The sequence below is a fragment of the Eulemur rufifrons genome, chromosome 28 (assembly GCF_041146395.1).
Source record: "Eulemur rufifrons isolate Redbay chromosome 28, OSU_ERuf_1, whole genome shotgun sequence".
Taxonomy (NCBI): domain Eukaryota; kingdom Metazoa; phylum Chordata; class Mammalia; order Primates; family Lemuridae; genus Eulemur; species Eulemur rufifrons.
The window spans coordinates 57,808,799-58,083,785 of NC_091010.1; the positions used below are offsets into that span (position 1 = coordinate 57,808,799).

Sequence of the window (274,987 nt, forward strand, 5' to 3'; positions counted from 1 at the left end):
ACTTTTTTTTTTTTTTTTTTAGGAAATATGGTTCTCAACTTCAGCAGCACATTAGAATCACCTGGAGACCTTTAAAAAACACTGTGCTCAAACTGCATCTCTAGACCAATTAAATCAGTACAGCTTGGGTGGGACCTTTACTTCCACGTTTTTTTAAGCTCCCTGGATGATTCCATGTGCAGCAAAGGTTAAGAACCACTGCTTTTGGTAGAACTTCAACAAGGGAAAACCTGAGCTCCTAGGCATGGAAAAATGACAAATCCAGATGATTCCTGAAGGTAGAGTGAATAATATCAATCTGCCCATCTCTTGTAATTAGTTTTTCTTTTTCAGACCTTCCCTGACCACAGATACTAGAATTCTCATACAAGCTTTGAAGTGTTTCACTGGCTTGACTCTTTACAGTTTATATCTACCTCCAGTGCTGTGGAGCTAAGTGGGGAATCAGGAGATCAGATCCAGAAATAAAAGAATACAGGAAAAGAATGATTATACTTTTCAACCAATGACTGTGGTCCAAATTGAAGTCTGAATCTCTCAACCAGGCCTGTTTGGATCCAAGTGTGATGCAATTTTAGGAAGCTTCCTCATGGACGTTCCAAGTGCAATCCACAGATAGTAGGTCAGTCACATTTGGCCCTGGACACGCTCACCAGCTGGTAGAGCAGTAAGAACCAGAATCCTTGACCACATGCAGTGAGTTCAGCCAATGGGCTCACGCACAGCGACACAAGGATGCTCTTATGACAGTCATAAATATGTAAACACCCAAGGATGGGAACCTTCTCAAGGCACCCTATAGGAGTTGGCACCATATCCTGGATATTTGTAAGGATCATACTGCTTATTCGACACCAAGGAGATTCACATACAAGACATAGCCACTTTACTATCACTATTTATGGCAACGCTCATAAAAGCACCATCGCTCTGGGAGGAGACTCCCACATACTCCCACGCTCCTTGTTGCTCTGGAGAGCCACGGATATCTAGCAAAGCATCTTGGAAGGGACTGGGAAGAAAGTCCGGAAGTGTTTCTGCATTAGACATAGGGTGATATCCCAACTACCCATTATTTCCAGACCTCTCTTTACATACTACAAGACAATGGAAAATCAGCCCAGAGCCTAAAAATGATAGGGTATTTTTGGAGGATGTACAATCTGTAACAGGCAGGCTGGGGAACATGGAAAAAACAATTTCTCCTACATCAACTGCTTTATAAGATTTCCAAATCAGAGAAAACATTTTGAGACTCTGAATACAGTGAAAAGGCATCCCACTTATCTGGGAGAAGGAGAGCTCAAAATTGGAACTTTAGAAGCACAGGATGAAGCATTTACACAACCAATTTTAAAAGTGTCACACATAATAAGAATTTTTCTTTACAATTTTTATGTTCTGACAGCCCAAGTGAAACTTACTTTCTCATTTATTAATAACTGTTGTTTAACCACTATACCTAGTCATTCCATAAGTATTCAATCTTAACTTTTAAAAAAAGCCCCAATGTTGGACAAACAAGAGACTACTGATTCTAGTCGGAGTTGCACTGTTAATCAGAGACTGGGCTTCATTTTGCACAAACCAACTTTTCCATTCACTGAGTGTTCAAAGTACAATTCTTCTGCCTCTCGAGAAATGGGGAATTCTACATTCCCCAGAGGGGGAAAAATCCCCAAATTTCTCAGTGAAAGGTATAGTAAAAATATTGGCAGCCTGACACAAGGGAGACTTGAAATAAGGAAAGATTTTTCTCGTTGAGTCAAACACTGGAATCCAGATAATTCTCAGGTTTATCTCCTTATCACTCTCTCTGCCTGATTATACTGCACAATGATGAGGCAGATACACGTCACCGAAAACATAAACACCCTGAACTGGACACGACATTTCCGTCAGTTGGCAAAAAGCCTCTAACTGATCCTTTTCGAAGGTGGGAGGATTTTAAGCTGACTAGAGAGAAAGATAACCAAGAAGATTTTAACAGGTCAGGGGCCCAGTGAAAAGCTATTAATACAAAAACCTTCTCATGACAATGGGGCATTTGGAAAGGAAACCCCCAATGTTATCATTTGCCCTAACTTGGAAAGATTAATATGCAGATTTGAGAAAGTAGCTTGCAACCCCGACCCTCAACCTGGAGCTAACACCCCTCAGCTTCACAACTTGGGGAGCTGGAAGGGACCCCCCAGGCCAACACTTCCTGTCAGGCTGACTCTAGGCCTGAGTACCCTGAGCGGGTCCCTCCCAAAAGGCGGAGGGGCCAGGGTCGGGGAGAGCGGGGCAAACTGCCATTTTACAAGGAAAGGGACCGTGGCTTCCCCAAGCGTTTGAGACTGCATACGGGCGCATTCAGTCACTCAGGCACAAAACTGACGTGATCCCAGCAGAATTTGAGAGGGAAAAAAAAAAACTACCAGTTAGAAACGTGAGAGAGGCCCCAGGAAGGGTTCAGAGAGAGAAATCAAAGGTGTCCAATGAATTTAACCCTGTCCCGCCCCCGAATCCTCGCCGGCTTCCGTGCGGTCCGCAAAGACCCTTCCTTCATATGTGAAGCGCTGTCTGGGATTTGGACCTTTCGCCCTCACCAGTAACCAGGTGATCCACAGGAGAAAAAGCAGTGAAAACGTCCGATGACATTACTATAGTTTAGGGAACTAAAACCAGTCCCAGAAGGTCCCTTTATGTCAGTTTCAGAAATAAGAAACCATCGGGAGCGAGATTCCTTGGGACTCTGAGCATTCTCCTTTGTAACTCTCTCCCAGGGGAAAACAAATACAGCAACGGTATTTCCTCTCGCAGGTTTGGCCGAGACCAGCCCAGCGCAAGAGAGCGCAAGAGGCTTTTCCAAAGGAAAACCGGGTGGGGGGCGCCAGCAGAGCCCCACTTAAGGGGCAGCCCTCTGAGCTCCCTTTTCAAAAGATCTGCAACCCGAGGCTTCCAGGCTCTAGCCCCGGGGCTCCGAGCACGGGCGCTGGCTGGGAACCGGGCTCACGGGGGACGGCCCGCCCACCGGGGTTTGGCCAAGATCCCCGGCCCGGGCCAAACCCAAAGCTCGCCCAGCTGCGCACTGGGCTAAGCCTTCCGGCCGGGACGCCTCCCAGCGCTCCACCTGCCAGACACCCCGTTCGGCCCCCACCCCTCCCCTGCCTAGGGGTGGGGGAGTAGATAAGGGCTCGGAGAAAAAGGGTCACCAAGCGGCCGGGCGTTTGGGGAGACCCGACTTAGTCCAGACCGGAGCTGCGCGCCCGCCCCACTGCCCAAGCGCTCTTCCCGGAGCAGGCTCTTTCCTGGGGTCTGCAGGAAGTCCCCGGCCCGGCGGGCGCCCGGGCGAAAGGACCCCACAACTCGCCCCTTTGCCCCCAGCATCGCGACACGGTTCCGATCTTATTCGGGGGTTCCTCGGCCCCAGGCATCTTTCCCCGGCGGCGGGACTGGGGGTTGGGGGGCGCCGGGCGCACCCTCTCTCCTGCAACAGGTGAGAAGCTCCGCCACGCCCCCCACTGCCGACCCCCGCCTTCCGCGCCCGGGAGGGTCCAAGAGCCCGGGCCTTGGCCGCCACCTAGGAGCCCACCCGCCCGGCCCGCAGCCCCGCGGTCGTCCCCTCTTCGGCCCAAGTCCGGGCGGGGCGGGGACAGCCGGCTCTGCTCACCTGAGTCCCGGCGGGACAGGCCCTAGCCCTGCTTCCCCGCGCCGTGCTGGGCGGGAAGGGAGTGGGTGCGCGCCGCGGGAACCCCGCGCCCTCACCTTTGTACCGCTCCATCGGAGTCCCTGCGTGCGCTGCCCGCGGCTCTGCTCCGGCTGCGCTCTCAGCGCTCGGCTCCGCGCCCGGCCCGCCGCGCTGGCCCCTCCCCGTGAGGTCACGCTCGCGGCCGGACCTCCTGGCGCGGCCGCCGGGGGCCCTCGGACCGGGCGCCGCCCCTGCCCCTGCCCCCACGGGGGATCTCCGTGGCCCGCCGGGGCTGAGCGTCCGCGTTCCAGTCCCAGCGCACCAGGGCCCCGCTGCCCGCCCCTGGCCCCTGGCCCCTGGCACTCCCTCCGAGTCGGGGCCCCGGGGGCGGCCGGGTGGAACGAGACTGGACGTCCCCAAACCGTGAGGGAGGCTCCGAGAGGGCCGGGCTCCAGTGGGCCTCCAAGATCTTGCTTCCCCCGCTGCGTGGGTTGCAAACCCACTGCCTGGAGGAGGAGACTGAGGTCTGAGCCGGGAAGCGCAGACTTGCCTAGAACGCCTCCTGCCGACCCCCAAGGCCAGCAGGCTTTTGCCCTTGGCCTTCCTCCAGGGCGGCACGGGGCGGGGGTGGGGCCCTGAGCCCGCTCGGGTTCTTTCGGGATTGCTCCCGCCCTCCTGCAGCTTCTCTGGCAGCTGCTGCCGATCGCACGCACATTAGGGCGCGTGAAAACATCTACTTGCCGCCTTCCACCTGCGCCTGGGTTCCTCGGGGCGCCACTGCTCCAGACTCTCCTGAGAAGGCCTAGAATTTTCTACGGCCAACTCGACAAGTCAGGGGGAGCCCAGTTCCCCGTCTCTCCACCTGCGCTGCCTCCACCAAGCGACGCACTGCCATCCTTTACCTTTGGCCGCCCGTGCCTCTGGTGCCTTAACACTCCCAAGTCTTCCCCATCCTCCCCCCTCCACCCCCATTTTCCTTTAAATTTTTTTTGTTTCCACTTAAAAATCTCAATCATGGTTTGTGCTGGATGCCTAGTTTCTTAACAAGTTCCCCAACTTCCTTGAAGGAACATGTAAATAAGATCTGTTGTTATTGTTGTTTTCCAAAAGACGTCTTAATTCTTCCTTAGATCAGCAGATTTAGCGCTGCTGTTTGGAGGCCTTTCGCCCCAGCAGTCTGCAGAAATGTTTCCCTTAGTTAGTTACATTAGCAGCTCACGGGATGGAGCCCTCCCCACAAGCCAGGCGTGGCGCTAGGGGCTGCACGTGCACTGCCTTTTAGTTTTCCCAATAACCTTGTGATTTGAGTGTTATTATCATCTCTTTCACACAGGTGAAGAAACTGAAGCTTAGGTTAAACCACTTGCCCCAAATCACACAGCTAGAGAAGAACCCAGCAGGCATTAAACCCAGGTCTGTCTGTTTCCAAATGTTTGTTTACAAAACTTACCTTCATAGGAAGTGCCAGGCTGTTTGCTACCAACTCCTGGAGCGCACAGACCAGTGAACAATGACAGTGCAACCAGGTAGTGGTTCTGATGAGACAGAAGCAGGAGGGATTCAGGAACCCAGGGGAGGGGGATGAACCAGCCTGGAGAAGCCAGGTATGTCTTCTAGAAAGGGGTGATGGCTGAGCCGAGTTGTAAAAGATAAGTTAGAGTTGGTGAGGTCATGGGAAAGGTGGAGTGAGTGCAGCCTTCTGGGCAGAAAGGACACTGGGGACAGAGGCAGGAAGGTGAGCCACTGCACAGTCAAGCAGTTATGTGGCTGAAGCCAAAAGGGAGAAGCCAGGAGCGAAGGAGGCGAGGCTGGAGAGGTGGGCACAGCACTGCTCCAGGGCCCAGAGAGCGGAGCTGAGGGCAGGGGATTGGGCAGTGCTGATGAGTGTGAGTGCCCGGGATCCCTCCTGGGCTGAGTGGAGGCTGGAGCACAGGAGGTGCTGCACTAGCCAGGTGAGAAGTCATCGGTGTGGTAGAAAACTGGATAGGGAGGAGGGGACTGATGGCAGAAGCATTCCGAAAGCTGTGCCTGGGCACAAGGTGTGAGGGAGGAGGAAGAGCCAAGGATGACCCTGCAGTTTCCAGCAACTCGAGTGATGGGGTGGATGGTGTCTCCCAGCCCTCAAATATTACCTGAGGTCCTGCCACATGCCAGGTGTTACCAGGCGCTGCAGAGAGAGGATGAGGAGGGTGGACAAGGTCCTGCTCCCATGCGCTGCTGTTGGGGGTGGGGTAGGGGACAACGAGCAGGAAGAGAGAGGAGCATCTCTGAGTCAGAGAAATGACCACAGCTTGGGGGGTGGGGAGAGAAAGTGAAGGGCACCTCCAGCGAAGTGGGAGCCCTGTTTCCGAGCCTTCAAGCGTATCCCCGTACATCACCACCTCTTCCACGTGGGTCTGGCTCATGAGGGTTCAAGAAATAGAAAAGATGGAGGTTGTGGCTGATGTCTCAGGGATCAGAGGACAGGAATTAGTGTTCAGCAGGCCTCATGCAAGCTAGAACTAGAAAATGGGGCAGGACAGAGCGTTATTCCCTTTTTGTATTCTCCTCTTCTCTCCCCTCCTCCCTCCCTCCCTCCCCTTCCCCACCTTGCAAAGGGCCCAACCTGGTTCCCACCCTCCCTCCTGCAGTGTCTGTTGACTATTATCAGTGGGTCCTGGTCTTCTTTCAATCCCTCAGGGAGAATCTGATTGTGAAGCTCATGATTTTGAAACAAGCCTCAAGTCTCTGGTCCGAGCTCTGGCAGTCAGCTGGGGCTGGCAGGGCCAGGTTACAAGGTCCCACTCAGTGGATGTTCTGTTTGAGCTGACCCTCCCACCAGGGAGAAAGAGGGGCGGGGCCCGGCTGGTGCGGACCAGTGTGGGTGCCATAGGAGCAAAATGTAGCTATTGAGCCATCTCCATTCTACAAATGAGGAAGCAAAGAAGTTACAGAACTTGCCCAAAGGCTCGAAATTAAGTACTCTCTTTCAAATATAGGACTCAAAAATGAAGTTTCCTGACTCCCAAATCCTGTGCTGTATCACACCCCATAGTTTAGACGTTCCCACAGCTCCAACTGGACAGGGTTTGCCCCAGCGGGTCCTCTGGTGGCCATACTCCTTGAGCACTTCCCGTAACCGCAGCCCCCTCTCTGCCGGTGGGGGCAGCTCGATATCTCCATCTTGCCTGTTCCAGCCTCTTTAATTACCTCTTCCCTAAATCCTCTCTCGTTATTGATGGAGACTTGGCAAATCCCAGAGTCTCTAGACAAACAAAAATCAATCAGAAATGTATGCAGAGTGAATTTAAAATTGGAATTCACAGCCTTTTCCAAGAACAAAACTGAAAAAAAAAAAACACTACTTAAAATCATCAATAGGAATCTCAGGCCTGTGGAAGCTCAGCACGGCTTCCTTCCTCTCCAGAACCTGGGTGTAGTTTAACCCCTTGTCTTCAGTGGCTTTGCAACTTCCACAAAGGGCTCACTGACATTCCTTGAGTTTCTGGCCTCAGGCATCAGATGATCTGGTTTCTAGCTCATTCTCAACCCTCTGGGTGCTACAACTGACCGTACCCCAGATCCACAGGATCAGAAATGGGCTATTCTGATGCAGATAGATAGTCTTGAAACCAAATTTAATAATCCCACCCTGGAGTCTAAGTAGTGGGTGTTTCCACGGAGCTCAGCTGGGGGTAGGGGAGCTTCAGGCCCACTGATATGTCTGCAGGAAGAGGACTGAACACCAAACAGCCTGTTCTCCTGTCATTCTTTTTTTTTTTTTCCTTTTTCTTTAAAATAGAAAGGCGATCTTGCTATGTTGCCCAGGCTGGTCTCAAACTCCTGACCATAAGCGATTCTCCCATCTCAACCTCCCAACATGCTGAGATTACAGGCATGAGCCACTGCCCCCAGCCTCTGGTCAATCTTAAACCAACTCTCAGCAGCAGAGATGTTTCTTCAAACACAAGGGGGTGTCTCCAGCTGGGGCAATGAGGAGGGGGTGCTCACCAGAATGCAATTCCTTTACCAACTTTATCCTGTTTGATTCTCAGAATGGTCCAGGAAACAGATATTATTCCCCCCATTTCACAGGTGGGCTCCACTCCTCTTTTAAGACTCTGAAGTTGAAGTCAATATGGCATACAGTGGATGTTTTTTAAATCTGAGTGGTTGACACCTGAGTGTTTTTTATATTATCCACTGAGGACCACTGGCTGGGGTGCAATCCTCTCACAGTTTTACATTTGAGGACATGGAGTCCTGGGATCTTGAGGTCAAAGTGTTCACCAAATACCCAGGTTACTGAGCCTCTAGGTCAGTATTTTTGAAACACTCCAGAATTTTTAAAACAATAAATATCTGGCTTCAAGCAAGCAAGTAAAGGCTGCGAGGACAAGGAGGAGAGAAGGGGAGTGGGAGGCCAGGGAGGGCTCCTGGGTGCCCCTCTGAGCCAGGCTTTGTGCCAGAGTCCTTAGCCGGTGACTTAACAGGGGAAAGAAAGACACGCCAGCACCGTCCTCCAGCCCCACGGTGGCTTCAGCGCCACGTCCTCCCAGCACGGCCCACACAGGCGGGTTGTCAGGCCCACAAGTTGGGGTGAGTATGGTTGCTTGTGGCTGCACCTCTGGGAAAGTTTCAGCTTAGAAAACCAGTCTATTCTGGTCAACATTCCTATAATGATTTAGTTTATGTAAAGAGGCTATTTTTATAAATTTCTTTATAATATTCCTATGGAGTAAACAAAAGGTGACTTTCTAGAGACCTACATAATTGAAGATCAAAGAACACGAGCATGTCAGTTTTGGAAGCAGCGGGTACAGAGCATTTCTATACAGACGGAGCCTCCTTTCAGACAGAGAGGTTGGCAGTTCTGAAAATGAGTGTGCTTGCCTGGGTCATGCTGTGGTTCCAGGGCTCATGGCCCAGCAGGCAGGCCTCCTTTCTGTGGCCTGAGTGTCCCAGGCCCTCCTTGTCCGTGGGATCATGGACGGGCAGGCTGGTGGGTTTCCTACTCCACATGCAAAGGTTGCACCCTTCCCTCACGGCTCTGCAGGCCCCACCCTTCCCTCTCCCACTCTGGAAAGCACACTGGAGGCTTTTGTGACACCCTCACCCTGCAGAGCCAAATATGCTGTCCCCCACTCTCCAGAAGACGTCAAGGACTGCCCCTTCCTCACCACCTTTCTCACTTTCCTCCTCACTAAGAGCATCCAATGCTTAGCTAACCTGCTCTTAGCTAACAGGTAGGATTCTCAGATTCTCAATTGCATCTCCTCTCTGGTACATTGGGGCTGGGGGAAGCAAAAAGACAGATTCTGTAGTTATCTTCCCACCCAAACCAGAGGTTCTATGACCCAGTGGGCAGACGCATCCTTGTTCCATCTCTTTGTTTCATCACTTCCCGCTTGGCTTTGCCTAACACTTTCGCTGGCCACCCGCAGGCCCTTCACCTCCCATTTCCTCCCGTGATTTCCAACCTGTGGGTACAGAACATTTCAGAGCTGTTTGGAAATGTGGAATCAGTACTGAATCCAACCCAGGGGCCTGACATTAAGGATGCATGAACCCAGAGAGATGCCAGCACCTGCCCAACGGTCCCAAAGCTGTCGAACAGCAGCACCGGCCCAGAGCCCAGACACAGTGTCCCAGCAAGAGCTCCCCTTCCATCTGCTTCTCCTCTGGGCCTGGCCACCCCTTCTCACTGGGGAGTCCTAACCCTTGTCATCCAAAGTCATACAACTCCACTGAAATTTGCCTGACTTCCGGTTCCTGGGCAGTTGCCAGGATCTTGATCTTGGGTTCACTTCCTTGATTTTTTTCTCTTATTCTCTTTTGCTGACTCTTCCTGTAATTGCTAAGATCATCATTTCTCAGAAGAGGCTCAGGCAGAAATGCAGCTGGACCAGAACTGGTAGCTCCACAGGTTCCTCAGAGTCCCCAGACCAGGGGACCTCAGAGAGGAGTCATTGCTTCATGCCCGGAAGCAGGGAGCACTTCCTCATCAGCACAGCAGTGCCCTTTCCCTTCCAGGGTGCCCTTCCCCTCCTCTGCAGACCTTCCAGAGCCAGCCCAGAGGACCTCCTCCTCCATTAGGGCATCCCAGAAGTTCTTGAAAGCATTGAAATATAGAAAGGATTCTTGAAATCCTGTAATACTTTTAGTCAAGATTTATTTGTCATTTAATAACAGAAAATAAAGACTGCCTTTCTAAATCTTCTCTCTCCAAACAGACTGTAATAACATGTGAACAGGAGCTCAACATGGGCCCCTTGGCAGTCAGTCGGGGCCAGCAAACCTCTGGCGGTTGGGTTTATAGATTTGTTGTTGGCCATAGACCTGCCACAAGCTCGCAGCACTCATTCTGAGTCACCCACCTCTCTGCACTAGGTGCTTCCCAGGCGCGCTCAGCTTCCCAAGGCTGCCTGGGCCCACACCAGGCCAGAGTGCTCAGCCTTCTACTCCTGCTCTGTTTAGCACAGCTGAGCTCTTCCAAATCTCTCACTCCTGGGTTCCAGAACACCACTCTCTCCTGGCTTGTGTGCTGACTGCTACTTCTTCCAGCTCCTGGGTGGACTCTTTTTGGATCCCTTTTCCCATGGTTGGATGAATGGATAGAGCAAAATGTTAAGTCACCTTTTCACTAAAGCCTCGATTGAGCTAAGGGGTGCAAACAGGAAGAAACCACTTCGGGGATTGCTTGGCCCAGTCTTGCAGAAACAAGATTTTATTAGTATCCAAGTAAAAGAGGTGGGCAATGAAGGGGCTGGGGCCAAGCAGCCCCGGGGAGGTGGGAGTGGAGCAGAAGTGTCCGGAGGGCACCGGGCATGCGTCCGTGTGACCCCTGTGTGCTGCTTGCAGCTCACCCATCTGCCTGCCCGTGGCCTTACAGCATGCGTTTTCCTTAAAAGTGCTGATCTAATTCACACCCTCATTTTCAAGGTTGGAAACAGATGCTGAGAAAAGGTGACTTACCAGAGCCACGTGAGCAAATTGTGGGCTGGACTCTGGGCCCCTGGCTTGCAGGCCACCGTACTGACGGGACACCTCGGGTAACCGCGTTCCTCCACAATGGGAAACGCTGCCGCATCTGGCCAAGGACCCAGGTCCTGTTCTTCTGCTCGGAGACTGAAGCCCCACACGTGCCCACAGATCGTTCACAAAGGGAGTGAATGGACCAGTGAGGCCTTCTCAATGGGAGCAATAGCGCCCTCAAGGGGACAAAGGGTGGATCTTGTGGGAGGGCGAAAAACATCTTACATACAATATATAAACATTCACACACAGAGTATATAGATATACAGTGTATCTGTGGCATTAAAATAAAATTTCATGGAGGAGCAATTAGGACAAAATGTCTAAGAAGACTCCCAGAGCAGGGAGGAGATGAGAAATAAAAGGTTGAGAAACACTGGAATGGGGCTCAGGAGTCTAGGTTAGAACCTCCCCTCCATCTCTTTCTAGCTGGGTGACCCTTGGGCAAGTTACTTAACCTTTATCTCAGCTTCCTCCTCAGTCAAATGGGAATGAAAATTCCACTCACTTCGGTGGCTGCACTGAGGATGATGTGAGATAACATATGTAAAGAATTTAGCTCAGGGTCTGGCACATAAGGTCACAACAGATATAAGATGCAATAATTATTAAGATTGCTGAAAGTGAAGAGGTCTTCCCAGCAATGCAGTAACATGATGAGAATCACTTAGGCCTCCCATGGGGGAGAAAACAGAGCTACCAGTTGTTCCAATAGCAATCGTCCCACACACAGAATAGTCCTACTTGGTACCAAGTATTGGAATTGGTGCTGCCGTCTACCTACCCACACAGCTAGCTACACTCCACCTAGCTAAGCATGGTGCCAGGTGCTTTATTGGATAATAAGCTGCATGAAGCCCTTAAGAGACTTAAAGCCCCAAAGGGGAGACAGGAAACTATTACCACTGGCAAAACAGCCTAATCTAAGCCAGTAATTCTCAAATGTTTACTTGTATAGGAATCACCTGGGGATCATGTTCAAATTCAGATCTGGTTCAGTAGATCTGGGGCTGAACTGGAGAGTCTGCATTTCTGACAAGCTCCCAGGTGATACTGGTTTAAGCCATAATTTGAGGAGCAAAGTATGAAATGAGCTGCTCTTTCCCACAGTTAACCAAACTCAGACTACGGTGTTTTCCTTTCTCTGCTGATGGCTGCATATTATTTTCAAATCTTACAGGGCTCACAATAAAGTGTCTAAAAGATTTCACGCTGGTAAATTCTAGAACAAAATCTTCAAGGAGAGTTCATCCTGCAACCTGGAGTCACAATGGGTCTCTGAGTATTTTGAACACCGCCTTGCCATGAGATCGCTTCAGTGCTCCTGCTGGATCACACAGCTATACTTGTTTTCCTTTCCTGATCAAAATACTTAGGAGGAAGGACGGGGAAAGAGGCACAGAGATGGAGAGAGGGAGGGAGAGAGAGGAGAATCATTGTAATGCAACTTCCTTTGGGAAACAGCCTAAGGTAACCGTGCTTTCTTCTGGCAGAAACAACTGAGAGAATAGAATATAAATGGGAATCATTCACAGAGGAACCCCTTGCGGGGCAGAACATTTGAAACCAGGCCACTATAACTGTACAGTGTCCATGGATCCCCTCCTGTTACTAGATTAGAATTTTGGGTATAATTCAAGTCATGTTTATGGAAGATCTCAGAGTGGAGGAGTTCAGGATGTGGGGTTCAGAGCCAAGCACAGGCAGCTCCTAGATGGCAAGAAACAACAATGTTTTTTAATTAATGTATTTGAGGAGCCGTTTCCTCGACGAAGAGTAACCTGTTAGCATGTAAAGATTGGCCATTTGGACTGTTCAGAGAATGAAGTTGCAAGTGTGCTTGGTTGTAGATTTGTTCTTTGATATACCCCATTACCTTGAGGGCTTGCTATGGTTGGAATGTGTTCTCCAAAGATCATATGTTGGAAGCTTAATCTTCAATGCAACAGTGTTGAGAGGGGACCTTTAAGAGGTGATTGGGTCACAGGGTTCTGCCCTGATGCATAGAATTCATGGCATTATTGAGGGAGTCAGTTCCTGATGAAAAGGATGAGGTCAGCCCCTTTCTCTCTTGCTCTCTCTCTCCCTTCTGCCTTCCACCTTGGGATGACACAGCAAGAAGGCCTTTGCCAAATGCTGGCGCCCTGTTCTTGGATTTCCCAGCCCCCAGACCTATGAGCCAATTAAATTTCTGTTCATCACAAATGACCCAGTCCCAGGAATTCTGTTAAAGCAGCATAAAACAGACTAAGACAGGGCTCTTGGCAGATTTCTATCCTACCTCCTACAACTATTATTTCTTAATTCAAACAATAACTGGAAACACCAAAGTGCTGGGTTTGTTAAAAGCTATGGTCCAGCCAACAGGCAGGCCTCCTTGGGGTGGAGTGTAAAAGTGGGACAGTCCTGGGAAGCTGTGAGAAAGGTTTTCCTGACTGGGAATCCCATCTCGATTCAGATGTGTCATTCAGACTGTAGAGTCAGAGTGCCTGGGTTGGAATTCCATGTTTGTCATTTATAAACCATGTGACACTGGGCACATTTCTTCATCAAATGAAATGAACAAATGGGGACAATAATAATACCTATTTCATAAAGATGTAAGAATTCTGTAAAAGATGCACATGAAGAACTTACCAGAATGTTGGCATGGAGTGAGTGCTTAAAAATGGGAGTGAGTGAATTTGGAAAGTGCTCAAGTCATGGGCAGGTGGGGAGGACAGACTGAGATGGAGGGACGTGAAGAATGTAGAAAGTTGTTTCCCTACCAATGCCTTCCTTTGTGCACACAGAACCAAATTCAGGACCCTCACCCTTGGCCATAAATGCACATCCCACCTGCCCAGGCTTCTTGCCACCAGGGCAGAAGCCAACACAGTCGCTTCAGAGGCTCTCCTGCTAGAGCTCTGAAAATGCACGGGCTTTGCCTTCGGGCTCCACCTTTGCCAACCTCCCAGGGTCTCTTTCTTTTCCGAAACAATCACATCTTTGTCCACTACATAGTTATTTTTGTTTTTGCAATAAAAATAAAACTTTACATCTTTCCCAATTAATTGTTCTTCTTTGTCACTGGATGTGTTTTTAATTGTTGTGTTGAATTCTGTCTTATTGATAGGTCATAATTTTTATAACCATTCTTCCATGGAGGGGTATTTGGTTGATTTTTAGCTTTCCGTGTTCTAAATAGAACATCTTTATGCAGATGATTTTTCTTCTTCAAACAGCTTTATTGCGATATAATTGACATAACACACAGTGCACCCATTTAAAATGTACAATTTCATCATTTTTATATAACAGTTTTGCAACTATCACCACAATTAATTTTAGAACAACTTCATCATCCTAAAAAGAAACCTTGTATCCATTGCCACTCTGTTCTCTCCCTTCCCCAAGCCTTAGGCAACCACTAATTTATTTTCTGATTCTACAGATTTCCCTATTTGGGAAATGTCATAAGTGGAATTATACAATACTCCAAAAGACCATTCCATTTCATGGCCTTTTGTGACTGGCTTCTTTCACTCAGCATAATGTTTGCAAGGTTCATCCATGTTGTAGCATATATGAGTAATGCATTTTTTTATATCACCACATAATACTCTTGCATGGATATAATATGTTTCATCTGTCCATTCATCTGTTGATGGCTGTCTGGGTAGTTTCCACTTTGGGACTATTATGAATAATGCTGCTGTGAGCATTCATGTACAAGTTTTTCTGTAAATACATGTTTTCATTTCTGTTGGGTCCACCGCATAGTTTTGCCCTTAATCAGGTGTTGCTCTCTGTGGTTTCGCTCTGGTACAGATTATGCTGGATTCACGCTCTCCCACTCTACCCCAAATCTGTTCCCTGTCCAGTACACACTGCGGGTTCCACCCCCTACCCTGTTGCACAAGCCAGAAGTTACGTGTCATCCTCTGCACCTTCCTCAACTCCTCCATCCTCCACCCAGCTCCAGCCCAGGTCTAGTGCAGCTGCAACTCGCATACAAGTATTCCCCAGAGGAGCTTTGCTGACATTCTAGGAATCAGTCAGGCCATTAATTCTTTGTACACTTTTATATTGGTAGGATCATTTGATTAATGTCTGTTTGGTCACTATTTTAGCTCAAGTGCTTAGCCTCCTACCTAGTTTATAGCAAGGCTTGTAAGCCTTTCAAGATTGGATACATATCACACTCCCTTTATAACATCTAACAGATCCTAATATACTATTAATAGTATCAGCAATAAAAAAATTGTTGACTTGAACTGCTTTTCTTTTTTTCACAATTTTTTTTATTAAAGTATAATTTACATACAGTAAAATGCACCTTAAATGCACACTAAAAAGTGTGCTATTCTATGAGTTTTGACAAATGCATACAGTCATGTAATCACTACAATTTATACACAGACATGATTATAGAACAGTTTGTCACCCCCCAAATTTCCCTGTGCCCCTTTGTAGTCAACCCCTCCCTGCAACCCTATCCTCTGGTCCCCAAAACCACAAGCTCTATTCTGTGGTTTTCTGACCCTATAGATTTACCTTTTTCAGAATGTCATATAAATGCAGTCACACAGTATGTAGCGTTGTGATTCTGGCTTTGCTTTCACTTAATATGATACATTTGAGATTCACCTATGTTATTGCAAAAGTTATTCCTTTTTATTTTTATCTTTTTATTTATTTTTATTTATTTATTTATTTTTTTTTTTTTTTGAGACAGAGTCTCACTCTGTTGCCCGGGCTAGAGTGAGTGCCGTGGCGTCAGTCTAGCTCACAGCAACCTCAAACTCCTGGGCTTAAGCGATCCTACTGCCTCAGCCTCCCGAGTAGCTGGGACTACAGGCATGCGCCACCATGCCCGGCTAATTTTTTGTATATATATATTTTAGTTGTCCATATAATTTCTTTTTATTTTTAGTAGAGACGGGGTCTCACTCTTGCTCAGGCTGGTCTCGAACTCCTGACCTCAAGCGATCCACCCGCCTCGGCCTCCCAGAGTGCTAGGATTACAGCCGTGAGCCACCGCGCCCGGCCTATTTTTTTCTTTTTAAAATTTATTTTTAATTGCTTTTTTTCTTCCCATCAGATGGATAATGTGCCAGTGTCGTAAAAAGGGAGGCACATCTCACACATGAGCATGAAAACCAATCAACACGCTTATGAACCACGAAAGGATTATTCCTTTTCATTGCTGAGTAATATCCCATTATATGGATGAACTATGGTTTGTTTATCCATTCTCCAGGTGAAGAACATTTGGGATGTTTCCAGGTTTTGGTGATTATGAATAAGGTCAGTATAGACATGCATGTGAAGGTTTTTATGTGAACTATGGTTTTGGTTTTACTTGGATAAATACCTAGGGGTGGAATCACTGGGTCAGGTGATAGGTGTATGTTTATAAGAAACCGTCAAACTGTTTCCCCAAGAATTGTATCATTTTGTTTTGCCACCAGCAATGTGTGAGTTCCAGTTTCTTTGCACGCTTGTCAGCACTTCGTATTGAGAGTTCTTTAGATACTTACTCTGGATTCAAGTCCTTGATCAGATATTTGGTTTGCAATTTTTTTTCCAATCAGAGATTTATTGTTTCATTCTTTTTACAATGTCTTCCAAAGAGGAGTTCTTAATGTTGATGAAGACTAATTTTATCAATTGTTTTCTTTTATGGATCATACTTTTGGTATCATTTCTAAGATCTCTTTGCCTAATCCAATGTCATGAACATTTTCTTCTATAGTTTCTCCTAGAAATTTCATAGGTTCAGGTTTTATATTTCAGTCTTTGGTCTATTTTATTTCTTTTTTATCTTGTGAACTTTCCCATCTGCTTTAGGCCTTGAATCTAGTCTACTAGTTTTGCCCGTGTTGCCCTGCAGATTTTAAGCTCTTTGAGAGCAGAGGTTGCGCTTCGTCGGGGTCGGCACCTGCGTGATCCCGGGGGTGGGTGGCACCTTCAGTTTTGCTCCCTGTGCACCTCCCTTGCTGCTCTAGTCCCAGCCTGCGTTTGTTCATGTTCATATTTCCACAACACCAGGCACTGCATCTCTCACTTTAGATACAATGTAGATGTTTCTAAAATGAAAAAATGCGATATTAGAATGGCTTTAGGGCTGTTTGTCCCATTGGGAATTAAGAAAAATTAGCACAACTAGGAAAAAGCACTTCTGATCATTCAAAAAGCACTAACTGTGCAAGGTACACTAACAACGTGCAATACGCATGAAGGTCTCCCGTTAGCCCAAATCTCCAGAAAGTTCTGTGTTCTGTGTCGCCTTCCTACAACAGTATTTATCACAGTACCCAGCACATGAGTGCAGTTGTACAACTAACCAAAGTGCTCCGAGAGTGTGTCTTTAAAACCTGGAACCACGTCTAGGAAGAAAGTAGCAATAGATAGAGAAATAATGTGTGAGCCCTAAATATGGAAAGACAACTTTTTACCTTCAGTCAGAGTAGAGCCAGATAGGAGAAGACAAGGGTCATTCCTTCAGGGCGAGTTCCTTCTAGTTGCACTTTTTTCTCTCCCCAGCATGAATGAATTTTCATGTAACATTCACTTTCTGGGTACTTGGAGAGAAGCGAAGAGTACTTTCTCTGTTCAAGGGTCACACATTCAGAGATTCAAGGAAAAGCCCCTTCCATCTGGAAGCTGACTGACTTCCTGTTTGCAGAATGTTTTATAGGAGGTACTCCTGTGTCAGCAACAAAGAAAGAGAGGCGCCCTGGCTGTGTTCAGAGAAGGGCCATCTGGGGCACGCTAGGTGTGCACAGGTCGAGAGATGTTCCCTGGAGCCTCTGCGGATGTGTTTGGGCAAAGAAGAAACAGCAGCCGAAGACAAACAAATCCATCTCTCACCTCTGGAAAAATCCTAAATAACTTCAAAGCTTTGACAGTATATTCTGTCCCATACTGGAAAGAATGATTTAAATACTGAGTTTGATTTTTCTTTTTAAATTACAAAGATTGAGAAATTAGGAGCATAAAGCTTAGTGATTTAAACTTAGGTACTTTCTGGGAGCTGGAAAAAACTCATCAGAATAAACTTTATGACCTTGGAATTTTATACTGTTTAAAAATAACCAATTACAGAAAATGGAAATGAGCTGTAAAGACTTCCAATTTAATTTGAAAGCAAACATAATCCCTTTCTAGTCATTAATAATTAAAATAAACTTACTTCATATTTCTAAAGAACAATCTAATTTGGGCAGGGTTTTAATCAATTAATTTTTTAAATGGACAAGTAATTGTATATGTCTATGGTATGCAACATGATATTTTGAAATATGTATACCTTGTGGAATGGATAATAAATCAAGCTAATTAACATATGCATCAGCTCACATACTTACCATTTTTGTTTTGTGATGAGTACACTGAAAGTCTACTCTCTTAGACATTTTCAAGTACACAATACATTATTATTAACTATAGTCACCATGTTGCACAAGAGAGCTGTTGAACTTATCCCACCTGTCTAACCGAAATTTTGTATCCTTTGACCAACAACTCCCCAACCTCCCTCTTCTCTCAGCCCCTGGTAACTACCATTCTACTCTCTGCCTCTATAATGTTTTTAAGAAGTATAATTTGTGAACACCAGCCCCAGAATCACTTGAGGGATTTGTTAAAACTCTCTCTCTCTCACACACACACTCACAAATTACTGGGCTCCATGTCAAGCCTACTAAATCAAACCCTGGTGGTGAGGCCTGGGAACCTGCATTTTAAATAAACTCCCTGGGATACAGATATGTTCATTCAGATTTAAAACCACTAATGTACGGGCTCTTTTCCTCTCATGATGATAACACCCAAAACTGAATATGGCTAATAGTCATAATGACAATATTTCACTAGCTGTTATTGTGCTACTGTGTGCCCAGCACTGTTTTAAGTCTATTACACGCATTAACCCATTTAATCCTCACTGAGACCCTCTGGGATAAGCACCATTATCATCCTCATTGTGGAGATGAGGAAACTGAGGCACAAGTAACTTGCCCAGGGTACGCTGCTGGTTAGTGGCTCCCGTGTTAAAGGAGTCAGCACGCAGGGCTTCTATTGAGCCACAGGAGAGGGGCAGGAGCGCGCAGGCCCCTTTGCCCCTGCACGCTGGCGTGGAAACGGTGAGCATTGGAGTCAGTGCAGGCCCAGGGGTCTAACCTAGCCCAGGACCGGCTCCACCTCATGAACTAGGGAGCCCCTGACACTGGAGTAGACCTGCCGCCAAGTGGATGGCCAACCCTCCTCTGCCAAGAGGGGCTCCAGCCCCAAGGTGGGCTGTGCCTGCCCCAGGCCTCACCTGCTGAAAACATTCCAAGGAGGTGGGGTCATTGAGGTCTGCTAAGCAAGCCAATTGGTAACTAGGCAAATGTTGATCTTCTCTTGCTTTGGTGGGGAAAAACTGGATCCTGATCTGCCTCCCTTGTGGTGGAGAAGCAGGACTTTTTTTTTTTTTTCACACCTGGGCAGTGACTTCATGGTAGCCTGAGGCCCTGGGGCCAGCCACCTAAGGAGTCTGTGGCAGTCTTCCTCCTGCTCCCCCGTGCCAAGCAGTTACAATCATTCTTCATTAGGAAGGATGCAATATTAGTTTCCTAGGGCCGCTGGAACAAAATACTATAAACCAGGTGGCTTAAAACAACAGAAACTTACTATCCCCCAGTTTTAGAGGCCAAAATCCAACACCAAGGTGTGGGCGGGGCCATGCTCTTGCTGAAGCCTCTGGGGGAGGATCCTCGCTTGCCTCTTCTGGCTCCTGGTGGCTCCTGGCATTCCTTGGCTTGTGGCCACACACCTCTATCTCTGCTTGGTCTTCATATGGCCTCTTTGTGAGTATGTCTGTGTCTCCTTCTTTCTTGTAAGGACACTCATAATCGGATTTAGGGCCCACCGGAATCCAGTGTGACTTCACCTCAATTCTTACCTAATCTGCAAAAACCTTTATTCCAAATAAGGTCATCTTCTGAGGTTCCAGGTAGGTGTATCTTTTGGGAGATGCTATTTCAACCCACTGCAGATGCACAGATACGTAAACACAACCACTTCTATGTAAAAGAAGAGATTTTGTAATCACAGCTCCGGGGTTGCCTGTTCTCACTCTCCCGCCAGCCAGGCCCCAGAGACAGTTACTAAGTTTCCTAGGAGTGACTGTCTCAATGGAAAACTTATGACCAGGGCTTTTTATGCCCAGCCTCCTGGCAAACAATAGAACAAAGAAAAAGGGAGCACACTGAAACAGAAATAAGTTGGATTTCTAGGCCATTTTTTCAATGTTCAGAGGTTTCTCAAGGTTGTGAGTGGAGAGAGGGTAATATGACACCGGCGAATCGCTTTTCCTTTAAGTAACTGTGCACCCAGCTGGTTCTGTCCTCTCCCGCTGCTGTATTTCAAGTGAGACAATCTCGTCGCAAATGAGGTGACACCCAAGCAGATTCTGATGGCATCTCCCGGGTTGTGCAGAGGGCTGGGCCTTGCTGTGCTGAAGGAGGATGCTGGAGATTTCCCACACAGGCCTCCGGGGCCAGGCCTCACGGTGAGCCAGACTTCCCAGGCCTGTCTGACTTCTGTACTCGTGAACCAGGGTGGCAGTGAGTGGCAAGGCCTGGTGGGGGACGCTCTCGGCCTGAGACCACGTGGTGTGGGGCATGGGTTCCCACACTTGGTCGAGCATCAGAATCACCCTGAAGCTTTTACATTTTGTTTGTAAGATTCAGCTTCCCAGCTCCTGATCCAGACCTACCTAATCAAAATCTCTTTGCGAACTGAACTTGAGCTTTGCAGTTAGACCTGGCTGCGAACCTTGGCTCCTTGCCCAGCTCTCTGAGCCTGGAAAGGCCAGGCGACCTCTCATTTGGGTATGGAGGGTAACGACACCTGCCCAGGTGGTTTGTGAGGATTGCAGGACACTCGTGTGTAAGTGCCGCGTGCAGTGGAAGCCATTTGACTAAAACAATGATTAATAAATACTAGCAATTCACTCTAAGTTGTCTGAAGCACCTTGTTTTTAGGAGGGGGAGGGGAGTAATAAGAATTTTTTTTTTTAAACAGGCAAAGCCAGCTGACTTGCTATCTGATGGGAATGTAACTGGCATCAACATTTTCTGACTTTTCATTAAGAAGCATACGTTTTAAGACAATAGCAGGAACGAAAGGACCTATTCTTCCTGTGCCAGCATCCGTCCAGTTTAGAACAAAATGTTATTCATGGCCAGGCTCCACCTTGCCCAGAAAGGCTGGTATTTGTCTTTGCAAATATAGTCCTTTTGACAAATCCTTAGCATGTGCTAACAGTGTGGAGACCCCCAGAGAGCCAAGACCTCCTTCGGAGGAAGGTGGCATCTGGACTTGATGGGGGAGCTGGACTCCTGCCCACCTGCCAGTGGGCCTGTCCCAGCCCTGGGTTTGCCTTTCCCAGATGAAATGAGATAATCTATTAATACATAGAGTACTGAGCCCAGCACCTGGCACCCTGGAGACCCTCAAAAAGTGTTTGCAGCTGCTATCAGACCATCCTCTTCATATCCTCTGCACTCACATACCTGGGAGTCTGAATCTCGAAAGCTCGGGGTCTAGAAGCTGCTCGTGGCTCTGCCCTGCCACCTCCAGCCTCTTTGCAGGTCCTGGGAGGGCCCTCAGCTAACAAATGCTAGGGGCCAAGCAGAAACAGCCTCTGCTCTGGAAGGGAGGTTTCCCAAGCCAACTTTTCTTTTATCTGATGGGAAGGACTGAGTTAAGAGGCAGCAGCAGGGGACAGCACAAATAAATACAGAAAAACCTCTCCAGGGTCTGTGATTGTGCTTAGTAAAATGGCAGGCCCTGGAGAGCAGTTTCATCCAGTTGAGATTGGAAAGTAAAATAAATGTGGTCATATCATCCCCTCCTCCATAGCCTGGACTCACCACTGCCTACCCCTGAGCTCTGCAGGAGCAGAAGGGACACTTTTGTTCAGAGTCCTGGCCTCATGTTGGGGAGAAGGGAATTTAGGGTACAGAAGCAGGTCCTTAGGATTGGGGCTGGGATTCCCTGAGGCTTTGGGCACTATTCCCCAACCATTCCCGGCTTTCTCAAAAGCTGCCAGCCCCAAGTCTCCACCCCCCCCCAGCACTTTCCGGCCTGCCATGGGCCACACCCAGCAGGGCTGGGCTGGCAGACACACCCAGGCAAGGCTATCTGGCCCTGCAGGGAAGAGGGGCCTCCTTCCAGCAAGAAGCAGGAGGGGCTGAGCAGGACTGGTGGCTTTCTCAAGCTGAGGAAACGTCCCCAAACACTCTAAAGACTGCCAGCTCAGCCTTTGCAGCCTTTGATTACTCTGGAGTAGCAGAATTAGAAAGATCTTTCTGGAACCAACACCGTCTTTCATGGGAATGAGTCTCAGCTCTTCTGCAGGGTGTGTTTCCAAGCATCTCTTGAGTGGGCTGAGAAAATCCTCCTCACCCAGAAGAGCTCTGGAAGAGCTGGGCCCCAACCTGGCACCTTGGCACACTTCAGTTTGAGCAGTCTGCCCCCCGCCCCGGGCTGCCCACAGTGCGGGAAGGGGTGGGAGGATTTGGGGGGCACCCCCTTCTGTCCACAGGTGGAGCTTGGGACTGGAGAGATGGGGTTTGAATCTAGTCCCACTGCTCAGGAGGCAGACCTTGTGTAGGACCCTTAGTCTCTCTGGGTCTGTTTCCTTAATTCTAAAATAGCAGTGGCACAAGGAACCATATGAAAGCAACCACATAACATGCTTAGCTCAGGGCTGGGCAAACAGTAGGCCCTTATCACGTGGCAGCTACTTTGTTAATAACAGCTAATGTTTGATTACTTATTTGTATCACACTGGCTCCAATTCTACATGAATTCTCACAATGACTCTTTGAGGTGGGTATCCTTATTATTCCTCTTTTCTAGAAAAGGAAATTGAGGCTTAGAGAAGTTAAGCACATTGTCATTATTATCCAGGTAGTTATTGGTGGAGCTGGAGCTCAAACCCAGGCGGTTTGATGCCATACCCTGCTCTCAGCTGCTCTGTAATACCATCGGTTATCGTTACTACTAATCAGTGCATCATCACGGGATCTCTGTCTCAGACTACTATTGGATGGAGAGAAGCATATAGAAGAGGTCGTGGGCTTGTTTGAACGCTACGGTCTTTATATGACTAGATGGAGGATTGGTGAGAACAGCCTTGTAAACAAAACAAAAGAATAGGAGGAAGAAAAGCTCAGAGCAAAAACTAAAATTCTCAAATGATTATTTAAAATGGTATTAGAACCAGAAAGCCTCATTATTGAATATCATCTGTTAATATATGCTTTCCTATATCTGAGCACTCTAACCTCATTTGCCCTCACAACCCCACCTCATTACAGAAAGCCAGAGCAAGTATTCATTGCCAACTTACCTATGGGGAAAGTGAGGCTCAGAGGGCTGCTGGGGTTCTTCAGGTATCAGTCGCTATCTCCTCTTAATAAAGGTCACTAAAGTTTCTAGAGCAGTTACTACGTGCTGGGCACCATGCTAAGGGCTCAACGTGTGTCATAATTTAGCAACAATCCTCTGGTGGGTGTTATTATTTTGTCCATTCTTCAGATGGAAAAATCAAGGCTTAGAGAGGCTCAATAACTGGTGTCCAGACACACAACTAGAGAGTAACTCCCAAACATTGCTCATTAAGTGCACCTTGGTGGTAGTGATGAAGGGAATTGGCCATTCTCACACCAAGAACCTACTCTGTGCAGTGCGCCCTAGGAGGTTTAGAAGGTGGGAGACACAGTCTTTGCCCCAAGAAAGTCACAGGCAGTGGGACCTGAACAGGGACAGACCCGGACAATCCCAGCTCTGCTGCTCACTGGCCGAGTGGTCAGGCATGTTTAATCATAATAGCTTTTGAGCTTTATTTGCTGTGTAGGGCTATCATAAAGGACATGGGTTCTTGTTTTTAGAGACAGTATCTCACTCTGTCACCCAGGCTGGAGTGCAGTGGTGTCCTCATAGCTCACTGCAACCTTGAGCATCCTGGGCTCAAGTGATCCTCCTGCCTCAGCTTCCTGGGTAGTCGGGACTACAGGCATGTGCACCACCACACCTGGGTAATTTTAAATTTTTAAATTTTTTTGTAGAGATGGTGTCTCACTATGTTGCCCAGACGGAGAGGGATATGGTTAATGCAAAGCTAGGATGCTTGGCACTCAACATAGAGAAGATCTCACTACGGTTCAACTGAAGAGCAGAAACACATGTGGCTAACAGTACGAAGCAACATTTGCTAGTATTGACCTTGAGGTGCAACCAGAGGTATGCAAAGAATTTACTGGAGCAAGTTGGGTTGGGCCCATCAAGACAGGCTCATAGAAAGGGTATGAACTTGGGCTTGTCTTTGATTTAGGGCAATAGAGCCCACGGGAAATTCACATGGGTAACTCTAAAGAGCTGGTGGGCGGTTTATTTGTTTATTTATTTATTTGATAGGGTCTTACTCAGTTGCCCTGGTGTCATCGTAGCTCAAACCTCAAACCACCTTGGGTTTGTGTGAGGATCAAGCAATCCTCCTGCCTGAGCCTCCTGAGTAGCTGGGACCACAGATGTGCACCACTGCGCCTGCCTGGTTTTAAAGAATCGATGTTGGCCTTATCTCCTTTCCCTGGTGCCAGATCTTCTCTGCTCTCCACCTCCTGGGAAAGCTGGGCGTTATAGAGAAGAGATGCCCTTGGCAAAGCTACGGAGGCAGGAGACAGCATGGAACTTGCAGTGCTTTAGAAGAGGTTGGGGGGAGATCTGAAGGCAGGGCATTGGCAGTGGGTGACCCAAGGTCCTCGGACTCTCAGTAAAGGTGTGCGATCTTCGCTACGAGGGCTGGCAACTGAAATGAGGCAGGAGTCGAGGTCCACTGACAAGGTGGCCAGCAGAGCAAGTGCCACAGAGAGCTCACGATAAGGACTGAAGATGACCACCGGCTCTGGTAATTAGAAACCAGAGCAGGGGTGCCAGCGTGGGTGGCGGCAGAGGGGGCAGAACACAGGCCTTGAGCTGGGGCCTCCCGACCTCCTTTCTACAGTCGTGAACTAAACATGCCGACTGTCTTGAGAACGAGCTGTGTCCAGCTCCCAGGGGAGGTCCATGTGGGTGCCGGCATGACTGTCCCCTGATGCTCGACAGACACACAGGAGCACGAAGGCTACGGTTAGAGGAGGCCGTCTTGAGTATGGGTCCTGCACTTCCCGGCAAGTCTAAAATCTTGGCAGTGAAGATAAGCTGAAATCTAGATTTTCTTCACATAAAGGTCAATAGTGCAGGGAAGGCCAAAGATTTGAATGATGCTTTTCTCCCACCGAGTTCTACCTTCTTACTAAAACGGTCCACACTCATGGTGGCTCAGAAGCTCTTGTCCTCAGACCTCCTCAAACCCCCAGCCTTGTGTAAATGAGACTGTCATCGCTGTGTCACAAAATCAAACATCCGCTATAGGAGCACAGTGTAACAGCTCTACTAAAGTTTTCTTTTCTCTGGTCAATTTGGTCAAGATGGTCTGAATTATTGGACCAACAGTCCTGGAATATACTGCCTCTTGTTGCATTTCATTGTCCAACTTGTGTGACAAAAATACATTGGTTCCGTTGTGATTTTGTTTTGGTTATTGGAAGTTGGGCTGGCGCTTTTAAAAAATGGGATAGATGTTCAGTGGGAGCAAGAAATGAAACAGTCGTGCACGCATGTATGAATAAAGCACACCACTTTATTCACCGGGCTGTGAGTACAACAGTGGCGCGGGGTGTCGTGGCGAAGGGGCGCAGTCAGTGCCGCTGGCGACGGGAGCGTGGAGCGGGTCAGCGATGGGAAGCACAGCAGCGAGGCCACCTCGTCCTCTGCACACAAGCACGTGGCACTCAGGGCGTGGACACACACCCACTCAATTTCACAGGGGACACGACACAGCTTTCAAAAGGAGTTCTTCTAAATATTTGCTTTCATATCTCTGAAAGGGGGGAGGGCAGGAAGAGCTGTAGGCCTTCCGACATTTGGGAAAAAAACACAAACCCAACTTAAAACGAAAGAGCTGCAAGAGCTTCGGCGCAGAGTCGTCAGCTGCTCACAGAAACCACACGTTACTGGACAAGTCTGTACACAAAACCCAAAAAGAACACCAATTTTGTGGACAACAGTTTCCCCTTCCACACGGTAAAGGAATATACGCATATACAGTCTGTAAGTGGCTCGCATCTTCCGAATGTCAGTGCCCACGGGGCTGTCTGCATCCACCTTTGATCAATGGGTTCAGGAAGTGACTCATGGGAACGCCACTCTTGGGAGAGACGCGCTTTGGGGAAGAATTTTATTTAATGCTAACAACCGCCACTCAATTATACTAAGCTTCAGAAATTGTTGGATTTGTTTAATTTTGCTGTGTACACATACATTGTTCAGAAAGTTTCTTTCAGCTTAAACTGACCCCCCTCCCCCTTTCTTTTTGAGTTTGTCATAAATTAAACTTGCCCAAATAAAAACATAGTAATCCATATGCAAAGCGTATCTGTCACCATCTCCTGCTGCTTCCTGGGCAGCAAATGGAAAAATAAAGATAGCTTTTTTTTTTTTTTTCCTTTGAACAAAATGCCAAAGTGAAGGTTTCTCTTTCTCCTGTCACAATGTAGTTGGGCAATTCTCTTATTGGACATCATCGCTGTAAGTTGGTATCACTGCAAATCTCAAGCCCTAAATCATCTCTTTTTCTGAATAGAGAGGTTCTTGTACCCAGAAAAAGAGCATCAAAGAGCAACTTTTAGGGCATACCGACAAAAGAAAACAATTTTCATCAAAAGAAAGCAATTTTAAAAATCAAATAAAATCAGGGCTGGCATAGGACATACATATTAATTAGCTACCAGAAATACAGAAGTGGTGATTTATAAAAACTGAACTTGCTTCAGAGGACACAGAAAGGATGAGACAGTTCATTTTCCTTCCACCCCTCTTACATGACAGCTGGAAAAAGGCTCTGTGAGCACACACCCTGGAGTGGTCCTGTCCCTACGACATGCCAGAGGACATTAACACCAAGTTTGCTTTAAATGGTTTTTAGAAGGACTTATCTAGTCAAAAGTCGTTAATTTGAATTTTTCAAACTTGCAAAAGCATATATATTTTATATTAATCATCCGAGAAGCAATTCTTAGAAAAAGATGTTTGCTTCAAAGTGTAAAGAAATTCAGTGAAAGTTTTAGAAATATTACCAGCTAGACTTCTCCAGGTTAGAGTTGATCAATATGCCAGTTTGGGATGGAGAGATGAGAGTTGAAAAAAAGAACGGCTCCAGCCTCTGCCTCAGAAGAGGACACTCAGCTTGGAGACGACAGAATTGAGGGGGGAAGGGGTGGAGACGAGAGGACATGACAGATAGAAAACTACCCTCATTTCTTTTAGCCCATTAACTCTAGTGTTTCTCTTTGAGGTTTCAAAGAACAGGCTGCTCATGTTTAGTTATTGAAGAAGTCACATTAAGAACATTTCAAACTAACCCCAAACCAAAATGTAGATGCATAACTAGCTGTACAAGTTTCCAAATGCTCTTCCTATCTCCTAATAAATCACGCAGGAAGACTACATGATAGCCTGGATTTTTCTGGAAGAATTTTAAAGGAAGCACTGACTTTCATATAGTCATGCAATCAGTATGCGCTTAGAGTCACACGTAAGTCAAATGCTCAAAAATGTAGCCCTTTATATACGCACCAGGGAAGCCTGCCATGTATATAATTCCTTTCCTAGGGTGAACAAACTCCATTAATTTGAGTGTGTGAACAAGTACAATTTTCATGTGTTGTACAGGGCAGGGTTAAAGCAGAGAACATCCATCTCCTGAACTGTGGCTTGGACAGTTTGAGAACAAGCACGCTGAGTCTAGATGAACAAAACTGGTAGAACGTCATAATCCATACATTAGGTTTGGCAATTAGGAGAACCAGATGTCCCATGACCCATCCTTCCAGCTGGAACCATCTGTTGGGGAACAGAGGAGGGGCCCACTCTGCACTGTGGTGTCTAACGACCCCTTCCAGGGCAGAGCGCTACTCTGCTTGCAGACAAGAGGCCACTGATGTTTCCTGGCAGTGCATTTCTGCATGGTGTAGTTTAAATTAACTAACACAATACTTGATATGGAAAAGAAATTTTGTTTCCCTTCAAGTGGATGCAGAAGTGAGTTCAAAAGATACAAGAAAAGCCGGGTTTCATTAGTGGGGCAGATTTAGGGTTCAGTTCTTTAACTATCATTGCAATCTTAGGCAGGCCCCTTAACTCCGGGTCTCTGTAACACAAGGGGGGGTGCCTCTTTTTTCAGTCTAATGTCCCCATTCTATGACAGAGCCTGTCTCTTTATGTAGACCAAGAGATAGCAGTTTTTTTTAAAAAAAAAAAAAACACCTGATTGTGCCCACGTTTCCCAAATACCCTGATTTTTCTTACACTGGCATTTGTCCTGCGTGACAACTCATTAGCCAGTGTAACACCTGCTAGGGGAGGGGGGCTTTTATTATCTCCATAATGGGAAAAAAATCTCTCCCCTAGCTGAGTGCTAGGCCCCATTTGGCCCCCACTGTTGTTGACTGGGGCAGAGAAACACTGGGAATGCACCATCCTCCCCACCCCCACACTGTGCCAGAGCCAAGCAAGGACGGGGACACCCAGGCACTGTGCTGAGGCTGCCAGGGCAGGAGAGGGCAGGACGGCGCAAACACGGAATGAAACAGGCAACTCGCACACGAAGGGGCACAGCTACAAGATGCAGTCCGGCTTCCAACCAGGCAGGAGCTCATCTGCGCAGGCCACCTTGTCAGAGCCATTTGCTAAACATGTTAGTAGGTCCAACACACACACACACACACACACACACACACACACGTACGTATTTGTGAGAGCAGTCCTCACACGTTCAGTGCATAGCAGTGAGAGGGCAAATTTAGATTCCTTCAGTAAGAGCACAGGAGGATACTACAAAACTAGAGTGTTCACTCCAGCACCCAAGTGGCAGAAGTGTGTCACAAGCCAGAGGTCTGCAATGCGGGTTCAGAAACGATTCTGCTTGCTTTTTACCAGTGGTGTCAGAGAGACAGCCGGTAATCCTAACACTCGGTGCCAGCAGGAAGAATGTCTGAGCTTTTGCTCTCAGTGGCAAATGGAGGAGAATTCAAATGCTTTCTTCTTTGGCTTTAAAACAGAGTTTAAATTCTGAAGCAGAGACTCAAAGCATGAGACTAGGATTTAACTTCCTGTGTGTGGAGGTGGAGAAACTCTCCCTCATCTGACTCACATCAGGAATCACGAGGGGGTTCTATACACACGTTGGTGAAACCCTAGGCTCAAACTGGAATCTAGTGTTGGAGAACACAAGGACGTTGGTGAGCTCCTCTGACCTCCACACCCAGCCTGATCCTAGCTCTGTGGTCTTCAGTCTGATCCTGCCAGGAGCCACATCCGTGCGTGGCTTCTAAGTGCCAACACCCTGCCATGAAGGCCGCCATGCTGGGGTAGGGTTTAGCCTCACTCTTGATCTCTGAGTCACATGCACTTGTGCAAATGTCCCGCAGAAACTGCAGCACAGTGAGACAAACATTCAAGCAGAAATTAAGAAGTACATGCAGACTCACAACGCTACCCTGGGTGAGTTACACACACACATACACACACACTCACTGAAGTCAACAGTGCTAGGCAAGAAGGAACCCTGAAAAGGCCAAATTAAATCCATTTGAGAGAATCTACTTTGAAGTTGCAGAGATTTCAAAGAGAAAAATGTATTTTTCCTTAGCCTATTACTGATAAAACCTTAAAAGCAAAATCAGTGAGGGCTTGATCTGATTCAAAGGATGCCAGATAGAGGGCAGAGGACATTGAGTGGAAGAACTTGCATTGGTAGGACACGAACTTTTTTTTTTTTTTTTTTGCCAAAAGTGATACGGCCTCTGGGCAAAATCACCAACAGCGTGCAACTGGCCAATCAGGAGACAATTTCTGTCTTTCCTTTCTTTGCAAAGGTGGGGCCCAAGACAGCTCTTGTCCTAGGTGGGGAGCAAGAATCAAGCTACCTGAAGCAGAAAGAGGTAAGGGAGGATTCCCTTTCATTCTTTTTCCTTCTCTTTCTCTTTAAACAATTTTGAAAGTAATAGCTGAGCAATTCGCCAACCAGGTCCTAGCAAACAGTAGAGAACAAGGAGCTTGTTAAAAATTATTTTTGTTGAGATTTCAGCTCACTCCAGCAGAGCTGCCTGGTTCCCTGATGGGTTTCCGTTCCCGCAGAGCACAGGCAGAGCTGCGCGAGGCCAGCTGGGAAGGGTGAGTGCAAAGTTGCTGCTACCACATGGACATGTCCCTCAGACTCCTCCTTCTCAGCCACAGTGCTGTATAATAAATATATTCATACTTTGGAATTATTACGACTGATTTTTCCCATGCGGCATCCTAAGGGCACTTGCTGGCTTATCCATACAGTCACTGCTACTGTTGGACAACAGTTAAACAAAAGAGGAAAAAAAGTAGCTCCTGTTGTGTACATAAAGTAATGTAAAAGGTCACACGTGGACACCACTGCAGAGTTTGGGAACATAGAAAATTCTACCCCATTGCTTCTTGGCAAGTGTTACTGTTGGTTGGCCCAATATTGGACTCATGGGTGTTTTAACCAGACTTTCCCTTTTTGGTGTTGCTGAGGGACAGTAGTTTGCAAATTCTCCAATCAAGTTTGGCCTCAATACGACATCCTATTATGCATCACCGCCATCGTCAGTCCTTTTTCTAATTGCCATTTATGTGTGGGACTTAGAAGAGTTTTGCTTTTTTCTTCATGTCGTTGCGTCTCCAGAGAGGTAATCTGTCAAACTCCTGTATGGACATTCCAAAGATTTCCCGAAACACTTCAGGGGATAAATGGCGCTAGGAAGAGAGAAAAGAGCAGTGGTCAGTCTTGACAGTCACGTGGAGTGGACGGCCTTGAGAGTTGCTCTCCAGTTTACAGTCACCGTGAAGGGCAAAGCAGGATGGTGGGGGAGGAGCTCACCTCCATGCTTGTCACCAGGCACTGTCACGTAACTGTGCTCCTTATCTGGTCGGGCCAGGTGAGGAGCCCTTCCCATCAGATAAAAGAGCTGGCAGAATATTAATGGTTATTATGACAACACCACTGACTAGTGATGGGGCATAGGACAGTGACCTATGATGTTGGAGGTGATTTCACTTCAGGTCCTTGGGACGTTGAGAAGATGCAGGGGGAATGGACCACAGCAACAGGAAGCTAAAGACAAAGACTCCTGGAGTGGTCCTTTGGGAGCCTGGCACTTTCTCTTGGCTCAGCAACAGGAGGTTGGTGGATGCCTCATCCACCAGGGAGACTTCCCATCTGCCATGGCTCCTAGGAAAGTTCCCCTGTGACACTGGAGGCTTTATTCTCTGTGCCAGCCTGACCTCATATGCAAAGGTACTGCCTTTTGTCAAGAAAAATTAATGATTCTGAGACTGGCAGGCAGAGTTTTTCTTAATTAAAATCATTCGGATGGAAAACTACAAAGATTAGTCTTCCATGTCTAAGGAGGTCTTGGGTACGTGTACCCAGATAACCCTTCAACAAAGAATGCGGAAACAGCCACAAAAGAAATCTGTCCCGTATAAACCTCTTTCATGAGAGGTCCCTCCCCCAAGCCCAGTGAACTCAACCCAGGCTCAGGGGAAGAAAATGATCGGGTGCTATCTGGAGAGGGATGGAGATGCCCTCTCTGCATCACCAGCCATGACTATGGCAACATCGAGTTTCCAAAGAAAATGACTAAAATCAGACAGTGTCTCCTGGGTGGTTGTTCTGGATATTACCAGGCATTTTAATGCTGATCTAAGTGTAAATCGGAATTTCCCTCCAAAGTTATCTCTTAGTTCTATCTATGATGTGAGAATGGCCTTTTTTAATTTTTGTGCTTTCGCTGAAGAAATAAAACATTTCTTAGTGGAAAGTTGCGGGGAATGCATAGGGATCTTCAGTTGGGACCCGATTGTTTTGTTTTATTTTGTTTACCTCCAGCCTGGTTCTGTCCACGTCTCTTAGGATTTTGTTGCGCCCTCTGTTGGTCACCATGAGCATTTCATATGGAAATATCTGAGAAGGAAAGAAAACACCTCTTCTGTTTTATTAACAAGCAGAATCTGGCTGGGTGCGGTGGCTCACGCCTATATTCCCAGTACTCTGGAAGGCCGAGGCAGGAGAGACCAGCCTGAGCAACAGCGAGACCCCATCTCTACTAAAAATAGAAGAAATTAGCCGGGTGTGGTGGTGTGCCTGTAGTCCCAGTTATTTGGGAGGCTGAGGCAGGAAGATGGCTTTAGCCCAGAAGTTTGAGGTTGTAGTCAGATATAATGACACCACTGCACTGCACTCTAACCTGGGTGACAAAGTGAGACTGTGTTTAAAAAAAAAAAAAAAAAAAAAAACAAGCAGAATTCATATAAAATCTAGCAATCCCAAGACACAGTTCCCAAGAGATTATCATGACTGCATCTTAAGGATGGGTGTTCTTCCCGTAAGAGCAGCGGAAGCTCCCGTTTCCAGGGGACAGAGACAGATTCTGAAACATTCCCAACTTTCCTCTGGCATCTCACATAGCACTGTGCCTTTGGAGGGCTTTGTTGAATGTAAGAATGCTAATTTACCATGTATTGCGGGTGAAGGTAAAAATTAGAAGAGAACTGAAATTACAAGTATACGTGTTGTCTTTGGCACGACGCTGTCATATGTCAGGATGCCTCTGTGCAGCGTTCAACCACCTTCGGTCCACGACTGGCTCATGAATCCAGGCAGCCAGGTAGGCCCAGAAGCAGTGGCCTGGCAACTGACATACTGAGAGAAACCCTGCTTATGGTCACCAGGGAGCACAAGCCTTTGGACACCTCTGGAGGTAGAGGGTGCTCTACCTAGAGCTGGGGTGGCCAGCCATCCCGGTTTGCCTGGGACTGAGGAGGTTCCTGGGATGCAGGACTTTCAGAGATGAAGCAGGGAAAGTCCTGCAAAAGTCCATGGTGACCTGGGACATGTTGGCCACCCTATCTGAAGTGGTCTGCAGCCGCTCCACTCGGCACTGGATATGCCTTGAAATGCACATGGCAGGGGCCAAGGTAATACCTAGGTCACGGGGGAAGAAATGCTAGTACCTTACTGTGAACACAGAGAACATGCCCTGCTGACCTCATGTGGCAAAAACCATGGAATGGCAAGTGCTTTATGCCATGGCTTGCCTCAACCCACCAGCCTAGAGCAAATTTGTCTTTGATATCTCCAGAATTGCGAAAAGACAGAAAATCAAATCTTTTTAGGGCTATCCCACCCCCATATGCAAGAAAGAGCCACACTTGCCTTTGGTTCCAACATGTTGGGCATAGACACTCCTCTGTCCATTCTCATTGCAGGCATGTGGCCATCCGGGAGGGTCTGCAACAGAAACGCTCATTCAAGCAGGAGCACAAACCAGCATGGGGAACGGAGGAGCACGTTGAGGGCTCCCAGACATCCCTGTTGGATCCCAAATCCTCACCACTGTTTTATAGACATGTCATATTAATTACCATGTACTTTTCAAAATGAGATCCTGCCTGAATAAGAGCAGGAATACTGCTTTTCTGTAATCAAGTTGGAGAAAGATGTTGGCTTAATAGCTATGGACTGAACTCCTGAATTTAGGCTCCACATGTGAAAGCATGTAATACGTTTTAAATGGCCAAGTCTATCATTGTTATTTTCTTATCTTTAATCTTAGTTTTCTTTGTATTTTCCCCCTTTTCTCATTCTCCATCACAGTTTTACAAGATATAGGTTCCAGTGAGAAAAAGGAAAGCACCAGAGTAAACCGCTCTTTCCTATCAGCCAAGACAAGACTTTCTTTTCATCTGGGAATGGGCGAGAACAGGGAGGACTAGAGTACTGAGAAGCTGTAACTAAAAGAAAAAAACCTATATAAGCAGAGCCCTGATGCCCATTTCTACCTCAGAGAGGACTCTCCAAGGCCAGAGCGAGAGGGTCCCCCCACACCTGGCCTGGTTCATGCAGTGTCCCCAAGGCCTTGGGGACAGCTTGACCCAGGCACCAGGTATTAGGCATGCCTGCTCTTCATAGCTGTGGAGTAATGACAGATCAACCACAACAAGTGTCTTCTCAGCAGCCACTGCTGCCCTGGAGCATGCAGTCTGGATTGGAAAATGGCTATTCTGTCCGTGTGGCCAACTCAAGACAAAGTGTTCCATACCTGGTAGTCTGAAAAGGAAAGGAAAAGAAAATATTGTAAGGGAAAGACCATGGAAAAACACGGACCCATTAACAGAGAGACTATCCTGTTGGAATTCCCCAAATATTCCCCCAATGGACCATGTCCTCCTGCTGCTCCCAGGCTCTGCCTATGCCACCCCACTGGCCTCCTCGAAGCCAAGAAACGCCCGCTCCAGTTTTAGTTGTCAGTCAAAACATCCTTTTCTCCTGGAAGCTTTCCCCAGCAACCTAAAGGTGCCGCTTCCTTCTCTCTGTATCTGTCACAGCATTCATCACACAGACACAGAGCTCCTCTCTCTCTCTCTCTCCACCACATACACTTTTTTTAGGAGACTGGGTCTCACTCTGTCACCCAGGCTGGAGTGGAGTGGCATGATCATAACTCACTACAACCTTGAACTCTTGGACTCTAGTAATCCTCCTGCCTCAGTCTCCCAAGCAGCTAGGATTACAGATGTGAGCCACTGCGCCCTGCTAATTATTTTTATTTTTTGTAGAGATGGGGTCTGGCTGCGTTGCCCAGGTTGGTCTTGAACATCTGGCCTCCAGCGATCCTCCCACCTTGGTCTCCCAAAGTGCTGGAATGACAGACATGAGCCACCATGCTTGGCCTATGCCATATGCATTTGAGAGTGGGGCCATGTCTTGCTTATTGCTATACCTCCAGGTATCTAAGGGAGCACTCAGCACATACTAAGAACAGTGAATGAATGCTTATAAACTCGCTTCTTACGGTTTTATTTCATTAGAGATCCTCTGACATTATGTTAGTAATTCTCTATTAGCTCACAGAAGGTAGATGCCCTCCTACTTTAAGGCTGTAATACAGCGTGAACACAGCCAAACACCATGATTACGCGTCTCTCATGCACTGGAGCCAGTCGGCCTGGCCGTGGGAGCCTCACCTCGCACTCCTCCGCTGACGTCACCATAGCTGTTATACTGAGCAAAGTCTGTAGAAACAGGCTGAAAGGAGGAAAAACACATTATTAGAAAATTTCCACAGTGATCATTCTGGAGTCAGGTGAGAAGGAAGAAAGGATTTCCAAAATCCTAAGAATTCTTCCCAAGCTAAATTCCCAGACCCTTATTATTTTTCTTTCCTACTTATTTGCTTACTGTTATGAAATCTCTTCGTCTCTGTAGAACATCTAATGTCACTGCCCAGCAAGCTCTACTTAAGCAAGTATCTCTTACTGATAAATAAAAATATATTTCTCTACTTAGCTACAGAATTACATTTGTTTTGTGGGAAGGATGGTTGCAACAAACTTTCCTCTATCGTTTTACAGTAGAGAGAATGGCTCAAGTAATTACTTTTTGCTTTAAAACTATTTGCCACAAAATTACTTAATCCAGTTTTCCTATGAATTTACACAGGCCCTTCTTTCATCTAAAGTCAATTTCTCCTTCTCCCCATAGAAATACTTAATTTTGCCTGTAACTCAAAGTGATTTAACAGGAAATCAGAGATGACAATTTTTATCATATTCCAACACAGACCTCAAGAATCAGATATATTCAGACAGTACGTCAGTATAGGTTGAGTACCCCTTATCCAAAATGCTTGGGGCCAGAAGTGTTTGGGATTTTGGATTTTTAATTTTTGGATTTTGGAAGATTGGCATATACATAATGAAATACCTTGGGGGATCCAAGTCTAAACTTATAAATTCATTTGTATGTCACAGACATCTTATACACATAAGCCTGAAGGTAATTTTATACAGTATTTAAATAACTTTGTGCATGAAACAAAGTTTTTATTTTGTTATCCTTTGTGGACGTGCTCACGTGGGGGAATCCGGGCATGTGCAACTGAAGGGGCTGGGAGGGTCTTTCCCCACTGGGGACGCTGAATAAGCTGTGTGTTGTGCGCTCCAGTTTTGAGTGTGACCTCTCTGTCGCAAGTTTCAGATTTTGGAGCATTTTGGATTTCAGATTTTTGAATTAGGGATGCTCAACCTGTACTTCTAGCAGGACTGAGGAGGGAATAAATACAGAAACAATTAACTGAGGAGAAGTCTTACCCGGTGAAGCCCATTTCTTCCATAGCCAGGGAGAGATGAGGTTTTAGATGATGGAATATGTGAAGCTGAATGAAAAAAAGGTAAGAAAGCAATTGTCAGGAAACCAGAAGTTCAGTTCTTTAATGAAATTGGTAGTGCATCATCCACCTTTGCAGAATAGATGATTTAGAAAAAAGAATTCAAATCACATTAGGCTCAAGTGTTCACGAAACGCCAGAATATTTGGGTGATGCAGGGAATGGGTGGACAGTGATATCACTGGGGGCAGGGGGGTGGGGTGGGGATGAAGTACAGACAGTATATGGGGCTGAAGCCAGCTGTGCTCCCCACAACTCTGCCATGCAGCTAAGTGTGCGGCATGCTTTATCTCTTTGATCCCTCAATATAACCGTAAGAACGCTATGGTTATTTGCATTTTACAGAAGAAGAAATAGGGGCTAAGAAAAGTTAATATCCTGCCAAAGGTCACCCAGCTCATAAACAGCTGAGCAAGGAGCTGACCCCAGGGATATCTAGGTAGGTTAGCCCAAGCCCCAGTGGATACCGTAGCAGTAACTGACCTGGAAGACACGCATGTAAGTTATTAATATGTGCGGGCCAACCCCAGTGGGACTCCAGGGAGGCCTGGTATCGGGTTTCCCATCTGTCAGTGGCATGGAAACCTCCATTGGCTGCTGGGCTTTGGAGGGAGCAAACCCAGGCGTGTGTGTGTGTGTGTGTGTGTGTGTATACATATATATGTATATATACACATACACACACATATATATATATTTATGGAGACGAGGTCTGACTGTGTTGCCCAGGCAGGACTCAAACTCCTGGGCTCATGAAATCCTGGTCTTCTGAGTAGCTAGGACTACAGGTATGTGCCCCTGTGCCCAGCTATTCTTATAGAACATAATCTCATAATTAGAAGGAACTTTAAAGATTAATAAACCACCAAATCCAAGATCAATGCCAGTGAGGCATCCATGAGAGGTGGTAGGGATTCTGTTTAAGAGCGTGGGCTCTGGGGTTACAATACTTTGATTCCTAAATCCTAGATTTGCTAGTTATTAGCAATGGGACATTAGTTATGTTACCTAAACTTCCTGTACCTGTCTCTCGATCTATAAGATGGAGATGAAAATGCTACTGCTGTTAGTAACAAAAACATCTACTTCTCTGGCATGCTGTGAAGATTAAATGAGACAATGTTTAGCAGAAATGCCTGTATATAGTAAACATTAACTACATTCTTTAAAGGAACCTTTAGGAGAGAAAATTATGCTCTGGTTCAGAACATGGGAGAAGAAATCTTGTGGGTTAAGAGAGGATTGGCTTATGACAAATAAAACCAGGGGAAAGTACACCGATTGACTATTTCAGCCCAGTATACAAGAAATCTCCTCCTAAGGTGTCAAAACAACACTGTTAGTCCTCACCTCTTGTATTGAATATGTTACTGTAAAATCACAATGCTCAGAAATGTCATGTTCACATTCTCTATAGGATTTCCTTTGAGACGAGTGTTCTAGAAGACAGACCTAGCCCATGGGGATTGGCCCCTCATGGTTCTTGAGACCCTCCAAGGGCTCCCCCATTTCCAGAAGAAAGGAAACACATTTCTGGAAGAACCATGGCAAGCTTATAAGCTAAAGTGACCTGAAGTGGGTTTCCTACATTTCCTTTCCCATAGAACATTCCGGTAGGTTCCATGATCACCGGTCCTGCCTCTCCTGCAACAGTCCAGGCAGGCTCCTTGCAGGCAGGTGGCTCTCGGCTTGGGGAACGCGGGGGTGGGATGCTGCTCACCTGAGTGGATGGGAGAATCATAGCGACTGGCTGACAGCAATGACCTTTCCCGGTTCTCCATCTCTTCTTTCAATATCAACTGCCCCAGGCCAGAGTTAAGCTATTCACAGAAAAAAAGAAAAATGAGAGCAAAGACTGCAATCACTTTCATGGAACTGCAGTTCCTTTTTAGAAGATCCTGCGGAAATCCCTGGCTCTGGACGGCCTGCATGCATGTGGTCCCAGAGCCTGGTGTTTCCTCAAGAGGTCGGTCAGGTTTTGGACCCTAAATCCCTCTTAGACTTTTCAATGTTGAAGCTCCACTTCCCTAAGCTGGGCTGTGTGTCAGAAGAACGTTTTCCTTCCTTTGCCCTCCCCCCAAAGTGCCAGCAGGTGATCTCAGGAGGCATGTGCACTTGTGTGCGAGGATTTTTGATGCGAGAATGGGAGATTAGGGATGGCATCCTTTAAAAAGAAATTGCATTTATTTGTTTAAAAACAAGAAAGAATAATAACACATGTTCATGGAACAGATTTTGGAAAATCCAGAAGGCAAGAATAACCCATGATCCACCACTCAGAGATAACACCATTTACATTTTGATTTGTGTCCATCTAGTATCTTTCTACACACATATAAAACCAGGATCAAACTATAAATGCAACTTTATCCTCCCAGATAACTAATATCATGTGCATCTCCTGTATCTTTGGAAAATATCCTGTCAAGGGATTCATCAGCCCTTTATCGGTGGGAGAGTTTATAGTTGGCTGTCCTTCTGGGATGCTGCCGGCCCTTGCTACAGGTGAGAAGGTATGAAGAGGGTCTCTTGGTGGCAGTCTCTTTCATCCCTTTTCTCCTGGTCCTGATATGCACCTAAGGTCCTACAGATCCCAGGGAAAGACCTGGAGAGCCGCTCAATTGCAAGGGAATTCCTTCAGCAGAGGCTGCACGAGGGAAGGAAGGTGTACCACCTGGGTGTGCACCATCTTGCTCTACTCGGCTCTCCAGCACCCTTTCGACACACACCCCTGCCCCACGGCATACACACCCCACACAGTCTCACTTCTCCTTCTCAAACAAAAGCCCAAACATTCTATGTCCCTCTGACCCCCAGCCTCCATGTCATCTCTTCTAGAGCCCAGCAGAGTATTCTAGTTCCTAGACGCCTGACCTGTCTTGCCTATCAGCCTGCAAGCCCCTTGCCAGCTGGGACCACCCCTTGCTTGCCTTGGTGGCTTGTATACAGCAGTCATTCGAAAAATATAGATCTTATGGAATTTGAATCGAAGACAGCAGCAAGGTAGTTTAACGACAAACCTTCATTAATTGCTCTTCTTGAAGCTGCCGGCGTCTCAGAAGTTCCTCGTCATCTTCCTCTCTGCCACTAGATCTGCGTCTCGTGTCAGTTCCTAATTCCACAGCAAAGACAACTTCTCACATCGGCCCCACGACAAGGGAATCTTAACGGACTAGTCCAGCTGTGTTCAGTTTGTTAGGCTGGCAAGGTCGGCAGCGTCTTTAACAGTTTTAAGTGAACAACACAAGGGGGAAAACGCCCGCCACCAATTCAGCACAACTGGCTGGTTTCTCGAGAAAACGGGCCCTGCGTGACAAGCCAGTTCAATGTGTGAAATAAGCGTGAATTTTGGCCTCCCAGCAAGTAGCCTGCTCAGATAGAACTGGGGCTGCCGCTGCAACTGAGTCCACGTCATCCCGCTAACCACTGGTCAGAGCTCATTACAGTCAATGGCAGAGGGCATGTCCAGCTGTCATTTTCACGTCCCTGAGGCCAATTGTCAAATAGAGAGGAATCCAAATTTATCTACCTAGCAACAAATAGGTAAGACTGTCACTCTCGTAACAAGTTTAAAAATCTTGTCGTTTTCTCTTTTTCTGAATATTTGGACTTTTTGTAATATTATTACTCTCTGACTTCTACCATTAGTAAATTCATTTAAAAGGAGGCTTTTTATATGTTTCTTTCAAGGGATGGGTCCATAACGTTTCCTTTTTCTCATCCTTTGAACCATGATTACAGAAGAGTTGTATGCAAGTAGGTGAATCAAAAGCATTGACAAAAAGTGCTAAAAAGTTACTTGGGAACATTATAGCACATCATGCACGATATTTAACCTTCCTGGGAAAGGGGAGACGGAATGGAAAAGAGGGGTCTGTTGGAATGGTTGGAAGATTAAGATAATTACTGTTTTTCCTAAATGGCTTGGATTAATGTGGCTGTGGGAGGAAACAGGAAAGTTTGCTAATCTAATCAAAACAAACTTTAACTAATGATCTTAATTTTCATCATTGTGATTAATGGACCAGAAATGTTCCTCATTTTGCAACCCAAAGGAGCTTTAAACTATTTGATGAAAATAATTTCCACAACAAAAACTTATGCTCCCTCTCCCCAGAGCGGCTTTAAAGTCTCCACCAAGCAACATAACTGAACTAGGAACATCAAGGTTCTCAAAAACTTCCTGAAGGGCACGGACTGGGAGAGAAAAGCTGATGATTGATTCTTAGTTCTTAAAATTCTTAAATGTCAATGTGGATTTTTTTTCTCTTTAGTTTATATAAAAACTAATGGACAAGCTTTCAGGAACTAGATGAATCTCACCAACCTAATGTATAGAATACTTGTGAATGATGAACTGAGGAGGCAGATTTTTCTTTGACTATTTCTATAAATACTGATTGCTTTAAAATCCACTTACATCGCTTGTAAAAGTTATTCTGAATATAACTCGATGAAAAATAGCACAATGAAGAAGATTAGGAAATTCTGGAAAATTGAAGGCCTTTTAGGTTGTCAACGGAAATATGATAAGATCATCATATCTTTGTAAAGTTGACTTGATAAATTTGCAGTATTAGCTTCTGGGTTTGCCAATACCTCTTTTTAGGCCGAGTGATTTCACTACTGACAAAACAGTAAAGACACAGACATAATTTGAAAGCATAAAGCAAAGAATGAAACAGCTCAAATGTCACATTTTAGCACAGAACTGATGGAAATGATAATGTAAAATCACATAACTTCACGCAAGTAATATTTCAGTATATCCACTACTCTGTAACAGCCCTTTTTTAGTAATGGAGAATGTAATTTCATAAGAAAAGTGAAAGTGCTAAGAGAATTGTAACTACAACCAGAAATAGTCTAAAACAAATTTAACTGAAAGAAGTCACACTTCTGCAGACATTCTGTAAATTCACCCACTAGACTCTAATTATATGGAACAATGTTCTTGCCATAAGGCCTTGACTCAACAACAATGTTCACAAGACTTACTGATTTTGTAGTAATAACTCTGAGAGTTTCTGCAAACCATCAGTTTTAGACCAGTTCTGGATCTCAACGGGTTTGGTTAGAGCAAGGCTCTGGTGGATGTGTTTTGTAATTTTTAAGCGTTTTGCACACAAATTAATACCGTATTAGCTCTTTTCACTATTCTACCTCTTGGCCATAGTTTTCTCAAACATCTTCACATTCTTGCACCTTTTAAGCATTTCATTTTGAGCTCTCCTAGCAGTCTGTCCACTTGGCTTAGCTGCGATGGCGGCATACCTACGGCAGCTGCATACCTACGGCAAGTGAGGGGGGACCAGGCCAGTGGTCCGTCTCAATCTTTGGTGTCTCGCTGGGGTCTGGAGCCTGGGCTGCTGGGAACTTGGAAAACTTGATGATATCTTCTGAAGACTTGCTCTGGGCTGCCAAGGCAGCTGCATCTAGGTGGGATCAGGAGTTGCTTAGCTATCAGTCTGTAAGGCAGCGGTGGTACAACCCCACCTACAGCTTTTTTTGTTCTCTGGCAGAAGTTTCAATTCCAGAAAGTTCTGTTTATCGTCGTTATCAATTGCCCCCAACATTCAGAGGTGCCTGTTGACAACTCATTTTCCTTACTTTACATCAGAAGCAAAGCTTTATTCTACATCTGTTCTACATCTAAAAATCCTTATTCTAGAGCAGTGCTGTCTAATACTAGCTATTTACATTAAAATAAAATTTAATTTTATATTTAACAAAATATATATTTAATAAATAAAATATAAAACAAAAAATTAATAAAAATTCAGTTCCTCCATTGCATATTTCTTTCTTTTTGAAGAGATAACATCTCCCTATGTTGCCCAGGCTGAACTTGAATTCTTGGGCTCAATTGATCCTCCCACCTCAGTCTCCTGAGTAGCTGGGATTACAGGTGTGTGCACCATGTCTGGCTCCACTAGCTGTATTTCAAGGGCTCAGTCATATGTGATTATCGGCTACTGTATTGGACAACGCAGATATAGAACATTTCCATCATCATAGAAGGCTCCATTGGACAATGTTCTCCTAATTAGTAATTTGAAGTTAAAGAGCTAAGTTAAAAACATACTGTTGTCATTTGACTGTAGTTGTTAATCATTAGAGGGTTGGCTGGCTTTGCCTCTTTGGGCAAGGAGCCATGAATATATTGGGCCAGTTCACTTTACTCCATATATATTACACTATATGTGCCCTAGAGTCCTAGGAGAAATGCAAATGGGAAAATCCACTTTTAGCTTGCAGGAATTTAGCATGTTTGCCATACCCACTCATTGTTTTGTTCCAGGGTCTGTGACACAAGTGAGTCATCCAACTTTAAACAGCAAAAGCCAAACTAGCAGCAACAAAGCAGGTTAAAGGTCAGACCCTGATTCTGGCTAATTTTGCAAACTGGCTTGGGATGTTGCTAAACATTTCAAAATATATTTATATTAAATAATGCTTTAAATTAAAAAAAAAATGTTCCCCCCTGGGTTCACGTATTTTAAAATCTGGAAATAACCGTTTGAATCTTTAGCTCCAATTCCTCCATTTTTCTAGTAACCTCTGGGTCTCAATTTGCTAAAATGGCTTAGCCAAGGTCACCTCAAAATAAGGAGTAAAGTCTTGGCCAGGCGTGCAACAGTGTTTCTCTGAGTCTCTAACCTCATGAGAAAAAAATTTCAGCTTGGAAAACACTACATATTAAATCTCTTTCTTAAAGATGGACAAAGTATGTTTGCATATGAAAGACTCAGAAGTTCTGCATTACCAAAAAAAGCGTGACTTCAGTTAAATCTATCTAGCCTTTCCCAAATGCATCAGGGCACAGACACCCAGTTTGGGGCATTAACATCTCTTTCTTTGGCATGGAATAGCTGTTTGCAGAACATCCTTTGGAAAGTGCTGCTCTGGCTGGGCTATTCCTAATTAATTACAACAGACTGAAGTAAAGACTTCAGTCAAAATAAATATCAAGAAAAGCCAATCAATCCCTTCCAAATAAATAATCTAACAGTATTCAATCTCCTTAGATCCTACTTGATTATTTGCGTTCAGAGAGGCAGGGCCTAAAGATTTTAGTATTTCTAAAAGTCTCTAAATTGATAAATCAAACTCTGGGAATCTTATTCTTAAATTAACAAAAAAAGCATAACGTCAAACAGTACTTACGCATTAGAATTGGTGAAGTCAGTAGTTAAACATTCACATGTTAATGAGTGTGTGGGAAGACATTAAACCATAAAAAGCAAAAACAAAAACAATGTTAACAAACTTAAAAAGCAAGCACAATGGTGTAAAACCTTAAAAAAAAAAAAAAGATGAGAAAAAAAAATCATAGCTCTAGAACCATTATCATACATACTTTTTCTTTTTCTCCTTAGTATTTTGGCCTAAAAATTTTTCCTTGTGTATTTTCAACTTTATTTGCTTTTAATGTCATCCTAATTCTTAAGGACTCATTCATGTCTACTGGATTCTGAAGGCAGCCTTCAAATTTCCAGGCATAATTTGTGTATCATTTTCTGAAATCACCTGAAGACCAGTTTTGGCTTTCTATCTATTCGCAAAGATTTATGGCAGATAAATATATAGGGACTTAATAAAGGTGGAGGAAAATGTGAGTTACATAAAGTTATGTGGTTTCCTGGGTTAAAAAAAAAAAAAATCTGTATTCCCAGAAAACAATTATAAATCCATTTTCATGATTCTTAGTATGTCAGAATTTCAGAGACAAACTGGCCTAACTGGTTTTTGCAGATGGGAAAGCTGAGACTCAGATGTCCATGACATCACAGAGCCATTTAGGTAGAAAGTGGGACCAGAGCCACAATCTCCATGTCAGCTTGTGCCCTGTCTACCCTGAAATGCAGACGACTTCGGGCCATGTAAGAAAACGAGGTCCTAAACAGCCACGTTGATGTGGGCTCAGTCAAATTAATTTTCCTAGGTGGCTGTTTGTCACTAGTTTCAATTAGTCAAATTAATTGTAAGCTCAGCAAAATTATTTCTAGAGATTGATTAAATTATTTGACAGCCAAAAAAAAAAAAAAAAAAGAAAACAAAAGAAAAAGAAAAGTGTCTTATCAGGAGTTTGCAAGTCTATTGTGTGACCAGTACTCTCCCTTCTCTAGGAATGGGATGATACATGGTTTGATGGGATCAGAAATGGGCTAGAAGCTTCCTAATCAAGCTAAGTGTTCCCCATTCAAGAAAATCAATTTCACAGTATTTGCATCTTAGCAAACCAGAAAGACACAATATGCTGGACACCCAGTTTGATTCTCAGAAGCAGCAGCAGGTAAGCCTTTCAGAGGGCAGCAGAGAGAAGTTCAGCTGACTCTGCTATGTAAAAGCTACTCGGAGGAAAGCGGGTTTTACCATGCTGTTTGTAGATGGGTGGTTTTCGGTAAATGTTGATCCCTTGATCTGTGGAAATGAAAAAGCAAAGGTGTGTGATTATGGGAACCAGTTCAGTGATGGGAAAAACAGATCAACCAAGGGGCAAACCAAATGGAAGACTCTTGAACAAAAATAACCCAGGTTAACTTTCGTATTACAAAGACTGAGTTTATTGGAAGAAAAGAGTACAGAAATGAGTGGCTTACTATAGACAAGTGATATAGAAGCCTTTGTAATACATCTTAGGCTATACAGAGATGGAATTAATTCATGAGCCATTTATTTCAAATACACACTTCACTGAAAGTAGGATTAAAACAGGAAGAAATGCAGGCAGTGGAGGTGCTCTAATGGTGAGGAAGACATGACCAGTTTGGGGAAAATCCCCAAATTGCTACTGTCTAGAAATTGAGCCCCCAGTAGATACCAGTGGCTCAATTTACTTTTCAACTAATGAGTGGAACAGTGGAAAGCAATGTTGAAAATTAAGATTATTTTTTTAAAAACATATAAATACTTTTTGTGTGCAAGGTTAGCCTGATGTGTGGATGTGATGTTCCACAAAACCCTAATTTGTATAAGCCAAATTAAAAAAAAAAAAAAAAAAAGAAAAGAAAGAAAGAAAAAGAAAAGAGAGCTAAATATTGTTCATATATTTATATAGGATTCCATTTGATTATGCTACAATTTCACTTTAACCACAAATACTTGGAAAATTTCAAAAGGTTTCTGCTTCCCCAGAATCTTGGGCACTGTATCTTGGTGGGGCATTCTTCATGTGAAAAATCCCAAATATAGAATGCTGATTACCAAGATTCAAGGAAACTTTTAAAAAAAAAGGGCAGTCCCAGCTTAGTGGTATGAATCTCATCGAACTTCCCTCTGTTTTATTGGGTAAATTTAGAATGCAAAAGATAAAATGATTATAGGTTCCAAACATGTATACTCATATTAACATGATAGGTAATTTATTAAACTACTTTCAGTTGCTAAAAGAAGCAAAACAACGTACTCTGATAGAAAAATAATATCATGACCTCCGATGGCCAAAACTGCTTCTTGAGCTGATGCTAAACATTAAGATACTGATGGATTCCGATTTTTCCAGTTTCTGACGGTAAATTACTACTTGTACTGTGACAGCAAATGCTTGTTGACTACTGGAGCGAAGCTTGCAGCACCAAGCCTAAATTGCAAGATATCTTCATGGGCTGGGGAGGTAGCTCGTCAGTTATACACTGCAGAAAGGCTACCCAATTCACCCAATTTTACACCTCTCTTTAAAAAAAAAAAGGCAATGAAAAGAATCTCCATATTGGAGACAAACAGGAAATTTAACAGTATTCTCAGGTGACACTGTGGTTTCAGTCTTTAGGATGCGAAGATAACTGGATTGCCATTGTGACAATTAGTCAATGACACCAAACCACAGAGGGGGGATCTTAGAAGGCACTGTTTGACAGAGAGGTAAAATTAAAATTTTAATAAAAACCAAAACAACCGAACCCCTCTCCTATACCCTCTGCCCCCCACCCTCTTCAAAAAAGACGTGAGAAAACATAAACCTTCAATATATTCCTGGCATTTCACAAACAAAAACTTTGGAAAGGCCCACTAGGTCAGATCCTGCAATTTAGGGTTTGTCAACCGTGTGCATCCCAATGGAGAGCATGAAAGATGAGACAGACGAGGTTACAAGGCTACATTCTACACTGTGACAGGACACCGAGACACAGACCGTGTCAGCTCCTACCTGGAACATGGAAATGTTTAGGGGCCTGAGCGTAAGTTGGAGTTAGAGGGCGGCTGTCTGGCCGGTAAGGGAGAGGGGAGTTCCTGCCGCTGGACGGCTCATTGCCTCCAATGAGAAGAATGGAGAAAACAAAATGAGAGAGGGAAGAGAAACAAAGAAAACAAAGCAAGCGTAATAAAAATTCAAAACAACAGACTGGAAAGGCGGTTCATCAAAAAGGAGAGGCAAAAGAAACAAACTCAATCCATCAACTTGGCTCGCGAAGGTGATACCAGGTTTAGTTTTGCGTAAGAGAGAGGTGAGTTCAGGTGGAGCTGGGTTAGAAGCAGCTGGGAGGTGTGTCATTCCCACGCATGCGGTGAAGGCCGGGAGCTAGCAGCAGACTGCTCGGATGGAGAGGACACCAGGAGGGATGGAAAGCCGCTCGCTCGTGATTCGGGATCAGCTGTCAGATGGTTAAATCCCAAGCATGTAAAGGGGTATGATATGCAAACCCAACACAGGCACTCCCAGGCATGACGGCAGACGCTGGCAATCAGAACGCACGTCTCTGAAGGCTAAGTCTGGGAACTGTGCGGTCACCCAGTCCTTCCCCTTAGGAATACAAGGCGCCTTCACTGCAGCGTATGTTTCTGTTTTCCTCACTTTGAAATATATCCTATAGAGGCAGATCCCTTCTGCCAGGTACTTTGGCACCATTTATACCTCTCCCCACCTTTCTCTTCAAAGATGAGGCTCCTCCCAGGCTAATGATTCAATTACTAAAACATTTACTGAACACCTACTATGGCAGGGCGCTGAGCTCCCACTGAGGACGGACAGATGAATGAGATATAGTCCCTGCCCTCAAGGGGCTCAGAGTTTACCTAAGGAGACAGACTTAAGACGAATATATGTAATGCCATGTAACTGCTTACTCAGGGGTATAAGAAAAATGCTATGAGACACATATAAAGGTGCCATCAATTCTTCAAGAAAGCTACAGAGAGAAGATGTTGTTAGATTGAGCTGGGAATCAAAAATTAAGCTCTCCAGGTGGGTGGGTGGGGATAGTGGAAAGGCCCATATTCCAGAGGGCTGGAACATCACGAAAAAGGAGGGTGTGGAAGGGCTTGGTGTGTGGGAACAGGCCTGGCCATTATGGCTGGACAGCACGGTGCTCTTGGAGCGGAGAAGAGGGACGAGTTGAAGAGGAGAGCTGGGGCTTGCATGCAAAAGCCTTAAGTGCCACCATAGCCACCAATGCTCTGTCCTGACCAGGAGGACAGCAGGGATGAACTGATACTTGTGTAAAATTGGAACCAGATTAGTTACTGGCCTAAATTGTCCTCCTACCCTACATCGGGGCAAACATCTCATCCCAAGAATACACCGGAAGATGTCAGACTATCAAAAGTTAACAAATTATTATAGTAATGCTAATTACTTTTATTATTGAGTTGTAAGAGTTGTTTATATATTCTGGGTTCAAGTTCCTTATCAAACACATGATTTGCCAATATTTTCTCCCATTCTATAGGTTGTCTTTTCACTTTTTTGATGATGTCATTTGAAGCACAAAAGTTCTTAATTTTGACAAGTCCAGTGTATTTACCTATTAATGCTAATAATTTTAAATAAATCATAGATCATCAGAAAATAGAGCTCTAGCCAGTTTCTTCAGGTCAAATTGTCCTATATTTGGCCAGCAAAGTATGAAAGATGCCAATTGTTAGATTTTAAAACGTGTTGAATAGAGTTTTAATTTCTCAATACGTATATTTGCAGGTAACCAGAGTACAGCCCTGTGCTACACGGGCAGTAAGATATTCCAAATGTGGGATCTAGGTTTATTACTGAGTCAAATTTAGATTCCAGGCTTTTGGTTACTGGTGTTCTGAAACTTTTGTCTTTTCTCAAGAGTCAGTTTACCATCCGGCTCTCAATATGTTACAATGTTGACTTGATTACTTAAGTCAGATGTTAGCTTCTAAAAATTCTGAAACTTCACCTCAAATGACTGATCTATTAGCAAGCTAATTTACAAAAATGTTATCTCATTTACCATCACTCTCCTAAAGAAAAGTTCATGTCTGAAAAAAATGAGTATAAAAAACACAGGTAGAAGAAAGCAGCAGAGGGAAGATTATGGTTTGCATAAGGGTGTTTTAAACCTATGGCTGAATTTGAACTCGGTCTCATTCATCACCACCAGTGCTGAGTGGGCTGCCTCGCCAGGAGTAAGCGCTTAATAAATGTCTGTGATTGAAGTAGGCCAACTAATTAATTCCATAGCTATTTGCTGGCCTAATTTAGCAAGCGCCCCTGCAGGATTAACCATCTTCTTTCTCTGATCTCTTAATTAAAGGAAGCCAGATGCTAGTGCAGCTAAGTCCTCACTTAATGCCGATAGGTTCTTGGAAACGTCGACGTTAAGTGAAACGACCTACAGCAGGTCCTCGAATAACATCATTTTTCAGCAATGCTGATGAGAAAAAAATTGGTTTTGTTAAACGTCGTTTTGCTTAAAGTCACGGTTCCCAAGAACCTATTGACGACATTAAGGGAGAACCCACTGTATACAGCAATGAGATCATAATAGCACCCCTTTTATAACTTTCCCATTAGAGTTGACCTTGGATAACTCCGATTTAATTATTTTGCTTAAGAAAAATTCTTTAATCCTATGAACATTAGAAATCATTAACAAGAGCAATCCACAACTGAAAGGCGGAATAATGCTTGTGGTCCTTTCTCAAAAGAAGGTCTAATGAGTCTCAACGTCCTTGCTTTATTTCAGGTTGTCTTTTCAAGGCTCTTTCTGGGTCTCCGGAGCCCTGGCTGCCTGCCCTTGGTTCCTTCACCTTGAACTCTGCTGTCCTTGTGGAACATCAGATGTTTCAGGGAAAGTTCCCACACATTTTGGTTATAATACCCAATCAGAAGAAACTCCATTAAATCTGTTTTGATAATTATTAGCCAGTATTATGCACACACAAAAATATCTGCATATGCAGGACATGAAGCTTGAAGGATTTTAGAATTAGACATTTGTCCAAGTATTAAAATCTTTCTAGATCCTTTGCTGGTCAGTGGCAGGAGAAGTCCATCACTTCTTGGATATGGACGAAGCCTCTCGGAGGCTGTGGAGTGAGCGAGCGGCTGTCTGAATTCCCGTGGGGGGAATTCTGGCTGAATGCTGTCACCAGTGGGGTGTGGCTCTCTATTTGGCTGTATGTTTTCAGTAACTATTGACCTCTCCAGTTGTTTAATAAAAAAAAATGTTAATGTATTCAGGTCTTTCTAAGTGGATACAACTATAATCATTTAAAACTTCCCACAAGACAATTTAAAATCCCAGGTAAAGAGAGAGAGCCAGCAACGCATCCCTCTCTGTGATTCAGCACAATGTGATTTTCACACAGCACAGTGGCTTACTGGGGAATAAGGTCTGGGAATAGATAATGTTGCTAGGTGCCAAATTCTTAGCCCTTGAAATACCAAAGGCATGACACATTTTTGGCATTTTTAAAAGAAAAAGAAAAATTTTCAGGAAGAGCACTCTTCTCTTTTCCAACTTATACACTCTGTCTTTACACATCTTTCAACCCAACCTCACAGGAAATAACTGATGAGGACCCTAAGAGGTTTTGTGCTTAGTTCATTACTTAGACGAAGTAATGTATGATGCATCAGGTGAAAAATCATATTTGGAAGGTATTACTGTCATCATCATCTATCACCCCGGAATGTGATTTAAAGAATTTTTTTCTAAACATTTTTTTATTTTCATAGAGATAGGGGTCTTGCTATGTTGCCCAGGCTGGTCTCAAACTCCTGGCCTCACGTGGTCCTCCTGCTTCAGCTTCCCAAAGTGCTGAGATTACATGTATTAGCCACCATGCCTGGCCAGATATTGTTTAAAAGTAATACACTAGCATATATGTATATATATCATATGATAGCATATATATTACTCTCAAAACTATTTTGTTCTTTTAAATAAGTCCTCAGGTTGGGCCACCCTAAGCTGTTAGTGATCTTAGCTATTGTGATGAGAAGCTACTATATTTCTATTTCTATTTCTATTTCTTGGCCTTCATTTTTAGTTCCTTTCCTGTCAGCCTAATAAGCCATTTTTTTAGTTCCTAGAACATTCACTGGGAAGATTTTTACCATACACAACAAATTCATATGGTTTGTCTTCACTTTCATTCTCTTTTTTGGAACCACGAAAGCCTGAGTGATTAATTCTAAGATAAATGACTAGAACTAGGGGTGCACAGTTCTGCTGTAGGAACCTGCTGGAACACTGCCTAGATTTGGACGCTAAGTGCTTATGTTCCAAAATATAAATAAATATCTTAAGAGGACCTTAAGATAAGCTGGCAGCATCCAGAATTTTGAGATAGTTTCAAGATTGCTGGTGCTTGTCTGAAATGTCAATAGGAGTTACGATTTCCTTCAGCAAGTGCCAAATATATATATGTTTGCATCATAGCAACCCATATTTCTGGCAAAACAGGAAAGATTCCTTTCAAAGAGACTTAATATACGTAGCCCTCCTGCTCACAAATCGAATTTACACTTCATGGACACAGAATGTAACGTCTAGCCGTATTTCAAAGGGGAAGGAAGAGAAATGTAGCGAACACTGCACAAACAAAGCCCAAAACAAAGTGAAAATGGCTTCTCCAAATCTCTAGGCATAAAGTTGTCCAAATGGCCCAACGACATACTAATATAGAATGAAGCTGCAAGGAAGCTCAGAGAACAAAAACAAAAACACATCCCCAGACAAGACGGATGTTATAGAAAATGGGTCAAGGAGCCAATGAAGTGGAGAGACAGTCTGTGACGTGCATCTCAGCTTCACAGCCATGCAGACACCCTCAGCCCAGTGAACCCCCACGCCTGGGCCACATGCATCGGGGACAAGGACCAGGAAGTGGACTTGCACAAAGGGAGGCTGGGCTTCTCACCGCCAGAGCGGCCAGGCCCTTCCTGCTTCTGAGATGAACGTCCTACCTTGGGTTAAGCTCCCCAGCTCACATTCATTGTCAAAAACAGCTCCTCCAAGATCACAAGACAAGCTCCAAGAGCAAATGAAGGGCTACAGAAAAACCCTGGCAGATGTTGCTTTATATTAAAGATATCCCGGATGTGTTTCTCAAATGGCCATAAGTTCCCTCTGTTCTGAAATTTCCAAGTTAAAAATCCATTAAATGGATACATGTTTGTCAAAATAACTAAGAAGTAATTCCTTGGAGAATCATTAGTTTGCCTATTAGGCTTTTAAAGCAATAGCTTTAAGGTACAAATTCTCCATGATTTATTTTTTTAAATTAGCAAAAAGCTCATCTGATTTAAAAGCAGATACTATTATGTCCATTAAATATCGTATCTGAAGTATACAGACTATTTCATTTGAACATAGGTACATGTCTAGTAAAAAGAAAATGGGAAAGAGACTATGTTTTAAGTTCAGGGTCACTCTAGTGACTTTGGGCCTGATGCTAAAAATTTTAGAATTTAAACCCAGATGTTTGACTGCTTCAAAAACTTCAGACTGAAAAGAGAAAAAATATGTGTATATACATTTTTAATAAAGTGCCACTTAGTCACACAGAAGTAGTATAATTCTCATAACCATTGGATATTTCCATTGAAAAGTAAAAAACTGTTAACTTTGTAATTTAAATGATTGAGAGTATTTCTTTGTCTTAGCCTCAATAAGAATGCGATTTTCTGGTTAAAAAGAGGTAGAAAATAAATGTTTGCTTTAAAAATCATACTTCATGAATATTTATGCCAAAACACACGTCCCTGACATGAGCGACATTTCCAGGGCGTAGGTGGCCTGGAGTCCGGTCCAGTGCTGCCACAGCCTGGCTGTGAACCCCTGACTGGTTCCTTAACCAGGCCCCGGCTTCTTGGCCCCCCAGGGCCTGCTTCACAGGGATGCTGTGAAGGACAAATGGAACGGTGGAGTCCAAAGTGACCTGCGAGCACCACGCTGACTGAGGTGGACCACACACCAGGACACGCCACCTCACACATCCCAGTGACCTAGGAGAGCAGCCTCATCCTTCCTGGTTTCTAGATGAGGCAAGTGACACTCGAAAGAATACATAAGCAACCGGGGTCACACAGCTAGCAAGTGACAGCGCTCACATTCAAGCCCGAGATTCCAGCGTCCACAAGCTTTCCATCCCTCCACGTGGCCACCCACAACGTGAGGTACTGTTAGTCACTGACATTTTGTGATGTGCTGTTTGTGCAAACTTCGTATAAGTTGACAGGGCCCGTGACACTTTTATTTCTACATAAAGCATCTCTCTGAAAGATGAAACATATAACAACCCAAAGGAGGAAGATCACATTTTAATGAATCAAAAATGTGTTTTCTCTCGATTAGAAATAACCAAAATCTTAATTTGGCCAAGGGCTGCTATATTAAAGTCTCTTTAAAACACAACTGAAGATTTTAAAAAATAATTTATGATTTTCCAAACTTTCTCTGTAGTATCAACTTGACATTTGGTTAATAAAAAAATTTCCCCAGAATACTAATGAGCAATAATAATTTTAAATCATCTGTCAAAAATTTCAGAAAGTGCTACAACTACTGAAAAATTTGCTAATGACAAATGGTGTATGTCTTCAATCAGCATGTGAGCAGTATGGTTTTCAAAACAGAAAAATGCTAAAATAGCAAATTTATGAAATACCTGAATGCTCCTAAGTGTAGTACATCTACCTTTTAGGACTCAGTTGCTCAAAAATCAGAGCAAAAAGAAGAAAAGTTGGGTAGACTGACAATGGAAATTCAGTAAACAAGAACAACACTGAGGCCCCTCGTGGAAGCAGCAGTGATGTGAGCGCTTGGAACACATGGTTCGAATCCTCTAGGACTGTTTTAAGACCCATGATGACATCTGTGCTCACCTCTTCCTCCCTCCTTTAGCTGTTTTTGTTGGCTAATTTGCTTCGAGTCAAGACTAGGGAAAAAGTTAGCATCCCTCCAGGAGCTTGTACTTATTTTAAATTATGGCCCCTTCATAGCTTCTGCGGGTTTTTGGCTCCCCCGACATGGAGAGCCCCAACTGAGGACGGCTACAGAAGCATCATCAGCGATGACAGAGACAGCAGGAATGCCGTAAGGAAGCAGGGCAGTGAGGCAGGGACAGAAAACAAAAGGCAGAGCTTCTCTCTTCATCACTCAGGAGGGAGTTAGGACAAATCAGAAGAGAATCGCTCCCAGAGGTGGCTCAAAGAGAGAAATTTGTTACGTTCCCATAGATCTTTTTACGCTGCTCAAACACGTTAATGTAGTTAGACGGCTCATCCCCATCAAGAAAACTTTTAGATATTTTTTACTAACTACTGTTGTGTTTTGCTGAGACATAACATATATTAAACCCGGGAAAATGCCCCAGTTATATATTATATCTTGTTTTTGACACATACAAAAACAAAATAATAATATATATATTTTTTGGAGTGGTAGGCAATAAATGTTATGGTCTTAAATATACTTCCTGTTTCTTCATCGAGAGCCCTTAGAAATGGCGTACTTCTCCCAAGGAGAGATGCTCGGCCAGTTCTAAGACAACCCTTGGGGATGGTTATGACACACACAGGCATGCTGAGGTCAAAAGCTCGGTGCTAACTCTTGGAGATGCGCCTTATTAGCCTTCCCAGGGTGCTAATAAATCTCCACTACGCAGGGTGCTGCCTGGAGAAGCCTGCCTGCTTACCTTTGATATGGGGGATGAAGTGGTGTCGGAATGGGGGGTTGGGGCGGGAGTCGCTGTGTGTGGGGCTGAGGCTGCTGGTGCGCAGGTTGGACAACCTCTGCACACCAGGAGACAAAAGCTCTGTGCAGCAAGGAGTCGGGGGCAGGGCACGGTGGAAACAGAAAAGAAGAACAGAAATTAACACAGGAGCAGGGAAAGTGCCATTGTTCCAAGGAGGGGGGAATAAAGAACGTTAATCAGCAGTCTGGAAAAGGAGGAAGGAAAAAGGGTTAAGAATGCACCTGCTAAGGGTTAGGCAAAGTGGGGAGAATCTGCAAATAGGTTCAGGTGGGTGCCGAGTCACTCTCTGAGAATAAATGGCTTTGGAGAGAAGGAACAGTCACCGGGACGTTCTGTCAGGATGATGCCAGATACTGTGGGGCCAGTACCAGGCACATCATTTGGACTCAGCAAGAGCTGTTTTTAAAAAGCAACAAAACAGAACCCTCTGAAACATACATTTTTTTTAGAAAAAAGACAATCATTTCAAGAAACTTGAAAAATAGTACTTATAGGTAACGGTCAGATTATTTTTTAAGCTGTGAATTGATCCCACTGGAAGTTTAATTTTATTTTGCCCATGTAGAAGGAAAATCTGTCTGTGTTCCCTGGGTGGCAAAGAGTTACATACGATCTTGAGAACTGTGCAGCGATAGCACCGGGGGCTGGAAACCCAGCTGTCTCAGAGGAGATTACGGCCAAGCCCGGACCGTGGGCACTGACATCATCATCTAGCATCTACAGCTCAGGGAGTGGGTACTGTGGGGTGTTCCACGTGGATCACAAGTATGTTATCAGAATCCCACCAGCTTTACTTTAGAAGGGTCGAGCTCAAAAAAATTATAAAGCCTAAAAATTGGTATTAATATCATGTATATACATATATAATATATAGTGAAAAGAGAGAAGAATGTTCTAAAGCCTATTGGCTTCAGAGCTGTAATTGGAACATATGAAAACTTTCTCTGGGACGACGATTTCCCTGTCACCCCATGCTACATGTGAAAACACCACGGCTGGCGACCTCTGCATATGTGACCTCAGCGTATGTACACATGCAGGGTGGCAGCATAAAGGGTTTCTTATCACACAGACAGACAAGGGCTTCAATCAAGACCCGTGTCCAGGGCATGAATAAAATGAATATAGTGGTACATAAAAAAAGAAATTTCTGGAAAACTTTCATTTAACATAATTCAATAAATACTGAGTAAATATTTATAAGCCCAGAGAAAATTACACATTATTGAAGGATCAAATAGTTTCCGTTCTCTACAAGTGTTAAATCTGTAGTTTTAAAGAGTAGATTGCAGCTTTTTTACGTTCTGTGAATTTCCTTTGGTTTTATTGCGTGGACATTTTATGAAACAAGTTAGCATATGATTGGGTTTGTTCTCTTCAACCTGTCCAGAAGCAAGAAGCTTAAAATGAAGCCTTCACAGATGTGCATCATCACCACCAAGTCTGTTTGGAGGCCAAAATCTCCTTGTGGATCTATTTCTCAGGGAATCTTAGATCTGTGCTGAGATCTCCATTCTTCTCATACTGTGTATATGAGACACCCAGTTACAGCCACAGGGACTCAATTCTCTGCAGATGAAGGTCCACTAACGTCCCCTACTCTCTGGTATTCTCTATCACAGGACATCCCTGATGTTTTTATGTTTTCCAAGTCTGATTCAAAATCTTAGGGGTTGGAAGAGATCTTAAAAGTTATCAAGCACAACCCTGAGGTCTCTTTCTAGAAGGTACTTAACACATTGACTGCCATGTGAGTTGTACTTAACTCAGGCTAGTTTTGACCCCAGGGCCTCATGAAGCAAAACCCTGCAGTTGATTCGTGAAAATCTTGTGTACTGATATTCTTGTTGTCACAATTAATATTGAAAATTTAATTCTAAAAACATGGATTGCATTGCATATAACTCACACATAGAAGACAATAAAAAATAACAAACTAGAAACGATCGTTTTAATGAACTGCCAGGGCCCCAGGAGAAAAAATTTTTTTCTAGTGTGGCAGTCAATGTGTTAACCCAGCATGCTAGTAACATCATGCCCCTAAATAAGGGAAACATGATACACCTGTTAATAAATGGCTAATACTGGATTTTAGATGATGTTGATATGCCTAGGAAGCACATCTGAATTTTTTTTATTTTTGAAGATCTTCATTTTAAGTCTCAAAGTGATGAGATTTTCATCAACTCTAAAAAAATTAAAAAAGAACTCCCTTGCTTCCCAGTAGTGCACTGTCAAAATGCAATTATTTAATAAATCATAATGAACATAGCCATAAAATGATATTTCAAGAAAAGATATAACAAAATAGAGTTGGATACCAGTTTTCATTTTGTTTTGGGAGAGCGGTAGAGGTATTTAGCAGAGATGTTTCAGTATGTTATCAGTGATGTGGGAAAAGTCACACAGAGCTACAGCGCATCACAGAGAGTGAATCCCGGGAACGGTGAGCCTTACCAGGTCTGTGGAAGTGCTGGGGAGAGCGAGACGTGGTCGGAGTGTAACTGTGGCGGCTGTACACGGGGGAGTTGATGGAGCCCTGGCTTGTGGACCGGTGGATCATCCGATCCCGAACGTCCTGGTACCCCTGGAAACAAAGTTTGAGAAAGCATGAACACAAAGCACATTTAGACTATTATCATTTCTGAGAGGAACCAAGTTCCACAAGCCCTGCCAAGGAACTATCCTGTCTACCTGTTCATGTATATATTTTTAGGACCAATTCCATAAATACGTACGCAAATGCACATTCTGTGGCTAATGTGTTTTGGTCAACACCCACAGGCTTTGCATTTATTAGAATTTTAAGATGTAAAATTATCGACTCCAGTAGAGCTCTGGAATAAGAGGTAATAATTCCTGTGACCATGTTGATACTGTGCTTTTCAGGTTTACAAGGAGTGTTTGCCTACCTGTCAGATCTGCTTAGCAGTAAGCAATGGCATCACCCCCCTTCCCCACTAAGGTAGAAACAAGGTTCCAAGCAGGTGTGTAGGGGAGTAACTAGTACAGGCAGAGCCCACTTTGGAACCAGCCTCCTGACTTGAACTTCACTCCTTGCTCTGACCACCAAGCCACACTGTCTATTACACTGATCTGGTGGCATTTTAAGTTGATTCTCCTGGAGAACAAGTTGCTGGTTGCCTCTAACCTCTCACCTTGGGGAACATATACCAAGAAAATAATTGAAAATGATCTTTAAAAGGAATAATTTATTCAAATATTTTTATAATACTGTCATTCATAAAGGCAAAAATTTGTATTACATGCTCATGAAATTGGGGCATAATTAAGAAATCACAACGTATCAATTCAATGTAATACGATAGCACCACTAATATGTCACCTACATCCAAACCTAGAAAAGTTTCTATTAGGTAACAAGGACAAAAAAGCCACACATACACAAACACAATATAAAACTACTAAAAGAGTTGGAAGAGGACAAAGAATATTTTACATTTTAGGAATGTGTTGTCCTATGAAGTTTCTACCAGCACAATAAAAAGTTTGAAAGAATGCATGATGATGACTAAATTAAAACCTCAGTAACCATAGCTTTGTGGAATTTGAGAGCAAATGACTTGATCCTAGCTGGCTATCACAATAAATTAAACAACAACAACAACAACAAAACAAAAAGCCCCCAAATAATGTGTTCCAACCTTGAAACTGGTCAATAACAGAAGTTAATTCTTCATAATTTCAGTTATAAATGATCAGAATACTCAGGCACAAACCATGAAAATACTATAGGATTTTTTACTGTCTTGAATTACAGAGATTCCCTCCAATCAGTCCAATTTTATAAAGAATATCCAGAAAGTTGCTTGGCTTTAAGACCAGATGATTAATTTTAGACAAAACAGTGACGGCCTATGAAGATGGCTCTGCATGTAGAACACACTACGGCCACTGCTGGGTGTTTCGGTAACAGCCAGTACATTAGAATTACAGATCAATTAATTATAGATGAGGGCAGAGAGCCTCACACTGGGACAAGTGGCTTCAGTCCCTGCAGACAGGCACTTTTCTGCCACTTAGAGGTGCAGGCTCACATCAGTATGAAGCCGTTTTTACTTCCTAGTCTCCACTTTACAAGAAATTTACTGCTGTGTCTCATGGTCCTCTTGCACGCATAAGGAATCCCTACATCCATCATAACCGCACGTGCAGTTTTTCTGTTCTTCTATGTGTTATGTCCTTTTTCAAAAAATTCTAGCAACTCTCAAATTCCACCGATTCAAATGGTCAAAAATGGTACTTACTTCTGCTGATGGAGTAGGAGACAAAGTCCTTGGAGACTAGAAGGATAAGAGAGAATTTAAAGTCACAACATTTGTTAACTCTTCACCAGTTTTAATTAGATTTGCTTATCAGAATCCCCTGGAAACATTACCCAAAATATACAGGCCAGCACCCCTTGTCCACTCCCCGACCTGGATTTAGTAAGGCCGCCGCGGGGCTCACATGGGAAAACTCTGATGAAGTCCCTGGGAGGCTCTGGTGCAAGTCTCTGCCTGAGAACCGTGGTTTCCATAGCATAGATATGTTATGGTACTTTGTGATATATGTGAATTAGATGATTAAGCCAGACAAACTGGAGCTATTCCCCCTACGTATTCAAATTATGTTCATTTTACTACGATGAGTCACGTAATCTACGGAAACACAGGATTTTTGTAAACATGCTTGTTGACTAAATTACAACCACAGCAATCACTGTAAAGAGGACTATGATGATCAGGCATGTGACATCCTACCCTGGCTGCCTCCCCAACATCTCTCCCTGGCTTCTATCCTTCCAGGCACAGAGGCTTCTTTGGGGCCATCAATAGGCCAAGGCCCCTTTCACCGCAGGGCCTTTGCACGTGCTGTCTCCTCTTCCATCAGTGCTTTTCACCCAGACACCTGCAGGGCTCACCTCCCACCTGCAGTGAGGTCTCTGCTCAAACCCACTGCCACACAGCACCTCCGTGACCCCTCCCACTTAAAGGAGCAACCCAGCCCCTGACATATTTTCTCCTTCCTCTGCTCCACCCTCCCTCATAGCTCCACCACTCAGTAAAATGATATTGCAGATCTGTTTGTCTACTGTCTGTCTCCCACATGACACTGCAAGTTCCACGAGGGCGAGGACTATTCATTCACAACGGTGAATGCGAGCAGCTCCGGGAACATATTAGGTGCTCAACGAATATTTTTTGAATGAATAAATGAAATGTTTACAATTAAAATGCAAAAAGCTTTCACAAAGACATGAAATGAAAACAGAGCATTCTAGAGAACACAATGGGGTGGGTTTCTCAGTTTTAGAATTTGCCCTTTCCCCCTTAATTACAATAAGCTGGCGGGCTCTCTAGCCCCCCAAGCTTCCTCAAGCCCATGGTCTGGTCTGCAGCTACAGCCTGTCTCTAGGGCATCCAGGTTTGGGAAAGCCGGGCTCCTTGGGGCCAGAGTTCAGGTCTGCGCTGCTAGCAGAGCTCTAGAGACACCAGTGGCTACACAGGGTTTTAAGTTTACTACTGCAGTGTTCTTAAAATGGCAATATGTATATGGATTCTGTAAAAGAAGTGTTAAAAACTAAAGGGATAAATAATAGAATAGCTTGTAAAGTTTTCACAGTTGCAAAATCCATGTATTGGGGAAGAGTTCACTAACATATCTGATTTCTGATCCAAGGGGCGTCTTCCATACATAGAGAAAACCACAGGACCTCACCCCAGGTTATGGCAATACTGTTCTGATACGAGAGCTGCTGGCATTTTTGATGAGCACTTATTATGTGCCAAAGACTCTTCTAATTCAAAAAAATCAACTCATCCTTAGAGAAAGCCTCTAAAGTAGGTGTACTGTTCTTTATCTTGAGTTTATAGATAAGGAAACTAGAGGTATGCCATTTCCCCAAAGTCATACCGTCAGTAAATATCAGAGTCTGGTTTTAAATGCAGAAATTTTCACCTCAAAGCCTAAACTCTTCAATGTTTGCTGTTTTACTGCCCAAGATGGAGCTGCTAAGAAGCACATGCAGGCAGAGACACACACATCACACACACCCCAAAACACCATTTAAAAAACTCACACCCCCATTGCTGCTTGTATGACTTAAACATTAGTAAATTTTCATACGCTTGCTCTGAGCCTATCCCCTATGTACGTTGTTCAGGAACCTTCCCCTGCCCTTTATGCCCTATGGAACTCTCGGGTTCACTGGCCAATGAACAACCCAGGCCAATCAACCTGCATTTCAGAGGCCAAGATGCAGCTACAGCCGAGCAACCACTAGGTGGCACTATATGAAAGTGGATATCACTTCCTACCTAGTGGACAGTTTCAATGCAGAGCTATGCTCTGGGATAAAACCCAGATTGGAAAATAAAGGGAATAATATATAATTATTATATAAATAAATACAATTGTCATCATAAAATAAACATTACATATGTAAGTGAGAACAAGTTAAACAGAATCCCCACATTTTCATGCCTTTTCTTCAACTCATTTGAGACCCCACAGCACTGTATGATGCTACAGGTTGTTTACATTCCGGTTTCACTTGCTAGAATGGCTGAGTTCAGCCCACCACTTGGGTAGAATCCCCGAGTAGACTCAAATCAGTCTATAGATGATTCCAATTTAAAAAATAAAAGGGGAAAAATTAGACCTAGCTGAATAGGCCAGGGGAACGGGGAGACACAGAGAGAACCTCCAGCCCTGGAGTGGATGGGCGAGGGGAGGACTCCAAGGGGCTGAGAGCCCCTGGTCCTGCAGTGGTCTGCGTCTGCTGGCGGGGTGTGAATAAGCCACAAGAGGACAGGTCACAACAGTGGGAGTAGCTGCCACACGCTGAACATTGACCACAAGTCTGGCCTGTGCTGTAACAATTGCTTTACATAGTTTATTTAATCCTCACTAACACCTTATGAGGCAGAGGCTATCATTATCCTATGTTCCACAGATGAGGAATCATCAGAATCAGAATGGCTGTCACATGGCCAAAGTCACACATCCAGCATGTGGAGACCCTGGGTTGAGACCAGGTAACTCGATTCCAGGACCCTGGCTCATACCACTGTGCTACACGGTTGCCCTGTTCTATTTTTCTTTTCTTGCACATTCTAACTATCTGAAGATGCTGAACACTGCAGCTACCAAAATGTAAGGGGTGTGTTCTCTCTTTTCATGAACCCATGAATATATTAGAAGCTTCTTTTCAAGACCAAGACCCGTAGAAGACCCTCTCTCTCCCTTATCCCTGTGTCCAGCTCCCAGAACAGCCCCCCACCCCCGCCCAAGACACACACACAACTTCAGCTTCCACCCAGCACGCTGGTGCTTATTCATCATTCACTGTTGGTTTTCGCGTGGTTGGTCTGACCTCCCACCTCTCCTAACCTCCCTGAGAGCAGGGATCATGTGACCGGCTTTTGAATACCTCAGAGCAGCTGGTAAAGAAATCTGCAAATGGTAGGCAGACAAAAGACCATCTGATTTACCTGAACTCCAAACAGTAGTTGTTATAAATGTGACAAAGGAGAAGGTAAATTGTCATACAACTCGCAACCACCAGGAATTTATTACCTCTCCAAGGCTTTGTCTCTCCTGTTTGTCATCATAGCCCGAAGAGTAGAAGTGCTCATAGGTAATGAGATCTGGACGTTCAATATCATAAATTGCCTTGACCTTGGGAATGGCTGCTAAATCCTTGTAATCCAGGATTTCATTGTCTACTTTTGCCTGGCAAAGTTAACCAGAAAGAAAAATTACTCTGTAGTCTCATTTCTCCGGGAAACTATAGTTAGTACATTTCCTATCTTGTTTAAAAATGAAGACTTTAAAAATAAACAAAAACCAAAACACCTTGCTTAGCATGGTCATACTCTTTAGAAAGTTGCCCGTTTACACCACATATCAATCATGTTTTTTTAAAAATTCACTGAAAGCTTAGGAAAAAAAAAAATCTGTGTAGAATTCATTAGATAGAGAAACGTGCAAACCTTAAGGATAATTTCCTAAATTTATTACAGAGAAGGAAAAACTCAAACAGATGGTCACATAATCCTCCCATCTAGCTAACAACACGAAGTGCATATTTAACAAACTAAGTATTTAAATATCTTTGTGGCAGAATTTAAAAACACTCAGACTCAGTATCAGCATCATATTATAAAATATATAATTAATCTCCAAATATCTCTATGGAAGTTAAGGGTAATAATTTTTCTAAGTCCTGCATCCCAGTACTACATTTTACAAGTCATCTTTTGATTACTCCATTGACGGTCACGTATAAATTTAATTATCTGAAGGAAAATATGATTGAGAAGACTGATCTCATAACAGAAATAGAAATCATTTTGAATTATCAATAGCTTCTGTTTGGGATTATCCATTCTGCTATTACAACCCACTAACTCACCTGCCCCCAGAAGTGTCACTTCCAGAAGTAGATACTTACATAGATAGTGTGGCCTGGGGAGCCAGGGATACTGGAGCCTGGTCTAGAATAAATACTTTCGGAGGAAGTCCTGGTAGGCTGTAAAATAAATAGCGACTTGTAAGATTTCAGAGCATGGCTTCGGAATCCAGTCTGGTCTGGGCCCTTAAGCTTTACTAAACACTAAGCTAGTTAAAAAGAAAAGATTTGTGACCATTGTCAATAAGGGAAATATAACCTAGAAGGAACGGTAAATGAAAACCAGCTGGCAATCCGGCTTTGAAAATGCACTGGGCGGCCTTTCGCAGTCCCTTTCTCTTCCTTGTTCCCTGGGAGAACTTCTGGTCCTACCTTGGCGCACACCTCAAGGTCGTCCATTTCTCTCCCTCCCCACTGCCACAAGCCCAGCCCTCCCCTCTGCTCATCTGGGTTATGGCAATGGCCTTGCTTGGGGGCTTCCTCTCACCAGTGCCTTCTGCAAGTCCACTTGGCACCCAGTGGCTAGGGAGATCTCTTAAGAACATGATTTGGATTGTCACTATTCTGCTTTTGGCTTCAGTGTCCACTCAGAATAAAACCACAACTCCCAGGGCCTTGGGATTTTGTCCCTGCCTTTCTCTCCTGCCTTGTCACTTGTCACTCACCACCCGTCATCACTCACACAACATGGCACACAAGCCTGCCTCAGAGTTCTCATCCTCACTGTGCCCTCTGCCTGAAATGCTCTCACTCCCAATTTTACTTGGTTCTTTTTTTTTTTTCCCCCCTTCAGTCCTGGCTTAAATATCACCTCCTCAGAGAGGCCCTCCCTGGTTTCCAATCCAGAGTTGGTTCCCTCTGTTGTTTTCGCTCATGGTGCCATTCTTATTTTTTCCTTCACAAATAAAATTTATAATTGTATGTTTAACGGGTTCCTTGCATCCTGTCTCTGTCTCTCATTAACTCTATCATGTTCTCTGCCCTCATGGAGTTTATTATTATTTGCTGTTATCGCTGTACATACCCAAAGCTTTGCACACGTACATCGAAGGCATAAATACTGGTTTAGGGGATGAGGTAGAGTTTATTATTGGTAGACTAATACTTGGTTTGTGGACATTTGACTCATGTTAATTGCACAACTTGAGCCTAACCACAGTCACTGAAGTCAGTAAGGCTGGTGATCGGCCTTTGGGAAAACTGAAAGAAACTGGGCTTTATAATACATGCTTGGAGAACACGGAGAGTGAGTGGTGGTTACTATGAGCGGGAAGGAAACACATAAACTAGGATCAACTGCCCCCTCCTGTTTAGCATATTCTGGAAAGCTCTGCAAAGAAAACCAAAGGCCTTGTCTTGGAACATTTCCTCATCTCTGTTGCAGCTATTTCCTGGAGAGGATAATTTATAGTTCTATGATAGGAACAGGACCTTTTCCTCTTCAGTATTGATATTCAACACCTTGAATGTGGGTGTAACTGAGACAAAAGAACTCCTGAAGGCAAGGGTGCTGCATCACTGCGTAATTCACATCGAAACAATGAAGGCAAACATGGCTGGCCAGTTCAAGTCGGGCAGAGATTAGACTCGCTCTAAAGTAAGAATTCACTGAAGGATTGTGGTGGAACATTCTTGGCCGACGTCTCTGTTATCTTTGAGGTCAAGGCGGACGGGGGTGGGAGACATCACACTTTGCCCAGGTGGAGGTGTATCCGGCTCATTGCTTCTGGGCCTCCTCTCCTGACCTGCCACGTATTACACAAGTGCTTTCCTTCTAGAGTTAGGCCAATTGCAGACGTATCTCAATATGAGAAAACTCCACGTCTGAGTGTGTTGACAAAGAAAGGATTCACGTGACACTACTCAAAAATTTTCCAGTTTCTAGATCAATTTCCTAATCAAAATATAGAAGTGGCAAAAGCAAAATGCAGCCCTCCTTTACAAAGAGATGCCGCCCCTTAAAAAAGCTGAATCAACATGTATCTTTGTGGGATAATTATTAACTACAGGTTAGTCCTTTAGCTTCAGGTGATCAGGATCTAACATTTGTAAAACTCAGTATCAAAATGAAATCTCTTAAACTGCAACACGAGAATATCAATAGCAGCTAATGTTTATTGCCCACCTCCTACATGGCAGGCCTGAGCACCAACCAGGCTTAATCTCATTATATCTTCTCAATAAGCCTGTGAGGTAGCTTCTGTTATTATACCTGTTTTACAGATAGGAAAAAAGTATTAGTACTCCAAGCCACATAGCTACGAAAGGGACAGAATCAGGATTCGAACCCAGACACCCTGGGTCCAGAGCCTAGGCACTTAACCCCTGCACTAAAATTTTGCCTACACCATGAGGCAAGTGTGATCATTTGTTTCCCATCAACATAGCTATGGAACAAATGGGGTGAAAGTAATAGAAAAATATTGAGATGAAGTAGCAGAAGAGAATGCCTGCTACCGAAAGTATTTTTATTGCACTAGCTCTATAAGAAAACTGCTCATCAGGGTGGGATAGGAGAGGGTGTGCTGCAGGAGAGGAGGATGTCTTCAGTTATTGGGGCTGCCAAGACAAAGGCCTGTTTTCATTAACAAGCGTCCAGGACACTGTGAAAATATGCAAAGTGTACTCTGCAGCTTTGGGGTCCCTCATACGTTACTCATCCCTATTTTTTTGCCACGTGTGGCTCAGGAATACTTTCTGCCTTTCCCGTGACGATGCACCTGGCCTGGCTCTGAAGTGTTCTGTTTGCTCTCGTACCGCACATGCTGACGGGAATACAGCGGGAGAACACAGCAGGAGCACGGGCAGTGAGGGGGTCCTCCAATGCTCTCTTCTAGGGTGAAGAACTCCATGGAAAGAAGAGGTCTGTTGGCTAAACTGGCCTATTTCAGTTCAGTTTCTCTCTACCTTCCTTCTTGACTGCATTAGCGGATCCTGTGAGTTATGTAGGTTTTCTCTGAAGGATTTATCTTGTTTATTTATACTATTAGTATTGTTGAGCTAAAGGTTTTAAGAGTTATTAAACAATTTGAATTTTTGTCAAGTCCCATTTGATCCTTTAAAGGTTTTCAGATCTGAATCACCTCCAATTTGCATCTATCTGCCCCCTCCACATTCTCTGATTCTGAAATAAATATTTTAGATTTTTATAGTTAATTTTCAAAGTCACGTCAACTGGTCACCCAATCTGCTGATGCTCTGGCTCTTCAAAGAGTGACCACTCTGCCACCTGTGTCTTTGGACTATTTGGTGTTATTTGAAAAATGCTCTCAATGTATCTTGCAGATTCAGAAACTGCTTTTTCTTTCCTTGAATTTACCATTGTTCGAGTTTGCTTCATTCTGACCTCCTAACCTTACAGTAAAATCTACTTCCACAGGCACCTTGTACATGTGTCGAGTTGCATTCCTGCTTGTCTGTTTGCCCACAATGGCCCTTCTTTGTTTTCCTGTCACTATTGAAATGATGGGATAAAACACAACTATGTGTAGTGTATACAGTGCCCTGAAAGGCTGGCTTTGGCACCCAGTAAGTTGGCTCACATCTGGGCTTTATTAGTTGTGTGACATCACATGAATTTTTCTTTCTTTCTAACTTCCTTGAGAAAGGAGAGAGGGTATTAGCAACAACTACTTTGTAGGTCTAAGTGAGATATTACAAACAAAATTCCAAGCACCTTGCCGCGCACATGACAAGTAGTCAACATTTTCCAGACACTTGGCATCAGCCTAGATGTCTTAGGTAGTTAATCTCTAATAACGCAGGACGGTCCTGCCTCTGTTTTAGCTCCTCATGAGAGATTATTCCTTTCAAATGTGAGCTGCACAGACTAGCCTTCCCTAGAGTTCTCTACGGCTACCACACTTGGACTCCTTCCCATCCGAACTCAGATATGTTAAGTAATTTATCACAGTATATGGGGCAGCCGTCCCGCCGGGAGTTGACAAATACCCTTCCTCTCCTTGAGAACTCTATGAAGTGGTTCTGAATCCTCTTGGAGACAGCAGCTTCCTGCCTGTGTCCCAGCTTCAGTAATATAATGTCTTTCTCATGCCAGTGACAATGACCTTGCACAGGCCCGTCTTATCTGCCAGGACAGTCCCTGGTTTGCGGCCTCTGGAACTGTATTCAGGCTTAGATGACCCACGGATTGCCTGCTTTTTGCCATAATCCCTAATGTCTCTCAAAGTGTCTTTGCTCAGCTGGTGGAGGTTAGAGGCCTCTCCCTGACAAAGGTCTTAAAATGACTTTTTAAAACTGAATAAATTATCTTTGGAATTTTAATCCTCAATATTTAGAGTTTTATATTTTAATTCTAAACATTCAGAATTCTAAACCTGCTGAATTTCAAATTAACACCGAGTTTATTATTAAAAGAACTCCTTTGATTCTTCTAGCTGTTATTTTTCTTTTCTTGATGAATCCCTAACTTGCTGTTCTGGCTAAGACGTCTTCCAAAGGCACAGAGCCGTCTTCCGACACAGCAGCCTGTCTCCACTCGGGCTGAAACCCATGTCAGCCCTGAAAGAACGAACCCACTGACACGCTGTCCTGCTTTCACAACCCAAGGATGGTTTCTTCTCTGCCATTAACCCAACTCCAGCATCACCTCATGGGATGACGAGATTATACAGATTCCACTGATGATCCTTGTATGTAATTATCGAACCTAAATTACCATTTCAACCCATTCTGATGTCCAGGGTAACAACAGTGACCCAATAATTATGAACTCAGTTTAATAACCTGACAAGTCAGCAGTCTTGCTTCTAGAATTCTCTATGAGAATTTGATAAGCAAAATTACTTTCTTGTTTATATTATAAATGAAGATGATTTCAAATATTTATCCCCAAAGGTATGCCCACTTCTGTTGTATGGAGGAGGGGAAACAGCAAGGACTCATGAGTAAGCCGCTGAAAGCAGGTACAACTTATTTACTTTCCTTTAAGCACCTTTCCTTGCAGAAAACCCAACTTGAAAGCACAGTTGGAAAAGGTCAGTTCTTTCTTTTAATGCCATTTTTGGCAAAAAAAAAAAAAAATACATACATATACATATACATATATATATATATGAAAAAAGACAAAAAGGGTGTGGTAGGGAGGTATGGAGAAGACAAAGTAGGTACAGAAAGGACTGCAAAGGCTGTAATCTCTCAAAGTACTTTGCCAGTAAGGGTAGGCAGATAGTTTAATCCTTCTGGCAAAGAGAAGAAAGGAGCCTTCAGTAAGAACCTTCTAGCTGTACGTGGCTGTCTTCACGCACTCTCTCACGAAGAAGTGGCCCATCTGCTTTATGTGTATTTCCCCAGCACGTCTTCCTTCATGTGTTCACTTTTGATTTCAACAAGGTTTTCAAAATTTTTCCTCCAAAAAAAAAAAATTAACAAAGAGAGGCCTCAGCAGAAGGCTAGCAGTTCATTTCAACGGGAGAGAAAGTGGCATTTAATCCCTAACAAGTAGCTGATGCTTGAGAAAACACACCGTTTTGTATTCCTCACGAAATCCCTTTGAAAAGCCCTCTGACTACCTTTCGGCTGGCTACTCCCCCTATGCCTTGACTGTGTCCGTCTGTCCCACCATGCGGAAGGCACGGTCACAGCAGGAAAATTAAGTGAAGAGATCCTTTTATGTTTCCGCGCCAGCGCTCATAATTCTTCCAACATTAGCCATTAAAAACACTTACCAGAGCTCTGCCTGTTGAGTAAGTGGACAAATGACATTTTCCATTTGCTTTCAATTATGCACCACGGTGCACACAGGCCCCTTGGAAGGACAGTGCTGGAGAGCACTCTGTTGTCCCCACCCTCCCTGCCCTCCCCCGGGGGACTCAGCACAGCGGGGATGCAACAACTACACTCATCTAGTTTGCATTCATCCAAAGCCATGCTCTAAGAAGACAGAGAAACTACAGGAAACTGGCGACCAGATCGGAATGATCTTAGGAACATCTATGGGACAACTACCGATAGAAGGTGACTGACACCTTATACTAAGTACTGGTGATGGTGACAGTACCTGCCTTGGGTTTTTGTTGAAGTTCACTAGACAAGGTGGTGACAATAGCTGCAGAAGAAGGAATACTTTTAAAATCTGCACATACTAAATGCCTACTGCTAAGTAAAGAAAGGGTGAAATCAACTCCTTTGAGAAAAAATAATTTGTGTTTGGAGAAGAAGCAGGTGAGCACACACCCCTTCTCTGGAGACAGTTTCACAAATGCCATCAGCCTTTATAAGACATCTTTCCCGTATAAATCTTAACGCCTCTACATTTGACTGCCTGATAAATTGTAAGGACACAGCGAAGAAGATACCCAAAGTGGAAGCTGAGAAAAAACCAGTATGCACTAGAGCGACATTAACAAAACAAAAATCAACAACCAACAACATTACCTCATTGTTCTAGACATACCTGATTCTTCTGATTAGCTCTTTTTAAAAAATATACACATGGCATTTGCTTGGTATAGTAAACATTTGCAAGTACATACATCATAATAGGTGAATGTTAGTTTCAAAAAAAAAAAAAAAATCTCATGCCCATTTTGTAGGTCAGTGAATTCATGCTTTAGTTTCCAAAGGTACAGCTGAGAAACTCCTTTTTAGAATGAAAGCAAGTGACCCACTCCAGATGATTACAAACTTGTTCCTGGGAATACCACGTGCCTTGTCTATAATGAATTACACATGCTCAGTACTGAGTTTTACCTACAGACAAAATTTGTTATTTATATAAAACTCTTCCAAGTAAGTGAAACCTGAGTATGTTTTTCTTAGGTAATTCCATTTTCATCATTTTCTTTTACCTGTAATTGAGGCAAGAGGAAAAAGAGAGAGCGATTTCTCAACACAAATAATAACCTGACTTTCCTGCTATAAATTTGACTTTCCTCCACAGCAAAACCAGGACTTATTTCTGGGGCACAGAGTACTGAATGTTCCCACAAGGAGTATAAGTCAGTTTATCCAATAACTGAGGGTGTTTAATTTTATGTGGTGGAAATGAACTGCCGTGTAGGTCAAAGTACTTAAAAAGATCAAAATATCTGTGACTTGAGAACTGCACTGCTTTGGGGTTTTCTGGCTTCTTGAAGGTTCTGGTGAGCCCTCCCTCAGTGGCCAATGGGTGAAGGAAGTCCTTGCCAAACAGCCAGTTTTCTCTGCCAGCTCCCAAGCTGTTTACAACTTTCTGTGATGGAGCTAAAGTTGACTTCATTGATATTTACAACTGGGTGATGGGAATCAGATGTCCCTTTTGAACAACAGGCTAGGAAGAGAGAAGTTATTAAAAACAGATTTCTCCCCCGCTCCCCACCCTCTCTCTAGATACTCTAAATCTCTTAAACTTAAGGGTCTGGAGCAAACCAAAAAATTTCACACTTGATGATGGTAGTTTTCTCCAAGTTATGAAAATCTATCACCTGGCTATAGCCTTACGGTAACAAAATATAACACTACTGGAGTTAAGACTATACTACAGGAAAAAAAAATACTATTGAAACAGTAACTTCTTGCCAGGCAGAGGCACTAATGCTGGGTGACACTCATTTGCAGTGTCTTCAGCTGTTCCTCTGGATTAATGAGACTGACTTCACTGTGTGTGGAAACACCGCCACTGCAGCCGAAGCTTTAAAATAGATTGAAGATCACACGACAAATATGTCATGTCGTAGAAGCCCAGCATTGTGGGCCAATGAGGGGCCCCGAGGCCAGGAGCCAGGGCACCCGCGTCTGCGGTCGTCTTGCTATTTATGGCCTGCGCGGGCTCGGGCACGAGGCTCCATCTGTCTGACCTCACTCTGTAGATGAAGAAACTTAGGGGCTTGACCTCTAAAAGGTTTCCTTCTTGGCTCAAGATTCTATATTTCTGTTTTTCTCATCATTTAAGGAAAGAAGGGGAAGTTTTAATAAAAATAGAAACCCAAACCCTTCTCATCCTTGGTGCGGTTCTGACAGGCACAGAACACAGGCGTGGCGGGGCTACCGTGCCACCATGCAGTCCTGACTTGTCAGCACACCGGCAGGGTGGGCTGCATCCGGGCCAAGACGAGACCATGGAAAGTCATTTCTAGTTTAACAGGCCAAGGTTCCACTGATTCCCAGAGGCCCGTGAAGAAGGTCAAGTCTGTGTGTGGAACGTCACCTCCTGCCAGGCTGTTCATCTGGTGCCCCGGCCCACAGGGCACCCCGGGCAGGTGCTGCCTTCTCCCTGACACTCCGTCAGTGCCTCCTGACACAGCCTGAGCCAGCACTTAGTGTCCTCCTCCTTCTGTCTTCCCAGGTGGTTTCTGCACTGTCCCCTTGCGGTATGGTGGAAGAACATGAGCTATGGGCTCATGAAACCTCATTCTAATTCTAGCTTTTTCCACTTACTGGCAGGGTAACCCTGGAGAAGGTACCTACCTCCGATGGGTCTCAGTCTCCCCATCTGTAAAATGGGAATAAGACAAACTACCTGGCAGGAATCCTTAGGGGGAGCAATTGGGATTGTATGCAAATCCCTCTGCAGAGGAGGGGTCTGCTCTCCATTGCTTCCTTTCCCACTTCACTGCACCTTTCATGGGCCAAACCACTCCCCACCCAAGCACTGCTTTACGGCAGCACGCTCCTCCTGCCCTCTCATCAGGCTGCCCCCTCTCCTCATTCGGCCTCCAAAATTCAGCTCAAAGACCCCTTTCTCCCAGGAAGTGCCCCATGAGACCTTTCCTTCATCTGATATTCCAAAGAACGCGGGCTATGTGATCCAGATCCTTTGATGTTTCTGTACCACCTCGTGATTACTGTATGTATCTGTCTTTTCTTTCCCACCAGGCTAGATCTGTGGCATCCAGCCCAGCCCCATGCCTGGGTGCTCGGCAGATACCTGTTCCATGAACAAACGTGGCAACACGGGACCAAAGGCAGCTTCTGATATGCTTGCTTTAATAAAAGCAATGCTTGAGCCACTGCTCTGAACGAAAACATCGATCAGCAAAGAAAGCCAGAATCACTCGTGGGTGTGAGATGCGCTCGTGGGGTGAGAAAAGCATCTGCCTTCTGCAGGAGCCGGAGAAGTTATGTGAGAAAAGCAGCCCTGGGGGCAAAGCGACAGAAGCCAGGACAGCGGCTCTGACCCCAGCCTAGACACAGCGCTCTGAACCCAGCCTAGACACAGCGCCAACCTGCAGGAAAGGAGATCGTCCTGTGCGTCGAATCAGACTTTTGGGATAAAAGAAATCGGATGAAGATCGATGAGTTTTTGGCGGCTGCCATGAAACATGAGAAAAGGGAAAATGAACAAAGAAATAGTCTCAACTCAGAAACGCTATAAAAAAGTCTTAGGGCAAAACTAACTTGATGGTAAACATCAACTAACATTGCTTTTGTTGGGCCCACGTTTAAAAGCATATTAACTGGTCTTCCGGTTACAGTATATTTACCTAAGTTCCAACCCCCTTCAATTCCCTCCTATTTATTTTGGCTTAGACATTCTTACAATACATGAAGGGTAAGAGGCCAATGAAGTTAGTTGAGAGACATTCTTAAAAATCTGTTGTTGCAAACGCCCCACCAGTTCTTAAATGAAAAAAATGTGGATTACTCAGTGGGGTTGCTGAAAGATTCTTAAAACATTTTCATTTTGCTATGGAAACTGCACTAATGTGACACACTATGAAAGACCTAGAAATCTTGGCTCAATATTTGTGATCTGTAGACACACCCTTCAGAGAGCACAAGATTTATTTCTCTGTTCGAAACCTATTCCCCTTTAAGGCCCATTGATACCAGCATGAACCCCGACTCTGGTCACTCGCACCTGTTCCCCTTGGAGGTGTATCCTCCTACTCTCTACCAGGCTTTCCAAAGTCACTGAGCCAGAGCCTGACCTGACCTCCCAAGTAGTAAATGCTAGGTTTAGAAGAGCTTTGGAATTTTCTGGAAACCTTACTAGATGTAGAAAACAATAGCTCTTCTCGGTCAGAATGGGTGGAAGTATTTCACTAGTTGTTTTCATAAGCTTATCTAGAGAGTTTTTCATCAAGATGTAATCAAGATTATTGACCTTTTTTTTTAAAAAATCATTTTAGTGATACCATCTGCAAACTTAAGCAATCCTTCTAGAGAAAGACATACATTCCATTCAGTCTGGCCTCATTAACATTCCTCTCTTCGCCTCCCAAAAGACTTCATCGGGGATGAAGTAAAAATGATTATTCAAAAAACTAAAAGCAACACTATAGAGATAATGCAAACCACGAGCTACTTGGGTGGTTTCTGGCACCATCCCCAAGACATGTTGTGAATTTTACATTCTCATGATAAAAGTGACAATAAGAACTATCTTTAATGTTCTCAGATTTTATAAAGATAACTAATTTCCAAAGCATCCACGGTTCCTCAAAAATCCCAGAGTCTAGTGCCCAGAACTGGGTGACTGTTCCAGTGTGTGTCGGTTTAGCCAATGGACTTCAGGAGCATGAACCTGTGCTCAGGTGGAAGTTACCGGTCAGAAACAGAGAGCAAAACCATCCTAATACGGATGGACAGATTCCTCTCCAGCTGTTCTTATCTTTATTCAATTATTCTAAGAAAAAGTGGGTTTTTTTCCTCCACTTAAAGTATGCTTCATAATAATTGTGAATTCTAATAGAACTGCTTTTGTTCAGGGTCACAGGCAAGGGACAAGTTGCTAAATCATCCAAATGGTAAAATGTCTCTATCTGATTTACAGATACCAGTTGAGGAGGAAAAAAAAAAAAAAGCAAAGGAAAAAAAGCTCCTGAGTGTACATGTGTTTCATTGCAGAGAATAAAGAAAAGGCCCCAGAAAACAAGAGCTGCAGTTCCCGAGGCAGCAACGGGATCTGAAAAGAGAGCAACTGGGTCTCACTGCTAGTCCTTTTTCTGAAGCCACATCATCCCTTGACAAGTCTCACATTAGATCCTATCCCCGAACCAGCCACGTGGCTGCTGAGGATTATGCAGCTCCTGGTGCCCGCTCAGGGCAGAGGCAAGGAGAAACTATATACACGCTGGAGTCTGGCCTCCAGAATAAATCCAGGCCATTTTCCTTGAGATAGGAAGTGGAGTGGAGCCAAACTCCAGTTTTTCTACACGTCCCAGTAGTTAGGTAACCTGAGGGACTGGGATTCGTTCAGTCTAATTATTGCACTGAAAAAATACTTCATCAGGGGCATCTAAATAGAATACAGATTAGGATCATGACCTTACACCTGTGCACAGCTCTTTGCCTCTGAAGCAGATATAAACTATTGCCACCTGGAGATGTTCTGGGACTAATTTACACGTCTGGGCTCATCACCATTTCCCCCAAAGGTTTTACCTGACAAACCATCAGCTTTTGGAGCTGGAGGCTACCCTGGTGAATTTGGATTTAAGAGGTCAGTAAATTGTACCAAGAGCTGAGCAACGGAGGCAAAGTTTGGGCTGGGGTGGTGCATTACGGACTAAGTACAAAAAAGTCTGGCAGGAAGGTCACCAGATGTTGCATCTAGAACTTGTATGAATCATTTTTTCCCATCTGTATGGTTTGATTTTCCCTTGAATGCTTTCCTAAGAAGCTGACTAGCGGGGTAAGGCTTACTTCGTCTAACACAAGCACTTGGAACAAAAAAAACACAACGATAAATTTAAGGTAAGAGGGAACTTCCCTCCCTAACAAAGTGGCCCTTGATCTTGGTTTGCTATAGGGGTAAAAAGTCAGTAAAAAGTAATTTCACCGAAACCCTAGTACCAAGAATTAGTGACCACGAAGTATATGGCCTAAAAATGCACCTGACATCACAGTTCTCTAACGATCATTTCCTTACCCGCAGCTTTTCCTCTGTCTTGGTCGACTGCTTACAGTTGGGATGCCAAACGGTGGAACCTGGAAAGATACAACGCACCACTAAGAGTGAAGGAAATGGACAGACGCAAAGTCCTATCAGACAGAACTGCTGAGAAGGGCTCATCGTCCTCTCCCCCCACTCCCCAGGAATGTTAGAGCCCCATGCTCTGAAATCAAACAACTCCAAACTCTTCCCTTCTCTAGCCTGAGCTTGTTTTGGAAAGGTCATAATTCTAGACCACAGAGACCACTCACTGGGCACATGAGTGTTCTGACATAAGAGGTATTTAATTCTTGACTGGCTCTTTGTATTTTTAAACCATAGTATTATCCTTTAAAGGTAATGTCTGAGTGCTTACTACAAGCTGCATTTAATTTCAGAAATATAAGTCATGCTTCTATATCAAAACAAGTGGTTTAGTTGAGGGAAATAAAGTCAAGCAAGATAGTCTATATCCAGAAGCAAAACTTGCTCGAAGTTTTCATTGACCCAGTTATACACAGTCACCGATAGGTAAATAAGAAATTAAGCCAATTGGTAGAAAGGTTGAAAATTACATTATCAATCCAGAAGTTTCCTTTAGCCTTCAACCTCTTAATTGACTTAAAAAAAAATCTTTGCTTTTAAACTAGTAAAGTAACTATTTAGGTGTTATTTTCCATTCCTGGGTGAACAGCCTCACTTTCTCAGATTATGCAACACTTTCATGGATGGTACCAGTATCACAGAATTAAGCAAAACACTATCTCCAATACAAAGTTCTTATCTTGTAAGAATCCAATCCCTGCTCATGTGATTTTACATGACTAGACATACATGTCATTTATATGATTATGGGTAAGGCTGGTGTGTAAGCCCCATGTCCACACAAGTGCATGTTCAGACCTGGAGATGGGCAGAACTTGAATGAGCACTTAAAAAGACTAAAGCAAACAGAGTTCCTATGTTGAAAGCAGTGAGTAAATTACGTGAATATAAGATTCACAGTGTATGTAGACTTTCTACATCTCACAATTTAAAATCTTTCTCTCTTTATAAGCAGTAACCTGTGCATACTCAAAAAGTCACCAAATTACAGTAGCTCATGAACTACTTTATACCACTGAGCTAAAATAAAATTAATCACAAGGAAAAAATACATTTTATATCAGAAAAATATTTTCATCTCTATTCAACAATCATTTTCATCTTGCTTAACCCAGCCAGGGCCAAAAAAAAAAAAAAAAAGAAAAGAAAAACAAACAAAAAGCAGACAGATGCATAGGTCCCTTCAGCACTAACACTGGCTCAAAGGCTGACTACAAAGCACAGGAAATCCTCTGAGTGTGGAGAGAACAGGGTCAGGGTCAGGGTCAGGGTCAGGCCCAGGCCCAGGCCCAGGCCCAGGCGAAGCATTTGCCATGGAGCTTCTGAGGAGCCGGAGTCTTTGGCCAGAACACCGGATCCGCACACAATGTCAACATTGTTCTCCAGAGGTCAGACACAAGGAATGCGACTCGGACAGGACATCAGATGCTGAGGAAGATGAAACTGCTCATTCTTCAAAGATGTGCCAAGAGGGTAGGCAAAGGCTACCGAAGCACAACTCCAGAAGGTTTAGAACAATCCCTGGAATTCTGAATGCAGCCTTAACAGAGAGTTATCTGTAGTATGACTGTGCTGTGTTCATGCACAGCTTGCAGCCACCCTCTCGCTTCAGCCTCCAGAACCACTGTGAATGTGCAGAACTGCACCTCGAGCCTTTGAGTCTCTGTTGCTTGCAGATACAGGGCTGGCATGCCCTCCTGTGTCTTTGCTTTTTGAGTCCTATAATTGACACGCTAAAATCTAAAACAAAGCCTAGGGACCAAGTGAAGCATAAATCTGCTTTGTGCTGAAAAATGCAAAGTGACACCTGCCGATTGCCGTTGCAGATGTACAGCCTGTCCTTGGGAAAATGTGTCACAGAAAGCCCAAGTGAGACCACAGATGCGGGCGCTTGTCACTTGCCTTCATGGGGCCCTTCAAAATTGATGCTTTTAATCACCATTTTTCAGAGTGATTATTCTAAAGCTAACAGGAAGTCTGGGTTGTCAATTTCTCATCTAGCTACCCTGTTTTAGGGGAGAGTAGCTGAGACTTTGCTTTAATACTCAAGAATCATTTGCATACACTTTTCTTAATTGACAAAAAAAATTGAGAGCAAACAATTAAAAATACACATAGTATTATGTGCAAATAGAAATGAAGACATGACATGCAAAGGCAGTTGAGACCTAGTAATCACCCAAACTGAATAAGCAATTTTATGGATAAACCTAATTTTATGGATAAACCTTGCCTCATTAATGAGTCTTTTTCTAGCTAAAAATTGTAAAATGCTTGTGCAGATGGTGCTCTTTGCCTAGAAGAGAATCCCCTCCCAAAGCCTTTCTGAGAAGCTTCAGAATTTTAGAGGGGATACAAACTGATCATAGTTTTAGACTGGGAAAGTTTCTCAAAATTATTTTCAATCAAAATAAGTCTGATTGCTCTGTGATAATGAGTACTTCCTTGCCACCACAAACTTCTCGAGTTCTCTTTCAGGGACTTTGGACATGTTCTCTCTTGTCATTTCTCATTCTGTCTCTCTTAATATGAGAGGGATGCCATCTTAATGGGATGAAGTAAGTCTATGATGCAATTCATCAAATATGAGATTTCCTTCTTGAATGCCCAGGGAACAGCAACCTGGGAGACCACCAGAAAAAAAAAAAAAAAAAAAAATCCTTCTCATAGGATAGTGAAAGGAGAATAGAGAAAGTAGCTATCAAATAAGTAACATTTCTAGAAATTTCTAGAAATGCTTTCTCCTATTAATCTTTTGTTTCCCAAGCACATTCCTGGGGAGAGTTGGAGAGGAGATATTGCTGATTTTCAGTCTTCCCTGACGTCCAAGGTATCAGACGTCCAGTCCTATTTGTTCTCCTGCAGCAGCAACGTGAGTTAAGTCATGAACAGCCTCAGGGGCTCACGGCCAGCACGTCAACTGCTTGGCTGATTAATACGAACTGATGAGGGAACTCTTGGCCACATTCGTGTTGGATTTGGGTAGCCTCACTGCTAATAAAATGCCTCCTTCTCTAAAAACAATCCAATAAGCAGTGAGATTTTCTTTCCTTGCACCGGGAGGAAAGTCTGTCTTACCTTGAAGATACATTTCCTCTCCTTCTGTGAACATCTGGTTGCATCTGCTGCATCGTGCACAGCTGGGGTGGTAATGTTTGTCACCTGCCTGCAAGAGAAAAGGTAGGGAACATTTAGTCTACTCCTTGTCATGGCTCCCAGACACTCTTCTGGCTTGGGAATTTATAAGAAAAGAGAAGATGCTGAAAAGGAAAAAATAATTGTCCAATTGACCAAACTTCCTACAGCAACAGCCCTGGAAGCTAAATCTAACCTCCCTGGAACTGGAAGGGACTTGAAGACCAGCTACTCACTCCTGCCATGGTCAGGCTGCCTCGCCTCTCAGCACTTCTCTTCCACGGCTCTCTTGACCTGGGCTTTGCTGGGTGGCTGCCAGTCACACGCCATCTGCCCGAGATGCCTCCACTCCGTCTCCCAAAAACCCCACCTCCAAAACATTAACATCCACATTTACACTGGAGGCCAATGTTGGTTTATATTAAACCAATAAAAATAAATGATCCTTCTATTTAGCAGGTTCTTGCTTTCTTGGCTAAACAATCTGAAAATAATAAATCTACCCCGCTTGCATTAAGGTGAGAGAAACCACAGTTAAAATACATTATCCACTGCTTTTATCTCAGAGGGAGCCCAAACTCTCTTCTCTGCTGCTTACAACAATCTTGTGCCAATGTCTTCTATCAAGATTTTTCCGAAGAAGGCATTTTACTGAGGTGGCTTTGCATTATTCATGGGCATTTCACATTCCTAAATATGACAGATGCCATCACAGCAGGTGTTGACGTTCCCAAAGCTAAGTGTCACTGGACACAGGGACAATTCTCTAGACAGGTGCCAAGTCACATTAGAGTCACGCTCAAAATGCATGCCTGACAAGAACAAAATCCTTTCATTTACAGCCTAGCAAAAAAAAAAAAATCGTCACCAACTGAAAACAATCAAATGGACTCTGCGACTGAATCATTTTCATCAATCGTGAGAACATTTCTTTCGCGCTGACCGTGTGCAAGGCAGTGCTGAGGAAGGGAAGTGGCTGCATCCTGCGTCTGAACCTGCGTGAAATCGCAACAGGAAATCAGTCGCCAGGTGCTGATTGCTTTCTCGTACTTTCCTGTGGAAACTACAAGAGCTGCTCTGCAACCGGAGCATGAGACGGTGGTCAGGTACTCCAGATAATCAAGCCGGAAAAAAACTGAAGTTACTTAAATGAGAAGCTAGGAATGAAATCTTTTCAGTGATGCATGCCAGAAAATGCCAGAAGTGGTGCTCTTGTCCTTGTCCACACACTACTATTTATTTTTAAAAATTTTAATTTTTTTTTTTTTTTTTTGCAGGAATGGGGGCAGGTAGGAGTTGGGTGAGCGTGGGGAGAGAAGCCTAGAAAATATCAACACAACGTAGTTTCTGACCTTAAGACATCTGGGGTCAAATGTGAGTGGGGCCAGCCCTGGTGGCTCATGCCTACAATCCTAGCATTCTGTGACATCAAGTCAGGAGGATCCCTTGAGGCCAGGAGTTCGAGACCAGCCTGAGCAAGAGCAAGACCCCATCTCTACAAAAAAATAGAAAAACTAGCCAGGTGTGGTACCACAAGCCTGTAGTCCCAGCTACTTAGGAGGCTAAGGCAGGAGGATGGCTTGAGCCCAGGAGTATGAGGTTGCTATAAGCTACGATGACACCACTACACTCCAGCCTGAGCAACAGAGAGCAAGACCCTGTCTTAAAAAAAAAAAAAAAAGAAAGAAAAAAGAACCTATTAATGTGATGCATTCCCTATCAAAATACCCATAGGAATTTCCTTTATAGACCTTGATAAGCTGCTTCTATATGTTCACATGAAAGAAGATGCACAAAGATACAAAGATGTTTTTTGAAAAAAGAGAGCAACAGTGAGGGAGGATTTTCCCCTCCTGCTATAAAAATTTATTCAAAGGCTAAAATGATTAAAATACTTTAATGTGGGTATAGGAGGAGAACATAAATCAGTGGAACAGAAGAGAGGAACCAGCTACATAGTCACACCTACAAGAGAATCTAGTTTATGATAAAAGTGATGTTTCAAATGAGTTGAAAGAATGAATTATTCAATGAATGGTGAAGGTAACTAGTTCTACACTTAGAGAAAGATAAATCTAAATTCCTAACTCACAACCTATACAAAAATAATTCCAGAGTGCTTACAAAGCTAAAAGTAGAAACAAAATTATAGAGGTATTAGAAGAATATATGGGTGACTATTTTAACAAACTTGGGGTAGGAAGTCTTTCCTAAGCAAGGTAAAATCTAGAAACAATAAAGAAAAATATTGGCTGATTTGGGCACAAAAAACAAAAATCTCTAGACAGAGTTAAAAGAGAAATAATTGACAGAAAATACTTGCCACACATTTCAGACAAAAGATTATTACTCAGAATATATAACGAGTGTCTATAATGGAAAATAAATGGCAACATGGGCAAAAGGCAATTTCTAGAGAAAACGTAGACGATCCAAAAAACAAAGAATTAACTCAACCTTCCCAGTAATCAGGGAAATACAATTTAGAAAAAAAAAATCTTTCGTCCTCAAATTGGCAAAGATAAAAAGAAGACTAAAGCAAGGAAGCAAGCATTCCCACACACTGGTGGTGAGCAAAATCCTTTTTCGAAGTCAACTTGGCAGCATCAATTAAAATTTACTACATGCATACCCTGAGCCATAATTCCATTTCTTAGAGGCTACCCTACAGAATTTCTCGCCCGTGTGCCCCAAGGCGTATGTATTAAAGATATTCAATACTATGTAATTTATAACAGCAAGGAACAAAGAAACAGGAAAACCACCCAAATAAGGAGGAAGTACTTAAATAAAACATTGAATCATATGCAGCCATTAAAAGAATGAAGTGAACTTGTATGTACGTACGTGGAAAGAGTACACATTAATATTACTACGAGAAAAAAAAAATCAAGCAGAAACAATGCCTATAAATTTCTGCCACATAAAGTAGTGGCCAAAAGTGTGGCAACACTGGGATAAGTCTGACCGGATTCAGGTCCAGCTTCAGGACTGTGTGATCTGGGGCAGGTGACGATCTTGCTGACGTTCAGCTCCCACGTCTGCGAAATCGGTAGAATAACAGGACTTGCTTCACGGAGCTGATGAACCCAGCGTGTTACATGGCACCACACTAAGTTCTTTAAAAGCAGCATCACTAACACCTCATCCATTTTACAGGACAGGCGCTGTTACTATTATCTATGACAGGGAGGGCACACACGTGTATGTATGTTGATTCTATACGTGTCTCCCGCTTGGAGAGCAGGTAGGAAGAACACACACCAATTAGTCTGCTGTGGTTACCTCTGGGGAGAGAGGTAGCCCCTGGGAAGAAGTCGGGAAAGTGGCCTCACATTTTCCTCTGCAGCCGTCTGTATCGTCTCAATCTTTTATGACAACTGTGTAGGTTTCTGTTACTGTAGAATAAGAAAATAGAGACCAAGAGGGAAAAAGTCCCTGTCTCTCGGAGATATGACACTTGGGCTTGAGTGTCCATCCCAGCCTGTACTAGAAATGGGATCTCAGGAAGATCACTAACTCTTGGAACCTCTATTGTAGAGATGATGGTGGTGATGATGATGATGGTGGTTGGTGGTGGGAGGGCGATGTTGATAATAATAAAAGTGAACATTTTTATTGTGATTATTCTGTGTCAGCTACTGTTTACATGCTTCATAAACATTTATCAGTTTGTATCACAGTAACCTAAGAGGCAGGGATTAGTACTAACCCTACTTTATAGATGAGGAAGCTGAGCCTGGGGAGGTTGAGTGTTCACAGTCACACAGTTGGACGAGGTGGGACCAGGATGCAAACCCAGGCAGTCGGCTCTGGAGTGAATATTCTTAACTAGTAGCACAACTAATAACCATGCAGTACTTCCCTGCTGTAACCACCACGCAGTAATGTTGAGGTGAAAGATGAAATGGTGTTTTGAAAATGGGGTGACACTGCAGAGAATAACAATAACAAAGATAGGAATAACAATGTAAGAACTCTCTGTCCAGAGATGGTCCCAGGGCCATTCACAAAAAGAAGGCTCGCGAGTGTGATTTGGGGTGCTGGGCACAGGCTCTGGAATGCTCACCCTTTCCCAAGGGCAGGCACAGGGGGTCTCAACTGTCCCAAGATGGATGGAAGCTCCATGAAGACCCCACGTGCCAGGACTTTGCTCTAAACATCAGCAGCAGAAACACTGCTAAGAAGCAATTCCATCACAACTCCAGGGACACCAGGCTCGACCCATGCCCTTGCTTCATCCCGAGACGCTGTACGTGTCAAGAAATTCAGTGAGCCAGGGTCGAAAGGCAGTTTCAAAGCCACTCGAGTCTTTTTGTTTTTGTAGCTGTGCAGGCCTGAGGTTTCCCAGGGTCAAGTGCTCAAAGACAAGGAAGCCCCTCGTTTGCATGGGTGAGCAAACCCCTCTCTGTTTCATTTCTCCCTACACAGGCACCCCCAATGGTTCACAGAGAAGCCATGTGCGCAGGGCCAGGAAAAGTATCAGAGCTGAACACAGACAGGAAGTCACATGCAAACTCACCCAAAATCAGTTGCAGCTGAATCAAAATCATTTAAATGGGAGTCATTTTTAGAAGAAGTATTTCAGATCATGAGCAAAATGAAAGACTAAATAGTACCCACATAAAGATAGTAAGCATGCTATTCATCGCAGCCAGGAGGCTATTGATTAAAAACTTTTAAAGCCCAGCAGGAGTTTTGTCATGGCAGGTGACTGCGCGAGTGTTGGTTTACGCAGTACCTGGGCCCAGGCACACACAACCTGCAGCTCTAGCTAGGCCTGGGCCCAAGAGGCCAGATGTGTGGCTGGAGGTTGCTAGAAGCTCTATCTTCGCTATTCTCCATTATCTTCGTACTCTGCTCCTTAAGGAAAGATTACAACCTTATTTCTGCATTTTCACATATTCAAAATGCATGTGTTAACAGACTACATTCGGGCTAGCATTAAACTCTCAACAATCAACAATTTGCTCATTTAGTTGAGTTTTATGAAGTACCTGCCTATATATTCAAAGTGCTAAAAATCGCTTGCCTGTAATAGTGCTGATTGAATCAGATCTGGGTGGTTATTACTGCTATTTTGTTACTCTCTAAATTGAAAGATAAACTTGAGCACACAAGCTAGAATTCTGAAGAAATAACACCTACTTGAAGGCAAAATTTAGTGTAAGTCACCAAATTTTTGATGAAACCCCGTCTGGAAGAACAGAAAGGAGCTCTCAATTCCTTGCAGAAATGGGTACGGGGAAAGGGCCACAGGATTTGGAATCAGGAGGTTTGAGTACCATACCACAGTTTGCTACCCATGGGGCCTCACTTAAGTCACTACTCACCCTCTCCAAGCCCCAGGACATTCACCAAAAAATGTGAAGGGCTGGATAGACAATTCCAGTCCCACCTAGTTGTAAAATTCTATGTTTCTGTGTGAAATCCAATACCTCTTCAAACTCCCATTGCACTGATAGCAGAAAAGCAATTTGGGAAGAGAAAGGACATTCTTGATGGCAGAGAATGGAGGTTGACCAATGATTCCACAACCCAGGGGAAATTCTGATGCCCTAACTAAGCCCGAGGAATTTGCTCCTGGGAATAGAAAACAAGAACTGTAATTATAAAAACCCATCCTTGGACAGATAATCTGCTTGTCCGATAATCTGCTTAGCTCCTGACTGTCCCTTCTAGCTTCACCCCATTTCTCTTGGAGTGCTCTACTCCTGACACGAGCCGGAAGCCATGGAAGATGGCCCTGGAAGTCAGCCTTCATCCATTTATAGGACTTACAGATGCTTATCAGAGAAGGCCATGATTTAAAAACAATTGATCAAACACCTTAAAAATCAAAAGACCCTAAACTCAGGCAAACATGTTTGTTTTGCTGTTAGCTTCTTAGTAGACGAGGCCAAAAGGGGAAACAATGGGCTACAAAAGTCTCACTATTTGGAAACACAGCCACATATATTTGTCACTAGAGAGGCAAGATTCCCGGATTCTACATTCATAATAGTCATCACAGGCTGAAGTTCCATAAGGTCTTGCTCTGTGCTGGGCTTTGTCCCAAGTACTTTAAGTGACTTGTCTCACAAAAGCCCTATGAGGTAGATGCTACTTTACAATCTTGTTCTATAAGCAAGGACACTAAGTTGCTTTACTCTCCCCCTCCGCCCCCCAGTGCTCCCGGAAGGCAGAGCGAGGCTTTGAACTCAGGTAGCCAGACATGTTTCACCACCCTGTCGAACAGTCTAGAAGCACCACAGGAATTCTCATACAAGGACCCTCACTTATGGAACAGAAAAACATCTTCCACAATAATTTCACCGATGGTAGGAAGCGTAGCTGTTTCTTATACAGACCCTTGAGAAATGACAAGGGTGTAGCACCGAAGGATCATTGAATGAAGTCATTTCCATAGGAGTGAACTATTAATATCAAGGTCCAGGTTTGTAGTTTCTTTAAAGATCTAACTTGATTCAGAGATGGTGCTTTGAACCCCCAAAGGAATAAACAAATTGCTTTCCAGTCCCTAACTCTATCCCAAATACAGCTCTGGGTGATGGTAATTTCAGACTAAGGACATGCAAACACTTGAAGATTAGTGTGTTGGCCGACATCAGGAGTTTTCTAGCTTTACTGTCCATAAGCAACACCCAAGGAGCCTTCTCAAAACAGGTTCAATAGCCCTAAGGTAGGGCCCAGAAATCAGCTTCTTTATTTTATAAGCACCAAAAAGTCTATGCAGATCACCACGGACTGGGAAACACCGGTCTGGGTGGTACCAAAACCCCAAACCTGATGGCAGATGAGGAAGCCAAAGGGAGTAACAAGGATGTGTTGCCTACGTGGCAGGTGCATGGGTGGGAAGGGAGAGGCAGAATCACGCCACTTCCCAGCTGTGCTCCTGCAGAAAGGCAGCCCAGGGCCTGACTCAGCCCTTTTGCATACACTGTTTTTCCCCCTGAAGTGGGAGAGGTTTCCAATGCAACTGGACCGGCTTGATCTCTGAGTTGAATACTCACCTGTTCCAGAAGGCTTTTATCCTGATATACCATCATGAACAGGCAAGATAATGAGGGTGTGCCTTGGCCCAAAGTTTGTATCCTGAGCAAAGGTGAATAAATCAGTCTGCCCAGGCAGCTTTCAAAAAGCCTAGAGGGCTCTACACAAGTCTGTGCAAAGCCGACCCGCATAGATGAGAAAATCTTGTAGCCCTACCGCCTTACTTACTGCAGCCCCTGAGCATATAGGCTGTTCCAAAAATATGTTCTGTGTCTGAGGAAGGGTCAGCAGCTCGTCTTTCTGAGTAAGGATGCACAAGCTAGTTTAGGAAGAAATAAACCATTAATCTCTAATGCTCTGGTTCCCTTTACCTGCTTAAAATATAGAAGACCAAGCAGCAACTCCCTTCTTTTAATGAGAATAAAGAATAAAAAAAGGTGCAATATCCCAGGGTAAATGCATATTGGCTTTTCACAGATAGTTACTGCCTTCTTTTTTACTTCCAAGAAACTAAATGCAAAAACTTTAAGGCAGTCTTTGCAATCTAACAGCGATGTACAAATGTTATCTGAAAATGTGTGCACCTATAAAGGACTTCATCTTTTTTTAAGTTGATCTATAGATTCAGTGCAAGCCCTACCATAATCTCAGCAGGATTTTTTGTATAAATTGACAAGTTGATCCTAAAATTTATAACGGCAATGCAAAGGACTCAGGGGAGTAACACACCTTTGCAAAAGAAGAATAGGATAAAGTTAAATGACTTAAACCTACTTGATTTCAAAACTTACTAGAAAGCTACAAGTAATCAAGATACCATGGTACTGGTATTGGGATAGACATATAGATCAATGAAACAAAAGAAAGAGTCCAAAAATAAACCCTCAGATTTATGGTCAATTGATTTTTCACTAAAGCACCAAGGCAATCTAATAGGGAAGGGATAGTCTTTCTAACAAATGATGCTGGGACAATTGGATCTAATTAAATCCCTACCTCACACCATATAAAAATTAAGTCAAAATGGATCATAGATCTAAATATAAACCTGTAAAACTTCTAGACAAAAACATAAGAGAAAATCTTTGTGATATTGGTTTAGTCAAAGATTTCTCAGATATTACACCAACAATATCTAAGCATGATCCATAAAAGAAAAATTGATAAATGAGATGTTATCAAAATTAAAATCCCTTTCTCTTCAAAAGACATCATTAAGCAAATGGAAAGACCTGCCATGGACTGGAAGAAAATTTCTGCAAATCATATATCTGAAAAAGGATTTGTATCCAGATTATATAAAGAACTCTCACAACTCGATAATAAGAAGCCAAACAACCAATTAAATAATGGGCAAAAGATTTAAATAGACACTTCACCAAAGACGATATTTTAATGCCTATTAAGCACATGAAAATACTTTAACCTTCATTAGTCATTAGGGAAATCAAATTAAAATTACAATGAAATACCACTACACACCCACTACAATGGCTATAATTAAAAGGACTGATTAGACCAAGTGCTGAGGAGGATGTGGAGAAAGTGGAACCCTCATACACTGCTGGTGGGAATGTAAAGTGGTACAGCTACTTAGGAAACCTCTTTGGCAGTTTTTCAAAAAGCTGCATATAAATATACAGCACCATGAACTCAGTACTTTTATTCCCAGGTAGGGAACTAAAAGAAATGATAACATGTGTCCATACAAAGATCCATATGTGAAAGTTCATAGCAGTGTTAGTCATAACAGCCCCAAACTGGAAACAATCCAAATGACTCTCAATTGGTGAATAAATGAAATGTGAAACATTCAAATAACAACATACTACTAAACAATAAAAAGGAGCAAACTAGTGTTGCACACAAACAACACAGATGAACCTCAACATTATATTCAGTGATAGAAGCTAGACACAAAAGAGTACATATTGTGTGATTCCATTTATGTAAAGTTTCTAGAAAAGATAAACCTAAAGAGATACAAAGTAGATCAGTGGTTTCTGGGAATAAACATGTGGGCAGGATAGGAATAGGACTGACTGCAAATGAGGAATCAATTTAGGGTAATGGAAAGCTCTAAATCTACATTGCAGTGACGGCTGCACAATTGTATAAATGCAATAAAAATGACTGAACTCTATATGCACAATGAGTAAATTTTACAGTATGCAAACTATTTGTCAATAAAGAAATGTGACAATTAAAAAAACAAAACCAGGTTGGGGGAGAGGGCAGTGAAGACCTGACCAGGAAGGTTCCATTTACTGCCCACAATGACAAATCAGGGTGCATTATGCATTCAATTTTTTTGAAGGTCCAGATTCCTTTGGGAAGCTGTTTAAAAATATGGGTTCTTTTTCTAGAACAAAATATACTTGCATATATAGACAGCTAGATATACACATACAATATTGCATTATTAGCACTTGTATGAAGATTTAAATACTTTCAAAGGACTCAAAAAAAAAAAAAAAAGTTTGCTAATCTAATCATTACTTCTCTGTCTTCAGAGGAATTACTATTCTCTTTGTGCAAGAGGAGAAACTCAACAGCAGAGAGATCAAGTAACTTGTCCAGGACCATGTGAGAAGTCAAAATGAGAACCTGGACTACTATGTTAACTTTAGTATAGCTCCCCAGGACTCCTACCTGTGTTTAATTTTGCCTTCTGTCTTCATGGCTGGCTGTCCCACTCCACTGTTCATCATAGAGTGGAAAGACATGGGCTTTGGAGCCAAGGGAACCCAGGGTCTAAAATCTGGCCATGCAAATGGTAGGGCCTTGGGTACTTTTCTGGGCTGATTTTGTCATCTGTAAAACCTGACATAAGAAAACCTACTTCACAGGATTGCTATGAAAATTAAATAACCATAGGTAAGTTGGTAGCAAAGTATCGGGTACCAATCATGGCAGGTGAGATTTCTCCCTCTTTTCCCACCAGATTATAAATTCTCTTAAAGACATGGGCCACACGTATACCTTCATAACTCTTAAACCTCTCTTGCTTCCCACATAGGAGTACTCCAGAAATGTTCAGTGAACTAATATGCCAGCCGAAATTCTTATCAGAAAACCTCTAAATCAATTAGCAACCATTCCACCAACAATTATGGTAACCAAAAGAGAAGTAAAAGACAAACTTCTAAGCCTCAACTGTAACTTCAGTATTTACTTGTTTCCAGACACCATGTCAACCCCCCACAAACCTTATCCCATCTGACTCCCCCAGCAATGCTGAGAGGTAAGCATTATGCCCATTTAACAGATGAGGAAATCAAGGCTTAGATAGATCTGGAACTTATCCAATGTTACTCAGTTAGCAAGGGATAGAGCTATGATCTGAATCCAGGTCTGTCTAACTCTACAGAATGCTCAGAACCATTAAGCATGTAACTTTCTTTCTTTCTTTTTCTTTTTTTTTTGGAGACAGGATCTCACTCTGTTACCCAGGCTGGAATGCACTGGTATAATCATAGCTCATTGCAGCCTCAAACTCCTGGGCTCAAATAATCCTCCTGCCTCAGCCTTCTGAATAACTGGGATTACAAGCATAAGCCACTGCACCCCTTCGCTTTGCTTTCCCAACTCTCAGGAGCTCAGTTAATGAGGGAAGGCCCCAGCTAAGACCTGCACTGACAAAGCAGATCGCCTATGACTTCATATATCATCTTTCCACTATTTTAAAGAATACAAGTAAGAGTTTATTATACAAAATTAATTTTTCAGTCCTTAACAAAAATTTTACATTATCCTTCCTGCACCCAACTATTGATATTTAACATTAAAATGGCCTAATCAAATGTTATAAAACAGAAAATACCACTATAAATAGCACCAAGACCTTTAAAGATGACTATCCCAATTTTCTTTCATTTTTTTTTTTTTCTTTAAATTGAAGAGACTTTGTTAAAACAGTTTTAGGTTCACAACAAAACGGAGTGGAAACTACAGAGAGACCCCATACATCCTCTGCCCCACACAGCACAGCCTCCCCCACTGACAACATCCCCCACAGGGTGGTACACTTGTTACAGTGATGAACCTACACGGACACATTATGACCCAAAGTCCATAGTTTACATTAGGATTTACTCTTGGTGTTGCACATTCTATGGGTTTGGACAAATTGATAATGGCATGTATCCACCATTATATTATAATATCATACAGAATAGTTTCACTGCCCTAAAATTCCTCGGTGCTCTGCCTATTCATTCCCCAATGTTATTTAATGACATAGGTGACCCTCTTGGTATGGGATGCTGTGATCCTAAATTCTTGCAGAGCATTCCTGACAGCTCCAGCCTGTTTAAATTCAACAACAGCAATGTCATGTTTCCCAGGTACCAAACATTCTTTGCTGAAACCAGGAACTGATAAAACAGCACAAATATCATAATCTCATTAGTCTCTTCTGGTAAATTAGGGAATACAGCACAGGTTGGAGGGGAACCAGGGACGTGGTGTTGAATTTTCCTGGGTGTTAGCCAAATTTGGTGCTCCCTGACAGGGCCTTTTGTTTGCTGTGGCCTGTTCTACAGCTTGACTCTTTTCTTTTCTTCATCAGCAAAAATGGCATGCATTTTACATATCCTACCAAATTGTTCTCCCTTACAAGGTAGGTAGAAAATCTTGAATGTATGTTTTTCCCTTTTTTGCAAGGAGAAAGAGATATCCCTTTAAGTAAAGTTTTTTATTGAAGTATTACATTGAGAAAAATGCACAAGCCATAAGTGAATTTTCATAAATGCAACACACTCCATAACTAGCACCCAAATAAAAAAAGAGAACATTGTCTGTAGCCAGAAACCCGCTCCACGCCCTACTGGAGTGGCTAAGTGTTCTAATCACTATGTTGACTCCTAACTCCCCCTGCTAGTTTTGCCTGGCTTCTTTCACTCCACACTTTGTGAGAATTATCTATGACACCACGTGAAGTCTACTTCATTAAATCTCATGATTACATAGTATTCCTTTGTGTAAATATACTACTTTTTATTTATCCATTCTACTCTTGATGGACATTTGGATAGTTTAAAAATGTTGGCTGTTCTGAATAATGTTGCTGTGGAAAGTCTGCCCATGTCTTTAGGTGAATTATATACCATTTCAGTTGTATTGTGTACTAATTCATAGGAGCACAAAATAGGTGGCAAGGTCATAGGATACATTTATGTTCAGCTTCAGTAGCTGCTGCCGAACCGTCGTCCAAAGTGGGTTTTGCCTTGCATTACAATTTTAATCTGAGAGGAATTTGAAGGAATTAAGTGAGAAGAATCATATTAAGAGTGCTTTGCCAAATGGATTCCCAAAGTGTTTTTCTAACCTCTGTGAAGTGAATGATCTTTTATAAAATGGTCTCTGAGTCAAAGCTGTGCGGTTTAATCCCATCAGGTATCCATTATTCCAGGACCTCCGGAGTGCCACCGAGCCATTTTCAATCCTCCTTTCATCTCCATCCTTCTGTTGCTAGTATCCTTTGAACTGATGAGGAGACGTGGAGGGAATGCAAATAAGCTCCATGTTTAACTCCTAGACCGACTCAGAATCAGCAAGCCGGGGTTGACACTGCAATGACTGGATAACTTCGTGCAGCGTTTGCAGGAAGCCTCAAAATGGGCTTTCTTCTAGTCGGGACCAAGGCCCCCCGGAAATAGTAAAAAATAACTGGGTTTGGAAATTTGAGGACTTCAGTGGCTATCTAATTTTTCCTCTTATAATTGAGCTTAAACACTTCTTCCCTTATCAATTATTTTTATTGTTAATACCCTTTGCACGTGTCCTACAGCTGAATGTTTAGAAAGCACGTTCACATTTCACCCACCCAACACTTTGCGGGGCACCCCACTATTCTTACGTCTATTTATGGGCTAAGGAAAGTCTCCAGAGTTGCAGAGCTGGTGTTCACATTCCAGGTTTTTTATTAAGGTCATTCTCCACTCCTCCCACATCCTGCTACACATCAAGGCTTAGAAAGACCAGGTATTACTTTGGTAGTCTGGACAGCTTTAAAATAATATTCTTTTTGTCCTTTCATAAATTATGAGGGAGTACAAAAGCTAACCACCCAGGTAAGATCCAGTGGATCTTTGTAAGGCTATCCCTTGAAAAATATAATAGCAACACACTTAAAGTGATGATAATTTGAAAGTGTTGACAAGAAAAGGATTCCGGTCCCTGGGGAATCCTGAGGAGGGGGTCGACTGTTTCATTTTTGACACATTATAAGGTTACCCTAGTCTATGGGCAATGTCAGGAACAGTAAAATGGTGGAGGTCTGAGAAATCTGTCAGGTTGGACCCTGTACTGAACTGTCAGAATGACTGGATATACCGGGACTCAGCTGTTTGTATTCCCCAAGCCTGTGTACTTTCCGAAAAGACCTCAGTCGACGAAAAGCTGCATGCACCATGCTGTTAAGGGGTATAAAAGTATCGGTTCTGTCTAGCTTGCCAGGTTGCTGTGTAGACAAGAGAAATTTTAATTGTTTATAAATTCATGTTGAGTAATATGACACAGAGAGGGGATTAAGTAGACCCTAAAACACCAGATGACTCTAGGCCATCTTCTTTCCAAATACTTATACTCCGAAAGGAATTTTAAAGGGGTCTCTTCAGGAAGTTGGACCCGAGAGGGAGAGACTCAAAATCCAATGGAATGTTACTGTGAACAGTGAGCAGGATATTAAGTCGGCTTAATATCCTTGCTTAATATCCTTGCTGCTCTGCAAGTGGTAAAAAAAATATTAGCGTAGTTCCAAGGGAGGAACAACGAGAAATTCAGCATGCTCCGGCTCAACACAACGTGCTTTCCAACCTCAGACACTACCCTACACTCAGGGTCAAAGGTTTTACATCCTTTCCTTTCTCAACACCAGAAGATAAATATTTGCCTTCAAGTTCAACGCTCTTGAAATCTAACCCCAATTGGATAATTTTTGTCTCTTGTGCAAGGGCAAAAACTTAAGGTTTCTTATTACTCGTGATCTCATTCCTGGTCTCCTTTCCAACACAATAGCATGCTGGCGTCAGGAATGTACAGCAGCAGCAATCCAAAGATCCCTTCCACGTCAGCTGCGCTAAGGGAATCAATTCTCAACACACTCCCGGCGGCCAATGGTGCGACTAAATCCATTTGCTGGGGAGAAGCACAGCAGGACCAGATAACACGACAAGTTCCCTTTATTTAACATACAATAATAAGTTATTAATTATAATTACTAAATATATAATAATATAGTTAGGACTTTGCAGATTGTCGTAAACATGTAGAGAGCAGGTTTTGTCAGTTAAAAATACTTAAGCTTGTTATATAATGCACAGCAAATGGATTATCCTAATTTAGTGAGATTCTAAGTTTGTCAACTGCTTTTTCTTTAACAAGTTGCTATCTCCAAAGTACATTCCAGTTCTGTGATATCTACCCTTCCCCCAGGAATTGTAAACATTTTCCCAGACCACGCTTCTCTTTTTCCTTCCTCAGTGTTTCTATTCTAAAAGAAATCTTAAAGACCCTCACAGGAGTTGGGGAGGACACGAAGCTCTGTGGACAGCTGGTGCCTTGGCTTTGGAGTCCTGGGTGATCCCTCATGAGTTATTTCCACTAACCCATTCCTGGGAGTTATCGAGACTGTGTTACAGATGGCTCAGCTCTCCAGTACACTATCAGACTAAAAATATTTTTTCTTCCCCAGGGTTAGAGGAGCTTTCAGGGTGGGAACGAATCCTGGAGCAGTCAGAAAAACACAGCTTGCTTTTCAAAACATCCTTGTCTGATTTCCTCTCCCATTGTGGCTGGACTTCATCCCCTTTAACAAACAACCACGCCTTCCAGCCGGAATCCACCCAGCGCAGATCCTCTAATGTCTCTGGGAACAGAGGGGAGGGTGCTCCTAACAGCCACTGAGTATCAGTTTCAATTGTCAGAAGGAAGGAAAAACAGAGTGAAAAATAAATTCAAAGAAAGAGGGCGGATACATGAACGAATTCAGACCTCCCAGGCTTGGCAATGCCCCAAATGAGAGTCCCATTATGGCAAGGCCCACACCTTTGGAGGACAACCAAAGAATTTCTGTATCCTGCAAAGAAAAGAGATACACAGTTCACATTCCAGACCTCTGCATGCTGGGTGGGTGCTGGCCTGCCCCACGTCCTCTGGATCCTTCTGGAAGGGCAGGCCTCAGGGACCGGAGCCAGGATAAGCGGGGAGTGCTGTGCAGGTGGGTGCCCTGCCAGCCGCACCTGCCACGCCAGGTACCAGTCACAGTCAGGTGACGGGGGACCTGTCCGAGGAGACCCAGGACCCTGCCATGGCTGGACACTGGGACCCAGAGGCCAGCCTGAGCCACAGATGTCGAAAGGTTGTGAACTCTGGGTTCCATTTCGATGTACCCAGGGCTGCTGTATATAAGGTCTGCATTGCTGCTCTGAGCTCTGAGGTAAAGGCTTCCAGCATTCACTAAGGTGAAGCCCATTGAACTTCGCCAAAGCCGGCCCGTTCCTCTGACAACAGAAAGACGGGAACAGCCCAGCCGCCCCGCCGAAGCAGCCTCTCTGCCAAGAACTGCTACGGTGCCTCTCGGGCCAGCCCTCCTTCCCCTGCTCAGCAGCCTGGGCTCAGAGACCCTCATCCGAGCTGTAATTTAAACACCAGGCGCTGTCGCACTTCATGATGTTAAACATTTTTTTCTACCCGAGCGGGACAAATGTATCACAGGTTTAGCCGGTGTTAGGAGATGGCCCCAATAGCAAAGGAAGAAACTTCCAGATTCAGGAGCCCTACGTCCTAAACTGCGAGACCTGGGGCCGGGAAGTTAATCTCTCCACTTCTCAGGCTTCTTATTTGAGGATGAGATGGTTGAACCAGAAGACCTGTAAGACACGTTCTAGCTCTAAAAGTCTATGTTGCTATATAATGATTTAAAAAAGATAAAAATATAACTTGACACCTAAACATTATTAAAATAAACAAGAGTAAAATGGGAACAGTTAGGACATCTTTGTTGGCAATTACTGTAAATTAAATAAGTCTTATATGGGAAAATACTGCAGTGACAGGCAATAAGGCATGTGATCACCACATAAGGATTAAACACTGAGCCACAAAATGTAATATTTAACTGAAAATTCTCTGAAAGGATGACAATAGCAACAGTCAGTATTTGTGCTGTGCTTTTCAGTTTACCTTCATGCATCTCTCCTCATTGGAGACTCACACCAGCTTGATGAGATAGGAATGGCAGGTACCATTACTATCCCATTTCACAGATGAGCAGAGTGAGGCTCATGCAGTTGTCTTCAATGACTGGGATGTTATCGTGAGAACAGTCTCATGGAGAATGCTCAGAGCAGCTCAGGAGAACAGAAGGAAAGATAACTGCAAACCTCACTCCCTAGAGCCACCCAGGTGAAACCACCAGGGTCACCTAAGGAGAAGAACTGCCTGACAACGTTCAGCAAGTGCTGGCAAGGAAGTGGCGTGGGGAGGACAGCGTGAGGAAGGACTCAGAGCAAGAAGCACTGTCATCAAGCTACCAGACGCTCTTCTTTGTGGCCATTCCTGTTCCCAGTCAGAGCTCAGCCTGTCCTCACTGAGGCGGCTCCTCATTCCCCTGGTCTGGCCGGTCGGTCTCCAGACTCTAATATTTCTTGCCCTCGATGTTCTCTGTCCTCTCCACTCGAGGCCCAAGGTCACCCTTCAAATTCAACCTCAGGACCTCCTACTCGGACCACAAGCAACAACCTCTTCCTCCTCCTCACTTCCCAAAGGCATTCGGAACACCAGGTTCATTGTTACTAGATATCATGTGTACCACAATACTCTGGATAAAAAGACTTGAATGTCTTCCCATCATCCACCAAAAAACAATTAAGCTTCCTAACCCTGACATTCAACACTCTCTGTCATCTGGTCTGGTCTCAATCAATCTATCCAGCTTTACTATCTGCCTGGTATCAACACCCTCCATCCATGCCCTGGACATGAGGGCTCTGCCCCAGCCTCAAATATGTTACCACGCCTGTGCCTTCCCATACCGCAAATCTGCAGAGAGAAGGTACTCTCAAACCTTACGTGCATTAGAATCAACAGGGTAGTCAAAAAGCATCATAGTTGCCTGGGCCCCTCTAGAGAGTTATTGGAAGGATGGGGAAGGGTTTGGGTATCAGCATTTTTAAGAACTCTCCTAGACCAGGTGTGACGGCTCACACCTGTAATCCTAGCACTTTGGGAGGCTGAGGCAAGTGGACTGCTTGAGCCCAGGAGTTCGAGGTGGCAGTGGAGCTAGGATGAGGCTACTGTACCCCAGTCTGGGTGACAGAGCAAGACCCTGTCTCAAAAAAAAAAAAAAAAGAGGCTCCTCAAGTGATTCCCCCCAGGTTGGAAACTTCTAGACTGGAATAGGCCTTCTCCAGCTCCCTTAGGCTTGGGCATTTTCTTTGATTTGCATTTATTTCTTGACCTAAATATATATTTTTATGCATTTATATAATGCACATTCCATTTATGTAATGCAATAAATTATAATTGCTGGCTACTCAATAAATTTTCCCCACTAGACTTTAATTTCTTGGGAGAAAGGATATTGTCTTATTCATTTTTGTATTTCCAGAGTCCAATAGGTCTTGAGCACATATTAGGTATTTTTTATATAAAATAATCTATTTTATAGATAATTAATAATTTATAAAATACTATGTTCCAAGCTTGGTTCAAATACTACCTTCTCTAGGGATATTTTCTTATCAGTCTTAACTGGACATGTTCCCCCCTCCTTCCACTCCTGTAGCGTTTATTTATTCCACTCATGTTGTGCCTTGAACTTATAGATATTTATGTCTGATGACTTCTACTAAATTTTAAGTTCCATTAAGGCAGGGGTTGTATCTTTTATAACTGTATAACTATAATTATGCAATCAGCTAGCATAGTGTCAGAATGAAATGTTAAACTCTTTTAAAGAATAAATTATACACCAAACCAGTGTACCAAAAATATGTAAGTTTATTGTCGAGAAAAATTCTAATGCCACAGAGCAATGGCAGAGCAAATTTTAAGAGCCAGCTATGCAGCTGACTCCACACTGGGATTTGACTCTATTCTAAGCAATGTTTTCTTTTTAAAAGTCCTTTTTATATCCTTCTCATCTCTTTCTAGAATAGTCCCATTTCCTGTAATTTTGCTCCCAGTATATTTCTTGGCAAAGAATAAATCTAATTTTTCCAGTACGCAACACACAGGTCACCTGTGGAGAATACTTCCAACTCTCGGTGGAAGAATCAACTGTGTATATTCTCCAACGTAAAGTTTAAAAACCTCCCTTTGCTGTGTTCCCAGCAGGTCTCCTCCTGCCATCCTCTCACACTTGAACACAGTGGCATCACTTTCTTATCCACAAACAACCTCGGGTGGACAGATGCTCTCTCAGCGTCCTCCTGGAGCAGAAAGACTGGCCAGTCCCCATCCGAGACGAGTCAATTTCCTTCTGTCCAATTAGGACAGTGAAGCTGCTTGTCCCCACACTTCCTTGCTGCAGGCCAGTCACGCTGAGCACAAGATGACTCAGGTGAACCTTCCTGGGGGGAAACTACTTATTCCAAAAGTAATGAGTCTATTAAAGGCAGGCGGAACAAAACGATGTTTTCTCTTGTGCACAAAGAGAGCTGCAATTAGTGATCTGGGGAAAGAAAATGCGCTACGACCTCATGCAGTTACGCACACTGGACACCTAGGATATCCTGGTGGCCCGCTGTGTCCTCGCAGGACCGGACGCCTGTCTACACGGAAGCCAAAAACCTTTAGGCAGGAGGCTTATTCATCTTTGCATGCTCGACATGTGCAAATAGTAAGTGTGCAATAAGCATTCACTGAATGAAAGGCCTTCCCCTGGATCGAGAGGTGGGAACGGTGGTTCACTGTGATTCAAGGCCTCAGGGAAGACTTCCTGGAACATGGAACCCGTAAGTTGGGATTAGAAAGACAGTAGAATCTCACTTTCACTACTTGTGTACCAAAACTCAAGAAATTCTTTTCTGCCACTCACGCTACAGTCAAGAAGACATCCACCTGTTCTACATCCTCTATCCTCCCTTCTCCCAGAAAATAAAGCCAAACTAAACCCAAGAAACCTAAGTCTTTAAGGAATTTACCAGATATCTTCACCTAATGTGAAGAATATATAATTTTCTATATATTTAATAATTTTCCAGGTACGATGATCAGCTGAAAGTTCATTTCCTACCCCTTGTATATTTAACAGATAAATGTGACAAATTTAGAGAGAAAAAGTTTAAAAAGAGACAGAAGCATATTCTCCACTGCAGAAATTGCATAAGAAATTGCAGGACAAAAGTGTGTTTCAAATGTCCCCAACATATGCCATAATGGCTCAGAACAGGAAGCAATTAGCTTTATTTCAGTAACACCCAATATCTACCACCTCTTAAATCAAGCAAAAATAATTATCACCAAAAAAGAAAAAGAAAAAAGGAAAAAGACCATCCCCCCTCCTCCGCAGCAGGCAACATCTGACACAGTAACGATTTCACACTCAATTTACCCTGAGCTGGTTTATACCACAGTGTGGCAATTTCATCAAGGCCACATGGTCTGGCTCACACCCCTTCCTAACCTATTGTAAATGACCAACAATCAAAGCCTAACTCAGGCTGGGCTGCTGTGCTAAGTCAAGGAGAATTCAAAGTCCCTCGCTAATTCTGGTGGCTGGGAAGAGCAGAGGACATCCCCTCATTAGCCAGGAATGAAAGAACCTTCCTGTCTAGCCCAGAGCTGGTAGATACAGGCAATGCAATTTTTTCCATGAAAGGCGATGAAGCCAGCACCACCGAGAAATACACCCTTTGCCAGAGCGAGCACAATTAGTGCCCCAGCAGAGTCTCGTTAGCTCCTGAGATGTGCCAGATTCGGGTCACGCTGCAAATTTCCAGGACAGAGATACTCTTGAAAATGTCATCACGAGCCTGAAAAGCTTTCACCTGACGCCATCATCGCTCAATGACTCCACCTGAGGACTAACTGCGTCTGGCCTTCAGGCTCTCGAAACATCTCTCTCTTTTTGGATCATCTTCGGATGAGTTATCTCGGGTGGGTTTCTCCATTGCTGCTCACCGGGGACTCACAGAATAAAAAAGTTATTTTCCAATATTAGCTGGAGGTAAATGTAATTAAGAAGATGAGTGTTTTGAATTATGAGCTGTTTTGATCAGCTCTGCAGTCATTCCCCTGAATTCATTTTTATAGTTGAAATGAAACAGTGCCTTTTTTTGCAGGGAGTGCGTGAAAACACACACACACAGGCACTCAAAGTACAGGAAACGGGCTTCCCGCAGGCCGTTTAGCAGAGGTGAAGACTGTTTCTACACCGGTGCAATCCTGTTTAGAAGTTTAAAAGCTTCAGATTGAAAATGAAAATAAGAGACAAAAGAGCGCCTGTCACTGAGACCTATCTGCCACAGCGTTCTTAGGGATTAAGATTAAATTACTAGTCATCATGTGCTTCTGCCTGAATGCAAAGGTGCTGACCTTTCAGAGAAATGAAAAATCTAGTAAAACTTCTAGGGAAATCTCCCAGAACCTGCAAGTGGTTTAGTCCAGGTTAATGCAGCAGGAGAAGGAAAAGGAGGAGCACGTGCACAAAATCACATTAAAGGCAAGTCAAGGCGAGGGTCATTGAACAGTAACACGTGACTGCCATGCTGCATTCAACTTAGGTGAGTTAGTTCTGAGGTTCACACAAACTGGACCAGCTACACCAAGCTCACAATTCCCCCGAGGCCATGCCAAAGCTACCCTGCTTTTGGGAGGATCCCACCCTTCCCCCCAAGTCCAGCTGCAGAAGCTGCCATTCTTTCCATGACCCTGCCACTGGCTACAGTGAATGGTCCAGGGCTGGGCAGGTGACATTTTGATGGAATCTTCCCCAGGACTTCCTGACGGGAGCAGGGGGTAGAAGAGGCCTTTTTACGGCAGTTGAGAAGCTTGAGCTGATGCAGTCTTGCCCTTTGATGCAGAGAGCGAGTTCCTGAGTGTGAATGACACACACAGATAAGCCGACTGAGCTGACAGTATGTCAATGGCATCTGAGGCCCTGTCCCCTCCAGCAGCTGGGCGATGTGAGTCCTTTTCTGCTTCAGCTGGTGTTCTGGGTTGACTTGTGTCCCCCAAAGAGGTATGTTGAAGTCCTAAGCCCCAGTGCCTCAGAGTGTGACCTTAGTGGAAATAGGATTGTTGCAGCTGTAACTGGTTACGATGAGCTCATACTGGAGTAGGTTGGGCTATTAACCCAATATGACTGACATCTTTATAAGAATTGAAGAGGGAGGGAGACAGACCACGAGAGAATGCCAAGCAGAAACAGAGGCAGAGGTTGGAGTTACGTTGCCACAAGCTAAGGAGCACCTGGGGCTACCGGAAGCTGGAAGCAGCAAGGAAACATCCTCCTCTAGAGGCTCTGGGAGAGAGCAACGCCCTGCCTACACCTTGATTTCAAACTTCTAGCCTCCAGAACTGTTGGCAAATAAATTGCTGCTGTTTTAAGCCACCTGGTTTGTGGTACTTTGTTATGCTGGCCCTAAGAAGCTAATGCAGCTGGTTTGAGGTGAGTTTGTCACTTGTGACCAAAGATATTGTCTAAGAAAGTGAAGTGAGCAGGCATCATTCCTCAATTTTAAAAATGAAAAACTTTTGCATCTCAGTACCTTGTACAACACAAATAACAGCTGTTTCCTTAAACGAACTATGAAAAAGAGATTTAAAAAAAAACCCAGCCGCAATCCTTTACTTTCACATTAATATAACTTTCTCCTGAGAAGCTAAACAAATAAATGGTGTTGGTTTTCCAGGCCTCACACTGGATTCAGCCAAACTTGGCAACTCTTTGAAACTCAACCATTAATGCTAGATAATCCCAGGGAAAGGCAGCCACTCGGCTGGCAACTGAACTAAAACTCCCGGGGATTACCAAAGACAGTTTTTCTTCCTTCTGTTTCCTTTCAGAAAGCTATTAGATATGCAAACACTCTTCTCATTAGCCTCTAATTTTGCTGAAGTCAGTAAGAAAATTCCTAGAAGTCTTGCGGCTCTGCCTGGTGCTTTTCTGTGACTGATCTTAGACTTGGAGGTGACTCACAGCAGATGCCATTCCTGGGACTTTATTTTTCCTAAAAGAGCAGGGCGGCTTACTTTGACAAGAATGAGGCTTTTGCCCCTTTCCTCCGCTACAGGAGGAAAAACCTGAGAGGGAAAGAGCACGCTGCTTTTCAGACAGAGGACACGCAGCGAGTTGAACTGTGGTCCCTCAAGGGTATGCCCAACCTTCTCTGCAGCTGTAATTAAGGTGAGGATCTTGAGATACAGTCACCCTGGATTACGGTGGGCCCTGAGTCCAGTGACAAGTCCTCAGAAGAGGAGACACACCCAGAGATCCCGAGGGGAAGCTGGACCCACGTGAAGATGCAGAGATTGGAGTGATGCTTCTCCAAGCCAAGAACGCCAAGGATCGCTGGCAACTATCAGAAACCAAGAGAGAGTGACGGAGTAGACTCTCTTGCAGACCCTCCAGAAGAAACCCACCCCGACGACACCTTCATTTCAAACTTCTGGCCTCCAAAACATGAGAATACATTTCTACCATTTTAAGCCACCAAATGGGTGGTAATTTATGATATCTGTAGGAGATTAACACAAGGCATCACTGACGGCACAGGCATCAAAGGGTGGGCACAGTGGGTCTGTACGTGTTCTCCGTGCCCTGCATCCCATGGCATGGCAAAAAACTTGGGATTTTCACAGAAATCGCCTCATAGTCAACCATGATGTTAAACCTAAAGTTTGTCTGAAAAAATCATTTATTAATTCACCACGTGTATGTGGTGCTGTGCTGGCGGCCTGTGAGACCAAAACAATCCCCCCTTAGAAACATGGTAACGCAGGACAGGTTGCCATGGAGAGCCCACCTGCACAACTGGGACCGTGCAACGCAAGCACGACATCTCTGTCTGCCAGTAGTTATTTACACCCAGGCTTAGTTTTTAATGTTTGGTATGTTTTCTTGGTGGAAGGTAAAGAATGATACCACTTTGTGGCCATTAAAAAGAATGTCATCAATTTATGAGCCCTGACACTGAGTCAGTGCCAAGAGAAGGAGACTATACAGTAACGTGCACAATATGGTCCTTCTTGTATAAAAGAATATATGCCCTCAACTGTGTATCTCTGCGTAGGAAGCAGCAGAAAAGCACAATATAGAACTGTACGTTCTATATGACAAAATTTATATGACCAAACTCTGCGTTTGTAAATATTTCTCTACATAGCAGTGAGGCTGTAGACCCAACTCTCACCAATAGTTCTGGGGAACGGGTTGGGGAATAAATGGAGGATGTTGATCTTTTTCGTTATATGGTTGGCAAACCGCAGCCTGGGGCCAAATCTGGCCCCACAACCTGTTTTTGTAAGTAAGGCTTTATTGAAGGGACCCATGTCCATTCATTTACGTAGTGTCTATGGCTGCGTTATTCTTACAGCAGCAACCTTGAGTATTGAGACAGAGACTGTGTGGTCCATAAAACTGAAAATATTTACTGTCTGGCCCTTTACAGAAAGAGTTTGCTGCCCCCTGCCTTATATAGTTCTATATTGTGACTTAATTTGTTTATTCATTTATTTATTTACAAGGAGCTCACATTACTTTTTTAAAAATACTTTTAGAAGTGCCTGCTGGGACAGTGGCAAGGGATTCCCCAGGCAATCATCGCAATCTTCCTGGGAGCAGGTGGGCATTCCGGAGTTTTTAAGGATAAGAAAAGATCTGATCCTTGGGAAAGGGAAGGTGTTCCAAAACAGAGATAACATGAAATACAGGTATGAGTAAAAAGTTTTTGGATATTCACTGAGGCATCCATGCAATCCCCCAGCACCTTGCTTCCATGCAGTGGCTTGAATATCCCAAGAGACGTTTGGAAAAAGCTAATGTTATTTGTACAAGCAGAGGAGTAAAGGAGGTGGCTTGGGGGAGGTGTGGACGGGACAGAGAGGCACTGAACTGCTCTGACGTCTACTTCTGGCCCACTGACCAGTGGGCTGTGTGATCTTAGGCAAGTTACTTGTGTTTTCTGGGTCACAGTGTCCCCAACTCTCAGAGCGTTAGGCTAGATTAAATCTATGGAGCTTTCTTGCCATGATAGTTCTAGGAGTCTTGAGCAGGAAATCGCCTTGGAGACAAAAAAGTAGACAGAGATCATTCCGGTTGCTGCAAGGCCAGATCTGGGAACCCGCCGGAGCTGAGTGACAGCATTTTTTCCTCTCCTAGCATATACTGGTGTAAATGAGTGTGGATTACGCAAGGCCCCAATTAGCCAACGCCTCTCAGCTGGGAATGGCATGAGTGCACAATTAATTAGTCACAAACTCCTTTCCAATACTCTCATCCACAGTCAGTTAAGTTACAAATCACAAGGCCATTATGCCATTTGGGAAGTTGTGTTAAAAAGTTAGAAGTCCCTCTGATCTTGCCCAGGGGTGGTTAAAGGGTTCAGTGGTTCGTGTTCTTTGCAACGGACGGAAAAGCCAGATGACATGTTGGGGTTCACCCACAGATCCCTCATACGTGGCAAGGCTGAGCACTTCTCACGGGTCCTGCTCCCAATGCTGGAGGGACCTTCTGACTTTTTTGACATCCACAAAAAGCCTGGGGGCCACACTTGCCTGCTTCTCTCACCTCCCACCAGGAAAAAGGGAACTGGCTGGGTTAGCCCCAAACCTGGCTGAAACTGGGTTATGTGCCAAGGACAGCTCTGACGGACCAGCCTGACAAGGCTGCAGACTCTGCCCTGCTAGAGCTGCCATCAGTACTTGCGTGCTGGAAAATCCAGGCCGTAAGACTGGGAGGGACCCAATCCCTACAGGCCAGCACAGGCTGCGAGCTCAGGCCTGAAGACTCACACCGCAGGGCTCCCCCCAGATGCGGAAACCTCTGGGCATGGCCACATACATGATGTCCACCCCAACTCTATATAAAGACAGAAGTTTTGGTCATTTCATAATTGGCTCCATGGAGTCAGAGCCCCAAGCCAGCTGAGAGAATGGCATTTCTGTGTTGGCAAGGGCTTCCGGCCTTGGCTTTCCACCTTGGCAATGGAACATCCTGGGACCAACCAAATTCACAAAGACTGGTGTCAAGGGATGGAGATGATGAGTACCACTTGGTTACGTTAAGAATATAGAAGAACGCTGACACATTCAAATTCTTAGGCTTCTTCCCAGTCTTTTCCACTCGAAATTTCTACCTATGGCTGCCACGGTGGCTTTCTTGGTGTAAGTTTTATGTTCTAAGTCAGTGCAATGCTGGGAGCTAAAGGGAAGCTTATTCCTGGGGCTGCCAATTGGAGCAACCTGGATTAAAGTATATCCATGGGCTGCAACAGCAGCTGAACTTTTTACTAATAGATTTGTTTATGTATGAAAAATAAGAGCCTTTAAGCAATCTATTAAGCCCTGTCAGCTAAAAAAAAAATGTGACTTAAGATAGATATACCAGCTAGTTGTCCCTAGAGATGTCATTGGATTATGAGCTAATGAGCTCATATTTATGTTTATAATATTACAAATAGTATAAACAATATTTGTAAGTTCACATAATAAGGAAAAGAAGGGAAGAGGTGAGGTCTTAGGTTTCATTCATTTGGCAAAAGCCTGTGGCGGACCTGTGATTCAGGCACTGAGCGCCGTGCGAGGAGGACAAAAAGGCTGTAGAATCTGGGCAGAAGCAGATAGTCTGGGTTCAAACCCTGGCCCTGCCAGTATCATCTGTATGCCTTTGGGGAAGCTGCTCTGGGCCTCAGTTACTTATTTGCAAAACAAAGACGAGAGTAATACTTGGAACATAGAGTTGGCAAAAGGACTTTGATGAGATATGTTCATCGAGTGTTAAGGCAGGAAGAACAAAACAACCACCACAACCATAACCACCCCTTACTGCATATTGCTGTCCCCAAGAGCTGACCCTGCAGGGGAGTGGCTGAGGGGTAAACAAGTATCTGCACTAGGATGAGACAGTGGAATGTACAAAGTGGGGTGGCATGGGGGACAGAGTGTCCAAGACTGTTTACCATCTGGGGGAGTTAGGGAGGCGTCACAGCAGAGGAGCTCATTCACCAGGCAGTCACCCCTCCCTCCTTTCCTGCCCTCCCTCCCTCCCTCCCTCTCCTACTTCCCTCCTCTCTCCTGTATCTCCGTCTGTCCCGCCCTCCATCTATCCACCCATCCGCCCACCCATTCATTTATTGGGCAACAGCCTTCTGCCAGGTGATGTTGCAGATGTTGGGGATAAGGCAGCACCTGTCACAAGCTACATTCTTACAACAGGTGACAGATCACAGACACATACGCAAACATATAAGCAGCTCAGATAGTGGGGAAAGTGCCATGAAGAACATAAAAGAGGGCCAGGGCACAGAAGATGACCGGGGGGTGGGCAGGTGGAAGTGACTTCAGCTAGGTGATCACAAAGACCTGAGATGGGAAGAGCATGTGCTTGAGGGACACAAAGGCCAGAGGGGCTGGAACCAATGAAGGGGGAGATGTAGGTGACCAGGAACTTAATCACAAAGGGCCGAGTAAGCCAAAAGTATTTCAATAGCTTTTTACAATGCTGAGGTTTAAAGACAAAACAAAAACCCAGTAAAGCACATTTTTTTTCTTGTGCTTTAAAACTCTTTACAAACACAAAGGAAACCTGGAAATCCACACCCACCCCTCCTTATGCCCTAAATTTTGTCATGTAAGAGCCAATATCTTCTTTCATCTGTTGCCAGACCAGACACATTTGGCATCCTAACCAAGCTGCCAAAACAAAGCAGAAAGCTCGGCTTAAACTCTGTTAGAGGATGTTCTCAACTTTGCAAAACACGTTTCTCTATCTTTTCAAGTATGTTTATTTGGACAAGGTATACGGATATAAGCATGAGGCAGGGAGCCAGCTGCACAGAACCGAGACAACCTAACAAAATTATTATTTAGCAGTCAGGAAAGATAAAAGCAGTGCTAAGTGTAAGCAAGTATTTCTGCTTCATCTAATGTTTATGAGCAAAAAATGGCCCCAGCATGAACCAGCAATGCTGGGGAGGACACAGACGCACATTTGCCAGAAACATTCCAGGCCTGGCAAACAATAAAAGCAGCAGGGTTTGTTTCCTCTTTTATTAGGGTCCCTGTAAGGCCACACCTTAAGCCTCTGCAGCTTCAGGGACAGGTAAGACTCAGACTTGCTCATTCCTGGGGCTCTGCTTAGATGAGCAGAGCTGGGGTGGTTTGTGAACTAAAGCAGGAGACAGAGACGACCTTCGGCTTCTTTCTCTTTCACTACGGCATCTTTACATCCTGCCTAGTCCAGGAAAGTTCCAGTTCCCAGTTCTCTGCCCCGTCTGCGCAGCCCCACGTCCTGAAACCTGGTTCGGAGAACGTGGCCCCTTCCTCACCCTCTAAGACGTTACACTAGGACACACAGTTAACGAGGGTGTTTTTCCACTTCTGATCACAAGCTTTTTTGTTTGACTGGACAATTTTCCTAAAAAAAAAGTTGTAAATACCTTGCCTTGGGGTCAAAATCCTATATTTAGCATGCCCTTTATCTCACTGAAATCATGGGGCAGCCTTAGCCTGTGGGGTTTTAAAAAAGAGCATAAATTTAATTTCCAGGCCTCCTGAAGAAACTTTGTAAAGCTTCCCCTCCCCTCCCTTTCCAATTCTATAACCCACACACCCACTTTTCCTGAATCCTTAAGAGATTCCTGTGGTAGCCCCTTCAACTTTCCTTTGATAGGGGCTGGATTTGTTCTTTTGAAAAAAATATGCAGAACAGACTGTGTGGATAGGACATGCGTGGCAGACATGCGAGCTTCCTGCAGACCAAGCTCCCGAGTGGTCTTTCCATGGAAGTCATTAACATTCATTTATTTATTTGTCAACTACTGAGCAAACAGTATGTGTAGGAACTGTCATTCATCTTGGTGGCAAAGGACCTAAAATACTTAAGAACTCTGCACTCACAGATCTTAGGTCTGGTGAATGAGGGGGTACATTTTAATAATGAGATGTTTCTAAGAGAGCACATGCTTGGTGACACGCTGCAATGTCCAGGTGGAGGTAAAGGGAAGATTTGCGTCACAATCAAAAGCAGAAACCACAACTCTTCAGTAACACCATGGGCCAGTCCAACCCTATCACCAAGCACAAACTTGACAAGTCAAGGTGCTTCCCGACATGTTAAGCCAATGCCAAGTGCAGCTCCTGCCCCGCTGGGCTTGGGAGCGTCTCTCCTACAGACTGGAGTGTCTCTGCATGTTTGGGTGGCAGCTCTGGGAAGCCAGGTGCTCAGCACAGTGTACCACGTTCTTGGAGAAACACCAAGATAAAGTGACATATACAACTTCATTCATTGTGTAATCTGTAAATTTTTGAGAGCCAACAAGCAGCAACATATGCTAAAGGTGTAAGAAAAACTTTAAATGGAAAAAATTCCAGCCATTGACTTCACCATTGTCTGTGAATTTGGAAATAGGTGGTGACTATTCTATGGCAATGACAAAAGGACAAGGTCCTATTCCTAAAATTCAGAACAGTTTGAGACCCACTGGTACGGAGGAGGAAAAGAAAAAAGAAATAAAGGAATTCACTCCCAGATTCCAGAAGAAAAAATCAAATAGGTGTGCCCAGGTTTACTCAAAGCCCACATATCATAAAACCTGTATTTACAAAAAGGATAAGGTATGGTTAATTATTCGCTTTATAAAATGGGTCACTCTGAGTTTCTTAAAAAAACAAAACAAAACAAAACAAAAAACTATATTCTCAGGATGCCCTTAAGATAGGATTCAATTTAAAGAAGTTTGATTTCTATATAACCAAAGCACTGTATAAAACACTTATAGGGGCCCAGAAGGGAAAAAGAAGAATGTATATCTAGAATAGTCCTTGAATCTGCACCCCACCCCAAGATGTGATTTCAAACAAAAACAAAAACAAAATAAAAAGCAAAATGGTCAGGCCAAAATATTTGTCCTGTCACTGTTCCTTGGCCTCCTCAGCCATACCGCCCTTGGATCTGAGTCCCCCTCACAGCTCTCCTCATTTGTGACTGTAGGCCCCAAAGTGGCTTCTCCTTAGCAGTGGTTTTCACTCCTTAGGAGCGATTTGCTGCTTGGGAACATCAGGTAATGTCTGGAGACATTTTTGGTTGTCATAGCTGAGGAGGGAGTGCTATTGTCATCTGGTGGGTAGAGACCAAGGATGCTGCTAAATACCCCATCAGACAGTCCCCAAGACAAAGAATGATCCCATCGGAAACAGTGCTGAGGTTGATAAGCCCTGGTCTACAGGAGACAAAATCGTGATCACGCCTCCTCCCCCGCCCCGAGGCAGGGTGCAAATATCAAGTAGTTCTAACTCTTCTGTCCTTTTAGATGAGTTATTATTGAGTTGGAGGGAAAACCTGCAGACCTCTGTTGTCCTTATAATACTATTCCCTGAGCCTGCTGGAGAAGCCCCAATGCAAGAGTTAGGATCACCAACACATGAAAATGCCTGAGCAACTCACTTGAAAACATTGGGTCAAAACATTTATTCAAAGTGTTATAAGGAGAGACTTGGCAAGGTCCCACACTTAGTCTGAAAAGCCTGCTCAAAAGTAATTTATACCAATGAGCCGTGGCAAATTCACCTATTCTATAAGTACATCGTGACTCAACAAGCCTTTTGATCCATTACAGAACAGCAACAATTATATTTTAATTAGTTATTTTTCACTTACTTGTCAGAACCTGCTTGGGTAATCTAAATAACTTCACATCCTCTAAACATTCCTAGTGAGACTGTCTCAGAGAAAACAGGCTCAATTTTCTTTTAAATCTCCAATCTCAGTTAAGTGACAGATGAGGCTGCTATAGCAACCACATTCCTGCTGGGTTTTGGCCAAACGCACTTCCCTCCCCCCCACCTTTCCAAAATCATAAATCTATTTCTTTCAGGTGAGATAATTTTCTTGTCTCATTTCTTCTTTAGTGCTAACATAGCACACTTTAAAACTTTTTTTCTAAAAAAGGAAACAAAAAAATTTCAGAGCATGGTTTGATTTAACAACTAGGTTTTTAGGAAAACTATTTTCATCATAAGGGCCAGAATCTCTAGATTTCTTTCATTGAATGCCCAGAGGTGGTAACAGAGGCCAAGCTCTTTCAACCTATAGCTGCAACAAGATACGAATAATACCCAAACATTTGGCTTTCTCACTTTCATTCATAGTGAACTTCTTAAAGAAATAAAAGTCATATATTTACAGTAACAGATAAATCTACTCAATCCCCCATGCCTCTTCACCACCAAATCGTCCAAACATGACTCTAAAGTCCTTTTGTCTCAAATGTACATTTCACAAGGCTCTATCAACCACAGACAACGTAAAACAAACCCAAAGTCTGGAAACCACACTCTTTCAATCCGTGGGGGTAGTAGCCTGAAAAAACACAAACCTTGTTTAAAAAGTTAATGAGCTACATCTCTCAGTAAAATAACCTGCCTTTCCTACTCCTCATTCTAGTCCTCTGTCAATGAACAAAAAAGCTCCCCAGTTCATTTTGTGCCATCAGGAAAACAAAAAGTTTACATAAAACGTACTTGAGGGCAACGCAAGTGGCCCCTGTGGCTAGCATCCAGAGACGGCATCTGGAGGACCCAACGGCCTCCGACCTCACCGAGGAAGCCGGAAATTTCACATCTGCCTCCCAAAGCAAAGGACGCCTTGTGCAATACCTGCTTTACCTTATGCCAGGGCTCCTTTTCTTCCGATTCTGTTCCTGAGCTGTGCTGGGCAGAGAGCTCCTCTGGGCTTCACGTTCAGAAGGCAGCCAAGAGGCTTTGCAGACGCCAGACCTCAGCCCGACAGGCCAGGCCGGGGGCTCCTGCTGCACAGCAGGCTCCTCTCTGCAGCGAGGCGAAGGCTCCGTGCGTCTCTCTAGAGACACACTCCGGAAACCGGCCGTGCGAGGCAGGCAGGCTTGCTCCCGCACGCCTCCTCTCCTCCTTTACTTACTAGTTAAACACACCAGCCACCACAATGGGCCAGTCCATGTTTCCCAAAAAGGAGGGGGGTAGATTTCCTTTTTCTTTTTTTAAATGCAGGTGGGAAAAGTACTATATTTTTCTTCACATTCACTCTCATTTGTCTGCATCCTAAAACTGACACTAATTGTCCCGGAGGCAGAGGCTTGCATTGTAACCAGATTCTTACGCTTTTTAAGTTTGTTTCTTGGATTGGAGATGATGGAAAGGTGTAGGGCTGAGCGCAGCTATCAAACAGCCGGCAGCCTCCTCCCCCCACAGCCACTGCTTTTGAGGTACAGGTCACGGCAGCCCTTATGTCAAAATGTAGTAAAACTGAGTTCAACTTTTCGTTTCAACTTGCTACTTCAGATTTTCCATGTGACTCTGCAGTATGGTTCGAGGGGAATGTGGCTTTTAAAAAAGGATTTTGCTTATCGAGCTTCCTTGATTCCTATTTTTGGTACATTTCGTATTGTGTTTTTATTGCAGAAAAAATTGTTGGTTACTACTCTGTTTCAGGCACTTTACACACATGACCTCATTTTCAACTAAACCGTCCCTGCAGAGATCTCAGATGAGCTGGTGACAGACGGGGGAGCCACGGGCTCTTCGTGCATGTGACAGGAGCCAGAAGTCTAATACGGTGATAACGCAGCCCCCTTTATGCACCTTTCCTAGGACTTGGGCAAGATTCGGTAACAACTCTTGTCATTTTTAACAAGACCAAGACTGATTCAGGACAATTTTCATGGAGATTATTTGCCCATAAAGATCAGCTAATAAAAAGACCGTTTTATATATGTGTGGAATCTCTCTAAGCTGGTTTGAAGCAATTCCAAACATTATTGAGGAAATGTAAGGATTTTGGCAACAAAGCTGTGCTTCTAAAATGAAGAGGAAGCTACTAGATTGCATGTTATAATAGTTACAGGGGTGTTAACTAAATTTCTAGTGCATTTTCCTTCTGAAGAGTCAAAAGCCTTGATGTGTCCTCACCACACCCTTGTAGGGTCAAATTCTCAAAGTGGCATCTGTGGGCCTCCCTGCACCAGTATCACCCAGAGCGGGGTGGCATGTCACCATGCAGATTCCCAGGCCCGACCCCCCTGAATCAGAATCTCTGGGGTTAGACTTAAAAATCCACATTTAAAAAAAAAACGTGAATAATTTTATTTTTATTGTGGTAAGAACATGACACGAGATCTATTCTCCTAAATTTTTAAGTGTTTAGTACAATATTGTTAACTCAAGACACCAGGTTGTACAGGGAAGCCATACTTTAAACAAGATATCCAGGTGGATCCTATGCACAGGGAACTTAGAACCCCAGTCTTGCATGGTAAGACCTTGGGGGTCACAGTACCTTTTACCTCTGTAACCTCAGCATACCTCACATTTGGGACATTGGCAGGCAGTCCAATGTTTGTCAGACGAGTGAAAGAGTCCCTCTTTCCAAAGGAAAACAAGGAAACTTACTGGGGCTCCCAGCCACATGGCTGGAAGTGACTTGGTCATTAGAATTGGGCTCACCGCCCACCAGTCTTCATCCTCTTTCTGCTCTCCTATATTTGGGGTGTCAGTTCCTCTCTTGGATTTTATTTATTTAACCATCTCTATGTCTTCCAGGATGGGGAGAAAGAGGATGGGGCATCTTCTAATTTACCAAGCAAATTGCCAGATTTGTGAGTTTTCAGATGAAAAGGGGCAAGAACCACCACCATGTGGGGTCCAGAGGTTTACGTCACCTGCCTGGCTGGGCAGCCTTCAGAGAGCAACCTGAGTTGCCTTTCCAGCCAGATGCCTTCTGTGCACACGCGTGCATGTGCTTTGGGGAAAGAAAGTGAAGAGCAAATAATCAAAGGGTGGGCACAGGGATCTGTGTGAGATGATGGAAATGTTCTAACATTGGAGTGTGATGATGGTTGCACAACTCTGTAAATTTACTGAAGATCATTGAATCATACACTTGACATGGGTTAATTTTATGCTATGTAAATAAAGCCTCAAGGAAGCTGCTACTAACACAGGGGTAACTGGCTAACTTCAGTTCTGAAGGGACCCAGTGCTATGGCTAAGAGTCAAGGAGCTGACAGAGAAGCCACTCTGTCACAATCCATAGACACTAAGCGACCTCTTCTTCATCATCCTAAATATTGACGAAGGGCCCTGTCTGGGCAAATGTGCCAGGCATTATACAGAACAGTTAAACAGGCAGCACTAACCCTCTAGTTTATACTTAAACAGATTATGTTCGGGTGAATTCAATAAGAGAAACATTAACAGAGAGAAAAAAGGCACCTGAGCATTTAACTTCACATGTGAGTGAAAGGAATAGTATTTAGTAGAGTGGTGAAGAATTTAGGCCTAAAGAGTATATGAAATCTTTAATGTTTTTGGTTAAAGGCCATGCCAAAAATTCATAATGGGAAAAATAATCATTCATCAACACTTTTTTTTTTTTTTTTTACCAGGCTGCTAGTTGCTTGGTAAAAAGTAATAGAAAATACTTGGTGAAACAATGGTAGATTGAATTTATGGTCACAAATGCACGTGAATATCTAACGTTAAATGATTTAAGAAATTTTCAGACCAAAGCATCAACATTCCAATTACCTTGTGCATATGAAATAATCACATATCAGTAGCTCCAAGAGTAAACAGAGGGGGAGGGGTGAGCCTGACTCCTTCATTCAAACAGGAAGTTGTGAGCTCATTCAAAATATTGGGCTTTTACAAAATCTGTTTGTTTATAAATGAAGGAAATGGCAAAAATATTTTTTGAGGTCTGGAATGTCAGGCACTGTCTCAGATGATTCTGTTACATGGTTCAGTCCTGTCAGAGGTAAGTGTTTCTACCTGCATTTTACAGCTTCAGATGCTCAGGCACACTCAGCTCTACATGTGAAATCCTGGTGTCTGGCCTATGGGTTCCTTCCTCTAACACTCTTTTCTCCCTCCGACCTTACACCCATTAAGGCCACATCAAGCTCCAAAATCCCAGGTTCTATCCCTGTTTCCAAGATAGCTGCAGCTTTTCATTTTGCTATAGAGCCATAGAAATAGTTTATAAACATTTGCAAGGCCACTTCCAAGTTTCCTTTTGGGCTAGGAATTACTGTACCAGTTCATTTCCCCCGGGCTGGATGGGCACCAGCCCTAACCTCACTCCACTTGACCAGCTGGCAAACTATAAGCAAGTCCATCTGCTGGAATTGGCACAACAGCCTCCACAAGGCCAGGAGCCAGGAGGTCCAGGAGGTGAGCACATTCGGGTGTAAAACAGAGGAGGAGGAAGCCTATTTGTAGTAGCAAGGGTATCACGGCAGCATCAGTGTCTGCGTCCAAAGGGACCAAGTGCTCCCATTTCCCCTGGAGCGTCTGTCATCTCCTGTGCCCTGTGGAAAGTTTCACGTCCTTAACCCAGGAATGCTGTGCCCACAACAGAAACTGTCCTGGTGACCTTTGGATGGTGCTATTTTTCAACACATACTCCCAAGTTTAACACTCATGGAAACGGGCTAAGTGGACAAAAGCACAAGACAGGGCTGAGGTGGCTTGAGACACCACCTTTGGCGTGAATTATCACACGCCCGGAAGTGAGAGAAGACTGCTGGAGGCCCCAAGGGTAGTCACAAAGCCCAGCACAACCCAGAATCCAGGGGACAGGCTGGCTCTGGGTATAGGCACACACGTGTCTGTATCTCCAGCCACCATCAGCCAGCTAAGCAGATCCAAGTGGGTTAGTAGAAATGATCTTTCTAATGGAGAATGCATCTTGGTGAGCCCTGAAAATTCAGTTTACCTCATAATTAAACTAAAATATTAGTCTGTAAAGGAAAAAATATATAAATTTGTTTTAAAATTCACAACCTATTGATTTGGAGCAGAAAATGACATATTATTATAAGCTGTAATTAAATAGTAAAATCAAATCACATGTCCAAAATCAAAGAAACAAAGTAGAAAAAAAGTAACCGAAGACTTCAGTAACGATAGCAAATGAAGACAAATTTCTCACTTTCAACTGCCCATTCTTCAAGAAGCAAAGCAGACTTTTGATAATCAACAAGAATCTCTCCTAAACTTGGGGCATTTACCGGATAAGCCTATTACCTGGCCTCATATTGCTGTGGGTCCTGAGTTGTCTCTGCGGAGTGAGATACACTGCCAAAGACCAAACTCGTTTTCTGCTCCACCAAGAGAAGGTCATGAACATTACCTTGAAATCTGCTGAAGATCACTTCTGTAGGGGTAGGTGGGCACCTTGGGCTCAATCACTAGAAGAAGGGGCATACCCACCTCCCTATGTCTATAGCTGTAAAAGAAGGAGACAGAGCTGGGGGTGGGAGGAGGGAGGGAAGAGCAGGGAGGTAAAAGCAGGAAGGGAAGGAGTTGGTGCCCTGGGTCCCCGAGACAGCAGACACAAGAGCCCTTCCGATGCCCAGGATGTGTTGGGTTCTGGAGAGGAGAAAGGACAACTTGAGCTATCATTGCTTTGGTGCCCAGAACAGTGGCCAGACTTGGAGATCCAGCCCTTCACTGTGCTCGGCGGTAACTTGTCCAGGCAGGCTGTCTCCCTGCTGTTGGACCCCAGCCGTTTCTCAAGTTCAATACCACCTCTGAGAACCTCTCCCTGGACTCTGAAGATGCTGCAACAGCCCGGCACACTCATGGTCCCTGGGGGCTTCTGGGACACTCCAGGTGGTGGTTTTCAACTTGGACACCCTCTTTTAGAAATTCATCCCTTATCTGTCCTAAATCGTCCATTTTCCTTTGTGGTCCCCAATATTGGGTTGAGAGCATGTGCTCCAATAATTCATGTTGATTTTCAACTTGCTGGGTCCGTCATTCCCCAGAGCACACATTTCAGCAATGAGCTAAACTCTCTGAAGTTAAATAACACTGAAAAAACATGCTTTAAATTTGAGATAAGTAGAAATTCTTTTCAAACTGTCATTTCCAGATAAGAAAGCCCTTCCATTTGTGCTGACCGGAAATAGGATGATTTTTTTTTTTCCCCATAAATATCAAATTTTTACTGCATGTGAACTCAGTCTTCTGGTACGTTGGCAATACATTTCCTCCTATATTCTCTTAATGTAAGAGAAAGTGGGTAAGTTTGGGTGAATGAGATGATTTTCCTGAAATTATTTAGTGTACTATGCCCTACTGGATTGATTTCCAACCTGTTAACAATGAAAGGGACAAAATATTAGCACCGTGTTGTTCTTCTCAAATAAGATGTTGCTACCAACACATCGCAAACCATATGCTGAATTTAAATTTGAGTTCACTTTCCGGCACTGGAAAGATTTCACATTCATCAAGCCACACTCTATGATCTAGGGGACTGTTCTATGTAATGGCAACCTGTGGCCATGCAAGACAACAAACGTTTAAATGCCCACAAAGGGAAAGAACCTAGCAGAGAATCTTGCAATAAGACATTTATTGACTTGAATGCCCATTTGTACAGAGAGGTAGGGGTGTATGTGTATGTGAAATTGAAATATAAATCACATAGCATAAAATTCACCCTCTTAAAGTATATGATTCAGTAGTTTTTAGTATACTCAGAATTGTGCAGCCATCACTGCTAATTCTAGAACATTTTCTTTACCCCCAAAAGAAAGCCCATACCTACCCATTAGCAGTCAGTTACCATTTCCTCTTCCCCCAGCCCCTGGCAACCACTAATCTACTTTCTATCTCTATAGATTTGCCTATTCTAGACATTTCTTACAAATGAAATCATATGACATGTGGTTTTTGGGACTAGCTTCTTTCACTTAGCACACTGTGTTCAAGGTTCATCCATCAGAACTTCATTCCTTTTTTACAGCTGAGTAATATTCCATTTTATAGATCTACCTCCTCTCCCTTAACTCATATTTAAAATGAAGCCATTTCTCCAGTTTACTGTCAAGTAATGGTTTGACAATAGGAAAGGTGACCATTGTCTCTATATTGATCCTGTTTCACAGGACCTTCCTGACTATCCAGTGATCTGCGGAGGGTCCTAGACGAGAGCTGAAGAAAATGCGCTCTGCAACCTGAAATGGCATCATCCATCTGCAATATTCTCCCGGGGTGGAGCCAGATGCCCTGGTGGAGCCCATAGCTGGTTAGAGGAGGCGAGACACCATGACGTGTGACTCCACAGAAATAAAATAACAGACTCTACGAGCAAGATCACTGATTTTCAGTGACATTTTACACTGGTAAAAAGTAAACCAACCATGTGCCAAATCTTTATTGTTGTGAGAACAGGTATAACAGGGCCACTAATGAGCTAGGATTTCTCTATTCTACCAGGAATGGTAAATTTTGGTTCTTCAACAAGTTATATTGAGAGGCAAATTATTTTCTGCAGTGATTATTGTTAGATAATAAAGCACATGCATGTGCGCATGTTCTCTCTCTCTCTCTCTGTCCCTATCTTCTGAGACCTATTTTCTAATTGTGGTTCTGTTGCACTAATTAGCTCCGAGTCTTGAGTGCTCAGTAGCCTCGTCTGTAAATGGAGGCCACTAGTAACTGTCGTGACCACCTTGTAGGCCTGTTGTGAGAATTAACTATTTATGAGATCACTTGCAAATGCTACGAAGTCAGGATATTGTGGTAGTTCACTGTCCACTGGGACATAGACCATCTCACCCAATACTATTAGGATAACTTGATTCTCTTCCTTTCCATGATCCTCAAAAGCATTTGGGTCCACAATTAATTGGAAGAAAGCATGAATTCCTCCGAGCACAGTGAGGATGAGAAGATGCAGTTAATTTTCTGCATGGACATAGGTTACTACTCTTGCTCTGCATGCATGTGGTATACACAAAACAAGAAAGGGGGAGTTGGCATTTCAGCTTGTCTTATGCAAATTATATTTTCAATGGTGACAAAAAGATTATTTGTTATGCAAGCAACATGGGATAACCTATGTTTCTTTCACTAGATAATAGGTCAGCCCAGAACAGGACCTACTCACTGCTTATGGCTATTGCAACATAACATACTCAAAATCCCTACACCAAAAGGAAGGAAGGGGATAAGAGACTCCAATTTATGACGTCAATTAGCCTCACAAGAACATCATTAACATTTGTTCCTTGGCTTTGCGAAAAAGCAGTTTTTTAAAGAACAAAGCAAAACAAAGCCACCAATTTTTAATCCCTCAGAGAATCAAGGAAAAGGATTTTGCTCAATCCCATTGTGATTCCATTTCCCACACGCTGGGAGTTCAGCAGGAGGGGGTCTAAAAGCAAATCTCCATCCTGTCCTGTCGTCCATCCCTTCCAAGGTAGCAGGACACAGCCGCCCTCACAGGCATGAATGGAAAGGCACGGCAGCGCCCAGAGGACTAGCCTGGGCTTCCTCTGAGGGTCTTTCTTACATCGTGGGGTATATAGACTTTCACAGACACTGTTGCACGTTCCTCCCCAGAAAGCAGAAGTGGCACAGTCAATACCACGTCACATAAGGACAGGTGCCACCAGCCCTTCTGGAAAGACCAGATGTGCCCAGGCCAGTTGATTGTCTGGGTGCAGTGACATAGGAAGACAGAACAAGAAAGCCTGAGACCTGACAAGAAAAGCAGGGCCCGCCCTAGCCCTCTGCAGTGTTGCACAAATCAGATGCTCCGCTGAGGGGATGCCCCAGCGCGCAGTCCAGCAGGTGCCAGGCACTGCACCCGAAGGGGACAGGTGACAGCGCTTGTCTTGAGTGAACAAACAATGGTGTGCTCAGTAGCACGGGCAGCCCCTGAGGGGACAGGAATTGTGCAAGAGAGCAGAAAGGCGGAGAGAAAGTCAAACCCACCCTTAGTCTGCCCACAGAATAGCCCCGCAGGGTAAGGGGCCAGGGGACAAACCTCTTCCTTTACCCTCAAGACTTCTGTTTTCAGTTTGACACATTTGCTTTTTTTTTTCCTTCCTGTGCTGCCTTCATTTTGGAACTACTTTGTTGCGGTTGATAACAAACACTATTTTGTTGCTGCTTCTTTCCTCATGAAGCAGCAGGTAACAATCTGTACCCAGGAAAGGAAGTTTGCTGGAAGAAGAACTCTCCTGGGGACACCCACCAAAGACAGGAGGCAATTCATAGCAAAAGGATGCCCCCGCCACCGCACCAACTGACATCCGTGACCTAAGCCTAAAGTCTCTTGTAGCTTCCTGTTATCATCTGCTGCTAGAGCAGAAGGGAGGGGGGAGGAGGAGGAGGAGGAGGAGAGAAGGAAGGGAGAGGAAGGTTGCTTCAGAGAAGAGCTTAGAGCAGGGATGGAGATAGCAAACTCGAGTATCTCCCGCTAATTTGCCCCTGGACTTCTTAATTAGGAGGCTGGTTGTAAATATCTTCAGCACTCTCTTGCATTTCTAGGTTAATTAGCAGCAGCTTTTAAAGATGTGCCATTTATAGCAAGATCTCCCTAAAAAGAGAATCTTGCTGTTGAAAACAAAACTGAAAGCAAGTGATGGTAAATAAAGCTACAGTGTGAGTGTTTGCTCCGTGCTGAGTGTCACATGCCAGTTTCCAGAAAACATCTCCAGAAAAATGAACTGCTAGCTCTAAGCCCTTAGATCCAGGACATGAGAATTGCAGAACTCAGATCCTTAGAGCCAAAGAGACTCTAGGGGTCCAGCAGCCCAAGTCGTGGATTTATATTTTTAGTGCTTGTACTTAAAGGGAAACTGAGACTCAAAGGAGTTGTGAGACTTGCCCAAGGTCACCCAGCTGGTGAGTTCTAAGAGCAGATGCAGATTCCCCATCACCTGGAGCCTTTTCCATCAAGCCACCCGGGTCCCTTCCCCCTGCCCACCTTCAAGCCAACATGATGCGCAGGGTTTACAAACTATTACGGAATGACAGAGAGAGAGAACTCAGGAGCCGGTGGACCTTTGGAGGTCACATGCCAGTCCCTTTCCCTGGGACATGAAGCCAGTCGTAAGGGGCCTGCACCACTGCCCCAAAGTTACTCAGGAATCAGTGACACAGCCGGGCCTGGAGCTTCTCTTTTTGATCTTCACCCTGCAATCTTTCTCGTTCTGGGCTCTGGTGCATCTCAGGCATTAGAGACCCTCCAATGCTCATGACTATTAGATTAAAGCCACGCCAGGGCTGCAGTTCTCACAGGGGTGATACTTGTATAACTTCCCCGGTTTACTGGAACAGGTTGAATGGGGAACCCCTCCTCCCCAAAGGACACATCCACATCAAATCTCTGGAACCTGTGAATACTAACTTATTTGGGGAAAGGGTCTTTGCAGCTGTAATTAAGCTAAGGATCCTGAGATGAGGAGATCATCCAGCATTATGTGGGTGGACCCTAAATCCAATGCCGTGTGTCCTTATAAGAACAAGGAAGAGGGAAGTTTCACAGAGAGAAGGGGGGTGACACAGAGAAGGCGGCTGCATGAAGATGAAGGCAGAAATTGGGGTGATGCTGCCACAAGCCAAGGAATGCCAGGAGCCTCCAGGAGCTGGAAGAGGCAAGGACAGACACCTGCCCCCGCTAGAGCCTTCAGAGACAGCATGGTCCTCCCACATCTTGATTTGAGACGTCTAGCCTGCAGTACTTAGAATAAATTTCTAGTCTAGCCTGCAGTACTTAGAATAAATTTCTGCTGTTTTAAGCTACTTACACTGCCATAACAGCAGACACAGACAACTAATACAGTTATGCTCTCTGTGGATGAAGTATTTTTAAAAAGAAATCCACACAAACTCAAGGTTCACAGTATTTACAACAAATCTACCATCACAGTGTTTCACCAGCAACAAGGTTCGAGAATGACAGACAGGCAGAGGCAGGAGTGTGTGGAGGCCAGTGCTGCTTTACCTTGGTAACCGAGCCAGACTGACTCACAAGCTGTCACGTGTCAGCGTGATAACCCTGCAGGACGTTTTTCTAGCTCGCACACCCATCCGAGGGGGACAGCACACCTGCTGGGTGGACCTGAATCTGAGGCTGGACCGTGGTGCAAATGACTCCCAGACGTCCCAACTCCGGAGGCGTTGCAGGGAAGGTCTCCAAGTCCTAAACCTCACAGAACGGCCTCCACTGAGACCTGAAGCCAATTTAGGAAGAGGCCTTTGTGGCCGCAGTGAACACTGTACTACTTGGGACTCGAGGGAACAGAGTAAGCAGATGTTTCTTCAAAATGGCATGTTCTTGGATCTAGCTTTAGATATTCCTTCCGCAGCTGTTGAACTGTCTGAAGGCAAACAACACGCATGTGCGTGCACACCCCCCCCCCCAGCCCTTCTGCCTCCCCAGCTCTTTCTGGGGAACACAGCTCCACGTGTGGACCCAGGAGACAGCTGCCTCCGTCTGTGCCTTCTGCAAACACGGCTGCCTCAGATGTGGGCAGTATCCTCCCGCCTCTCTTCCTAGGGCTGAACATCTGGGAAACGGCCCTGCTGTTCTACTGTTTTAAAGTGAAATTTCCCAATTGCTCCTAACTCACCAGGTTTATTTCAATCCTACAAAGGCGATCAAACTTGGGAAGCCCAAGGGAAATGCCGCTGGGCCCCACTCCGGGCACCACCTGGGGAGGGAGGGGGCGGATTCAGGACACAGGCGGGGAGGCACCACGCACAGACTTTGAGTGCTGTGATGTGACTGCTCGCACTTCAAGCTGCCCTTTGCGCGAGTCACGGCCATCTTCTGCGATAGCTTTCCTGGGGATGTGCTTCTCCCCGAGCCAAAACCTAGTTCTGAAGTGTCCTTGGGCCAACAATGAAAGCTTTATTGGAAAGGCTATGCGAGAACTCCTTCTACCCTGTGTGTGTGGAGGGTGAAGGTCCATTTCGTTTTTTAAAAGCTGATTATTATTTTTAGAGACAGAGTCTTGCTATGTTGCTCAGGCTGGCCCTGAACTCCTAGGCTCAAATGATCCTTCAGCCTCAGCTTCCCCAGTAGCTGGGACCGCAGGTACCAGCACACCTGGCTTGGGGGGGGGGGTCCATTTCTCAGGTCCCAGTCCAGATAGCACCGTGAACACTTTGTACCTAGATGTCCACAGCAGCCTGCTAACTGGAATCCTTGTCTCCACCTTCACCCCTTTCCCAGACTTTTTTTTTTTTTTAATTTGAAGTGAAATTCAGATACTATGAAATTAACTATTTTTTTGTTTTTGTTTTTGAGACAGGTTTTTGCTTTGTTACCCAGGCTGGAGTGCAGTGGCATCATCACAACTCACTGTAGCCTCAATTTCTGGAATCAGGCAATCTTCCTGCCTCAGCCTCCTGAATAGCTTGGACTACAGGCACGCATCACCACACCTGGCTAACTTTTAACTTTTTTTGTAGAGATGGGGGTCTCGCTGTGCTGCCCAGGCTGGTCTTAAACTCCTGGCCTCAAGCCATCCTCCTGCCTCAGCCTCCCAGAGTGCTAGGATTACAGGCGTGGGCCAAAATTAACCATTTCAAAATGAACAATTCGGTGGCACCCAGTACATTCATCCACAGTGCTGTGCAACCAACTCCTCTACCTAACACCAAACATTTTCATCACCCCAAAAGGAAACCCCATACCCATTAAGCAGTTCCTCCCTATTTTCCCTCTCCCCACCCCCAGCCCTTGGCAACCATTGATCTGCTTTCTGTCTCTATGGATTTACCTATTTTGGATATTGTATATAAATAGAATCATACAATCTGTGGCCTTTTGTGACTGGCTTCTTTTACTCAGCACGTTTTCAAGGCTCACCCATGTTGTAGCAGGCATCACTGCCTCGTTTAAGGCTGAACAATACCCCATTGTAGGAATGCGCCACGCTTTGTTTATACATTCATCTGATGATGCACATCCGGGTTGTCTCCACCTCTTGGCTGATGTGAACAGTGCTATGACCAGGTGTGTACTAGATTTGAGAACACCCATCATTCTTTACACAGCAATCTGATCCAGCTACAGTCACTTCAGTGACTTCCCACCACTCTTCAGGTAGAGCCCAAGCTGCTGAATGGGACCCCTGAGGCGCTGGCACTGGGCCCTCCGCACTCCTCCAGCATCATCCCTCACACCTGCTTCTGCCCGACTCGCAGCCTGTTTCTTGTGTGTGCCATGCTTGCCTCGCCTCTGAGCCTCTGCAGGTGCTGCTCCCTCTTCGCAGAACCCTCTTCCTCTGGCTAAGAGGCACCCACATTTGACAACAGCCATGCCCTTGTCTCCCAAATGCAATGAGCTACGCTAGGACCCAGCACAAGCCAAGGTCAGCCCCTGTGTGTCATGGGAAGAGCTTGCGGTGGGTCTCGGAAGGCAACGCGGGACCTTTGCCGTGGAATCCAGGGAGAGCGAGGGCAGCCCAGAAACACCACGGGGGCCCTTGGCTTTAAGTCTGTGTCTCAGAAACATGCCCTGCTGGACTCAGTGCCCTGGTGCCTGATGAAGCAAGGTGACAGGTGGCAGGGCCAGGTGGTCGTCCCCTCAGCTACAGGGCTCCCAGGACACCTCCCCCACCCTGGCGGGTGGGACATGAATGAGGCAGTCTTTGTTTTTCCATTAGACCTGGTTGACACCCCACAGGCCTGTGAGAAGCCGGTCAGTGGCTCCCTGTGAACCCTGGCCCCAGGATTCCTGACGGCCTCTCCTTGCCCCAGAGGAATGGGCTCAGCCCAGAGGCTGAGAAAGCAGGAACAGAGCTTTCCGTCTCTGCTTGAGGCAGCCGCACCTGAACTTGACAGGCTCTGCCCCAGCCACACGGTGCTGGGGTCCCACGGGATGTGGTTTTTGAAAGGTGGGGCAGTCTACACCTCCCCTTTCACCCACACTTCCTTTCTTCCCTTCCATTCTGAGCCTCTGTTCCCTGAGTCTGCACACATATGCACATATGTACACATGTATGTATACACACAAACACACACGGCTCTAACACCCTCGTTTCCTCTGTTCTAACTTCTAAAAATAAAAATGATCTAATACAACCTTTCCTTCTGCATAATTCCCAGTAGAACCTTTATAACATTTATTTTTCCCCTTCAAATTCTCCATCATTGCAATCTCCACATGAGCATTTGGCAGAAACTGCCCTTGAGGACAGTGCCCCACGTTCATTCTCAAAGACAATCAACTGCAACTACTTTTTTCCTCCATGTGTAAAAAAAAAAAAAAAAAAAGATGGCGAGGATGGAAAAGAGGCGCTCCCTGGTGTTTCTGAGGGCCTCCGAGTCGGTGGCGGTGGCGGTGGCTGTGAGGGGCGCCCGTCTGTCACTTACCTCCAGGACCTTCCCTGTGATGAACTGCTGGCACGCTTCACATTTCACCCCAAAGAGGCACTGGTAGTCCTTTTCACAGTACGGGGCGCCATCCCTGCAAGACAAAGCGCGGTCAGCTCCGAGGACGCAGCCGAGGGCTGGAGAAGACCCAACCACGCTTCTCTGCGCGCTTTTCCACCGAACAGTAGCGGGACCTACTTACCCCACCCGCATGCACACGCCTGGCGGCCTGGCCGGACACGATCAGAACCACAAACAGACCGATCCAGAGAGAGCCACACAGAAAGGACAGCCAAGGATGACCCCTGCTGCTTCCTTGATTGTCTCAGAACCAACCAGCAAAATCCCACCATCATTCTGTTTCTCCACCGGCCCAGATCGGCTTCAGAGGTGGGCTCAGAGTCCATCTACCCCTGAGCGGCTGCACGCGGGGCCAGAGCCTCCCCGCAGCCTCGAGAAACCACCTCCTCAGCTCTCAGGAGGCCTCGAGGCCCAGGGCCTTCCCCTCCACTCGGGCAACCTCCTCCATTTATCTCAAAGCACAGTAAAGATGTCACTTTCTGTGTGTTACTGCACAGAACAGTTACAAAGCTCCACCCTAGACAGCCAGGTTACCTATGGACGCACAGCTTTCAACGTTCGTGTGAAAGCTGGGCCTTCCTCTTCCTCCTTCGGCTGCCCATCACGGCCACCTGAGGAGCGTCTCCTTCTAACACAGGTGTTTCAGCTGGACCCTGGACCCGTGGAATTAGATTTCTAGCAGATGGGGCCCAAACTACGTTTTTTTCTTTCATTATATTTTTAATTAAATTAATTAGGTTTTTTTTTTGAATAGGTGATTTCACATGGTTGGAGAAATGTTTTAAAAGCATAAAGAAGGTATATGGTGGAAAATTCTCCCTCATTGCCGGGCTACAGTTTTCTTTAACTTCACTTTCTTCCTTAACTCTAGCTGCTGTACATCGTTATGGAACATGAGTCCACTCCCTGGCAGGCTGTTGTGTGCCCTAGTGGGCTCACTGCCTAGGCCTTGTGTGTTTTTTGGCTGGGGTCGGGGTGTCTGCAAACATGCTCGAGCCCTGGAAGGAGGAGAAAGGTTTACTAGCTCCACACAGGAAAAAAAAAAAATGACAAAAGGAAAATCATTAAATGCTTACTTGGTTACAACATACAGTGTAACACTGACAGCCTCATTAACTGTTAAACTAGGCAATGATTAATAACTCATTAAGTTTATAGTAGCCAAATCATGGCAAAAGCAGAAGAATAAAATTCTTTTCAAAAGTTTTATAGCACAAAGTTCACACTGATTGCAGAACGTGAATGTATTTGAGCACATGTGACGGGGTGGGTGAGCCCTGGCAGCAGGACCTCCAGACGGCCCACAGTGGCCCCACGCCCGCTCACAGGGTCCTCGAGCCTTTGGCCCAGCCTTACTTGCTGATGTACTCCCCGGTGAGGACCTTTCCGCAGGACTTGCATTTAAAGCACCCCAAGTGCCACTGTTTATCCAGCGCCAGCAGTGCCTGCCCATTCTTGATGTCTCTTCCGCAGCCGGCACAATCTGCAAGAGAACAGCAGCCCGCAGTTACTGCACGTTTGCTTTGCTAACAAGCACGCAAGCCAGCTCGACCCCACCGTGCGCCCACCACACACGCAGGCAGGATTCGGTCAGGCACTCTTTCCTTCTGTTAGATCCTTCCTGGTGAAGTCTTGCAAGCCATATCCTCACACAGCATGGAAGCTTGATGAACCACAGTGGATCTAAGGGGACAGGTGTCTTTCACCTGTTTAGTTCCTTAGGGGTTACTTAACACATTGACTGCCACACTAGAGAAAAAATTTTTTCCCTGGGGCCATGGCGTTTTATTAAAACAAAACGATCCTTTCTAATTTGTTATTGTTTTCTGTGCATGAGTTACATGCAACGCAATCCACGGTTTCAGAATTAAATTGTCACGATTAATTATAACAATAAGAACATCAACAAGTAAGAATTTCATGAACCAACTGCAGGGTTTTGCTTCACGAGGCCCCCGGGGTTAAAACTAGCCCGAGTAAATACAACTCACATGGCAGTCAATGTGTTAAGCACCCGCTGAGCTGCTCAGGTGGCCCAGATGATATTTAATCAGAGTGTCTTGGCTGGGATTTTAAGAAAGTGCCCGTAGACCTTTATTGAAGGCACGTGAACAGCTAAGCGCCTCATGCTGGGTGCCTCGCTTCATGCTGTATATGTGATTCCTGGAACATTCTCCTTAAACCTCAGTTTTGTAAACAGGCCTCTACTTCCTTATCAACCTAAACCAGGCTCTCAAAAATTTGTGATCATCTATTAAATGGCTCTTAATTTCTTAGCTGTAAATTCTCCTTGGCAGGCTCCTGAAAGGAAGAAAAAAGTGAAAGTATTTCTTCATGGTAAAGACTGTGCTGCCTGGACCCGAAACCCAGCTCAACTCCCTGCTGGCTGGCTCTGTGACCAGGGCAAGTGACTCCCTTTCTAAGCCTTGCTTTCCTCAAAGGAAAGTGGGGACATTATTGGCACCTGTCTCTAGCCTCTGAGGAAGATTCAGTAAAATAATAGCTTTAGCACAGTGGATGGCACATCAGAAGTGACTCTTATAAACATTTGCTATTGTCATAATTGCCATTATTATCCTGATTAACGACCACTTCATTGTGTTAAGGAAGTTGAGTATTTAAAAGAACCCAGAAGAATGTAAAATGGTGCAGCCTTTTTGGAAAACAACATCTACAAACATTCAAAATCAATATACTGGAGAAAATGAAAGCAAACATTGCGGGCAGGTTGGCCACGATGTCCCAGCTGATCACAGGAAACACTCACAGAAGAAAGCACTGTCTAGGCAAGGCCAGTCTGGCCAGGTTTGGAACAAGACAGACAAGGCTGCTCGGAACACAAAGTGATAAGACACCCCCCTCTTCTGACCACCTCTGTGACTGCTGCTCCTTTGCTAATGACACTTTTAGCCCAACTTTAATTCTCTCTCCTCCTAGAAAAACTTAACAGATCTCAAAACCAACCTGCTCCTGCTTCGTGCTTGTTTTTGTAGAGATGGGGTCTCGGTGTATTGCCCTGGCTGGTCTTGAACTCCTGACCTCAAGCAATCCCGCCACCTTGGCCTTCCAAAGTGCTGGGATTATAGGCGTGAGTCACCGAGCCCCACCACTCTTACTTTTTGACAACACCTAACCTAGAACTGCTTCTGCTCCCTTGAATACTCCCTAAAGTTACCCAGAACAAAGCCATATCCTAAAAAAACCCCAAAAACAAAAAAACAAAACCTCCTCCAAACTGCCCTCCAGAGCAGCTAGTTAAGTAAACTTGACTTTTTTTTTTTTTTTTTAATTAGAGGTGTGTTTCTGGTGATCTTGATCAGTGGTGTTAACATACCTTGAGAACCAGCAATTTCATGTTTAAGATTTTATTCTACAAATACACTTGCAAAATAGTATGTGTGTGCCCTGCAGCATGTTTCTAACAACAAAAACTGATAATAGCCTATAAGGATATCCATGAAGGGCTAAATTACAGTATAGTCAATGGAATACTTTGTGCTGTTAAAAAGAATGAGGTGGATTTGTGGGCTGACATGGAAAGATGTCCAAAATAGATCAAGTAAAAAAAAAAAAAAAAAAAACAAGCTGTAGAACAGTAGGCATAGCATAAGCTCATTCACAGAAAAGCAGTAAAGAAAACGGTGTGTGCGCTCTATTCCCAGAATAGAATATTTCTGGGGAAAACATAAAAAATTCTTAAGAAACTTCCCTCTGTAGAGGAGAATTTTACTTTTTACTTTACATTCTCTGCATTGTTTAAATTTTTTAAACCATGAGAACTTTTTAAAAATTTAGTAAATAAGTACTTATGAAGTTAAAAATATAAGTTCTGAATATTGATGATTAGAATTTCTTAATCTAATACACATCTGAGGGTATAATAGATGGTCACAAAATATTAAGCATTTTTAAAAAAAAATCTGGGGTGCATAGGCATTCCAATATCTCACCAAAAATTTTATAAACGGAATATCACATCTGGTAGTTTACTATAAAGATAAAAACAGAAGGCCATGATATTTGTTTAAAAATATAATTTTAAATGGTAGGAACGAAGTATGGATTTAGGAAAATTGACAGTTTTTTTCAAAACTGATTATTTTCTTTATTTGTCTTATTACAGAATTCCCACTAGGTGGCAGCAAAGATCTAAATAATAAGGAAGATGCTGGGTAAGAATTTCTTAAAGCAGAAAACAAACTTTAGCGAAGACTGTGGGGCTCAGCGAGGTTGGCAGAGGTGCTGGAGGTCCCCCTGCTGCACCAGCAGTGAGGTCCGGGGACACGGAGGGTGTGGAGAAGGTAAGAGTTTAGTTTTAGGAAGACTTGGGCAAGTTACGCTCTCTGAACCCTCATTTTTTTCATCTGTGAAATGCTGATAATATTAATAAAGGCCACTTTTTAGGTTGCTATAAGGAAGAAAAGAGATCGTGCATTGTAAAGCGCTTTGCACAACACTTACAATGCTTGGTACGTGTCAGCCACTTGGTAGGCTCCCCTTTTACTTGGTTAGAGCAGAGCTGGGACAAGGAACCAGGTTTCTGGACTCTAAGTCTTGCTCCCTTTATAGGAACCTCATTGCCCAGATAATCCCAGAGCTATGAAAGCGGCGAAGGCACAGTTTGAGAACAAAGACCGCTGTGATCGTTCTGCCCTGAGTGTTTCTAGGAACCAGGGGCCACGTGAGGGCTCTGTACACATGGCAGCATCCAGTCCTCACAATCCTGCAAAGTCCCCTGACCCCACCGGTGGGGTCTCTGTCACCCAGATCCTCTGTGCCCCGCACCGTGCCTCCTGGAGGGCGGCCATTCTGTAACTCACTTTGATAATGTTCTTTAGAGCAACATTCCCTGAATGCTGAATGCCAGCTGGTAACACTGGGCTGAAAGCAGAGGTGGAGCAAAGCCTCCTTCACCCCAAACCTTAAGACACAAATCAGGCAAATCAACAGAGCCTGCCTCCTCGATAAGAGAACGCCAGCCCACGTCAGTGTTCCACCCAGGGTGTTCTGCGGCATTTCCCAGAGGCTCCCTCTCCTCTCTGGACAGAGCCATGGTCTTCGCTGGAACTTGACATCGCGCTGGGGAAAGTGGAAAAGATGCAAAGGCAAAAGATTCGTGCGGGATGGCTCACTGCTTCCACGCTCCCTCTAGCTAAGCTCTTTAATAAAGAACAAACTGTCCTACTCTCTATCTTCATGTTTTTCAGCTGTTGAGAAAATTGTTTCCACATCACTGAAGCAGCTGCTGATAAATATAGAAAGCTGGTGATTGGCACTGGAATTAGTGCTGAAGTCAGAAATAGGTGAATATGGAGGAGCATCAAGGAAATAAAACACGCCAGCAACTCGCCAGTGTTCTACCAAGGGAAAACCATGACCACATGTTGGAGAGGGGGTGGGGAGAAAAAAAATCCACCCCTAAACACTTTGCCTCAAGCCCTTTAGTCTTAGCACTAAGAGTCAAGGAAAAGCAGGGATTTGGCTACTCCTGTCCAAGTTGAACTAGTAATCCATGTACTCACCTGGTTCCATATTTATATCATTTTGTTCAAAGGCAATAAATGTCCTTAACACTAGGATCCTGCTTGTTTCCCTATATCATTTTTTTTGGCATAGGGCCATGGATACCTGGGGCTGCAAAAGTTGAAGCAGTGGACATCGGCTCTCGGGAAGGAGATCGGTGCTCTGGAGCTATGAGAGATGTCATTACTTATGCTCCTGCCATCCCAGACCCTGTGTTCTCCTTGAGAACTATTTCTGTCTTCCTGGAATTTCCCACTTGCGAAGAGTGAGGGCCAAATGTCTTACTGTGCAGAGAAGCTGAGCACATGGAGCCACAGGAAAGAGGACTGCGTGGCAGCTACATTCCCACTCTCCCCAACCACCCCAGGCCTGCAGGTTCGGACGTGCCCAAAGCCACTCATGAAGGTGGCAACTGCATTAAACGCAGCAGGATCAAAAGATCATTTCCAGGATCAAAGCTTCCAGAATATGGAATGGGACACTTTTCCTGGTGTCTCAGAATTGTTGGGTAAGGCCTCAGAGCTGAGAACAATGGTGATAAGTATTCCATCCTTTTAATAGACTATTAACTAGAGGACTTTATCCTGGCCAGGACTTCAGTGAAGGAGCTTCAAGAAAAAAACAAATTTAAGTTCCAGGGTTTGGCTAACTTGAGGTCCTGAGTTTAATGTCATCTTGTCATTCAGTTGTTCCTATAAGACACGGATGTCCCAATCTTGTGTAATAAAAGGGTGGAGGCAGAATGTGAGAGAATACTTACTCTACTTAGAGAGAAAGAAGGGACACAGGAGAAAGGTGACCAGAACATGGATCAGATTCTGCTGGGTTAGCAAGCTGCCTTCGACACAAGCATCCAACACGTGTCAGATCAGGCCCTGACACACGATTCCTCCACAGGAATAACTGTTTGGAGGTGCACGGTGACGGCCTGCTTTATACAAGACAAATAGTTCCAATTGCTAGGGTTCCCACCCCCCCATAGGTCTAAGTGTCAGTTGCCACCTGTTCTCATGCTTGAGATGACCACATGCATCCAGGTAGTAGCCTGGCCTTTGCAGGCCCTTGAGTTTACAACACATGAATTAAAAACCCAGACTTTCTTTATGTTATTTTTCATAAGAGTTGGTCTATAGTTTTAACATCTCTAAGGTGTAACAGATTTGGGGTATTTGAAAACCTTTCCTTGACCCCAAAAAAGCCCCATCATTAGTGGTGATAAGAATGTTGGTCTAGCAAGTGGATATTGTTGAATGTTGACCTTCATCTTCATCCAGGCTGTTCAATGTTGCCAGGTCCCAAATAAGACACCTAGGAGCTGACAAATATTGACTGGCCACAGTCCATGCTTTTTATTTACACCAAGTCCCTGAAATGAGTCCATAACTTTCTTTTTTTAAGCATGTCATGGTTGTAGGGGTAACATAAGAAAGGACAGAGTACAAAACAGAATGGGAAACTGCAAATTTGTTAGGCTAAGCACTATTCAAGAATTAGTTTTTAAAACTACTTTTTAACTTTTGAAATTCTATGCTGCCATTAGCCAGCAAAGCAACGTGAGGTCGGAAGATATACACCAGGTGGGGGAGTCAGAGCTGCCACGTAGACGCAGTGTATTTCCACTCTGTGAGATGGGGCCCTCAATGCTATAAATATTTTACATCTTAGATTCACTAAAAATGACCCAGAATGAAGTTCAAAGACTTATGTGGTGCCTGGGTATATAACCTTGAACTAGACGGATGCCCCTGCTTAGGTCAGTGGCTCACTTTGCTGTCTTGATGGCCACAGTGGAAACATCGTAAGCCAGAGCAGCCTCTGACGTGCTATTTTAAGTGAAAGTTGTCTTTGGAAAACAATACTGCACAACAAACAAGTTTTCACAGGCCATAATAGCAACAGGTTGTCGGCCTTCGTCAGGAAAGCAGAAGGCGGGTCAGGCAGCAGCCGTATTCTAAGTCCTCTATAACCTAATACTTGGCAACAAATCCTATCTTCCCTCTGTTTTAAGTACATATCATATATAATTGCAGAGTTTTAATTACTTTGGTCATAATGTTCATAAATAGAGACTATTTACACATTTGAACTTCCAATTCTTTCATTTCAGTTTTTGTTCTTCATAATGTCCTTCTTTCTGCTTTAGATTTATTGTGATTATTTTTCTAATTTTTTTATTTGTGCAATTTTACAGGATACATGAGAAATTTGTTACATGTACATACTGCACAGTGATCAAGGCAGGGTATTTGGGGACCCCATCACCTGATTATAACACACTTTTTGAAGCATAGTCATCCTACTCTGCTACCAAACATTGAATTTATTCCTTTTATCTTACTGTACGTTTGTACCTACCTCTCTTCACCTCCCCCTGCGCCCCCCCACCTCGGCCCCCAGTCTCTGTTATCTATTTTTCCACTCGCTCCCTCCAAGTGTCAAACTTCCCATTCTAATCCCTGAACCTGCGCCCGCCCGTAGAATTCTGTTAGGAACATTTGGGTTCTCAAGGTCAAGAAGCCATCGCCTTTAGCTAGCAGTGGGTGTGTCTTCTTTCCCCTGTATTCACGACCAGGATGTGAACAGGAAATTAAAAGGAGTCAGATTGTTTGTCTTTCCTCTCCATTAATTAAGAATTTATTAAGCAGGAGTCCCATGGCTAGAGCTGCTACGCATGACAGTGTGCAGCAACGGTAGTCTGGGGTGGACTTAATTCCGGCCCAGATCCGTACCCCAGAAGCATCAGAATTGAGAGTCTGAGAGTTTCTGCTAATTATGGGTGGAGGAGAGCCCTGAACGGCCCCTACCCTGCCACTGCACTCGGGACTCTGACTGATTCTGGAGCAATAGAGAGAAGGGGTAGAAAAAGAGGAGGACCAAAGAGTGGGAGAGGGAACAAACGAGAGGAAGAGAGGCCCCCAGATGAACTCTGCCACCTGCAGCCACCTGAGGCCTTTCAGCGGTGCCCACGCCACAGCCTGACATGCCACGGACACTAGTGGGCACCAGCCCAGTAATTTCTGGGAGAGGTTCAGAAAACTGGCAGTCACTGCTTTTGAGATTTGGGATAGTCCTCAGCAAATCTCTTTTAAAATTGTGCCAAGACCCAAAAGAATTGAAAACAAGTACTCAGACAAATATTTGTAAATGCATGCTCGCTGTAGCATTATTCACAATAGCCAAAGATGGAAATGACCTAAATGTCCATTGACAGATGAATAGAGAAACAAAATGTCATATTGCCATATAATGTACTATAATTCATTCATAAAAAGAAATGAAGTACACTAAATCTTCATTTAACATCATCGATAGCTTCTTGGAAACTTAAGTGAAATGACATATAACAAGCCAATATTTTTTCTCATCAATGTTCTAATGAGACAACATTGAAGGAAACATTATTCAAGGACTTGCTGCACATCGTTTCACTTAAAGTTACATTTTCAAGAACCAATTGATGATGTTGAGTGAGGGCTTCTTGTACAGTCACGCACTGCATAATGACGTTTCAGTTGGTGGTGGGCCACATATATCATGGTGATCCCATAAGATTATAACGGAGCTGAAACATTCCTGTCACCTAGTGGCATCGCTGTTATAACGCTGTAGTGCAACTCATTATTTACATATGCTTAGATACACAAATACCAATGTGCTATAAGCCTGCAGTATTCAGTACAGTAATGTGCTGTAGAGGTTTGCAGCCTAGGGCAACAGGCTGTACCATATAGCCTGGGTTTGTAGTAGGCTATACCATCCAGGTCTGTGTGAGTTCGCTCTGTCATGTTCAAGCAATGATGAAATTGTCTACCCTCAGAATGTATCCCTGTAGTTAAGCAGTGCATGCCTATACCAATGAATGCTACAACCTGGATGAAACTTGAAAATATTAAAATAAATGAATGAAGCCAGACACAAAAGGCTATATAATGTATGATGCCATTTATATAAAACATTCAGAACAGGTAAATCCACACAGACAGAAAGCAGATTGGTAGTTGCCAGGGGTTAGGAGAAGTGGGGAATGGAGAATAACTGCTTAATGGGTGCAGGGTTTTCTTTTCGGGGTGATGAAAATGTTTTGGAACTAGATAGAGGTGGTGGTTGTACGACACCGTGAATGCACTAAAGGCCACAGAGATGTTTACTTTAAAATGGTTAATTTAAGGCCAGGCAAGGTGGCTCACGCCTGTAATCTTAGCACTCTGGGAGGACAAGGCAGGAGGATCACTTGAGGTCAGGAGTTCTCGAACAACCTGAGCAAGAGTGAGACCCCATCTCTACTAAAAATAGAAAAAGTCTAGCCAGGCGCACTGGCACATGCCTGTAGTCCCAGCTACTCAGGAGGCTGAGGCAGGAGGATTGCTTGGGCTCAGGAGTTTTGGGTTGCAGTGAGCTATGATGACCCCACTGCACTCTAGCTGGGCTGACAAGAGCAAGACTCTGTGTCTCAAAAAAAAAAAAAAAAAAAAAAAAAAAAAAGGTTAATTTTATGCTATGTGAATTTAACGTCAATTAAGAAAAAAATTGTACCCAGAAAGTTTGTTTTTGAGCTGACTTCCCTAATTCAGTTGTAAACTTTAACCTGGTGAAGACTTTCATGATCAATCTTTAACTGGCTGTGTTCACCTAGCACAGCGGGGCTCTTGCCAAAGAGGAAATCATATTTGAGTTCTACGTCAGCTTCTCAGATTCAGTCCTCATTAGCAAACACCAGCGCGTTTGCCCTGCCCCAAAGACAGGAAAAAGAAAAGAAGGGGTAGAATGTCAGTTTTAGTACTTCCACCATGTGACCAGTCACTTAATACACACACAGCTGAAGGTCACAGCAAGGGCAGGCTGCAGTGAGACTTCAGTCTGGAATGGGCCTTTTATTATTTTAGTTTTAATATACTCTGGTTTTAAATAGATAAAAATACATGGTGAAAACAATTTTTTTTCATACAGTAAAAGTCATTTTCCTTCTTTCCCTGTCTTTTAGCCACTCAGCCCCCTCCTCTCCCTACCTGGAGGCAACTACTAATAGCAATTTCTCGAACATCCTTCCAGGGCCGATCTGTATGACTATACAACTGCAGGTATATAGAGCAGTCCTTTTGAACAGCTAACTTTTTACTTTTACTTAAAAACTAAAATTAAACTGGGAAATGACTGCTGTTTCAACCATTAAAATAAAATTCCAGCTAATTTGATAAGCTGTTAGAAGGTGTGGGCCCTATTACATAAGACACATGTCTACTGAGACAAAAACAGTAAATAACAAAATGCCATTCACTTTCCACTCACTGAAAGCACTTTTTAATTACTCCCTTAGTTGTACCCATTCCTTATCAAGCAAGAACTTTTCTTTCTTTCTTGCGTCTCAGATAACCTAGGCTCAAGTTAAGGAAAAAGATATATTGTTCCAGGATCTTTAGGTCTGACTCATAACTGTTATTAGATTTCAGCCTGAAAAATCTGAATATTAACGTTCCTCTTTGCAATATACCTTGCCTCTCTGCAATGAACCTTTGGCTACTGTGTAAATTCCCAATTTTCTTAACACCCTACCCATACACACAGGGCAACGTTGAAATCACCACACCAGGTTAGACCCCTGCCCCTCTAGGCCAGGGCCTGGCATGCTAAATGCCCGGAGAGGTGTGGCTGCCCTGCAAAAAACTCTGACCCCTCTACCTTTTCTTAAAAAGTTGTGATCATGTTGTCCACAAATTTATCTGAAGCAATAAATAACCATTCCCCCATTATTAAGGGAAAACACTTGTGAGATGAGAAGATAAAAATGGGTTTAAACATGCCAATACACTTTACTTCTCACGCACCCAAACTGCATCTTCATTCAAGTAGCAGTCAAACCTCCCCACGGGGACCTGGGAGCTGAGAGTTACTCCCTCAAAGGCTCATCTGGGACAGCAGCGATTCACTCACTGAGCGAACATGTGTGTGCTTACTATATGCACAGCGCCGTTCATAAGAACCATAAAAACATAGTCCTTGCCATTCCGTAGCTCATAGTCTGGTTGTAGAGAGAAATAAAATAAGAGATAACAGGGCTATACGGTCATAAAAGGGCTACACGGTCATAACTGCCACACTGAAATGCATTGTGGCTTTGCCAGGACACATGTGAGTTGGTCCAGTTGCCAAAGCAAATTCAAGGCTTTCAGCCTTTTGTGAGACACTCAGAAGAATAAATCATTTTTGAATAGAGGGCATATGAACAAAATGCTATGTGAAGAATTTATATAAAATTGCAGATATGTCTTAGCACTTACAGCCGTATCCAGAAGAGTGTTTATGAGTGTTTATCAAAATGTTAATAGAGGCCGGGCGCGGTGGCTCACGCCTGTAATCCTAGCACTCTGGGAGGCCGAGGTGGGCGGATCGTTTGAGCTCAGGAGTTCGAGACCAGCCTGAGCAAGAGCGAGACCCCATCTCTACTAAAAATAGAAAGAAATTATATGGACAGCTAAAATATATATATAGAAAAAATTAGCCGGGCATGGTGGTGCATGCCTGTAGTCCCAGCTACTCGGGAGGCTGAGGCAGTAGGATCGCTTAAGCCCAGGAGTTTGAGGTTGCTGTGAGCTAGACTGACGCCACGGCACTCACTCTAGCCCGGGCAACAGAGCGAAACTCTGTCTCAAAAAAAAAAAAAAAAAAAAAAAAAAAAAAATGTTAATAGAGGTTGTTATCTATTGGTGATGGGATTTCAGGTGATCTTTATCTCCTTTGTGCCTTTCTGCAATATTTATATTGTTTTCCAATGAACACTTAAAACCTTTTAGAAAGAGAAGATTGTAATTAGCCCTCTTTAGAGACAAAGAAAGAATATTTATCTAGGACTTTGTGTGCTAGGCCTTGTATAAGAAAGGCAGACAACACGTTCCTCATATGCAACAAGTTCATTTTCTTGGGAGTAGAGGTGGGCATGCATGTCAACAATTATAATGCAATCAGTTATGTTCCAATGGTAGTTTCTTAGCTGTGACAAATGTATCATAGTAATGTAATATACTAACCATGAAATAAAGACTTTAGCTGGTGCCTGGAACATAGTAGGTGCTCAATGAGATGTTTGTTGAAGGAGCGAATGGGATCCTATATCTTTATTTAACATGTGCTTTCATTCACCTTCCTCTTTTCTCACAGCCATTAATTACTTATAGCCACAATCAATGGTCTCCCCAAACCTGTTCCCGATCCAAAAAGCAATGACTTTGTAAACCACTATCACCATCACCACTTTAATCTTCCTAGAACGTTGTTTTCATCTGGTCATCCTCTAGGTTAAATGTGATCCTCAGGAGCTCCACACTGTAAACTCCTCCAGGCCTCCCCGGACCTGGCCCCTTGTTCTCTTTCCAATTTCACTTTTCAGGACACAGAACAATGCCTTTGATCTGGTTGGGTGGATCTGGGTCCCCCCTTCCCTCTGCATGTCTTTTACAAGTCCCCTCTCCCCATTTGGACTGGCCTCCTATGAGATCCTATACAGTATCTCTTTTAAGTCTCATAACAACCCTTCGAAGTAGCTACTGTCCAATTTATAGAAGAGGACACTGAGGTTCTGAGACATCAAATAACTTGCCCAAGGCTACATGGCTAGGAAGAGGCAGGACCAGGATTCAGACCCAGGCATTCTGAAACCTACAGCCCACATGCTCAACCATTATGCTGTGCCCTTTTCTCGCTTTCCTTTCTGATTCTGAATATCTCTAGGCTCAAGTCCCAGCCTCACAACTGCCTTAAAGAGTAACAGCTAACATACGTGTGCTTACTATGTACCATGAACCTTTTAAACACTTCACTTATTTTAATCTCCATAACAACCCAATGAGAAAGGAACCATTATTCTTTCTCATTTTATAGGCAAAGAAATGGAGGCATAGAGAGATTGAGTTCTCAAGGTCGCATAGCCTATAAAAGGTGGAGCTGGGATTAGAACCAGCCAACAGCCCATCCAGAACCCACACTCCTCAGCAGTTCCCGGCCAAGCCTCCTCTGCCATTTATCCTACAGGAAGAACGCGTCTAGAGCAGGAGGGGCAGATCGCTCATGAAATACACCGCTATGAGTCAAACTCCAACGATCCAGGGCTGTATGTGTGGATGTGTTCCTGCCTTCGTCGGTATTTATATTGGTGGAAAATATCAAATGAGCAGATAAAGGCAGCTGTAAAAAGCAGAGTCACACAAAATGAGGACTGTCTTCCATACACATTCAGAAATCAATGCCTGAACAGTGAGTTATTGCTTTATAAGTAGGCAGCAACTTTAATATATATACTCATTTAGCCTACAACCTAGGTATCCATAAGCATCCCATTTTGCAGATGAGGAAATGGAGGAGGGAGAGGTACAGAGACGGCAAATGAGCAGAAGAGCCGGGACCTGAGCCCAGGCAGTCCAAAGCCAGGTAAGATCTGGCAAGGTCTTCACCGCTCTACCTATTGTTAGGTGCCTTCGCAGACAATGCCCACTCAACCTGCCCACTATTTTTTTGAGAAAGAACAAAGATAAAAGAAAATTATCTTGCAACTATGAAAAGCTATTGCACCAAACAGAAAAATAATCGGAAATGTTTTCCTTCCCTTTGAAAACATGCATGTAGCTCTGTCTGAAATGATTTAAATGCAGTCCACCTAGAGCATTTGCGCTGATACCTGTAGGATCGTTCCAGTTGCAGTTGGAATACTGATGCTGTACACAGAGGAGGCGAAAGAGAGGAAGACAGGTTTGGGTGTGTTTGTGTGGGTGTTCATCCTGTCAGTCCCCCCCAAACCCACACACCACCAGACACTAGTCAGATACCCTCTGACGTGGAAAGGGTGATTGTAGACAGCAGCCTGCACCTGCTCAGCTGCCTGAAGCAGCCAGGAGCCACGTGGGAAATGACACCCCAAACCCGATCACTACGTTCTCAGGTGCCACACACAGACTGTCTCCGCACACCACTTCTTAACCCGTGGAAATCCAGTCCTTCAGTTACTGGTAAACACAAGAAGAATGGAGTGGGATGAAGATTTAGAGGTTTACACTTAACCTTCTGGTAGAGCATAATGTCTTCTGGACAGATAGTTTTTTAAAAACATGACTCAGCTAGTAAAACCATTTAATGTTCATCAGAACCCTGTGAGGTAGCTTTTACTGCTCTCTCCACTTTATATGTTTATTGCTCACTGGATTAACATTGCATTAGACTGGATACAGCAACAGTTTTAACTAATTTGGGGCAATAAATCTTTTACTGAAGTGGTTTGAGTCTATGAACAACTTGCTGATGGTTTCCATTCACTGAACCCGGATACAGCAGACAGGCAAATGTGGCATGCACAGCCCTTGGAGTCGGGACACTCACTCGGATAATTTTCAGGCAAGCAGGCCACTGCTCTAAGGATCAGCACTCCCGTCTCTGAAAATCAGAGAGTGATGGCCACATCATAAAGTCATCACAAAATAACTGTCTGGGGTGGGAGCATGGCATCGGGAGCCAGATGGCCTAGGTCTGGACTCCAGCTCTGCTACTTACTGTCTGTGTGACCTTGGGTAAACTATTTAACCTCTATGGCCCTTTGTTTCTTCTTCTGTGAAAAGTATTAGTACCAACCTATAGGGTTGTTATGAGGATTAAATGGGTTAATGTAAAGCAGGTACACGGTGCCTGATACACAGTAAGCACTATGTAAGTACTTGATAAAGAAAATAAAATAGATTTAAAGGTTCGACGAATTATTTTAAGGTGGAAGGAAGCAGCGAACAGAGAACTCCAAGGAGAGTTCTTCCTAAATTAGAACAATACAGACATGAGAGCCTCTGAGCAGCTGAAATAGAAGTGCTACATCTTTATTCAGAAAGCTAAACAGACGAGTTTGTGTAAATGTTCACTCCATCATCGGCTTGTGCCGTGCTCCCTCTCCCGCTGTCCTCCCTACTCTGTGACTATGGAAAAGCAGACACAGAATGCGGAATAAAACTGTGGTTCAGGGGAGCAAACTCACCTTTAACAGGATACTTCAAAGGAAAAAGAGGACCTTGCCTCTCTGATATATTTCCTGACTCTGTGAACATTATCAAGGAAGAGATTCACACTAAAAAAAAGATCACTTTCTGCTTCTATTTAGAAAGCTTTGCCAAGTTCAAAAAGTCATTTTTAAAAAATAGGAATCAAAGTCACACCAGGCTAGTTTTAAAGAATAGGGCAATTCTTGAAGAGTTATGAATAACAAACAAGTGTTTTCTAATTATGCTCCAATGAATTTCAGAAACTTGCTGAAAATTCCCATTGCTCTAGTCTTTGTGGGCCTGCCTAGTTTGGGTATTTTGTGTGTGTGTATCCATATATAAGAACTCCTTTTTTTTTTATAGACACCCACACGCCCCATAAATGCCACTTGATTATTTATCTACATAGACAAGGACTTGTTAAAAATAAAGATGTTCTGACCAAAGCAGTTGCTTCGAAAGGGGATTTCACCCATGGGAAGCAAAGGAGAAACTACGATTTGGCCCAACAAATTGCACCTAAGCAATAATTGTTAAATCTAGTATTAAAAATGCAATAGATTCGAGTTTGATATTTTTATATGTATAATTTTCATTTCTTTTTATGTACATAACATGTATGCCATATAAAAGTTTTAAAAAATTAATAAAAATTAGAATAGCCATTTTGGTAGTGCTATGACTAGGAAACATGTTTCCAAACTGCACAGCCAGAGAGGATGGCAGCCTTTAAAGAGATCCCACTTCTATTTCTTAAACTGAACAATGAGGACTATTAGATGAAACAAAAAAGAAAGCAAAAAACCACGAGTCAAAAGACCTGCATCTGACTGTACCTTACCACTTGGATACCTTGTGTGACCTTAGGTATGCTCATGGGCCTCAACTTCCCCAACGACCAAAAGCGATAAGCTATGAGGGTTTCCTCAATAGACTTTCTGATAGAATTTGTGTTTGTTTCAGTTGCATTGACTGCTGTTCAAATGATGTGAGTCATTTCTGCGTATTGAATGCTGTCAGCATGTGAACTCAATTCTACTCTCGCTAATCATGATGGTGCTTACCTAGAAGCCAGAAAAAATGGTGTGGAGGTCAACTTAAATCATGACAATTGCCAATTAAAAGAAGAGAGAAAGTTTGGTAATTTTTTTTTTATTTGGAATATGTTCTCTTCTATTAAATTTAGATACGCAGTTAAAAAAAAAAAAGAGATAGTTGGACTAAAGAACTTCACGAAACTTGAGGACACAGCCATTCCTGGCCTTGTGGACGTGATCCTCTGCTACAGCCATCGTATCTCCTGGGACTCAAAAAAGCCTCTGTTTCAACTAGACTGAAGAATTTCTCCAAAGTTTTTGGTAATATACGTCCAAAGCAGCGGGCCCTCCGTAACAACAGGGTGACCATTCCTACCGCAGGCCACCTTCCCAGCCACCTGGGGCAGGGAAGTGAAACAGTGAAGGATTTGGAACCCAACTGGAGCTCTAGGATTGGGCCTTTGTAGTTGTCATCCCACCCAGGCTGCTGATACTTATCAGGAGGTCACGTGTGCTTACCATAAACACACATACCAAGGATCCGGTCGAATGTGCTGAATAAGATGCGCTAATATGTGTACTGTCTTCTTTTCTCCCAATGTTCACAATACAATTTCTATGCAAATGTTTTAGTCAGAATATTCTTTTTTTTTTTTTTTTTTTAACAAGTATAAGGCTTCTACTTCAATAGGAAGAGTTGGAATCACTATTATAAATTGCACCAAATTCCTCTGGCACAGAAGTGACTTATCTCATTCTTACACATTAAGACTTACTGAAGGGCTTAAAGGGGTTTATTCCAGGTCTCCCAAGGATTGGCAAAATCCACAGAAACCAAGGCAAAGCTCTAGGCCACTTCCTAATGCCCCAGGAAAGAGACGGAAATAGAGCTTCCTTGCTTGGCACCCAGAGTTTAAAATAAATCTACTTAAAATTTGTTCACTAGACGTACCCAATGCTATTTACTAGAAGAAATGGTGCAATTGGCCTCTATTTTTATTTTGGAGGAAGCTGGTTCTCTTTGGATTCTGACAGGTCAAACAAGACCTTAGTATAAATAATTGCAAATCCCCTGATCTATATACAGCTGTTCACGTACTTTCTTCAAATCTCTCCTTAGGTGTCATCTTTTGAGAGAGGTCTTCTCTGATTGTCCCATATGCCCCTTTATTTTGCTTTAATTTTCTTCCTGCTTTAACTTTTTTCACATATTATATATTTTTGTGTATGCAAAATACACATATTATATATTTTTGTGTATTTTTGTGTATGCAAAGGGATTGTTGGGTCATATGGTAGTTCTATTTTTAATTTCTTTAGGAACCTCCATATTGTTTTCCATGATGGCTGCACTAATCTACATTCCCACTAACAGTATACAAGGGTTCCCTTTCCCTCACGCCCACTATGACACCTGTTATTTTGTCTTTTTGGTAATAGCTATCCAAACAGGTGTGAAGTGGTATCACATAGGTGGCTTTGATTTGCATTTCCCTGATGATTAGTAACACTGAGCACCTTTTCCATATACCTCTTGACCCCTTTTTGGTTATCTTTGGAGAACAGTCTAATCAAGTGATAGGACCACTCCTGTTTCTAGCTAACAGCGTTTCTCGGAAAGGAAGGCTGAGCTACCTCTGAACTACAGAGGTGGTCATATCAGTGGGTCACCAGGACACTTACTGCTGGAGCAGGTGGCTTCTTTAGGACTGGAAGACATGGGCTGTGCACAGAGCTGACAAAGGCAGTCTCTCCCATTGAATGTGACTCGGTCTCCGGGTGGAAACGGGCGCCTGAAGATAGAAAGACATGGCCCTCAAGGTTATTCCAGCAACTTCATTCCTTTTCCCTGCTCCTGCTTGCTGCCCTCGGGTGCAAATTTATTTCTTGGAGGAGCACCAGACACAATGTCTGAAATGCAGTCATAACCAAGCCAGCCAACTAGAGAGAGTCCAAACAAATAAATGTACCTCATTTTGAGAGGAAAAGAGAATGCACTGGTTCTAAGAGCAACAAGATAGTAAAAAGGTGTGATTTACTTTCACTCATTAGTGGAGGGATGTTCCAACAAGTCATCTAGCTGGGCAAACAGAACAGTAAATTTCCAAACGGAAAATCCTTGGTGAAGAAACATTTTAAATGCTACAAATTCCAACTGAAGCTTACGGCCCCTCCCCAAGAGAACTGGTTACAAGTCAAGCAGTAAGTCTTTCCGTTCTCTGGGACCATGTCTCGAGCCCTGTGTTAATTATGCTGAATTAGACTTTGTCCTGGACATCTGAATGGGTGAACTGAGTGTTCCACAGTGCTGGAGACCCAGTCTCTTATAAACTGGGAGAAACAGGACAGGCTGGAATTATCTGTTTAAGAATCAGTATTAGCTTCTTTTCAGAAAGACAATTTCCCTTCACATTAGACATTCAGCAATAGTAGCACATTTTGCAAAAAATATCACTTTCTGCATGTATCAGTTTCTTTTCCTCCCAGTTCACCAAAACGATTTTTTTTAAAGGTCATTAATTAACAGACATATGACAATTTCCATGCTCACTTACTTGCAATTGGCCAATCTGGCAATAACCTTCATCAACATGAGTTTTCCCATGTGTAATGCTGTCAATTAGGAAACATAAAACTCACAAGCGAATATCACCACCAATCTGAGCCAGAAACAATTACTCAAAACCAAGTTCAAGGTCCTTGACATTTGTTTTCACTTTCCCAGCTGCTATCTCCCCTTTAAGTCAACTCCAGGTTGCCTATCAGTTGGTAATAACTGTAGTAAACACACACAGGTAAATCTGGACTTAAAACAACTTTACAAATGTGCTTGGTGCCTGTCATCAAGGAGAGTTTTAAATTCTTACACCCCTAAATTTTTTCAGTCCTGAGGAAAGGTGGTGAAAGGACACTATTTGTGGTGCTGTGTTACTTTCCATTGTACAGAGAAGGCCCAGAGAGGTTAAGTGACTTGCCTGGATTGACCAGCTAGGAAGACCAGGCCACAGGCAGGTGCAGATGGCATCCACCAACTCAGAACTTGCTCTATCTTTAATAATCAAAATCACACTCTGGTGGATGCCAGTGGGCCTATGGCTTCATAGTCACTTATTAAACCTGAACAAACCTTAAATCTGTTCTGTAAGGAGGGTGTCAGGGAGTTCAGGTCCATCAACACAGGAAACACAGGTTCTTTTATCTCTGACTGGGAAAAGCCAGAGTCCAGTTCCCAACATGGGGCACAGTCTTCTGAATTCTTGAGTTTTGTCATTTTGTAAATGTCCCCTTTCAGGACCTTTCCCCTTCCCAATGTCCTCTGCCCAAACCGGTTCATCCTCTGCCCATACTGGTTCATCCTCTGCCCATACTGGTGCACTTCTTTCTCTTACTTGCATGAATGTTTATAATAGAGAACTGGATTTAGAGTTAGAAAACCTAAGTTCTTATCCTTCCAACATTAGCCTGGGAATAATGCCCCTGAAACTCTGAGACTCAAACTCACTCATAAATAAGGACGGTTACTCTGGGTTCATTTCATAGAATTGCTAAGAGGGTTAGATTAAACTCTATATGAACACAATTTGTAAATGGCAAAAGAGGCCCCCGATTCAGGCAGATTTACTGTCATTCAAGAGCAGTAGCTGCAACAGTGAGTGTCTCTTTGCTGTCCTAAATGTCCAGGGACAGGGCTATAGTCAAGAAATATTTGTCCATCATTATACCAACCTTAAAACTGACCTCTCAGGGTCAGAACAGAAGGCCTCTTAGAGTTTACCTGGACCAGCGCCTTCCACCCTGGCTGAGTAACATCATACTTGGGAAACCTCCAGAAACTACTAAACCAGCATGCAGGTTTTAGGGGGGAAATAGGCTAGAAATGGATATTTTTTAAAGAGACCCCAACCCTATCCCCCCACCCCACCCAGGAGATTCCAGTGATCAGGAGATTCTACTAGATGCCAATGGTTTGGATAAGCACTCCCTCATTTTAAAGCTGAGGCAATTGTCTTGAAAAAGCCAGTTTACACAGGTCTCAACTCAACCCAAGAAGCAAGACTAGGACGACTTGGGTCTACTCAGTGCCAACCTGGGAGGGTTCACCTGGCTGCGTGCTACAGCCTGAAAAGGGAGAAGTCTGGCTGGAACTTTGCTTTTGATTAAATACAGAAAAATGTTCAGCTAATTAATCCAGAATATTTTAGTTATAATTAAAAAAAAATTGAGACATGAGCTAATGTATAGCTATAAAAATTAAATAATTTTATTATGAGTACTTCATCCATCTTATTATGATTTATCTATCAATATTATCTTGTTAATTAATTAGAAGGGTAGATTTAATTTTGTATAGAGTTTTATCTCTCTGGCTTAGAAACATGAAACGCTCAAAGACAAACAACCCACCTCCTCTGAACTGTAGTTTTTAGAAAGGCAGAGTGAGATGGAGCCCCACTTGAAAAGGCACGGGGTAGAATTCGAATGAGTTTGATTCATTTTAGATCAATAAAGAAGATGACCCTTGTTGGTGAGCCTCCTACTTGCAGGAATCAAACATATCTTAAGTTTTATAATGTGTAGCTCTCACACACACCACCACATTTTCCCACTCACATTTCACATAGTTTCCTTCTCTGATCAGTTTAACCAAGCTGGTTTGTGAGTTAAGAGTTAACCTTGGTAGAAGATGGATACCTAGAGAACAGAGCTTGGCAAACTTTTCCCCCAAAAGATCAGACTATAAACTTTTTTTTAGATTTTGCAGACCACATGGTCACTGTTCCAACGACTCACCTCTGCCACTGTAGCTTGAAAGCAGCTATGGACAATACACAAACAAATGGACATGGCCCCATCTCAATAAAACTTTATTTGCAAAAACAGGCCCATGGGCCATAGTGTGCCAACTCCTGCTATAAAGAAACTATTTTAAACACACACGTATGTACACACATGAACTAACACTTCCAAATAAGCTTTATCCTTCTAAGGAGTTGTGTCATTTCAACCCAGTGTTTTCACTGCTCAAAATATTTCGAGACCCAGAGCTCCTTTCACATTTGGTGTCAAGCCACTTAAAATCAGTCATATTACCTTGTAGAGGACATCAGGTAGAAGGTTTCCCAACTAAACTACTTTCTGGCTCAGACTGATAATACAGTAGGAAGAGAAATCTAAGGATACATCAGAAAAAGAATGCTTTAAGACTAAGTACTACTCAAGACAAAGGGTATATATCTTCAGCTTTAATAGCTGAAATCAGCATTTCTCTGCTGGAGGGAGCCAGAGGCTTTGGAAGGATAATCACTTACTTGCAGATGGTACAAGCAAAGCAGTTGGGATGGTAGGTCTTGCCCAGAGCAGTCACCACCTCGCCCTCCACGAACTCCCCGCAGCCATGGCAGCGTGTCCCGTACATCCGCTGGTAGTCCAGGGTGCAGAGATACTCTCCGTTCTTTATGAAGAAGCCCCCTTGGGCCAGGTCGCAGCCACACACTGTGGAAAGACAAGTTTGCATCTGGTCACCCTCTGCCAAGCTGCTGGGCAGCAGCTGCCTTCTACTGAATAATGGTTATATACTCTATGATCTCAATGGTTTGGGGCTGGGCCGGGGACTGGCACAAAGAGCTATTTATTGTTGGGCTCTGATTTCCCTCTTGCCTCCCGCCCCTTGGGAGCTATGCAATATCTCATACAAGTAAAATGCATTGGCTGGGTCTCAACTGCTTTTGTGGGAAGTCTAAGATTCAGAGGTAATCAGTCTTTGATAGAAAGATACCCTTGGTTTAGGCTGTCTCGAGTATGAACAAAGGTGTCCCTGGCAGTGTGCTGTTTAGGAAAGGTGCCCACTGCTTGCCCACACAACTGTCTGGTTTGGGCCAAGATTGTTACTGCGTTGAGTAATAAATTTCCACTGTACCAACGGCAGTAGCTGAAATTTCCAGTGGCTATTTTTTCACACTCTGGAAATACTTTCCCATAGCTATGAAAAATTCAGATGTTTCATTTTCTCTTTGTGCGGCAAGTGGGATAAGCCAATTATTTCTATGTTATATATAGAAAGAAACGAACAGGCAAAAGAGGAAAGACCTGTCACTCACGACCGCAGTCCATGCAAAAGAGGATGCTTTATTGTGTCTGGGTTTTGGCGTCTCTTTCACACCGTGCAGCTGCGGATGGTGGCGATGGAACGAGCACGCAGGTCCCACTGCCAAGGGCTTGGGCCTGGCCTGCGTGTCCAGGCAAGACCACAGCAGGCCTCAACAACTTGTCCACAAGTAAAGCCTCAAGCAGTCCCTGACAGCAAAGATTTTCTACTGTCAAATGCCTGGGAGGCAACAGCCAAAGCTGGAAATCGGTAACCTTAACCTCTCCATCCCCAAGGTCAGGTGATTCCAACACAATTAAGGGCCTCGGGCAAAGAATTAGGTTTCTTCTGGATTATTCCTGCTAGAATAGGCACTCGGTGTGGGTGGGGAGAAGCGAGTTCAGTCACTAAATTGCTTTCCTAAGAACCTACTAGAACGCTTCCAGGGCTTATCTGATTAGTGACTGTGACTCATTAATGCATCGAGATGAACTAGTGCTGAGCACAGGAAGATTCTGACTGAGGTAACAGCTCCCCCACCATCAGTCAGCACTCCTCACTAATTGCCAGTTACTGGGGATAGTCAAGGTGACACAGAACCCACAAGCAAGCTTCCCACTGTGGCTTCATCAGTCTTTGTTTAGATCAACGCTTGATAGCTATGACTTTCTTCTTTGCAATTTACAATCAGGTAACCCAAGATTATGGCCCGAGTCCATCAAGCCTGAAAGTGACCACCCTATAAATACTCCTGCGATCATATTATCTGGAAAACAGCTCGTTTACCACCTGCTGCCTCCTCTGCCCTGCCAGCCTCTCCTCTGCCCTCGCTGTTCTCCCACTGGCTCCTTGATCCCCAAAGGGGTCCTTCGGGTCAGGGGAACCCGGGTGTGGACCAGCCTCATTCTGACACAAGTTCCTTCAGCCACAATAAACCGTCCTGGAGGTGGGGGAGTCACAGAACACCTTAGAGTGCTGCCTTCCATATTTTTCTATGTACATGTCTTATTTTTCTTTAGAATGACAAGGTACTTTCGGGTGAGAATTTTTACTTCTTTCGATTCTTCTTCAGGAACCTCATGGCACCTACTATGAAACAGGCAACGCAATTTTTGAATTAAATTGAATCCTGCCACCAACCTGGCAGGTTCCCATCGATTTTACTTCTCAGTGACATCAGTCGTTCTGATGACTCAGCTATTCTTCCAAACTCAGGTATTTCTCAAAGCCATGAGAAGTGACAAAACAATGCATTCGGACTACTAGTAAGTCCCTTTATTCTCTCCTCTAATCACCTAGTCTGGGTTTAAAAAATTCACAGATCCTTTATAAAAAGATCTGGTGGCAATATGCTAAACACAGAGTGTTGAGACAGTTTCAAAGCTAATTCTAAACATTTTAGAAATTCTCTGTATTTACTACTTTCTTAGACTACCTCTGTGCAGCCTTTTCTAGTTTACTTGGTTTTGTGAAATTGACACTCTCCTTTATTTATAAAGCCGGAGTTTCTATGAACATCACATAGCCTTAAAAAATGACTTCTTAACACTGCTGAGAATCTATGCCATACTATAATGGAACTGTGCCCTACTGCGATTTGATTTGTTTTTTTTCCTTAAATTCAAAGAGGCGCTCAAGCTGGCTTGCCAAACCATATCATTATTTCCGGTGGTTTATACAGGGAATCGGTGTTTGAAGAGAGACTCACAGAAGCAGGGGTCCTCAAAGGCACACACAACACGCAGGGAGGAGGAAGGCCTGCACTACCAGTTCCTAAAAGATATTTAACCTTATGGCATTGCCTGAGAATGGACTCGTCATAACAATTTCAGATCTTCCCTCTTGTCCCTCCCCAGGCTTTACGAACTCTGTTCCTCCTCTTCTGTGCACCCCTTCTCAGTCTCCCAGGCCAGACGCCTAAAGGCAGGTGGCTGTCTCCCATGGACACCACCTCCTTCCTCTACGATATAAGGCCTCCCCTGGGGACAGATCTCATCCACTCTCATTGCTTCAACTGTGACTTTGTGCAAGTGATTCTCAAATCAAGGATCTCCATCCGTGACATCTTCCCCAAGCTTTAGAACCTCATCTGTAGCTGCCTGCTGGGCACGGATAGAAAGAACGCCTATCTCAAACCCAGCATTTGCAAAACAGACACTATCCTCTCTGGTTTTCTGCCATCCCTCCTGAAACCTTCTGCTATCTTTCTATTCCTTCGCTCAATAAAATGGCAGCAGCACCCATTCTCCCACTCTTACACCAACACTTTCAACTGGACACTGAGTCCAATCCATTTCCCCAACCAAATGTTTCCTTGATCCATCCCTTCCTCTGCCTTCTCACTGTCACTGCTCGGATCCTGGCCTTCAGCATCACTCTCCTGTATCAAAACAATTTTGTCATAATAGTGTATTGGCATGAAAAAAAAAAAAAAGCACCTGGAAACAACCTAATGGAAAGAGAGAAAGAGTTGAATAAATCATGGTATGTCCAGTCTTTGGAGCTGGTATTAAAAAGAATGAATCAGATCAGTATCTACCACCCAGAGGGCTGTCTGTGATATATGGTTAAGTGAAAAGAACAAATGTCAGAGAGCAACAAATTTTACTAATCCTATTTTTGGAAAAGTCTACTTATGTGTTTATGAACAAGGAAAACTGAGTTAACACAAGCAGAGGGTTATTAAATTGGTACTTTCAGGAGGATAAAGAAGTATTAACTTTGTCTTCCTATACCTATGTGTCAGCTCACTTTTTATTTTTTAATTGTGGTGAAATACACGTAACATAAAATTTACTATCTTAATCATTTTTAAGTGTGCAGTTCAGTGGCATTAAGTACATTCACATTGTTGTGCAACCATCACCACCACCCGTCAGCTGGACTCTTTTCATCTTGCAAAACTGAAACTCTGTCCCTCACGACACTCTCTTCTCCCCTCCCTCCCGCCCCTGGCAACCCCCATTCTACTTTCTGTCTCTATGAATTTGACTCCTCTAGGTACCCCATATAAATGGAAGCTCATCTTTAATAATAATGATGATGATGATGATGATAACATTATGTTAAGAAAAATTATCCAGAACTTGCAAACAAGGAGAAGGGAGAAAGCATGCTTCAGTGTCATGCTGATCTTTGTTCCACAGCTCACCAAGGATTATTTCATTACCCCAGAGGCACGGATCTGCGTTTGGCAAGTTCTTTATTACTGATGAAAGGCCCAGACTTTGGAAGTTCATGTTAACTTTTATTTTCTTGTTCAGTAGAAATGTAGATGATTTCTATTTGGTTTTATCATCCTGTGAGCCACGAATCGGGTTTCTGTCTAGCTCTGCCACATTCTTTCCTGAATGCCTTTATAACCCACTCCTCTAGTTCCACCTTGAGCCAACTCTACCATCGTGCTGGTCCCCTCATGAATGAGTTAAATAAATCTGTGATACATGCTCACTCCAGATTTGTATGACAGTCCTATAGTTAACTTTTTGAAAATTATACTTTGACAAAGGTGTTAGTCTTTTTAACCAAAAATATCTAAAGGTTAACATGAAAAAAAAATTTTTTTAAATCTTTCATCTGTTTTATATTAACAGCTTAGCAAATACTCTTAACTGATGGCACAAAGCAAAACTTTCACATCTAAAGAATCACCAAATCTCAATTAGTAAGGTCAAACTTCAGTAGGATATATTTAGATTTTTAACTTTGGGTGCTCCCTTTGTCTTTGCTTTAGTTGAAAGTTAACATATGCCCAAGGAAAAGCATAGATTCCTTCATTAAGAAATAGAGCTGCCAGTGAAAGAGATTATTCACTTTCTTCTTGATGATCAGTTATTTAAAACATTCCTCAACCCAAGAACCTACCGAATCCTGCCCCGTTCTACCATCACCAAAGCCTGGCTGCAAATGGCCCTGAGCCTCGATGTGACGCTCTGGAATTCATTCTCTACAAACCACCGAGTACAATTAAATACTCGGTAAGTAGGAATATGTATATCCAAGAGATTTTATATAAAAGTCGTGAAATTAGTAACAGGCACATTTTAAAATCTTAAATCTTTTACAAAAATTAAGAGGAGCTGCCCATGTCGTAAAAATACCATGGAATAGGAAGAGAACAAAGTATGGAGGCATCAAATAAGGATGAAAACAGAACAGTGGTTTAGTGGCAGGAGCAGGGCTGTAGCCTTCTAAAAACAGTGGTTACATTTTATGTTCCAACAAAGTCATTTCAGTGACATTCCATCTGCTTGTCCACTAGCTCATTTTGCCAAACATTTAGGAGAATGGGGAATACTTAAAACTCTTCCCAAAAGTGGGTGTGAAGGTCAAGTGCAAAAGAGATTTTCTTCATCCCCAGCAGGAGACTGAACTTCTCTCTGCTGTGCTGCTCTCTCCTTCGGGTTTTCATCAGTTCATACCAGCAAGAAAGGGAGGGGATGTTAAGCAAACAGGATCGGTTTTTCAATTTCATTTTCGGCAACACTAGAATTTTAATTGTGGAGCCAGCAGGCTTGGGTGCGTCCTTTCTTCTCTTTTCTAGGGAAGGCACTGGTTGTCTGGCCTTCTGCCAGGTGCTCAGCCCCTCACAGGGCACAAGGAGCCCTTCTGGACTTGGCCCATGAAGTGGGACCTGGATGACACCCTCCTCCTTTCCCGTGATGAAGGCCATATGCTCTAAAGTGCTACTTTACCCTTGATCAGGCCAGAATCCTGTTCCATCCTGCCTGGGGCCACGCCATCCCCGCCTCCTGCTAGGCGACCACATGTTAGAGCTGAGAGTGAAGCAGACACAGGGTCCGGACCCTCAAACACTCCACCCTAGAACAGCACTGTGATGCCAAATCCTTCCCATCCTCTGCCTCCACGCTCTACGCCAACTAAATTTTAGAAGAATTTTATGTCATCCAAGGTCTTATTCTGTTCATCTCCTCAAACCCTTTCTTCATAGAGAATACAAAGGTAGTCTTTGACACAGTGTCTTCCCCAACCACCAAAAATTCCATGGCAGCGTGGGGTCTGGGTTAATCCAGTTTTGCTCTGAAACCCAGAGCCGTGTGTTTGAAAGCACCACACACTGCAGCTCACAAGTACTACTCACCGTAGCCCAGAGCTCCAAATAGCTGAGCAGAGACTCATCAACAGTGAAGTGAGGCAGTAGCTTCCCGCCAGAAATAACTATTGCTAATGCATTAAGCCTGGAAACAAATACTTAAGCCTCAAAAATCAGATTTTAAGAGCGTTTTCACATTAACTTACAAATGCACATCAAAATCAATGATCATTTTTGGGAAAGAAGATAGCTACAAGCTCAACCAGATGGTGAAATGGGCCCCCAAAGCAAGGCATTGGAGGGTTTGTATTTCATTCAGAGTTAGAATTTACAATAAGTAAAGAGCCTTAGTTGGAAGGGAACCATTTCAGAACCTCTATTGATTAATGAAATCTATGACTACATAGTAAGTTTGTTGTTAACCCTTTGGAACTTCATGTGCAAACAATACTAATTATAAACAGCTCAAGAAACAAATATCACCCAAATAATAATATTCTCTCACTCAATATACCATTTTTTTTCTAAGAGTTAGCCCACAACACAAAAACAGTATCAAAGTCTTCTACCATAGCATAGACAACTTTAATATGAGACATTAGGGTTGAAAATGTTCACCAGAAAGAAACTAATGGTTGCCTATGCTTAATAGGACTGATCTTGCTCATCCCAGGGAGTTACGTCTCAAACTGGACCACACATTTGAAGTTTGGGTACACAGGTAAATTTTACTAAGTTTTCTACTATCTCTACTTTTACTATTCTCTACTATCCCTCTCCCCATTTCAGTTTCCAGAAAGAGCTGGATCCTGTATCATTGCCTTTTATAAACCCTGGCACAATAGACAGCCTCAGTGACAAGTATATGTGTGTGTCTATCAACTGACCTCACAGAAAACAGATAAAGATGCAGATGTGTCACCATTTTTACCAGCAACCACAGGAAGCAGTTAGCATGGGGCCTATTAACCCTCCCAGTGGGCCTTTTCCTCTAGTTTCTCCCCTGCCCAATCTTCCATGCACACCTCCTCCAAGTTAATATAAGAAAGATGCTTTCATCAAGAGGTTTTCCTGCTTCGCTCTGCCAAATGCTTTGACCTTGCATCTGAGGCTTCACATCCTCCAAACGTTCACCTGACTGTTCCTGAGCACCAGAACTTTTCTCCACCTAAATTGATCTCCCGAGCACCCCACTGACATTCCTCCCACGCCCCTGCCAATGCCAACCCGCCCAGCCTCCAGGCCCCATCAGGTTCGACCTCCAACAACCTCCTCCAGTCCCCTAGGACTCCGCATCCTTGGGACTCAGAACAAGTATTGACATGTGGCTCTTCCTAAGTTCTCTTGTAATACTCCATATACTGCCACTGTCTCCTCATCTCGACTACAACCTTACCAAAGGCAAAGACCACTTCTTATGCTATTTTATATCTTCCACTATACTTCCTCCTATTTCATATTGCTTTATCCAGGCTAGCGTCTGGACCCTGTGGTTGGAGCCAAGTTCCTTTGGCATGCATAAGACACAGGGCATTTCCACATGGCTTTGAGCCAGTAATCCTGTCTTTGCTCCTGAAACTACCTAGTTGGTGTCAAGATAGTGGTGCCAGGTAGTAACTCCACTCACCTCCCAACTTCTCTAGTCTAAGAGTCTTCTGTACTTTTTTAGCAAGTAAAAGTGACTGCAACTCAACAACTCAAGGGACAATTTCAATTCACATGTGCTCTGCATAGGGTCGGGCTATGCTCTGCTTTGTGTTTAGCAACACCAAGAAGGCCCTGATTACAGAAGACAAGACGCTGACTAGTGCTCCGTGACTTAAGGCAGATGAGAAGAAACTAGGATGGGATTACAGGGCAGCAATGGGAATAATTAAAGGGCTAGGAAAGAGCACTTAAAAAACCAGTAGATGGGATTAAACCAAACAAAAAGAAGTCCGGGTAATAACAGCCTTTAAGGGTATGGTGGGTTATTTTAAGTAAACCGATGATCAGCTCTTCTCCATCTAAGGAGGACAAGATGGGAAAGAGTTTGTTTCACATGCGCCAGGAGATGTAGGTTAGATAAGCTTACAGCTATAACCATGAAGGGCATTGAGAATGAGAGCAGGCTCCTGAGGGGGGCTACTCTATACATTAATATTTGGTTAGGGACTATTTATGATAGAACAAATGGCCTTTCTATCCAGGACAGGCAGCACATGCATCCTTGTGGATACACACAATGTGATAATGGTATTTTCTTGACCTACGTATCTAGGTCAGGACACAGGGATTACATTGCAACGAAAACAACATCAAATTCATCACTTTAACTACTTTCCAAAATTCCATTTCAGAAATGAGATATAAAGAGTTAGTTCTTATAAATTAGACAATACAATTTTCCTTTAAAAAAACTAAATGCAGAAAACCCTTCATCTGTATATTCAAACACCCCCCTCCAATCTTTATCCATTTTACTCCATAAATATCCACGTACTTCATAAATTCACATGTTCCACACGGAATAATCCCCACCCTGGTAAACATCTTACCCTAAGGTGGCAAAAATGGAAAGTGCTATTGAAGATGTGATGTTTTTCCCAAACTCCTTCACAGGACACAATCTTTTAAAAAGACTAATTCTTGAAAAACATATTCCAACTCATTGACATTAGCAGTTGTAATTTGAATTTTCTAGTAGTCTTAGAGAAACACTTTAAAAATAGTTTTGATGTTCATGGGCTTTCTTGATGGACTGGACATTACAGATAATAGAAGCAGGGGGTTTAAAGAAGCCATCAAATAGGATCATTTCCCACACCGTCTAACACAGTTAAGACTCACACTAAGTGGCAACAGTCTCTATCAAAACATAATTCTATATGAGGATTTCTGCCAGTTGCTACCCTGGAGAAGAAGAGCTTACATGATCTGTTTTTTAATTTTTTTATTTTTTTTTATTTTCCACAGACAGCCAATATCAGAAGTCTCTTTAAAATAATGAGGCTATAAACAACATATAAAACCAGTTCCATTTTTGAAAAGGAATAAAGTTACTATAATTAATGTTTAAAGTGCCATCTTTTCAATGACAATAGGAACATCGTGGTTTTACTCATTTCTAGCAGAAAGTTCATCTGCTTAAAGTAAGGTCAGTGCCAACTCCAGCCACACCTCTGTCCTCCCCATCCACCGTCTAGAACAAGGCAGCCCCTACACCTGACCACACCCAGCATGCTCCCCTTTCTAGTCCTGGGAAGGTTATTAAGTTTCCTGGAGCTGTATGTTCATAACTTGTTCCCTCCTTGGCAACCCCCCCAGACCACTGAGCTCTAGGTGGTCTCTGACTCACCACACCTGGCGTCTGGACCACTTGCCTGCACCTGTCCTGCCACCAGCGATGATTACACTCATAAGCACCTTGCTTCCCCAGGTCACAAGTTCTTCAGAGGTAGGTACTATACCTCTGTCATCTATACCTTTCAACCCTCCGTAGCCTAGCACAGTGGATGGATAGATGACATGCTCTGTAAACATGACACATGGTAAAGCTTGGAAGGCCATCAAGTGTCAAGATTCCTAGGTTGACTTATGCAAAACTGAAGTAACGTTTAGTAAGAAAAGAATGCAGACCTTCTCTTTGGAATAATGAAGTCCATTTAGTTGACTTTTATTACAAGGAGAAATTAACCGGTGCTTGTACCCAAACTCCTCTTCCTAGAGAGATAGAGGTGGCGTGGGGGAGCATTTCCTGTCCTCCTGCCCCTCACCCCCTAAACACACCAAGATCCTCCAGTTGCATGCTCACATCACTCATGCAGCTCCATGTATCGTCCATTTCCCCCATCACAGTTGTTAAGTCATGTTTGTATGACCATTTGAATGCCTGGTTAGTAGCCCTATGAAGGCAGAGATCATGTCTAACTTATAACTTGAAAGTGTATAACTTATTTTTGAGTGTCTGAGCATGCAAAAACTATTTGTTCAATAAACAAATGTTACTGTTTAACACTCAGAATTTATACTACGCCCCTAGGTTAACCAAGGTTTCCATCATTGATGATCATTTAATTTCAGTTTTCAGCTTTGAACTTAGGGGTGCAGAAAAATTGCAGGGAGTTCTACACCCTTGCTTCTTTTCCCCTATTTAGAATTCTTGAGCGTATGTGGATGCCATGACTTTCCCCATCTACACATCACTAGTCAGCTATGGTTAGAGCAGGCACTTTTATGTCTACTCTTCAGCTGAGTGTCTCATACCTAAATTCTATATTTAATGAGGCTGTTCTGAAGAAAATCCCAACAAGGGCCTTCAGGGTCCAACGGAAGTCTTTGCATTTCATTCTGAAAGACGAGAAGTTCTTTGGAAAGGTGAGAGCATCTGACTTTATTGTTGTTGTTGCCGTTAAGAGAATCATTATCAGAGAAACCCCTCCCCGAGTAGCTTGCAAACTGTACACAGGCATTTCCTGACACATTATATCTACTGAGGTTTTCCAGTTCTCACTAAAGGTTGTAATGGGAAGATGAGAAACGCAGAGTTTCAGAAGCTTCAGGCGTAGCAGAAAGGCTGTCCTGGGTGCTGAGGTACATTATAAATATGCTTCTCTGGAGGGAAAGTGGGACCCACCGCGTGGCCTTACACAGGCTTTCCATGGCAGATGGGGGGACACTGCCAGCATCCCACAGACGGTAGCAAAGGGGAGAAGTTAATACTTATTACAGAAGCACGCTTGAAGTTACCCCAAACGCCATTTCCATCGCAGAGAAAGGCCGCTCCAAGCCCTTCTGCCGGCTCTAATGGGGGCAAAAAGTTTTTAAGGCGCTGATCTCATTTGGTCTTCTCTGATCTTATCAAGGGATCTACTTTTGCCCTCTGCCCCTCACTTAGCCTATGATACCTCTCTAGATGCTATCAAAATCCCTCGCAGATTAAAGAAAAATACTGCTAGAGTCAACTCTACATGACACTTTTCAAATTACAACCAACACTTCATTAATTCAATCTAAGTAGCAGCAGACCAATCTCACCGTAACAACTAAAATGTCTATTATTTAGACAAGTGCAGTTTTTCTAATTGTCAGTAGATGTCATGGCTATAACACAGTAAGGTCAACTCTAAAGACTGCATGAAACAGCCTCGTCACTTCAGATGCAAATCCAAGCAGGCATCGGGACGGGCATTGCTCAGACTTTCCCAGTTTCAGTCACATACACCTTCACTACCGTTTGCCATAGTTTTCATCTACCTATTCTATTTCCTTAATGTTTTTTAAAAATCAGCTCCTTTATCAAATATGATTATTTTAAAAGCCAAATGTATACCACTCTCATAAATCAACAGCCAGTGTCCCTTCACCTATACATAAAGGATCTGTAGAAATAAATATTAAACAGTATAATTAAATTTGAGCTTTGATAACCATTGCCTGATCAAATCCCTGGGCCTGAAGGCTGTTCTCTCCTTATTGTAAAGACCTTCTGCTTCATGAAATTAGAAGGACTGAAAAAAGGATTGAAGAGAGAACATTTTCTCACCATGTGAAAAACAGTGTGTCTGGGAACCACACACACACACACACACACACACACACACAAATTCCTCCTTCCTACACTTACAAAACAATAAGTGAAACCAAATCTTAGTGACCTGGACTTAATAATTTGGAAATAATGATTTGCAATTCGTACAGAGGAAGCATCCTTTATCAGAAATGCATGGACCAAGAAGTGTTTCAGATTTTGGAATATTTGCATTATATACTTCCTAGTTGAGCATCCCTCGTCAAAAAATCTGAAATCCAAAATGCTCCAAAGAGCATTTCCTTTGGACATAATATTAGCAGTCAAAATGTTTCAGATTTTGGAGAATTTCAGATTTCAAATTTTTGGATTAGGGATATTCAACCCATATAACACTCAATGATAAACATTTCATTCATTCATTCAACAAATATTATTGAGTGCCTAACTATAAATTAGGCTTTTTCTAAGGATTGCTAATATAAACCTCCTACCCTGTTGGTGCCTACATTCTAGTGGGGGGAGACAGGCAATAAACAAACAAACCATACATAACTCACATATAAATATATATGCATACATATATACATATGTACATATCAGATGCTGTCAAGGATGACCTCACTGGTACGTGACATTTCAGAACAGACCCCAAAGAGGTGTGGGGGGGCACATCAGGCACATATCTGGGTGAAGAGCTTGTCTAGCAAAGGAAATGGTGAGTGCAAAGGTCCTGGAGCTATTTGGTACTTGTTTGATCAAGCAGGACAGTGTAGCTCAGCAGACTGAGCCAGGGAGAAAATCGGTTGGGATGAGCTCAGAGGGTAACAGTGGGGAGGGGCTTTCAGGGTCCAGCGGAGGTCTTTGGATTTCATTCTGAAAGATGAGAAGTTCTTTGGAAAGGTGAGAGGATCTGACTTGTTTTGTTGTTGTTGTTAAGGATCATCTTGGCTGTTGCATTGAGAATAAACTGTGTGGGGTGTGGGAGCCAAGGGCAAATGCAGAGAGACCTGCTAAAATTACTGATCCAGACAAGACACAAGGATGGCTTGGACCAGCAGGGCAGTTATCTTTAGGACAGTGATAAATAGTCAAATTTGTATGTACTATGAAGACAAGGCTGTTAGGATTTGTTGATGGATTACTTGTGGTATGTGAGAAAAAAAAGAGAAGTTGAGAATGACTCCAAGAGTTTTACCCTAAGCAACTGGAAGGAAGGTCGTGACAACTGCTGAAGTTATTAAACGGCTAGAGAAGAAGGTTAGGATGGGGATGGGGCCAGTAATCAGGAGAGTTTGGTTTGAGGTGTTTACTGGAGATTCTGAGAAGGCTGCTGAAGATACCAGCCTGGATTGCAGGGGAGAAGAACAGAGTTGGGAATTGTCAGGGGACAGATGCTGTTAATCCACGAGACTGGATGAGGTCACTAGAAAGTGGATGTAGAGAGGACGTCTAAGCATGGCGCACTCAATGGTTCAGGGTCAGGAGATAAAAAGAAACAGCAATATGACTGACTAAATGCTTGCTTTAGAAATGGTTGAGGAAAATTTAATTTTCCTCTTCCTCTATAGTGCAAATACTCCCATAACTTCAGTTGTATAAATCCTTTTCTTGGTTTGTTCTTCCTTGATAAAGCTGTGAGAACTTTAACATGTCCTTTTTCAAGAAATAAGCATCCATAGACATGACCTTAGAGTTGTCAAGAACTGTAAAGAATCTGAGATTTTACCCTGCTTGCAAGCTAATAAATTTACCTCCTTCAGTTTTAAGGATGCTGGCAGAAGACACGAAACTCCTGGGTCAGAAACAAGACTACTATCACAGCACAGCAGGCAGCATGTTACTGGTTTCCTCATGCTCCCAAATCCCCTGGGGTAACATTAGTGGCACAGCTGGATGCTACACTCACAGTGGGTTGTGTCACAGCTGAGGAACCTCACACTTAGGAAACTCCAATCTTTTATAACGAGCGACAAGCAAACCTGTCCAGCTTTGCTCCAGAGGCAGACATTATCTTTACTATACTAGACAGCAAACAAATCTGTCCTTGACTCTGGAGGGAAACACTATCTCTGTCTTCCAAAGCTGGTTGTTATACACACATCCTTAAAAAGTTATTCAAAACAAAAAGCTATCAGCACCTCTGCTCACAAGAGACTCACGGATAATCATCTCCTTACAATAGTCAAAAACTGATAAGCAGTATATTTTGGAAAGATTATGAGCCCTTATCCTGTTCCAGTTTGGTATTCAAAACCCTAAATATTTAAATAATCTAAATTATGTTTATTTGACAAGGTAACATTTTAACATGACAAAAAATTTAAAAGATAAAATATTCTGGATTACCCTTTTATAAACAAAAGACAGTATGAAAGTGGTTTCTTCTTTGCAGTAAGAAAGGAACACATTTATATTGCACTTATTTTTTTCTTTCATCCTGGTTAATTCTGCTCCCCACTCCCTTTATTATTATTTTTGTTGCTGTTTTTAAGAGAAGAAGTCTCATTATGTCTCCTAGGCTGGTCTTGAATTCGAACTCCTGCCCTCAGGCGATCATCCCACCTCAGCTTCTCGAGTTGTTGGGATAATAGTACAGTTGTGAGCCACCTCATCTAGCTAATTCTGCCTGTTAATCAGTTTCCAAATGACTAAGATTCTCTAAATAGGTATTAAAAGCCTGAGATCAGCTTTTGAAGAATATAAGAAACTGCTTCTATTTTGCTGGAGTTTTATCAATTTTCCCAGATTGAGCCCCAAAATAACCAATATCCAGTCTGCCATGTGAATCCAGATGAGAAAACTAAGCGTCTAAACCAGAGAAAAAATTAAGCACCAGCAACAGCCTAACCAAGATCTGCCTGAGCATAAGTTTTCTTATCTGCTATCTCTGCCAGGCAGACATGTAGCTCTATAACCAATGATAGATATCTTTACTGGCCCAAACCATTTTAAGATACCTGTCTCTCACATTCATTTAGTTTCCAAAGAGAATCATTTACAAGTCAATCTTTTCCCTCCCCTCCATTCATTCTCTCAAGTATTTATTCATCCTTCCTGGTAACCATTTATTGCCACTCAACAGAATTATCTATGTTCCTCATCTCCTTCTCCCCTCTAAAATGTCTAAAATGAGGGTAAACTTCTGGACCCCACTGGGAAATTGGGTAATTACTCTGTAATACTCCCCGTGTGTATAGTAAATAAATCTCTCTCTTATTAATCTGCCTTATTGGGAGTTGAACTTTCAGCGAACCTTCCAGGGTGGAGGGGACGTTTTCCCTCCCCACCCCAAATGTTAAGAAAAAAAGATAAACCAGGGAGAGATATGATATAGGAAGAAGTGAAAATTTTATACAGGACAGTTTGGGAAAGGATCACTGAAAACAGAGAAAAGTTAACTTAGCTGGACAGTGATTCTTGATTGTTGATTCTCTCTGGGCAGCCTCCCTGGTCTTTGGTCTTTTCTAAATGCTCTAGAACTTTCTGATAGAAAAAATTAGGGCCTTACTCTGAAAAATGCTCACGGTAAGCAAATACAATTATAATGAATTATATATCAAAATAATGAACAATAAAGATATATAACATATATAATTAAAATAAACTATAATTCACATTTAAAGAGATACTTAGCAGTGCCAGACTTTGACAATTTGTCCCCTGTTAGAAGCTATTACACCAGGGAAGAACATGGGCAAATACTAACACGCCCACATCCACATTGCTTCTCGTTTGCTTTCGGGTTTCTTATTCTCTCATACAGCATGTAATACAACCATGATGCAGACATGGTGACAGATTAAAAAACTATCAGGTCAACTGGAACAATACTGCAGAATAAATCTGTAGCATTAAAACAACCCCTTTAAGTTAGCGGGATGAATCCTGCTAACGAGCAAGGATGGAAAACAAAGCTATCGAGTTCGGAATAGCTCCACTTAGACCCCCGCAGCCGCATTCTACTCCCACTGGGTTATTATGAGAAATAACGTAAGCTTTTGGGATCTCCTTTTCATTTAATTATAGAGTCCATCCATCAGTTAAACCACTTTCTTCATCTCATTACCAGATGGACACACATTCTCAGGTGGAGAATGGGCATGAGGTTCTACTTCCTACAGATGCTGGCATCCCTTAGCATTCAGTCCCTGCCTTTTGCTCTTTCCCAGGGAAGTTCCACACAAAATCATACAGCTTCAGCCATTATCCAGATGCCAGAGACTTTCAAATCCTCCTTCCCAGAACGGGCCAGCAGGGAGAAGACTGCTGTTTTTGCTGGGAAACCATCCTAATGAACTTATAAAAAGTAGATACCCCAAGGAAATTTAGAGTGCTAATCTAATTGGGACCGAGGAGAGAAGGGTCTTTGAAGAGAGATGAAGCCCTGCCAAGATGGAGGCAGGTGAGGTTCTAAATATAAGTGTGAAAAACAGCCCTGGCCTGTACTTTCTGACCAATTTTTCTGTAAACTGAAAACTGCTCTAAAAATTAAAGTCTATTAATAAAAAAAAGAAAGAAAGAAAGAAAGAAATGGCCCTGGTCAATGAGAAATTTCTTATGCTGGAGATGGCCAGAGAACATTAGAGCAGTTGTTGCCTATTCTGTGCTATAACCTCCGATTGTCTATCCCAGACCTCCAGCAAAGTCTGCTAAAAACAGCTGCCTTGGTGATGCCTTGGGAAATGGAGGAAGAGGAATAATGTCCAGTGTGGAATGAAGCAATGAAAAAGACATAGCGCTCACAAGGGGAGACCAAGTATTTGATACTGGCAAGAATTTGAGAGGGAACCACAAGAATGCAAACCTCAAGGACCCTTTAGAACGTGTTATCCAGTGTGGCAGCCACTAACCGCATGCGGCTGTCAAGTACTTGAGATGTGCCAAATCGAAACTGAGATGTGTTAGGCAAATATGAAAAAAAAATAAATGTCGGCCGGGCGCGGTGGCTCACGCCTGTAATCCTAGCTCTCTGGGAGGCCGAGGCGGGTGGATCGCTTGAGGTCAGGAGTTCGAGACCAGCCTGAGCAAGAGTGAGACCCTGTCTCTACTAAAAATAGAAAGAAATTATATGGACAACTAAAAATCTATATAGAAAAAATTAGCCGGGCATAGTGGCGCATGCCTGTAGTCCCAGCTACTCGGGAGGCTGAGGCAGTAGGATCGCTTAAGCCGAGGAGTCTGAGGTTGCTGTGAGCTAAGCTGACGCCACGGCACTCACTCTAGCCTGGGCAACAAAGTGAGACTCTGTCTCAACAAAAAAAAAATAAATAAATAAATGTCAAATATCTCAGTAATTTTTATATTACATGTTGAAATGATACATTTTTGGATACAGGGGTTAAATAAAATATATCATGAAAATTGCACCTGTCCCTTTTTAGCTTTTTAATATAACCATTAGCATATATTTAGAATTACGCAGTGGATTGCATCATATTTCTATTGTACAGTGCTGCTCTAGAATCTTGGGAAAACTCATGGACTTCCTACAGTATAATGTATGGGGAGCGTAAACTACTTTCTTTGGATATTAAAGAAAAGGTTGATCCCAGAAAGCTGGGACACAAGACAGCAGACATTGACAGATTAAGTGTGAGAAAATACAAATTTATGTAAGAATAGATGACCCATTTATTTCAGTAATACTTTTATAAATTGAAAATTAATTCTTAAAAATAGCAAGTGCTTTTAAAATAGGATTCAATTTAAACAAAAATCCAACTTTTCAGAAACATTTATAGCATGAAACCAAGTATATGATACAACTTTCCAACATAAGTAACTTATATTTTGGTCCTTAGATTTAAACTAGAAGAGCAAAAAAGCAAGGAAGCTTTCACCCTACAGGGAATAAATGAATGTGTATTCTAATACCTTGGTGTGTTGAACAGGGATCACCCATATCTGAGACTAATAATGCTTCATGCTTTCAAATAGAAATATAAAGTATAGGGGCCGGGCGTGGTGGCTCACGCCTGTAATCCTAGCACTCTGGGAGGCCGAGGCGGGTGGATCGCTCGAGGTCAGGAGTTCGAGACCAGCCTGAGCAAGAGTGAGACCCCGTCTCTACTAAAAAATAGAAAAGAAATTATATAGACAACTAAAATATATATATATAAAAAATTAGCCGGGCATGGTGGCTCATGCCTGTAGTCCCAGCTACTCGGGAGGCTGAGGCAGTAGGATCGCTTAAGCCCAGGAGTTTGAGGTTGCTGTGAGCTAGACTGATGCCACGGCACTCACTCTAACCCGGGCAACAGAGTGAGACTCTGTCTAAAAAAAAAAAAAAAAAAAAAAAAAAAAAAAAAAAAAGTATACAGGGCTGAAGTCCTTTATGGATTATATTTATATTTCATGCTGAATCTATCCCTCAACCACATCTTAGGAAATTTATGAAAAAAAATAAAACAAAATATAATTCTGACTCCAAGTTAGCCAAGCTGGATGTAACCAGAAAATATTTTTTCTCTGACATACTACCTAAGAATCACTAATTTGGTACCTCTGCATTCTATATTATACACATAGATGGTTATGTGTTTACAGAATCTACAAACTTCAGACTGGGGTGATGTAAGTGTCATATGGTCTAGTCTCTTTATTTGTAGATTAGGACACGGAGCCACAGAGAGACAAGTAACTTGCCTGCAATAACGCAGATGCTCAACAGCAAGGCAGGACTCAAGCCACACAGCACGGCAGCACTGGAAGCACCCTGGGTGTGGCTCTGATATTTCCTGATGACCAACTTGGGTTGTCTGAAAACTCAGGTTTATCATTCTTACTCATAGAGGTTTTCAGGAGGATTAAATAATCTCTCCCTATAAGATGTGCACACTGCATGTGTAACCTATGTCATGCATTGAGCTTAGCTGAGGAAGTTAAGCTCAAACCCTCCCTCCTCCTCCCTCTTTCTCACCCCAGCTACACATGCTAACGCTCCTTCTCCTGAAAAGTTTATGTTCAGTGAAAGGAACAGCTGTAGGTTCCAGGAAAGCACCCCCTCCTCCTTTTTCATGTATTCTCAAGTAGCTTGGTGTCTACTTGAGACCTCCTTGGCCACGGATGGATGGCTTAGGATGCAATGCTGAGTCTTTCTTTCTTTCTTTTTTTTTTCTTGGAGACAAAGTCTCACTCTGTCACTCAGCCTAGAGTGTAGTGGTGTCATCATAGCTCACTGCAATTTCAAACTCCTGGGTTCAAGCTATCCTCCTGCTTCAGCCTCCTGAGTAGCTGGGACTATGGGTGAGCACCACCACACCTGGCTAATTTTTTTTATTTTTAGTAGAGATGAGGGTCTTACTCTTACTCAGGCTGGTCTCAAACTTCTGAGCTCAAGCAATGCTTCCACCTCGGCCTCCCAGAGCGCTAGGATGTCAGGTATGAGCCACCATGCCAAGCCTGCAATGATGAGTCTTTATGACCTAAGACACTCAAAATGAAACCCAGTTTTCAGAAATGATGGTGCTTAATGCGTGCAGGGCACAGAGTAAAGCTACAAGGCAAGCTCAGAGTCTTATCCCTCCTTCCATCTCTTCCTACGTCTTTCAACCCCATCCTGATGTGGTTGATGGCACTGGGTTAATGGCACTGGGACCTGCCTTTGTGCTGAGGAGGACTCATGCCTGAGATCAGGCCTGACCTGGACAAGCCCTAGGTTACATCAAAGAGGAATGAAAGCATATGGCCAAGGGCAGCAGCCAAGATGTCTGACTAGAGACATCACTTGTTGGATATTCCCAGCTGGAAGGTAGTATACTGGACTGAGGAAAGTGGACAGCATTTGCAGCCCAGGTGTGGGCTAGGTGTTACCTAGATGTGCTCTCAGCGCAAATAACCTATTTCTCAAACACACACACACAAACCACTCTCTTCTTTTTCCCTAATCAGCCATGCCCTGGCTCTCAAATAACAGGTCAGCATATTTCATACCAAGATGCCAACCTTTGTAAACCTAAAAAGGTACGCTTGTTAATGGAAATCAATATCAAATTGGTAGCTTCTTGGATGGGAGGTATTTTTCTGCTTGGAGGTCTCCTAATACTTCTCAATGTGCACACACACATATAGAGGAGTCAGTGACTTGGCACCCTAATCTTACAAGTTTTCCAGTCCTCCTGTAACTAATGGATATTGGGACAAGGTTACTTTGTGGTAGGAATCCCTTATTTCAGAAGAAAAGAAAGATAAGGTGCAAAACACAACACTGCATTTGCTTTTACTGCTCTTCCACAGTAGAATCAGGGACCTCGGTGGGCACTCAAAGGCCTGTGAACCAGTAGTCGTGGGGGTATTGCTGTTCCCCCCAGAGTCTAATCAAATCCCAAACTAGAGGTAAATGATTCCAGGGCTTCTGAGCGCATTCTTAACTCCTGATGTGGAGTTATGGGGATGGGGTAGACCCCACAGCAAGCACTGACGGTGACATACCACTAAGCCAGGAAGCTGGAGGCACCATACCTTTGCAGGTGAAACATTTGATGTGGAAATGTTTGGTCTGGACCCGAAGCACTTCACCCTTGCAGGGCTCCCCACATTTATGGCAGTGAATGACAGGCTTCTCCGACGGGTGGTGAGGGTCCTGAGGGTGGGCCACTGAGAGAAAAAACAACAAAAGATCCAAGTGAGCAGAAAACATTCCTACAAAAGTGGTCATATGGGCATGCATAAATATCCCCATAATTTTGGTATCAAATGAGCAACACATATTGATTCAACAGCATGAACTGAGCAATCCCCAACCCCATAATCCTGAGGACATGCAGATCAATAAGAAAATCGTGGCTAGAAGAGTCCAGTGGGGGCAACAGCGGCCACACCCCAATAAGTGTTGGGGGCATTCGGGGGTTGAGAGGCAGTTGTGACAGTGGTTTAGGGAAACCCTCCTACTATTGTTTCAGGCGGGAAAGGGAACCCTGCTAAAGAGCTTTAATGGCACTGGGACCTGCCTTTGTGCTGAGGAGGACTCATGCCTGAGATCAGGCCTGACCTGGACAAGCCCTAGGTTACATCAAAGAGGAATGAAAGCATATGGCCAAGGGCAGCAGCCAAGATGGCTGACTAGAGACATCACTTGTTGGATATTCCCAGCTGGAAGGTAGTATACTGGACTGAGGAAAGTGGACAGCATTTGCAGCCCAGGTGGGGATCGCAGGGAGAGATAACAGAGACATCTGATGACCCAACTGAGAAAAACAGCAAAGCTGGGAGAGAGGAAGATAGGATAAAACAGTGGCATGGACCAAACCCCAGAGAGGCTTGGAGCCCAGTGAAAGGGTAAGGGGTGCTTCCCCTACCCCACGTAGGTACTATCAGTGGAAAGCGGGACACAGAACATATTGGGGATGCGTCCACCCTCCACGAGCCCAGGCATGGCAGCAAAATAGGAATAACGGGGTCAACCAGCAAAGCCCAGGAGTTTGGGTGTTAAAAAGGGATATTCCATGGGAGAGTGCCACAGGAGACTGTAGTGCTGGCTTTCTTGCACCTGGACAGTTCCTCCTCTGCACCTCGTCCAGTCATGGTATCAGAGAAAGTAATTTTGGCTCAGGGTGGCTGGTAGCAGCAGCTCCTCCCCACCATTGCAACCACGAGGGTACTCTGAACCAAAGAGCACATGAATAGCTAGTTCTCTAGGGTGGGTGCACGTTCCTGGCCTAGCCAGCCAGTGAGAGCAGGGCCGTTGCAATTTGTGAGCTTCCTGCCCACTGGCATTTCACTAGATCGTTTGCTGGTGGCTTGGATAGGCAGGCCGCACCTGGTGCTCCCCAGACATGAGAGTGGTGTAAGCAGATGCAGGAGAGAAATCTCAGTCCTGGACTTGGTAGCAATAAAGCCCCTGTGGACACATCCAATGGGGGAGTGTAGAGGGGCACTGAGGAATGGGGATGTGTGAGTGCAACCATCTTCCACCCCCACTGGAGAACCACCATATTGGATATGGGCACAGCATTTGGAGTGAATTAGTCTAGCTCCTGCTTCCATGACAACCATATGCTCTGGTTGCACTTTCTCCAGCCAGAAAATGCAGATTGGCACTTTTTGCTACCAAATTCCTTTTTGGTTTGGGTACTCAGAAGTGGGGAACATGTGATATAAATTATCTACATGACATAAAGCACCCATGTGAGCGTGGCACAGGATAAGAATAGTGAATCTAAAATGAATCAACCAACACAAAGATGATTTTTTTTTTCACAAAAGGTAAAACCAGGTTGGGCAGGGGAAGATGTGGGCAGATATTGCTGGAACTCAACTCAGAAAGTACCTCACAGCAAGGAGCTCACTGTACCCTACAAGTATAATAGTTCATTGTTGCTCTCAGACCTCTGTAACGTTCTCATTTCACCTGGAAAGAGTTTGAACAAGACAGTCCAAATAATCCATTACTGGCTAAATTCTGAGAAACAAGATTCTTCTTGTGAGATTTTGACCAGAGGCAGGTATAGTTTCAAGTTAAACATCTAATCTGCATTCTCTAAAATGGACCAACCCTGGGAATGTCCGGCAAAGACATCAAGGTTGAAATTCAACTGCATTTTGCTTATCTACCCACGGGGATCTCTGTTGAACAGAACTTAGTATTATCACAAGGAGTTAAGGAGGGCCATGCTATCAAGATTTCTAAATAATTACTGACTTCAAGAGTGATATGTATCAAGGCCAAAAATCAAATCACCTGGGCATTAAAGAAAAGTTTCCCTTAACAATATCTGCTTCAAGTGCTAGTGGAGATAATGTGAGGTTTTTTTTTTTTCAAGTTAATTCCTGCTTACTATAAGAATGGAGAAAAGTAATATTTATTGGGTGTCTACTAAATGCCAAGGATGGGGCAAGGTGCTTACACGTAAGTCACCTTATCCATCCTCACCATCCTTCTGTCTCAGCAAAATGAATCATCTTGCTCCCATTTCACAGATGAGGACATAGAGCCTCAGAGAGTTGCACAACCTGCCCAAGTTAACAGTAAGGAGAAGCTCAAAGATTTAAACCCAGGTCTTTCTGATTCCTAAGCTCATGCTCCTCCCATGCCATTTGTATAAATCAGAAAATTGTTGTAAGTCAATAATAATTATTACTTATAATTATAATTATAAATTTAATTTATATAGCCAGGTTCAAGTGCAGTTCTAAAAGCAGCAGCTCGGGCTTTGGCTTATAAAGGGAATACACGCAGCAAAAAGGTCTCATCACTTGGGCATGGCACCCAGGTAGTAATCCTCAGGGCTTCCTGCTGAGCCCGTTAATCAGAACCCCTGGTGCCACAGATTAAAAATGCAGATTCCTGAGCCCCACAGACCTAGGGGTGGGAGTCATTTGGGGATCTACCTTTTTAGTAAGCTCCTCAAGTGATTCTTAATGCATACTCCAGTTTAACAGCTACTTCCCTTTAGAATTCAGACAATATGAATAAGCCAGCTATAGATAGAGAAGAGTTAGAATTTAAAAAGTAATTCATAAGACCATCCTTTTCAGCAACAAGATGAGAACACAGTGAATCTCTTGACTATAAGGGAGTATGCATTTTTTGGATAAGAAACTGCACTGCAGTTTCTCTTGACACTTGAATTTCTTACTGCTAAGCAAACCAACCATGCTGAGTAATGATGAGACAAGGAAAATATCATTTCACTTCTTGGCTTTTCTCTGTGTCTGAATAAAGAGAAGGCAGTGCAAATGCTGGCACCAGCCACAAAGGTCAGAGTTGGGATCAGCATCCACTTTTTGCAAGTGTTTCCCTGTGGAAATATATATTACACCACCAAGTGCTCCATGCCCAGAGGTGACTTCTGCTTTCACCTAGAGCTGAGCAGAGACTGTATCCTGTTTATTTGCCTTTCCTTCATACAACAGCCCAGGCAGACACATATCAGAATAACACAATTGTGAAGAAATGGATTTTTTTTTTTTTTTTTTTTTGACAGAGTCTGATTCTGTAACCCTGGCCAGAGTTCAGAGGCATCATCATAGCTCACTGCAGCCTCAAACTCCTAGGCTCGAGCGATCCTCCTGCCTAGGCCTCCCACAGTGCTAGGATTACAGGCATGAGCCACCTTGTCAGGACAGAAATGGGCTTTTTAGAGAATGACAGAACCCAAAGACCAAAGGAGATTCAGTGTTTCTTTCAACCCAAGTCAGTCTAAACAAAAGAATCTCTCTCCTTTTTAAAGATGAATAAAGGGGCTCAGTTTACGTAACTGTCTTTGACAGTTTGGTTATTACCAAATGTATGTTTGTTGGCTCAGTCCTACAATTTTGAAATATGTGGATCAGTTGCAATACAGACATGATGTTAATTCTGCACCTCTTATTTGCCAGCCGGCTCAGTTGCTAATTGGTAGTTAACTGTTCTGTCTTTCAGAGCCTAGACGGTCCTTGCTTATTCTGATAAGGAAACCAAGGTGCAAAAAGGGCTTACATTCCTTGCCCAAAGTCAGCCGAAGTTATTGGCAGAAGCACACTTAGCACTCAGGCTTCCCAACACTTGCCCTGTACCAAGTAATCGATGATTTACCCTGGAACTTGGGCAGACATGGCTAAAACCTTCCATAGCTCATCAATTTTCTTGCCTAAATAAGAAGTATACACTGAAAAACCGAGAGCATGATTGCACACCTTGGGAATAATGAGGCAATACATATGAAGAGTCAGGAGTCTGCCTGCCTGAAAAGGTAAAGGGATTCTCCACGGCAAAATATCCAGGTTGAAGGGATTCCGGCTCCCCAGATAAAGCAGCCAGCCCACTGCATGGCTAATTGAGGATTTTCCCAGTCTTTCATAGTGAAATAAAGCAGGGCAGCCACATCTCCACACAGAAGTTCAATTTTGAATGTGTTACTTTTGAAATGTCTATTAAATATCTCAGGCAATGAGACAGGGGGATTGAGACCATTAAAGAAATTTCAGTAACGTGCAGGGTCCTCAAACAGAGGCCACTACGGTTTATAAAAGAAAAGCCACAAAGCTTAAGCAGAGCCCTTCCTTCAAATCCAGAAGTAGCCTCATCTTGCCCAAGCTACCTCCCTCTGGGGCACAGACCATGGAACTAGACCACCGGAAACAGAATATCCGAGAAAGCATGTCTGAAATTTAAAAATTTCCTTAGCGGGTAAACATCACAAAAACCTGTGACTGAGTACTATTAGTTATAACCTGTTCTGGGTTATCTGAAAGATTCAGAATCTCCCAGGGAACATGCAAATTCCCTCTCCCAAGAGTCCCTTTCTCTCTCCATGGCGCCATCATTCCTTTACCCATAGGCCTGTGAAGTGACACAGTGCCTGATGGCTTTCAAAGCCCCTCTATCTGCTCTACCTCATTTCACTCTCACAAGAGCTCTGAGGTAGGAAAGACAGGCACCGTCAACCCCATCTTAGAAATGGGCAAACTGAGGCTCAGAGGAAAGAAGTGACTCACCCAAGATGATACAGCCAAGAAATAAGAGTTGGCAGCAAACTAATGCAGTGGCTCCTAGCCCAGGCTGCCCTTTATGCCAGAATAATCCTACTAATCACCGGTGCTTGAAACCTTGCAGTCATCCCGATTCCACCCTCTCTTCCATTTCCCACTAAATTCTGTCCACCCTCACATCTCTTACTCATCCCTTCTCTCACCCCACTAATCCAGCCCTCAACCCCTTTTTCTCAGATTGCTGAGTTTCCTACTCCCTGGCTCTTTCTTTTCCAAGGCAACCTACAAGGAGTAGTCTACTCCAGGCGGTGGAGCATAACCTCCCACTCGTTAAGTGTGGGCTGTGCACAGCAATTTCCTCCCAAAGAGTAGAATATGGATGGGGAGAAAACATGAGTAACCTTACAGTAGAGAGATCTGACACACACTACCTCAGCCAGGTGATCAAGGTCAGTATCAACAGAGATAAGTCATGTTGATAGAATGTAACTTTGATATGATGTGATGAAAACGGGCACTTTGCTTCTGTGATCTGTCTTCCCCAAAAAACTCTTAACCCTAATCATGAGACAAATCCCAAATTGAGAGACATTCTACAAAATATCTGACCAGTACTCTTCAAAATTGTCAAGATCATCAAAAACAAAGAAAGTCTGAGAAACCATCACAGCCAAGAGGAGCCTAGGAGACACGACGACTAAATGGAATGTTATACCCTGGATGGGATCCTGGAACAGAAAAGGGTCGTTGGGTAAAACTAAGGCAATCTGAATAAAGTATGGAGTTTGGTTCATAATAATGTGCCAGGATTAGTCCAGTAATTATAACAAATGTATTATACTAACGTAAGATGTTAGTTCTGGGGGAACTGAGTGTCGGGTATATGGGAATGCTCTGTATTACCTTCTTAATTTTTCTATTCATCTGAAACTGTTATAAAAAAATATAACATTTATTTTAAAAAGAAAAAAACCAAAAAAACTTCCCATAGCTCTCTGAGTCCCAATTCTTCAAGTTTAAAGTTCTCTGCCTAGCTTCAGAGATCTTCAATAGCATGGCTCATGCTAGCTTTTTGGATATCTAAGAAGGAACTACATTTGCTGAGTACTTATCCTTGTGCCAAGTGGTTTTGAACTCAGGCAGTCCAACCCCAGAGATTGAGCATGAAAATACTCTATTTGTGTTAATATATAAATCTCCCTTGAGCTCAGTTTTCTGACCACTTCCTGGTCTAGCATCTTCCTTTCCCCTAGTGCCTGCACCCTCAGTGTATACCCCCTGGGAATGGTTTCTCTTTTTCTCATCTGTTCCATTCAAACCTGACCCACAGGGTCAGCCCAGGTCCTGGTGCTTCTCTGAAGCTTTCACCATGGCTTAGATTGATCAAATACTTCCTTCTCCTCCACACCTCCAGCACCGAACATCTGTGCTGTTACCTGGCACTTAATTTTCTCTTGTTTTTGTTTATTTTGCTTTTGTTCATAATGCATCAATCCTGGCCCTACAAAACTATAAGCTCAGTAAGATCAATTCCTTCAAATTTCTGAAATAGTTCTACTTCAAATATCAAATTACCTGAGTTGTCATCTCTGTACTTCTCAGTTCAATTTTAGATTAGGGAAAATAGGGTTGCTACCCAGCACCACTACTGGGGCATCTTCCAAGTAAAGCTACAGGGTCCAGAGCTTCTGACACTGCAATAAATAACTTGAGAACTATTATTATAAGTAAAGTTTATTCAACACTTCACTATTTTCCAGGCACTGTGATAATTAACTGATACTCACAATCACAAATAACCCTTACAACTGCCTTATAGGGTACTATTGCATAATTCCTGTTTTTCAGAGGAGGAGACAAAGGCTAAGAAGAGTTAGATTCCTTGTCTAAGATCACACAGCTAAGAAATAGCAGTTTGATTCCAAAGCCCGAGCTTAGAAGCACTGTGCAGGGGACTTCCACAGGAAAACATTATCCAGCCCAGGAGGGAATCCAGCCAGTACAACGTATTCACTAGACTCGGATTCCACAGCTCGGAAGTGGTGGACACAGCTACATCATCATTCCAAAGGTAACACCTGCTAGTTAACGAGCAGATGGGAAACAATGCTTCAAAGAAAAAAAGAAATTATTCCAGGATGCAGCAATTTATGGGAAAAGAAAAGGTACACAGTGAGACAGCAAGGAAATGCACCCTGCCGTGAGCGGAGGCCTGGCTCGGAATCCTATCTCTGGGTGAGACTGGTCTGGATTTGCAATCACAAGATGGTCCTCTGCATGGTAAGGCTGATTTCTGCTCAAAGGCAGGAATCCTCTTAGGAGTCTATGTTTCAGAGAGACTGCTTCATTACCTGAAATATTTTCTCTGCTTTTACCCCATTAGTTCTCACTGAATTGTAAACACACATCACAGAGATGTGCTCTCCCCCACCTCCTACTTCCTTTCTTTGTGCTAGAATGGTTCTAGCATTGCACCACGGAAATAAGAAACTCAAGAGTTTAAATAAATATACAGAGTGCTTAATTTGCAGTTTACCTAAAAGTTCATTTCCTGCTGTGGCAAGTGGTAGTTACTTGAAGGTACACACACTGTTATCCTGTCATTAGTTGTCCAAAATGATTCTTCTCTTGAATTGGCTTCCACGACCTAATTTTCCTGTATCATGTGAGTCTGATAATCAGGATTATTACTTGGTACAGACGCTCCTAGAAGGCGGGCAGTATGGCGGCAGGTTTCCCTGCCAGCTGTGGCTCTCCACGTGGAAGATGTCCTGATATTCGATTTGCCTTTTCCATGGCAGCTCCACGGGTCCTTGCTAGTCTTCCAACCATAAAGGACACTGTCAGCAACTTGTCGGCAACCCGTCAGCCGGCCTCCTGATTATAGAAACAGCCTCTGCCCAAATCCAATTAATCTGATTCCCCCAAGGCAAAGAGGTACTAGGATTATCATAATTCAGCCAGGAAATTTCCTCTTTGCAAATCACTTGACACACTTGCCCCGCTGCACTACACCTGCCTTCTAGATGTGAAGGTTAATCTTAGAAGGGATTTTAAATCAGCTTGGTGCCTTCTCCTCCACCTCCTCCTAAAAGGGTGACTCCTTCGGCACACCTTCTGACTGAGATGACTCAGTGAGACAACATCTTCTTTGACCTCCTCTAGCCTTTCTCTGACCATGCTCAGTCATTTTGCCTTGGAATAGTCATTTGTATACAAGTCCCACCTCTTTTCCCTGGCAGTAATTAGAAGGGACCTCAGACTGGATGTTAGGAGACCTGACTCCCAGTCCTGCCTTTTCTGCCACGTGCTTCAACCTCCCTGAGCCTGTAACAGAGGCTGAGCATAGGTACCCTACCTCCCAGGGTGCCAGTAGAGACAACATGAGGCCTCTCCTCCTGGAAGCTGCTACGGTTTCAAGGTCCCCTCCAAAATCATGTTGAAATTTAAATGCTATTGTAAGTGTTAAGAGGTGAGACCTTCAAGAGGTGATTAGGTCATGAAGGTCCCGCCCTTATGAATGGATTAAGGCGGTTACAGTGGGAGTGAGTGAGCTATCACAGGAGTGGATTCCTGATAAAAGGATAAACTTTGGCCTCATCTTCTCTCTGTCTCCCAAGCTGGTTATCCCTCCTGCCTTCCACCATGGGATGATGCAACAAGAAGCCCTCATCAGATCTGGGCTCCTTGACCTTGTACTTACCAGCCTCAAGAACTGTAAGAAATAAATTTCTTTTCTTTATAAATTACCCAGCCTGTGGTATTCTGTTGTAGCAACACAAAATCGACTAAGACAGCCCCCACAGCCCCAGCGTAGCACACGGATGCCCGGTGTCAGCTGAATGTCAGGCAAGACTGTCACCGGCCTGTGTGAGCAGGAATTTCTGAAGCATCACAAGAATCCCTTCTGAAAACGGATTGAACTTTTCAAGGTCACTCAGGGATCTCAAACTGTCCCTTTGCCAGCAGTTTCACTTAGAAATGGATCAAGTCAAATGATTGGGCTGTGGCTTCAGTCTGAACCTTGCTGGCAGAACACCACATTTTTACGGACTGCGAGAGGACCACGTGTGGCCTGGTTCTGAGAGCGGCAGGGGCAGTGGTCCCATTGGAGCTATTTATAGGAAGATGAGTTGGGAGAGAGGGTCACAGTCAATTCACATTAGGGCTACGGTCCTGAGACAGAGTTGACTTAGGTATGGTGTCACCATTGCCTTCTACCCGCTAATTCCAAATCCAGACATTGCAGAGGGGTTAAAAAAACAAACATCAAAGAACTAAGATGTCTATTGAAGAGTCCCTGTGTGGTACAAACCCATCTGTTAACAGCACAGGAAGTCTCCCAGCTGTCTTTCTTTTTGGCTGATTCTACCTACTTCCCAGGACATACTTAGAATCACTGACTGGTTAAAAATAACATTTTAGACAAACTAATGAAGACACCTAATATGCGTATGGCATGTCACAACTTATAAAAGATGTTCAAAGATAATAACTCTCATGATCCCATCAACCCCAAATTATCTTCATTCTGCAGCTATGAAAACTGAGCTTCAGAAATGTGAAGGGCCTCACCCCAGCAGTAGACAGCTCCAGCCAGCTGTGCCCAGCCCGTCCCAGCTGTGCGGTCAGTGACTTCACCTTGGCAGTTTGAAACCAGCTATGGTGGAGGCATTTCACACCGTGGAAACTTGCAAACTTTACCAAGCAGGGCCATTCTCTGCCCACCCTCTGGAGAGCTGGTTGTTAAACATTTACCAGCACACCACTGTGTCCATGGTTGTACTGCCAATAAACAGCAAAGTGAGGCTTTTAATTCAGGTGCTTATAAATCTCAGAAACAAGAATTTGAACCCTTCCAGGAAAAGGCACTCCTGCTCCTGCTCTGTGAATAAACACACAACCTCACCTTCCGCCGGGTATCTCCAGCATCTGCACACCCACTGGGAGATGAAAGCACAACCTGTGTTCGCAGTATCCAACATGCAGTGTCAGACACGATGTTACAAATTCTAGAACCACTCTCTAGAGGCTTAGGCTCCTGACTCCTCCCAGACCTGAAGAACAGGCTCATTGAAGCTTTCTGTATGACATAACTTTGCTGGGCGTCACCTTTGGAAGAAAAAGCAAACACATATAATCTACACCTGCCACCTTGCTAGGCAGTCTCCTATTCATCCAGTGACAGAAAGCATAATCCTAGTGATTTGATCATTCTCCTACTTAACTTCAGGGTTTCTTCTGCTTGAGTGGAAGGAATGAGATTAACTCCTAAAGTTTAACAGAGCACTTAGTGACATCTATTACTTGAAAAGAAAAAAATACGCTTGAAGTCCAACATGGGACTGGGAGGAGGAGGAAAGAAGGAGAAATTTTTTTAAATGTCTCCATGAAACTCCTAAATGTAGCCTCCAATACTTGGAAAATAATGTCTTATATCAAGAGTCAACAGGCCGGGCGTGGTGGCTCACGCCTGTAATCCTAGCACTCTGGGAGGCCGAGGCGGGCGGATTGTTTGAGCTCAGGAGTTCAAGACCAGCCTGAGCAAGAACGAGACCCCGTCTCTACTAAAAATAGAAAGAAATTATATACAGCTAAAAATATATATAGAAAAAAAAAATTAGCCGGGCATGGTGGCACATGCCTGTAGTCCCAGCTACTAGGGAGGCTGAGGCAGGAGGATTGCTTGAGTCTAGGAGTTTGAGGTTGCTGTGAGCTAGGCTGATGCCATGACACTCTAGCCCGGGCAACAGAGTAAGACTCTGTCTCAAAAAAAAAAAAAAAAAAAAAAAAGAGTCAACAAATTTTGACTCACCGAGTGCCTCCTGCAGGGTATCCTGTGTGATGCCAGGATTGGTGGGGAACCCCAGAGGCGGACTAGCCGTGCCCTCCCCATTTGCCCCTGGGTTGAGGTCTTCAGATGAGTGGTATGATCAGAGCACGCCCCGGCTTGCTTTTCAGGCCTGTTTGTCAGCTCACAGAGCAGGCAGATGGGGAGCCCCCGTGCTGTGACATGGCAGCCTGTGGGGCGGTCTCAGCCTCCTGTGGCAAGCGAGTGGCAGGACGGGTTCTGGTTAGACAGTTTCTGGTGCCAATCCTGGCTCTGCCCCTCTTGAGCTCTGTGACCTTAGGCAAGTGACTTATCTTCTCTAAGCCTTAACGTTCTCTTCCGTAAAATGGGGATGAATCCTACCTGGACACTTAGGAGGATAAATGAGCTAATGCATGTAAAGTGCTCAGCACTTTTCTTGACAAAGAATGAACAGGAAATGGAAGCTGTTATCATTTCTGGGGTGTTTCAATGTGGGGAAGGGTGGGTCACCATCAGGAATGTCCATGTGCTCCACCTCAAAGTCAAATATGTTGAATTTCGGGCTCTGTCGTCTTCTCTAACTTTTAGCAATGGACATCTGCTTTTCCATGGTGTGGTACCCGGTGAATGTTCAGCTCACCCAAGGAATCTCGCAGCTGTCAGTATGGCCATCTCAGCGGCACCCATAGTGCTGCAAGCAGCAGGTTTAACTGCTTTACTGAGCTATAATTCAGACATCACGCAACTCACTCATTTAATGTGTACAATTCAATGGTTTACAGTATATTCCCAGCTATGAAACCATCACCACGATCTAATTTTAGAACTTTCTCATTACCCCAAAAAGAGACCCCAATTCATTAGCAGTCACTCTCTACTCCCCACCCGCCTTCCCAGGTAACCACTAATCTTTCCATCTCTACAGAGTTTAAACAGCAGGTTTGATTAGTATCTGAGAAGTCTCAGCCTCTCAACACTTGCATAGCAATGAGAAGGAACAACTGTATACACACAAACAGATAAGAATCATCCAGCGCCCTCTATATATCTCACACCTTATTAATGCATGAAATCCTCCCTGGATTATATGTGTTTTTCGCCAGCACACCACAACAAAACGTCCTTGTGATCATTTCATCTCTGCTTCCCTCTTGCGAAAGAGCCCATAAAAAGACAGATATAAAAAATTTGAATGAGATGTCATCAGACCCGGAGTTTTCACAAACACGACTTGCCTAGAGGTATGTCAACACCAGCATCAGCACCAGAGAACTGCCAGAAAATTAGAGACAATAGGATATGCCCATAAGTAACTGAGCGCTCGCGGAAGCAGGGTGCTGAGAGAGGTTCAGGGCACGGTTATCAAGAATGCAAGGAGTTTGTATCTTCAAACAGTGCGGACTTTCAACTTATTTGTACAGTCCCTTTGCCACACAGCAACCAGCATGATCTTTCTTTTAAGGACACAGTTGGAGCAGACTGTTCCTTCTTTGCGCACCATCCCAGATGCCCCCGGCCTGCCACTGCTCCGAGCTTTTCCTACGCTCTCTCCGCATCTTCCCAAGCTCCAGCTCTTGCTGCTTCAAGATCTCCAGGTGCTGTTTTCCCCTCCCGGAAGACTCCTCCCCAGCTATTTCTGAGGCTGGCACCTTCTCCCCTCCTCGTCTCACCCTCAAGCAGCTCCTGTGTCACCTCCTCCGAGTCTCCCCGAACCACCTAAGTACAGGCATCTCCCAGCTTCCCTGCTACCCCCATCTCTGTTACTTTCTTTATATTTACCACAATCTAAACGTTCTATTTCTTGCTTTCTTTTCTGTCTTTTCCATCATAAGGTGTCCCGAGGGTCTAGCACGGTTGCGGCACAACGTCTGTACTCTGTAAATGGATGTTCAGTATGTCCATGATTTTAACACTAGCCTGGCTTTGTCTCTTTTCCAGAGCAATAGTCTTTGGGTGAAACTGAAAGTTGGGTAAGTACCTTGGTTCACCAACAGTATCTAACAATTAGGTAGTTTTGATGATGTCGATACAACTCAACTGATGACAAAATATAAAAGACTTAAGTCTCTGACTCAGGAAAAAAAACAAAAGCTGAAGGAATGAGCTAACTGATGGACCAGTCTCAAACCCACCCCGGCTAAGCTCCCTGAATGAGAACCACACAGCGAAGCACCATTTCCAGCTGAGCTGGCCTGCAGGGAGGAGTTGGGGTGGCACCAGAGCCTTGGAAAAGCTAAATGACCTCAGAGTGGGACATGATGATGAGAACAGCCAGCAGAGACTGCTGCAAAGGGGTCGCTGGTCCCTCCAGTGGGCTCCTGAGCACACCTGGCTGCCAGCCCCAAACGCTTTAAAACAACTGTTCTCCTGGGGCCAGCACATTCCTGCATCAAATCGTCATCAGACGCCTCATTTCATCCCCCTGCATAAAGACAAACTAGATAGAGTCTCCAGCTTGCTGCTGAGAGATGCAGGCACCAGGAACCCAACAGGTAAAACTCCTGGGTGACGTTCTATCACAGGACAGTGGGAATTACGCCACAGGAAGCCACTCATGGGGTCCCGGCATATCGTTCATGACAAAATTACAAGGCCTTGCTCTGTGGGAGGCAAAGTGTGAAGAGACAGTGAGGTGGAAATGGGTGGACCTTCCTTAGTTCCTCAACTCACCTATCAGCTCTACCTTCCTGGGTCCCAAAACTTACCTGATCACTAAACTCATATCATTGAACACATGGACCCTGATTTTGTTCAATCAAGAGGAATAACAGCAGTAACGTCAGTAATAGCTATTAGCAGGGCTTGCTGTGTATCAGCATCGTTTTAACTGCTTTATATGTATTAATTCATTCAATTCTCACAATAACCCTCTAACATTGGTACAATTACTGTCCTTATTTTCTGATGAGGAAACTGAGGTTAAGTGACTGGCCCAAGGTTGCACAATTAGTAAAAGGAAGAGAGAGAATTTGAACCCAGGGAGTCTGGCTGCAGAGCCTCTATTTATAAACATAACTTACTTTTTAGGCAAACCCATAGCATCCAGAAGGCTTAGGGGATAAGTCTACAAAGCCACCAAGGCAAAGGAACAACAACTGTACCACAAGGGGCAGGTGAGAAAGAGATGGACACATACTGCAGGGAAGGGCTTCACAAGTTCAGGCTCTGAAAATCCCGGCTGAAGGCAGTTTGACACCGCCTCTCCGACTAGCTGCAAATTTAATTCCTCTCACCACCTCCATCTTAGTCTTATTTTATCTGCAAGGGACCTCAGGCCAGTCCTTTGGCCCTGGGCTGTGCACCTACGCTGCTACTTAAATAAACTCCATGGATCAACGGACTTTCATTAATGTTGATTAAGCATCTGCTGCATGACAGGTGTCGCCTTGACATTTTCACATAGTATCTCATTTAACCCTCACAATAAAGATATAGAGCAGGCAGTGGGAGTTTTCTCCCTACAGGTTATTGAAGTTTAAAAAACCCATAGGCTTATATGCATCAGAAACAAAAATGCTTAAATGCATGATGGCAATTGGCTGCCTCAGTCCTCCCATCCCCTGCATGCAAATGTGCTCAACTTTTGGTGTTTTCTTCTGAACACTATGCTTAGACCAACTCAACCATTACCATCCTACTCCTGTAGAAGAGGAGCTCTCACCAATATGCCTACACCACAAACTTTGGTTAAATCTGTGGTCGGTATATATACTCTATCCTAGTTACATTCTCTATTCTTTGAGAAGGTAATTATTGTTCTACTAGACTCTGCAGTTCATCCTATGAATAGATTCCCTTTCTTGAACAACTTTTCTATTCTCTTGGGTTTAATCATTTCCTTTTCTCCCACCTGCCTCTCATCCTATTTACTATCAACTTTTGTTGTGATGTACTAATAATTCTTTGCAATGCTCAGACTTATCAGATAACTTATCAAACCTCCCCACTTGGAGAGAAAAGCGGGCATTTTCAATGGAAAACCAACCCTGACTCTCAGACAGGTTAAGAGCTTGGCTCTCTGTCCTCTGGGAAGAGGCAGAGGTGCATTCGCCCAATAACAATCCCAGCATCCACTCTCTGGAAACACACCCCACTGGGTAAAGACCAGAGTTGTGCCAGCTGTGGCCGCACAACTCCAGAAGGTGCTGCCCCACGCTCGGGCGAGAACAGTGCTCTAGAGAGGCAATGCACAGGCCCTGCAAACAAGGTGTCTTCCAGTCTCATTTCCAAACACTGCTCCTGGTCTTCTTGCACTGTACTCGCCCCCCAGCTGTGAAAGTATCACATTGGCTGCCTACTCTTTGGCTGGCCTTGGTGGCTTGATTCATGGCTTCTTTGCCTACCTATGACACAAAACTGCCACATTAGTGTTGCCTCACTGTGGTCCTGTGGCTTTCACAGCAGGCACGGCCCTTCCCTGGGGTGTCTGCATCCTATCTGCCTTCTCTCTTGGTGAGAAGCCACTCTTGGGCTCCTGTTGCAAAAGTCCAAGTTCTTTCTGAATCCTGTCATGTCACAAGGGTGCTTCTAAGTCAAGATAGGAGCGATAACAACATGCCCTGAACCAAGGCATGGTTAAGCCTTTCCTGCTGCCTGGCAAGCTTGCTATGACATTCCTAAGGGAGGGGTGAACTCTCTCCAAAGCTCTTAATTATAATTTGTCTGGAAAGCTCTAATATATCAAAAATGAATGCCATGTAGCACATCATGCCCAACAAAGGTGGTGAAGAGCTGGTCACTGGCAGGCGGATGGCACAGGATGCCCGGCCCAGCCCAGCCCTTGTTCCTCTCTCCTTGGCTGTGATGCAAAAGCAAAGAAACCAGGTGAGCTTGGTGACCACAAAGTGGGGACACAGACTCACAGGGAAAAGTGATCCCAAGTGGAAAAGCAATTCCAGAAATACCAGGCTTGGAAGCTGACATGGCCTCTACGGGGTTTCCTTTGGACTTTCCGCTAAACTTCAATCAAGCAGCATTTTACTCTGAGTTTAGCAGCTGGGGCAGTTCTGTATCAAGGACTCAAAACAGAGGACACTAGAACTCTGGCCAACTTCTGTTTAGGATAAAGTGATAAGTGAATGATTCAGAAATTGTTTTGTCAAAATGTTCCAGTCGCAAATGGAGAAACCCAACTTAACCAAAACACACCTATTAGCAGCGTAACAGGAGGACTCAGGATTGCCCAGGGAAGCACCTTGTTCTGTCTTCATCCAAATAAAGTTTACTTAGTTTAGATATGTGGTCTAAACCAATAGTTTTCAAACTTCAGGTCTTTTGTTTTTTTTTTTTTTTTGAGACAGGGTCTTGCTCTGTCACCCAGGCTGGAGTGCAGTGGTGTAATCACAGCTCACTGCAGCCTCGAACTCCAGCGAGTCTCTTGCCTCAGCCTCTGGAGTAGCCGGGATTACAGGAATGAGCCACCGTGCTCAGCTTTAAACTTCAGGTCTTGACGCACTGGAATATAAGATCAGTTTAATGGATTGTGACCAGAGCATATTTAAAAAAATAGAAGAGAAGAAAAAATAGCAGAGAGTAAAGGTACGTATCATTTCCCATGACTTTTATTTGAGCCATTCACAGGCAGATGTGCATGAATCCTGGGTCTTGCTGTGTGAACATGTATTTCTTCCTGGGATAGGTGTGGTGAACACCACATTCCACCCCAGACCATAATCTGGAGGCCCTTTGGCTGAGTCCTGCCCACAGACATGTTTTGTTTGGCCCACACAACCATTTTTTAAAGAGAAAGTTGAATCATTTGTCAACATTTAAACATCTGGAGATTTTATTTAAAAATCCCTATTTGTAGCTGCTCTTGAAAATTGTTAGGTCTGGCAAGTTGGCCTGCATCCCTCCACGGGACCTAGGATGGAAGACAGAGTAATTCTTCCCTTTAGGGAAGGCTACACTCTCCAGGCTCTGCTCACTTAGAGATGCCTGCCTGGTTCTTGGAGGCATCTGTATACATGACCCCCGTTCTAAACATCCACAACTCACTGTGACCCACAAAGCTCTCCATTTATCCTTTCTCATGTCCAGTGCTATGTCATGTGGCCAACAGTGGCCTCTGCCAAACTGAGCTGGTGGCATTTCCTCAGACAGGGGCTGCAATTCCCTGCTTCTGTTTTACTCATTTGAAAACCTTCCTCTCAATTCCCCTTTAGCCACTGTTGCACTCCTGTTCATCCTTTAAAGCCCAGTCTGCCATGACCACCCAGCAGAATTAATCATTCTCTGCCCTATGGCATATTACTTTAATAGTTCTCTATTGAGTACATTACACATTGTATCATAATTATAGATTTATGAGACTATATTCCTTGCTAGACTGTAAGTGCTTTCAGGTCAAGAACTGCTTTTTATTTGTTTCTATATCTAGACTGCTTATCTCATATTGGGCTCTGAGGAAACATTTCCTAAATAAGTATGATCATTTTCCCCACCCCCACACATCACTCATCCCCATTCAACATTCGACATTCCATGAGTGCTTTCCATAGAGCAGACACTGTGTTATGGATACAAGTTGAATCAAACACCATCCCTAAGCTCAAGAAACTTACAGAACCCCTCAAGGCCAATCTTCAACTCCCACCTTTCCATAAAGCCTTTTCTGATTCCCTTGTGACAGTACTTCTTCCTTCCTTTGAACCCCCACGGAATATTGTTTATACCCCACCTTCCATTGCCTGGTGTTGCCTCTATTTGCATTCTCAATCAGCTCCTCCAACACTCGCTGACTCATTAACCCACTGAAGGTAGGAACTTTTCAGTGTATCAGATTATCCCCGAAATGTCTCGAAGATAATAGACCTCAATAAGATTGTGATGTGATCAAGGCCACTATTGGAAGCCCTTTGCAACGGCCCACTGCCATTTCTGAGTTTCCAGCTGGGACCCCTACATGAGGCAGAAGTGATGGTATTTTCCAGGTGAGCAGGAACAGAGGGGCTCCCACTCTTCTTTTAGTGCTCAGCATAACTGGGCTCTAGTCCCACAGATACCATTCCTGCTGATAGTCCTAAAACCCTGCTCCTCCATGGCCATTCCGAATGACAGCAGTCAGTGAACACCCATCTAGCTCACGTGTCACTTATGGGACCCTCCATGGACCTGGGTACCCACAGGCCCTGCCACTTTTCAGAGGGGTGCTCAGCCCTCTCTCCTATTCTCCATCAGACACTCCAGTGAGGAATAACCTTGCTTTTTCCCACCATTCGTTGTTCTTCTTAAACTTCTCCCTTCTCAGAATGTTTCAAATAGTGAACGACAGAAACAAAAGAAAAAATACAGAATACTAGAATATAGACAGTATACAGTTGATCCTTGAGCAACATGGCTTTGAACTGTGCACATCCACATACACCCAGATTTTCCTCTGCCACCCCTGAGACAGCCAGACCAACCCCTCCTCTTCCTCCTCCTCCTCCGCCTACTCGATGTCAAGATGACAAGGATGAAGACCTTTAAGATGATCCACTTCACATGATGAATAGTAAATACTGTATAGTGGTAGTGAATGAAACACTCTAAGCTTGGATAATACATTTTAATTCCTCAAAGACTAAAGAGGAACGGTAGACTTTGTGAGCCAAGACAGCTAATGAACTTTTACCAACAAGTTCCAAGCTCTGCCTTCCTCAGTCAACACGCTCACCTAACACTTGCAGAAATGGGAACCCATGACTAGAGAACAGTGCACCTGTGACTTCACTCTAAATTTAAAGTCACCTTCCCCAAGTCAGGCTGAGCACCAACTCACCCTCATGAGAAAGTACCTTGCGACTTCCTCCCACCCTCTGCACCCCCAGTATTATATACTGACAGCAGTTTCTTGGGCACTCGGCTCTCACAGAAAGTCTGCTTCATTAGGAAATCAGACTTCCTCTTACACTGCAGGAGAGCCCGAGTGACAGTGATGTCCTTTACCTTCTCTTTGTCATCTGTGCATCGTGAGCAAGATAAAGTTTGCAAAAGGGAACGGAGAATCTGTTTATATAAAAATCCTGATATACCCACCTGTAGGGCTGGTAATGTTACTCATAGAAATCACAGATGACCTACACAGTGTCAAAGTGTGGTCCCTGAATCAAGAACATCAACATCACCTGGGAACTGTAGAAATGCAAAATCTCAGGCCCTTTCCCAGACCTGCTGAATCAGAAACTCTGGGGGTGGGACCCAGAAATCTGGGTTTTCACAAGCCCTCCAGGTGATTCTGATGCAGGTGGAAATTTGAGAACCACTGCCCGAGATAGTAATTTCCTTGGAAGTATTTTAAAAGCTAGCACCTTCATGGTTAAATCCAAGTGTTCAAACAAGTCAGCCTGTTTGATTGCAATGGGACACACAAACTCACCCCTGTGCCCCCCAGGGCACACTGGACCATAATAGCATTAATCATGTCAGTCTGAGCACAAACACAATGTTTCAGAGAAAAGAGGTCATGCATAACAAATATTCGCTCTCCCCACTGTTAACAAAATTTGCCCTTGAATATGCAGCTCCTGCCAGTTTGGGATAAACATACCTCCTGGTATGAGTCACCGTCAGACGACCACACAATGCAATGGGAAGCGGGGCTGGTTTCTACCGTGGCGTGCCCAGAGGGAGCTCAACCACAATGGGAAGAAATCCTGCACCACTCACTGATGGCTGAACCTTCTGAAAAGTCCTCTGGCTCTGTAATGCTGGCTCAGGAAAACACTCAGCATTTGACGTTGTGGTATGAGAAGCAAACAATAACAGGATCTTCTTTCTTGCCTGCCCCCTCCATGGTCCAGGGGCTGTGAATAGGATGACAAAGAGAGCCACCTCCTCAAAGTGAGTCAGATGCCAAGATTTTCCTCTAGGTAGGGTGTATGTCTTCTGCAGGAATTTGGAAGTGTCAACTTGTTCTTTAAAAGAGAGTTTCTGTGATGCAATACAGGTGGTTCGTCCTTCCTAGTCACTTGGCCAGGTAATGGGAAAGGCGAGAGGCAGGGTGACCTTCCAAAGTCTGGGAGTAGCTAACAATAGATGAGGTCCCACCTCCATTTTAGATGCCTGCTGTCTACATATTCTTGACTTCATGCTTCTCATCAAAATTTGCCCTCAAGAGGGCAGGGGATGTGTTATAATTTTTTTGTTTTTAACATGTGAAGTCCTTTGCCTTGGCCTTGGAAATCCCACTGTTCAGACAGCCCTTCTGGAGTGAAGATAAACTGGGCAGAGCCATACTTAATGGTAAGAGCAGCACCTTCATTTATAAAACAGTAAGAGCAATTCACACTTGGATTGCTTTCTCTCAAGTGGAGCATGATGACAACAACAATTGGAGCTCCCCTCCCCTGCAAAGCCGGGAAGTTCACAATTAAGTTGTGTGAATAAGTCACTGATCGAAACAATTCATTCGGAAATTCGTAGCCTCATGGCGTCTCCTTTAATCCATAACTTCCCTTTAGACCTTACTTAGGAAATGTCCTTGTTGTTGGTGTCCCCTTAAAAAGCTTGGGCTTTTTGAAGGAAAAGATGAAGAACTTAGACGCATTCATGAGCGGGGTGGGATGCGGCATTCAACATCCACCTGGATGGAGGAGTGGCCTGGGAAGCAACTCAGGAGTTGCTGGACACAGGAGGAATTATTACACCATAATATGAAAGACCTACTGTCCTTAGACTTCCCTGAGGATGGAACAGAAGTGGGTTGTGATACATGAGGAGGCTGCGAGCCTGAGTGGGTAGTGCCTGCGTGGGGGTATGTTTGGGGAGGAGTGGGATTAAAGGGGGGAGCAGATACCATGAGAGGCAATAACACTTCACAGCTCTAAAGGTTGTTTTACGAGACCATATATGAAGTCAACAAATAGTTGAGAAACAAGAGTGCACTCTTGAATTGCACAAGTGACAGTTGTTTCACTTCTGTGCTTACTTGGGTGCACAGAGTGATTCTAGAAGAATTCACAGAAGGGGTGGGCCTTTTAGGAGCTCTATAAGGAAGCAGAACTTGAGTCAGGTCTTTGATAAATACAGAAAAGGAGGATATATGTGTTTCTCATGAGGGCAGGTGGGGCAATATGGACAAGGTTGGGGAGGAAGATGCCCCTCCATGATTATTCAAAAGGAAAGGAGAGGGTGGGGATGGAAGTATAATTAGCACGAGTTTGGAAGCCAGAGAGGTAGAAAACTGGGTAGAAAATGCAGCTCTTCTACACTCGAGCTAAGTGAGCGTTGGCAAGTTTCCTAACTCTCATGGGTCCTCACCTGGTAGGGGAGGACACCCTGACCTCCATGGGTTAGAAGATCAGAGACAATGTATGTAAAGCTCTCAACACAAAGCCCGCCATTTAGTATGTGTTCAATCACTGACAGATTTACTAATACTACAAATTAAAACAAGATTGCTTATGAGGACATTTATTTAGATGGGAGTAGGGAAAAGGTAATTTAGGGACTTGGTGAGAACCCTGCATGACAAGCAGGAAGCTTTGAACTTCAGGTTGTTACTTATTTAGGGTTTTGAGCTGGGAAATGATGATTCAGTGTACTAAGAGGATGACCTTGGTGCCAGCCTGTAGGTCAGATTTAAGACATGGTACACCACTGTTCTCAGGAGCTGCCAAGAGCAAGAATGCAGGGGCCTTCAGACGTGGCAGGCAGGGCTACTGCCACACCGTAAGGGTTGCCGGACACCACAGCTTGTGACGAGAAGGGTGTGGTGTTGGCTTCCTCACTGAAGCCTAACATCTGAAGTACCTCCAGAGGAAAGCGAAGACTGTTTCTAATATTATCTTCCTTTAGATTTTAGTAAGTGTATACAAATCAGCCAAGAAATCTCAAAGTCCCAACTAAGAACTGCTCACCTGACCTGACCTGACCTGCTCACTGCTAATCACCCCCTGGTCCTTTACCCCCAACACTGGCTCAAGGTTTATGGAGCTGAGCTCATCTTCCTTCCCCACCCACGTCTTCCCTTCCCCACCCACATCCTCTCTCCCGCCCCCCACTCTGCTCCTCCTCCCACATCCTTCCCGAGCCTCATCCACATCCAACACCAAAGTGGAAGGAAAATGGGTTCATTGCATCCCTCTCTCCCCCAAATTCATGTTTCAGTTCTAACTCCCAGTATCTCAGAATGTGACCTTATTTGTAGATAGGGTCTTTTCAGAAGTAATCAAGATAAAAACAAGGTTATTAGGGTGGATCCTAGTCCATGATGACAGTGTCCTTACAATAAGGGGAAATGTGGAGACAGACACACATGTAGGTAGAACACCCTGAGAACATGAAGGCAGAGGTGGGGTGATGCTTCTACATGCCAAGGAGCACCAAAGACTACCAGCAAACCATCAGAGGCTATAAGAGAAGCACGGAACAGATTCTTCCTCACAGCCCTTAGAATAGCAGTCCCCAACATTTTTGGCACCGGGGACCAGTTCATGGAAGACAATTTTTCCATGGATCTGGGAGGGAGGGGGTTCCAGGATGACGCAAGCGCATTACATTTATTGTGATTTACTGTGCACTGTATTTCTATTATTATTACACTGTAATATATAATGAAATAATTATACAACTCAGCATAATGCAGAATCAGTGGGAGCCCTGACCTTGTTTTCCTGCAACTAGATGGTCCCATCTGGGGGTGATGGGAGACAGTGACACCCAAACTATGTTGCTTATGTCCAGTCTACTCTGTAATCTCATTTTGGTGGCTGTCATTGCAGAAAACCCTGCCTTACAAAGATAGGATGCTGGAAATGGAAGCAGGGTTTACAGTGCTTTTGTGGCAATCTCAGGAAATTCTGCCTTGACGTTAATCCAAAACGTATAGAGATATGAAGCTTTCTGAAACATATTTTTAAAGCCACCGTCATTTGCGATTTCAGGAAGTTGATCCTCTTCTAGCACAAAGTTGATTCACCTGGTTTATTCACAAATGGGTTACAGATCCATTCCTTCCCAGTTCGGGGGTCTTTTGTGGGTGAGAAGCAATGCTCAAACTCTTTTGAAAGCTGAGATACATGATCAGGCACCAGCTGGGAGAAAGAAGGCCCTGGCTCAGTCTCTTTCAAAACCTCTGCTGATGTTTGAAACATGTCAAAAATCCCAATGTTCACTCGTTGCCGCCATAATTCCAGTTTGGCTTTGGATGCAGCCACTTTATCTGTCGACTGAACACAGTTGTCGTTCTCCTCTGAAGTGACAGATTGAGTTCGTTGAGCAGGTTGAATGTGTCACACAAGTAAGCAAGTTTTGCCACCCCTTCTGTGTCACTGAAATGTGCTGCCAGTGGTGACTGTTTTTCTAAAAGAAATCTCCGGAGTGGCTCTCGTAATTCAAAAACTCTGGCCAGTGACCTACCTTGGAGAGCCATCTCACTTCTGTGTGTAAGAGAAGAGGTGTGTGCTCTGTGTCCATCTCCTCACAGAGCTGTGAGAACAGATCTAAGAGCACATACTTCAATGTGGTTGATAGTTTTAATCACATATTGCAAGATGTTATTTAGTTCAGGTGACATTTTTTGGCCAGCCAGCATTTCTCTAGGGATGACACAGTGCACAGAGTCACCCTCAGAAGTGATTTCCTTGACCCCAGCAGTGAAACCAGAAAGCCAGCTCTGTCCATGCACACACTGACACAAAAGGACCAATTCAGTTTTCCTCATGTGTAATCATTCGAAGACTTAAACAGTTCTGCAGTTGTGGTGTTGGGTGGCAACAAAAGTGCACATGACATACCCTCATGCGCATCCTCCTGAAAAACATACCACACAAAAACAAGCTTTGTTGCCTTGTTGTCAACATCTACAGACTCATCAACCTGGACTGTGTACCACGGTGACTCATTAATCCTCTCTAAAAATTGTGCCTCAATATCCTCTGCTATTTCATCAATATGTCTAGTTATGGTGCTAGCCGAAAGAGGAACACGTGCCACCTTTTGAACTGCAGCCTCTCCTAAAAGTTCACAGCCGATGTCCTTGGCAGCAGGCGGGATCAACTCTTCACCAACAGTAAAGGGCTTCTTAGCTTTAGTGATGCGATTAGCCACTAAGAATGATGCTCTCAGCACAGACACATTTGATGAAGTGGTGGCCTTCAATAATTGCTTCTGCTCTTCACGTTCATTTTTTTTTTTTTTTCTTTTGAAAAACTCCAAAGGCTTGTCTTTAATGCAGGATGCTTGGTCTCCATGTGGCGAAGCAGTTTTGAAGGTTTCATGGCTTTGTTGGATAGCCAGTCACCAAGTATTATACAAAGCAGGTTTGGAGAATGTGAATCACCTGTTGCAATGAACCCGTAATTTAAGTAGGACTCTTGGTATTTTCTTTTAAATGCAGCTTTCATTTTGTTGGAAGTCTTAGAGTCTTCTGCTATCTCATCATTGGGTCTCTCCCCCTTCTCAAAAAAGCTCTCCAGAGATATTTGTTTTTTTACTCATTTTTGCCAGGGTTAGCTTGGACTTACCAAAACTGTGCGCGAGATAAGCACACAGTGGGGGAAAGAGGTGTGGACAGAAGTGGTAAATAAAATAATGGGCAGGCCACGCATGGACTAAAACAAGTGTCAGATTCTGACTTAAAGCTGCCACCAGACGCAGCTGTATAATTGAAGTACATCAACTCAATTGTCACTATAAAGCCTGCCACCAGATGCAGCTTAATTGTCACTTGCCACTCAGTGATAGGGTTCTGATATGAGTCTGCAAGCAATGGATTCATTATGGTCTCTGTGCAGTCAAACCTTTCTGCTAATGATAATCTGTATTTGCAGCCACTCCCCAGTGCTAGCATCACTGCCTCAGCTCCACCTCAGATCATCAGGCATTAGATCCTCATAAGGAGCGAGCAACCTAGATCCCTCGCATGTGTAGTTTACAGTAGCGTTCGTGCTCCTATGAGAATCTAATGCCTCCACTGATCTGACAGGAGACAGACCTCAGACAGTGATGCGAGCGATGGAGAGCTGCTGTAAATACAGAAAGCGTCGCTCACTCACCCGCTGCTCACCTCCTGCTGTGTGGCCTGGTTCCTAACAGGTCATGGACCAGTACCAGTCCTGGTCAGTGGCCTGGGGGTTGGACACCGCAGCCTTAGAAGGAACCACCTCTGCCCACACCTTGATCTCAGACTTGTAGCTTCCCGAACTGAGAGACAATAAATGTCTATTGTTTAGGCCACTCAATGTGTGGTACTTTGTTACAAAGCAGTCCTAGCAAACTGATACATGGAGAGACTTGGACTCAGAACCTTATGATCATTTGTCTTCTGAATTCCTCTCATTACATACACCCAACCTGCTATCAGGTTCCATTGATTCTAATGTGGTGGCTTCTCTCAAATCTATTGTTTTTTCATTCCAGTTTATTACATGTCAAACACCCCCAGTCTTTAAAGGGCCAGATTAAGAGCCACCTGTCTAGCAGGCCTTTCCTGATCAGCAAACTTGGAAGCTAAGTCTCCCACCTTCGACCTGCTGAGCACTATATCTATGCCTCTCTAAACACCTACTTCATATGAGTTATGTGTGAGCCTATTTTACTTCCTCAGTAGATGGAAATGAACCTTAGGGCAGCCACTGTGTCTTCTAAGCCCTTTAGACCTTCCCGAGTACCCCACACCTTGCCTAACACAGAAAGAGCATGCAGGAGATGGTGAGTGAACAGCGAAGTTCCCTGATCAGAACCAGGGTTATAGAATCTTGAAGGAAAATAAAGAACTGAGATAGAACACCTCTGTAGACATATCTACTTTGATGAACACGATTACTCCATTTTTTAGCAACTGAAATGAGCTGAGAAGTAGGCACATAAATAAGGAGGAAGACCTTTATTGGTGGTTCTGCAGCATTATTATTTGAAGCATCTGTTTCTGCCAAAAGCTAACAGGCTTCAGGAGGGAGCTGTGGTGGTCTGGTTCATTTCCCATGAGGATTTTTCACAGCTCCCACCCTCTGTACTCAAGAAATTCATCTAACGAAACCTTACGGAGAACTGTGACCAAGGGGTCTCAGAACTTCACTGTTCTCCACGACAGTGGTTCTTGACTGGGGCAATTTTTATCCCCAAAGGGTATTTGGTAACATCTGGAGACATTTTTGATTGTCATGAGTAGGAGGTCAGTGCTACTGGTATCTCCTGCATAGAGGTCAGGAATGCTGCAAAACATCCTACAATGTACAGGATGGAATTGTAAAGAATTATTGTATCTGTCAAAATTCCCATGGTGCTGAGGTTGAAACCCCGCTCTAGAGAAAGTATCTGCCTCGTGGGGATGTGTATGTGCAGGTACCCATGCAGGTATGTGCATGTGAATGTCGAGTGGAAAGTGCACATCCCTCCATTTAGAAACCGGAAGGAGTTCCATTGGGTACCACCCTATCCCCAAAGCAAGCTGGGCCATCTAACAGTGGCAGGTGGCTTCCAGGAAACAAAATCACAATGATGTGCCCAAATGTAAACTCTATTTACCTTGATGTGTCTCTCTTGCTCCTAAATTCTTATTCTTCCACATGGTTTTGAAACCATAACCATTCACTATTCTTTAAATGAGATGAGTGCTTGTTTAACTTAATTTCTAGTATTTGCTTATTCTTGTTTTCTCGAACAAAAAGAAATCATAAATCCCTCTTGTATTTTTAAAACTTGCACTAGAACACACATAAGGAGATAATTATAGCTTTTAAAGGAGTATAGAGTTTAGGTTGATGAGCCTGTATTTAGGAAGACAGATATTGACTGATAATCCCACAAAAACCTCCCTTGCTTCTTTGTTACGGGATACAGCAAGGGTAAGGTACCCTTGAACATATCAGAGAAATAACCATTTCATCAAGATTCTGGAATCAATAAGTGCCTGTAAGTGAACGGGTTCCTGGGTTAGGAGAACAAAAGATAATGAGAATCAAAGGATGTCGGCAAATGCCATTCCACACTGGCATTTCTCTGCAGCCTGTGTCAGCCCCACATCAGGTATTTTATCCTGGAAAAATAACTGCAGCACAAACCAATGTGAGCTCTAAGTGGTGGGCACAGCAGAGAGTCTATCAGTCTGTCTCTGGCCTGCCTTGTTGCTCAGGATGGACACACCCTGGGCCTACTCAAGGCAATTCCTATCTGTTGCAGGAGGAAGGAAGGGGCTAGATCTTTCTGGGAGCAAGAAGAAATAGGACTGGGAAAGTTTCAGAATCAAGACACAGGTTTCTGTCCCAGGTCTGACAAGAGGCCAACATGTTTTGACTGTTTGACCATCTATGATGGGGCAGACCCTGAGTTATGCACTGGAAACCTAAAGATGGAGACACAGCACCGCCTCTAAGAGGCTCTCTGTCTAGTGATAGAGATAGCAGTTGTCAACTCACTGTGGTACTGCAGTCAGTGATCCATGTACATTGTGATGAGACACAGAATGAGTACTTGGTCCAGCGATCTGCTGAGTGACCTTGAGTTATTTACTTACCCTTTCTGATCCTCAATTTTATCATCTCTAGGATGAATGCCTGGACTATATGCTCCCCTATGCCCTTCTCTTTAAAGGCTATGATGAAGTTCCCTTTTTTCCATGGAAGCCCTTGTGTGGCTGCCAAAAAACAAACAAACAAACAAACCACCTCTGCCTTCCTTTATTGTTGGCTGAGGTCAGCGCAATCAGAAAGCTGGAAGGCAGCAGTGTGGACTGACGTGAACCTCGAAATAAAAAAGGAATAGCCCTTAATCAGTGGCTGAGGGTTAAGATAATACTAGTATGTGACCTCTCAGTGGCCTGTCCAAAGTGTTCCAGTTAGAAAGTGGCCACTAACATGCAAAGCAATGTGAACCCAGGTAATCTAAGCTTTGCAAAGTCTACAATGACTTAGAAAAAGAGTTGCTATTTGAGGAGTACTGATCCATGATGTACACCATATATAGCAAGTCTAGGGCTTCCACGAGCCCCCCAGGAATAGAATCAAGCAATCAAGCAATGGCTTTTGTGATCCACTTTCCCATCACTCATAAATTACTCATATTGGGGAAGCAAACTCAAATCCATTAGTGACAGAGATCAGGGCCTGTGGTAGTAGGGTGGGAGGCACAAATGAAGACACCCGAACTCTAGTCAATGTCAACATCTGTATTTGGTACCGAAGGCTCCTAGACGCTCCTCAGAGAGGAAACATTTATTAGAAGCACCTTTATTTACACCAGATCATTTCACTCAGTCGCCATTTACACACTGAAAGGCCAAAGCTACAGCATGTGATTATTAAACACCCACAGGAGCAGACTGGCTCTAGCAGAACCACGTTTCTCTTTGTCCCGAGATGCAGCCTTAACGCTGTCATGCTCTCAAGATGCCATATCTCAAACCATTCATTAGTGCAATAAAACCAAACTGAGTTTCCAGCAACACGGATCAACCTGAGTTCAGCATTTTCATCTTAAATTTATTCCCGACAGTTGCTTTAAGAGAAAGTAGATGTATAGAAGTCATTGGAATGGTTCATGACAGCCCTGAAAGAGCAGATGTCTGTGTTTGTGGAGAAAAGAACGCCCCATGGTAAGAAAATGTAACAATGAATCCAAGTTTACCAGAGAGCAAAATTTAAGACTGGTTATTTACATTATACAGTCATTTAGTGACGATCCCTGAGACATATTAAGAGAAAAAAAAAATCAAGTTACAGAAAAATGATCATAGAATGATCCCATTTTTATACTCATATGTCTGTCTCTATGTATCTCTATTATTCCGGTCTAGAAAGATATACAGTAACCATTAACAATTTTACTACTAGAGAGGAGAGAGGAATTGAAGTTGACAAGGTATGAATGAGGGGCTTTCACTTTTCCCTCTTTATTCTGTAACATTTCGCTTTCTTAACACAAGATAAATTTATATGTTACTTGAATAGTTAAAACCAAGCACTGTTGTATTCTTTCACATTTCCCAGACAAACGAATAACTGAGACTGTAATTCAATTCTGAAAGATTCACCTTCCACTTCAGGACCACGCCTAGTGCATAAATAAAGTACACCTGTGCAGGGCACGCCGGCCCTCTCCCTCTTAGCATTCTCCTTCTGATGTGATTTCGTTCCCTTTGCCTTTCGCAGCACCTTTAAGGTGTTTGGAGGAGTGATTAGGGATAATACTGAAATGACAGATTGTAAGTGCAGAGCATCTGAAACCTTTGAAAAGCATCTCCTTTCAGCCCAGCCCTGGTAGGAAGGAACCTTTCATCTAATATCTTAATTAACTTATTCATTGGAAGGTAGTACGTGAGGAAGGGAATGATGGCTCGGATGTGGGCAGGAAGGCAAGTCTCAAACACACCCCAAAATTCAAAATGCAACAGCAATCTAAAAAGACACCCACCCCGGAGCTCAGCTGTGCAAACACTCCAGAAATAGGATGTGCTTCAGACGCCGTGGCTGAATGAAAGGTTCTTAATGAAGCCTCGGTTCAGTGGAAAGCCAGACTCCACAATACAGACTCGCACCGAGAACATGTCTGCCCGGCTTCCCATTGATCACTCCCCGTTAGGTGGCCGAGCCTTGCAGTGCCATTCCAACTTCTGCAACCATGCACCGGGATGGATCGATACGTATAATTACCTTTCTCCTTCACCATGGCAACCGGGTCCTCTGCCGCCGAGCAGGACTGAAGCGAACAGGAATCAACTCCAGGAGTGGAAGCGCGACTGGGCGGACAGATCCGCGGCTGCAGAGGCTGCCGGCAGAACCCCCCGCATCCACTCGCCAAGTGCGGGGCTGCCGTCTAGAATCCCGCCCCTCTCGGACGACCTGGCTCCCACGCCCGCCCCGTGACCGCCCCTCGCGCCCGCGCCCGCCCCGTGCGGCCGCGCCCTGCTCCGGGACTCTGCCCTCCGGCCGAAACCGCTCGCTACAGCTGCTGCCGTAGCAAATGCAAAATTCCACCGTCCTGATCTCTGGTCACTGACACCACCTCGTATCCCTCACGCTGAGGACGGGCTATGAAATGCTCCCGAGCCCCGGCCCCCTCCCAGCGTCTGATAAATGATTGCCAGGAGAGAACTCCCCGCCCCCAGCGACAGCCAGGGACTGTTTCAATAAGTAAAACTAGTCAATTGTTAGCTTATTAGTTTCCTATTACAGCTGCTTTCAATTCTTCCTACAGCTGCTTTCAGGCAAACTGCATGGGTAAAATTCGCCTCAATAAAAAAAAAAAAATAGAAAAATAATTCTAGTGGCAACTTCATTTTCTCATGAATAATGAATAATGACATTTGGTTTACTCTACTGCTCCCTGCTATATTTTACCTAAACCCGGGAAAGTGGAGGGGACTGAGACAGAGAGAGCCCGAGAAGAGGATCTTTCAGGATTCAATTTCTCATCCAGGATCCAATTCAGGTTCAAAGTAAAAATCTGACTTAAGCAGTTTAGGAGGATTCTGACTTCCACCTTCTCCCTCTGCTTCACTGGAGTTTTTAGACAAGCCCCTTGAATGCGTGTATGTGAGGGAGGAACCCTGCTCACAACTGGGGACAAAGCCTGGTCTAAAGCCAGCCTATGCGGGACCCACAGGGTCACAGGCCATTGTCCCTTGAGCGAAGGACTTCCTGGTTCACAAAGCCAACGCCCACCCATTCCAGCACCTGTCTCCCAAATCCAGATTGCAGGGTCCCCACTGCATGTCATATACATCCACCATGTGGGAGAAATGGGATGAGCAAGAGACAAAAAGACAGACGTCGCATCACTCAGGGAGAGCAGCAGATGGCCAACGCATCTTTCAGAACCAGAATGCACAGCCAGTATTAGACGGTATTTACTGCAAATATTGTAACGTGTTGGGTCTAAGAGAGCCAGGGGAACAGAAAGGAATGAAGTCAATCAACCTGCCTCCTCTTTGACTCAGAGAGTGCTTGTGGGTGAAATAAACTACGCTGGGTGGGGCTGGAGAGAAGAGGGAAGACTGCCCCTTCCTTCACATTCATCTTGGGCAGGCCTTCAGTGCTGGCTTTCTGATGTGTGACAGTAGCACATCTCAAGCAGCTGTGACATTCCTGCATCTGTGACTCAGGGCTTTACTATTAATAGCTTGGGTGTCTCAGTCTGTAAGTAAGGGCTAAGTCCCCTCCAACCCCTGGCTTGTCTTTTCTGTGACATATACTTCGCCCACAGTGCTCCCCGCCCCCACAGCAGCCCCAGAGGGTCATGTTTTTCCTAAGTCAGCAGCCAGCTGGAGTGTAAGCACTGAAGAGCCTTTAAGCGGCTTCGCTAACCTTCATTCATAAATACGAGCCAAGCATGAGAGAGACTCAACCCTCAAGTCCAAAGGGATGGCAGGGTTCAAGAGCATGGAGAAGGCGAGCCCTTCACATTCCCCAATTTTCATGGCTAAAGCTGCACTTGTCTACTTTTCCCACCCCTAATCACCCTCAGAGCCTTTAAGGAGATGCTGACAAGCAAAATTAACTGCAGAGAGCTGGAATTAGTTTGTGTTGTGAGCCTAGCAGGTGAATTTATTTTATTATATTTTTACTGCATAAACACATCAGCATCTCACTTAGGCACTCCTCCCCAAGGCTCGCATGTTATTCAGCTCAAAGCTAAGGGAAGAGCTTTCTCTGCTCTCCCCCTAAGCCCCTTCCTCCCTGCTAGAATGTGACAGTGAAACACCAGTGGTTTCTAGTCCAAACTCAATCATACACAAATGTTCCAGATATTGCAAATGCCATTAGTTCAATTTCTCTTTTACTCAGACGACAGTTTTTAAAAATTCTGAGATTTAAGTTTACTAACCAAACTGGTCTCTTATTTCAGTTCAGAACCTACCTGTATACCTTTGTGGATAAATTGCACAGAAACAGAGTTTAGAAAGGCTCTCTGGCAGCTCCGGGTACTAAGCTAGCAGAGTAACAGCTGGTGCCTATTCATTTGCAGAGAAGCCTTTTTTAAAAGAAAATACTACATAGTAGTTCAGAGAGATTCCCCCCCCCCTCGTGTTTTCCATGAAAAGAATTTTCCTGTACCACAGTCAAAGTGAATGAGTCACCAGCATTTAGTTGCTAAATAACAGTCATATGGCAAAAGTCCCCCCAACAATCAGACACTGCTACTTTAGGATAAAAGGATCCACTCTGCACTTTTAAGATAACCAAAGAGGGTATTACTACAGTTATTTTGGGAATGTGGGAGAGTAAAAATTGTTTTTTTGTCTCCCTGCCTTGGGGCAGAATCGTTAAGAGCTTTGAGAACAGAAGCAAAGTGTAGGTATTTTCTACTTTACAGTTAAAGCTGCAAGACGTGCAGGAAAATAAATTAAGAAAAAAATGAAATATATGGTTCATAAGAAGGGAGAACTTTTAATTCTTTTTTCTAGGGCTGATTTACAAAGGCCTTATCTCAATCTCATTCCACTCGGATGAGATAAGTCTTCATAATACAGACACCAACCCTGGTTTTATTTGTTGTTTTTTGCCCCCTCAAACTGACTCACTGCTGCCTTTTCATTCACTCACAAAATAAAGCAAGTGTTGTCCATAAGTGACCAGAGGACAGAAACCGTTTTGTTGGAGAGAAAAGCTTGTTAGCATACAGCCACTCTTGGCAAAAATCCAAGCGTAAATCATTTCAATGGCGATGCCAATTAAGGGGGAAATGTTACAACTGGAAACAAGGACCCTGAAAGAGTCCACTTCCTCGTTGTTTGTTCTCAGCAGAGCCGTGGGTCACCTACTGCACGTACACCTGGAGTGTGGAAATTTCAGGATCCCTGCATGGCCCCGGGACCCCAGGTGTGCAGGTGTCATCCTTCAACTCCTCTAGCTAGACTCTTCAGCAAAAGCACGCTCAAAATCCTCTCTAGCAGAATTCAGCTGAAAGAAACTTGGAGAATGAGTTTCTATTTGCTTCCATCTTAATGTTTATATCTATTAACTACATTCCAGACATTTCTGGGCCAACTGCTGAGTGCCAGGTACTGGGTTGGCAGTACAAAAGCAAGGAGAGAGAAACCACTGCCTTGGAGGTGCTTACCGTCTACTAGAGGAGACGCTCACACACAAACATGCTCAGTGAGATTAGGAAGGTGCTAAGACAGAAGGAGATGCGGGGCAGTGCTGAGCCCAACCTGGGGAGTTGGGAGGGGCTTCCAGGAGGGGTGAGGAGGCGAGCGAGGGCTGGCCGAGTGAAGAAAGAGGGAAAGGCCATGTAAGTGGAGATAATGGGGCAAGAAGGTATCAACTAGTGCACTGTTGGTCCAGAGCAGGGAGCGGCTGAAGATTAGGCTGGGGAGGGGGTCACAGAGGGCTCCCAATGCCACTCTAAAGTGGATGGACCTTAGAAGTGCTGTGGTTAGAGCCTCAAATCTGAGCTACCTGTTTCTTTCTAAATTGAGTTCAAAAGGCTTTGGCTGCATTTCAAGATCCACTATGATCTGTTTCCAACCATATTTCCTCCTCCCTCCAAATCGGGTTGTGTTGCTGTGTTGGGTTGTTTCTAGTGTTTGGCAGACCGTTGACATGGTATAGATGCCCAGAAAGTGTCTATGTTTATTAGTTTATTTAAACATTTTCTTGATGAGTATAATAAAAGGATAGCCACACATGCGTCACAGGCAGCACTTGAAGAAGCACAAACCATCGGGGTTGACTCACCCTGCTGTAATAATGGCTTCATGTGTACAACTAGGTTGTAAGCTTCTTGAAGGCAAAGAGGGTTTCACACTTTACCAGGCCCCCAAGAGTTTGGTTTGCAGACGACTCAGATTCCCTGGGGATGAGGCCTGAGCCGCAGCAGCTCCCTCAGTGACTGACTAATAGACTGGTTTGCAAAGCAGGAGGATAAACTGAGATTTACAAGCAGCTATAGACCGTGCCACTGCATCTGAAAAATAATCCTGCGCTCTCAGTTGGCCAAAATAACAACCAGCCAACATTCACTGCGGTCTTAATGAAAATTTATTGAAAGCAGTGATTCCAAAGTTTTCTACTGTCCAAGACAAATTCCTAAATGTCTGAGCCCTCTTGATCCTACTAATGCTCATGTCCCCAACTGACAATTCTCAGGATTTTTTCCATATGAATCTCACAGATTCAATGCCCAGCAAAGTCCTTTTCCTTGAGTTCTGAAAGTACAATTATTTTGTGTTTTTACCCAAACTTCATCGTGTCCCTTTTCAAAAGCCAGTTCTGACTTTGGACCTAAGCAATAGGTTGTAGCTCAAGAAAGTGACAAAAATTACTACGGTATATATAAAGCTCACTATAAAGAGTCCACTAAGGATATAGGTGACAGAGTGAACATAAAATAAGTCATTTTCCTACAAGTGCAATGAAACCTATTACTGAAATTCAAAGGATCTTTTGGTAGTAAAGAGGATTTCACAGACCTTAGACTAATTTCAGGCACATGAGTTCACAGAAGTAGCTCTCTGAATTATTTGGAAAAAGGACATTTTTAAAAAACAGTTTACAAGTACTTTCTCTTTTTCTTTAATATTTTCTAGGTAGAAATCCAGTTATTAGCATATAAAAATAATCGCTTTCCGTCAGGTTGGATTGCAATGCCTTCCCATTCCAGAGTGCCCACTATGTGTCAGGCACCATTCTAGTCTCTCTGCTTTTATCCCCTCACGTCGTCCTCAGAACAGCTGTATGAAGTACGTATTATGACACTTCACATGTGAGAAGGAGGTTTGTCAGAAGCCAACGCCCCGCGGCCTCCCTTTGGGGTGCTGGGTCTTCCCTTCTACCAAGTTCCCGTTCCTTGACTACACACACAAACGCATTTTCTGAGGCACAGTGTGCTCAATATCGGTACAGTGACTTCTTTGGCATTTCCAAAAGGCCCAGCACAATGGAAATGACGTTGCATTTTGCCTTGTCTGTGTAAAACAATCTTCTCTCCTGATACCTTATCCTGCACTGGTTTTTGGACTTCATCTGATAGGACCTGTCAGGTGAAGAGCATCATAACCTTGGCCTGTTGGGCTCATCCTTGACTGCACAGGGGGAGAGGGTGTAGCCAGACCCACATATCAAAACTTTTAAAATGCAATTCAATCATTTCCCCTGTCTAATTGTTCTCAAGGAATGGCATTTCTGTGGTTTACGTACAGAGAAAGCTAAAATAATTTTTTTTTTTGGTCATAGAATTTTTGCAAGGTTTGCAAAGCCTACATTTGCCTGCCCAGCCCTGCAACCTTATCTGGCCTTACAGTTCTCTTCATTATGCCCTGGAACACCCCCAGAAAATAACCTCTCTCTCATCCTCCTGGGACATTTCAGTCATCATCTAAGGAACTAACCAAATAAACATGCGACATGCACAACTATTGCTGCATTTGCTACCAGAGGAAGGGCAGCTTTGTCATCTAGTACACCTCAGCGAGTTTCTCCGGTTCTTAGTACAGAGAAGGAATCATGCAACAAACACTCTTGTTTGTGAAATCTGTAACTTGTTTGCATAAATAAACATTAAGATGAAAATGAAAGTCCTAACAGCAGACTTGTCCAAGGTTACACAATGACTTAGAAAGGCGCCATAATCCCTCAGGTCTTACCCCCCACCCAGTGGTTATTCCATTTTGCCACACTGGCCACACCCACAGCCGGATCAAGCACAAGCTGGGTCTGAGTTCCAGCTCTGCCACCTGCTGAGTGATACCCGCCCCCTCCAACCCAACCGCCATACATTATTTTCTCTCTCTGGATTTCAGCAGTCACAGTGGTGAATAATAATAATAACACATTCCACTGGTGAGGCTGTGCTGTGGACAGGGCTGGTTTCACGGTGTACGACCTGCACAGTTGCATATGGCCCTGTGTTCAGAAGAGCCGTCTGTTTGGCTTGATCCTTTGCTGTTGCCATATTGACATTTGTAATAATTTAGTCATCTTTTTTCTTTTTTACATTTTTTTTTCTTTTTTGAGATAGGATCTCACGCTATCACCCAGGCTGGAGTGTAGCACCACAATCATAGCTCACTCCAGCCTCAACCTCCTGGGCTCAAGCCATCCTCCTGCTTCAGCCTCCCAAGTAGCTGGGACTATAGGTACATGCCACCATGCCTGGCTCATTTTTTAATTTTGTAGAGATGGGGTCTCACTATGTTGCCCAGGCTAGTCCCGAGCTCCTGGACTCAAGTGATTCTCCTGCCTCAGCTTACCAAGGTGCTGAGATTGCAGGCATGAGCCACCATGCCCAGTCTATAATAATTTAGTCTTTAAACTTGTGTTTTGTAAGTAAAGTCCAATGAGACAGCGGAGCATGCATGTGAGCAGCGAGATGTGTGCAGTATGTCTGCCTGCCATCCCAGCTGCCCGTGCACACAGGGTGTTTGCATTGTTCCATGGGCACAGGATTCCAATGTACCCATGATGCCTGGGCAGTCAGGGAGACTCAAAATGAGGACAAGGTGTGTTACATCTATGATTGAGTCACTTCCCATTCAAACCAAAATGCTTGCTTTGGATGCACAAAAAAGGCCTTGATGCTCTAGGAAACACAAACAACCAAGGAATCTTACCATACCCTTTCCGACCCATGTTACCTCCCTGTGTTAGCCAACCACTTACACTGAAAATGATGACATAGAAGGGAAGGGAAAGACAGGGCAACCCATTGCCTCCTGTCCTTCAGTCCTTCCTTATGCATCAAACCCAAGGCAGAGAATGTTGATAAAATGTACAGGTATCAAGAAGTGCAACAAAAACAGTTGAGTTAGTTTTGTACAGCATTTACACTGTTCTGGAAAGAATGAAATACATACACATCTATGAAATATAAATTGTATAATTTCAGTGATTCCACATATGCGTTAAATGTTATATTAATATTTGCATTTTAAATTGGCATTGCACAATGTAAAAATAACAGCTAATATTCATGTTACTAATTTTAATTTTACTCTATTTAGTGCAATATTAAGTAGCAAATAAAAACACTATTGAGAGTCTATGGAATAAAGAAAAAAGCTCTATATTTTAGTACCATTAATGGCATTTTTCCTGTCATTTTAAACAAGGGGTCCCACATTTTTCTTTTGTACTAGACCTTGCAAATTATGTGTCTGGTGCTGGGAGGGAGGAAGAAACACTCCATATGAAACAAAGTGCTTGGCACTGAGAAGGAATGCAATGAAGAGTGGTGGCAATTGCTGTTATTTAGTTTCTCACTGCTTCATCAATTTATAACAGAATAGGGTAACCTTGAAAACTATAAAATTCAATTTTTCAAAACCACCTTAGCATTCTGATAACGCTGACACTGGGGGATTTCACTTATAATGCCTTAAAGAATTCAGTCCCCCTGCTGATACCTTGTTACATGACCTCTGCTGCCAAACGAGAAAAGGCACCATGATGCCACCCATTAAAAACAAGAGTGGGCTTCAATCTTAGGAAATCTTCCCAGGAAGATAACGTTATTATCTTCAGCCCATTCGTTCATGCATCAGATATTTATCAGGTGCTTACAGTGTCAGGAACTGTTCTAGGTGCTGGAATATTGCAGTGAACAAAACAGACAAAAATCCTTGACATGAAGGAGCTTACAATCTAGTGGGGGAGGACTCACGTAATAAAATATATAAGTAAATTGTACATATATATGATATATAGGATAGAAAGTGATAATACTATGGAGAAAAAGCAAGACTAGATGATAGAGTTAGGAAAAGAAGTTGTGGTTTTAAGCATGGGGTCAAGGAAGGCCTCTTTGGGAAAGTGTTGAATAAACGCCTAATGAGAGGGAGAGAATAAGCTACTTGGATATCTGAGGATAAGCATCCAGACAGAGTGAGCAGTAAGACCAAATATCCTAAGACAGGAGCTCACCTGGACTGTTGGAAGTGTAGGGAGGCCAGTGAGAGTAGGAGTGAAGTTAGCCAGGTGGAAGGAGTGCGGGCCTATAGATCATTGCAATGACCTTGGCTTTTCCCCTAAGTGAGGTGGGCAGCTCCTTTTTTGAGCAGAGAAAATCACATGATCTGACTGTCAGCTGGCTGCTCTGTGGTGACTAGCGTTAAGGAGAGTGGGCACAGAGGCAGGATGTTGAATTAGCGCACAAAATTAAAAAGAGCTCAAAGATGAGATGATAACACAACAGAATGAGATGAAAAGATTATAGAAATTTAGAAATAAAAACTGAGATCTAAGATAGTATCAGTATTAAGAAATGAAACATCAAGGAACAGCAAAGACACTGATAAAATATCTAATTCCTAGCATAGAAAAAAAGTTTGGGATGATTTCAATGAATGCAGAAGAAAGAGCCTAAAACAATAAGAAAAGCAATAGATCTGCAAGATAAAGGACAACTTAAAAAAATGTATATCCCAGAAGTAGAGAACCTAAGAAGGAGAAAATGTATTTAAAGATTATATACATAAGAATATCCCCGCAATGAAGATAGATCTGTACTTGCAAATTTAAAGAGTATACATATAATATTTTGGCAAAATTTGAAACAGAATGCTAACTCCAAGTCCAGACTAAGCTTTTGAACTTCAAAGAGTATCATTCTCTCTATTATATCTAGGCAAAAAAAGCCTATCACCTACAAAAATAGAAAAACTCAGGCTAACCTTGGATTCCCAAAAACAGTGATGCTTAGAAGACAACAGAGCAATATCTGGAAGTCTCGAGAGGAGGAAAGTGTGTGTCCCACATTCTTGTTCAGAGATAAAGGCAATGGGCAAACCACCGCAAACACAAAGGTACTTAGAAACACAACACCATAAACTCTTCTTGGGAAAACAGCTTGAAAACAACATCCAGCCAATTAAAAGATGAGTAAAAATAAACTCAGGAATGCAAACGCTGTAGTAAAAGCACTAGGAGTGAGTGACCAGTGAGTTCAATTAAATATGAAGCACCACAATTACTGCATCATGGGTACAGAAGAGAATGGGAATGTTTTGTGCAAACAACATGAAAACAGTATTATAAGTAACAAAAATCAAGAGGTGAGTAGGAGAGAAGTACAAGAGTGCTCCTGTCCTTGTTTTCCCAGCAGGAAGATGATGATTTACACCAGACTGTTCAGGTCCTTAATTTCAGCAACTCACAGAAGCAATCTCAGATCACAACACCCAATTGCTTCATCTTTGCTTAGAGATTATCACTGTTTTTATACTCTAGTTCCCATTCCTTGGACTTGGTAAGGCAAAGGATATCTTGAGGGTTCTTTAAGAAAAGGTAGACAACATGCCTTTACCTTTTCACTGATTAGATCCAGATTCTCAGTGCAAGAACCAAAATTGTTTCTGGTTTATTTATAACTAGGATTTCCATAGCATCTTTCCTCCAGACAGATTGGTGAATTTAAAAAAAATATGATACATTGGTTCTAAGGATAGCCACATAAGATTTTATTTTATTTTATTTTTAATTTTAAATTAAAAAATTTCAGAGTCTCGTTCATTATTGGAATTAACCAGACAAATCACTCCACCAACTAAGAAAGGCCATGCACCACCACCCACAGAATCAAGAAAGAGCTATCAATCTGTCAATCCTGTCTGTGTCCAGGCTGGGTGAGTTTTCCTGTGTTGAATCAAATTAAGCTGCAGGCTCCACAAAGTTTTATTTTATATTTCCAATTATTCAGCCTGCATTTTCATGAATATGCCATGAAATTCTCACAACAAGGTTTCCATCTATCAATATAGAGTCATTGCCCAGGTGTAATAACATGCTTTGGGGGACACTGTCCTATCCATTCCTCTTTTGTCCCCATTCTACCCCTCATTTGAGTAGGCACTGAGCCCTGTGACTCCTCCCCTTGGCCATGGATGACTGGATTATTAGTAGACACTGGACCAGAGAGAGGGACACATACATCAGCTGACTGACGACTTACAATTTATATTCTGTTTTGAAAAAGATGAGTTGGGCCAATTAGGTTTTCACTCCTGAGAATCTGAAGTTGGAGATACATATAAAAGTCCCAGTCAGCAGTGGGTACCCGCATTAAAAGACACAGTAAGGCCAGACTAGGGGTAAGCATCACAGAGCCACGTGCATACCAAAGTTTCAAGGGGTAGAGTGTCAGAGGAAGCCAGATGGGAGGGAGGAGAATGGGACATTCCTCCAAATTGAACTGCTCATCCTGGAGCAGCCTGGAATTCTGTATTTCCTGAGACCTGGCTGTTCAGCATTTCCTGGGTTCCTACAAGACCCCTCTATGTTCTTATGCCCCCTCCCCAACCTCTTTTGATTGAGGTGTCAAGTAGTATAAATGGGTTTCTGTTCCTCATAACCAAAAGATCCTTCATTAGAACGGAGGGGAAATTTTTACCAAAGTAATATCTCTCTGTGTTGGATCCTATTCAATGGAATCTGTCAGTTTCCTGCCCATACCTCCTTGACATTTACCTCTACAAGTCAAATGTGATTATTAGAAGCACAAAAATGTCAGGAGTTAATGTACCTGGAAGCAGCTCTCAACCAATGACAACGGGGAGGTGGTAGATAAATACTCCAGCTTCCTCGTTCCTTGGTTGGGCATCTCTTAGGCACATTCTATACTATCTCCCAGAGTTCCCGATGGATGGAGAATGGGCTGCCCACACTGCTGACTGACTTGATAATGCACCTTGAATTAGCTTCACTTCCCTACCAGTGTTTCCTGGGATCCCTTCCAAAGAAATTACTTGCCTTTGAATTCTTCTCTCAGGGTCTCTTTTGTGTGAGTTCAAAACAAAAGAGAATCTAAGTTATCCATATTTTTATGTTAAAAAAAAAAGAGAAAATTTTGTCTTGAGTCACTAATCATTTTCACCTAGTCCTCTACTTTAGATAACAGAGACAGGTTCTAAACAGAACAATACCCTGAAGAGACCAAACATGTTCATCCAAGAGAATATTTTTTTTATCAAGAGAATCAGTTATTAATTGGACCATTTTATTGTACAAACATAATGGAATTTGTATGTACACATAATGTACCAAAGTGTTTCATCCTTTATAATATGTAAAGAAAACTGCTTGGATTAACTCTCATAGCAAGGGTTAGAACTAACAACTGCCTCATCAGCAGATATGCCCCAAAATGTCTCTTCAGCCTGCTGTTAGGTTTCAGGAGGAAGGATGTGATTTATGACATTTACTAAGCTCTGTAGAAATAAGACATTTTACAATGATACTCTATTGTATTTACATATATACGTGGGCTCTCTTTTTAAAATTTTAAACAGCTGCATGTTGCTACAATTCCACTAAAGATTGTGCTAGTACTAGATGCCATATGCCACGTTGGCTGTAATTTTGAAAGAGACATAGAAGGTAATTTTCTTCCCTTCCTCCCTCTCACCATCCCTAGCAAGATGGAAAACAATCTGCATATGTATTGGATTTGTTAGGATTTGGGGGGGATTAGAGGGAGGACATGAAGGGAAATACTTAGAACTTAAATTCTTCTTGGTTTTGGATCTGGATTACATGATATTTTTTCCATTCCTGAATAAAATATACTAAGAGCACTGAGCATTTACCAATATGCTTCATTGGCTATTAAATTTACACACTGGAAAAAAGCAACTAAACCACACACACAGCATTAATCCATAGCATCCACAACTGAGAGCCAGGTAGGCAAAAATCAAGGAATAATGAAAAGAAATAAATAACTGTTGACTCACTATGTTAACGAATATTTACTAGACATTTAAGGGGCTGAAAGGAGTACTATATACATCAAAGATACCTAAATTAAGCCCTCAATGAGCTTACATTCTAGTAAGGCGATAGCATACGTACCTAAATAACTCCAAAATGAGGCAGAAAGGGATTGAAATTAGAGATACTTATAAAATTCTATGAAGATTTGAAGGAGGGAATGCTTGCTGCTCAGCAGAAGAGATAGAGGAACGTTTCAAGTAGAATGTGGTCCTCCCCAATACAGGAAGAGTTACAGAAGGTTGGTTGGGCTCAACATCTTGTCACCAGCTGCTGCTACATATAGAAAATGAACTAGATCACTCCCAGTATTTAGATAAAGAAACTAACCAAGAAATGTGTTGGATCCTGTTTGCATCCTCATTAAGCTCTTAAAATAGAACAAATGAACCATGATGTATGTTAAATTGAGTTCAGTTGAAGCATTACTAAATAATTAACATCACATAGTATTTCCAAGAAGAATAATATTGGACCAATTCATGACCTTAATGATGAGGCAGTTGTTTATTAAGCAGCCACTACCCCAGCAGCACTGTTTGCTACCAAGTGATGATAGAGTTTGACTGTCCCCTTTAAGGACTAGTCTGGCCTAAGGAAAGGGTAACAGATGAACATATCCAGCTACACACTAGAATCACATGATAGCACTTCAGGGAAAAGACTGATATGAAAGAGAACTGGGAATTGTCCCACAAGGACAGCAAATATTAAACACCTAAGAATAGTCTAGTGATGTCAAAAATGACCTTAAAAAATGATCTGGGTCATGACGGACAGAAAGGGAGATGGCTGGGTGCTGGCTCTGGCCCCAACTATTTGACTTTTATTCCCAAGCCCATCTTTATCCCTTGGGGTCCCGTTCTATGTCATGAGAATTTTCTCTCTCTACTTGGGCTGCATGCAAACCTCTGTGAGCTGGATTTTTCTGGGTACTGTGAGTCAGAATGTCCCTCATGTCCTCTGATTAATTTCAGTTACTATCTATGGCTACAGAACTTGGATGAGGAAAGACTTCTAAACAGCAAACAAACAAAACTTGGGGGCTACAGTAAGGCACTTGCATAAAGTGACTTTAAAAACTAGATAAGTAGTGTCTCAGAGTAAAGACCCCATCCTCCTTTACACAATATGTTTGCAGACCTCTAAGTTGTAGGGACATAAGCAGCTTTGAAGACTAAGATATACGATATAAATAGACATGAACGTACCTATGGGAGTTTTCGTTTTAACGAAAAGTGATTAAACTGGCTATTTCATTTTTGGGGAATAACTTTGATTTAGTTTCAATTAAGTGGTGAGGATGCATAATAGTATAGTCACCGTGGAAAACAGTTTGGCAGTTTCTGAAAAAGTTAAACATAGACTTATCATATGACACAGCAATTCAACTCCTAGGTATGTACCAAAGATAACTGAAAACGTATATCCACACAAAAACCTGTACACAAGTGTTCGTAGCAGCATTATTCATAATAGTCAAAAAGCAGAAACAACACAAATGACCATCAGCTGATGAATAGATAAGCAAAATGTGGTATATCCATATGATGAAATATTATTTGGCCATAAAGAAGAATGAAATGCCAATATGTGCTTCAGCATGAATGAACCTTGAAAACATTATCCTAAGTGAAAGAAGGAAGACACAAAGGCTACATATTATATGATTCCAATTACAATTCTATGAAATATCCAGAATAGGCAAATCCACAAACACATAAAGTAGATTTATAGTTGCCAAGAGCTGGGATAGTGTGGGTAATACAGAGTGATTCCTAAGGGGTACAGGGTTTCTTTTGGGATGATAAAAATGCTCAGGAATTAGACAGTGGTGATGTTTGTACAACTTTGTGGTTATGCTAAAAACCACAGAATTGTACATGTGACAATGATGAATTTTATAGCATATAAATTATATCTCAATGAAGAAACGTATGAAATACCTTTATTGTAGCCCTGTGCTGCCTACCTATCCACCCTAATGACTAACACACACAGCCCATAGTTCCCTTCTGTTGGCAGCTTTGTTTTTGTCCAGGGCCATCACAGGCTAACAGGAATTGTTGTCAAAACTGCAAGGGGTTTCAGCCTAGGTCCAGTTACTCCTTGCACAGGAAGAAAGGAATTTTTGAATACGACAGACTTTGGGAGAACAGGAAAAGCTGCCTCAAATCATCTCCCTGACTACAGAGATCCTGGGCTTTTAAAGGAGGGGCCATGTGCTTGGGCCACGTGGGGCAGGTCTTGGTGTAACTAATAAGCCACTATTTGCGTCAGGGCAGGTTGTGGGGGATGGTGAATTGTCAGGAAGTCTACTCAGAGACCTTCAGAATCTCAACTCATTTATCTTGCAGAAAATCCACCATTTCTGGGAAATAACTCAAAAGGTCAAGTAGTTAGCTAAGGGAGAGGATGAAAAAACACACAGGGGTCATTGAAATTTGATCATAGAGCCACTTATAGAATCCATAAGTCATAATCATAACCATGCCCCAGAATCATTTGGATCGAACGATGCTAAATGAGGGGTTTCTTTGAAAGTAGGCCAGTCTTAGTAAGATACAATTTTTTTTTTTTTCTTATAGGCAGGTCTCATTCTAAACAGCACAGGCTGGTCTTGAACTCCTGGCCTGAGCCTTTCAAAGTGCTGGGATTATAGGCATGAGCCATCATGCCAGGGAAGATATAAAGTTTTTAAAAGTCTGGATAAAAACGATGCTAAACAATAAACTTAACCAGACTGCTTTACCCTCTGACTTTAAGTAAGGTGAGTTTTTAAGTACATATAATTAAAACTAATGGGGCATTTCAGCTTACTTAGTTACTCAAAGAAGTAATTTACATGGAAACATTTCATGTGAAAAAAGTTACTTGCCCACATTCCTCAGACTAAAAACAAAACAAAGAAACAAAGCAAAAAATAACCATCAATAAAACAAATAAACGAACAAACAAAAAATCCACATGGCTGACTAAGCAGATTCAGTCAATGGAACTAAGTAAAAATGTCTTACATTTATTTTTTCTCTTTCTATTCTCAGAGCAATCAGGTATTTCCTTTTACTCATATTTTGGATAAATCATATCTATTTTCCAGCTCAAATTTCAAATCCTACTTTCTCTTTCCCTGGCCATTCCAGGACTTTTTCTTTCCTTTGAAAACTGATTATATGTTATCTAGACAATTATTTAACTTCTCACACATTTGGGTAGGAGAAAAAGAGGAGGAGGAAGTATTTATAGACTTGCTGCTAAATGCTAGAATTTTTTATATATATATTTTCTTTTAGGGCTCCTAATACTAAGGCAACATAGGTAGTATCAGCCACATTTTACATGTGCTAGAACTGAGGCTCAGAGATATTAAGTAACTTGCCCAGGTCACACAACTAAAAAAAGGGCAGAGCTGGACTTTGAACTCGGCAGGGAAGTCTGACCCCACAGCTCTGAATTCACAGCCACCACATTTTGTAGAGTAACAGAGAGACCAGCCTGAAAAGGGGTAAATATGGTTTATGAGCTGTCTCTTTAAAACCTCTCCCACTCTTTTTGGAAATTAAAACCTGCATCCTGCCCCAGACCAGTGGCTAGAGATGGCTCAATGGAACTGTCCGGAACTGTCTGGGCAGAAGTTACTGAGGTGGGATCAAACAGAATCATCAACTGTAGTTAAACAACAATACCCTGAAGCTGAAATCCGCCTCCCCCACAAGCTCTGTATTTCTGCTTACAGATAGGAAAATTGGTACTTTAAGACGTAAGTCTGCCTTTTCCTCATTTGCTGGCAAATGAATACACCTCCTTTTCCTTCTCCTCAAACCACTTGTCCTACTTCTGATGTGGCCTCAGAGACAACTGCCAAATTTTCTTAACAGTAGCTTTTCCCGGCCTCAGCTACTTGAAGGCAGGGGGACAATTTCATGCCTCATTGTATCCTAACATGGCGATTTGATCTCTGCAAACATTCATTCATTCATTGACTCATCACTTACAGCTCTGTTTCCACGCCAGGTACTAGCATGGAATAAAAATGTGAACACGGCTACCTCTATCCCCTCAGAGTGTTAAAGAAGCCTGTGAATAGGCAACTCACACGGAGATATCAGAGAATGCTGAGAAAGCACAGGAGGATGAGGCAAGAGATAAAACCAAGCCTCCCAGAGGAGGAAAGACTTCAGCTGCACCCTGCTGGCATCAGAGGAGCTAGGAAAGCTGTGCCAGGCAGTGGGACAGTGGACAGAGAGGCCCAGTGTGAACTGGTCCTTCAAACATCCATCACAGAGAAGTCACTTTTGACTTCTCTGTGAGTGTTTGGGGGATAAAAGTCGGTGTGATAGGAAAGCTGGCTTGACTGAAACATAACGATTTTGGGAAATATGATGAAACTAATGGAGTGGGAAGCATAGGGAATTTAACAGGGGTTACTGGTAACTACAAATCAAAAAAAAAAAAAAAATGTGAACGATCCAATGCTTTCCCATACAGATGAAACCTCCAATCTCTCTCTGTCCATGCTCTTCCAAGACTTAGAAGAAACTGGCCACCACCTATCATTTCCATCCTCAATATTAGAATAAAAGTCAAAGTATGACTGCTATTTTGAAGGAACTACATCCCATCAACAAACTGGATGTGGCCCCGGAGACGCAGCCTGCTGGAGAAACAGGAGGCCTCAATGTGGTACATCTTGTCCTCAGCAGATGCCTGTCACTGCATCTCAAAACAGCCTCTAGTCAGAGCATCGGTCAGGAGAGTGGGGCTGAGGACAGGAACCAGACGCTCCTTCTTGCTACATCCCCCAGGACATATTTTTTCATAGCCAGGTCAAGCACCTCTCTCAAATTTGAGAGGATTTAAAACATTTTCCCCAACACAGCCTTTCAATATCACCAGGAAAATGATCATAGAAAAGCTCTATAGGTCTTGAAAAATATGCTCTTCAAACTGTGGACAAAAAAAGCCCCTTTTGGACTTTAGCCTGCAATACCCAAGCCCTCTGACATACCCATCTGGGGTTGTGGATTAGTGACACTGAATGGGGCGAGAAGGGGACGTGAAAAGGAAGTTAAAGAATCCTAGTGTTATATGTTACGGTTAGTTTGAAAAGAAACAACAATGTACACGTGAGGTTCTCTCAATTATGGGATAAGTCTGAGTATCTGGGTCTTGGGAGACCATGCCAAGTGAAGACAATCCCTGGGGTGTGTTGAACTTAACAAGGAGGGCTCAGCAGTTGTTTGAACCAGCAGAGAACTGCCTTTCTATCTTCAGGGATATGAATTGCTTTTCCAGGGAGGGGCCTGCCAAGTCTACTTTGGTCCCTGGTCTCTAGTCCAGAACATTCTACTTTGGGATTTGGACTCAGCTGACAACATAATCGCTGAATCCTCTCCAGATATCCTTAGGGTTTTTGATAGTAGTGCCAGTCTCTTCTTGTTTGTTTGTCAAGAAGGTAATTGCCCTAAATATGTTCTTTCATTTGTACTAGACCCAAAAGCTCAGGAGGACAGAAAGAAACACATATTCAAAAACTTACTGCAATTTCCTATAATAGACTGAGATACAGATAGCTTGTATTTGTGAACTAGGGAAAAGAAATGTCTGCTAATTTTCCTGGCAAATAAAATTTATTTTATGAGAGTCTTCAAATTCAAATTGCTAAAGTACTCAATTAGCAATATTATTTACAAGCTATAGGTGTGGCAGTGTTCAGAAGACCTCATGAATGACCTGTTCTTATGCTACTTGGACTGATACAGTATAGCATCAAATGGTAAGACCATGAACTTGGGTGTCAGGTAGACCTAGGTCCAAAACTAGCTTTTCCACTCACTACTTATGTGATCTTTGGAAGGTATTTTAACTGCATATGCCTCAGTTTCCTTATCTGTAAAACAAGGATAGGAGTAGTACCTGCTTTGTTGAGTTACTGGGAATAATTAGCAGGGAAAAATTATAAAATACTTGGCACAGTGTGTGAGACATTATAGGCTCCCAATGGACGATGGCTGTTTTAGAACGGTCCAGCAGCCACAACCAGAGATGAGTTATATCCACTTGCAGAAGCTGTTTTGTATGTTCACTGATATATTTGTTTTGTCCACATGTTCTAGCTTCTCACCAACTTCTTTCCTTTTCTTAAATGGAGAAAACAATTCCTTCTCTACCAACTTCCGAGGGTTGTTTTGAGCATGACACAGGACAGATACACACGGGGACATGGATCCCTGCACAACTCAAATAGGGGTTGAGCACCAGACAACAACAGGAAGCCACAGCATCTTGAGGTCTTTCTGGCAGCTGCGGGAGGTCTTTGCCAAATATCCCCAAGCACCCTGCCAGGAGCTGCTCCTAAACACGCTGGGGCCTGGGCCTCGCTAGCACAGCAACATGCGGGCGGGCGCACTTCCTCTGAGCACCTGTCCAAAACAGGATGCTCCAAGCACACACAGTGCCTTCCTGGGAGCCCCACGTCCCGTGCTGCATTTATAGTCCTGGGCCCCAGCAGCACAAATGCTGGGCCTCTGCTGCTTCACGGCATGGAAGGCAAACAACAGAGATCATTATTTTTCAAATAATAAGATATTATTTTTTCTTCTCTTTTTTCTAGTTACTGTACAGACTGTCAAAAAAGGTCAATGCTGACTATATTGCAAGTCTATTATCATTGTAACTAAAATTTACTGGATGCTTTTGTGTGCCACTATACCAAACACTTTGATATGCACATTCTCATTTAATCTTTATAATCAATACTGCCCTTAGGCCTGGACAAGCAGGGTCCCAGCCCTGACCCCATGCCTTCCTCAAAAATGCCTAAGTCCCCTCTGGTACCCGGAACCAGCTGGGGCCAGCAGTGCTGTCGGGGTGGGGCATCCCAGCCTCCTCTTCAGAGCTCTCTCTGATGATCCTCTACATCTCTCCCATGCTCTGCTGGAGACTGCCCAGCTGCCCCGAGGAGCCTAGGAGTCATGCCAATGACGTTTCTCAGGACCCTGGGGCTGGCTCAACTCCAGGAGAAGGGCCTGGCAAGCTATCACTCCCACAGCCTGGCATGGTATTTCTTTCCCATGATTGAACAAGATTGGGCTGTTGACACACTGATTTGGGTGAACTCAAATTGTTTATATAGACAGGGCCGCACAAAAAACATTTTCCCAGGCCCCACATTCTCTAGGGTCTGACCTGCTTATAGCAATCATATACAGTATGCGTTCTTCTGCGAACTTTATGGATGGGGGAACTGACTTGGAATCACTAACTTCCCAAAGTAACACATTTATTAAGTAGAACAACAGGGACTCAAATTCTGGAATGTCCAACGTCAAAGCCAAAACACTCATCTAATCTCCCAGATTTCCTTATCTGCCTCCTCTGAGATCTGGATATCCCAATGATGATTACCCTTTTCTTTATCCAGGACTCTCTTTGATACTGTTAATTCTCTTGTTCTTTCATGACTGCACCCACTGGCCAGCCACTGTCTGGCACATTCTCCTCCAACTACAGTTTACCTGGTTTCACTTTGACTTCCCGCTTTCTCCTACCAACAGACCTTATCTCTTTTAAGAGCAACGACAGCTCATTCCAAGGACATCAGATTTGAATCTCTTTGAGTAGAAACATTCAGTAGAAGCACCAAAGTCATTCACAATAAAGTGTTAGCTCCAGCAGAAACCTACATGTTTCATTTGTATCCCTATTTCTGGAATAAAACATTGTTTTCCTCAGTGAAGGTATTCCAGGTATCCACCAGCATGTAGACCTGACATCTGGGGGAGGTGCCCTACACTGCAGTAGGCGTCAGCTGGCTCTGAGCAAAGTCTTTCTGGTGTAGCTTGGAATGGGGATGGGGCAGAAGTCGTGGTTTTTCTATCCCCACTTTCTGCTCCCCTGAAAAGGGATGAGCGTAGAATAGTGGAGACTTTTGGAGAATGAAAGAGCTAAGAAACTGTCATCATCCATATCTGTCAGAATTGGTATCCTGTCCTGCCTTAGCCCTGATCTGCTTGCCAGCCTTCCGTGTCCCTGTCAAAGCTCAATACAGTCACAGTGAGATACCACTTAACACCCACTAGGATGGCTAGAATCAAAAAGTCAGATAATAATAAGTGCTGACAAGGATATAGAGCAGCTCGAACCTTCATAAGCTGCTGGCGAGAATCTAAAATGGGGCAGCCACTTTGTAAGAGTCTTGGAGTTCCTTGTAAGGTTAAACATAGTTACCATAAGACCCAGAAATCCCACTCCTAGGTATATGCCCCTGAACATTGGAAATTTATGTCCACACAAAAACTTGTACGTGAATGTTCATAGTGGCCTTGCTCATTATAGCCAAAAGGTAGAAACAACGTAAATGTCCATCAACAAAAACTGAAGTACTGACCCATGCTACAGCATGCATGACCCTTGAAAACATTACACGAAGTGAAAGAAGCCAGACGCAAAAGGCCACATATTAAATGCTTCCAACACATGAAATGTCCAGAATAGGAAAATCTACAGACACAGAAAGTAGATTTGTGATTTCTCAAGGGCCATCAGGATGGAGAGATTGGGTGGGGAGGTAATAGCTAAAGGCCACAGGGCTTCTTTTTGAGGCGATGAAAATATCTAGGATTCACTGTAGTGATGAACTAAATTCCTTAGATGGGTGAATTGTATGGTCTATGAATTATATCTCAATAAAGCTGTTGAAAATTAATTGCAACAAAACAAAACACCTTATTATAGGTTAACTCCCTCACCCCAGTTAACCTAAATCCCACCCTGCCCTCCTCTCTGACTGTCTAAGAATTATCAGGTATATATAAATTTGACTCAACTTCACACCTTTATAGGGATCATGTCTAACAGCCTTCCGCTTTCTGTACTAATTCTAGTGCTGATTTTGACAAGGCATGAGCAGCTGGGCAGGTATCATCTTCATTAACAAAGGCACCACTAATACATCAAGTCTGAAAACTCCCAAGTACAAAAACTGTCCTTAGACTGGGCTTTCTCCACCTCTTTCCCAAGCAAATGGATGAGTGACCACAGTTTAATGAGCTTCACGGCTAAGAAGCCTCAACAAGTTCTCTCAGTATTAAAAATGCTCTCTTTTTCTCTTCTTTTAAAAGATTTCACAAGACAAGCCGTCCCTAGGCAGCAACACAATGTAGACCTCGACTTTACTCAGGTCATCCTTTGCTAGTGTCTGTCTGCTGCCTTGAATATTTCCTTTCCATTCATCCTTTGTCATGTGGAAGAACAGCATCTATCGATAGAGATCTTTCTTTTCCGTCGTACTTCCTATGACTGACATTTACTCATACCAAGTTTGGAAAGAGACACATTCGTTACTGATATCATAAAATCACGGACAAAAATACTGTCAGCATTTAGCTCCAGAGCTGTGCTTATGTTACATTCTCCATTTCTCCCACCCTCACCCACATTAATTATATATTAAGGATAATGTTTCCTTTGAAGAACATATTCCAGAAGAATGGCCCAGAGAGTATTCTATTACTTATGCCAGTCACAAAACACAAAACTGTGTCCAGAGGGTTCTTTGCTTACCCAGGGGATCAAAGCTGTTGCACACACGCCCGCGTGGGCAGTAATCCTCGGGGTGTAGATACAACAAATGGGTGATGGTGGCACGTCTGTGACGGGGGAAGAGGGTCCCAGGGACGCTCAGGTCTTCGACAATCAGTCTCCTTCTGTATGAGCCCCTGGCACTGGTTCTCTCCGAGGAGGTGACTTTGCTTTTCTCAAAGCTGCACAATTTTCCCAGACACTTCAAACCAAGGAAGGAAGGCATCTTGGCGTGGATTACAAAGAAATGAGAAACGACCACCGGGAGCCCAAGAAGCCGTGCTTCCCCACAGCTCGCTCTCTCAGTTCTCCCGGCTCCCTTATCTGCCTTCCTCACTGTCAAGCAAAGAAGATTAGGGAAGATGTATTTAAGTGATTACCTTCAAGAGCTTAGGGCCCCGTATTCTCAGATAATTAGGTACAAAAACAGCCACTACCAGGACCTCAAGACTGTGGCAGTCTGAGACATGAATGCACATCTGAAAATCAGATTAATATCCAACTCGATCGAAAGGACATGGCTGCAATATCTAAAAGAATTCTCCTGCAAATATTCCTAGAATATTCCGTATCATCTGGTAAAAGGACTGCCAATAGGCATAGATCCACATGTTATATGTAATCTAAGAATGCATATCAGAAAAGACTCGGGGTAAGTTCTCTAGTATTTCCCATCTCACAGAGGGAGGACCTCAATTAAAGCGCCTCAGCTTCAATTAGTGACAAATCCAGCTCTAGGACACAGTAAACAAGCATTTCCTTTCCCTTCCCCTTAGTGTCAGGAAAATCCTTCTGCCTCATTCCATTAATCTAATGCCAGTAATAGTCTTAAAGTTATTCCGTGGGTTTCCCACTATTGCAGAATCTCTAGCAGAATCACGTGGTGGAGACAGAATTACCATGTAGGTGGCTCCACGTTTTCACAAAGTTACAAGCTCGCAGGACCCTCGTGCAATTAGGGTGCTAAGAGACAAAGAACAACCTTGGTAATGATCAGAGGGGTAATGGTTTACCCTCTGATATCCACACAGTAAGACAACTACCTATAACCACACAATAGGCACAAGTCAAAGTGAATAAACCCACACTCCTTCTCCTGTCATCGAGCTATTATGCTCTAACACAATTTCCTTTGCATTAAAACCCTTGCACACTTTAAACAGCATAGAATTATAGAGCTGGAAAGGCCTTTAAAGATACTAGTGCAGTGGTTCCCAAATATTGCTGTGCATAATAAGCATCTGCAGAACTTTCGAAAAATACAAAATCCAGGACGCTAGCCCAGACCTCCAAATGTGATTCCTTGCAGGTGGGGACCAGGAACTTACATGTCTAAAAGTTCCCCAGACCAAGGCCAGCACTCGGGAAGCACTGATCTACTCCAGCCTTTAAGATGAAGACAGTAAGTCTCAGAGAAGCTAAGTGGCTTTCTCACGACAACACAGAAAATGTAGGGTAGGGCCACGTCTCCTGACTCTTAAGCTATGACTGTCCTTACCACAACAGTGAGGTCCTTCCACAAAGGCTGCAGGCAGATGAAGCAGGGAAAGAAAATTCTTGCTTCTTTTGTTACTAGCTCCTAATCTTTAGTGCAGGGTTTGGCAACAGAATCCAAGAACCAGAGAATCCAAATTTGCTAGAATTGTTTTAGCCCAATGGGACGCACAGTGGGAATGGAAGAGATGACTCTGTCCTAGAAGCCCCCAGATGGGAGCAGAGTTGGGGAAAGTGGAAATCTGACAGCTGTCTACTACCAAAGTCACACCTCAAGACTTCTGCTCCAAAATTCTGGGAATTAAGCCCTATACCAACCTTCCCCTCCCCTAAACCCTCCCATAGTATTCCTCCAAAAACAGTTTACAAAGCAGGTAAAACGATCTGTACGTGTTCTGTTTCTTGCTTGCTTATTCTGAAGAGCCTTCAGATATACAATATAAGATATTCTATCAATGTTTCCCAAAATGTGATTCCTGGACCAATTTGTCTAAAATACAGATTCCTGAGGCCCACCTCACACATACTGGGTTCTTCTAGAGTGTTTTTCTAGTAAACATTGTAGTGTGGGAACCTCTGCCCTTCACCGTGAATTCCTTCTTGCAATGGTTAGTCAGTTTCTTATAGCTCTGCTCTTCGCAGACTGAGAACCTAAGCAGCTACTTAGTTGTGTTGGGCTTTTTGTGAAATACATGTATGTGTGTTTATATAGAGAAACATGATGAAGCCACCTTCAACACAGGTTCTTGTACACACTAACAACACACAAAGATTTTGGACAGAGAAGGTGATTGTTTTCTTCAAATCTAGCATCTTCCTGACCAAGAGACAGTCGAACTATTCCAAGACAAGGCTGTTCTGCCTCATTGGTCCCTAAGCTTGTTGAGCACTGCCCATTAAAACTAATTCCATAGCATGAACTCGAGCTCAGTGCTTAGCTATTACATCAGCGGAGCATACTTAGGCCACCCCTAGGCAAGTTTACAGATCTGTATATTTAGTTTAAGAAGCAACTGTCTTCTGAGAGATCATAAAAAGAAAACATTTAAGCTCTTCAATAACAGGATTAGGTGTAAGAATTTTGATACATTTTATGAATTTTAGATCAGGATGGAATGTAAACTAAATGTAGACCATAAAAAAGGCTGATGGGAATAACAGACGTTTGCTTGCTTTTACAGACAACCTAACACATATCAATGTGAGGAGGTCAACTCCTTTCTCAGGCAGAGAAAGACGAGGGCTCAGGTGCCGGCTGCTTGTGGGGTGGGAGCCAGCAGTGACCACCAGCACCTGTGACCTACATTCCACTTTCCAGGTGCTCCAAGTTTTTTCACTTTATCTCCTCCACATAGTTCAGGGTAAACACCTGCAGCAGAGGCCAAGCCGCCAGTCTGAAAAATAGACTTTCAGTGGCATCTCCCTGACAGCAACCTCTTCACCCAGGAAAGCAGTTGGAGAAGACCCTAAAAGAAGCACCAGTGGATCCAGTTCTTTCATTGCTCTCTCCTGCCACAGCCCATGCTAAGTGACAGGCACGGCCATTACAAAGCAGTGCGGTGGGTTTTGTGACAATTTGTACTGTTCTGTGACAAGATATCACAATGCACTGCATCACGAAGCTAATGATAATCACAAATGTTTAACTTTTGCCCAAGGTTTTGCTGGCCTGTACATTTTATCAAATAGGAAATTCCTAATCTTGCTAGAAACAGTTCCATTGCACCTAAGAAAGTTCTTCTTCTATGATAAACTATGAAAAGAAACCATCGGTGGGAAACTTCTCCAAGGGGCACTGTGAGGCCCTGAGCATTCTGTCTTCCCACACTGTGGGAGCTCAACAGATATCTGATGAGCTGAACCCTAACCCCAAAGCCAGGCCTTTGGGGGCTCCACAGGGCTCAGGGGACCGATGCCTTAATTACTGCTCTTTCTTTGCCAGCACAGCAATTCTCCACAAATGAACTCTGACTTTTCCTTAATTTTATTCTATGATTTAGGTCTTTTTTCAGACAAGTTTCTCCTCCCCTCATCCCCTTAAATCATCTGCTAAAATCTATTTGCTTCTTACTAAGAAATTTTTTCAGAGAGCAAATCACCACCTTAAAAATGCCAATTTTGACGGATTTGGTTTTCTAAGGAAATGGTCTGAATTTAGCCTGTGGCTTCATCAATGATCAAGCGATTACTTGCTTTTGGGTTTTTGCTTTCATCATTTTTAAACCAAAATAAACAAACAAGAAATGAGCCCGGCAAGGCCCCCCCCCAAACACTTGCAGTTGCTCACAATAGTCAGGATGATCTTGGCTGCTGAGCAGAACAGATTAAGCAAAGAAACAGTAATTTTTTAAAGTGGGAGACCTCCGAGGAAGGGGCGCAACTGGACTTCCAGACAACGACGACTCAGCTGGTTTGAGGTTCTCGCACTCAACAGCAGCTAAATCTTGCTCCCTGCTCCCGGCAAGTCCTAAAGTTTAGTCCACCTGCTCATCTGCATTGTCAACCCTGGGCATTTCCTCACCGAAGCCCAGTGTTTAAGGGGGCTTACCCATCCCTCCAAAGCAGGCTGTGATTTTCTGGGCATACTGGCACAGGCTCCGGTCAGGGCAGGGCTCCCCCGGACAGCCTGCTTCCTCCATCACTCCGCAAGCAGCTGCTTCTCTTCCCGGAACGCCGCTTGCCTAAGACTTGCTCAAAGCAGAACAAGCAGCCAAGCCCCCTCTTCCATATCTTCTCCATTAATAATGCACATACTACATAAAATCTGCTGAGTATTCAGGATCGAGAGCACCACGGCATTCTGAAGACTGAAGCATAATTAGTTTAACAGACATCAAGTGTCTCAAATTACTCTCAGACAATGCTCTCCATAGGCAAGGTTTCCAAATAGCAATGAGAGGCAGACTTGGAACGCCTTCAGGGAAGCAGCCACAGGTGAAGATCAGCTTGGAGAGGGGTCACGGGCATCCCCGGAGCTCAAACTCTGTTATGTTATTAATGGACAAGACTCTCCCGTGAATCTGTTCCATAAAGTCAGAGCACTAAGTTGCTGCCCACACACCACAGTCCACCGGGCTGGACTGCAAACCTTCAGCTGCAAGCCTTCCCCATGCCCTGAACACACCCCATACTCTCCAATCCTTCATCCTTCCCATCTTTCTTTCTCTTTTCCTGAAATTCCTCAACCTCCTTCCCATCTGAACCTTTGGAAAGTCTACCTGTACTTAAAAATGAAGCTCAAACTTTACCTCCTTCAGCAAGGCTTCCAGAGTCACTCTGGTTAGAATCAATTTTTTCCTATCGTATTTATCGTGTCTTACCTTGCATTATGGTTACCTGTAGACTGTCTTACTTCCCCTGCCAGCTTCTGACCCCCTGGTGGCTTGGAGTCTTGCCTTTGTCACCTTGTTTCCTTCACAGGGGGTTCTATACGCGCTGGGTACTCAGGGCCTTGTAAATAAAAGTCAATAATTCTCTACAAGTCACTGTGACATACGAGTCCCCGATACTTGGATCAAAGGCAGATACCAAAGACAAAACCCACTCTGACCATTATTAACTGCTTTACTAGGAGAGGAAAATGTACACATTCTACATCATTCTGAGAACTTCTATCACTACACATACAGCTGCAAGATATAATTATCAGCCTCCTGGTTAGAGTTTAGCTAAGTGCCACTGAACTGGAAGGCACTGAGTGGCAGGCACATGCCCCAGAGGCCCTAGCCAGCTGTGGCCATAGGAAGCTGTCCCAGTGGTTGGTAATTAGGAGACAGGCTGTCCTTGCTGGTGGGATAAATAGCTGAGTGTAGAACCAGAAAGCCCCACGTCAGCACTTCCCTGCACCTCTGCTGATGGAGGTGCTGCCCCTGGAGCAGGTGCGCGATGCCTGCTTGCCCCGGCTTCTCTTCCACGCTTTCCCAGGAGGAAAAATGCAGAGTGAAGCATTTCCAACAGCACAGTTTGAGGTATTTATAATTCATCTCTCTCAACCCTGAAAAGCTCCAACTCACTCTGGCAAACCTCATGTTCACTGTCAATTTACTAGAAAATCTCCTATACCCCAAATAATCTATTTTCTTGACTATGCTATAAGCAGGGACTCTTGTTCACTGGCTTCTTTTCTTGAGTTCATTCACCTTTGGACTTCAACTTTGATTCCACAGAACTCCTGTATTTTACGGTCACAAGAAATATGGAAGGTAGATAAGGAATAGAACAGGAGACCCAGTTAAAATCAGTGTCAGGCCTTCCCCCATCCTTTGTGTCTGTGAACGAACTTCACTTTAAAAGCATTTATTGAGTGCCTACAATGTGACAGGCCAGGTGGCAGCAGCCTTAACGGTGAAGGCCCTCAAAGAGCACACGCATTAGCAGGAGACTAGGCATGGATGTGCCCAGCTATGGTGCAACTTGGCAAATACCACCCCAGTACAGAGTTATGGGAGTAAAAGTTTGGGGCCTGGTTTAGAGTATAGGGATACAGTTCATGATCCCTTTTGATTTTCTGTCTTTTTAAAAAAAAATTTGTCTTAATGAAAGAAAATGTTTCAGAACAGAGAAGTGGCCTATGGTTCACATTTTACATGAACAGCTTTATGTATTTCTATTGCATTCCCAACAATGACACACACACACACACACACACACACACGTTTTTCCCTCTGTGGAATCGGCAGGAGGGGTGTCAAACGGGTTCCCATGAATTCCCTCAATGCTAAGCTCTGATTTTATCAAAGTGCAAGAGAAGGAAAGAGGAAGGCAGCCTGGTGCTGGCGGGATTACGGAGAAAGTGATGTTCCATCTGGGCCTGGAAGATGAATTTACTAAGGAAATAAGGAGGGTAGGGGAAGGCAGAAAAGAACATTCCAAACGGAGAATGCTCCAGAAGAATGCTTCGTTCAGATCACACACGCTACTGGAAGAGGAGGTCAGGGGGCCGCAGATAAGCTCTCAGAAGAACCTATCCATCCACGTATAAACAACCGTATTTAGAGAGAGAACACGGCGTGACCTTTGAGCGAGCACACAGCATGCCTCAGAAAGTATGCTCACTGCCATTCTTTCTTTAGAGAGTACCAGAATTCCGGGAAAAGTGCTGGCACCTATCCACAAATACATTTCACACTGATTCATTATTAACAGCCTCTCTCAGCACTTGCTTTGTCCGACTACTTAAAACCACAGACTTGTTAATCACGACAGCCGTCCTGAGTGATGAGAGACCCCACTCTACATGAAGCCCCCACGTCTCGGACTGAGAAACTGAGACCCAGGAGGATGCTGCCTCCCTCCGAACTAAACCCACCATGGAATTAGAGGTTTGAAAAGAATCTAAACTCCCCAAAGGCAGATCGCAGGCCTTAATATGAATAAAAGATGCCTTTGGCCATTTTGAAGTTAACAGCTGTAGAAGGTTTTAGAACACAGTGTTTTAAATGCGGCCAGAGATGGACAATACTTTTTCTAACAATGGAGAACTTTCTGTTGTCTTTCCATAGTCTGGGCAGATCTGGTGACCTTTCTACTGCACCCTTTATCTGGAAGAGACAATTTATTCGATACAAAATTGCAGTCTCTGATATGAAAATGCTTTCAGGCAGAATCACTATCCAGGCATAATTTAATCTATCGGTTGCCAAAATAGGGTGTGCAATACCTACAAAATAATCTACTGCAGTGCGGAAAGAAAATTCTAGATTATATATTTATATATGTAATGTTATTCTTTAACATTTTTAAGTGTGTGTATGTTTTAGAATGTACATAATAATATAGCACAAGTTTATTATTTATCAGTAAATATACATATGTATCAGGCAATCAATTTTTTCCCCTTTTTTTAATGCAAAGGATGCAAAATCCATAGAGTTTGGAAACCAGGGATTATTCTACCAAAATAAATCACAAGGAAACTAACAAGAACTCAATCAGAGGGAAATACCTACGTTTTTACTAAGCAATGGATGAAACCAAAGCTAAAAGTAAAAACAGAACAACAATGTAGTCAATAAATTCACAGGCTCTGGGGTAAGAATACCTAGTTCAAATCCTGGCTTTGCAGCTTTCTGCTTGGCAACCTCAGGTGAGTTCTTACTGCACCTTGGTTACCTGATCTGTAAAACAGATATAATAAGAGCATCTTCCCTACATATTTACTAAAGCCCTTGATTGCTTCTGGTACACTGGAGTGGCTTCATAAATGTTGATTCAGAAGATGCAAAATTAAAATACCCAGAGGATTGAGAGTAGAATTTTTTTTTTTTTAAATGGAGGCAGTACATTGGTCCCGAGATAATTTGTGAGCGGTGGGATGTGTGTAAAGTAAATTATATCTTAATTTTATGAAAGTTAGAGCTGCTATTCAGATCCAGGCAATTATTGCTGTTTTGGAATGCAAGCCTTGTATTTCTAGACATTCAAATTTTTATGTGAAATCTCTCAAACTTCAAACATTTGCAACTAATTTTTTTAAAAAAAAAGCACTGTCCACACCTTCACCTCCCAACAAAACAAGTTCACAGGCCTACTATGGCCTCAGGCTATTGGTTTTGGATCTATGTATTAGTTAGTAACAAATCTGTGATGTTAACCCTCCTACCCACCAAGCTTAAACCAACACTTGTGATTTTTTTCAGGTACTGGGAGAAGGCAATATGGTGAAATACTTTTAGAAGCACTATAAGGTTCCACATAAAAAATTCATACCTTCTCATTTCTAAAATCAGATTTTAATCTGCCATAAACCACTGAAAAACTGTATTCCCACACAATTGAGTGTATTACACTAGTAGCATTTGCAAAGCAAATTTCACCACCTTTTCCTGGACACAAATACAAGAGCACGTCCTCTCTTTTTCCCATCCTATTATTTTATCAATTCCTACACACAGTCTTTTCTCTTTAACCACTAGTAGGATACTATTAAACATTTTCTTTGTAATGTTTCCCCTTGAATTGATTTTATTAAATTTATTCTTTTATTAAATTAAGGTATAATTTACATACAGTAAAAAACATAGATCTTAAGAGTACAAATGGTGAGTTTTAACAAATGCATTTGCCCATGTAAACCTCCTCTCTGTCGAGACACAGAGCACTTCCAGCACTCCAGAAAGTTCTTTCATGTTCCTTCCTGGTCAACCTCCACTTCCCCACACCACAACCACTGTTCCAATTTCTATCACATTCCAGAACTTCATATAAATAGAACCATCCAGTATGTACCTTTTTGTCCCTTGCTGCTTTTGCTCAGCATGTTTTTCAGATTCATCCATATTTCCCCATTAAGTCTTACCTCTAACATTTACCCCAGTGCAAAAATCATTGCTTCCTTCCAACGTACTATAAATCATAATCTGGGTGTTACTACTTCATGGCAAACATCCATCCCATTAACTTTTGGAAATGAGAACAAATGCAACGTCTACCTTTGGAGTCCCAAAGCATGCCATTGTTGATACCATGTTATTGATTGGGACAGGCCACGACTTGGAGTGTTTCCTGGTGGGCAGTATTGGAGGATGGGAGGACTTCAGATTGTGCCAAATTGGAAGAGGCAGTGCTCGGGAGGGGATCCATTGGACAAGCTGTCTCTAAATATACTAAATAAAAATCTGGAAATGGGGATGTAGTCAATGATGCATGAGCATTTGAGAGGAGGGATAAAGAGAGGGCACCTAGCCTAGCTTGAGGTGGGAAGAGAGATGGATAAGTTTGATGACCACAGGGCAAGTGGAGTGAGACGGGGTTACTCTTAGATAAGGAAAATAAGATAGTTCTAAAATCTTCCCACCGATACACAGTACCCCACTGAGCCATTCCTCTCTTACAGGGATCCATGCACCAGCCATACTGAGGATAGGCACTGCTTATTGGAGGTGACCCCAAGAGACAAATGGCCAGAATGAAAGGCTGTGGATGCTGCGAAGGCGGAAATTGATTTTTAATGTAAGGGATGGCATCAAAAAGAACTCAAATATTAGAGTCTGACTACAAAAAAGTAGAGCCCTTTAAATAAGAAACATAGGAAAGAGACTGAGTTTGGGTAGAAAGAGGTGATAACGAGCACATTTCAGATGTAATGTGACATCTGACATTTAAGATGTCAGAACATCCGTGGAGTGGTGTCCAGCGGGCAATGGAGAATGGTGCTCTGGATCTCAGGGGAGCAGTCAGAGATGGAGGTATAGTTTTGGAAGTATCCATCTACCCAGAGGTGAGGGCTGGAGCCACGGAAGTGGATGAAAGAGAAATCACTGAGCTGTAAACTTCTCAAAAGCAAAGTTGGTCTCCCTCATTTCTGTTTCTGCTTCGGGGCAGCTGCTTCACAAATATTGATGAACTTAAGGGCCTTAAAAGGAATCCTTCATGCAGGTTATCTTGGAAAAAATATTAAAATTGCCCATCTAGGCTCAAATTTACTCAAATTGTCCCTATGCACATAAATGCTTGAGCCTTTCATCTCATTGCATTAACTAAATGATCCAACTCAGCAGTACTTCCCAGCATTCTAATTAAAGACGTGTACATTTTATTGATTAAAATTTCCAGTAACACAGCATAATGCTATTACCCTGTCAAGAAGGGGAAAGAAGAAGTTTGGGGGGAAAAAAAAAAACAAACACCACTCACTGAAGGCTTCAATTACATTCAATTACATCCTTGGCTTTCACAGATAATTTGAAAATTTAGTAATTAAACACACCTAAGAGAATATAGATTTGTAGAAAATAGATCTAGAAAATACTGGATTCTAAATAATATTATCCCTTTAACAATCCACTTCATAATTATAAATGTGCACCCATCAGTAAAAATGTACACAGAAAATCTGATTGTGGCATAGACCATAATCTGCACAAGGGCAATTCAATCAGCATTTATTGAGCATTTCTTTGTGCACAGCCCTGCAATAGGTATAAAACAGAAGAACAAAGTGCTTTGCTTTTCATTTTCTAATGGAAACCAAAAGTACCCTGTAAAGGCTTCCAATATAGGAATTCTCAGGACAAAGCAAACAAAAATAGCCTGCCCCAGGATGAAGTGGGTGGTGGATATCTTCAATAGGACAGATGGATCATTTGGAGCTCTGTGTGTGTGTGTGTGTGTGTGTGTGTGTAGGGAGGCGGTGTTTCTGGGGTTCTTTTATTTATTTATTTTTCAGGAGGAGAGAATGGCTTGGCACGATCAATTTTTAAACTCGCATTGGCATATGGTGAAGCAGGGAAGAAAAGGCAGCCTCAAAATAGAGAACAGAGCAAATGGTAATGCCTAAAAATGTAAAAGGCTAGGAAAAGAAAAGAGCTTTTTCAGGATAAAAATTATAAATGACTTCAAAGAACATGTCAGATTTTAAGAAAAAGCTAGTACCTCCTTGAAGGATCACAGAAAGGGCTGTAAAAACCACAAAGTAAATGGAAACAAAGTCAAGCCAACATAGGTTGAAGAACAGGCATCACCTGAGGCTCACTGACCAGCCCTGCTTTCATTCACGTCCTTCCCAAATGCTGTCCCAGCTCCTCTGAAGGTTGACCACCCTACAACGCCTTCTCTAACTCCACAACCCTGAGAATTTATCCATTTCTGAATTGCTACTTCGCCCTTAAAATCTCAACCTTGATTTACAGTTCCCTCAAATTATGTCAAATATCACTTCCACTATTGTTTCTCTCATTTCAATTTTTCTGATATTAAAAAAATATTCATTAGAGAAAAATTGGAAAACACTGAAAACTTTAGAGAAATAGAAATGTAATCCTCCCATCCAGAAACCACTATTAATTCTTCAGTAGATTTTCTTTCAGGTTTTTTTCCTATGAATTTTTAATGTAGTTCAGATCACATTATATAGGCAATTTATAACTTCGGTTTATCAAAACGTTCCCCCGTGTTATTCAAATCTAATGTAATAATTTTAGTGTTAAATTTTTAATTGAATTATATCTTACATACAGTAAAGTTGGCAAATCTCAAGTATACAGATCAGTGAGTTTTTACATATGTGGACAACCACATAACCACCTCCCAGATCAAGATCTAGAACAAACCTAACACTCCAGGTTTCCTCATCCCTTAAAGTCAGTATCATAATACATCCCCATCCCTGCAGGTAACAACTATTCTGACTTACCATGGTAGGTTAGTTTTGCTAGTTTTGAACTTCATAGATGATTCATTCAGTATCTACTCTGTGCTTGGCTCCTTTTGCCTAACATAATGCATATGTGATTCATCCATGTTGTTGTATATATCAGTAGTTCATTATTTTTTATTTCTGGGTAATATTCCATTGAAATAATATACCACAATTAATTTATCCATACTCCTGTTTGGGAACATTTGGGTTTTCCAGTTTGGAGCTATTATGGATAAAACTGGTATGAATATTATTGTGCATGTCTGTTAGTGGACATTCATCCCAAAGATGTATAGCATATATGTTTATGTACACACATACACACAGATTTCTTTTATAGGTGTATATAGTAGATGTATAGTATATAGTAGATGTATAGTAGATGTATGTTTAGCTTTTCAAGGTACTGCCAAATACTTTTCCCAAGTGATTTGTTCAGTTTATACTCCCATCAGCAACAAAGGAGAATTCCAGTTGTTCCATGTCCTTGCCAATACTTAGTACTGTCAGTCCTTTTACTTCTACCCATATTGATAGATTTATAACGGTATCTCATTAAGCTTTTAATTTGCATTTTTCTGATGACTAATGATGGTGAGACTTTTTCCATATGCGTTTTGGCCATTTTGGATATCCTCTTTTGTGAAGTATATGCCTTTGTGAAATATGGATTATCTGCTCTTTTCTTATTGATTTGGAGTTATTTTTGTAAATTAGATATGACTATATTTTCAGATAAACATAATATAACTGTCTTCTCCTAGATGGTGGCTTGCCTTTTCATTTTCTTAGTGATATTCTTTGATAAACAGCTCCTAATGTTAATAAAATTCAATTAGCATTTTTTTCTTTCATGACTAATGTTTACTTTTGGTCCTATTTAAGAAATCTTTGTTTAATCTGTGGTTTTGAAGATATCCTTCTCTGTTTTATTCCAGAAGTTTGATTGCTTTAGCTTTTGTTTCACCTCAAATGAATTTTTATAAATGAGATAGGGATCAAGGTTCATTTTTCCCTTACACGGATATCTATTGTTCTAGCACTATTTATTGAAAAACCCCAGTCTGGCGTGGTGGCTCACGCCTGTAATCCTAGCACCCTGGAAGGCGGAGGCGGGTGGATTGTTTGAGCTCAGGAGTTCGAGACCAGCCTGAGCAAGAGCGAGACCCCATCTCTACTAAAAAAATAGAAAGAAATTATATGGAAAACTAAAAATATATATAGAAAAAAATTAGCCGGGCACGGTGGCGCATGCCTGTAGTCCCAGCTACTCGGGAGGCTGAGGTAGCAGGATTGCTTGAGCCCAGGAGTTTGAGGTTGTTGTGAGCTAGGCTGATGCCACGGCACTAATGTCCACTCGTGTCCACTCACTCATGTCCACTCTTGTCCACTCACACCCACCACGTCCACCCACATCCAGTAAGACTCTGTCTCAAAAAAAAAAAAAAAAGAAAAAAGAAAAACCCATCCTTTCTGTATTGGATGGTGGTGGCACCTTTTGTAAATAAAATGATCATATGTACGTGGGACTCTTTCTGGACTCTATTCTCTTCTGTTTCTAAATTTTTAAAAATCTTTCCACCAATACCATACTACTAAACTTACTTGTATTAATTTGTAATAATAACTAAAATATCTTTACCACATTAATTTTTATTAATATAGCAATTCTAATCCAAAATCCTTACCATGGTGTACAAAAACAAGCAGGCCTTTGCTCACGTCTTCCTGCTCATCTCTGGAAGCCTTCCTCCTCATTCACTCTGCTCTAGCCACAGTGGCCGCCTTTCGGTTCCCACACCAGGGACTCATGCACACACCTCCCTTTGCAGGCAGACTCAGAGGCTCCCAACACCACCATGCACGCTCTTGTTCATCAATCAGACTTTGCTCACCTCCTCAGAGAGGACTTTCTGGGTGCCCCAATCTAAATTAGATTTTCTTATTGCCCTATATATTTTCTCATGATACAACAATTTATAATCATACAAATACCTGAACACCGTCTAACTTCCCAAAAGTGTGGAAGGAGTTTCACAAGGGACCACACCATAGTATTCTCCAATTATCTAGCCTCTATGACTGGCTTCAATAGGTGCTCAATTAATTATTTGAATCTTTTTAATTTTCATTAAAGATGAAATCCCTAAAGTGACTTTTTAAAACATTATTGAAAAAAGATGCATTAAGGGCAAAAATTTGGACAAATATTATTCAGAGAAAAAAAATAAGAAGGCAAAGCAAGTTAGCTGGTTAGCAAACTATGGCTTAAGAGCAACCTTCTATTAATATTTGTATGTTTGGTCTCAATCCTTAAGAATCAGCTTAGTAGTTACTATTTTAAATATACATTGTAACTAAAAACCTCGTCATGTTTTTAGACACTGTGTTCAGGGAGTCAGAAGGCACTAAAAGCATAAGCTTTGCAATTAAGTTGGGTTCAAGGGTATCTCTGCTATTTACCATGAGGTTGGGCAAGATACTTTTGAAGCAATTGTTTCCTCATCTGTGAAATGGTAATCATGTGTCTCCTTCCCAGAGTTGTTGAGACAATTAAATGAGATAACCTGATAATGGAAAGACTTAGCACAGTGCCTGTCACAGAGTTAAGCACTCAAAAAAAATTTTTAGCTATAATTATTATCCTTACTGTGGAGGTGAAGGAGGAAGAAAGGCAACATGTTGAGAAAACTTCAAAATCAGAAACGTATAAGAATGCCCTGAGAGTCATAAAGAGACTAAAAATAAATTTTTCTTCTTCATAAAGGGATAGAAAATCTGCAAGTGTGTCGGGAGGCTGGATCTCTGGCAGTTTCTGCCCAGAATCCTCTGACCGAATAATCTCTCTTCTTATAACCTTTCTGGGCTCTCTGAACCATGGCTCTCTCCACGGCTCTCATACAATGGGAGAAAGTCCTCTTTGAAAGTGCGGCCCCTTGACCTAATCCAAACTTCACAGAACAAATCCCTTTATTAAAAGGATTTGTTCTGTAAAATTTGGATTCAGTCGAAAGCCCGCACTCAAGGATCCAGAAGGCCACAGTGGCCCCAAGGCCATAGGCTCCCCAGCCCCATCAGCTTGGCGATAACTAGAGGTTCCTCCTGGGTCCCAGGGGTATGTGAGTGTCCACATTCACTGAAAAGCTGTCAGCATTGGGTGGATGGCCCCATGTTGGCAACTCCCAGGCTGAAACCTACATTGTAATGAAATAACAGCATGTGCCAGCCACTATTTTTCACATGTATTTATGTCAAACTACAGGCTACCGACTACAAGCTGACTATATTGAGTAAATAGGTATTAACGATTTCTGGCAAAAACAAACAAACAAAAAACTGTTTTCTAATGGTATTCCAGACTTTATCTTAAAATATAGAGAAAAAAAAAAAAACCATGTGGAGGTTGCTAAGTAAAATCCAAGTGAAATACAATTGAGGTAGAAAATATCCCCTTGAATTCTGCATGTTGTTTCCCAACAGTTAAAAATAAATCATTCTTTAATTCCTTTAATTCCTTTATACAAATCTAGGTCACACCAGTCAAATAAAATTTTTTAAATGGCATAAAGTCAAATCACTTTAATTAGGTATTTCTTTCATTTTATTTCTAATCCTTTTTTCTCATTCTCCAGCTAAGCAAAAATATTAACATTCTTAGTAAACAGGCTTTCAGGGCAGAAATACTTTGTAGCAAGTAATACTTTTGAAGAATGATGAGTTTTCATCATTGCTTTCATTCTGACTGAACTATATTAACCTGTTGGAAAATTTGTTGAATGACTGTACAATTTCTTTCTGACTTCTGTTCTAAAACATATCTTGTTAAGCCCAACTAATCTTTATTGCCTTTGAAACCACTAATCATTTTTCAAAAACTCTTCTATAGCTGACTCTTTCTTATTTCTTTCAATAGTCGAGGCCAGTGGTCTATAAACTAATGCCTGCTTCCTGTTTTTGTAAATAAAGTTTTATTAAAAACAGCCATTCATTTATGTACTATCTATGACTGTTTTTGTGCTATAATCCCAGAGTTGAGTAGTTGCAACAGAGACCATTTGGCTTACAAAGACTAAAATATTTACAATCTTGCCCTTCATAAGAAAATTTTGCTTTAGATTAGTCACATAAAGTGTTCAAATCTTGTATTTCTTAGCTTTTTGCTCTATAAACATCTTATTCATTGGCTTCATCTGTGTATCATTTCTTTAAGTTTGGTTAGAAAGTTCCCTAAGGGTTAGAATTGTCTTTTTTTTTTTTTTTTTTTCTGTTTTAAATCAAGAATGAAAGGCTTTCAGGTTAACTGAGAATAAGAATTTTATTTCTATAGTCTCCACTATGTTCATTCATGCCAATGCTACTGCATGGTAGGGTAGATTACATCAGGGGCCCAAATTTATCACCCCTCCTTATACCCATGCCCCTTGCCGTGTAACTTTGCAATGTCCTCTCACTTTGAGGCTGGACTCGACAATATGACTTACTCTGGCCTATAGAATAAGGAAGAAGGGACAATATGCCAGTTCTGAACTTAGGCCTCAAGAGGCCATGCAAGTTTCTCCATGCTTTCTTGCCCCTCCGCTTCCCCATGGTGAGGACATGGCTGGGATAGCCAGCTGGTGCCAAGAGGAAGAAGAGAGATACATAGAGCAGAGCTACAAATGTGAGTAAGCTTGCCAAACTCCCACCAATGTAGCCTACAGTAACTGACCGCCAACCAAATCTGCAGAGTTATGAAAAATGATAAATCATCATTGCTGTAAGCTTCCGAATTTTGGAATAGTTTATGAAGCTGCCCTAGCTAATTGAGACAAGAGTACCTTGTCTGAAAATACCCTTAATACTTATATTTCTTTGAAATCTTAAAGGTAAAAGTGGAGAAGTTGCAAATTTTTAGTGGCATGGTTTTTAATGGGCCCATACTCTTAAGGGTAATGTACATAAATGACCCTTGTTAGCCAAATATCAAAAGAAATCAACTAATCAGTAAGAATTTAGTAAGCACCCACCATGTACTCATTACTGAGATTTCTGAAAGATATAAAAGTCATACTCTCCAATCTCAATGAACTGACAATTCTATTGTAGGAGATAAAACAAAATATGAGATAATTAGAAGACAGTAGTTGATTGCTAAGATCTATAGAAACTGTGAACTTCTGGCTAAACATGGTGTTTTGAACATGTGTGTATCACTGTGCCTTCTCAAAAACTCAAAAAACAAACAAACAAACAAACAAACAAGGGAGAACATGAGCAGAGAAGAGATGTTGACACAATTTTCAAAGCTAAAAAGTGGATGGACAATGTAACCAAAGAGGAAAAGGCTGAAACTTAACCTGGAGGGGGAGGTATTGACTAGGGGCAAGCCAGGAAAGGCCCAGAAACTGGAGGCACCAGGAACTGCTGAAAGCAGGGATGAAGGATAATACTGTGAGCAGGAGGAGGTGACAGTCTTGTGGGAAAGAGTTAAACCCCATTTTCCCTCCTCTTCCACTCTGCCAGGAGGCTAAGCCTGGACATTACCAGGTGAAGATGACATGAGATGTTCTGCCAAGCTGGAAGATCTCAAGTCCTGACCCCTGTGTACAGAGATGGGGTGAGAGAGAGGAGGCAACATTTTTCAACTCTTTTAGCTGTTCATCCTGGTACTTAACTCCATCTTTCTAAATAAGATGCTTATATGGCCATCTCTTGGTTTTTTTTTCTCGTAGTAGACATTATCTATTGATTTACTACAAAGGAAGATTAGGATTTAACTCTTTTATACTCCTAACAGGAAATAACTAAATGCAAAGTCTAGAAATGGCACTCTAAAAATTTGAAAGCCATCATGTAGCAGAAGAAACCAGTGAAATTGCTAATTTTTAAAATAAGCCTTACAGTAGTACTATTTGACTTTTTCATTCAGTAAATTTTTGTGGAATGTCTACTACGTGCCAGGTGTTGTACTAGAAGATACTGATACACTGTGATGAGCAGGCTGGACATGGTTTCTTCCTGCATGGAGCCTCCAGTCCAGCGAACGATTGAGCCAGGGAGACAGTATCAGTGATCGCAAGCATTTGGATCAATCTGATGAGGCCATTTATTTCGCATTCATTGCTCCTCAGATATTCCAGGGCAGTCACCAAACTGTGGCCTACAGGCCAAATCTGGCCCACAGACGCATTTTGTGCAGGCTCTGAACTAAGAATGTTGATTTTTGTTTTTCTTTTAATTTTTAAAGGATTGTTTAATAAAGAAGAAAGAAAAGAGAAAGAAGCATCAGTAGCAGCAGCGACACAAACCACATATCCCATACAACCTACAATTTTGCTACCTGACTCTTACAGAAAAATTTTGCTGACTTTTGTTCTAGGGTCTTACCAGATCTCTGTTGTATACTAATAATTTTATCCCTGCCAAACAGGTCAAATTAGAAATACTTTAAACCTTGTAATGATTTCAAGTTTATTTAACCATGGGATATAAAAATGCAAAAAGTCTCATTAAGAAAGGCCACATTTTGTAACAGAAAGGCCACAGTTTTGGTCATCTTAGGAAGTCAGACCAAAAAAACTCTACACTCCTCAGCTCTCTCATTCCTTTGTCTCCATTCATGGGACAAGACGCTCTTTGACTTTGAAAGCTAGAAACATGTGTTACTTCGATGACAATAAAATAAATAATAAAACTGATCATAGCAGTTGCCCCCTAGGTTTGGATGGTGGGCAAGGTGAGGTTTTATCTCTCATGCACTGTTTGAAGTTTTTACAACAAACACTTATGCTTGCACCATTTGTATAATCAAAAATAAACAAAATAAAACACACACATAAAAATAAAATGGAATAGCCAAACTAGAATCAAGGGCTTGGATTCCATAGTACTGTTCTACAATATAAATAATTTGCAAGAATCTGAATCTCTCGGATGGAACTATAATTACTAATTATATAACCCATTCATTATGACGTGTGAGGAGGCACTGTGCCACGAGTTTTATAGATATTCTCATTTAATCCTCACAATCTTATAAAGCAGACAGTATTGTTACCTCCGTTTTATAGATGTGGAACCTGAGGCTTAGAGAAATTAAGAAACTTGCCCAAAATTACACAGCTAGTAGCGATCAAAGCTGTGATTTAAACTAAATCGCTCTGCTCTTAGAGCTCAAGCACTTAGCCAGTATATTGTGTTCAAAAGGATAATGCTTTCCTTCTACAAGTCCACAATTGTACATTTATATTAAGAAAATAACTTTGAAATTCACCAAAGAACAGTCATGGTAGCAAAGGAAAAATAAATCCCCAATCTTCTGTGGCTCTGGCAGTGGGGAGGGGGCAGAAATGGCTCCTGAGGACAAGAGACACCTTCCCTCATACTGGAGCCAACGTGAGAACTGACCCATGGTCAGATTTGGCCCTTGTTACCAGCAGGGTCACCTACATCCCAAGGAGCCTCCGGGAATTCCCTAGCCAGCATCCTAACTTCTTTCGGTGACTACTTTAGGTGACTTATTTAGGTTACTGTGTCCTCTCACATCATTTACTCGCATTCTTCACTCTGCTCAGAGTCATCACATAATGTCTCATGTTGGTTAGTTGCCCGGCATTTCTTTGGCCCATACATGCCAGTGGACCTTCCAAGATTATAAATTCTAAATGACAGAGATTTATGCTGATCAGTACCTAGCACACTGCCTGCCACCTGTCGAAAGGTGCTTAGTAAATTAATTATAACACACAATGTTAATGAACAGCTCTAAGGCCAAGTCCAGGGTGTGACACATCAGCAGACTCTCCCTGATGAAGCTGCCAGTTAGAGACAGACTAGTACAGTGAGAGTAACTTTAAAGTAAAAAAAAATAGTAATAAAGATGTGAGGCCAAGAGCCTTAAAAGTGAATTGGCTGATTAAATTCATGAGTCTGTATGTGCATTTAGGTGGTCATACAGCCAACATCACCTTATATATGAAAAATGGTGGCAGTAGGCCATTTAACCATTTAAAAATAGTCAACAGAGATGTGCGTCCCACAAAATAATACCACTCCATTAAATGCTGACTTTTCCCCAAGATCACTGTGTATCCTGCATCCCCTTCCAACTCTCTATACCGCTCCAACTCACATGTCAGCATGACATATGTTTCCCATGCAAAAATATTATAAAGATGAGTAATACCAGCCTAGGGGAGTTTCTATACCATTAAGATCTTCAAGGTACCTTGGTGTGGTCACAAGCCTGGGGATTGTGCAACTCAGGCAGAAGCCCTCCAAGCCCATTCTGTTGTTGTTGACTGTTTTGTGGAAACTCAGTGCTCAATGCTCCAGGGCTGCTGCCTGCTCTCACCCCTCAGGCATGTTCCTGGCAATGTCATGCTCTGATTGACCCACTGGTCACCGACTTTGGCAGAGCTCATTTGCAGAGGCAGCTGTGACTGCCTCTGAAAGCAGAAAAACCTGTCCAGCATTTCCATTCTCTTGTCTGAAACCTAAAAGGAGCGCTAGTCAACACATTGCATTTTTTTCCCCTTTTTGGAAATGAATGACACTTAGTGATACATCTTGTTAAGTCCCAATATTCTGAATTGCTATCCTGGCTATCACCCCAACCTTTAAGGTATGTTAATGATGCATGTGTCAGCAGTCAGCTTTTAATATAAAATAGAAGGCTGGATAGCTCCTATGCCTAAATTACTATTAATTGTATGCAAACACTAGCTCTAAGTATATCCTTTAGAGTAGCTATCTAACTAGCCAATGCTTTCAAGGTATGCCAGGAGAGAAAGGACCGGATAATCTACTCTTGTTAAAAAGGGATAGATGAGCAGCTGCAAGGTTTATTGTTGTTTTAAAACATCAGGGAATCAGTTACTGGGAATAAGAAATAAAATATAAGCATGGTCAGACTTGTTTATTATATATCCTTCCAAAATATCCTTCCATTTTAAAAAAAAGTTAATTAAAATGTATTGTCAATATTCCCTACAGAAAAATACTTTTAAAACAATACAGAGTAGTGAAACCCTTTATGTTCCAAACATAAGGTGTGCCTGTTTTTAAGTCTCAAAGAATTTGCCAACTTCCAATTTAATTACAACTAAGATTCAAGTCCACTGTTGAGTGTTCTAGAGATGCACATTCTGTAGATTCCAGCTGGCAGCAAGTAGAAAGACTCCAAATACCTTAAAAATATGCCCTGGAGTAGAAAGGAGGAGAGTAGTAAAAAATGAGGAATATAAATGAAGTTTTTCTTGCTGGTTTGGCCACTGAAAATATAATTAGATATATGGCTTATTCTATTTACTTACAGTCTCTCTCCCATGTAAGATTTTTCCAAAATCTGCCCTATCTTTCCTGGAAATCCAAACTAAAATCCACTCTCTATACAGTGCCAGGAAAACAGAGGACTTCAAATTTATTTAAATAGAGACATATAGACACCTGGAGACCTTCTACTTTTATCACTAAGACCCTTTTCAGTTAGGAAAGTTATAGAATCATAGTTTTTGACTCTAAATACAGTATTACATTAACGCATTCTAATTAATACACATAATGTTGTTATTGAAATTCAGATTCTATCTTTGAGGAGAACCCAGAGAGTGTCAAAGAATCTTTTGTAAACATCAGGTGATGCTGCTGTTTAGAAAGAACAGGGGAAGAAAAGTTGGAGCAGAGGTCTTGGCTTACTGCCCACATGGGACCATTGTTAGAGCTTTAAATTTTATTGTTCTGAAGTTTGTCAACTTTTGTCTTCCCAGTAAATGTCTAAGGCAGATTGCTAAAGAATACAGAACCACATTACCAGACTTTTAAATGAGCATGGTCTTTCAGAATAATGCTCATTTATAGGAGAAAATCTTGTGGCACACAAAGACACCATGAATTATTCATCAGTTACAGCGCAGGCCAACCTTGAATTCCTTTGTGCCTCTTAACAAGTGTGTACATGTGAAGTGCAGCAGACCCAGGCTCCCCAGTCCCGCAAGTCCTGGGTAGGGAGGAAAACCTGAGCTCACCAGAGGTCCCGGGAAACCGAGAAGAGCAGAGCGATCGGAAGTGAAGGAGGAAGGAACCAAGCCCATCTGCCTTATCTGGAATTACCCACTAGTCTACTCTGCAGAAACCAAAATAAGTTACACATTCTCTTATTTTAAGGGGTCCAGTATCAAAAGAATCAGCAACCGATGGCCACAGTCTGCTGGTTCCAATGGAGCAGGCTGCAAGCTTGTGTCAGGCCACCCTCTGGATGTGGTGTCAGCTGTCAGCCCCTGGGGATGCTGGCAGGATCAGCAGAGATGCTCCTGAAGCCAGCCTCCCACAAGCTCACCCATAAAACCCAATTGCAGGGAAACCATTCTAGAGATGGCATCCAAACTCAGACAAAATACCTGGAAATGGTATTGCAGGTGTTTACCCACAGTCCCCAAGGATACCTTTTAAAGTGCCCAAGAGATCAACCTCCTATTGGTTAAATTGAGCTGGGCTTCTGCCACAAAACAATCATAGTCAATTTTAACATCCCATTATGTGACTGATACATCTGTAAATATATTGGTATATAAGATGTGCACTGTATACAATTATATACTATGCACATAAATAGATTATCTAGTGTGTTAGCGTATTATAAGTGTAAAGCTATTTTGTCAAATGGAAAAGCCCTGTATCTTTCCTCGTCTTTAAAAACATGGTCCACCCCAGACAGCCTATATGCTGAGTTTACAAAACGGACAGGCAAACCTTTGCAGTCTCCAGCGCTGTGATGAGGGTCCACGAGCTCAGTCATTGCCAAGGTCATTAACATGCATAAAGCTCTAAAGTTTCAGCTGTTCTTTCCTAGGCGGCTGGCACACAGAAGGACTGCCTCTGCTCCCCAAAGGAGAGGCTGGGGCCCTGGCTCTCCTCCCAGGAGTTTGTGGGCTGACCTGGACTCAAGGGAGGGGTGTGCCCCCCTGTGGGTGTGCCGGGCCAGCTCAGGAAGAATGAGGAGTTTCCTGAGTGAGTCTAGCTCCTTCCTCACGTACAGAGTCCTCATGCCCTTCTTCTCCCCATCCTGTCTCTCCTGCCGCTCCTAAAGACCACTTGTAAGAGCACATCCATCAGCTCACTGACACCACACGGGCAGAAAACCATCGTTTCTGGGAAGCCGCGATTAAAACACGCCAAGAATGTTCCTAGGATTTTCCTCCACTCTGCATAATCCGGAATCCAAATTTTGGTCACTGTCATTTCACAGAAACCCAAATGCATGAAACTAAGAAAGAAAATGATTGATTTTCCCAGGCCTTCTGCCTCCTTTTTCCTTAATGAATTACCATCTCCACCAGATGGGCTTTTTATTATTTTTTTTAAATACTAGGATTCCAAAAAAAAATACTATAACTCAGAGAGGCTTTTTTTTACTACCAGCCTGGTTATTCATTATGGCTTTGGAAACAGTTTCCTGACAAAGGACTGGTTTGAAATGAAGCATGGACTTTGAGCATTTTTTTATATTAGGTACACACTGTCTGAAAACAATGACCTCACCCGGAAAGACTCAGGAAAGAGGCATTTTTTTCCATTAGTCAGTAATGCCCTGATGTTGGATTGGATTATCCACCACCCACAATCCAACTTTTCTCCCAGTTATTTTTGAACACCAGGGATTTTGCATATTAGAAGAGTTATGAAGACACAATTTAAATGGGAAAAGACATGTAGGACAAATAACCTCAGCATCAGATGCACGCATTGGCTGAGAGATAGAAGGAAATTGGCATAATTAAATATGAGGGTAAAACATTTAATTCCTCTAATAATGATGGAACCCCCAGCACCCATTATGAGATATTAAGATTAAGGCCTATAATCTATCCACTGGGGAGAAAAGACTGTTTGAAACACATTGGTAAATCCAAAGTTTGATTAAGTGAAGATTCCTGGCTTACTCTTTTCCCCATCTCTGTGGCCTTTTTGTTTCGTTTGGAACTGGCTCTGGTGAATGGCCATCCTCATGGATCACGCTGTGCTCCCTTCCCCTCATCCACACCACTGCCTGGAACTCGGTGCCTCTGATAACGTCCTCCTGACGTGGCTGCAGCACCAGGGCCAGACACAGTCGCAACTGGATCACGCCTTGATCAAACGCCTGCCACTTGCATAACTGTCATAGGTTAGCTGCTGCCAAAAGGCCAGTCGCGTTTATTGAAATCTGATGACGCCTAATGCCTAGCATTCTCATGACATTGATTCCATATTTCAGCTCGAATTTTTTTTGTTGTTGTTAGTATCTTGGAATTTTTACCATAAGGATGGAATAGAAGTCTCTGATAGTTGCATTTTTTATTCTTGTTAGCCTTCATTTAAAATGTAACAGAGGCTAGTTTTTCCTACTCCCTTAAATCTCAAAGTAGTGTTCCTATGTGATTTGAAATGAAAGGGGGAAGAAGGAAACAAGTGTAGTGCTGCAGCTATTTTCCAAGGTTAAAATAGGGTTCTAGCTTAAAAGCAACTTGCATTGCATGGGTTCCTTGCCTTTCACAAGGCAGGACAGGGGATGGAGGAGAAATAGGGAAACCAATATTGAAACTTTGACTTTTTGAACAGTTAACCAAGAAATTAATTCCATCCTGATCATAGTGCTCTAAATTTGACTTCTGTTAGTTGAACCAGAGATAATTTGGTTGGCGATTTATTAGACTCAAGAAACCAACTGCTTAAGAAATGTTTGAAATGCACAACCACTTTCCAGTTAAATAGAAATCGTGCTTATACAATATCATTTTAAAATCAGGGGCACTGCTGCGTGTGCCTTATCTTATATAACTCAGTCATCTTAGAAACCCAGAGCAGAAGTCTTTCCCAAACCATGCTCCTAGAACTCTTCACAAGAAAGTGACTGTCAGCTAGTAAAACTAATGAATAAAAATGCTTAAAATTGCATATTCACCTGTATTTGAGAAATGCTTAAGCATTGTTAAGCAATTCTTAACTATGGACTTAATATGTATTAATATGCAGGTGCATCTGTAACTAAGAAATGAATAAGATAAGAAGCATTTCCTAAATTTATTTGGCCAGGAACCCCCTAGAGCCCAGCACAACTATTAGCTTTCCACAAAACAGAGTTTGGAAAATACTCCTGAAAGAAAGGAGAGAGTTAGAAGAGGTTTTAGAGATAATTTACATCATAGTTCAAAGATAGGAAGTCTTAGAGCCAGAAGAACTTAGGGACTTGTCCAAGCCCACATAGAATGTTCAAGTGAAATCACCCTTTATAAAATGAATAAAGGGCCACAAGGTGGGAACTGCGGCAGAGGCCTCAACCCTCCAGAGGTCTAGGCATAGTTAAAATATGTACGTATAACCAGCCATTGTCCCCTCCTTTGCTTTCCCCACTACTCAGGAGTCACATAGCTCATGGTCATAAAGATTCTTAACTTTCTTAATTAATCCCAGAGATAACATCACCCTTGTGACACCTAAGGCTACTTTTGGAGACATCTCCCAGGCCCTGCATTCCAGTGGAACCACTGACCCACCCCGACCAATGGCCCATAACAAGGAACTGACTCAACTGGTCTAACGACCCCCATCCAGGAAATGACTCAGCAAAAGAAGACAATTTCTACACCCCTATGGTTCCCCCCAGCCAATCAGCAGACCCAACTGCCTAGCCCTTTGCCTGCCAACCTATCTTCAAAAACCCTTTCTTCCAAACTCTTGAGGAGATGGATTGAGAACTTCCTTCCGTCTCCTTGCATGATATTAAACTCTTTTTTTTGCTGTAACCCCTGCTGTCTCAGTGTATTGGCTTCCACTTGAGCAGCGGCAATGACCCTGGTAAGGCTGTAACACAAAGAGGACAATTCTTCTGCCCAGTGACATCTTGAATGGCTAGGGTAGGCCGGCAAGCCTGGCTCTGTTTGCAATCAAGGTCTGACCTGTAGTGATGCCATCATGCCCTTGTAACATAGATGCTCCCGTGTTCCAAGGCAAACAGCACACCTAATGACAGATTATGTTAAAAGACCTGGCCTGGGCCTGCTTTGCAATTATGGAATAGAAGACGAAGCCTACCACAGTGTAATTTATGATGGAGCTGAGGGTGAAAAATAGCAGATACCAGCAACAAAACATTCACAGAGCCCTGGCCTCATCTTTTAACCTAAGCAGAAGAGACAGAAACTTGAAGCAAATTGAATTCTGTATGAAAAATGATTCCATTGGGAAAGATAAAAACTAAATTTATTCAAAGGTCATATTCAATAAGGAAGAAGAATCTTCTAGACCTTATCTAGACAGGCACAGGAAAAAAGTTAAGTGCTGATTTGTCATTTCTCTTGAATCTGTGTTCCTATGATATTCCATTCTAAGACCAGATCATTGGTCCCAACCCAAGCTCAGCTTGTGACTTTGTTGAAGACATTAGTTTCGAGAACGAAAAGGAGCTCACAGTTTACCACACCCTTAAACAGAAAGCTTAATCTAGAAATGGTCTTTATAACGCACAATTATCTCTGTGCTACTAGGCCCCGTTTCTGCTTATGACTTCCAGGTGGATCCCATGAAATTATTTTTGTGACTGAAAATTAAATTTTATTGAATTTTCTAAGAAATGAACAACTCCTATTACATAAGGTCACTATATATCTCAGTTTCATAACTCACATTTACTGCGGGCTCACTCTCTGCAGGCACTGAACAAAGATCCCCTCACTGGGTTTTTTTCTTTTCCTTTCTTTCTTTTACTTTTCTTTGCTTTCTTTCTTTCTTTCTTTCTTTTTTTTTTTGGAGACGGGGGTCTCACTATGTTGGCCAGGCTGAAGTGGAACTCCTGGGCTCCAGGGATCCTCCCACCTCAGCCTCCCAAGAAGCTGGGACTACAGGCATCTCTTCATTGATTTCTTATAATCCTCTGATCCAGGTACCATCATAGTCTCTATTTTAAAGATGAGGCAACTGAAACAGAAGTTAAGGAAACTGCCCAAATCATTCCACTAACAAGGAATATAGCTGGAGTTTGGACACAAGCAGCCAGAATCAGAGACCATGCCCAGAACGCTAAACCTCTCAAGAATATCAAAACAGTTCAGGGTGAATCGTTAAATCAGAAAGAATGCCAAAGCCATTTCCATGGCTGAAGTAATGGTAGGGGGATACAAAACATGAGTTTAGCAGTACAAAAAGTTAGCATATACCCAAAGGCTGTTTATGCTTCTTACAAAAAGTCTAAAGCATTTCTTACATGCATCTCTCAATTATTCCTCATAACAACCTTAGGAGGTAAGGGCTGTTACTAATTCCTCTTTAGCAGATGAGAAAACTAAGCATGGAGAGAAAGTAATTGTTTTCAGGGTCACAGCTTATATGTGGAAGAGCAGCGATTCGAACTCAGGTCTGTATGTGGGCTGTAGTGAGATGTGATCAATGCCCCCACCTCAACATTCTCAAAATCTTCTCCGTGTAGCTCTGCTGAAAGAATCCATGTGGATGCCCATTAACCAATATCGATGCTGTTGTTTGCATGAACTTTTTCATCTGAAGAGGGAATAATTAGAAGTAGCACGCACTTAGCAGTTGCCATAAGACACTGTCTACATTTGCATACACAGCTACAAAGTGTATAGTGATGGACTTTCTATGTCTCTCTTTTCCTTTTATCAATTTCGTTGTGCTTTGCCTCTCACTCCCTCTCAGCCTGCTGCGTTAGAGGGGATTAAAACGCATGCTGTATTCCCTGAAAATAACAGGAATTTCTCTTCAGTGACCCAGTTGACACAAATAAGCTGTAGGAATTGGGTTCCAATCTTTTGGCGCCTCTCAAAAAGTTGTAACGATGAAGTCTGAAAGGAAACAAATTAGTACAGCACAGGGAGATTCTACGTTTCTTTCATCGTAAAAGGATCAAATATTTGGTTAAATCCTAATGCCTTACTATAGTGTGGATTCTTATAACTTCCACGTTAACTACCATTTTCATTTGGCCTATGAGTGATATACGACTACGGCAACTGCAAAATATTCCACACAGAGCTTCACTCCCAGAGAATGAAAGAGGATATTTACTGACTGCTATATACATAGGGCGATATTTAATGCAGAATTTTTTGTTGTTGGAGGGAATGAAAACAGAACAACCACCTAGAAGACATGTACCTGCCCTGGAAACGTTACTATGTCATTTTCTCTCCCCTGCGTCTTTTACTGAGTGTGTGTATCACTACCAAGCTGCTCTGCCACCTTCCCCTTGGAAGCTGCATTCAACATTAGTGGGAAGAGAACATATGCCACATTTTAATGAGAGTGAGAATGCAACTCCACACCATTGACTTCAATTCAACTCTCCAGTTTAGTTTGGGGGACTTTAAATTTCATTTAACATCTGGATTACCCTGCCTAATTAACAATTTGCTCACAGTACAACATTCATCCCTGGTCTCCAGTGAAAACAACCATTTTATTTATGGTCTCAAGCAAACTGATTATTCCAAAGACTTTCCTGTTGATTTTTGGAACTCTTAATGTCTTCTTGTCTCTGCCTGCTTTCAACTTTCATCTCTTCCAAGAAGATCATTTACTTCAGCAAAGGGAATTGGGCTAGCCTGTACCAGTATGCATCACAACTTTATAGACCTATCAAAAATCCAAAAACTAAATAAAACACACAAAAAATCTTTCGACTTGCAATGATCTTCTATATCCCCACCATCCCCCGGAAAAAAAACAACAACAAAACCCCAGTCACAAAAGTCTAAATTCAAGAGGAGAAGGCATTTTTAATAATAGAGCAAAAACCAAAGTGCATTTAAACCTTTCAGAATAAGTCAACACTGAGGATCCCACACTGAATCTTTTTAGGATTCCTAATAACTGACCACCAGGGTCAAGGGCAAAACGGCTTTCAGCAGTCAAATACTTCTCCCAGATTGCAGCCTTCTAATACCCCATGTTGCACTGCATTGAGGCACAGGCAGTGTGGGAGCTGGAGGAACCTTTCTGTCACCTAGACTCCTGGTTTCTAGCTAATAGACAGAAGGTAGAGCCTGTTCTGGGGTTGGTCAGGGCCTCAGGGAGAAGTATTGGTTCTGGGCTTCACCCCAACTTCCACCAGAGAAATTTCAGCTCTTCTGCTTTATTTTCTGGGCTTCCAGATGAGCCTTCATTTGAAGAAAGGGTTTCATAGCTAAAAGTAAACACACACTTTGAAAAATTCCCATCCTATCCAATCCTCTCATCTTAGAGAGGAAAATGACAGCCAGTGAGTGAGTGTAACTGACTAGTCCCAGGTCCCAGAGCAAGTGAGTGGCCAAGGCAGGGTTAGACCAGCCCCTGGCTCCGAGCCACATGCTCCAGTGCATTAGCTGTCCCCAACTCGCCAAGTACACAGCCCCTAAAGGACACGTCCCCTGTCCTCACCCATCGTGGTCAGGTCTATCCACTGCAGCTCTTCCTGGCACAGCCCACAGCTACACGAGTGCAGGTTTGCAGGTGCGGTTGTTGTTGCTGTTATTATTTTAAATATTTTTAAAGTACTAGACAGAGAGGCCAGAACAGGAGCAAGAGCCCTGCCCATGGAAGAAGAAAAATAAAAATGTTCTGAAGTTTAATGTAAATCAATAGAAAATAATATTTGGTTGACAAGAATTGGATTTATACTCAAATTCAGAAGGAAGTGGGTGGAAAGGATGTGGACACCCTACAGGATCTATCTGCTTGCTGTGACTTTCGCTTTTACAGGCTTCACTCTTAAAGTTTCACTCTAAAGTTCACTCATAGCAACTAAAAATAGAAAGAAATTATACATAGCAAACCACAGCTGAGCTGTGGGGGGTCTAGCCCCAGGTGCCACTCTGAGGAACCATCCCTGAGGACCTAGCTGCTGCAGTCATCCGAGATTGCATTCCGGATGAATACCACAGTTGCTGGCCCCTGCAAGGGGGGCTCTACATTTTGTAAAATGTGATAAAAAACAAAATGGGAATAACAAAAAATGATAACCGAGATGGAATATTCCAGCTATCCCTGGGGTCTCTCATTTACAAAAAGGCTCTTTTAAATAAACTCCTAAAATGGTCCTGGTTTACCACTCACTAGCTGAGTGGTGTAAGTTATTTTATCTGTATGGGCCTCTGTTTTCTCACCTGTAAGATGGGTATAATTATGGTACTTCCAAGGGATGTTGTGAGAATTTAAGTAAACACTTCCTGGTATATCGTAATTGCTATATAAATACTAGTTCATTGTTGTTATCCTTCTTCATTTTTTTTTTTTTTATTTGAGACAGAGTCTCACTCTGTTGCCCAGGCTAGAGTGAGTGCCGTGGCTTCAGCCTAGCTCACAGCAACCTCAAACTCCTGAGCTCAAGCGATCCTCCTGTCTCAGCCTCCCGAGTAGCTGGGACTACAGGCATGCGCCACCATGCCCGGCTAATTTTTTCTATATATATTTTTAGCTGTCCATATAATTTCTTTCTATTTTTAGTAGAGACGGGGTCTCGCTCTTGCTCAGGCTGGTCTCGAACTCCTGAGCTCAAATGATCCGCCCACCTCGGCCTCCCAGAGTGCTAGGATTACAGGCGTGAGCCACCGCGCCCGGCCCCTTCTTCATTTTTTTAAAAAAAATATTATTTAAGTATTAGAGAGGCCAGGGGCAGGAAGGTAGCAAGAGTTGAACCAATTTAAGATGAAAAGTGAAAATGAAATTTTTTAAGGTTTAATGTAAGTCGACAGAAAATAATAACTGGATGATAAAAAGTGGAATTTACAAACATCCGGATCATAGCTCTACCATCTATCTACTCTACAGCCTTGCTGCTCAAAACCTGGAACATAGCCCTCGCCACAGAACTTGCTAGAAATGCAGAATCCCAGCACCCACACCAAGTAGTGAGTCAGAATTTGCATTTTAACAAGATCTCCAGGGAACTTACATGCATATTAAAGTTGGAGAAAGGTGGTATATTTTGAGAGTTTAGCATTTGTAGGTCAAAGGAACAAGATCTCATTCTCTGGTTACATCTCCATACATTATCCTAAATCTTACAGGCCTTTCCGTTGGCCTCAAGATAAATGGTTTCCACTAACTTCAGTCTTAAGCAGATGCCTCTTCAATGGGACAGCATAAGACTCAGGTAGGGTGCCCAAAGCAACTCACTGGTTAGTAATAGCAATGACTTAAAAACATCATCATCATGATCATCACCAATGGCTAACATTTGTTGAGCCCTTAAAATAGGCAGAGATTAATGCAAGGTGATTTCCACAGGGTCTCATTTAATGCTCACACTACTCCTTTGAGCAACCTTTCCTATCCCCATTTTATAGATGAGGGAACTGAGGCTCAGAGAGGCCACATCACTTGAAGGAGGGAAGGGCTGGGCGGGGTCGGGAGGCCTTTCTGCAATCCACTGTCTTTCTACAAATTCAAACCCCATTCCTACAACACCAAAATAATATCTCTGTGAAATGGGGAGCAATAATTACCTTCTTTAGGTAAGAAAAACTGAGACACAGAGAGCGACTTAGGTCAGAACTGGGTCCATTAGGACTCAGTAACTTTGTTCAAATTAAAGAATTCTGCTATTAGAATGCCAACGATAATGCAATGGCATCGAACAGATGGGAAATAAAACATATCCAACAGAAGGAAGGATCCCCATTCATTAAGCTTTGCACAACCAAACCAAGGGGCCTCAAATTTTGATCTCTGAACTCAAGAGCTTATTAGGGTGTCAGATTCTCTGGCAAACCAGAACTTCCAGATTTTCATTGCCATGGCACCACTGCTTGTGGCAACTGGTCCTTATCAACACATCTCAGCTCACATCCTACACAATGTTACTGCTGCACACCTGTGAAATGCTCCCAATGACAGCCTCCCTGATTTCCTGCACTAGGTCTCTATCCCGGTTTGACATCCAAATAATTCAGAGCTTGACAAGATTAGTCAAGAAAAGCTTTCCTATGGGAAGTCAAAGACACAGGTCCAGTGATGAGGGCTACTTTAGCTGGGCCCAGCCAGTGAATTCCTTCCTCCTCTGTCCCCGGAGAGGGCAGCCAGGAAAGAATCGGGACTTGTTGGCTAAAAATGCTAAATTAATTTCTAGGGTGACCACAACAAAATACCACTGGGTGGCTTAAACAACACAAATTTATTCTGTCATAGTTCTGGAGGCTATAAGTCTGAGATCAAAGTGTTGGCAGGGTTGATTTCTTCTAAGACCTCTCTCCTTGGATTGCAGATGGCCACCCTCTCACTGTGTCCTCACAAGGTGGTCTGGTCTCTGTCTCTCTCTCTCTCTCTTTCTCCCTCTGTCTCTGTCTCTGTCTCTGTTTTTCTCTCTCTCTGTCTCTCTGTCTCTCTCTCTCCAAACTTCCTCTTCCTGTAAGGGCACCAGTCATACTGGATTAGGTTATTTTAATTAAATTTCCTCTTTATAGGCCCTGTTTCCAAATATAGTCACATCCTGCAGTACTGGGAGTTAGAGCTTCAACATACGAATTGCAGGGAGTCGGGGCGAGACACAACTCAACTCATAACAGACGTTGAACAGATCTTTTCATCCATTATTGCTAAGTCTCAGGGCTGTTCTGAGGCCTCCTGGTCCAGTCTGGGTTCAATAAGAACAAAAATTCACAATAACCTCCATGTCTCAGACTCATGACTCACAGCTTTCTGGAGGAGGAGGGAAGAAAATGGAGTTCCAAGTCAGACACCAAACCTGCCCCTTCCCTTTTTGTTTCTGGTCCTTGGGGTCAGAGAAGCACAATTCTCAGCCTCACTGTCCACCAACCCAACCCATCATTCTCCCGGCACCCCACTCATCACAGCTTATGTAAGGCCACTCTGAGCTGGGTTTTTAAAAAATTTAAGTGGCACTTATAAAACAGTCTGAGTCAGAGATGTGACCAGTTACTAAAAAGTACAAACTGGAATGAAGAAGTCCAATCTGGCAGCCTCTCCCGCTCCGGGGCCAATGCTCCAGAGCAGCAGATCAGCCCTCAGGAGCTGGCATGTGGCTTCCCGAACAGCTGACCTCCCCAGCAGCAGAGTCAGGGGACGAGAGCCAGCCTCCGGCCAGCCCACTCAGCCGGGCGGCAGCGCCGCGAAAGCCAGTGAGTAGGAGGGAGAGAAACCTGCACGGAGACCGGTCAGGTGGTGCTCCCTTCACACAGGGTGTGTGCAAACGGCCTCTGAAAACAAATTATACGTTGGAGGTTTACACGTACCTAAACAATGACACAATAGAAACAGAACGAGACTCATATGAGAGTGACATTTGCTATTAAAAAGAAAACCCACACCCATCATTCAGTCTAATAACTCCATTAATTTAGGAAGCCCTAATTTTCAATTTCAGTTTTACGTCATCAAGTTTTAAACTTGGTTCTCAAAACCTTTTTATATTGATATAAAATGATATAATCCTCGTTAGGGTTTTTCCTAAAAGACCATTTTGCTATTTCATTTGGTATATGATACATAAGTGCTTTAAAGGAAAAATGATTTTAGATCAATATATGATTAAATATATTGAAGATTATATTTTAGAGAATGCAAACCAACACAACTATAAAGGAAAGTTATACCCTTAAGGAAACAGAAGGAAAAATTAATCCCCCAAATAAAAACCTTCTTATTAATCTCCCTATTAGTTCATTAACATATATGAAGATGCAAATAAGAATCACTAAGACATTTAAGGAAAACAAAATGGGACCACGATGAATACAGAAACATGATTTTAGAGCAACAGAAGAGGATCTAAATAAAAAGTCAAACTGATATCCTCTAAAGTATTTGAGAACACATTGTATCCATAAAATAACATTGGGAAAAAAAATTAAAGGAGTAATCAGAGAGAAAGAGAGTTTGGGGAAATTGAAAATGATTATGAAAAGAAAAAGAAATTCAATAGACAGGCCAGAAAAAAATGTCTAGGCAATCTTCCAGAGAGTAGAGCAAAATAAAAAAGAGATTGAAAATATGAAAAAAGAGTTAAGAGATATGGAGGAGGTCCAACATCCATTTAATAAGAGTTCCAAAAAGAAAGAACAGAGAAAGTAGAGGGGAGAAATGAAAAAAGAAAATTCTCCAGCCCCGAAGGAAGACACAAGCCTTCAGCGTTAAAGAGCAAACCAAGTGCTGAATAGGATAGAGAAAAAAGACAGCTAGACACAGTCTGGTGGAATTTTAGAACTCTGAAGATACAGAGGAGATCTTAAAAGCTATCAGAGACCAAATCAGGTTACCAAGAAGGGGCGAGGACGTGGGCTACCATCAGACTTGGCAGCCCTCGTGCCGTCAGAAGACAGCATTGAACCATGGGAGCAAAATAAGAAATTTTCAGACAGGCAAGGATCCCATTTACCTGCCATGCACCCTACCGAAAAAAAGTTCCTTAAAGATTGACTCAAACAGAAGGAAAAACTAATCCCCAAACAAAAGCTACAGATTTCAAGAAAATGTGGAATTAGTTTAGAAATAAAATGGGGAGGGTGAGGGGAGAAATCCCACAATGACAGCTATGTAACAGATCTAGAAACTAGTGAGTCCAAATTAGAAGACAGGGCGTCTAAGACGTCTAAGAAAACGTCTTCAAGAAACTAGATTTCATTCAACAAGTTATGATGAAGAGGCTGTTAAGATCTTAGTAATGCTATGAATACATTCATTTTGGTAGCAAAAGAAAAAAAAGAGTTGAAATTAAAAGCTTTATACAAATTAAAAATCTGTATAAAAATCATGGCCCGAATATGAAGTAAACTAAAAAGTAACATAATTTTGAGGAAAAAAAAAAAAAAGATTGTTGGAGAAGGGCCCTTTGATGATGCTTTGATAATTCTAGAAATTCTCTCAGATTTACTGCACAGAATAATTCCTTCTCTACAGGGCCAGTCACACTACTTGCTTCTGCAGCGAAAAAACATTTGCATAATTTTAATTTACAAATGTTTTCTGTTGGTTTCAGCCCTAAAAATCAACCTATAATAAACAAGGAACCATGAAAGTTAGAAGATTTAAAATAAATAAACCTTGACATATAAAAGTAAGAAATAGCTAACAGCAGTCAGAAGGTAGAGAGAGTGGGTAGGAGAAGAGAAGTGAGGAAGAGGGGTGATGATTTCCTCATTTTACATAATAGGGACCAATAGTAATATCTAAGGGGTAATATCTAAAGTCAGATTAAAAAAATAGCAGTTAGTGCTTTAAAGTAACTCTATATCAATAGTAGATTTAAAACTAGTAAAACTCTGGAAGTGAGTATAAAAGCTATTTAAGAGATGTTGTCAAAATAAATACAAGTCCAAACATATTATTTAGAATTATAGTACTACCCACCAAAAGTAAAAAATAAATTTTTAACAACAGTTATGTCTGCTATGAAAGAGCAGCACAAGGGATCCTTGTGATGGAACTGTTCTGTACGTTGACTGAATTAGTTTTAGTATCAATATACTGGTTGTGATATTGTACTATAGTACTGCAAGATGGCGCCCCATTCCATGGCAAAATTAAGCAACAAAGTTATTTTAGTGATTTTATTCTTGATTCTATCAAAGAATTCTACCCAGCTAGTACATTTCTAGATGCATAAGCAGTAAGTTAATTCATTACATAAGAAGAATGGATTAGAGCATGAGGGATTACTTCTCTTGTAAAACCTCATTGAGAAAGGATGCTCTTCACAGAATACTATAAATAATCACCGAGATACATTAAAGAAAACCTACATGAGTGGAGATATATATGATGTCTATGGACTATAAGATTCAATATTAAGATCTTTATTTCCCTGAAATTAATTCATGAATTCAATGTAACCCCAATAATATTCTTAGCAGATGTTTTTAAATAAAAGTTGACCAACTTGTTTTAAAATAGATATGAAAATGTAAAGGGCCTAGGATTGCCAAAACAATCTCAAAAACAGAAGAACAAAGATGAAAGACTTACATTATACAATGTAAAGATTTTCTGTGCAGCTCCAGTAATCAAGACAGTGTAGTAATAGCATAATGAAAGACAAATTGGTCAATGAAACCAAATAGAAATTCCAGATATAGATCCACTTATAATTGATTAGTTGATTTTTTACAAAGGCCCCAATGCAATTCAATGGGGAAATGAATTCTTTTCAACAAATAAGGCTGGAACAACTGGATAGCCATGTGGAAAAAAAAAAATTAACCTCAATCCCTTACCTCACACCATACACAAAAATTATTTTGAGATAGATCATAGTTGTAAACTTAAAATCTAAACCCATAAAGCTTTTAGAAAAGAACATAGAATACCTTTGTTGTCCTGCAGTTAGACAAAAATTCCTTCAATAGGATACAAAAATCACAAGCCATAAAATTGATAAATTAAACTTCATTGAAATTAAACACTCTGTTCATCAAAAGACACTATTAAGAGAATAAACAGGCAAACTTCAGACCAGTAGAAAAACATTTACAAAATACAAAGCAGACACAGTACTTGTATTTAGAATATATTAAAAATTCCTACAACTCCATAAGAAGAAAACTACAATTTTAAAATGGGGGGAAAAGGCTAGAACAGGTACTTCACAAAGGAAGATATGCAAAAACCATTAAGTACATGAAAACTTCTCAAATAATTAGTCATGAGGTAAATACAAATTAAAATCACAATAAGATACCACTACACCAAATGAAAATACCAAATGTTGGTGAGGATGTTAAACAACAGGAACTCTAATACATTTCTAGCGAGCACATAAAATGGTTTCAGGAAAAGGTTTGGCATTTTCTTATAAAGTTAAATACACACTTAACCTTTGACCTTGCAATTCTGCATCTAGATCTTTATCCAGGAGAAATGCAAACATAAATCCACAAAAAAGACTTTTCCAAGAATGTTCATGGCAACTTTATTTATATTAGTAAAAAACTATAAACAACACAAATGCCCATCAACACAGTAATCAAATTGTGATATGCCTATACAATGGAACAGTACTCAGCAGGAAACATTCCTGGACTCCTTCTATAGGCAACAAACTGGATGCATCACACAGACCTTATGCTGAGTGAAAGAAGCCTTACACAACAATACACAGTATATGAGTCCCTTTATGTGAAGTTCTAGAACAGGTAAATCTAATTAGGGCTATGGTTGTCCGGGGGTGAGAGGATTCACGGACAAGGGACACAAGGGAATTTCTGGGGATATAAAAATGTTCGATATTGGGATAGAGGTATGGGTGATATGCATGTTTCTATCTGTACAAATTCTATAGCCAAGATTTGTACATTTCAATGTACATCAATTAAACCTTAACAATAGCTGTTAAAAAATAACAATGGAGTAGATGTATAGATAAAACAAGAATATCAGAGTGTTGGTAACTCTTGAAGGTCAGAGGGTATTTGAGGTTCATTATACTATTTTGTTTATTTTTTTACTATAGAAATCTTCAAACATTTGCAAAGTAGAAAATGTATGCTGAGCTTTAATTCTGTGCTGCAGCAACAGAATCAGATATTTAGAATGCTAATATTTTGAGTTTAAAAAATTCACTTGGCTGATTTTTATTATTTTCATTCTCTGTTTTTGAATGGTAAGCTAAAAAATGAGATCTCAGGCTGGGCGTGGTGCCTCACACCTGTAATCCCAGCACTTTAAGAGGCCAAAGTGGGAGGATCGCTTGAGGCCAGGAGTTCAAGACTAGGCTGGAAACATAGCAAGACCTTGTCACTACAAAAAAAAAAAAATCAGCCAGGTGTGGTGGTGCCCACCTGTATTCCCAGCTACTTGGGGGGCTGAGGTGAAAAGATAACCTAAATAAGATTTCAATCTTTTTATTTCAAGCTTCTCTCTAAATACCACATTGCAAGTAAGGGACGTCTTTATTGCTAATAATTAAAAAGGAAAATTGCAAATAATCATTAACATATTTTCTTTTTAAAATATTGGCTTTTGAAATAACACAGATATTCCAATGACATATAGAAGAATTTCAGTGAGATGAGTGAAACTTACAAATTTTGGGAAGACTAGAGAATAAGAATTTGAGGAATTTAAAAATGTTTAATGATAAAAATGATTCACTTGCATTTTAACATCAATGTTTTTTATGTTTCTTGTTTTTAACCACTGGTCTGTCGTGACTATATGATGAACAGCATATGAGTAAGAACAAAAACATTTAAAATAACATAACACTCAATATAGCTAGAATTGTTCATACAAATAATAAATCAACCAATCATAATTAGCTTTCACTTGCTAGGCATTCAGAAGCTCTCAAAACATTTCTTAAAAAGAAAAAAATGTTTAAATAATTATTTTATTTGTTGATTTTTAAAAATAGAAACTATATCAGATACCATAATTGCTTCTAAATATATTAGGTTCTGAAGTACCTAGATGAACTAACTCAGACATTTGTAAACCTCTTAATAGGAAAATTCTATACTGCATGTAACTTCTGCTGAGTAAAACTTAGTAGTCATGATGCATAGAATATTGTTTGTGAAATACTATGAGTTTTACAGCCTTAGAAACCAACAAAATAAGATTATTCCTACTCCTGCACAGACATACTCTCTACCCATTGCTCCAAAGAATTTTACTCACCTTCAACACTCAGCTCAAGACCACTTCTTCCTTGAAGCCCTTCTAATACCAGTCTGAATTTATCATTCTACTCTCTGCTGCTACAGAAGTTTTTCTAACCTTGTCTATAGCACATTTGCTTACAGGCTTACTCTGTGTGTGCCTTCTAACAGGTCCCTGTTATAGTTTAGTAGCAGTAAAAGAAGTGGTAGGTATTATTGTACCCATTTTACAGATGAGAAACTGGAGACTGAGAAAGGTGAAATAACCTCCCCTAAGGTCCCTTTGCCTACAGTGGCAGCACCAGGATCCCTAAACAAGCTGTCCACCAATCCAGCCCATGCTTTTTTTTTTTTTTTTTTTTTTTTAAGTACTACAAAGGACAATGCCTTCAGGAATACCTAGGCATTCAGAATTCACTGCCTCCAATGCACCTTGTCTGTGCTTCACACATTACATTCTATACAAGCTCATTGAATTTAGTCTTCATTCACAATATGTACTGTGAAAATAATATATTTACATAAAATCATGTATCAGTTCATTCATCTGAACAGAGCTCAGCGGGGACCCAGCCCCGGGCTGGGGGTGTGATACACCACCACCCTCTACTGGAGAATGAGTTTCTCACAGGAAGCCTTCAAGGCATCTCACTAGATGTGAGCTTGGCTCCCTTCTAGAGTCAAGGTACTTATTAAATCTTTATCCCTGCGGAAATCTGCGGATTCTCTTTACAGAAATAGTGTGCAAAGTGTGCACATTCGCATGGGCAGGAGTACCAGAAATAAAGATATCGGACTCACACTCTCATGAAACACAAACCACTTTTTATCGGTGTGGTTAGATTAGCAAGGGCTGACTTTCGAATAAGAGGGAGAACCTGTGCCTAAATTCAGGCTGCCACCTGCCAGCACCATTTATTTGGCATTTTGTGGTTATCTGTAGTTAGACTTTTCTAGTTACTCAGTGACTTGAACAATCTCTCTCTCTCTCTCTCTCTCTCTCTCACGACATTACATCTGTGAGGTATCTTGGAATAACAAGAGCTTAAATTGTTACTGCATAAAGTATGAAAAAGTAACTGTATAGTGCTTCTCAGTAGAATATTTTCATAAATGGGGATTATCGATAAATCTGCTTTGGACGGCTACTAAGCCAGAATTTAGTACGAGCATTACATATTGGCAGCAATTTCCTAATGCCCAGTTTCAAGCTTCCCTCAAATTGCTCATTTATGTTTCATATTATTTTCTATCAAGTGATTCTCAGCCCAAGCACACCTTCGGTCATTCTGAAGGAGGAAGAAAGAGAGATGAAATGGGCTGAGCAAACCTGTCTCTCCCTTTCTGAGTGGCTGGGGGTCCTAGGTCTTTTCTCTGGATGCCTGGGAATGTGAAAGTGCACTCTGTTATGGGCAATTGCTGCAAAGAGAACCCACAGATTGTTTCTAAGGGTAAAGATTCAGTGGCTCATTGACTCTAATAAGGAGCCAAGTCTAACTTCGGTGCGTTCCAATTCTCAAAGACAAACTCATGAATAGTTCATAAGCTGAAGGAGAAATGCTGTTTTATAATTCCTTTCATGTATACCAGTCTTAAGACATTTTCAAAGCATTGCCCAGTTGTGCCAAAAATGCCCAAACTCATGGCAGTACCTTAAACAACACGGTGAGGTGTCAGAAAGGGACATTTGAGTTCTCCTTTTTCATTAGCATCAAATCTAGTTCTTAGAATAAACACAGGTGGAAGCAGCTCCAACAAGGGCCTGAAGAGTGTCTGGTTCATGCCACCACCTCTGGGTAAAAACATACTTAAACTACCTTACATACTGGGATATATGTGCTCATGCTCAAGACTTCTAGGGGACAGCATTAGAATTTTTTAAAAATGCTAAAACACAATAGGAAGAATTCTGACTTGACTAGAACCAACCAGTGTGAGCCATGTTTTAAAGCGTGGCTACTAAAATGTGGTTTATTGACAAAGACTTGAGATTGGATACAAAGCCCACTATACTTGCTGGACATCATCCCATACCCCAAAGTCAAGTGTAGGTGCCCACGGGGGTCCTGACATGGTCCAGAGAGGGATGGGTCACAGGTGGGCAGGATGCAAATTAGAAGAGAAAGGCAAAGACTCAGATAGTGGAAACTGGAGGGAATATTCTGAAAACCACTGGTTGCAGAGGTTGGACCACATGAATAAGGATGAAGGAAAAGGGAACTGGAGACGGTTTGGGGCTAAGCAAACAGAGGAGACTGACAGAAAACATCCGATATCATTCATTCAACAGAAATTCACTTGGACCCTTGGTGAGAAAGGCTGGGTATTGTGAAAGGCATAAGAACTAGAGCAATCTCTCTAAAATTCCGTGCAATGCCAAAGCAGAAAAAGTTAAGAAAATGTAGCCACGGTATGAAAGAAAGTTACATAATACATCATTTTAATTTATATAGGTAGCTTTAATATTGAAAATCATAATAAAAAGTTTGAAATTTCACAAATATCTTGTTTTACATGAAGAAGGGTGCAGTGGAAGGGTAGGGCTGTGGGTAGTGGATCAAATTATTTGTTCATACATTTCACAGGGTTATTTCCCAAGACAGGCAGCCAGCAGGTCAGGTCTGCCCTGAAACCTGACACAAGGCAGTCATCATTCTTACCCCGAAGGACTGGATCCATTTAAGCATCACCAAGTCAAACTCGGGTCTTTAAACCTGAATCTCAAGTGCAAGAAAGATTACAGTCCTTCTTGCTGACAATCAATCAAGAAGAACCTGTTGAGTATCTGCTATGTAAAAAATAATAATATATAATTAGATAAGGAGAAAGAAAAACTAACTACATACAAATCAGTACAGCAAAAGCCAAGTTGTTGGGAAGCCTCTGGGAGTTCAGTCGATTTAGGCACAAGTCCTCTTTCTAGGACAGACTTTATGGTGTTCCTTTACAAGATTCCTTCTAGTGTACAAGTTACATAAACAATATAGTATTAGGATTAGTATCAGCTTAGTCATCAACTGACCGTCAGAGTTTTGTGGGATACTCTTATCAATAAATAAATCCTAACTAGGAGTTATTCTCAAAAATGTCCACTGGCCATGATGACACCAAAATTGACTCTGAGAAACAAGTTAATGCACAGTCCATATGCTGGAACCACAAAATAATAAGCAATCACAAATCCTAATGCCTAATTATTTTTCCCTTGGAGGAGGATGCCACATATGACTTACAGTCTGAAGGAGGAGAGAGAATTATTTCTCTCTCTCTCTCATCACTAATGTGATGAAGCCTGAGGATAAAGACATCCAAGGCAACTGCTGAATTACGATCTCCGGAAGCAGGGTTATAAGAGATAACCTTTGGGGGCAATATTTTCCTAAAAGCTGAGAACTTCTTCTGTTGTTTGACTTGTTACCTCTCCCAAGGGATTTCATTCTCCTTTCATTCGTTATAACTATAATAGAATGGCCTGCCACTATGATTCATTATATCTCAGTTTTGTTCAACTTAAAAAAAAAATGTTTTTTTAAAACCCTGCCCACTCCTATGGAAAATCAAAACAACCTCTCCCTAAACTTCCAGGAAGCCTTTAAGGCATCATTAATCTACTTTCAAACACATAGAATGGCACATTATAGACCAGCACTGTCAACAGAAATAGAATGCAAGCCACGTATGTAATCTAAACGTTTCTAGTAACCACATTAAAAAAGTAAAAGGGAACAGGTGAAATTGATTTTTAACAATTATTTAACAAAATATATCAAAAATATTATGCTTCCAAATGTGCTTAATAGCCACACGTGGCTAGTGACTACCACATGGGTGGCCCAATTAGAGACCACCACACCCCACATTTCTCCAGCTAGGGCTCCACCACCAATCCCACTTCCCTGGGCTTCCTGATTACCAGTCATTAGAAACTAATTACCAACAGTTTTCAATGTTCTCCTAAGCCTTTTTTGCTAATTGCTGTTTTTCAAAGCCTGTTCTGGTGGCAGGTCTTTTATTTGTTTACGTGTGGTGATGCAGACAAAACATGTACTACTCAACGATCTTGGTGATAGAAAACCTTATTAAAACCTTCCTTAATCAGTACGGAACGGGGCATTTAAAAAAAGAACCACCATGAGAATGACGGCAAGAAAGAAATGCACGCTGAGCTATCTCTACACAGAGTGATCCAGCTCATGGCACGTTCTGAAACAAAACAGCCTCAGCAGGCACTGTTCTAAGACTGTCATTAGGATGGCAAAGGAGCTACACTCTTTGAAGCCATCTCAAAACCTCTTGGCCTAACAAAAACATCCACTATTTCCCTGAAAGTGCTTCCTCCCACCTGCTGAGTCTTCTTTCCAGGCTCTTTCTGCTGCAGAAACATCTCCTTGTCAAGCATGTGGGTAGGGACAGGGACCCTCCTTTTGTGGGACCCCAACACTACGTAGGGAAGGTAACTGGAGGCAGTAATGACACCCATGAAAATCAGTAGTGTATTTCTGATGAAGGAAAAGGGCAAGAGGAGGTGGAGGGGAAAAGTAGAGAGAGTGAGAAGGAAAGAAAAGTAAATGAATTGAGTAATTCCAAAAAGAGGTGCTTATTCTCCCCCTACGTTTGGGGGAAAAAAGAAAGTTAGGAAGAGAGGAGGAAGTAACCGACTGAAGTAATAAAACCTACCTATCCTGAAAGTCAATTCTGGGTGATAAAATCTGGGGTCAGTTTTTTAGTGTTTGAGTGATGTAGTAGATAAACGTCTCAGAAAGCTAATGACGCATAAGCATCAGGGATTCTGACTTGCAGGGGCCCCTTTCAAAGTCCTGGGAGAAATCCTAATATGTATTCACACAGCCATATGTCTGTAAAATCTGGACCCCAAAAAAGATACTTCAATCACAATCTTTTGAAACTATTCTGTCTTTCCGTGTTGGCCTCCCCTCTCGTAGGGCAGCACTGGCATGGCACCAGTATTGGTGCTTTTTGAGAATTGGCATTTTTAAAGAATTTGGTTGGGGGGAAAGGCGGTACAGAGGCAACGTATGTAACCTGCAATTCTGTATCCCCCATAACAATAAGATGAAATAAAAAAAAAAAAAAAGAATGTGGCTAAGATGAAGTTGAGTTAGGAATACATTTAGTTGTGGGTTTCACGGAATACATGTTTGGGGTTTATGGTCACTTCCATGTGTAGTTAAGTTACTGTTAGTTATTATTGCAAAGTATAGAAAGGATTGCCGGGAACACGTCTATTTTTTACTATGCTGACTCACCTAGAGTCATGACATCAAAGTACAAGACCAGAGGCCACGCCATGATAATGTGTTCCACAGCATCCAACACTGGAGTTCTGTGGGCAGTAGAACAGAAACAAGGTTTGAATTGTAGAAAGCAGAAAGCTGGTCTGTGGAACAATCTTCCAAACCAACAGACCTGTAAAATCAGAGGCAGAGGATTCAAATCAATTCAATTCAATTCATTTTGACAATAGAGTCAAAATGGAAGTTCTCTCCTGTCATAAATATGCTTAATAAGGAATCAGAAATAATTATAAATGTATCACACATTTTAATGGCTAATATGTGAACTGGAAATTACCAAAGCTCCTAAATATGTTGACCAAAAACTGTAGCAGTAAGTACTTTTGTGTGTGAAATTGTCTTATGTCTACCAGCTACCAAAAATAAAAAAAATAAATTTCAATAACCTATGCTAGAGGAAAGATTAAAGGATCTTTTCTCTATATAGACATATACAAATTTATTGTCATGTAAAAAGGCAATCAAGGAGTATGCTGTCAGAAATGTACAGAGGGAAGTATTATAAAGGTATAGCATAATATATTAATTGACTGCTTGTTATTTTTCTGTATGTAATGATATTTGGCAATTGTCACTTTTGAAATCTTATAATTTGTTGTATTTTTTTCCCCTTCCCAAATAAATGTTCACTTTTATACCTGATTTTGTATTCAAAATTTTTTTTCTTTTTCCTAAAGAGGGCTCCCCAAATTATATAGGCTTCAGGCTCTGCAAAACCTGGATCTCCCCCAATTAGCAATAATGACTATGCAGACCACCATCCCCACAAGGTGCACACATGCATACACACACATGCACATACACACACATTTACTTGGGCAAGAATTGTCACATAACTAAAATCTGTGACTCTGTAAAGGAAATGGTTTACTCAGGTCAAGGATAACCACTGGACTTCCCATCTACTTCTGGTATAGGCTCAACTGCCCAAAAGATCCAGAGTTAGAGTGACTCAGTAGGGCTTTGGCAACTATCAGAATTGTATTATAATGCAATCTTGACAGATCCGTATTTGCACACTAAGTATGTGTATTCCACTACATCAGTAGGAAAAGCGAAGCTTTAGAACATTTGCTCGTCCCTCACTCAACCCAAAATTCCAAAGACATCTGATGTGTCCCACTCAAAGATGACCTAAAAGCTCATATCTGTTTATATGTGGGTCTGAGAAGGCTAGACCATGATTAGGAAAATATTTAGGATATTCCTACTCTTTTGGGGGGGGGGGTCTGTAGTCCCTATATGTCCTGACTCTGTCTGAGGATCTATATTTTCCCCTATCACAAGAATAATGGCAGCAAAAGTCATCTTATTGCTGATTGTTAGATGTAAGGCGATAGCTACTGCTGCTCAGAGTCCCAATAGAAATTCGATTTCACTAAGGTTTTTCATCATTTTCTTTTGCTGATTGTTTGCAGTGATCCCAATTCAAATTGCCATGAGTCCTTCTGCTGCTATATGATGGCTTTTATAGGGTACTGGGTATGTCCCAGAGCTTCTTCATCCATAACCTTTGCCTGTCTTTTGATGTTCAGTTTCCATGGTGACAGTATTAAGACCTTTGAGAAGCCAAGTGTAAAGCTTATGACAGATCCACATCTCAGTGACAGATACCACTCTAAGAGCAACAGTGGCCAGCCCCCACACTAGACCTGCATATAGTCAGGGTCTTGGCTGGAAACAGATGGAACATTCAAACTGGAGATTTGAAAAAAGTTTAAGAAAGGAGGGTATTTGCACACAAACCTACAGGGGGCAGGCTACCCCACAGCCAGCAATGGGGGAGAGCTGTTCCTACTCCTAGGCATAAAGAGGCAAGGGGTGGAGTAGATATTGGAATCTGAAATGAGTGGCTAAATGGAGAGGGAGGGCTGTTTGTCAGGACCTGTGGCCTTTGATAGACCGACAACACACGGCGACCTGGCGGAGAAGGAGTCAGGGGAATATATAGCCCGACCACATTCTCCTCCCACCCTCAGTCCTCCTGCCAAGGCCCCCCGTAAGCTGGACCCAACTCCAAGCAGAAGTCAAGGGACCCACTACTGCAGCCGTAGAGGTCAGTCTCCAGGAGCACAGCGCAGGGCAAAGGGTGGAGAGTGGAACAGGAAGAGAACATGGAAGATAGTCAGCATGTCCTGCCTGTGGCCCTTCAGAGTGACAGGGAAAATGTTTTCGTTACAAAGCACCATAATGCTGTAATTAAAAACCATAGTAGTTCCTCCATAAGACCTAAAAATTACAATGTGGAGCTATGAGATGGTTTTCAAACCAACATAATACATGCATAAGATAAGAAATTTAAGAACAAAAAAGACAGCAGCCTATTACGGGCTGCCCTCAGCCAGATGAGCTATACTTACCCAAGGCTACCTTCTATTTACCAGGCTCCCCAGAGTCACGCTGGCTTTCCTGGCTTGGTTTTCCACTTTACTGCCACCATATTGTAAGACAAGCATGCTAAGTGGATAGAAAAATTAGATGACAGCTCCTAGTCTGAAGCTACTAATGAAAACTTTCAGCGATGTGCGGAACAACCCTGGTGCAGATTGGCCCATTGACGTGGGAATATTAGGGGGCTTTGGGGGAAGGTGGAACCTGCTCAGCAAAACTGTCAATGATCTTAGATAATTACTTCTTACTGATTACAAATAAAACCCCAGGGCAATGGATTGCTCCCCTACCTACAGTTCCATCCACTAATGAAGTACATGTCTTGCCCAGTTATTCCATGACATATCTGGGCAGAGCATTTTGATTTATGGCTCATGATTTAATAAGAAAGAGAAGAACAGCTGATGGGACCTTATCCTGCTATGAGAAAATGCCTGGGAAGAAGGAAGCCAATTCCTACCGTATTGTCCTCTTCCTGAGGCACGTGTGTTACTTGCCAAGGACAGCAGAAGAGCCGGAGGGAGGTCTCGGCTCTGAAACCAGGGCAGATGGAATGGCCAAGATCCCACTAAAATCCTTGCATTTGCAGGGAGTTATGTGGCCAACAGACAGCAGGGGTGGTGGGGAATAGCAAATAGCATGGGTTTTAAGTACACAATAATAAGATCTGACCATAAACCACACATCCCAGAGAAATCAAAACTATGTCAAGATGAAGAAAGGGAAAATCAAAAACAGGGATTGTCAAGAAGCCATCCTTCAGTGTTTTTCTTCCTCAGTGAAGGGAATGAAAAGTCTTCTAACCCCACATTTCCTACCACTTGTATTTACTTAGAGAAAGCATGGCATTTTCGTGTGTGTTCGTATTTTTTTAGTAACACTAAGGAATTTTCAGGCAGTTATAACTTGCTCCCGTTTCAATCGGGCAGCTTCATTCAGCAGCATAGTTTCCCTTCAGGGGCAGTCTTTAAGAAAACGCCACTCCTTTCAGCAAAAGAATAATAAAAACAGTGAGGAATTCACATATCTCTTTCTCTAAAAGCAAACAACTGTAAGTGATAATTATCGCTGTTGCAGAGAATGTTGTGTCTCCTTACTTAAAAATTTATATAACAGATTGAGTGACAACCAAAAGGGGACCCAATGAGACAGACATGGGAAGCCAACTGCAACACGTCTGTGTTAACCGTGTGCTGTACTGATGAGGTGCTGAATTTACAGGGTCTGTACATCCACTTGGACTTGAAAATCAACTCCCAGAAATGCCTCGAGAGGAACTGCAAGACATATAATCAGCCCTCACCAACATTTTACTTTCTAGAACATCTTTCCCAAAGATGTTCTCTGGGACTTCTCTGAAGTGGCCCTTCTATGCTGTGTAGCCTGGAATTGGGCCCTTCTGTGCTGTGAGCCTGGATTCTCTTCCTGTTTATTAATCACAGGGCTGAAAGTGGTTTTGTAATTAACTTCAGTTAGATCATGAAATCAGGCCGGGTGGTGGCTCGTGCCTGTAGCCCTAGCACTCTGGGAGTCCGAAGTGGAAGGATTGCTTGAACTCTCAGGAATTTGAGACCAGCCTGAGCAAGAATGACACCCCAACTCTACTAAAAATAGAAAAATTAGCCCAGCACAGTGGCATATGCCTGTTAAGTCCCAGCTACTGGGAGGCTGAGGCAGGAGGATCGCTTGAGCCCAGGAGTTTGAGGTTGCTGTGAACTATGATGATGCCACAGCACTCTACCCAGGGTGACCGAGTGAGACTCTGCCTCAAAAAAAAAACCAAAAAAAAAAAAACCATGAAATCATCCACTGGGGACCTAAGACTTAACATTTCATTTTACAGATGAGAAAAGTAAAAAGTCCACTGAGGTTAAATGACTTGCTGCAGATCAGCCTAATCACATTGAGACCAGAACACAGGTCTTTGGACATGAAGTGTACGGCTTTTTCTGCCACAGCACTTCTGGGTCTGCAGCCAAACACAGACATTCAGAAAGAGGCTGTCAACAACTGGCATTGAAAGAAGCGGCAACCCTGGCTGCTTCTGTTGAAAGCTACACTTGAGAAAGGTTTGGGAACTCTGGACATGTGATGTCATTGTGACTGATGTTACCAAAGGATTCTCAAATCAGAGCTGAACGTGTCCAATACCCATGTGTGACTGGCGCCATGCCGTTCTTCAACCTGTAACCCGAGCAGACAACTTCGCAGCGGAATGCCAAGCACCCGTTTGTTTATTTGGGGATTATACTTACACTCCGAGGGGCTGGTTTGTTTTGGTTTGGTTTGGTGCAACCTGCAACAGTAGATTATTTTATGTAAACTACAGATTCAGAAAACTAAGGGAAAGCCTTTAGAAGATAATTATCCACTTGCTGTAATAAGAAGTAAATAGATTGACCCTACATATATTCTTACAAAAGAGGGATTGTTATTTTCAGAAAAACAAAACAACTCCTGATTTTTCCATTTCTCTCTTCCTCCTTCTGTCCCTCCCTTTCCATCTCACTATTATGCCATGAAGGTAGAAGTGAGTGACTCCCATGTCAACTTTTGAGTACTCTTAAAGAAAGGAGTGAAGGAAAGGAAAATAAAAGAAAAACTCAAAAATCAATGCAGAAACCACATCTCAAATTTCAATACTTTAAAAAGTTACTCATATTTAATATCATATTGTTCTTAATAAACTCACTGATTTTCATGTAAGCACAGACTTTCTTCTTTGATGCAGGGAAAAAAGACGACAAGATTTCCCAGGCAGGCTGAGGGCCAAGGGCTTTGGAAGAGAGGGCCAAGAATGAAAATTCCAGTCATCTTAGTCGCTCTGCTTCGGGAACGCTGCCCTTTCCTCCTAATAAGCTAGCCAAACACCATTAATTTTCACAAACACACCTAAGATCAGTATTCAAGCCCCTTCCTTCAATTCTTTCCAAGTAAAATCAGTTGCTAGGAAAGGACAAGGCTGGGAGTTTGGGAATCTTCTGCTCTTGCCCTAGTAAGAACACATTTAGTTAACCCAAACAAAAAACAAAGTACATTCCTTAAAAGATACGTATTTCTTAACAATGCCTCCTCCCTGAGAAGCAATCCAGGCTAAGGTTGCTGCTGGGATCACCTTCCCTCCGCACAATGGGTAAAAGTTCCTGCTGCTCACACACGAGGTCAGATTGCCAAGGAAGGGAAAGTGCAGAGGGATGCACGAGATGTTCAGGAATGTTCTTCCTGACCTCAGCCCTCACCGTGACTTTTCCTTTCCATAAGAAACATACTTAGAGTACTTGGCTATTTAGGCTTAAAACTGAAGTACATATATCTAAAAGAAAACATTTCTTCTGAACACTAATTTTTCATCTTCAATCAAATATTATATGTTTTTTCATTTGCAAGAATTCTTGCATTTGCATAAGGAAAACACTAACAGAAGCATAATGTGGAAACAAACATAAACAACATCAACATGTTACAGATTGCCCTTGAAATGAGTCCTAAGAGTTAGGTACACAGGTCAGGGCCATCGTACGGAGTCAGGTCACAGAAGTTCTGTCTATCCCCACGTCTCCTCTTTACCAACCAAAACAATCAAGTGTTTGCACAGAGGGTATTGTGAGAATGGCACTATTAGAAGTGCATTTTCCACTCACTATTCTCCGTCTCAGACTATCATCTGGAGTCCTCCAGGCCAGGGAAGTACCTATCCAACAAGAAGTGGAGAAAATGTAGAACCTTTCATCATTCTCTGGCATTCCTTCCATGTAAGGAAAAAATTTGAACTTTCTATCTTTTATAGCCAGTGTTTCTCACTCTCCAGCTACAATAGGTAAGTAAGGTAGGTAGACATATGCAAGGTATAATGGTTTTTCATGGACAGGGGTCTCAAATCAGTAGAGAGAGGTAAAAACAAGGCAGAACACAACTCAGTCTCAAAAAAAAAAAAAAATGGATGTGAAGATAAATCTTTTTTTTTTTTTTTCTGATTTATCTTATCTGGGGACCACTATCTCCTGAATTATAAGGGATGTTTTCTTAGGGATAATCACTTATCTTCTGATTGATACCTCATCTTGAACATACATGCTAAGTGTTGAGATCATGCAAACTTTTCAAGTTACAATCCAGCTTCTCTAAATGATATCAAAGATTTGGGAATCCAAGGGAAAATTGAATCCTTTAAAACTCCAAAAACAAATGACATTCTACCTGAGTGGTTTTGTTCAGGTCTTCAATCCTGAGTTCATTACATGCTGGCTGCTTCTGCAGATGCCAATTATGTATACATTTTTCTATACTTGCTTATACTGCTTGGAACTGTTAAAAACAGAAGCAGCAGGAAAATAAGGAAGAAATGGTGAGCTCCATTAATAAAAGCTACCACATGAACACAGAGCTGTCATGGAAGTTATATTTACCATAAAGCCAAGTGTATACAGGTGCCAAATTTCTGCTCAGATCACTGTTGCAAATCCATCCCACTGAGGCCAAAGGATCATAGTATCTCATTCATTCATTCAACCAGTGTCTACTGAGCCCTTAGCACTACCTGGGGCTGGAGAAACTATGGCAAATAACGTAAGTCTCCTCTGTGAATGATTCAACAGTGAAGTTAATTTTTACCATCACTGTTTGTTAGGAACAAGTGAACAGCTCTGCGCTGATGTCTTTACCCACTCATAGGAAGACATTCTGAGAATCTTACAGCTGGAAGGAATGTTTGCAGAAGCATTTCAGTGCTATAATGAAATTACTTTGATCGTCATTATCATTCATCACTCAAATACAAAAACAATAAAACTGAAATCATTTAGGGAGAGCACTGAACTAGGTCAACCAACTAGGATTCCTCAACCTCAGCACCTTTAACATTTTGGGCCAGATAATTCCTTGTTCTGGGGGGGCTGTCCTATGCATTGTTTGGCAACATCCCTGGTCTTTACCTAGTAGATGTCCTTACCTAGTTGTGACAAACAAAAATGTTTTCAGACATTTGTCAAATGTTCCCTGGGGCACAAAATTGCCTCCAGTTGAGTAAGAGATGAAATTATTCATTGAAATAGATGACCACTAACATCTCTTCAAAGTAGGATTTTGTGACATTAAAAAAGGCAGGTAACTGGAAAGAAGGGAAATAAGTATGCACAGAGTGTCCCTGTAAATAAAACTTGCAAATTATCAATAGCCAGCCCCAAAGAGTTAAGGGATTTGCTGCTCCCCCCATAGACACACACACTCACTGCACACACTCCTTTTTTCTCTACCTTATGATAGGAAGCCCAAAATGTAAACACCTTTATATCACTTGCTGTATGTTCTAAAAAGAATCACATGTGGTTCCATTTTGTTCGAAAATTGTCCTTCTCCAATAGCTACTGGTAACGAGGACAAAAGAATGGAGCAGTCTCTCCTGATTCGGGCCAGATGATTAATTACCTCTGTGGAACAGCAATGCAGCAGCTATGTCTGCCAAGCGTCCCTGGGACCCATAATTAACCCAGAAGGTCTTCCGGGGGGAATCAGACTAGAAGCCAAAGGAATATAATTAAATCCCTTGTAGTTTTAGAGGTGTTCAAGTCCTAGATTCTTAACCAAATTCATTCTTTGCATTGAGCGACCAGGATTCTCGTTTTTGTCCAAATCTTCCAAATAATTTGGCTTTGTATTATTCAATATGGATGTAATATAAACTAAACAACAACAACAACAAAATATCAAGGTGCAGAGGAGTATGTACAGGCTGCTCTCATTTGTGAAAAGAACAAGATACATGCAGAATAAGTTTCTGCAAGGAAACAAAAGAAACAGTGGCTACCTTCAGGAGTACAAGGCGGCCTGCAGTCAGAGGAAGCATACTTCACCGAATAGCCTTTTGTGCAGTTTGATTTTTGTTTGTGTACATATATTATTATATAATAATGACCAACCATCATGGGGCAAACCTAGCAAGAATGGCCTGAGTTATCATAGAAAGTAGGAAAGGCGGCCGGGCGCGGTGGCTCACGCCTGTAATCCTAGCACTCTGGGAGGCCGAGGTGGGCGGATCATTTGAGCTCAGGAGTTCGAGACCAGCCTGAGCAAGAGCGATACCCCAGCTCTACTAAAAATAGAAAGAAATTATATGGACAGCTAAAAATATATATAGAAAAAATTAGCCGGGCATGGTGGTGCATGCCTGTAGTCCCAGCTACTTGGGAGGCTGAGACAGGAGGATCGCTTGAGCTCAGGAGTTTGAGGTTGCTGTGAGCTAGGCTGATGCCACGGCACTCACTCTAGCCTGGGCAACAGAGTGAGACTCTGTCTCAAAAAAAAAAAAAAAGAAAGTAGGAAAGGCAATGTGAACCCAACGGATTTTAAAAAAAAGACCATTGATCCCCCCGCCTTAAATGATTAAATTGACGTTGGCTATGGTTTCAGAGTCTGAAAATTAAATATCTAGGATTTCTCCATAAAAGTTGAAATAAACATTTTTTTGAGTTGTCTACTATGCTCAAGATACTGTACTAGGCAGTTTATATAAATGATCTCAGGTAAACAACCCTGAGAAGTAGGATCTCTACTTTGATATGAACCGAAGGACCTTGCCCAAGGTCACTTAGTTGTTTAAACAGCCACAACAAGGCTTGATCTGGATGCTAAATCCTGTCCTAACATGTCACCACATCTTCAGAGTTCGAAAAGTAACCTATCAAGGCCATTGACCTCACCTCTCCTTAGAATATTTGGGAGAGATTAGTGGCCTTTTAATGGCCACTGTCAGGCACACAATAAAGAATTCTAGGTATTGCAGCTATAAGGGCATCTCCCCTTGTTCCAAGGCTGAGATACCACAAGGCTGACCTTAGAAAACAGCAGGGTTGGTATCTGTGCTGGGCACACTCTCATCTTTTGCTGGAGGATCCCGGCAGCTTTGCACTGGCTGTTTTGGCTGAAGTCTGGGGCTCCCTGCTTTAATATTCTGGTGGCCTCTGAGAACAACCCCACCTTCCCATGGTCAATAAAGCATCTTCAGAACTCCATTCTTTAATCAAATATACTTACCTTCTCCCCCACCACTATTCCTTCAGAATAAATCTCAATAATTAAGCCTACAAACTAAGCCATGAAGAAATACCTATAAGTACAAAAAGTCCAATTAACCTTTCTTAAGAAACATATTTTCATAGGACTTCTAGGTGACTCACAGACTACTCTGGCCAGTGGGAAAGTGCAGAGAGATCTTTGGGAAGGAACAACATCTGTAACCCTTGGATCATAATTCTTACTCATCCTGAAACCCCCTTCTTAATCGTTTTTAGCTAGGAACCTTATGGAGGTAGGAAGACAGGGAAAAATGCACTCAAATCAAAAACAGCAAGCAAGAAAACAATCTTAGAGAAAAGAAGATGACTAAATGTGCTTTCTGCGCAACATGAACCATCAAACACAGTCCTTGGCATTCAGTGTCAGACATTTGCCTGTCACTTACCTTCAATCTTCACCACTCCAAACATGCAAATAAACAAGCAGGGATAACTCATGTGTCTAAATGAAAAAGTTATTTCTAGCAGTGGCTTAAAACTAAACCCAGAATATCTGAGACCCCAATTCCTACTTTGCTCCTCAAGGACCCTGAGCCAGGGTCAGCACACCTGGCAAATGTGGCTCACACCAAATGTCACGGAGTTCTTGATAAACACGTGATCTGGAAATGAGTTGGAACTTGTGCTCGGTTAAGATAAGGAGGGTTGCCACACTGTTTATTAATAGATCAAGTAGCTTTTCAAAGTCTGGTTTGGTGGCACTGGAGGATTAACTGTGTTTTTAAAAGCACGTTACTGGCTTGATCCCTTTTGGGACAGCTTCCTTGGTTAGCAATAAGCCCCTGGCAAGTGAGCTTCACCTCTGGGGAGTGGAGGCGGCACAGAGAACTCCCCTGGGCCTCAGGAATAAGTGCTGTCACAGCCCCCAGGTGACGGCCTGTGGATTCACCTGGCTAGCAGGGCACCATCGTGCAGTTACGTCTAAGGAGGCACCCAGGTGTCCTGCTTTCCCCGGACAGATCAGTCTGGAGGGCACCCACGGTGAATGGGCAAGCAGGCCCTGACAATAGCCGAACACCCTGAGCAGAGAATTTTAAGCCTTATAATCAGAAGTCAATGTCTAGTCACATTTTTAAATAAAATTCCACAGAACTAAACTTCTAAATCAAGCCATTAGCCTTAATTAAGAAGTAAAATAGTCTTTATTAACCCACAGTTTCTGTCTTGTGTTTATACACACACACACACACACACACACACATTTTAGAGGACAAGGAAAGGAAGAAAATGTGTTTTCCTGGTATTTCATTGGCCCCAACTCAATTTGCTTACAGGAATCCCACTGGTACCCAGACTTCTAAGCATCTGATGCTTTGTCCTTGCCTGGGCAGAGGCAGAGCCATGAGAACGGTGAGCTGCTGTCCCGGGATGGCCTGGGGAGGCAGGAGGACTCAGCACCTGGATCGTTCTTTTCCCCCCTTTTCCCTCTTTTCTGGCAAAATCTCACTCATGCTTCAAGACCCAGTTCAAACGGAGCTAATCCCTCCCTCTTCTGCAGTCATGGCTGAATGTGTACATACCTTTGTATATACACATACACACCCAGCTATGTAGCTGTAGATACACACCCAGGCTGCAGCACTGAGCGCACTGTACTGTAATGATTGTTTACATGTCTGTCTCGCCAGTCGGACCAGGAATTCCTTCCTGAGCTATTGTAGCTCCAGCACCTACCACAGCGCATAAGCGCAGAGCAGAACAACACATCTCTGTTGGATACACGAATGCATACCCGAACGCGGATTTGCTTATTCAGTCCTTTCTAAGTGCCTGACCAGATTTTGGTGAGGAAGAGAAATGGACAGATCCAAAGCACAGGAACACCCAGGGAGGCAGGCTCAGGAGAGGACCGGAGCCTCAGTGGGCAGTGGGCAGAGGACAGCCACGGGTGCTGGGAGAAACACACAAGGATAGAGAGACAGGCCCCTATGAATATCCTCAGGTCATCTGAGAGAGGAATCTGTAACCTGGCCAAAAGCTGGGAAGGGAATATGGGGCAGGTAAATTGTAATGGCTGAGAAGGGAATAAATGAAAACACAGGTTATTACCTTGGAGGACAAATTTAGGTGGGATTACAATGGGGGCTGTGTCAGGCCAGCATGAAAGGACTTGGGGGAGAGGTCAGAATGCATCTTGAACTTCTCAAAATCTTGAAAACTGTCATCAATCTACTCCACCTTCCTCCTTACCACCCACTTAACATGGAGGCAGCTTCCCACTGTCGTTTCAGACTGACACGCCCACATAAACTGTGTAGAAAAGAATTTATGGTTCAGTGGAAAACTATGCCTTGTCTACACTCAGCACACACTCACGGTTATCTGATTCTAGCCCCATTCATTGTCTGTGAGCTCTTTTGTACCTCTTGTATTGTAGGTAACTCACCGATAAATATGCAATCTTTCACTAGGTAGCCCAGGCTGGTCTCGAACACATGGCCTCAAGCAATCATCATGCCTCAGCCTCCCAAAGTGTTGGGATTACAGGTGTGTGCCACTGTGCTGGGCCCACAGAAACTATTTTTGAGGAAATGCACTGGGAGTTAGGAAAGGAAGAAGCTTCTGCAGGTATTGTTCAGATGTAAGCTATGTATGTGTATATCACTTTTCTTGTTTTTAAATGTCCACAGGCATTATCTGGATTGTGTGACTTGAGTTCATTTTTTTAAGTATTTCTATATTTTTAAGAAACTAATAATAATTATTTTTTATACCTCCAAAGAATATGTGATTTGTAAAAAGTTTTAGATTTATTGCCATTGTTGTTACACAGTGATATGCATATGTAGACAACAATTTTCCGCAGTCTTCACAAAAATATTTCATTTTGCCAGTGGACAAAAAGTTTTTGTTATTTATAGCAATTCGACTCTGTCTACCTTGCAGAAACAATGTAAGTGTGAACTCATATAAATAATGGCAATAAAGCAAGCAAAGAATTCTACAGAATCTCAAAATGCCATCATCAAAATCTTCACTTCCCTTTGGGAGGCAGACATGCACCAGGCCACAAACAAATCAACAGGCTTATTTCATCTCCCTGCCATCTTTTCTAAAGCGAGTCTGCTAACATAGTATGATAAATGTATGGTGTCACCCGCCAAAACAAACAAATGTTTAAAAAGCTTTCACCAAGAAAGAATAGTTTCACCTTAGGAACAAGATAAAATTTCAAGTGACAATTCAAAAGTTTCTATTTGTGTTTGATACAACATTAAAAAAGTAGAATATGGAATTTAAGAAGATCCAAAACAGGGCCCTGCCAGGTGGCTCATGCCTGTAATACTAGCACTTTGGGAGGCAGGAGGATGGCTTGAGGCCAGAAGTTCAAGACCAGATTGAGCAATATAATGAGCCCACCTCTACAAAAAATAGAAAAATTGGCTGGGCACAGTGGCATGAGCCTGTAGTCCGAGCTACTCAGGAGGCTGATGTAGGAGGATCGCTTGAGCCCAGGAGTCTGAAGTTGCAGTGAGTTATGATGACGCCCACCCAACAGAGCAAGATCCTGTCTCAAAGAAAAAAAAAAAATCCAAAACAAACACACAAAAAGTATTTCTCTGTCAACCACAAACTGAGAATTTTTCCCAATATTAAATAAAGTGGTCTCTTGCCAATTGATTGCCCACGACAGGGGGAAAAGGCTGAATACCTACTTTACAAAACACACAAAAATAAATTCCAAATGTATTAACAATTATAAATTTAAAAGCCAAACTGTACAATTTTTAGAAGAGAATACAGGATAGTTTTAATGACCTCATGGCAAGGAAAAAATTCTTAAGCAGGAGTCAAAAAGCTCAAATCATAAAGAAAATAGTTAATAAAAACTGGCTACATTAAAACTTTAAATTTCTGTTCAAGAATAGCCACCATAAAAACAAATTGGGAGGTTTGTAAAATATGCAACTGACAAAGAATTTGTATCCAGAATTTATAAACACCTACAAATCAATTTTAAAAAGACATACTAAACCACTGGAAAATGAATAAAGATATTAATAGGCAATTCACAATTGCAGAAAAACAAATGACCATAAACATACGAAAAGGTGTTCCTCAGACTCATTAGTAATCAGAAAAATACAAATTAAAACTAAAGTAAGATATCATTTCATTCTCAAACCTGACAATGGTAAGTGTTGGCAAATTTGTGGAGAAATGGAAATGCCCTTTCACTGCTGGCAATATAAACCCATACAGACACTTTGAAGGGCAAATTTTTAATATCTAGTAAAATCGAAGATGCACAAATCCAAAAGCCCCAAGAGTTCCTCTTCTGTTTCTACATCCTGCATCACGAGGATACAAATAAGAATATTCATTGCATCACTGTTAGAATAGCAAGAAATTGGAGGGAAGGAGAATCTAAATATTCATCAACACCAAGAATGGATAAATAAATTATGGCATAGTCATGAAATAATATAAGGTAGTTAAAAAAAAAGTGAACTATAGTAACATGTATCAACATGAATTAAGCTCAAAAGCGTAATGGTGAGCCAAAAAAAGCAAGCTATAGATGCTTTTATATAATATAAATGGTGAAAATATACAAAGCTGCGGTGTGTATTGTTAATTTACATATATATGTGAGAATCCTCTAAAAGAATAGTAGTGAGAACACTAAATTCACAATAGCAATTACCTCTCGGGAGAGGAGATTGTAGAAGTTTGGGAGGATCTGTAGGGGAACTCAATTTTATTTGTAACATTTTATTTCTTAAAAATCGAAGATGCACAAACTCAATAAAAAAAATTTGAGGTAAAACTGTAGAATTCTATATAGCATGGTGCATATTACGTTTTCTCTATTCTTTTTTTTTTTTTTTTTTTGAGACAAGGTCTCACTCTCTTGCTCAGTCTAGAGTGTAGTGGTATCTTCATAATTCACCGCAACCTCAAACTCCTGGGCTCTTTGACACTCCTGCCTCAACCTCCTGAGTAGCTGGGACTACAGGCATGCACCACTGTGCCTGGCTAATTTTTCTAATTTTTGTAGAAACAGTCTCCCTATGTTGCCCAGGCTGGTCTCAAACTCCTGGCCTCAAGTGATCCTCCCGCCTTGGCTTCCCAAAGTGCTGGGATTGCAGGTGTGAGCCCCCACATTTGGCCTCTCTATTCTTTTCCATTTGTTCCAAATACTTTTTATTTTAAAGTGTTCATGAAGTAATGTTTCCAACATGTCATTAGGAGTCCATCGGTTCATTCATGCATTCAACATTATATACTGATCATATGCAGGCACCTTTCCAGGTGTTGCAACAGTAACATTTACTCTGTGTAAACATGCGCCAGGCATTGTGCTAAATACCTTTCATGTTTTAGCTCCTCTAATTCTCACTTCACCCTGACGCTCTTATTACCTTAGCATGTTGATGAGGAAATGGAAGCTTAGGGAAAGTACTTGACCAAGTTCTCACAGTGAGCAAGCGGCAGAGCTAAGATACAAACCCGGATGACTCCAAAGCCGGAGCTCTCTACCACGACACTCCCGGTCTGCCTCCAGAAGCTTACACGTACAGATATGCCCCAAGCTCCAAAATGTGCTGGGGTTTTCCATTCAGCCTGGCAAGACCATCCTGGTCCCATGGTTGACTGGGGACTCCAGGGAAATGAGGACCTTGTTTAAAAAAAATTAAGGGCTTCTGGTCTATTGCAACCAGAGCTAATTATCTCTGGTAAGAAAATACCCCAAAGGACCAAATCTTTAACTAATTTGCACAGTCTGATTCCCAAATTGAAACAGAAACTGCTGAATGAGTTAAGTCCCCTGACCATGAGTGTCCATGACTGCCCTCAGGACACAGAATGTAGGAAACTGTGTGGCATGGCTAAGGAATGGAATCTGGACACAAATACAGGGTGTTTCTTAACCTACGCCTGAGAAAATGAGACTGTACCACTGTGTTAGAAGAAATAGGGAAAAGGCAACATTTTGATGGATCAGAAGTTTGCTAGGCTGGTCTACTGTTCTGCTAATAAAAAGCCATGTTATTCTGCTCGGTCAGGACAATTATTATTGGGTAAAACCATAAGCCAATTAAAAAATAACAGTTTCCTTATTCTCTAAGCCAATTCACCAGAATACAAATATTTTGAGAACAGAGGTATTTTTACATCAGTCAACTTTCATTTCATCCAAATAAATTAACCTAATTCCGTGGCTTTCCATTTTTTACCCAAAAACTGCTTTACTGTTCATACAATGGGTGATGTTTCTTTTCTAAAATAATGTGTACACAAAGAATATATTCTTTAAAATAAAATGTGAACTGTAAATAGCTAGAGTGCTGTTTCCTACACAGAATTCCACCTAGAGGGGAATGGCTGAGTAAGCTGTGATCAGTCACCAGGAGAATATTAGGAGCCGCTGGATTTACGACACCATGGGTCATGTAACTAATGCAAAAATTACACAAATTAGAGCTAAATTCATAGCAACCAATGGCAAGTGCATGGATCTTTACAGAATAATACTAGTTTTACTCCTAGATCAATTTTATATTTATATGCTTGTTTCAACTTTCTCATTTAGCTCGTTTTTGAAATATAATATACATATCAAAATTCACTCTTTTAATGTATACAATCCCGTGGTTTTTACTATATTCACAAAGTTGTGCAACTATCACTACTATCCAATTCCAGAACATTTTTATCATCCCCAAAATGAAACCGTGTATGCATCTGCAGACACTCCCTATCCTCCCCTCCCCCCAGCTCCTGGCAATCACTATTCTATATTCTGTCTCTACGAATTTATCTATTCTCGATAGTTCATATAAATGGAATCATACAATATGTGATCTTTGGTCCTGGTTTCTTTCTTTCTTTTTTTTTTTTTTTTTTTTGAGATAGAGTCTTACTCTGTTGCCCTGAGTAGAGTGCTGTGGTATCAGCCCAGCTCACAGCAATCTCAAACTCCTGGGCTCAAGTGATCCTCATGCCTCAGGCTCTGGACTAGCTGGGACTACAAGTGTGCACCACGATGCCCAGCTAATTTTTCTATTTTTAGTAGAGACAGGGTCTCGCTCTTGCTCAGGCTGGTCTTGAACTCCTGAGCTCAAGCGATCCTCCCGCCTTGACCTCCCAGAGTGCTAGGATTACAGGCATGAGCCACCATGCCCGGCCACTGGTTTCTTTCATTTAGCATGTTTTCAAGGGACATCCATATTGTAGCAGGCATCAGTACTTCATTCTTTCTATTTCAGAATAACCATTGTATGGATATACCACATTTTGTTTATTCATTCATCAGTTGATGTATATTTGAGTTGTTTGGCTAATATGAATAATGTTGCTATAAACATTTGTGTACAAGTTTTTGCATAGACCTTGTTTTCAGTCCTCTGGGTTATATATCTTGGAGAGGAATTGCTAGGTCACATAGTAACTCTTTAACTTTTTGAGGAACTGCCAAACTGCTCTCCAAAGTAGCACAGCATTTTACATTCCCGCCAGTCATGTATTAGGGTTCTA

The 274,987-nt window shown here is 42.9% G+C and overlaps 1 protein-coding gene and 1 pseudogene across 4 annotated transcripts; both read right to left on the reverse strand.

Annotated features, from left to right (window-relative positions):
• Positions 1 to 15,764: 15,764 nt before the first annotated feature.
• Positions 15,765 to 15,860, reverse strand: LOC138376759 (small nucleolar RNA U13; annotated as a pseudogene).
• Positions 15,861 to 28,080: 12,220 nt separating this feature from the next.
• Positions 28,081 to 236,979, reverse strand: ABLIM1 (actin binding LIM protein 1). 4 transcript variants are annotated; one of them, XM_069460727.1, is made up of 24 exons: positions 214,519 to 214,762; positions 163,567 to 163,701; positions 143,766 to 143,949; positions 140,140 to 140,249; positions 123,249 to 123,375; positions 121,812 to 121,905; positions 77,433 to 77,520; positions 74,247 to 74,305; positions 62,477 to 62,554; positions 61,600 to 61,755; positions 58,287 to 58,322; positions 56,476 to 56,605; positions 46,220 to 46,324; positions 44,446 to 44,493; positions 41,361 to 41,498; positions 40,992 to 40,994; positions 39,090 to 39,181; positions 37,790 to 37,889; positions 35,993 to 36,057; positions 34,868 to 34,928; positions 33,943 to 33,950; positions 33,057 to 33,131; positions 31,725 to 31,805; positions 28,081 to 30,595 (listed from the first exon to the last, which is right to left on the reverse strand). In XM_069460727.1, the coding sequence occupies exons 1-24, from the start codon at positions 214,760 to 214,762 to the stop codon at positions 30,482 to 30,484; spliced, it is 2,331 nt and encodes a 776-aa protein (XP_069316828.1). In that variant the 3' UTR covers positions 28,081 to 30,481. The 4 variants fall into 4 exon arrangements, with proteins under 4 accessions (XP_069316828.1, XP_069316831.1, XP_069316829.1 ...); XM_069460730.1 differs by lacking the exons at positions 40,992 to 40,994; positions 41,361 to 41,498; positions 214,519 to 214,762 and adding exons at positions 53,959 to 54,078; positions 236,897 to 236,979; XM_069460728.1 differs by lacking the exon at positions 46,220 to 46,324.
• Between the last annotated feature and the right edge of the window lie 38,008 nt (positions 236,980 to 274,987).

What these genes read in the sequence shown, in the direction of transcription:
- ABLIM1 (XM_069460727.1), bottom strand. Translation starts at nt 214,762, where the DNA reads ATGCCTTCCTTCCTTGGTTTGAAGTGTCTGGGAAAATTGTGCAGCTTT. An exon ending in ACCCATCTACAAACAGCATG is followed by an intron (nt 41,499 to 44,445) that starts GTAAAACCCGCT and finishes ACCTAGATGCAG; the next exon opens with CTGCCTTGGCAGCCCAGAGC. An exon ending in CCAACATGTTGGAACCAAAG is followed by an intron (nt 31,806 to 33,056) that starts GCAAGTGTGGCT and finishes TTTCCTTCTCAG; the next exon opens with ATATTTCCATATGAAATGCT.